At 35.6% G+C, this 288,358-nt stretch overlaps 2 long non-coding RNA genes and 1 pseudogene across 4 annotated transcripts; 1 reads left to right on the top strand and 2 right to left on the bottom strand.

Moving 5' to 3' along the window:
• Positions 1-33,412: 33,412 nt before the first annotated feature.
• On the bottom strand, positions 33,413-33,732 carry LOC109549822 (large ribosomal subunit protein eL42-like; annotated as a pseudogene).
• A 16,317-nt stretch (positions 33,733-50,049) lies between these two features.
• Positions 50,050-226,036, top strand: LOC117312594 (uncharacterized). Of its 3 annotated transcripts, XR_012332473.1 has the most exons (6): positions 50,050-50,297; positions 83,272-83,397; positions 174,863-175,076; positions 206,073-206,166; positions 206,614-206,663; positions 223,974-226,036. It is a non-coding gene; the product is annotated as an uncharacterized lncRNA (long non-coding RNA). The 3 variants fall into 3 exon arrangements; XR_004526984.2 differs by lacking the exon at positions 174,863-175,076 and having other exon boundaries at positions 50,059-50,297; XR_012332474.1 differs by lacking the exons at positions 83,272-83,397; positions 174,863-175,076 and having other exon boundaries at positions 50,105-50,297.
• LOC109549823 (uncharacterized) lies at positions 158,676-273,149 on the bottom strand. Its single transcript, XR_002176177.2, has 7 exons — positions 273,024-273,149; positions 271,703-271,782; positions 249,936-249,994; positions 216,665-216,776; positions 163,293-163,353; positions 160,741-160,923; positions 158,676-159,180 (listed from the first exon to the last, which is right to left on the bottom strand). It is a non-coding gene; the product is annotated as an uncharacterized lncRNA (long non-coding RNA).
• Positions 273,150-288,358: the final 15,209 nt, after the last annotated feature.

The raw sequence follows: 288,358 nt of genomic DNA, 5'->3' as shown, positions 1-288,358 counted from the left end.
TCCTAGTTCATCCCACCACCATCACCCACTCCCTGCTTTCCCCCTTTGGTGTCCATACGTTTGTTCCCTACATCTGTTATAGTGACTTTGTTTTAAGTGTGTCTTTACTTTCAATATATCACTGCACTAGAGATAACTACACTTAAAACTACCCTACCCATTTAGGTTACTGAATATACTACCTTTCTTTCATCATATGGGTAGAGATCAAGATAATTTCAATAGGACAAAAATCATAGATAATTTTAGCTTTCAGATATTAATAAGGAAAGTTATTGAACTCATAATATTAATTGGCAGTTGCATTTGCTTTTTTATGTGGGAAAATAAACTTGTTAAAAGAGTGAAAAAAATTTTTTTGACCTCAAGGTTGTATGTTGCCATATCAATGATTTTACAGCACTTACGTTTATTATGTTTTTAAGGGTAATAAAAATTATATTTATTCTTTATATATTTCTTAAGGAAGAAATACTATAATTATTTTGGCTTTATTTTTAAACGGTTTAATACATATTAAAATTAAAAAAAATATTTTTTCCATACATGTAAAGTAAAAGAAATCAAAGGAACATTTTCGTATGAAATAAAGAAATAGAATGTTACCAGTTCCTTTGAAGCCACTTGTGTAATTTTTCCCACCCTTGCAGAGGTAACTGCTATTCTGAATTCTGCACTTATTCACTTTTTTATTGTTTAAATGATATGCCTTCATCAATATATTGTTTAGTTTTTCAGGTTTTTAAACATATGTTAATGGAATCACATATATATTCTTCTGTGACTTTCTTTTCTAGAAAGAAAAGACTATGTTGAAAAAGATTACTTCTAAGATTTCTGAGGTTTACCCATGTTGATGAATTTTGCTGAAGTTGCATCGTTGCCATGTCATGAAATACTTTAATTTATAAATATAATCAATTTTATTTATACACTATATTTTTGGTAGAAATTTGATATTTTAGTTTCTCCTATTATAAATATTTTTGAACATTCTTGATGTACATGTGTGAGAGCTTATTTATCCAGGTTTATGTCTGACATATATGAAAAATAATTTTTCTAGGAAATATGCCCAGATATGGAATGATTGGGATACAGGGCAAGTACATTTTCGGCTTTACTAGAAGGTGAAGAACTGTTTTCTCAAGTGGTGGTAAGCAATTTACCCTTGTAACAGCAATATAAAAGTGTTCCAATTCCTGTACACCTACATTAGCAATTGATGTAACCAAAATCTATGCCCAAACTGGTATATGTGAAATAGTAAGCCATTGTGATCTTAAATTTGTGATCTTAAATTTGAATTTCCTCAATTATAAACTTCATCCAGCAGCCTTAAATGTTATTTGTGTATTTGTGTTTACATGGACTTGTTTATATTTTCCCCCATTTTCTAACTTGCTTTTTGTTTTTAAATCTTTTTCTTATAGATTTCTTAAGAGTCCTTTTACATTCTGTCTTCTTATTCTCAGTTGGTGAGTTGCAAATATTTTATACTGGTTTGTGACTTGTGTTTTCATTTTATTTATAATGCCTTTTTATAAAGAGAAATTCTTAAGATGATTTGTTTTATCAGTCTTTTTATATTATACACTATCAGTGTTTAAATTCCTTTCTTATGAAGAGATGGAAAAATATTCCATGCAAATGGAAACCAAAATAAATCAGTGATAGCTATCTTTATATCAGACAAAATAAACTTTAAGACAAAAATTATAATGAGACAAATATTATTATATAATTATAAAATTATACTGTATATCATAAAGGAGTTGATTCATCAAGAGGATTTAACAGCTGTAAACATTCATGCACCCAACATCAGAGCATGTAAATATAGAAAGCAAATATTAAGAGATCTGTAGGCAGAAATAGACAGCATTACAATTATAGTAGGGGACTTTGGTATCCCTATTTCAACAATGAATAGATCATCCAGAAAGAAAATTAATATAGACTCATTGGACTTAAGCTATACTTGAGGCCGAATTGACCTAACATATATAAAAAACATTCTAGCAATAGAATACACATTCTCCTCAAGTGCACATGGAACATTCACCAGACTAGATGATATATTAGGTCAGAAACCAAGTCATTTGAAAATTAAGACTGAAATTATATCAAGCATCTTTTCAACCACAATAATATGAAACTAGAAATTAATTGCAATGGGACTATTGGAAAATTCACAAGTATGTGGAGATTAAAAAACATGCTTGGGAATAACTAATGGGTCAAAGAAGAAATCAAAGAGCAACCAAAAAATACCTTGAAACAAATGAAAATGGAAAAACAAAACACCAAAATATATGAGATGCAGCAAAACCAGTTCTTAGAGGAAATTTTAAAATAAACACTTATATTGAGAAAAAAGAAATATATCAAATAAACAACTGAATTTTATCTGTTTTATTTTATAATTATTTTTTAATTTAATTTAATTTATTTTTTTATACAGCAGGTTCATATTAGTCATCCATTTTATACACATAAGTGTATACATGTCAATCCAGTTCTCCCAATTCATCACACCACCACCGCCACTGGCCACTACTTTCACCCCGTTGGCATCCATACATTTGTTCTCTACATCAGTGTCTCAGTTTCTGACCTGCAAAGCAGTTCATCTGTACCATTTTTCTACGTTCCACATATATGCATTAATAAACATTTGTTTTTCTCTTTCTGACTTAATTCACACTGTATGAGAGTCTCTAGATCGATTCACGTCTCTACAAATAACCCAATTTCATTCCTTTTTATGGCTGAGTAATATTCCATTGGATACATGTGCCACATCTTCTTTATCGATTCATCTGTCGATGGGCATTTAAGTTGCTTCCATGACCTGGCTATTGTAAATAGTGCTGCAATGAACATTGGGGTGCATGTATCTTTTGGAATTATGGTTTCCTCTGGGTATATGCCCAGTAGTGGGATTGCTGGGTCATATGGTAGTTCTATTATTAGTATTTTTAAGGAACCTCCATACTGATCTCCATAGTGGCTGTATCAATTTACATTCCCACCAACAGTGCAAGAGGGTTCCTTTTTCTCCAAACCCTCTCAAGCATTTGTTGTTTGTAGATACTCTGTTGATGCCCATTCTAACTGGTGTGAGATGATACCTCATTGTAGTTTTGATTTGTATTTCTCTAATAATTAGTGATGTTGAGAAGCTTTTCATGTGCTTCTTGGCCATTTGTATGTCTTCTTTGGAGAAATCTCTATTTAGGTCTACTGCCCATTTTTTGATTGGGTTGTTTGTTTTTTGGAATTGAGCTGCATGAGCTGCTTGTAAATTTTGCAGATTAATTCTCTGTCAGTTGCTTCATTTGCAAATATTTTCTCCCATTCTGAGGGTTGTCTTTTCATCTTCTTTATGGTTTCCTTTGCTGTGTAAAAGTTTTTAAGTTTCATTATGTCCCATTTGTTTATTTTTGTTTTTATTTCCATTTCTCTAGGAGGTGGGTCAAAAAGAATGTTGTGATTTATGTCATGGAGCGTTCTTCCTATGTTTTCCTCTAAGAGTTTTATAGTGTCTGACCTTACATTTAGGTCTTTAATCCATTTTGAGTTTATTTTTGTGTATGATTGTTAGGAAGTGTTCTAATTTCATTGTTTTACATGTAGCTGTCCAGTTTTCCCAGCACCACTTATTGAAGAGGCTGTCTTTTCTCCATTGTATATTCTTGACGCCTTTATCAAAGATAAGGTGACCATATGTGTATGGGTTTATCTCTGGGCTTTCTATCCTATACCATTGATCTATATTTCTGTTTCTGTGCCAGTACCATACTGTCTTGACTACTGTAGCTTTGCAGTATACTCTGAAGTCAGGGAGCCTGATTATTCCAGCTCCATTTTTCTTTCTCAAGACTGCTTTGGCTATTCAGGGTCTTTTGTAACTCCATACAAATTTCAAGATTTCTTGTTCTAGTTCTGTAAAAAATGCCATTGGTAATTTGATAAGGATTGCATTGACTGTAGATTATTTTGGGTAGTATAGTCATTTTCACAATATTGATTCTTCCAATCCAAGAACATGGTATATCTCTCCATCTGTTTGTATCATCTTTAATTTCTGTCATCGGTGTCTTATAGTTTTTTGAGTATAGGTCTTTTGTCTCTCTAGGTAGGTTTATTCCTAGGTATTTTATTCTTTTTGTTTCAATGGTAAATGGGAGTGTTTCCTTAATTTCTCTTTCAGATTTTTCATTGTTGATTTGTGTATATTGAAGAATCCTTGCATCCCTGTGATAAATCCCACTTGATCATGGTATATGATCCTTTTAATGTGTTGTTGGATTCTGTTTGCTCATATTTGGTTGAGGATTTTTGCATCTATATTCATCAGTGATATTGGTCTGTAATTTTCTTTTTTTGTAGTATCTTTGTCTGGCTTTGGTATCAGGGTAATGGTGGCCTCACAGAATGAGTTTGGGAGTGTTCCTTCCTCCACAATTTTTTGGAAGAGTTTGAGAAGGATGGGTGTTAGCTCCTCTCTAAATGTTTGATAGAATTCACCTGTGAAGCCATCTGGTCCTGGACTTTTGCTTGTTGGAAGGGTTTTAATCACAGTTTCAATTTCATTACTTGTGATTGGTCTGTTCATATTTTCTATTTCTTCCTGATTCCATCTTGGAATGTTATACCTGTCTAAAAATTTGTCTATTTTTTCCAGGTTGTCCATTATATTGGCATAGAGTTGCTTGTAGTAGTCTCTTAGGATGCTTTGTATTTCTGTGTTGTCTGTTGTAACTTCTCCTTTTTCATTTCTAATTTTATTGATTTGAGTCCTCTCCCTCTTTTTCTTGATGAGTCTGGCAAATGGTTTATCAATTTTGTTTATCTTTTCAAAGAACCAGCTTTTAGTTTTATTGATCTTTGCTATTGTTTTCTTTGTTTCTATTTCATTTATTTCTGCTCTGATCTTGATGATTTCTTTCCTTCTGCTAAGTTTGGGTTTTATTTGTTCTTCTTTCTCTACTTCGTTTAGGTTTAAGGTTAGATTTTTTATTTGAGATTTTTCTTGTTTCTTGAGGTAGGCTTGTATAGCTATAAACGTTCCCTCTTAGAACTGCTTTTGCTGCATCACATAGATTTTAGATCGTCGTGTTTTCACTGTCATTTGTCTCTAAGTATTATTTGATTTCCTCTTTATTTCTTCAGTGATCTCTTGGTTATTTAGTAACGTATTGTTTAGTCTCCACGTGTTTGTGTTTTTTACGTTTTTTTCCCTGTAATTTATTTCTAATCTCATAGCATGGTGGTCAGACAAGATGCTTGATATGATTTCAATTTTCTTAAATTTAGTGAGGCTTGATTTGTGACCCAAGATGTGATCTATCCTGGAGAATGTTTCATGCGCACATGAGAAGAAAGTGTAATCCGCTGTTTTTGGATGGAACGTACTATAAATATCAATTAAATCTATCTAGTCTATTGTGTCATTTAAAGCTTCTGTTTCCTTATTTACTTTCATTTTGGTTGATCTGTCCATTGGTGTAAGTGAGGTGTTTAAGTCCCCCACTATTATTGTGTTACTGTCAATTTCCTCTTTTATAGCTGTTAGCAGTTGCCTTATGTATTGAGGTGCTCCTATGTTGGGTGCATAAATATTTACAATTGTTATATCTTCTTCTTGGATTGATCCTTGATCATTATGTAGTGTCCTTCTTTGTCTCTCGTAATAGTCTTTATTTTAAAGTCTCTTTTGTCTAATATGAGTATTGCTACTCCAGCTTTCTTTTGATTTCCATATGCATGGAATATCTTTTTCCATCCCCTCACTTTCAGTCTGTATGTGTTCCTAAGTCTGAAATAGGTCTCGTGTAGACAGCATATATATGGGTCTTCTTTTTGTATCGATTCAGTGAGCCTGTGTCTTTTGGTTGGAGCATTTAATCCATTCACGTTTAAGGTAATTATTGATGTGTATGTTCCTGTGACCATTTTCTTAATTGTTTTGGGTTTGTTTTTGTAGGTCCTTTTCTTCTCTTGTGTTTCCCACTTACAGAAGTTCCTTTAGCATTTGTTGTAGAGCTGGTTTGGTGGAGCTGAATTCTCTTAGGTTTTGCTCATCTGTAAAGCTTTTGATTTCTCCATCGAATCTGAATGAGATACTTGCTGGGTAGAGTGATCTTGGTTGTAGGTTTTTCCCTTCATCACTTTAAGTATATTATTCCACTCCCTTCTGGCTTGTAGAGTTTCTGCTGAGAAATCAGCTGTTAACCTTATGGGAGTTCCCTTGTATATTATTTGTCATTTTTCCCTTGTTGCTTTCAATAATTTTTCTTTGTCTTTAATTTTTGCTAATTTGATTACTATGTGTCTTGTTGTGTTTCTCCTTGGGTTTATCCTATATGGGACTCTCTGTGCTTCCTGGACTTGGGTGACTTTTTCCTTTCCCATGTTAAGGAAGTTTTTGCCTATAATCTCTTCAAATATTTTCTCTGGTCCTTTCTCTGTCTCTTCTCCTTCTGGGACCCCTATAATGGGAATGTTGTTGCGTTTAATGTTATTCCAGACATCTCTTAGACTGTCTTCATTTCTTTTCTTTCTTTTTTCTTTATTCTGTTCTGCAGCAGTGAATTCCACCATTCTGCCTTCCACATTACTTATCTGTTCTTCTGCCTCAGTTATTCTGCTATTGATTCCTTCTAGTGTAGTTTTCATTTCAGTTATTGTATTGTTCATCTATGTTTGTTTGTTCTTTAATTCTTCTAGGTTTTGTTAAACATTTCTTGTGTCTTCTTGATTTTTACCTCCATTCTTTTTCCGAGGTCCTGAATCATCTTCACTATCATTATTCTGAATTATTTTTCTGGAAGGTTGCCTATGTCCACTTCATTTAGTTGTTTTTCTGGGGTTTTATCTTGTTCCTTCATCTGGTCCACAGCCCCCTGCCTTTTCATCTTGTCTATCTTTCTGTGAATGTGTTTTGTTCCCCACAGGCTGCAAGATTGTAGTTCTTCTTGCTTCTGCTGTCTGTCCTCTGGTGGATGAGGCTATCTAAGAGGCTTGTGCAAGTTTCCTGATGAGAGGGACTGGTCAGTTTTATTTTACAATTACACCTCAATAAAGCTCAAAAATTTTTTTCTTCTCTGAAGGTCATACAGATATTCACCTATATTGTCTTCTAAATGTTTGTAAATATTGCTTGATATATATTTAGTTTTTAAATATTCTGGAATTGATTTTGGTTAAAATGTCAAGTTTCCTTACTCAGTTTTCTTTTATTATTTATCTATTTCCACTGTCACTGTGCCACATTGTCTTATTTATAATAGCTTTAAAATAAAACTATTTACCTCATAGGAAAGTGCTCCAATTTTTTCTTATTCTTTTGAGATGTTCTGGCTCTTCTTGGCTATTATTCTTTCATATAAAAATTAAAACAGAACAAAAAAACCCAAGCAAACAAGTCTAAATCAAATATAATTGTGCTGACATTTTTATCAGAATTTTATTGCATTTATTGAACAAAATAGAGAGTATTGGTATCTAAACAATATTAACATTTGCATGAACATAATTTATTTTCCATTTATTTGTTTTCAAATGTCCTTCAGTATAGTTTTAATTTTTTCATAAATTTTATGCATTTTTTAAATTGTGTTTATTCCTGGGTACTTGTAACTTCATTGTAATTTATAAACAGCTACTTGCATTTTAATTATATGCACTACATATTCATTGCTGGTGGATAGAAATGCAACAAATTTAAAATACTTTTCAAAAATAAAAATGATGAGTTATGTTGTGAGTCTAATCCTCATCCATAGATCCTTTCCAATTTTCTGTATAGGCAATAATTTTCTTTGAAAATACTGATTTTTTTCTCTATTTCTAGTTCTTATACTATTCATTTTCTTTCCTTATATTTCTTTTCTAACCAGGAATTTCAGCACAAAAAGTAGATAGTAGTTTAAAAGTAGCAGTAAAAGTAAGTGTCTATGTCTCATGTTCTTAAAGGGAATACTAACTTTTCACATTAAATATGATGATTGCTGTGGGATTGATATCAATTCCATTTCTTTGATTAAGGTATTTCCTTCCATTGCTAGTTTGCTAGGAATGATGCCTATAGATATAAAAATAGATATATAAAGATGATCTGGCATCCACTGAGATAATTTTATGTTATATTTTGTTTGATAACATCTTGCTTAGAGTTTTTTTCATCTGCAGTCATAAGTGTATATTTTGCATCTATATTAGACCTTTCCCCCCTTATCTTTGTCCATCCACTTCTGCTTTTTTTAAAGGCTAGGATAGCAGCATCATATTGCAGTATTTTTCCTCCTTTTCTATGTTTTGGAAAATTTTTATAAATTTGGATTTATCTGTTCTTAGAACAATACCTGGTTTTAGCATTTTGTTTACGAGAAGATTTTAATTACTTTTCCAGTTACTTTTGTGGTTAAAACATTCAACTGATCTATTATTTCTTAATACATGGTGTACTCGTTTTAAATGTGAGCTAGAGTCCACAGATAATGTTTGACTCATATACACAGTATCATGTTCTTTTGTTGTTGGTAATGAAGTCCCTGAATTTCATATTCCTTCACATTTAACTTGCTAATGAGGTAGTCTAATTGTAATGTATGTCTCTCCACATATATTTCTTTTTGTCTGTCTCTTGACATACCATGTAATCAAAATTCATACTAGATTGCATGAAACACTTCATAGAAGAGCATAATTAAGATAAAAACATATTTACTACAAAACATATGTAATCAGCAAAGTAGGCTGCTCGTTTTGCTGTTGATGAAATTGATTCATGATATTAAGCAAAACTAACGTTTAAGATAAATATTACAGGGGTAAGAATATGTAACTTTGAGTTGGAAAGTCTATAAATTGAAGCAAATGAAGGCCAAAACTGCCTGGTTAACATCTGCTGGGGGATAACCTGGAAGACATAGCATATTAGAGCAGATTTTAATGGTGCCTTTTCCATATCAATGGACAGAGGCCAGATTTATGACTACTTTTTTTTTCATAAAGGCTTTGTCTGGCCATTGGAGCCTTCTTAGCCCACCTAAAAGACTGGTAGTGTCAGGAGAGTAATGTCTCCTCCCCTTGCTGGGGTCCCCAGCTAAATAGTGGTTGGTGTATAAATATCCCAGTTCTCTTTCCTCTCTGATGGGATAACTCTAAAGTGAATGTTGTATAGAGTTTCCCAGAATTTCCCAGTTGTTGGAAGAGGTCACTCATAGCATATGACCATGGTTTGACTCATGAGTTGGACCCAGGCAATTGGATGTTCCTCACCCTCTCCCCTGTCCTTGGAATGTATGTTCTGCCCACAGTTCCCATAGTGGGAACTGTTTTCAAGGACTCAGCCTTGAGAGAGCCCTGTTTTATTGAGACCATCTGCACAGTGTATATGATTGAAGCTTGTTAAGGCCTCTATATGAACTTTTAAGATTTTGGCACGTGGTTGAGGAGATCTACCTGTCTTGTAGCCGCCCAAGACAAGCCTCCTGTGTGAGTTTCCTTGCTTATTAAACCTGCTGACTACCAATATGGAGTGGTCTGCCTCTTTCTTTGGTCTCTCCTTGCCCTCTGTGTATGGGGCCAGTTTGCAAACCAACACCAGGTGGGATTAAGCTATTGTTTCCCTAAGTGGTAACTTGATATATGCATATGCTTTTTTGGCTGTCTTTCCTTCCCTGTCTCATTTCCCCAATCTCCTACCTGCATTACTGGACTTATGTTCCAAATAAACTAATTGCACTTGAATACATTTCTCAGGGTCATCTTATGTGGAAATCTCCACAAAGGCAGAAAGTTTCCAAGTAAGCAGGTCCTAAGGATATTTTTCTGTAACTGGACAACTGGCTGGCCAAATGACCACAGTAATTTGATTGTGGTCCTCGGTGACTATAATATCTGAAATGTTTTTGCATCACAATTTTTAAGAACTTTCTCTGGAGTGATTTGAAATGACATGCAGTTATAAGAGGATACATTAATTTATGCCATATTGTTAGCATTTGAGTGTTATTGAAATAATATTAATTATAAGGTCTGTAGAATTTGAGACCATGAGGGCAAATTCTTAATCTGTCCCTACAATGGACACTATAATATTTCTTAAATATTAGAATTGTTATAAAGCCTATTAAATGAGATTGTATATGTAAATGGGAAAATGTAGTGATAGGTTTATTGAAATCACTCAGTAAAAATTAATATTAATAATATTAATGAAAAGAATGGAATATCAAAGCTTATATATCTAGATAGTGTTTTAATCCTGCTTTATTTTTCTGTAATGCTTTTTTTTTTCTTTGTGACTACTTGTGTAGATACTGAGGAGGCTATACTTTTGGGGATGTGTTTTCTTCTACAGTTGACCCCTTGAACAACATGGGTTGAAACTATGATGGTCCACTTATACCCAGATTTTTTTTCAGTAAATGCATATTACAGAACTACAGGTTACAAGGTTGGTTGAATCCTTGGATATGGAAGGGCAGATACAGAGGGCTGTCTGTAAAGTTACAGGCAGATTTTCAACTGCAAGGAGAGTTTGTATCCCTAACCCCTGTGTTGTTCAAGAGTCAACTATATTCCAGTAGATTTTCAGAAAAGTCAGTAAATTTTCGTGTTTGTTTACCATTTAATATAGATAGATTTAAAATAAAGAGCCAGTTTAGGAAGAAAGAACTCTCTGACATACTGTTAATCCTGTGATTTATTAAGTGAGAAAAAAGTGTAGATTAATACAGATGACATGACCTGATAATTGTAAAGCAAACAACACAACATCATACCACCTCAACCAGTCTTTACCCAAAATAAGGGTGCATAAATTTACTTGTGCATGGATAAATATCAAGTTTCTATAACTGCTTAACTCCAGAGTTTAGGCATGGAAGAGGTTGGAGGAGAGATTTTTAATATATTTATGTATTTTTGCATTAGGCCACTAGTCACCATGAGGATATATTACTTTGATAATTTAAAATATATTTAAATTTTTTAGAGTGTGGAAACATTGTCATTTCAATCATTCACATGTATAAAAAGTGAACAAATGTTTTGTTCTTTTAATTTTAAATTAAGAAAGTTAAACTTTAAGAAATCAAGAGGAAGGGCCTTATTCTCTAATATTCTTATCTATGGCTTTTTTTCTGCTTCAATAGTTAAGACTGTTGGCATTTAGAAACTCAAACAAAGTTCCATATCATAAACATTAATTTAAATACATGATAGTAATTGTTTCAGGAAATTATTGGCTGGTAGCAAATATCTTTCTATGTGGCTTAGGCTATTACCAGCCTGGTTTTTCTTTTAAAAAGTGAACAATTTTCTTGTAGATATAAGTGCTGAAAGGATGTAAAATGCTTGTTTTCCTCCACATTTGCTTCAGAATTTCTTGGACTAGTGAGACCCACTAAAAGTAAATGAAATCATCAAAGTACAAGCCTCTTATCTGTCAGTTGCTAATTTATATCATTGCCATAAAGTAATGAGCCACATCCTTTAAGAGTGCAGATTTCATCCAAGAACTTAGTCCTTGTAAATTCCATTGACATTTTGAGGTTCCTCCAAAGATGGGAGTATAACCCCAAATACAATTTTATGAAAAAATGTTGATAAAGTTGATGTAAAATGACATTTAAAAATGAAGACTATGGAAGTATTGATTTTTTATATTGTTTTAGTACCCTGACTTAAAGAACCATTTAAAAATTCAACTAATAGTGTATTTAGTGACATCCTTAGTCTCTGTCCACACAAAAAATACAATCTGACTATTTTAATAGTTCAATTTAATTTCTAAATGAAGTCTCAGAAAAAGAAAGTCGCATTGCTTATTTGATTGAATTAATTTGTTATTGCTCATCAATTTGAGATAGTCAAACTGGTGTATATGCATAGGTATGACCAGATTTTTAAGAATTGTGTGTTAGGGAGGAGGCCTTAGGAAAATAATTTGCTCTATTCCCTGTTCCAGTTTTCTTCCAAACTTTACAGTTCAGATTACTAGATCCTCAGGTATAGTCCAGCTCTTTCACCAACCTGGGAGCAAAGCTTGTATTTACTGCCAAGTGTTGGAAGTCCAACACTTGGGGGAGAGGTTTAAAACACCTTAGATTTGTGACCTCCGTGTGATAGACACCTTGTCAGTTGTCCTGCACGGATTTTGTGCTCTTATGTATTAACCATCATTCCAAAAGTGTCAAAGTCATCTCTCTTCTATTGTCTGTATTTCTATGTATAATACCTTCCTGTTGGGTCCTTTCTGCTTCCATGCCTCATCTATTGCCTGGTTCTCAGTATTCTTTTCTGGTGCTCACTTACTGCTAATTCCCTCTTGCTGAATGCTCCTCTCACTAACTTGTTGGACACCATCATCTCTCAAAAAATTTCCGAGACTGTTTCATTATTCCCACCATTTTGGCTTTTGAAAGTTTTATTTCCTTTTAATTTTAATTGTATATTCTACGTTTAATAGTTTCTGTTAACTATACAGAATCAATCAAGGGTTATCAGCAGTAGCACCAAGAGCTAATGGGAATGACAAGAAGAGTTTGTCTTTTTTTGACTGAACTGTAAATAGTGCTTAGACAGTGGGATTATGGGTGTTTATAGTTTTAAAAGTCTTTAATATTATTTTATCCTTAAGTGTACTCTGACGCCTATTCCCGTATTCATCTCCACAGCACCAAGACTGATCCTTATCTATGCTGTGCATGTGTTTTAAAGTTTCTCTTACTTTGATGAACAACCACTAAATTCTGAGCTCTCTTTATAAGGATACTTGAGTTTCTTAGTGACTTTCAAAGTAGAGAAGACTGATAATAAAATTTAATGATTACATTTTTCCTTCTCTTATTTATTTATATATTCATACATTTGGGCTATGTAATAAACACTCAACCAAGCCTTGAAGACGTAGGTTTGTGTAGTGTCTTTTCTCTTGGTATTCTCACAGTATAAAGGGCAAAGGCTAACTTGTAAACAAATAATGAGGATACAGTGTGCTTGGTACTAAGGGAGAAAGCTATGGCATTGCTAATGCTGAGGCATTGCCCCCATCAGAAGCATACTGTCAATTCAAGAGATTGGAAATGGGGTATAATTTGTTTACTCAGATACTGATTCTACCTACTCCTCGGGGCTTCTATGTTGTTTCTTTCATTGTATATCTCTTTCTTCCTACAGCAAGTTATCATCCAAAAGCTTGGCTCAACCACTTGCCAATAATCACATGTTTACATGCAAAACAGAGTAAAGAGGTTCCATTCATTCCAGGTACGTTTAATGTCATGTCATCTGAAATTACTTCCAGGGCAGATATCTCTTCTTTCCTTCTCTTTGTGGTTCTTCTTTTTCTTCAGTGGCTCTGCTTTTGCACCATAGTGTATACTGCACAGGTGCTGAGTATATAAGTGTGGTGAGACAGCATTGGTTTAGAAACCTGACTTGACCATTTGCTAGTTGTATAGCTTTGGGTGAATTACTCAATCATTCTCAGCATCTTTTTATTCATGTGTAAAATGAGTTAATGTCAAATGTTCAGCTTTAATATGCAATTAAGTAAGAATACAGAGAATAGTACCTTGAAAACAGTAGAAATAAACTAAGTTATCTGAATCTTTCTCTCCTATTCAACTGACTTACCAAAACAGCTTTGAAACATACTGGAACAAGTAGATGCAATATTCTGTGCACACATTATTTTGCAATTTGGTTGAACTACTTTAGGAACAATAATCATAACGATACGGTAAAAATAAAACTGGTAAGGAGAAGGTCAGAAAGTAATTCTTATAGCTTTTCAATACATAGGTGAGTTAAAACAACAAAGACATATAGTAACAATCAAAGCATGACGGGGCTTCACAAATCTACAGTATGTCTGTTTCTTCTTTCTGGAAAGTGCCAGTAAATAATGTCATTTTTAGTATTTACTATGGGCTAGTTACATCCTATATGCTATCATTAAATGTTAAGCTTATTATTCCCATAATCATACAAGCTAAATTTGGTATTGAGCACATGCACACAGAGCAGAAGCTCTGGAGAAGTCAAAACAGACAGCAGGCGAGAACACCAGAATTACAACTAGCTGCTGGACAGTCATTGACATGAAGACACTGGAACTCACCAAAAAAGATACCCCACATCCAAAGACAAAGAGAAGCCACAATGAGACGGTAAGAGGGGCACAATCACAGTAAAATCAAATCCCATAACTGCTGGGTGGGTGACTCATAGACTGGAAAACACTTAGAAGTTCACCCACTGAAGTGAAGGTTCTGAGCCCCACATCAGGCATCCCAACCTGGGGGTTCAGCAAAGGGAGGAGGGATTCCTAGAGAATCAGACTTTGAAGGCTAGCAGGATTTGATTGCAGGATTTTGACAGGACTGGGGGAAACAGAGCCTCCACTCTTGGAGGGCACACACAAAGTAGTGTGCACATCAGGACCCAGGGGAAGGAGCAGTGACCCCATAAGAGACTGAACCAGACTTACCCGCTAGTGTTGGAGGGTCTCCTGCAGAGGTGGGGGGTGGCTGTCTCCCACCATTAGGACAAGGACACTGGCTGCAGAAGTTCTGGGAAGTACTCCTTAGCATAAGCCCACCAAGGAGCCCTGGTAGGCTCCAGTGTTGGGTCATCTCAGGCCAAACAACCAACAGGGAGGGAACCAAGACACACCCATCAGCAGACAAGCAGATTCAAGTTTTACTGAGCTCTGCCCACCAGAGCAACAGTCAACTTACCCATCACCAGTCTCTCCCATGAAGCCACTTAGATAACCTCATCCACCAGAGGGCAGACAGCAGAAGCAAGAAGAACTACAATCCTGCAGCCTGTGGGACAAAAACCACATTCACAGAAAGATAGACAAGATGAAAAAGCAGAGGGCTATGGACAAGATGCAGGAACAAGATAAAACCCCAGAAAAACAACTAAATGAAGTGGAGATAGGCAACCTTCCAGAAAAATAATTCAGGATAATGATAGTGAAAATGATGCAGGACCTTGGAAAAAGAATGGAGGCAAAGATCAAGCAGACACAAGAAATGTTTAACAAAACCTAGAAGAATTAAAGTACAAACAAACATAGATGAACAATACAATAACTGAAATGAAAACTACACTAGAAGGAATCAATAGCAGAATAACTGAGGGAGAAGAATGGCTAAGTGACCTGGAAGACAGAATGGTGGAATTTACTGCTGTGGAACAGAATAAAGAAAAAAGAATGAAAAGAAATGAAGACAGCCTAAGAAACCTCTGGGAAAACAAACACAACAACATTCGCATTATAGGGGTCCCAGAAGGAGAAGAGAGAGAGAAAGGACCAGAGAAAATACTTGAAGAGATTATAGGCGAAAACATCCCTAACATGGGAAAGGAAATAGTCACCCAAGTCCAGGAAGTGCAGCGAGTCCCATACAGGATAAACCCAAGGAGAAACACGCCGAGACACATAGTAATCAAATTGGCAAAAATTAAAGACAAAGAAAAATTATTGAAAGCAACAAGGGAAAAATGACAAATAACACACAAGGGAACTCCCATAAGGTTAACAGCTGATTTCTCAGCAGAAACTCTACAAGCCAGAAGGGAGTGGCATGATATACTTAAAGTGATGAAAGGGAAGAACGTACAACCAAGATTACTCTACCCAGCAAGGATCTCATTGAGATTTGAAGGAGAAATCAAAAGCTTTACAGACAAGCAAAAGCTAAGAGAATTCAGCACCACCAAACCAGCTTTACAACAAATGTTAAAGGAACTTTTCTAAGTGGGAAACACAAGAGAAGAAAAGGACCTACAAAAACAAACCCAAAACAATCAAGAAAATGGTCACAGGAGCATACATATTGATAATTACCTTAAACGTGAATGGATTAAATGCTCCAACCAAAAGACACAGGCTCGCTGAATCGATACAAAAAGAAGACCCATATATATGCTGTCTACACGAGACCACTTCACATTTAGGAACACATACAGACTGAAAGTGAGGGGATGGAAAAAGATGTTCCATGAAAATGGAAATCAAAAGAAAGCTGGATTAGCTATACTTATATCAGATAAAATAGACTTTAAAATAAAGAATGTTACAAGAGACAAGGACACTACATAATGATCAAGGGATCAATCCAAGAAGAAGATATAGCGATTATAAATGTACATGCACCCAACATAGGAGCACCTCAATACATAAGGCAACTGCTAACAGCTATAAAAGAGGTAATCGACAGTAACATAATAATAGTGGGGGACTTGAACACCTCACTAACACCAATGGACAGATCATCCAAAATGAAAATAAATAAGGAAACAGAGCTTTAAATGACACAATAGAACAGATAGATTTAATTGATATTTATAGGACATTCCGTCCAAAAACAGCAGCTTACACTTTCTTCTCATGTGCACGTGAAACATTCTCCAGGATAGATCACATCTTGGGTCACAAATCAAGCCTCACTAAATTTAAGAAAATTGAAATCATATCAAGCATCTTTTCTGACCACCACGCTATGAGATTAGAAATGAATTACAGGGGAAAAAACGTAAAATACACAAACACGTGGAGACTAAACAATACGTTACTAAATAACCAAGAGATCACTGAAGAAATCAAAGAGGAAATCAAAAAATACCTAGAGACAAATGACAATGAAAATGAAAACATGGTGATGCAAAACCTATGGGATGCAACAAAAGCAGTTCTAAGAGGGAACGTTTATAGCTATACAAGCCTACCTCAAGAAACAAGAAAAATCTCAAATAAACAGTCTAACCTTACAATTAAAGGGACAAGAGGAAGAACAAACAAAACCCAAAGTCAGCAGAGGGAAAGTAAGCATCAAGATCAGATCAGAAATAAATGAAATAGAAACAAAGAAAACAGTAACAAAGATCAATAAAACTAAAAGCTGGTTCTTCGAGAAGATAAACAAAATTGATCAACCATTAACCAGACTCCTCAAGAAAAAGAGGGAGAGGACTCAAATCAATAAAATTAGAAATGGAAAAGGAGAAGTTACAACAGACACCACAGAAACACAAAGCATCCTAAGAGATTATTACAAGCAACTGTATGCCAATAAAATGGACAAACTGGAAGAAATGGACAAAGTTTTAGAAAGGTATAACATTCCAAAACTGAACCAGGAAGAAATAGAAAATATGAACAGACCAATCACAAGTAATGAAATTGAAACTGTGATTAAAAATCTTACAACAGTGCTTCCCTGGTGGCCCATTGATTGAGAGTCTGCCTGCCGATGCAGGGGACACAGGTTCCTGCCCAGGTCCGGAAGATCCCACATGCTGCGGAGCGGCTGGGCCCATGAGCTATGGTCGCAGAGCCTGCGTGTCCGGAGCCTGTGCTCCGCAACGAGAGAGGCCGAAACAATGAGAGGCCCACATAAAAGAGTAACCACACTGAATATTCAGATTGATATTATATCGATTTTGAAGATGAAGAAAAAAAGCTCAAAGAGTTTTACTCATTCATTCAATAATTTTTTAAACAACTTTATTGGAGTATAATTTTTTTACAATGGTGTGTTAGTTTCTGCTGTATAACAAAGTGAATCAGCTATATGTATACATATATCCCCATTTGCCCTACCTCTTGCATCTCCCTCCCACCCTCCCTATCCCACCCTCTACGTGGTCACAAAGCACTGAGCTGATCTCCCTGTGCTATGCAGCTGCTTTGCACTAGCTATCTCTTTTACATTTGGTAGTGTATATAAGTCAATGCTACTCTCACGCATCGTTCCAGATTACCCTTCCCCCTCCCCGTGTGCTCAAGTCCATTCTCTTCATCTGCGTCTTTATTCCTGTCCTGCCCCTAGGATCATCAGAACCATTATTTTTTTTTGATTCCATATACATATGTTAGCACACGGTATTTGTTTTTCTGTTTCTGACTTACTTCACTCTGTATGACAGACTCTAGATCCATCCACCTCACTACAAATAACTCAGTTTCATTTCTTTTTATGGCTGAGTAATATTCCACTGTATATATGTGCCACATTTTCTTTGTCCATTCATCTGTCGATGGACCCTTAGGGTGTTCCATGTCCTGGCTATTGTAAATAGTGCTGCAATGAACATTGTGGTAAATGTCTCTTTTTGAACCATGGTTTTCTCAGGTTATATGCCCAGTAGTGGGATTGCTGGGTCATATGACAGTTCTATTTTTAGTTTTTTAGGAACCTCCGTACTGTTCTCCATAGTGGCTATATCAATTTACATTCCACCCAACAGTGCAAGAGGGTTCCCTTTTCTCCACACCCTCTCCAACATTTGATGTTTGCAGATTTTCTGATGACGCCCATTCTGACCAGTGTGAGATGGTACCACATTGTGGTTTTGATTTGTATTTCTGTAACCACTAGTGATGTTGAGCATCCTTTCATATGTTTGTTGGAAGTCTGTATAACTTCTTTGGAGCACTGTCTATTTAGGTCTCTTGCCCATTTTTCGATTGTGTTGGTTGTTTCTTTGATATTGAGCTGCATGAGCTGCTTGCATATTTTGGAAATTAATCCTTCATCAGTTGCAACATTTGCAAATATTTTCTCCCATTCTGAAGGTTTTCTTTTGGTATTTTTTTATGTTTTCCTGTGCTGTGCAAAAGCCTTTAAGTTTCATTAGGTCCCATTTGTTTATTTTTATTTCCATTTCTCTAGGAGGTGGGTCAAAAAGGATCTTGCTGTGATTTATGTCATAGAGTGTTCTGCCTATGTTTTCCTCTAAGAGTTTTACAGTGTCTGGCCTTACATTCAGGTCTTTAATCCATTTTGAGTTTATTTTTGTGTATGATTGTTAGGAAGTGTTCTAATTTCATTCTTTTACATGTAGCTGTCCATTTTTCCCAGCACCACTTATTGAAGAGGCTGTCTTTTCTCCATTGTATATTCTTGCCTCCTTTATCAAAGATAAGGTGACCATATATGTGTGGCTTTATCTCTCGGTTTTCTGTTCTGTTCCATTGAGGTATCTTTCTGTTTTCGTGCCAGTACCACACTGTCTTGATTACTGTGGCTCTGTAGTATAGTCTGTAGTCAGGGAGCCTGATTCTTCCAGCTCTGTTTTTTTTTTTCTCAAGATTGATCTGGCTATTTGGGTCTTTTGTATTTCCATACAAATTGTGAAATTTTTTGTTCTAGTTCTGTGAAAAATGCCATTGGTAGTTTGATAGGGATTGCATTGAATCTGTAGATTGCTTTGAGTAATGTAGTCATTTTCACAATGTTGATTCTTCCAACCCAAGGACATGATATATCTCTCCATCTGTTTGTATCATCTTTAATTTCTTTCATCAGTGTCTTACAGTTTTCTGAGTACAGGTCTTTTACCTCCTTAGATAGATTTATTACTAGGCATTTTCTTCTTTTTGTTGCAGTGGTAAATGGGAGTATTTCCTTAATTTCTCTTTCAGATTTTTAGTTGTTAGTGTATAAAAATGCAAGATATTTCTGTGCATTAATTTTGTATCCTGCTACTTTACCAAATTCATTGATTAGCTCTAGTAGTTTTCTGGTAACATCTTTAGGATTCTCTCTATATAGTGTCATATCATTTGCAAAGACTGACGGTTTTACTTCTTTTTCAATTTGGATTCCTTTTACTTCTTTTTCTTCTCTTATTCCCGTGGTTAAAACTTCCAAAACTATGTTGAATTATAGAGGTGAGAGTGGGCAACCTTGTCTTGTTTGTGATCTTAGATATGGTTTCAGTTTTTCACCATTGAGGACGATATTGTCTATGGGTTTGTCATATATGGCCTTTATTATGTTGAGGTACGTTCCCTCTATGACTACTTTCTGGAGAGATTTATCATAAATGGGTGTTGAACTTTGTCAAAAGATTTTTCTGCATATTGAGATGTTCATATGCTTTTTCTCCTTCAATTTGTTAATAGGGTGTATCACATTGATTGATTTGTGTATACTGAAGAATCCTTGCATTCTTGGGATAAACCACACTTGTTCATGGTGTATGATCCTTTTAAAGTGCTGCTGGATTCGGTTTGCTAGTATTGTGTTGAGGATTTTTGCAACTATGTTCATCAATGATATTGGCCTGTAATTTTCTTTTTTTGTGACATCTTTTTCTGGTTTTGGTATCAGGGTGATGGTGGCCTCGTAGAATGAGTTTGGGAGTGTTCGTCCCTCTGCTATCTTTTGGAAGAGTTTGAGAAGTGTAGGTGTTAGCTCTTCTCTAAATGTTTGATAGAATTCACCTGTGAAATTATCTGGTTCTGGTATTTTGTTTGTTGGAAGATTTTTAATCACAGTTTCAATTTCAGTGCTTGTGATTGGTCTGCTCAAAATTTCTATTTCTTCCTGGTTCAGTCTTGGAAGTGTGTGCTTTTCTAAGAATTTGTCCCTTGCTTCCAGGTTGTGCATTTTATTGACATATAGTTGTTTGTTGTATTCTATCATGATCCTTTGTATTTCTGCCGTGACAGTTGTTAATTCTCCCTTTTCATTTATAATTCTGTTGATTTGAGTCTTCTCCCTTTTTTTCTTGATGAGCCTAGCTAATGGGTAAGAATTTTGTTTATCTTCTCAAAGAACCAGCTTTTACTTTTATTGATCTTTGCTATTGTTTCCTTCATTTCTCTATCATTTGTTTCTGATCTGATCTTTATGATTTCTTTCCTTCTGCTATTTTTGGGGTGTTTTTGTTCTTCTTTCTCTAATTGCTTTAGGTGTAAGGTTAGGTTGTTTATTTGAGATGTTTCTTGTTTCTTGAGGTAGGATTGTATAGCTATAAACTTCCTTCTTAGAACTGTTTTGGCTGCATCCCATAGGTGTTGGTCGTCGAATTTTCATTGTCACTTGTTTCTAGGTATTTTTTGATTTCCTCTTTGATTTCTTCAGTGATCTCCTGGTTATTAAGTATTGTATTGTTTAGCCCCCATGTGTATGTAATTTTTACAGATTTTTCCTGTAACTGATAGCTAGTCTCATTGAGTTGTGGTCAGAAAAGATACCTGATATGATTTCAATTTTCTTACATTTATCAAGGCTTGATTTGTGACCCAAGATATGATCTATCCTGGAGAATGTTCCATGAGCTCTTGAGAAGAAAGTGTTTTTTGTTGTTTCTGGAGGGAATGTCATATAAATATCAATTAAGTCCATGTTGTCTAATGTGTCATTTAAACCTTGTGTTTCCTTATTTATTTTCATTTTGGATGATCTGTGCATTGGTGAAAGTGGGATGTTACAGTCCTCTACTATCATTGTGTTGCTGTCGATTTCCCCTTTTATGGCTGTTAGCCTTTGCCTTATGTATTGAAATGCTCCTATGTTGGGTGCATAAATATTTACAATTGTTATATCTTCTTCTTGGATTGATCCCTTGATCATTATGTAGTGTCCTTTGTCTCTTGTAATAGTCTTTATTTTAAAGTCTATTTTGTCTGTTATGAGAATTGCTACTCCAGTTTTCTTTTGATTTCCATTTGCATGGAATATCTTTTTCCATCCCTTCACTTTCATTCTATATGTGTCCCTAAGTGTGAAGTGGGTCTCTTGTAGACAGCATATATATGGGTCTTGTATTTGTATCCATTCAGCCAGTTTGTGTCTTTTGGTTGGAGTATTTAATCCAGTTACATTTAAGGAAATTATCAATATGTATGTTCCTATTACCATTTTCTTAATTGTTTCAGGTTTGTTTTTGTAGGTGTTTTCCTTCTCTTGTGTTTCCTGTGTAGAAGAGTTCCTTTAGCATTTGTTGTAAAGCTGGTTTGGTGGTGCTGAATTATCTTAACTTTTGCTTCTCTGTAAAGTTTTGAATTTCTGCAATGATACTGAATGACATCCTTCCTGTGTAGAGTAATCTTGGTTGTAGGTTTTTACCTTTTTTCACTTTAAATATGTCCTACCACTCCCTTCTGGCTTGCAGAGTTTCTGCTGAAAGATCAGTTGTTATAATTATGGGGATTCCCTTGTATGTTATTTGTTGCTTTTCCCTTGCAGCTTTCAATATATTTTCTTTGTATTTTGTTTTTGATAGTTTGATTAATATGTGTGTTGGCATGTTTCTCCTTGGGTTTTTCCTGTTTGGGACTCTCTTCCCTTCCTGGACTTTACTGAGTACCTCCTTTCCCATATTAGGGAAGTTTTCAACTATAATCTCTTCAAATATTTTCTCAGACTCTTTCTTTTTCTCTTCTTCTTCTGGGACCCCTATAATTCAAATCTTGGTGTGTTTAATGTCCCAAAAGCCTCTGAGACTTTCCTCAATTCTTCTCATTCTTTTTTCTGTATTCTGCTCTGCAGCAGTTATTTCCACTATTTTATATTCCAGGTCACTTATCCATTCTTCTGCCTCAGTTATTCTGCTATTGTTTCCTTCTAGAGAATTTTTACTTTCATTTATTGTGTTGTTCATCATTGTTTGCTCTTTAGTTCTTCTAGGTCCTTGTTAAACATTTCTTGTATTTTCTCCATTCTATTTCCAAGATTTTGGATCATCTTTACTATTATTACTCTGAATTCTTTTTCAGGTAGACTGCCTATTTCCTCTTCATTTTTTCAGTCTGGAGGTTTTTTTATCTCGCTCCTTCATCTGTTACATATCTCTGTGTCTTCTCATTCTGTTTAACTTACTGTGTTTGAGGCCTCCTTTTCACAGACTGCAGGTTTGTTGTTCCCATTGTTTTCGGTGTCTGCTCCCAGTGGTTGAGGTTGGATCAGTGGCTTCTTTAGGCTTCCTGGTGGAGAGTACTCCTGCTCATGTTCTGATGGGTGGGTTTGGATCTTGTCTCTCTGGTGTGCAGGGCCATGTCTGGTGTTGTGTTTTGGGGTGTCTTGAACTTAATATGATTTTAGGCAGCCTCTCTTCTAATGTGTTGGATCATGTTCCTGTCTTGCTAGTTGTTTGGCATGGGGCTTCCAGCACTGGAACTTGCTGGCCATTGGGTGGAGCTGCATCTTAGTGTTGAGAAGGAGATCTCTGGGGAGAGGTCTTGCTGACTGATATTATGCTGGGCTGGGAGATCTCTTGTGGTTCAATGTCCTGGAGTCAGCTCTCCCACCTCAGAGGCTCAGGCCTGACACCTGGCCGGAGCACCAAGACCCTCCCACCACATGTCTCAGAAGAAAAGGAAGAAAAAAAAGGAAAAATGTATTATAAAATAAAAATAAATTAAAAATAAATAAAAAAAGAAGAGAGCAACTTAACCAATAAACAAATCCACTTGTGATAACAAGCATTAAAAACTAAACGAAGATAAACTTAAAAATCAGAAACAAATTAGTTACAGAAAGCAAAACTCAAGTCTACAGTTGCTCCCAAAGTCCACTGCCTCAATTTTGGGAACACTCATTATCTATTAAGGTATTCCACAGATGCAGGGTTTATCAAGTTGATTGTGGGTTTTTAATCCACTGCTCCTGATGGTGCTGAGAGTAATTTCTCTTTCTTTTCTTTGTTCACACAACTCCTGGGGTTCAGCTTTGGTTTTGACCCCACCTCTGTGTGTAGGTCCTCAGGCATCTGTTCCCTACCCAGACAGGAGGGGGTTAAAGCAACGGCTGCTTAGGGCTGTCTTGCTCATTCAGGCTGGGGAGATGGAATGCAGGGTGAGCCTGCAGCGGCAGAGGCCAGTGTGACATTACAACAGCCTGAGGTGTGCTGTGTGTTCTCCTGGGGATGTTGTCCCTGGATCTCAGGACCCTGGCAGTGGCATGCTTCACAGGTTCCTGGGAGTGGGGGATGGGGGGGGGTATGAGTAGTGACCTGTGCTTGCACAGAGGATTCTTGGTGGCAGAGGTAGTATTGTTAGTGTTTCATGCCCGTCTCTGGGGTCTGATCTGATAGCTGCAGCTCACACCCATCGCTGGAGCTCGCTTAGGTGGTACTCTGCCTTGTGTGGGCACACGGGGAAGGAAACCCCTCTCCTCGTGCACCCCGAGACAAAGGTCTCTTGCCTCTTCGGCAGCTCCAGACTTTGTCCCGGACTCTCTCCCAGCTAGCTGTGATATACTAGCCCCCTTCAGGCTGTGTTCATGCAGCCAACCCCAGTCATCTCCCTGGGATCTTCCCTCCAAAGCCTGAGCCTCAGCTCCCAGCTTCCAGCCCCGGCCCATCCCGACGGGTGAGCAGACAAGCCTCTCAGGCTGGTGAGTGCTGGTCGGCACCTATCCTCTGTGTGGAAATCTCTCTGCTTTGCCCTCTGCACCCCTGTTGCTGTGCTCTCCTCCGTGGCTCGGAAGCTTGTCCCCTGCCCCCCCTTGTCTCTGCTGGTGAAGGGGCTTCCTAGTGTGTGGAAACTTTTCTTCCTTCACAGCTCCCTCCCAGTGGTGCAGGGACCATCCCTATTCTTTTGTCTCTGTCTTTTCTTTTTACTTTTGCCCTACCCAATTACATGGGGATTTTCTTGCCTTTTGGGAATTCTGAAGTCTTCTGCCAGCATTCAGTATGTGTTCTGTAGTTGTTGTTCCACATGTAGATGTATTTCTGATGTATTTGTGGGAGGAAGGTGATCTCCATGTCTTACTCCTCCACCACCTTGAAGGTCTCCCCCCTTTCAATAATTATTGCATGTTTTCTAGGTGTTTGGCACTGTTGCTCATTGGATATAATTAATTATGAGATACATGCATAGATACTCTGGGAACATAGAGAAAGTGTACCAAAACACCCTCAAAGGCTAGATAGTTAATTTTGAACACCAATCTGCTTAGAGTTGACATAGTGTTTTGAAAACTCAGTGATTGTCTTTATTATAGACATGATGTAAATATTAACAATAAATCTAATAATTCTTATGTTTGGTAGTTATAGTCCATAATAAAATAGCTTCTTATATTCAGATCAAAAGAGTAATATGTTGGGGCAACATAGTGTGGCCCATTAAGATGTCTAAAAACCAGCTTTAATGAATCATTAAAGATTATTTATAATTAGCATATGAAATATATACAATTACTTGCTCTAAGGTATTCATGGGCTTCAAATAATTTGTTCTTTTATGGAGTGAAATGTTTCCCTTCTGATTAAAAATACTCTTTGTTAAGTTGATAATCCATTTTTAAACCTGGATAGCCTTAACTTGGTCATAAATACAGAATTAGTAGAATTAAAATTAAAGTGGAGTTAAAATTAATGATGTTGAATATAATTTGAACTTGTCAAAATATGACCTTTTTTATAACAGTGAATTTATTCTATTCAAATCCTATAGTCTGAGAGAATGAATAATATTGTACAACTATTGAAAACTATCAGGATAGCTAATAACTTAGTAGCTATACTTAATAGCACCGACTAGAAAGATGACTAAAAATATGGTTTAAAGATGACAAATCTGTTTTGCTAAATTGATAAAAACATACAGTGTTTTTCCCTTGGGAGAATTTTTACTCATTTGAAATGAGGTTTTTAAAAAATGCTAATACAGGGCTTTTCATTTTGAGAGGAAAGGCACTGAGTGCTTTCTATAAAGATGCTATGTGGATATTTCAGCTGTATTTAAAAAACAGTAAAAACCAAAGTAGGACTCCCACCTATGCAGAGTGAATAGGTTGCTGATCCTATGCACACACACAGAACACTACACAGAATTACTCCCCAAAAAGCCTGGACACTGGGAAAATGATCAAAGGCAGAAGAGAAACTGAGAATCATTTGTTCTTGAAAAATTGCTACAGTTTCAGGTAAGAAAAATGGGAGTCTTTAGCCTTTTAACCTGTTGCTCTATTCCTTACCTACTCCCACTCTTAGTTGGTGAGAAATGTTAATTTATCAGCTTGGGGCTGTCTGCATAAACTTGTGGCTGTGCTGACAGAGGATGTGGACTCAATTTTGTGCAGAATGTGAAAACACAAGATTTTTAGATGAAAATGGCGAATGCAGAAGGAAACAAATGAAGGAGAAGAACATCTTTGATAGCCTGAGACTGCAGTCCTGTTTGGGGTGAATGGTGGACCAGCTAGAATTTATTGGGAGACATAGATTAGTTAGATAAGCTCTCCATGCATAACTGACTGTCTAGGAAACAAGGCACATGAGGCAGCCCAGTAGGAATTCAGTATAAAAAAGATTTGGGAATTGGCTGATCTTTGAATGCCCTCACCAGTCCACACACAGATTGATCATCGTAGAGAGGAAGTTCAAGAGTTTTGAGCACAACATCTGCCAAACACATTGGCTGACCATTAAGCTATGGAGACACAGGGGTGACCCCCCTCAGAAACAAAGCTTAAAGTTAAAAATAGAAACCCTGTAGAATTCTAGAGAAAAGAAGGAATAGGAGATACTGCCATCCTAACTCTACAGATTTATTATCTATGTGATTTGTGCTTGGTAAGAGGCAGATAATCATGACAACTACCTCCAAGGACTCAAAGAAATCATAGAATACAGTTAAAGTAATTAGAGCAATGTCTGACACATAGTAATTTTTCTATTTCTTTTTCCTTTTCATTTTTTATTGAAGTATAGTTGACATACAATATTATATTAGTTTCAATATTATATATATAATATATGTAATATATATATTATATTATATACAACACAGTGATTTGACATTTATATACATTATGAATTGATTACCACACTAAGCATAGTAACCATCTGTTACCATAAAAGTAATTATAATATTATTGACTATCTTCCCTATGCTGTACATTACATCCCCATGACATTTATTTTGTGTTTGTACCTCTTAATCTCCTTCCCCTATTTCATTAATTCCCCACCCTCTCTCCCCTCTGGCAACCACCAGTTTGTTCTCTGTCTCTATGAGTCTGTTTCTGTTTTGTTTTTTGTTTGTTCATTTGTTTTGTTTTTTAGATTCCACATATAAGTGAAATCACATGGTATTTGTCTTTCTCTGTCTAGCATATTTCACTTAGCATATATACAGAACACCATCACAAAACAGCAAAATACACATTCTTTTCAAGTTCACATAGAACATTCTCCAGGATAAATTATATGGTAGGCCACAAAACAAGTCTCAAAAATTTAACATTGAAATCATTATCAAGCATTTTTTCCAACCACAACAGTATGAAGCTAGAACTCAATTACAAGAAAACTGGAAAAAAGCACAAACACCTGGAGGCTAATTTTTCTATTATTCCTACAGAAAGCAGTAAGTGTGCTTTTGCAGAAACAAAAGCAAAACTAGGAGAGTAGTTTTTATGCAGCTCAAGAGAGAACAAAAAGGAAAAAAAAAGAAAAGAAAAAACAGAAGAAGCAAATGTAGAGCAATACAAAGTTCCTAGTTAATTTGCTAATTTTAGATCTCCTAAATTTTGCTATTCATGAATTTAGGGCACATTTATGTATTCATTCAACAATGATGCTCTACTATGTGTCAGACATTGTATAGGGTTCTGGAAGCAGAATGATGACTGATGTAAGAATTATCAAAACAGTGATACTACTGACTCAGATGTTTCAAACATAATGGTTTCATGTAACATGATCTCAATGTTAGTCATGTGGCAAGACAGGTTAACGGTAAGGGATGTCCTTCCTGTAAATATATGATATCACTCTGGTAGCTGGTGACTAAATCCAGTAGTCAAATATTGACCTAAAAATTAGGCTTATATTAAATTTAGCATTGCGTGTGCCTTTATATTACTCTAAAGTCAATGTAGCTGATAAATATAGATGTCTACCAGAGTTGTTGTACCTTCTTTGAATTTTCTATTATTTATTTCATTCTATGAATACAACTGTTAGTTTAGAGAGCATTAAGATATTAGGAGCAGACTTCTAATTTGAGAACTTATTGAGAACATAACGCCAGAAGGAAATCCATTGTGATTATCTTGAGGAGTGGTACTCATAATTCCTTCTGACTTTTCCTCAATGAACACATGAAAAATTCATACATTTCAGATTTGACTTTTGAACGCTTATCTACAAGAAGTGGGCAGAACAGAGGTTGCAGTTTGTGTTTATGTTAATAAGTCATAATATCTTTGTTGCTGTACAGTTCTCCCCTGACCTTTAGACTCATATAGTTACTGGACTGCTTGACATTTTCAAGTGAATGCTTCATAGATATATCAAATAATATTTTCCAAAAGGAACTCTTGATTTCATTCAAGAAAGCTGATCCTCTTCTGGGATTTCCTTGCTTCAGTAATTGTTAAAACCACCCACCAAGATGCTCACGCTGGCAACTTTAGTGTCTTCGTCAGTCTCCCAAGTCAATCAATCTGCCACTCCTATTCTAAATATATCTTGTGCTTATTCATTTTTCTCTGTCTACACTATGACTATTTTTTAAATTTAATTTTTATTGGAATATAGTTGATCTACACTGTTGTGTTAGTTTCTGGTGTACAGCTAAGTGATTCAGTTTTACATATACATATATTCATTCTTTTTCAGATTTCTTTCCCATATAGGTTATTATAGAATAGTGAGTAGAGTTCCCTGTGCTATACAGTAGGTCCTTGTTGATTATTTTATATACAGTAGTGTGTATATGTTAATCCCAAAGTCCTAATTTATCCCTCCCATTTGGTAACCATATGTTTGTTTTTGAAGTCTGTGAGTCTGGTTCTGTTTTGTAAATAAGTTCATTTGTATCATTTTTTTAAGATTCCACTTATAAGTGATTCATATGATACTTGTCTTTCTCTCTCTGACTTACTTCACTTAGCATGATAATCTCTAGGTCTATCCATGTTGCTGCATACACTATGGCTATTTGAATCCAAACTACTTAAAGTATATTTTTCCTGCTAACCAGTCTCATCTTTAAATCTTGCCCTCATTTAAATCCTTTTTTAAACATAGCATCAGAGTAATCTTTTTAGATTATGAATTAGACAATATTATTCTCCTTAAAAAATTTTTCAATACATTCCACTTGTATGATGTCACCCAATTACAAATACAAATTCCTTACTGTGGCCTATCAGACTGTACATAATCAGGCCCCTTCATGCCTTTCAAATTTGTTTCTTTCTACTCTCTCTTCCATGTATGTTCTGGCCACTGTGGCCTTCTTTCAGTTTCTCGTCTTTGTCCGTTCCTTTCTCACCAAGCTTGCCTTCACTGCTAGCTTTCTGTCTGAAAAAGTCTCTATGCTATGGATCTCAGGTTAAACTTTACAAAGACTTTTCCCAAACTATGGTAAGTTGTGTAACCACTGTTTATTATTTTATATTATTCTACCCTCAGTTATCATTTAAGTACCTTGTTTTTTAAATTTATTTTTTATTGAGGTCACATTGGTTTGTAACATTATGTAAGTTTCAGGTGCACCCATGTTTCTACTTCTGTGTACAGTACAAGGAGCACAAGTTTCAAAATGCATTTTATATATTCATCTATATCGACATACCTTTAAGTTGCCACATAATTGCACTTAAGTGTTAGGAAAGCATATTTAGCACCTATTTCTGCATAACTTTTAGAGACTATATCCCTCACACAAACAAATCTAACCCACAAAACAAAAAATGTACGTTACTAAGCAGTAAGTGTTCATAATGCGTAAATGAACACAAATAATTTGATAAACAATGCTGAAGTCATGCCCTATAGGTACTAGTGGCAGGTGTAGGCACTCAGCAAGGTGGCAAAGTACCCTCCCAACCCTGTCTGTGATGTCCCCTGAAATCCAGTGCCCACACTGACCAACACAGCACATTTCTGAGGAGTCTCTGCAAACACAAGTCTCACTTCAGAGTTTAACCACCAGCACAGGTGGAAATTCTGAATTTTTGGAGAAATTACGTTTTTAAAGAACTGAGTTTAAACAGGAAAAAAGTAATATATCTTAATTTCCTTTGTAGATCTAGTCATTTTGTTAGATTTGAAGTATAAAAATTATATCTTATATACTTGATTTACTTATGAAATTAAAATGATTGCCATATTAAATTTAAAAGGATAGTTTGTGTAGACTCTAATTTCAAATTTACTATTGGGATTTAGGTATATTTAATTGTTACAAATGGCACTGTAAGCTGCTGTGCTTAAAAAGTTAAACACCTTTTATTTTTTTCCTTATTTATCTGAAGTAGTAAATGACAGAGAAAATAAGAAACCAATATTATAATTAACCAAACCAAGTCATCATGTTTTGTGGCCATGTTATCCACCATGTTGTCAAATGGACGTAGAAATATACAATTTCAGAAAAATAGCTACGTTAATATATATGTAATATATATTATAAGTTAATATATATATTATCACACAAACAAAGCAAACCCACAAAATAAAAATGTACATTACTAAGCAGTAAATATTCATAATGCAGAAATAAACACTAATAATTTGATTAAAGAATGTTTAAGTCATGTTCCGTAGATACTATCAATAGCTGCAAGCATAGGAAATCAGCAAATTGGCAAAGTACCCTCGTAATCCTGTGGAAGACACTAAGGCTGAGTATTTAAATATCATGATCAATTGCACACTGGTAAGCAGGGGAGTCGGGATTTGAGACTTTCCCTATAATTTCCCTAGAACAAGCACAAGTTCTTTCTGTTGCTGATGCTTGGCAGATCCCAGACTAAGTTCCTGGAGCAACCCCTGAAGGAATGCCTTTTTTCCTCCAGCACTTTAAAGTTTCTGACAACCAGGCTAACTGTGCTGCTTATTTTGTAATCCACTCAAGTGCAGCAGCAGTTTTATATTTCTGCCTTTGAATCTCAGATCCAAGAAACTGGCAGCAGCATGAATTCCTCATTGTAAAAGAATTGTAATGATCTGACTTTGTTGTTGGGTTGACACCAATTTCAAGTTTTAGTCACATAAGACTTTTTTTGGTTAGAAATAAAAATAGTTGCAGAGGAGTGAATTTGAGGAGTAATATAAGAATATTTTAGCTGAAACTGGATTTTTTATTAAAGATTTATAAAATATGTTTAATTTTCCATTCCTAGAGACAGCCACCAAAAAATATACCTCCTTTGATTTTTATTCCCATCACTTCCCTCATTTCCCCTCAAGTCTGCTCTAAAATAATGTTCATAATCTGCTCCAGATTGTATTGTTCTGCACTTCCTCTTCTGAGAAAGGGACAGGGAAGAATCTCCTCACTTGGTGATAATTGGCTCATACTCAGGGATAAACTAATTAAGGGGAAATGGTTATATTAATAACACCTGTTTTTACCCCATCTTAGTTTTTCTAATTTACATAAACTTATTTTATACAACTTAAAAAGAAATAATAGAAAAAAAAGAAATAATAGCAAATTTTATATAATGTTTATAATCATTCAGTTTAGTTCAATAGTGAGGACTTAGTATGGGCTATGGCTAGAGAAACTACTTTTGAGGAATATATAGTCTATGGAAGAACCAACATACAAAGAGGAAAAAGTTACATCGTAAGCTACAAATGCCATGAGACTCTCAAGACAGTAATTTTCTCAACTTGAAAATTCAAAGAAGACTTATTGGTGGGTATAAGTAAAGCAGTCCAGGTGAATATAAAGGGAGAGAGATTTCTGACAGAGGAAACTGCTTGAAATAAGGCAATCTAAGGTGTCAGGTATTGCTAGTTAGTATTCTGCTTCCCACTCTTTCTTTGAATCCCCAACACATGAGTGGGGCCTGGTGAAGAGCCGAGTCTCAATCTTTTTGCCATCGATAAGGTGAAACAATGTGGTGGAAAGTGGGGGTAGTTTGCATTCTGCCTTCCTCTCTTAACTGTGATGTAGGTCTATGGGGGTGGGGGTTTCCAACGAGGGGCTGAGTTTCCACTTCCCCACTACATGCAGGAACTGGTACTTAAGTTGATGCCCCTAACCACTATGAAATCTAAGTCAGTCTCCTTTTCCTGCTACTTCAAGTGATATCTGGATTTGCTTGGGAACCTGTATGCTCTTTCTGGAAAATGTCATTATGAGAGGAATAAACCTTTTCTTACCTCCTTGGTGCATGTTTGGCACCATCAGTCTCCAAATCTAAATTTTGGATGGGTTTTTCATCTCATCTCTTGGATGCCTAAATAGATGTCTAGAGTGACAACAACTCAAATTGATTGAATCAGATTTCTCATCTGAAACTATGAAGGCCAATTTTTATGTACTGAAAAAAAAGGAATGTCAACCATAAATTCTACATATGGTGAACTTAGATGTAAACATCCTCAACAAAATATTAGCAAATCTAATCTAGAAATGAATAAAAATGATTATTGAGTCTGATCAACTGGAATTTATTCCAGGTACATAAGTCTGGTTCAGCATTCAAATGTCAATTAATGCAATGCACTATACCAGCAGGCTAAAGAAGAAAAATCACATGATCTTATCAACTAATTATGAAATAACATTTGACAACATGCAGCAACTCTTCCAACTAGGAATGGGGTAGAGGAAGGAACTTCGTCTACTTGAAGAACATCTACCAAAAACTTACAACTAATAAAACCCTTAACTGTGAATGACTGAGCGTTTTTCACCTAAGATCAAGAGCAAGGCAAAAAAATCCAGTATCACTACCTTTATCTAACAATTACTGGAAGTTATTGTCAGTACAATGAGGCAAGGAAAGGAAATAACAGGTATATTGATTAGAAATGAATAAATAAAGCTGACCTACTTGTAGATGAAATGAATGTCTACATAGAAAACTCCAAGGAAACCATAAAAATCTATAACTAATAAATGAGTTGAGTATGATTGTAATATAGAAGATCATCATGCAAAAATCAATATAGCAGTTCTTTATACTAACAATAAACATGTAGAAACAAAAACAATTTACAATTGCTCAAAATAAAATAAAGTACTTAGGTATAAATGGAAAAACACGTACAGAATCTGCATGCCTAAAATTACAAAATACTGAGGAAAGGAGTTAAAGAAGATCTACATAAATGGAGAGTCATACTGTGCTCATGGATGGGAAAACTCAACATAATAAAGATGCTAATTCTCCCCAAATTTATATATAGGTCTAACAAAATCTCTACCAAAATCCCATCAAGATGCATTGTTAATATAAAAAAGGATTATTGCAGGGCTTCCCTGGTGGTGGTTGAGAGTCCGCCTGCCGATGCAGGGGACATGGGTTCGTGCCCCGGTCCGGGAAGATCCCACGTGCCGTGGAGCAGCTGGGCCCGTGAGCCATGGCCGCAGAGCTTGCGCATCCAGAGCCTGTGCTCCACAAGGGGAGAGGCCACAGCGGTGATAAGCCTGCGTACCACAAAAAAAAAAAAAAAAAAAAAAAAAAAAAAGGATTATTGCACAGATTTTATGGAAATGTAAAGGAACTATAGTAAACATATTAAAAAAATAAATCTGGAGGAATCACTGTACCCAGTTTCAAAACTTTTTTTTTAAGACTATCACTGTATTTATTCTCATACAATTTTTTTACAGCTTCCACATTTTCCTCTTAAAAATAGAAGAACAAAAGATTCCCAAAGCTTAGAACTGGATTATTTGGCCCTTTCTCTTCTTATCTCCTCCGAGTTCAAAATGTTGCCACTCTTAATGGCCAGCATCCTCTTGGATCTGCAGTTGGGCTCAACACATTCAAGCCTCAGCACGATCTTCTTTGTGCTTTTAGCCTTCTTCCAGAAAATTGGCTTTGTTTACCCACCATAGCCACTCTGCTTCTGATCATAGAGCCTTTTTCCCTGGGCATACAGGGGATTTTTTCCCTTCTTATACTGGATCACTTTGTGAGGCTGATGCTTTCCACATTTCTTACAGAAAGTCATTCGGGTTTTTGGTGCATTGACCATCTTTGCAGTTAAAGGTGTCTTCAAGATGAAAACCAGAAGCCTGACGTCCACGTTCCTGCCTCGTTCCACATGCTCGTCACAGGAAAGCTCAAGACATTTTCCATAGCTACTTTAACCAAGACTGTGTGGTATTAGTAGAGGGATTAGTACCTCAACGACACATAATTAAAACCCTGGAATACACTCACAATATAATTTTTTTAAAAGTTGCCAAAGCAATTCAATGGAGGAAGGATAGACTTTTCAGCAAGCTGTGCTGAAGCAAGTGGACATCCATAACAAAAAAATGAAACTTGCCCTATACCTTGTAAGAAAATTACTGCAATAGTTCATGAACTTAGGTGTAAAATGTGAAACTATAAAACTTTTAGTAAGAAAACAAAACAAAACAAAAAACATAGAGGAAGATCTTCAGGATCTAAGCAAAGAGGTCTTGGACTTGACACCAAAAGCTCAATCCAGAAGAAATAATCATTTTGACTTCATCAAAATTAACAACACTGGCTTTACAAAAAGTATTTGTTAAGAGGATGAAAAGATGATCTACAAACTAAGAGAAAAATATTTGCAAACTAGTTATCCAAGCAAAGAATTAGTATGTAGGAATATAAAGACATCTCAAAGCTCGAGTAAACAAAAAGCAATATAATTATAAATGAGCAAAAGGTATGAAGAGGTTTATCACTAATAAGGAAATGCAGATCACAAAAAAACACATGAAAAGAAGTTCAACATCATTAGCAAATAGGGAAATGAAAATTAAACCATATTTAGATAACACTACACACCTATCATAATGGTTATAATAAAAACTAGTAAAAACACCAAATAGTGATGAGGCTGTGGAGAAACTAGATCATTTATACATTGCTGGTGGAAACGTAAAATGATAGAGCTGTTGTGAAAAGCAGTTTGATAGTTTCTCTTGATTTTTTATTTTTCTGTTTTTCAAAAATAGACTTTACTTCTAGGTTACTTTAAGTTCACAGCAAATTTGGGGAGAAGGTAGAGAGATTTCCTGTATACCCTCTGCCTTGACATATGCAGAGGCTGTCCCATTATTAAACAAAACAGTGGTACATTTGTTACAATTGATAAACCTACATTGACACCTCATTATCACCCAGAATCTATAATTATACTAGGATTCGCTCTTGGTGTTGTACATTGTATGGGTTTGGACAAATTTATAATGACATGTAGCTGCCATTATAATATAGTATAAAGTAGTTTCACTGGTCCTTAAAAGTCCTTGGTGCTATGCCTATTTATCCCTCTCTCCCCCAACCTCTGGCAACCACTGATCATTTTATCGTCTCCATAATTTTTCTTTTCTAGAATATCATATAGTTGGAATCATACAGTATGTAGTCTTTTTAGATTGCCTTCTTTCACTTGGTTATATGCATTTAAGTTTCCTCCAATGCCTTTTTATAACTTGATAGCTCATTTTTTAAAAGTATTGAATAATAGTCCATTGTCTAGATATACCATAGTTTAATATCCATTCATCAGATGTTAAAGGACATCTTGGTTCCCCCAAGTTTTGATAATTATGAATAAAGCTGCTACAAACAACTTTATGCAGGTTTTGTGTGGCCATAAGTTCTAAACACTTCTGAGAAATACCAAGGAGTGTTGTTGCTGGAATTTATGGTAAGAGTATTTTTTATTTTGTAAGAAATTGCTGTACTGTCTTCCAAAATCACTGTACAATTTTGTATTTCTACCAACAATGTATGAGATTTATTGTTGCTTCACATTCTTGTCAGCATTTAGTGTTGTCAGTATTCCAGATTTTGGCCATTCTAATAGGTGTACAGTAGTATCCCATTGTCATTTTAATTTGCATTTCCCTCATGACGTATGATGTAGAGAATATACTTCTATGTTTATTTGCTATCTGTAAATCTTTGATGAGGTGTCTGTTAAGGTCTTTGGCCCATTTTTTATCCAATTGTTTCTTATTGTTGAGTTTTAAGAGTTTTTATATACTTTGGATGAAAGTCCTTTATCAGATGTGTCTTTTGCAAACGTGTTCTCCCAGTCTGTGGCTTATCTTTTCATTCTCTTAACATTTTCTTCTGCAGAGCAGGAATTTTTAATTTTAATGAAGTCTAATGTAGCAATTCTTTTATTTATAGATCATGCCTTTCGTGTTTTATCTAAAAAGTCATTGCCAAACCCAAGGTCATTTAGATTTTGTCTTATATTATCTCTAGGAGTATTATAGGTTTGTATTTTACATTTAGGTCTGTGATCTATTTTCGAGTTATTTTTTTTGAAGAATGTAAGGTCTGAGTTAACATTCTTTTCTTTTTTTTTTTTTCTTTTTTCGCCTGTGATGGCCAGTGTTTCAATGCCATTTTTTGAAAAGGCTATCTTTGTTCCATTGTATTGCCTTTACTTCTCTGTCAGAGATCAGTTGGCTATATTTATGTGGGTCTATTTATGGAATCTCTATTTTGTTTTATTTATCTGTTTGTCTATTCTTTTCCCAATATTACACTGTCTTAATTACTATAGTTTTATTGTAAGTCTTGAAGTTGAGTAGTGTCAGTTCTCCAACTTTGTTCTTCTCCAACAATATTGTGTTGCCTATCCTGGGTCTTTTACCACTGCATATAAGCTTTAGACTCAGTTCATCAATATCCACAAAATAACTAGCTAGGATTTTCATTGGGATTGCACTGAATTCATAGATCAAGTTGGGAAGAACTGAATACTTGACAGTGTTGAGTCTTCCTGTCCATAAACATGAAATGTTTCTCCATTTATTTAGTTCTTTGAGTTTTTAAACAGAGTTTTGTAGTTTTCCTCATAAAGATATTATACATATTTTGTTAGATTTATACCTCAGTATTCATTTTTGGGGTGTGGTATAAGTTGTATTATGTTTTTAATTTCAAATTTAACTTATTTATTGCTGGTGTATAGGATAGCAGTTGACTTTTGCATGTTAACCTTGTATCCTACAAATTTGGTGTAATCAATTATTAGTTCCAGGTGGCTTTTTGTGATTCTTTCAGATATTCTACATAGAGCATCATGTCATCTGTGAACAAAGACAGTTTTATTTCTTCCTTCCTAATCTGTATATCTTTTATTTCCTTTTCTTGTTTTATTGCATTTGCTAAGACTTCCAATAGAATGTCGAAAAGTAGTGGTAGGAGAGGACATCCTTGTTTTGTCCCTGGTTTTAGTGGGAAAACTTTGAGTTTCTTATCATTATATATGATTTAAGATGTAATTTCTTTGCAGATAGTCTTTATCAAGTTGTGGAAGGTCTTTTATATTTCTAGTTTCCCAAGAGATTTTAATGATGAAAAATGTTGAATTTTGTCAAATGCTTTCTCTACATCTATTGATATGATCATATATTTTTCTTTTTTAGTCTGTTGATGTGATAAATACATTAATTGATTTGTGAATTTTGAATCAACCCTTCATATCTGGGATAAGTCCCACTTGGTTTAGGTGTATAATTTTTTTTCATATCAATACATGTTTGATTTATTTTGCTAATGTTTTGTTGAAGAAATTTGCATTTATGTTCACAAAGGATATTGATCTGCAGTTTCTTTCTTGTAATGTCATTGTCTGCTTTTGATATTAGAGTAATGCTGGCCTTTGAGAATGAGTTAGAAAGTATTCTCTCTACTTCAGTCTTCTGAAAGAGACTGTAGAGAATTGGTATAATATCTTCCATAAACATTTGGAAGAATTCACTAGTAAACCCACCTGGTTCTGGTGCTGTTTTGAAATGCTATTAATTATTGATTCAATATTTTAAGGGATATAAGTCTATTCAGGTTTGCTATTTTCCTTATGTGAAATTTGGCAGATCGCATCTTTCAAGGATTTAGTCAATTTCATCTAGGTTATCAGGTTTGTGGGCATAGAGTTTTTCATAGTATTTAGTTATTGTCCTTTTGATATCCATGATATCTACAATGATGTACCTGTTTTCATTTCTTATATTAGTTAATGTGTCCTCTCTTTTTGTCTTAGTTCACCTGGATAGGTACTTATTGATTTTACTGATACTTTCAAATAATCAACTTTTGGTTTTGTTGAATTTCTCTATGGATTTCCTGTGTTCAGTTTCAGTTCTGATTCTTCTAATTTATTTTTGTCTGCTTACTTGAATTTAATTTGCTCTTCTTTTTCTAGTTTCCTTGGGTGGAAGTTGAGATGATTGGTTTTCAATCTTTCTTCCTTTCTAGAAATGTTTGCTTTCAATGCTATGCATTTTCCTCTAAGCTCTGCTTTCACTGTACTCCACTAATTTTGATAAGTTGTATTTTCATTTTAATTTAGTTCAAATATTTTTAATTTCTCTTGAGATTTCTTCTTTGACCCATGTGTTATTTACTATTATTATTTACAAGTGTTTTGAGATTTTCTAGCTATTATTGGTTTCTAGTTTAATTCCATTGTGGTATAATAGTAGACATTATATAATTTCTATTTCTAAAAATGTGTTTAGGTGTGTTTCATGGCCCAGGATGTGGCCCATCTTGGTGAATGTTCCATGTTATCTCGAGAAAAAAGTATGTTCTGCTGTTGTTGGATAAAGCAATGTTAGATGTCCATGATACCCAAATGATTGATGATGTTATTGAGTTCAGTTATGTCCTTAATGATTTAATGCCTGCTGTACTATTTCTGATAAAGGAATGTTGAAGTCTCTGACTATAATAATGTATTCATCTATTTTCCTTGTAGTTCTATCAGGTTTTCCCGTATATAGTTTGATGGTCTATTGTTAGATCTTAAATATTTTTATGGCTTCTTGGAAAATTGCCCTTTTATCATTATATAATGATCCTCTTTATTCCTGTTAACTTTCCTTGGTCTGAAGTCTGCTCTGTATGAAATTATATAGCTACTGCCACTTACTTTTGATTAGTGTTAGTAAGATATATCTTTCCCCAACCCTTTGATTTTAATCCATATGTGTCTTTATATTTAAGTGAATTTCTTATAGACAATAGATAGTTGGCTTTTGTTTTTTGATCCATTCTGATAATCTCTTTTAATTGGTGGATTTAGACCATTGATGAGTAAAATGATTATTGATGTAATTGGATTAATATCTACCATATTTGTTACTATTTTCTATTTGTTGCCCTTGTTCTTTGTTCATGTTTTTGTCTCCTGAGTGTGTTCCCTCCTGCCTCTTTTTTTGTTTTGTTTTAAATGAGCATTTTATGTGATTCCATTTTCTCTCCTTTCTTTCTTAGTATATATCATTTATACTTTTTTAAAACTTCTTTTTAGTGGTTTCTCTAGAGTTTGCAATATATATTTACAGCTAATCTTATTCTACCTTCAAATAATACTATAATACCTCAGGGGTAGTGTGAGTACAGTACTTTATAATAATAAAATAACCCTAATTCCTTTTTCCTGTCCTTTGTATCATTGTTATCATTCATTTCACTTATACATAAGCATATATCAGCATTTATATGTATATCTTATATACATAAGTTGTATACGTAAGTATGAATCATCAAATACATTTTTGCTATTATTATTTTGAACAAACTGTTATCTGTTAGATTAGTTAAGAATAAGAAAAATAAAAGTTTTATTTTACCTTCACTTAACGTTTTTGATGCTCTTCCTTTTTTTATGTGAACTGGATTTCTGACCTATATCATTTTCCTTATCTCTGAAGAACTTCTTTTAATATTGCTTGCAAGGCAGGTCTACTGGCAAAAAATTCCTTCAATTTTTGTTTGTCTGAGAAAGTCTTCATTTCCCCTTCACTTTTGAAGGACAATTTTTCAAGGTACAGTTCTTGGTGTTTTTTTTTGTTTTGTTTTGTTTTTAGTCTTTTTTTCCTGTCTGCTTCTCATTTATGGAGGTTTCTATTGAAATATTGTCAAACTCAGCAATTCTTTCATCAGCTGTGTCCTATATTATAAGTCCAAAGAAGGCATTCTTCATTTCCATAATAGTACTTCTCATCTCTAGCTTTTCTTTTTGGTTCTTTCTTAGAATTTCCACGTCTCTGCTTTACATTGCCCATCTGCTCTGGCATGCTGTCTGCTTTATACACTAGAGCCCTTAGCATATTATTCATGGTTGTTTTAAATCCTCAGTCAGATAATTTCAACATCCCTATCATACATATCTTAATTTTGTTCGGAGGTGTGTTTTGTCTCTTCAAACTGTGTTTTTTGTCATTTAGTACTTCTTGATGCCTTGTAACTTTTTCTTGATATTTGAGCATGATATACTGAGTAAAAGAAACTGTCGTAAATAGGCCTGTAGTAATGTGGTGGTAAGATGTTGGGGAAGGTGAAGCATTCTATAGTCCGATGAGTAGGTCCCAATCTTCCAGGAAGCCTGTGCCTGGACCATGAACTTCACCAGTGATTTTCATTTCCCTCACCAGAACCTTAGGTGGGACAGGATGGCCAGAGTGAACTGAAGTTGTGTATTTTCCTTCTCCCACATGGAAGGCTAGGTGGGTCTGGAGTGGGGTATTTCCCTTTATCCCTGTGGAAGATTAGAGTCAGCTGAGGTTGGGTATTTCCCCTAGGTCAGTTAAGTTCTGATGAAACACCTGCAGTTTAGGCTCTGGTTAAATAGTTTCTCTTGAGGGCAGACCTTGTTAAGAAGAACAGAAGGCTCTGGGGTATTTCAAAATGGTGGATCTTCCCTGCCTCTTACAGCAGCAGCAGGGGATTTTTCTCTGATGCTCTTGTGAGAACCTGGTACAAGTCTAGAAGGTGGAACCCACAAAAGTTCCCCCCACCCCATGAATGAGTTCTTTGGAATTTTTTACTCTCAGGGTTGTCTACACTGAGCCTCCTGCAATGTATCAATTACAGGTCTGGTTTCCCTACCACGGCACTGATTGCTGCAGAAGTTTCAACTTGTGATTTCTGCTCTGGTAAGTTATGATTCTTTGTATTCACTTGTTGGTCTCTCCAATTTTGGTGACAGTGATTTACCTTGTGACCTCACGTCTCTTAGTTAGGTTGCGACCACTGGCAAGCATTTCTCAACTGCACTTTTTTATAAAATGTCATTTTTGTATTACCTATCTGCACTTGAGAGATAGGTTAACACAGTGCTAAAACTTGAAGCAGTTAGGATGCTTTAGGTTGTAACTTTTTCTTGATATTTGAGCATGATATACTGAGTAAAAGAAACTGTCGTAAATAGGCCTGTAGTAATGTGGTGGTAAGATGTTGGGGAAGGTGAAGCATTCTATAGTCCGATGAGTAGGTCCCAATCTTCCAGGAAGCCTGTGCCTGGACCATGAACTTCACCAGTGATTTTCATTTCCCTCACCAGAACCTTAGGTGGGACAGGATGGCCAGAGTGAACTGAAGTTGTGTATTTTCCTTCTCCCACATGGAAGGCTAGGTGGGTCTGGAGTGGGGTATTTCCCTTTATCCCTGTGGAAGATTAGAGTCAGCTGAGGTTGGGTATTTCCCCTAGGTCAGTTAAGTTCTGATGAAACACCTGCAGTTTAGGCTCTGGTTAAATAGTTTCTCTTGAGGGCAGACCTTGTTAAGAAGAACAGAAGGCTCTGGGGTATTTCAAAATGGTGGATCTTCCCTGCCTCTTACAGCAGCAGCAGGGGATTTTTCTCTGATGCTCTTGTGAGAACCTGGTACAAGTCTAGAAGGTGGAACCCACAAAAGTTCCCCCCACCCCATGAATGAGTTCTTTGGAATTTTTTACTCTCAGGGTTGTCTACACTGAGCCTCCTGCAATGTATCAATTACAGTTCTGGTTTCCCTACCACGGCACTGATTGCTGCAGAGGTTTCAACTTGTGATTTCTGCTCTGGTAAGTTATGATTCTTTGTATTCACTTGTTGGTCTCTCCAATTTTGGTGACAGTGATTTACCTTGTGACCTCACGTCTCTTAGTTAGGTTGCGACCACTGGCAAGCATTTCTCAACTGCACTTTTTTATAAAATGTCATTTTTGTATTACCTATCTGCACTTGAGAGATAGGTTAACACAGTGCTAAAACTTGAAGCGTTAGGATGCTTTAGGTTGCAAATAATAGAAAACTGAATATTAAAAATGGCCTTAATAAGAAGAGAATTTATTATCTCACGTAAGAAGAAGCCTAGAAATAGGATGTTAATTCCAGAGTAGTTTAGTTGAGAAGCTTACAAGGTCATCAAATGTCCAAGTTTTATCTTTGTGCTTTACTACCTTTAAGAGGGAGTTTTAGTCCTCAGGCTGTATCAATGTCTGTATGTTGTTTGTGGTACTGTACTATAACTCTGGAAGATTATAGTACAAAAAGTTTGAAACAACTGGGCAAAGAATACAACAGATTTCTCTGTATTATTTCTTACAATCCCATGTGAACCTACAATTCGAAATATAAAGTTTAATTTAAAAAATAAAACCTAGGAAGTACAAGTAGTTTAATATTATTAGAGAGTAAGTGCTTATCAGAGGGTATTGGAAGATGTGAATAAAGAAATTGGTAGGATGGGGGCCTGGAGGGACTTGAAGTTTATGGTAGAAAGTTTGGACTTCATCTTGTCAGTGATGTTATACCATTATGCTAGTTTTATATTGCCACTGTAACAAATTATAATAAACATAATGGTTTAAAATAACACAAATTTATTATCTTAGACTTCTGGCCTACAGAATTGTAAAATGGGTTTCACTGAGCTACAATTAAAATGTCTGCAGGACTGTATGTGTTTTTTTCTGGTAGCTATAAAAGAAAATCTGTCCCTTTGTTTTTTCCAACTTCTAGAGACTGCCTGAATTCCTTGACAACTAATCCCTTCTTCCATTTTCAAAGCTAAGATTGTAGCATCTTCAGGTGTGTCTGGCTCTGAGCCTCCTCCCTTCCTCTTACTTATAAAGGACCAGGATAATCTCTTTATCTCAAGATTGTTAACTTAATTACACTGGCAAAAACCCTTTTGCCATAAAAGGTAGCATATTTACAGGGTCTAGGAATTAGGATTTGGATATGTCTTGTAAGGGTACTATGCATAGGCATTTACGCATATAATTTCTAAGACAGCTAAAAGAACTGAGGGTTAAAATTGGGTACACTTAACATTAGGTGTTTAAGCAAAGCATGTCTGCAATAGTGCGTAGGGGTACAATTTGCCTGTTCTCCTAAGTCTTCCAACCCTATGCCCAAAGCTGGACTCAGAGTTTAGATAATGATCTGTTAGTGCCCTAGATTGATGTTATAGATCCTGGGTATTCTTTTAGTGACTCCTGTGGCACTTGTCTTATATTTTTCTGTGTCCCAATTTTTGTCGCCTCTTCAAAATGGGAATTATTTCAAAGATTCCAAACATGCAAGATGTGCACATCAGTATGCTTAATAATGTCTAATTCTCCTGGTCCTCTTCAAGCAAGGTCTGTGTTTCAATGGTTTGTCTCCTATGAGACCATTGTATTGAAAAGGCCGGTGTTCCTTAATTCTCACTGGCTTTTTTATTCTCAAGATTCATTCAGAAAGATACGTGCCAATTCCAGTGGATTGATCTGTTCTGTCTTGCTTGGGTAGCCATTAATAACGAAGTTGAAAACATTCTTGTGCAGAACAAATTTTGCTCTAATTAAATTGTTCAAAATGAAAGAAATTCAGTATGACTTTTACTTGTCTTTAGTCAGGGAAAACAGTAATCTTGCTGAAATTTTCTGTATGCAGGCTGTCATCTATTCTCTTCTTTCATCTCTGAAGATGAAATATCCATAGACATGACTTTAAACATTGTTCTTTAGAGGTTTGTACAAAGGACTTATATAACCAAATTTGTAATTTAGAAATATCACTTTCACTGTATTGTGAAGGATGTGCGATTTGTGGAGTAGAAGCGACTTGTATTAACCTTAGTATTTTTCTATTTCAGTGAGATTAGAGCTCATATGAGATTGTCCTCGGATATTACTTAACAACACAGATATTAGTTAAAGCAACATAAGCATGCATTATTTACTTAATATTTACTTAATATGTGGTGTTAAGTGTTTGGTGCAAAGGATTTCTATAGAGATATTTCACCTGATCAGAAAATGGGAAACTCTAGCAAACTAAGTTGTCTCCATGGCTTAACCAATTTTACTGTCATTTCATGAAAATTTAATAAAGTTAACAATAAATTGTAAATGAGTTCAGTGTTATAACTGAAGTAGCAAAAAGAGGTGGAAATGGGAAATGCAAACCCAGTGAAATTAACATTTAAAACAGCAATCAATGAAAGTATCCTTCAGAATCTCAATATATGCTAGGCTCCTAGACAAGAAATTCATCAAGCAGAGCTCCTAAAATTTTGGCAACAATTTCTGTCTACTTGAAAGGAACACTGATATCAACTTGCTGACACTGTTTTAAATTCTTCCTTCAAAAGCTGAATAGAAATCATTACCTTTACCATCATTACTTTGTAACTATTTGACATGATTTATCCCTGAATGTCAAAGAGCTTTAATATAATACCTTATCATAAATTTAATAATTTCCTATCATCTTTGGGATAATATGGAGTTTTCCTAAAGTCAAATGCAATGTGAATGGCAGAGTCAAAATGAAAATTCACTTCTTTGTTTCCAGATCCCTGAACTAACAGGTATATTCTCTTTTGGATAGTGCAAAAATTATCTGCCCACTACTAGATAGTGAGATGTTTCTATACTTGCAGGAGGGTATATTTTGTAATCAAGTTACTAACTGGAGCTTATCTAGAGGAGAAGATAAAGTATAGTGAAGGGACACCAAAAACTACCACATCTACAATTGCTGAAAGATTTGGAAAACACAAAGAGATGATGTGGACGGGAAACTGACAGCCACCTTTAGACATCTGAATGGTTATCATATCTAGCTCCTGAAGTTCTAATGTATGGAATAAACATGGAAACATGCTTCAGTCCAACATCGAGAAAAACAGAAATATCCAGTGATGGACTGTGTTTCCTTGTTAGGTGTGAGCTCCCCATCACTGAAGTAAAAACTGGATCACCATTTTTCCAATATGTTGTTAAAATCATTGTTTGCATTGTACACGAGGGTAGATTAGACGAATATGATCCTGTTCTACTTTATATTTCTATGGTTACTCAATATAACAAAGGGAGATGCTAAGGTAACCAACTGCCTGGTGAACGGTAGAATAGCCTGATGCCCCAGGAGGAAATCCTATCAAGATTCACAACAGACAAATCTACTTGAGGTCAACTCAATGAGAACCCAAGACAGACTCTAGTTATTCATGGCAAGTTATTCTCTGTTTGAACACAAATATCTCAAAAAAACATCCTAGGCCATAATTACAACTCTTTGTACCGATCTTGCTTTTGTAATGTATATTCCTAAACATCTTAGTATTCCATATCTTTTTCCTTTATGCACAATATACCAATTCTTTAAGAATCTTAGTCTTGTGAGTTTTAGATGTATTGAGGTAACTTGTAGCAAATTCAAAATAATGACGAAAACAGTTTTCCTATTTTTTTGTTCTGGGGAAATGTCCTGAATTTGTTCCATAGGCCTCATTCTTAGAAGGTTCTCTCTGATAATGTTGACTTTTCCTTGAATTCTAGTGAAGTTTACATATTGGCTGTACTCTCCAACATGGGAAAACTACCATGGAGGTAACGAATTTCCTAATCCCTTTAAGAATTCAAGGAAGGGTATAGCAGTGATGAGACTTACTGTTTTATGGGATGCTGTCTGAGTGATCTGTGAACTACAAGTACCAGAATTTTGACAGAAGTGTCAGTCAGAGACTATCCAAATCAGAGAAATCCAAAGCTTGGTATTTATCTCCTAAATTTAAAAATACAACCAATTTGTTCATGTTAAATTAATGGAATATTTCAATGAATAAGAAATAATGTGATTTTTCTAGAGTTTCTTTATGTATAAAGATACATACATATATCATGAACATACATACAGACATGCACACATGAACACAAATATTAATTACTAATACTAAATTTATGCTAATATTAAATTCCAAATATGACATGCAAGGTAATTAATCAGCATAATCAGACTGTGGGAATTTCCACATCTTATATCTCTATCCCCTTTTCTAATTTTTTGAATTATCCAGTTCTATGGGGTCTAATAATCCTCTTCTTCCAATGTTAAATACTATTTTTTTCTCCCACCATTTTCTATAATGAATGCTTTTATGTGTTAAAGCATTTAAAATACACCAAATTCTCATCTCATTGCTGAGACTGGCTCTTAGTTTGGGCCTTAAGTATACATATGATCAAGTAATTTAGGAACACTTATACCCTTCAATATCCCTTTCTAAAGCATGCTTCCTGTTTGTCCAGGGAGAGAAGGCAGTAAACCTTTTTTCCTCACTCCCTCCATTCCTTCCTTCCGCCCTCCCTCTTTCTCTCTCATTGAAATATTTGAATTTAATCTTTTGGGTATCCCACAGTGTTGGTAATGGTAGAGGAGTGGGTGATTAAACATCTATCTAGCTGTTATCACAGAGGTGATATTTAACCATTAAGATAGGATTGTGTTCATTACACAGGTTGATTATACAAGTAGGACTTGCTGAATATGTAGTGGAGGCAATGTTCAATCTTGATAGTAAAGTGAACCATATGGCCTTTAAGTTTTTTGCAATACCTAGGATTATCCAGTTGGGTCTAATATGGCCAGTATGAAAGTTTGAGGGAGAAAAGTTGTCCATGCCAATTCTAATCAGAAGTAGAGTACCAAAACTAAATAGAAATGTAAGCCTATGCACTTCAAAGAAACATCCAAACACAATCAATTTTGGGGGAATCATGTCAACTATTCAAGCCTACCATTTCTCTGGAGGATAATATTCAAGGAGTTCCTCAGTTTAAAACCAGTAAGTGATCTCAAGTATTTAAATCTTTCTCTTTCAAACCAGAGAAAGGCAATCTAAGAAATGATTGTAGCTATTTTCTGAGGAAATGAGCAATGGAAAAGAAATCCAATAGGAATTTTGCTGTTCCCATGAGATTGTAGCAAACTTTTTTCCCTATAGCTTTCAAAGATTTCAGATTCTGAGGGTGAACTACCTCATTTCTTCTTAGAGGTACAAATTAGAAAAGTAAACAAACAAATACACAAAAAATCGTTAGGGATAGAATGGGCACCTGTTGATAAAAACCAGCAACTGATGAAAACTGAGCTTATTGTGCACTAAATCATAGGAAAAGCACCCCTAGAACAAGTGGGGAATATTTAGCACTGAATAAGTATTCACATTTTCCCTCTCCATAAAAAGATCAGACATATAAATTTAACCTGACAGCGTGGCAGGACTCATGTTTTTCTGTTGTCTTTTATTGCAAATATTCATCATTTCTCATAATAGCATACACTTTATACACATGGGCCATAACTTAAAGGCCAAAGCTATTCAGTTACCCCACTAGCATGATAAATGGTGATTGTGGTGAAAAACTATTTCATGTTGCAAGCATGGCATGGAATTGTACATTTTGCAATATTGGAATTTCAAATTTTTACACAAAAATATTTGTCTTGGATGAATTAAAGGGAAGCAAAGCATTTCTTCTTAATAAGAGCTACATTGTAATGATATTTGTAACTTTAAGCCTAATGGATAGGAAAACAAAGCAAAATGGAAGTTTTTGAACTGAGATGTTAAATGGTGTTTCATCAGTGAGGAATGTAATTTCTACTGATTTTATTCCCTACTTCAATTTCATCCTTTCCTTGCTGATGTGTCTTCCATTAGATACTGCCTCAGTGGGAGAGTATCACATATAACCCAATCAGACAGAGTCTTAAAAAAGACAAAAAGATAAGGTCAAAGAAACAGCTGAATTTAGAGTACATATCTTCTGGATTTATATTATGGACTTTGAGAGATGGAAAAGCTTTCTTCAGTTTAATGAATTGAATATGATTTTGTTCTGGATTGAATCACTATGTGTCATTTGACCAGAAGTTCAACTTATTACTGCACCTGATTCCAGTTAAATTTTTTATGAGACAGGCAACTGGGGAAATTTGAAGTTGTAACCGTAAGAGTAAAAGCCAAAACACCTCCAGAGATTATTTTATGCAACACCATTTTCACCCTGTTCAACTGAAAATGCTATCAAGGATTGTAAGACTATTTTAATGTAGAAAATAAAATAGAAAAATAAAGCAGATATTTACTGCCATATTCTCTTTTAGTTGTGTGATCATAATCAGATACATGTAAATCTAAGGACAAAAGAAAACCAGCTTGGGCATATTTGTCTATATGCCACATGCGTATCTTATAGTATCTGAAAGTTTTCAAGAAGCCAATTTTGATATTTAATGTTTTAGAGGTAAGTGCCGTTGTTGCAGTTTTTTTTTAAAAACTGAAAACAACGTAAATGAACACAATAAGCCTCTCAATTATTAATATAAAACAACAATTGTAGGGCTTCCCTGGTGGCGCAGTGGTTGAGAGTCCGCCTGCAGATGTGGGGGACACGGGTTCGTGCCCCAGTCTGGGAGGATCCCACATGCCTCGGAGCGGCTAGGCCCGTGAGCCATGGCCGCTGAGGCTGCGCGTCCAGAGCCTGTGCTCCGCAACGGGAGAGGCCACAACAGTGAGAGGCCCGCATACAGCTAAAAAAAACCCCAACAATTGTAGACTACAAAGACACCAAATCACTATTCTTCCTCTTCTATATTTCTCCTTTATTCTATTGATCTTATTTCTGGTTCTGTTAATCTGGACATGACCAAAAGAACTGCTGAGTGTATGTGGTTGATGGATGGCCTAGTGATGCAAAATTAGTTTAACTCTCTTTCTAAATCCTATGTGTAGAATGTTTTTCTTTCTCACCTCCATGAGTACCATAGAATAAAATAAAATGACCCTGTTATAGGATAGATAAGGTTTAAAATATATGTTAGCATAAAGTTTATTTCAAAGTACTGTGGATTTTATTATTGATACATCTAACTTTTGCAGTTTCAACTGTCCTCTCATGCTTAAAATAAGGTGTGCCTTTACTAGGAAAAAGAGTGAATGACAAGAGCTAATGCATGTGAGTTTCACTTACTACTGAGGAACATCTATCTGCAAAACTGATCCCTCTGATTTTCTTTAGTCATTTCTAAGCTCTGAATATAGTAAGGTGATTAAGGAGCCATTTTTGGATGAAAAATGGCCTTTAAAAGTAAGTCAAATTTTCCTACTGATAAGAAATTGAAGCTATCTAAGCAAGTGTTGACATTCCTGACTTAGCTGATTTGTGAGATCCAAGGGATTTCTGTAGCTCCTAAGGAAAGATGTTTGTCTTCTAAGGGCTAACTCAGCTGTTAAATTCAGTTTACAGTAGACACAGTGCCTCACCATCAGAGTAATTTTAGGGACTCATTAAAATGTTTTAATTAAAAAAACTTCATTAGAAAAAACCTTTTATGTGGAAGAAAATGTTGTAATATGTAATTAATATATGTGTTGTATACCAATGCACTTTAAAAAATAAAATTTTTAATATTTTATAGAGAAAGGGGCCTAGGAAGGCAAAAGGGCCAAGGGCCCATGAAAGCCATAATGTGTCCCTGATTACTTTAACCTACTATCATAATGAGAGAGAGGGGGAATAGAAAAAAAATATTGTGTGCAATGGTTTAATATTAGGTTTTTTAGATTCTGGATATTCCAAAATTAAATTTCAGCCAATTGAGCAATCATTCACTGAGTGGGTTCTAATTTCCTTCAAGCTGAAGTAATAGCTATAATGTAAATATGTTCCATCACGTTTCAATTGGAGGCCAAAACACAGTTCTTTATTGCATTCAAGTGAAAATTGCCATTTCACGTGGCCCTGCTTCATCAGCCAGTTACTCATTCAAGACAGTGCGAGTTTTCCACTTTACTGCATTCTAGATTGGGTGGTCTGTGATAATATGATTCTACTCAAATGTGTGAGTAGAATTTGATTCTACTCAAATATTTGAGCAATACGTGTTGTTCAAATATTTCATCTGAATATAGCATCTGGTCCCTCTTCAATATTTTATGGAACAGAAAATTCATGAATGAAGACACAACTACCACTAGCAGGGGCCAAAATATTTTCTGAGAAGATTATATGTACCTACATATGGATTTCTGCAAGACGGTTATTGTTACTATGTTGTTAAGGGCAGAACTTTGAACTGGGCATGAGAAAACCTGATTCTTGCCTCAGTTATCTCTTATGTCTCTGACTTTGAGCAAGAGATATGCTCTATCTTAGATTTCATCGGTTCAATTAAAAAGAAAAAGGGGCTGATTACTAGAACTCTTTGTACCCCTAAATGTTAGTAATTCTGTAAAGCTATTCTATTGGTCTCCAGCATGTTTGTTTTTTCTTTTTTACATCTTTATTGGAGTAAAAGAGAGAAAAAGTCTCTTGCCTCTTTGGCAGGTCCAGACTTTTCCCTGGACTCCCTCCCGGCTAGCTGTGGCGCGCTAACCCCCTGCAGGCTGTGTTAACGCCGCCAGTCCTCTCCTGGCATCCGACCGAAGCCCGAGCCTCAGCTTCCAGCCCCCGCCCGCCCCAGCGGATGAGCAGACAAGCCTCTTTGGCTGGTGAGTGCCGGTCGGCCCTGATCCTCTGTGCCGGAATCTCTCCGCTTTGCCCTCCGCACCCCTGTTGCTGCGCTCTCCTCCGCGGCTCCGAAGCTTTCCCCCCTCCGCCACCGGCAGTCTCAGCCCGTGAAGGGGCTTCTAGTGTATGGAAGCCTTTCCTCCTTCACAGCTCCCACCCACTGGTGCAGGGCCTGTTCCTATCCTTTTGTCTCTGTTTATTCTTTTTTCTTTTGCCCTACCCAGGTACGTGGGGAGTTTTTTGACTTTTGGGAGGTCTGAAGTCTTCTGCCAGCTTTCAGTAGGTGTTTTGTAGGAGTTGTTCCACATGTAGATGTATTTCTGATGTATCTGTGGGGAGGAAGGTGATCTCCGCGTCTTACTCTTCTGCCATCTTCCCCCTCTCCTCCACAAATCTTGTTTGTTCTTTTGCTGAGTAGAAGTCTTTTAGTTTGATATAGTCCCACTTGAATTTTGCTTTTGTTGCCTGTAGTTTTGGTGTCAAGGAACTTTGTTCTATGTTTTCTTCTGGGAATTTTATGGTTTCATTTCTAGTGCTTAAGTCTTTAATCCACTTTGAGTTAATTTTATGAGTGGTTAAGATAGAGGTCCAATTTCATTTTTCTGCATTTGGTTATCTAGTTTTATGAACACAATTTACTGAAGAGACTACCCTTTCGCCATTGAGTATTTTGCCTTCCTAGTCAAATATTAGTTGACCACATATGTAAGAGTTTATTTTGATTATCTTCCATTTGCCTGTGTCTCTTTATGACAGTATAATATGCTCTGTTTAGTATAACTTTGTAGTGTAGTTTGAAATTTGGAAGTATGACACCTTTAGCTTTGTTCTTTTCTCTCAAGATTGCTTTCACTGTTCATGGTCTTTGCAGTTCCATATGTATTTTAGGATTGCTTTTTCTTTTTCTGTAAAAACAATGTCACTGGAATTTTGATAGGAATTGCATTGAATCTATAAATCACTTGGGCAGAATAGATGCTTTAACAATAGTAATTCTTCTGATTCATGAACACAGAAATCTTTCCATTTGTTGTGACTTCTTCAGTTTCTTTCATCAGAGTTTTGTACATTTCAGTGTACAGGTCTTTCATCTCCTTGGTTAGATTTATTCCTAAGTATTTAATTATTTTTATGCAATTGTGAATGAGATTGTTTTCTTTAGTTTTTTCAGATATCTCATTGCTAGTGTACAGAAGTACAACTAATCTGAATGTTGTATCTTACAACTTTACTAAACTTGTTGATCAATTCTAACAGTATTTTTGGTGCAGTCTTTAAGATTTTCTATGCATTAACATCATATAATCTGAAAAAAGACAATTTTACTTGTTCCTTCCAATGGGGATGCCTTTTCTTTTCTTTCTTTTTCTCTTCCTTGCTTGCTATGGCTATGACTTCCAGTATTATGTTGAATAGATTCCTGTGGTGAGAGTGGGCACACTTTTTGTGTTCCTGATCTTAGAAGAAATGCTTTTAATCTTTTCCATTGAGTACGGTGTAAGTTGTGTACTTTTCATACACAGCTTCTATCTATTATGTTGAGGTTCAGTCATTCTATACCTAATTTATTGAGAATTTTTATCATGAAAGGGTGTTGAATTTTGTCAAATGCTTTTTCTGCTTTTGAGTTAATCATATGATTTTTGTCTTTCATTCTATTAATGTGGTGTATCACATTTATTGATTTGCATATGTTGAACCACTCATACATCTCAGGAATAAATCCAGTTTGACCATGGTATATGATTATTTTAATATGATGTTGAATTCAATTTGCTAATATTTTCTTTAGAATTTTTGCCTCTATGTTCATAAGGGATATTGACCTGAAGTTTTATCATAATGTCTAGTGATGTAGGGTGCAAGTGCATGGGTCTTTAGTGGCAACAGGTTCATGCGAGCATTATGTCTCTTTGGCTCAGGTCTCTGGATTCTACAGCATTGACAATGTGTGGTCCTTAGAGAGCACTACGGGCATCCATATTGGCAGCAAGGACTGTTGGTTTCCCCATCTGTACCTGCAGGTCCAGTGGCTAGTGACCAGGACAGAAAACAATGGTGACTAGAGCCAGTGGTGTGCACACACCCTGATGCAGAAGCCAGCAGCATGTTCCTGTGTAGTGGCAGGGGCTGGTTACAGATGTACGCATATGTGATGGTGGGGTCAGGGCAGGCAGCAAAGGCTGGAGCTAACTGCAAGCACACTGGCAGCTGTGGGGCGCCACGGCTTTTGGTGTGCACTATCATGGCTATGGGGTGCATGGCAATGGAGGCTGGTGATGGGGATTTTGTTGGAGAGTATGGGTAGGGATGAAGTAGATGTACAGCTAGAGGGCCTAGCTGTAAGTGAGTGTAGTGGTGCAGGCCAGTGACAGAAGACAGGACTTGATCTGGGCTCATAAGCAGCTTCAGGGGCTCTGGCTGTCAGGGTGCTCTCTCATGGCTGCACAGTCTTCCCTAAGGCATATACGCAGCAGTGGAGGCCAGGGAAGGGTGTCAGGCTGGTGGTGTTCAAGTGCTCAGAGCATTTGTCAAATGCTTTCCCTGTATTTGTTGAGGTGAGCATATAGTTTTTCCCTTTACTCCTTTAATGCCATTAATTACTTTGACTGCTTTTCAAATGTTAAACTAACTTTGTAGTCCTGAGATGAGATCCAACTGGTCATGATGTAATACACTTTTTATATATTGTTGGGTTAAATTTGGTAATATTTTATTAATGATTTTTTTGTGATTACACTCACAAGGAATATTAGTCTCTAATTTTTTCTTTTAAAATCTTCGTAATATTTTGGCATGAGGCTTATACCCATTTCACAGAATAGGTTGTAAAGCATTCTCTATTTCCTGTAAATATTTAAGGCAGGTATTATTTTTTTAATTTAATGTTTGAATTAAACTACGTCAGCGTTTATCTAATATCATGTGCCATCTCAAATGGAATCCTTACTCTGGAACCTTGTGGAAAATGTCCATTTTGACTTGTACCATTCCACTTTTTTTTACTTATTTTGGAAATAACTGTATAGGGTGTATCTTCACCATTAACTAATCTCAATTTCAGCTTTCATGAACCCTAATAACCTTGGTAGTCCCTTCCACTATAGGATCCAAGGGGATGTCTTATGTATTTCTTTTCCTTTCTCTCTGGTCTAGCACCTGGTGCATGATCCAAACATGGTGAATGAGATTCATATGTCTTATACTTTAATTCTTGAGGGGTTGAAACAAAGGTCCAGAGTCAGACTGTGATTTCAGCTATGGCTGTAACTGAGTGGAGCATCCACAAGTGCATTTTAAAGTACTGAGAGTACGCAGTGTCTAACACTGTGTCAGGAGCTGACCAGAGTGGCATGGTGTCGTCAGTGGCAGCACAGTGAGATTACTCCTTGGCAGCAGGCTAATTTTTTACTAACTCTATTTGGATCCTGACACAGGTTGATTTTCTAGATCTTCTCTGAATTCTGTAGTCTACCAGAGTCCTTCCCAACTAATTTCTGTTGAGGCTATTCAGAATCAATTTCTGTTCTTTGCAATCCCAACTCTCTGGTAGTATTCTTACCATAGTACGGAGAATGATGCCCTTTATACACCAACATCATGTACTTATTACACTTCCAAAGATGGTTGAGTAACCAGTTTGCCCCAGCTGTACATGGGTATTATGAATTTGTTTGTGTTCTAATGTTATTCTTGAATTCTAATATAATGTATGTTTGCCTGACATAGAGTTGTGCATATGAACCATATTAGCTAACGGAGAGCTGCCATGTAGCTCTTTATTTTAAAAACTATAAACATATCTTTTAATCCATTTTTTTAAAAAAATGGAGTTATAGTGGAATTAATTCTCATAGATTTCGAAGGTGTTGGGAGTGAGGTGCTTTTCCACGGAAAGAAAATGATAAGTGACGTTGCATATAACTCTTAGGAAAGTGAAAGACTTCAATGAAATTTTACATTGATAGAGTGCCTCAGCTGTCTACTTTCAAGGTAAATTGTAGGGTCAGAAATTGATCCTTAGGGAAGCCAATCTGTAAAGTTTCATAAAGGTCAAAGCATTTCACCTGAAGGTTGTTTCTTAATGGCTATTCGGGATCATTGTATAGTCAATTTGATTGATTGTGCCATTTGAGACACCTAAAAGAAAAAAAAAATCTGCCCAAAAGCAGTCAATACGTGGGTTACTTGTAGGTGCAACCTAGGAAAAGCAACATTTCCTTTTTTATGCTCACGTAAAATTTTGTTTTGTAGTGAAAATATTTGGGATCTGTAGTAATCATCTAAAAATATTTTAAATGTTAACACAGTTAACACATACATATGTAGATATATACGCACACACATTCACACAAAATTTGCTATTTGTCTTTCCAATGCCTGTTTTTGCGCATCAACCATTTTTGCATTAATAATTTGATATTTATAATAATGGACAGGTTAAGCATATTATTGTCTAAAAGCCCATGAAATATTAGGTTTAATGAAATTATAACAATAACACATCAGAATATATTTTTCCCTTCGGCTCCCTGGGTTCAGGATGACATAAAATCAGCTAGTATCCCCCTAACTCCTATAAGGTGAAAGACAAAAAAGTTGCACCAGTAGAAAACAGTTTGATTTGAATGCCAATCAATGGTTGACTTTCTTAGTGCTACTTTTATTCCTAACTATTGAAGAAAGTAAATTATATGCTTTCTTATAGCTAACTACTTAGTAATTATTACAACCCTAGCTAAATGGGCTGATCTCTCTGAAACTCAAGATTCTTCAATTTAGCTGGTCACTCCATTTGTAAGGGTGGGTTACCAACTACACCTCCTAGGATGGCTGTGAAACTTAAATGGGATAATCTAAGCAAAGAGGTTAGCATAGTGCCTGTCATATAGTGGTACACAAAGAACTGAATAATAATAATGACCCGACTGCTGTCAACAGTCCTCTGAACACAGTGAAAAGATTTGTAAGTAAGCTAACACATGGGATTGTATTATCGAATCAGACTCACATCAATCAGAGCTCTTACCTAGGTAGAAGAGGAGAGTGCCATTTTTCAATAAACCCAGAAAAGCCAGGTTTTCCTCCAGTGTTGGAGAATACTGTTTTTATTTCAAAAGCACCAAATGAAGTGGTTGACTTACATTTAAGGGCCATGAAGTATAAAAAAATATGCACCAAATATTAAAATCACACTCAGAGGAGCTGGCTGCCCATAATAAGACTGACACAAGGACGCTGAGACCCAGTGGAAAGAAAAATGGATTCATATTTCTCATCTGATATTCATTCCAGGCCATAGCTCATGAAAAGAAATGACAGGCAGAATTCCCTCTTCGGTTATTTCACTCTCTCCCCCACTCTCCATCCTTCTCCCTGTCTTTTGTTTTTCCTTTTTGTTTGGAGGAGGCAGAAGTGTGTAGAATCAAGTGTACTGCACACATGTTTAATCCAAGTTCTCTTTTCAAGGAGGAAATTTTTGCTAGAAGAAATAGAAAGCCCAAGTGAAAATGACTTAAATGAAAAGTCCTAAGGATAGATGGATCTAAAATTAGGCAAGTAAGTAGTTGAACAAGTCACCAAGTTCCAGAATTGTCTTTCCATATTTTCCTCTGCTATCTTCAGTATACTTCCTCGGCTATATTCAGTATATGGCATGAGTATATTCATACTCATGAAATGACACCCTAAATATCATATGATCCTACACCAAAGTTCAGAGACAAGAATGGAAAAAACATTTTTTTCAGTGTCTTTCTAAGCTTGAAGGAATCTCTGTTGGAAGCCCTCCAGCAGTTCATGTGGTTTTCTGTGATTCAGTCACTGGGAAAGGAACTGAAAAATTGGCTTAGGCAAATCAGTATTTATCCAAGTCACATTGGAAAGAGATAGATCCAGAATATTTTAGGATTCAGACGGCATAGAAGATTTCATAAACACTTGAGGATTGGCACCCAATAGTATCTACTGTAGCTACACTCATTCACACAGAGCAAGCTATTCTTTATCAATAGATATAATGAAATTTTGCCATAATTTATCATTAATATGTTATAGTTTTCCATATAGAAAGTACAAGCCACAGAAACTATTTGTTGTGAATTAATATAACAAAAGAGCTGCATTTTAAAAGGTATTTTCAATATATCTACTAACGTATCAGTGGTCTATTTCTAAGACACATCTGCAAATATGTAGTTTCCTAAGTTACTATTATATATTTTTTGAACATTAAGAAACAGCTTTATTTTAATATTCCAATAATGCAAAAATGATAGCTTCTTTTTTCATTTCTGAATCACTTTCTGATAGCTGGTTGTTTAGGGAGTATAGTCTTTCAGAACAAAGTTTCTGTTCTATTACCAATGTAAGGGAAAAAAAAAAAGATGTGCCCATTAATTATAGTATAGGTTCCTAAAATTGAAAAGAAAGCAATGGAATTCAGAAAGTCCTGGACATTAGATAATAATTGGGTTTGAAAATATAATTTTATTAATTAAATAAAACTAAAATAAAACTATAATTTTATAATTAAAATGTTTATTAATTCAAAAAACAATGTATTTTCTTCTGTTATATAATGCATATGTATACACACACACAAACACATAGATCACTTTAAAATAGATCAGTCAAAAAGGTTCAATAAAAGTGGGTGCATTAGAGTTGAAGTCCTTAGTGAGTGAGAAGGATTTCTAATAGGTATGTATGAGAGTCAGGACATTCAAAGTAGAAAGGACTGCTTTAATAAAAAGGCATGGAAATGGGAAACAACTTTTAGAACAGGTTAACTAGAAAGACAAATTTTGATTATATGAACAATGAAATAGGAATATGAGTAGTAAAAGTTTTTGGACAGATTATGGAGAGTCATGGATATCAGGCTATGAATTTATTCTGTGGTGCAGATTTTTCTGTAGGTAATGGAAAAATGATTGGAGATGGTGTAGGAAAGACACAGTATATTTAAAATGGTATTAAGGAAATACGAATCTGAAAGAAATGTTATAGCAAAGTGGGGGAGACACTTTATATCCAGTTAGGATCAGAGGCAGCATGTTACAAGAAATAAATTATGCTTTAAATTAGATAGACATTCGAATTTCAACTCCGATATTTAACAGTTTTAAAAACATACAGGGCTTCCCTGGTGGCGCAGTGGTTGAGAGTCCGCCTGCCGATGCAGGGGACACGGGTTCGTGCCCCGGTTTGGGAAGATCCCACATGCCGCGGAGCGGCTGGGCCTGTGAGCCATGGCCGCTGAGCCTGCGTGTCCGGAGCCTGTGCTCCGCAACGGGAGAGGCCACAACAGTGAGAGGCCCGCGTACCGCAAAAAAAACAAACAAACAAAAAAAACATACAAATTTGTCCTTCTGTGTCTGGTTTATTTCACTTAGTGTAATGTCTTCCAGTCCATCCATGTTGTCACAAATGAAAACATTTTTTAAGGCTGAATAATATTCCATTGTACGTATATACCACATTTTCTTTATCCATCATTGGATATTTCCACAGTAGCTGCATGAGGAATCCAAAATAGTCAAACTCATAGAAGCAGAGTAGAATGGTGATTTCCAGGAGTGGGGGGAAGGAGGAAATGGGAAAGTATTAGTTAAAATGTGTAAAGTTTTGGTGATATAAGATGAATAAGTCCTAGAGATCCACTGTACAGCACAGTGCCTCTAGTTAACAATACTGTATTGTATACTTAAAAGTTTGCTAAGATAGTAGGTCTCATGTTGTATTCTTATCACAAAAATGTTAGTAATAATAAGGTGGGAGAATACTTTTGGGGGTGTTTGATATGTTTATGGCATAGATTATGGTGATGGTTTCACAGGTTTATACTTATCTCCAAACTCATCAAGTTGTGTACATTAAATGTGTACTGCTTTCCATATGTCAATCATACCTTAATAAAGTAGTTTAGAAAACACACAAATTATTTAGCCTTTCTGCATGTGTGTGTGTGTGTGTGTATTTTTTACACCTCAGACAAAAGCAGTTAGCTAATCCTGTTGAGTTTTCTACATAAATAATTTTATAATCTGTTGCATATCACATTGTTATCCCTACTGATTTCATTCAGTAATTCACAATAATTTAGTCTCTTACTTCTTTTCCAGCCATGCATTCTGCCATTTTTCTAGCCCCAACATACTGTTTTTATTTGTAGCTACTCAAATTTGTCTTTTTATATTTTATAAGCCCTTTGTTTTGAATGTATTTCTTTCTTGCTAACGTTTCCTTTGTTTTTCAAATTTTAACCAAAGCGATATTTTCTCTATGAATCTCTACTATCCCTCTCTCCAAACTATGACAGAATGAGATGTTTTGTCCTTTCACTGCTTATGGTATGTGTACTCCTGTACTAAACCTCTTCTCATATTGTGTATAACTTTTTATTTCAGTGTCTCTTATACTCTTTAAAGGAACCTTATATTTATATTGTTTGGCACACAGTAGAATTTCAATAGGTGTTTACTGGATATAAAAAATATTGATTGAGGGCTTTCCTGGTGGCGCAGTGGTTGAGAGTCCGCCTGCCGATGCAGGGGACACGGGTTCGTGCCCCGGCCCGGGAAGATCCCACATGCCGCAGAGCGGCTGGGCACGTGAGCCATGGCCGCAGAGCCTGCGCGTCCGGAACCTGTGCTCCGCAACGGGAGAGGCCACAACAGTGAGAGGCCTGCGTACCACAAAAAAAAAAAAAAAAAAAAAAAAAAATAGGATATATATATATATATATCCTATCACCAAGTTGGGATTACATAATATGGCCCCAATACAAAATAATTTAAAATCATCTTGACATTTGTAGCATCAACAGAATTGGATTTGAGTCTTATATGAGTGCAGCAGTGAACCCAGCTTTGCAATTCTGATAGTTGATTTTTTACGAAAGGTTTGAATAAATCAGAAAGCATGACCAAAGTACTTAAAGGGCTAACAGCTAGATTCTTATGAGGAAAGATATAATGAGTTTGTATAGATCAGTTTAGAGACAAGAAGGATGTTAACCCACTGTGACTATTTGAAGAGTTTTATAAAGGTGATGACTGGTCTTTTTTTTCTCCTTCTTGAGAAGAGACAGAATAAGAAAAAGCTTAAATTATAGGAAGAGTTTGGATAGGCATTCAGAAGAGACCATTAACTATGTTTGGTTAAAAGGATAATAAGAAAGTTTCATTTTTGCATAACTTCAAAATAAGATGCAAAATCTGAAATGAAGGTAGTTGTCCAGAGAGCTTCAAGACCCTCCTTACTCTAAAAATAAACATAATACAGAAGATAAGAATTAAAGTCTATGTTAATGTATACTGTTTTTTCTTTTAGTCAATCATAAGCAGATTATTTTGTACATATGACCAAAAGCAATAAACAATGGGAATAATATGGCCATATTAAAGGTACTATTCTCAATTTAATTACTTAACTAGTAGATGTTAATTCCAAAGGCTGTTAGTACAGAAGTTTGTAAAAATCAATACTTTCAGAAATCAGAATATAAACCCAATCGTAACATATTACTTTTGAATTTAATTTTTTTATTGTTTGAGCAAATATTACATGCATTAAAAATAACTGAATGCAGACACAACAGAAATGAAATTGTTTTCTTCCCACTAATATTCAGCTGTCTTCCCCAAAAGTATACCTGTAGGGTCAAGTACAGTCATTAGTGGGGACATACAAGGGTCTTTATATTCTTGTGCCTGCCCACTTTCCCAACTCATACTGTTTTAATCTGTAATCTGTTTTCTCCCTAAGTATGTATACATAAAAACACATACACAGACAAAGACACACATATACACAAATATTTTCTGCGCCTTGCCTTTTGACTTGATAAAATATGTGATATAATTGTATATTAGTACATATTGGTATGACTCATTTTGTTAAAAAAATGACTACATGATAAGCATAGATATATAGACCAAAGGAACCAAATAGAGAGTCCAGAAATAAGCCCTTGAATATATGGTCAACTAATACTTGACAAAGGAGGCAAGAATACTCAATGGGGAAAGAATGGTCTCTTCAAGAATTTATGGGAAAGCTGAATGACCACATACAGAAAAATGAAATTGGACTCCTAATTGAAACACTCATAAAAATCAACTCAAAGTAGATTAAAGACTTAAACATTAGAACTGAAACCATAAAACTCCCAGAAAAAAACATAGGTAAAACATCTTTGGCTTTGGTCTTGGCAACAATATTTTTGGATATGACACCAAGAGAGGACACATCAAAAACAAAACCCAAATGAAATTTTTGGCCAACCCAATACATGTATAGAATGGAATATTATTCAATCATGAGAAAGAAGGAAATCCTGCCATTTGCAGCAACATGGATGGATATTGAGAGCATTATGTTAAATGAAGTGAGTCTGACAGAGGAAAACTAACACTGTATATCGCTTATACGTGGAATCTAAAAAAGCCAAAGTCATAGAAACATAGAGTAGAATGGTGGCTACTAGGGGACTGGAGGGTGAGAAAGTTAGACAGCTGTTGGTTAAAGGGTACAAACTTACATTTAGAAGGTAAATAAGTTCTGGAGATCTAATACACAGAATCGTGATTAAGTCAATGATACTGTATTACATACTTCAAAGTTGCTAATAGACTAGATTTTAAATGTTCTCACCACAAAAAGCACACATATATATATATATATGTATACACACACACACACACACATATATATATATATGATGTGATGGAGATGTTAGCTAATGCTATAGTGGTATCATATTGTAATCTATAAATGTGTTAAATCAGCACATTGTACACCTTAAACTTTATGTCAATTGTATCTTCAAAAAATAAAAACATAAGAAAATTAAAATTTTATAAAGACTCCATGCTATTCTATTTTCAATTGTTCAATAATTTATATAACCAGTCATTTATTATAAGCTAAGATTTTGCCAGACAGTAATGTAAATGAAAGGAGCCTCTCCATTTATATTGGTATAATCTGGTGAACAAATGGACATGTGAATAAAGGCCACTTGCTCAGGATGTGTAACCAATTCCGAATATTTACTGTTTGGTAAGGGACACAGGAATGCATAGAGAAACTCTCCACCAGCAATTACGTTTTGGGTACATACCAGATTATCCTTGATGATGGATGTCTCTAGCCTAAATTGTCCCCTGTGCTATGAAATATTCAGAACCGTCCCACTGTGGGATCTTTGAGAGAGGCTTAGCACGTAAATATATAATAGGACACCAGAATGATGCTGAGCATACTCGGGACCTGTTGTATAGACAGAAACATTAGAGGGAGTCTGAAGTTTCCTGGGAGGAGGAACAAAGTGACAGAGTTTATTTTTCTGTCCATCCCCTCCCTCCCCCCACCCCCCCCATGCCCTATCAGTGTTAGAGAGGACCAGAAGAAAAGCACTTTCATAAATGACATCACCTTCCAGGGCTCAGTGGAAGGCTGTCCTTGAGGGTCCATGATTCTTGTCCATTGTCTCCCTCTAGAGCATAAAGGGAGGTTTTCCAACAATGTCAGGAGCACCATTCTCTCTCTAGGCTCTAAAATCTTTGTCCTTTTAATTTTGCTCACTCTGTATTTTGCTTTACTTGTTCTGTAAACTCCACTATAAATGTGTTCGATGAAATTTAACTATTGGCTGCAATTTTTTTATAATCGTTTCTTTTTCACTTTTTATTTGAAAATTTCAAATGTACACAAAGAGTGAAAAGGAAAAGTATAATCCCTCATTGCCCATCATCCAGCGGCAAAAATTATCAATAGCTTGCCCAACTTGATTCATCTATACCTCCCACTTTCCATTCTGTGCTGGTCATTTTTATTTACCAGCTTTACTGAGGTATAAAATTCATAGAATTCAACCATTGTAAGAGTACAAGTTGATGATTTTTAGTAAATTTATACAGATGTTCAAAAATTACCACAGTCTTGTTTTAAAACATTTTCATCACCCCAACAAGTCCCCATGGACCCCCCTCTGCCCGACTCCCATTGCCTGTTTATAGTCAATTCCTGCTCCCAATCTGAGTTCCAGGCAACCATTGATCTGCTTTATATCTCCATAGACTTGCCTCTTCTGGATGTTTCATATATAGAGAATTATACAATATGTAATCATTTGTTTCTGGATTTTTTTGACTTAGCATAATATTTTTGAGGTTCATCCGTGTTGTAACATATATAAGTACTTCAATTATTTTTATTACTGAAGAGTATTCCAGTATATAGATAGACCACATTTTGTTTATGTACTCACACGGATATTTTAATGTAGATTGGGGCTTCCGTGTTATAAAAATGCTATGAACATTCATTAAAAAGTCCTTTTGTGTACATATTTTCATTTTTCTTGGGTAGATACATAGGTGTGGAATTGCTGGGATATAGGGTAGTTTTATAAGAAACTGAAAACCTGTGTTCTGAAGCACTTGCACCAGTATACATTTCTACCAGCAATGTGTGAGAGTTCCAGATTCTCCACATTCTCCCCAACATTTGCTTTTGTCTCCATTTTATTATAGCCATTTGACTGCATAGGAAGTGGTATCTCAGGTGGTTTTAATTTGCATATCCCTAATGACTAATGATGTGGAGCATCTTTTCATGTACTTATTAGCCCTTCATATATCTTCTCTAGTGAAAAGTCTATTCGGTATTGTACTCATGTATTAATTGGGTTGTTTGTCTTACTGTTGAGACACAGGAGTTTTGTTTTTTTTTATGTCTAGACATAAATCCCTTATGAGATATATGAATTGAAAATTTTTTCTCAATCCAGTCTATGGTTGTCCTTCCACTTTATTAATGACATCTCTTTAACATCTTTATTGGAATATAATTGCTTTACAATGTTGTGTTAGTTTCTGCTTTATAACAAAATGAATCAGCTATATGTATACATATATCTCCATATCCCCTCCCTCTTGCACTTCCCTCCCTCCCTCCCTATCCCAACCCTCTAGGTGGTCACAAAGCACTGAGCTGATCTCCCTGTGCTATGCAGCTGCTTCCCACTAGCTATCTACTTTACATTTGTTAGTATATATATGTCAGTGCCACTCTCTCGCTTCGTCAGAGCTTACACTTCCCCCTTCCCTTGTCCTCAGGTCCATTCTCTACATCTGCGTCTTTATTCCTGTCCTGCCCTTAGGTTCTTCAGGACCTTTTTTTTTTTTTTTCAAATTCCATATATATGTGTTAGCATACAGTGTTTGTTTTTCCCTTTCTGACTTACTTCATTCTGTCTGACAGATTCTAGGTCCATCCACCTCACTACAAATAACTCAATTTCATTTCTTTTTATGGCTGAGTAATATTCTATTGTATATATGTGCCACATCTTCTTTATCCATTCATCTGTTGATGGACACTTAGGTTGCTTCCATGTCCTGGCTATTATAAATAGTGCTGTAATGAACATTGTGGTACATGACTCTTTTTGAATTATGGTTTTCTCAGGGTATATGCCCAGTACTGGGAATACTGGATCATATAGGTTGTTCTATTTTTAGTCTTTTACGGAACCTCCATATTGTTCTGCATAGTGGCTGTATCAATTTACATTCCCACCAACAGTGCAAGAGGGTTCCCTTTTCTCCACACCCTTCCCAGCATTTATTGTTTGTATATTTTTTGATGATGGCCATTCTGACCAGTGTGAGTTGATACCTCTTTGTAGTTTTGATTTGCATTTCTCTAATGATTAGTGATGTTGAGAATCCTTTCATGTGTTTGTTGGCAATCTGTATATATTCTTTGGAGAAATGTCTATCTAGGTCTTCTGTCCATTTTTGGATTGGGTTTTTTTGTTTTTTTGATATTGAGCTGCATGAGTTGTTTGTATATTTTGGAGATTAATCCTTTGTCAGTTGCTTTATTTGCAAATATTTTCTCCCATTTTGAGGGTTGTCTTTTTGTCTTGTTTATGATTTCCTTTGCTGTGAAAAATCTTGTCAGTCTCATTAGGTACCGTTTGTTAATTTTTGTTTTTATTTCCATTTCTCTAGGAGGTGGGTCAAATAGGATCTTGTTGTGATTTATGTCATAGAGTATTCTGCCTATGTTTTCCTTTAAGAGTTTTACAGTGTCTGGCCTTACATTTAAGTCTTTAATCCATTCTGAGTTTATTTTTGTGTATGGTGTTAAGTAGTGTTCTAATTTCATTCTCTTACATGTAGCTGTCCAGTTTTTCCAGCACCACTTCTTGAAGAGACTGTCTTTTCTCCATTGTATATTCTTGACTCCTTTATCAAAGATAAGGCGACCATATGTGTGTGGGTTCATCTCTGGGCTTTCTGTCCTATTCCATTGCTCTATGTTTCTGTTTTTGTGCCAGTACCATACTGTCTGATTACTGTAGCTTTGTAATATAGTCTGAAGTCAGGGAGCCTGATTCCTCCAGCTCCTTTTTTCTTTCTCAAGATTGCTTTGGCTCTTCGGGGTCTTTTGTGTTTCCATACAAATTCTGAAATTTTTTGTGCTAGTTCTGTGAAAAATGCCATTGGTAGTTTGATAGGGATTGCATTGAATCTGTAATTACTTTGCGTTGTATAGTCATTCTCACAATTTTGATTCTTCCAATCCAACAACATGGTATATCCATATGGTTTTTATCCTTCAATTTAATAATATGGTGTATCACACCGATTGATTTGCATATATTGAAGAATCCTTGCATTCCTGGCATAAACCCCACTTGATCATGGTGTATGATCCTTTTAATTTGCTGTTGGATTCTGTTTGCTGGTATTTGGTTGAGGATTTTTGCATCTATGTTCATCAGTGATATTGGCCTGTAGTTTTCTTTTCTTGTGACATCTTGGTCTGGTTTTGGTGTCAGGGTGATGGTAGGCTCATAGAATGAGTTTGGGAGTGTTTCTCCCTCTGCTGTATATTGGAAGAGTTTGAGGATAGGTATTAGCTCTTCTCTAAGTGTTTGATAGAATTAGCCTGTGAAGTTGTCTGGTCCTGGAATTTTGTTTGTTGGAAGATGTTTAATCACGGTTTCAATTTCAGAACTTGAGGTTAGTCTGTTTATATTTTCTATCTGTTTCTGGTTCAGTCTCAGAAGGTTTTGCTTTTCTAAGAATTTGTCCATTTTATTGGCATATAGTTGCTTGTAGTAATCGTTCATATTCCTTTGTATTTCTGCAGTGTCAGTTGTTACTTCTCCTTTTTCATTTCTAATTCTGTTGATTTGAGTCTTCTCCCTTTTTTCTTGATGAGTCTGGCTAATGGTTTATCAATTTTGTTTTTCTTCTCAAAGAACCAAATTTAGATTTATTGATCTTTGATATTGTTTGCTTCATTTCTTTTTCATTTATTTCTGATCTGATCTTTATGATTTCTTTCCTTCTGCTGACTTTGGAGTTGTTTTTCTTCTTTCTCTAGTTGCCTTAGCTGTAAGTTTAGGTTGTTTATTTGAGCTTTTTCTTGTTTCTGGCGGTAGGATTTATTTCTATAAACTTCCCTCTTAGAACTGCTTTTGATGCATTCCATAGGTTTTGGGTCATCATGTTTTCATTCTCATTTGTTTCCAGGTATTTTTTGATTTCCTCTTTGATTTCTTCAGTGATCTCTTGTTTAGTATTTAGTATCTAGTATCTTATTTAGTATTTAGTATCTTATTAGTTATTTAGTAGTGTAGTTTTTAGCCTCCATGTGTTTGTATTTTTTACAGATTTTTTCCTGTAATTGATGTCTAGTCTCATAGTGTTGTGATCGGAAAAGATACTTGATATGATTTCAATTTCTTAAATTTACCAGTGCTGGATTTGTGACCCAAGATATGGTTTATCCTGGAGGATGTTTCATGAGCACTTAATAAGAAAGTCTATTCTGTTGTTTTTGGATGGAATGTCCTATAAATATCAGTTAAGTCCATCTTGTTTAATATGTCATTTAATACTTGTGTTTTCTTATTTATTTTCATTTTGGATGATGTTTCCATTGATGAAAGTGGGGTGTTAAAGTCCCCTACTAGTATTGTGTTACTGTCAATTTCCCCTTTAATGGCTGTTAGCATTTGCCTTATGTATTGAGGTGCTCCTATGTTGGGTGTATAAATATTTACACTGGTTATATCTTCTTCTTGGATTGATCCCTTGATCATTATGTAGTGTCCTTCTTTGTCTCTTGTAAAAGGCTTTATTTCAAAGTCTATTTTGTCTGATATGAGAACTGTTACTCCAGCTTTCTTTTGGTTTCCATTTGCATGGAATATCTTTTTCCATCCCCTCACTTTCGGTCTGTATGTGTCCCTAGGTCTGGAGTGGGTCTCTTGTAGACAGCATATATATGGGTCTTGTTTTTGTTTCCATTCAGCCAGTCTTTGTCTTTTGGTTGGAACATTTAATCCATTTACATTTAAGGTAATTATCAATATGTATGTTCCTATTACCATTTTCTTAATTGTTTTGGGTTTGTTATTATAGGTCTTTTCCTTCTCTTGTGTTTCCTGCCTAGGGAAGTTCCTTTATCATTTGTTGTAAAGCTGGTTTGGTGGTGCTGAATTCTCTTAGGCTTTGCTTGTCTGTAAAGGTTTTAATTCCTCCATCAAATCTGAATGAGATCCTTGTTGGGTAGAGTAATGTTGGTTATAAGTTTTTTCCTTCATCACTTTATGTATGTCCTGCCACTCCCTTCTGGCTTGCAGAGTTTCTGCTGAAAGATCAGCCTTTAACCTTATGGGGATTCCCTTGTATGTTATTTGTTGTCTTTCCCTTGCTGCTTTCAATATTTTTTCTTTGTATTTAATTTTTGAAAGCTTGATTAATATGTGTCTTGGCATGTTTCTCTTTGGGTTTATCCTGTATGGCACTCTGAGCACTTCCTGGAGTTGACTATTTCCTTTCCCATATTAGGGAAATTTTCAACTATAATCTCTTCAAATATTTCTCAGTCCTTTTCTTTTTCTCTTCTTCTGTGACTCCTATAATTCAAATGTTGGTGCATTTAATGTTGTCCCAGAGGTCTCCAAGACTGCCCTCAAGTCTTTTCATTCTTTTTTCTTTATTCTGCTCTGTGGTAGTTATTTCCACTATTTTATGTTCCAGGTCATTTATCTGTTCTTCTGCCTCAGTTATTCTGTTATTGATTCTTTCTAGAGAATGTTTAATTTCATTTATTGTGTTGTTCATGATTGTTTGTTTGCTCTTTAGTTCTTCTAGGTCCTTGTTAAACATTTATTGTATTTTCTCCATTCTATTTCCAAGATTTTGGGTCATCTTTGTTATCATTACTCTGAATTCTTTTTGGGGTAGACTGCCTATATCCTCTTCATTTGTTTGGTCTGGTGGGTTTTTACCTTGCTCCTTCATCTGCTGCGTATTTGTCTGTCTTCTTATTTTGCTTATCTTACTGTGTTTGGGGTCTCCTTTCACAGGCTGCAGATTCGTAGTTCCCGTTTTTTGTGGTGTCTGTCCCCAGTGAGTAAGGTTGGTTCAGTGGGTTGTGTAGGCTTCCTGGTGGAGGGGTCTGGTGCCTGTGTTCTGGTGGGTGGGGCTGGATCTTTTCTTTCTGGTGGGCTGGGCCATGTCCAGTGGTATGTTTTGGGGTGTCTCTGAACTTATTATGATTTTAGTCAGCCTCACTGCTAATGGGTGGGGTCATGTTCCTGTCTTGCAAGTTGTTTTGCATGTGGTGTCCAGCACTGGAGCTTGCTGGTCATTGAGTGGAGCTGGGTCTTAGCATTGGGATGCAGATCTCTGGGAGAGCTCTCGCCGATTGATATTACTTGCGGCCGGGAGGTCTCTGGTGGTCCAGTGTCCTGAACTCGGCTCTCCCACTTCAGAGTCTCAGGCCTGACACCTGGTTGTAGCTCCAAGATCCTGTCAGCCACCCAGTTGCTTGAATGGTCCTTCACATATTCTGTTTATATGAGTAAGAGGGCAGTCTTCTTGAGGCGCACGGCTTTTTTCTTTATGCATCCAGTCCAAAGTGATACAAGCCCCTTCTGATCACCAGAGAAGAGCTGAATCATCAGTCTCTACTCCTGGTGCAGAACTAAACCCAGTGCATGGCCTGGCTGTGGTTTTAAGAGTACAGTCAATAGTGGTGTTGCTTATGACCAGTACATGAGGCAAAACAGGGAGGAGGCAGTTGAGGAGAGGGCAGAGGGAGCTCTGTTTTCCTATGACCTGGTTCACTAGAGATGTCTCTTGGACTAATGCTTCCCTCTTCTCCTTCCTGGATCTGTTCTGTAAAACCCATCTTTTACACTCAGTCTTATGGCCCCATCTGTTATTTAGTCTACCTCATCAGCTGCAGGAAGGATAAATTTAGCAGGAAAGGCAGTGAAAGTGAAGATACCCATTGTTTACAAATACTTACCATCTTTGACCTCAGAAGTAGAGAAATGTGAATAAATCAATTCTCAAAACCTAGAATTCCAGAGAAAACACAAGGGTAATATACAGAGATGTCATGTAAAGAGACAGCCAATTTAAATTCTTATGCCTGTATCATGAGAGTTAGTAGCAAATTTTGTACACAGATAATCAGAGCACTGGAAAAGCAGCTCAGTCTGCTGATGGAGAGAGGGTATTTATCCTTGATGTCAGTGTCCCAGGCATAGCATACATGGTGTTCATGCAGAACTTGCCAAAGACAAAGGAACAGATTTTAAATGTAATAAAGGCCCATTTTTCGAGTGGAAAACATTCATGAATGGGCAGTGGTTCCTCCCGGAATGTTTAGAATTTACTCTTTAGGGAAAGAAATGAAAAGTAATGTATATAGGAGGGAGAGAGACTCGTGATAGGTAAATCATAAGTCAGTGAATAAGCCCAATGACTATAAAGGAAAGTGAGGCAGGGTGTTAGCATTTTAGGCCAATGTTTTAGGCTTTGAAGATTTAATAAATCCAAGAACTTCAAGACGGTGTAGATGTAATTAGAGAGAAACTGGTAACTCCTTTAGCTTAACTGACGAACAAGAAGTAGTTAAGAGAATAATATATTGAGTGATGACCCATGTAAAATTCTGCCTTCTAGTGTTTGGGGGTGGAGCTAAACAAGAGGAGGCAGTTAAAGGGACTGTGTCTGTCTGGCCAGCAGTTTTGGCTGGGCTTTGGGTTTTCTAGGAATGGGAAGAAAGAATATCACCAAAATGAACAAGATCTAGGGCAGGAGCTCTTAGTACCTGAGACACAAAATTGTTCCATTTCCCAGGGCAGACTCAAATCTGTAGGAATATAGTCAGATCCAGAATGAAAGGAAGCAGAGCATGAGAAGGGCAGTCAGGGAGTACTGTGAGATGGACAGAGACAAATTCCTTAGAATAGAGATCCTTGCTGAGGCCCAAATGGGTGAGACAGGTTTTCATACAAATTGCACAGAAATTTCACATGGGCACTGGAAAGAAAAAATGGACTTTTTCAAATCTCTGAAGTATATGAATTGAGGAATTTGAAGAATATGGAGACTTTAAGTTTAGATATAGATAATAAAGTTAGAAGAAAATGATGAAGAGAATGAGCCTGTGAGAAAGGAACATGCTATAGTGGGACTCTTCCAGGCTTGAAGCAGAAATAGGTTTGGGGGACTCGGCAGAGCAGGATTGGCTGTGAGGGAATTGACCTAAGCCCTTCTTCCATAGATGCTTCTGTTGGTTTGAAGCAGAGAAACAGGACTTCCCAGAACAAGTGACCTTTTAGACAGTGCCCAATGGGAAGTTATGTGGAAATGTTGGTTAGAACACACAGAACCATAAATGGAGGCCTTTGATTCACCCTGTATCCCATTTGACTCTTCTTTCTTTGAGGTTCAGAATTTTGTTTCTCTTTCTTCTCTCCCTCTCTCACCCTCTCCCCCCTCCCCCATCCCCTTATTACTTATGATTTGCTTTCCTTAATATTGTATGTTTAACACTTTCTCTATTGAGTACAAGTTTACTAGTAAATTCCAACTGTTGGTCACAACTGGCATAGATCCTATTGGTGAGGAAGTAAAAGCCGGACTGGAAATTGGGATGTGAAGTTTGGCTATGAGACAGTTTCTCAGATGCCTGGCATTTGGTACTTCACACAACCTATCCTCCAGCACTAGTGTGTCCTGCACAACGGGATGTTTGACAGGTCTATTATTCTACTATGTTCTGGGTACCTTTTTTGTGAGGTCACAGGGAGCTGAGGATACTGAATTTTAATGGTTGCCTAAAGTTGAATTCAAAGATCTGATGAAAGGAAAACAAATTCGTAAGTCTTTGTGAATTTGAGAAACATCCGAGATTTGAGAAATGTTTAATACAGACTGAAGAGACAATTTTAATAGAACTCTAAAGCTAAGAAGGGATACTTTTGAAAAATCCTACTTCAGGGGCTGAGGCTAGCAATGCAGTTGAAGACAGTTCCAGGGAGCATGTGTAAGAACTCTGTGGGATATAATGAATCCAATCCATGAAAAGCTCTCACGGTCTAGTTTGAGTCAAGGGTTAGCTCATCTGGATGACACTGTGATAGGAAGAAGAGTTTTGAAATGATTGAAGAGGTACCTGTGGAGGATAATAAAGCTATTGGAAAATAGATCAGAGAATAAAAGTGGGATATGCAATGAGGACAGTTTTAAGGCAATCCAGTTCCAAATTCTCCACTTTCATTACGTTATTTTTATAAAACTCCCTTAGAACTTGCTTGCATTCACACTAGCCCTTTTTGTGTTTTAAGCCATAAAGGCACAACCCCCACCCCACCTCACTTATCTCAAATCTTATAATATTGCCTTGCCTGGGGTGAAAAGTCCTCTTGGTTACAAGGGGATAATGTGTGAGCAGCAGCACTGATTTGGGGGAAGCTTCCCTTAATGACTTTCCAAGCTACTCAAAACCATAGAGCTTACTGATTGTGCCTGTTTATACATTTTTTCTTTAAAAGTGAAGCTTGTGGGGCTTCCCTAGTGGCGCAGTGGTTGAGAGTCCGCCTGCCGATGCAGGGGACACGGGTTCGTGCCCCGGTCTGGGAAGATCCCACATGCCGCGGAGCGGCTAGGCCCGTGAGCCATGGCCGCTGAGCCTGCGCGTCCGGAGCCTGTGCTCCGCAAGGGGAGAGGCCACAACAGTGAGAGGCCCGCGTACCGCAAAAAAAAAAAAAAAAAAAAAAAAGTGAAGCTTGTATCTTATTGGAATATACTGAGTTCTTAACAACAGCAGTTGGAGGGCTGCTGATCCTTGCCCTTTTAAACCAGTAATTCCTAATGGAGAGGGTGGGTGCTTTTACTCCCGTGGAAACATTGGTCAATATCTCAAGACATTTCTTGTTGTCATAAATGTGGATGTGAATGGTAATGATATCTAATAGGTAGAGGTCAGGGGTGCTGCTATACATGTTACTAATGCATGGGCCCCACTTCCACCCCTCCCAACCCCCCCAAATGTCCACAGTGCAATGTTTGAGAGTCATTGTTTCAAATGTAAGTAGAATACATTTTGTAATACCATATTTTTCAAATTAGAATAGATAAAATCCTCAGATAAATAAATTTATTGTTGTCCCGGTAATAGTCATCTCTCATTATATATTATAAAATATTTAATATAGTCCATCTTGTCTTTCAAAAACAAACTTATTTCAACTTATGGTAAAAAACATAGTTATCAACTTAAAGGTCTGAGGAGAGTGAAGTTGTCCTTCTCTCCGCCTGGAATCATGCTTTTCCTTAGGTAGCATCATGGCTCACTTTCTCCTCTCCATCAGCAATTTCTTAAAATGTTTCCTTTTGAACAAGGTTTTCCCCAACCTTACTATTTAAAATTATAATCTATTCCTGCACCCATACACTCCTAGCCCTCTTCTCTGTTTTATTTTTCCATGTCACTTGTCACTATCTAATAGATTGCATATATTACGTTATTATCTTATTATCTTACGTCTCCGCTTACTCCTTGAAAGATCAGCTCCATTAGGGTGGGAATATCCTTCTGTTTTGTTCAAGGCTGCATTCTCCACAACTAAAGAATACTTGGCACAATGTAGGTACTTAACATTTGTAAAATAAATTTAAAAAATTACACTGTAGTGGGGAAAAAGCTTTGAAAGGAATCTAGGGAGCCATTGGAGTAGAAGACACAATCAGTAGGAAATGGACATGGGAAGGATGTGGAGAGAGTCCATGGACTTTGTTCTTCAGGATACCCAGGGAATTTGGCTGAGCTTGGTAACAAGGAGTTGTCACTCAGGACTGTAGATTATCCAGAGAAACTGGAACTGCCTAGGTCTGGATAGTAACTAATAATCTAGCACAGATGAGCATGCCGAACAGAAAAGGCAAACTCTGAAATGGAGAGAAATATTGAAGATAATATGCGGGGAGAGCTCTGGTGAGAATTACTGAGCTTTTTACTTTAGCTAGATCACCTGGCTTGAATTGATATTTAAAATTAAAATATATACACATTTCAGCATTTATCACGCACTATTTAGGATTGTAAAAAGGAAACACAGAGTCTCTGGTTAACAAGTTTGTGATTAACAGCTCAGAATGTATATTAACAAGTTTATTGATAACCAGGCTGCTATAGCAAAAGAGGTAGCTAGCTCTGTGGCAAGTATTCCAGGATTGATTGACAAGGGGAGAAGTTGAAGGACATGCCAGGTGATGAGAACAGGCCATTAGTAATGAAGTAAGAGCTTTTCAAAACTGGAAACATTTACCAGTGTGTGATGGCCTAGTTGGAATAATTTGTGCAGTTTATTTTCTAGGGGTAAAACCTATTTGCATACAGTTTCCTGCTGTGAAATTTGCACATGACCAAGCTGGTTTAGAGAACCTTCTTTGTTGTGGAGCCACTGATGTGACTGGAGAGGCTGCTAAGGTCACTCTTTCCGGGAGACTTTCAGTGTTTGATTGATTGATAGAGCCATTCATTCAACCAACAGACATTAATTGGTAACCTGCTCTGTGCCTATCAGTAGCGTGTCATGCGTAAGAACTCTGATTTTGAAGACAGGCAAAGCTGGCTCCAAATCACAACTCTTAGGCTTAACGAGTCTGAGTTTTCTTTTGAAAAAGTGTTAACTCCTGCATCTCGGTTTCAACATCTATAAAAGGGAGTGAATCATAGCTCTCACATGTCATGTTGCTGGGCTTAGGGGGCACATCGTGTATCAGTTGAGAAAGGTTTCTGGCACAGAAAGCTCAGAAAATGTAACAGTACTTTTTGTTGCAACTTCACTAAGAGAATAGAAATGTTGTGTGGAGCACAGAGGATTACCCCTTGAGTGATGCATAGGTGGGACTCAAAAATATTTCCAAGAACTTAATTGCCTCCAGTGAGAATTAAGCCTGAATCTTCAAGTTGAATGTAAAATATTGAGAACCATACAAGGTATAGAGAACACATATTCAATAAAAGAGAATATGTCATGTAGAAGTTATATCGACATGTAGAAGAAAAAGTAGATATTTTTGAAGTCTGTGCAATAAAGGAAATATTCACTGGATAAGATATGTAGCCACATTAGGTAGCATGAGCTGAAAGCCTTCTCTTGAAAGTCACCTACAAGGAAAGGTGAGGAAGAGATCATTCATGCACAAAGTCACTTATTAGCTCATTCACAGTGAGACTCTGAATGATAAAATGAAAAACGTATTTCTCTTGTGCCAGATGGCCATTCATATTCTGGGGCTGTGTATTCTCTGTGGCTCTCTGCCTGTCTCTAGTTCTCTCTCTCTCTCTCTCTCTCTCTCTCTCTCTCTCTCTCTCTCTCTCTCTCTCTCTCTTCTTTTCCCATTACTACTGATTTGGTGGCCTATTCTACAGACAGATGATTTTTGAAACATTAAATGAGTCGAGAATTTTTTGAAAAAAAATTGATAACTTGTGGATGGAATTCGAGGTATTAGAGATTAGACTGACCCCCACATCAAAAACAAAACAAACCAAAACCAAAACCATAAAGTCACAGAGTTCTGTAATCTTGCCATGGAATGTCTCTTAGGAAATGAATTGAGGGAAATGTCTTTAACTGGCATTCAGATTTCTAACATAGCTGTACGTACTTCCCTTTAGGGAAGTTTTAGAGGAGAGGTTACCCATCCCAGCTTGATCTGAATATGGTTAGCCTTCCATTCTTTAATTATGGAGACTCACAGGCCACAGAACTGAGGGAATAGCTTACTTATTGCTAGGGGCTATCTTTGCTGCACATTTTTAAAACAACTTTGATGAAAACAACAAAGAATGAGGTAGAGGTCAATAGTAATAAAATCTATTCTTCAAAACTGGAAATATGTAACAAGCATGAGACATCTAGGATGACTACAAATAGACAAATCACAAGTCAAGGTCATAAACCTGTTTGTGAATATGCTTAATGTATCTCATAAGAGTAAAAGATTTTAGATGACAGAAATTACTTTTGCAAAAAGTTTTAAAATGTCAAGAATAACATTATTGACTCAGCCTGTGAAATTATTCTCTTTCTGTCTCATTCTACCTCTGTTTATTTCTCTTAATTATTTCTTGTTTACTTATTCTCTGGAAGTTGCTATTTGTGTGTTTGGAGTGTTTTTTAATCTAATTCTCTAGAGCTACTTCCTGGAATTTCTCAGTTGGTGTGAGAGAATGTAGCCAAGAACTGGTAGTCATATTTTTAGACTATCCATGTTCGAATATACGAATATGGATAGGGATGGTATTAGAATTCCACTACCCCTAGTACTAACATGTCTATAGGTACCTTATTTCCTCCCATTGTTTCTTCTCTTTCTCCTCATGATCTTATGTTCTTTTTCTCTTTATTTTGCTGCCCATGTGTTTGGTGTAGAATGTGGGATTGTTTAAGAAGGTTAAGGCCTGAAATAGGACTGAAGGCAAGTATGAGGCAGCTAGGGAATTCAGAGTGTCATTCCCAATTTGTCTGAGTGCTTAGTAATAATTGAATAATAGTTCCTCTTCAACATAAGACTCTGAGGAACATTGACATTCACGAAATCTTCCAACACAAACCTTGACAAGTATGTATTTAATGACCTAGTTCACATAAGAGAAGGACTATTAATATCTTGGAGAAGTGAGTAGTGTAAGTAGAGGAATCATTGCCAACATGTGCTATCTATTTTACATTTGGTAGTGTATGTATGTCTCTCACTTCGTCCCAGCTTACCCTTCTCCCTCCCTGTGTCCTCAAGTCCATTCTTTACATCTGCATCTTTATTTCTGTCCTGCCCCTAGGGTCTTCAGAACCTTTTTTTTTTTTTTTTTTAGATTCCATATATGTGTTAGCATATGGTATTTGTTTTTCTCTTTCTGACTTACTTCACTCTGTATGACAGATTCTAGATCCATCCACCTCACTACAAATAACTCAGTTTCATTTCTTTTTATGGCTGAGTAATATTCCATTGTATATAGGTGCCACATCTTCTTTATCCATTCATCTGTTGATGGACACTTAGGTTGCTTCCATGTCCTGGCTATTGTAAATAGAGCTGCAATGAACATTTTGGTACATGACTCTTTTTGAATTATGGTTTTCTCAGGGTATATGCCCAGTACTGGGAATACTGGGTCATATAGGTAGTTCTATTTTTAGTCTTTTAAGGAACCTCCATACTGTTCTCCATAGTGGCTGTATCAATTTACATTCCCACCAACAGAGTAGGAGGGTTCCCTTTTCTCCACACTCTCTCCAGTATTTATTATTTGTATATTTTTTGATGATGGCCATTCTGACCAGTGTGAGTTGATTCCTCTTTATAGTTTTGATTTGCATTTCTCTAATGATTAATGATGTTGAGAATCCTTTCATGTGTTTGTTGGCAATTTCTATATCTTCTTTGGAGACATGTCCATTTAGGTCTTCTAACCATTTTTGGATTGGGTTGTTTGTTTTTTTGATATTGAGCTACATGAGCTGCTTGTATAGTTTGGAGATTAATCCTTTGTCAGTTGCTTCATTTGAAAATATTTTCTCCCATTCTGAGGGTTGCCTTTTCATCTTGTTTATGGTTTCCTTTGCTGTGCAAACGCTTTTAAGTTTCATGAGATCCCATTTGTTTATTTTTGTTTTTATTTCCATTTCTCTAGGAGGTGGGTCAAAAAGGATCTTGTTGTGATTTATGTCATAGAGTGTTCTGCCTATGTTTTCCTCTAGCAGTTTGATAGTGTCTGGCTTTACATTTAGGTCTTTAAGCCATTTTGAGTTTATTTTTGTGTATGGTGTTAGGGAGTGTTCTAATTTCATTCTTTTCCATGTAGCTGTCCCAGTTTTCCCAGCACCACTTATTGAAGAGGCTGTCTTTTCTCCATTGTATATTCTTACCTCCTTTATCAAAGATAAGGTGACCATATGTGCATGGGTTTATGTCTGGGCTTTCTGTCCTGTTGCATCGCTCTATATTTCTGTTTTTGTGCCAGTACCATACTGTCTTGATTACTGTAGCTTTGTAGTATAGTGTGAAGTCAGGGAGCCTGATTCCTCCTGCTCCATTTTTCTTTCTCAAGATTGCTTTGGGTATTCGGGGTCTTTTGTGTTTCCATACAAGTTGTGAAATGTTTTGTTCTAGTTCTGTGAAAAATGCCATTGGTAGTTTGCTAGGGATGGCATTGAATCTGTAGATTGCTCTAGGTTGTATAGTTATTTTCACCATGTTAATTCTTCCAATCCAAGAACATGGTATATTTCTCCTTCAGTTTGTATCATCTTTAATTTCTTTCATCAGTGTCATAGTTTTCTACATACAGGTCTTTTGTCTCCTTAGGTGGGTTTATTCCTAGATATTTTATTCTTTTTGTTGCAATGGTAAATGGGAATGTTTCCTTAATTTCTCTTTTAGATTTTTCGTGTTTAGTGTATAGCAATGCAAGAGATTTCTGTGCATTAATTTTGTATCCTGCTACTTTACCAAATTCATTGATTAGCTCTAGTAGTTTTCTGGTAGCACCTTCAGGATTCTCTATGTATAGTATCATGTCATCTGCAAACAGTGACAGCTTTTCTTCTTCTTTTCCGATTTGGATTCCTTTTATTTCTTTTTCTTCTCTGATTGCTGTGGCTAAAACTTCCCAAACTATGTTGAGTAATAGGGGTGAGAGTGGGCAACCTTCTAACATGCAAGGATCTTTAAAACAAGCATTTAAACTATGTTAAAAAATTGCAGGGAAATATTTTAGTAAAAAACAAGGAATATCATTAAAGAAATTAAAACTAAAATAGAATGAAGTACAGATTATATAATATGATGATATCTGATATCAAATATGCATTGGCTGGGCTTAAGAGCAATTTGGAGACTAAAGAAAAAAATCTTTGAACTTGAAGGCAGCTCAATGAAGTTACCAAAACTACAGTAAAGAGAGAAGTATTTGAAAAAAATTCAATAGAGTGTCAGTGGCTTGTGGGATAATAACAAGCAGACTAGCATACATGCAACTGGAATCTCAGAAATAGAGATGTGAGAGAGAATAAAGCCGAATTTATTTTTAAAAGATTATTTTCTTCCTCAGTTTTGAGAAAACTCACGAGCCCACTGATTCAAGACCTTGACACACACCAATCAGGTTAAATACCCATCATAACTAAACTGTTGAAAACAGAGAAAATATTGAAGCAAAACAAAACCAAAACCCCAAAACACCAGCAGTGTAAGAGACACGTTACATACAGGTGAACAAGAGTAAGAAATATAAGTAACTTCTCATCAGAAAAAAAGCAAGGCACAAAACAATGGAAGGACATCTTAAAATGTTTAAAGAATAAAGAAAAAGTCAACTTAGAACTCTTTATCTAGTGAAAATGTATTTCACAAATGAAAGCAAATAAAGATTATTTCAGGTAAATAAAACCTAAGAGAATTTGTGTCTAACAGACATGGACTATATGAAATGCTGAAAGAAATTCTTCAGGCTGAAGTAAAAAATAACAGAAACTAGGATCTAATTGTAGGAATGGGGAGAGTGGGAAATTGTAAAATTTGTGCAAATATAAAGATTTATTTTTAAAAAAAATTTTTAAAGAAAATTAAATGTTAAAATCAAAAGAAGTAACAACGTATTGTCAGGTTTATAAAATATGTAGAAGTAAAGAATATGCCACTAGCACAACAGGTAGCACCGGGATAAATGAAAATATATTGTTGTAAGGTTTTATTACATTTATGTGTAGTGGTGTAATATTACTTAACAGTAGACTGTCATAAATTCAAAAGGAACGTTTGAATTCTTACGGTGACCACTGAATATTTACAAATGGATACAGCTCAAAAGGCAATAAAGGAGATAAAAGGAATTATATTTCTTTTAAAGTACTCAGCGCAGGGCTTCCCTGGTGGCACAGTGGTTGAGAGTCCGCCTGCTGATGCAGGGGACACTGGTTTGTGCCCCGGTCCGGGAAGATCCCACGTGCCGTGGAGCGGCTGGGCCCGTGAGCCGTGGCCGCTGGGCATGCGCGTCTGGAGCCTGTGCTCCGTGGTGGGAGAGGCCGCGGCGGTCAGAGGCCCGCATACCGCAAAAAAAAAAAAAAAAAAAAAAGTACTCAGAGCAAAAGAAGGCAGACAAGTAGGGGAAGAGGAACAAAGCACAGCTGTTTCAAATGGAAATCAATTAGGAAGATGGCTGACTTCGACCCAAGAGTATTAATAATTTCCTTAAACATAAATGATCTAATCAATCATATTAAAAGGCAGAGATTGTCAGACTGGATACAAAGCAAGATACTACTCTATGCCACTGAGAGGAAATGTTTTTTAAATGTGAAAGGACAAATACATTAAAAGTAGAAAAATGAAATGTATAAACCATGAAAATAATACTCATGATAATTTTGCTATATTAATATCAGACACAGCAGACTTCAAGTAACAGTACATTACTAGAGAAAAAGACATTCAATAATGATGAACGGGGCATTTCACTAAGAAGACACAGGAGGGTTTCCCTGGTGGCACAGTGGTTAAGAATCCGCCTGCCAATGCAGTGGACACGGGTTCAAGCCCTGGTCCAGGAAGATACCACATGCCATAGAGCAACTAAGCCCGTGTGCCCCAACTATTGAGCCTGTGCTCTAGAGCCTGTGAGCCACAACTACTGAGCCCATGTGCCTAGAGCCTGTGCTCCACAGCAAGAGAAGCCACCACAATGAGAACCCCGTGCACCACAATGAAGAGTAGCCCCCACTTGCTGCAACTAGAGAAAGCCCATGTGCAACAATGAAGACCCAACACAGCCAAAAATAAATAAATAAAATAAATAAATACAAAGACGACACAGGAATCCTGAATGTGTATGCACCTTATAACAGAAATTCAAAGCACATAAAATTTAATAGGTATAAAAGAAGAAATAGCCAGAACTAAAGTTATATTTGGAGATTTCAACATTCCTTCCCAATAATTGAAAGAGTAGACAAAAATAGTAGTAAGAATATGAGAGGTTTGAATAACACTGTCAACCAACTTGATCTATTAGACATTTTGGGACTCTAAACCCAATGAAGTCAGAATACATATTCTTTTCAAATGCAACTAGAATGTTAATTAAGATAGATAATATGCTGGGCCATAAAATGTCTCAAAATGGCAAAGGACTGAGATCATAGAGTGTGGTTTTTTTTTGTTTTGTTTTGTTTTTTGCGGTACGTGGGCCTCTCACTGTTGTGGCCTCTCCCATTGCGGAGCACAGGCTCCGGATGCGCAGGGTCAGTGGCCATGGCTCACGGGCCCAGCGTCTCCATGGCATGTGGGATCTTCCCGGACTGGGGCACGAACTCGTGTCCCCTGCATCGGCAGGCGGACTCTCAACCACTGCGCCACCAGGGAAGCCCCATAGAGTGTGCTTTTTGACCACAGTGAAATTAATTTAAAAATTGGTAACATTCAGGTATTCTGAAAGATCCCTGAATGTTTGGAAAGGCGACAACATATTTGAAATAACAACTATACCAATGACATGACAAGAGAATATAGAAAGTATTTCAAGTTAATGATAAATTTTAAAAACATGACATCTGTGGGATGCTGCTAAGGATTCCTTAGAGAGAAATGCATGGCTTTAAATCTGTTCATTAGAAAGGAGGACAGCTTTCACAATCAATGATCTAAGTTTCCATCCAAAGAATCTAGAAAATGAAGAGCAAATTAAAAGATGTGGAGAGAGGTTGTGATACCAGCAAACAGTTGAGGGAGGTGCCTCCAGACTTATTTAAATGTGCACAAGCCGAGCAGAGAAGGCTTGAGTTGACACTCATCCAACATAATACCTCTCTCTCTCTCTCTCATCCCTGCCCAACCAACATACCACACATAGACACATACATTTTCTCTCTGGAAAAGCCTAATGGGTAAGGTAGCTAGAAAATCTTCAACCCCCAGGTCAATCGGAGTGTGCTTAACATTGTGACATACAGAAAACTTGCCTTATTCATGCATTTTTAGTCAGCTGCAGTGACTAAAAATGTTACATAAGACCCAGAAATATTAGCTATGGTAACCTGGCATAAAATGCTAGAAAAGAGGAAGTGCCTTTTCAAAAGGATGCAGAATTCTTATAAATCATCTATAAATGGGTTATATTTCAGTAGCAATAATCTGTGGCATCTACTCTTCAAAGCAAGAGATCCTGAGGAGAGGCAACAGTAACAGTTGTGCCTGAGAGCAACAATGCTAACTTATTTACTATCCTTTGTTAATCTCTCTATTATTTTCGAATTATGTTGATTTTGAAACTAGTGTGTTTCAGTATCCTGGCTTCCTCCTTAGATTTTCCATTGTCTCATAGTCACCAGTAGTTATTCTGAAAAAAATACTCCATGTATTAGGACTGTGGGAATGAAGCTGGTATCTAGCGGAGTTAGCAGAGTCGTGTTTCCTAGAGACCTGTGTGCAGGAGCTTTTCCATGATGTACATACAGCCTCTCCACTGTCCTCTTGAGATGTTTTCTTCAGTCCCATTGTTTTCTACACCTGACTGTTAGACTCATCTTTCAGTCTTAAGTTCTTCATTGTGAATAGGATGTTTTAACATTAAGAGATATTTTATTAAGAAGCCTTATTCCAGCAGGGGAAAAACAAACAAATTTGTTCAAGTTTTGTTGGAGAGAAAAATAAATTTATAAGCTTTCAAATTTCAGACTTTCTAAGCAAATATTAATAACAAGTTTGAACTCTATATATTTGAGGGACATCATGGAAAGAAGACAAATACTTGTTAAGGATGGAAACCAGAAAACCCATCCACAGTTCATCATACAGATACACAGATCCATTTGTGAAAAAGAGGAATGCAGCTTAGCCTCCTGCTAGAGCTGTATGTCTTGGACTTGGCAGACAGTGTTTACTTATAAGCCAGAGAAAGGGAGCACAGAAAGGAGAATCTATGTGTGACTATTTTTTCTATCCCACTCCATAGTGTCACATTATTTTGAATGATGAGCATAAACTTTTCCATTGTGTTATAAAATATTAACAGACTTCTAGTAATGGATTTTCATAATGGGCATTCTCTAAGAGAAAATGTACCTATTAAGAAATGGCAGGATGTTGTAGAAGGATCTGAGATTTGTAAAAGCCTTATGGAGGAGGGGGTAGGAATTATCCGTAGGAGTATATTTTCTGATGGTAAACAGAAGGTGCTCATCTCTGATGCAACTGAGCTGTGTTTCACACCCGCACATGTTTCTTCCTGCAACATACAGGGAAGCATACATTTCAGAAATTAGATAACATTTCTGGTGGGTTTTTTCCTTTTCTGTTTAGAACAAGAGCTATTCTCAGTGTTTATACCTTTTCTGCATTCTTTTTATTTTCCTCTCTTGCTCTTACATTTTCACATATTTGTGATGACTTTTCTTGTTCAGTTAATGGTAGTTATGTAGTAACTCCAATTGACTATATAATTATGGTAAAAGTGTGTTTGGTGGTATTATTATTGGGATTAATCAGGAATGTCAGGGTTTGACATGGAGGGAGAACAAAAAGAAAGGGTATGGGAAACAGCCAGATTCCATATCCTCTGTGGGTTGGGTGACCAGAGACAACCCTGTACTGGAAAGGAAATTTCTCTTTGTCCTCTGACCTACTCTATTTCCACATTAGGCAGATGGCCCTGTCTACTATCTATACCAATATTTGGTGCTGTGTGTTGTGGCCATTAGTGGTTTTGAGTTTTAAAGATGAGGACATTCATTTAAGGAATAAGATTTCAAATGAAATCCTCAAGGTCTGGGCATGATGAACATATACACGCATTTTACTATACTTTAGACTTTCTTAGCTAAATAAGAAGTAACCAAATAGATGTGAGGTAGGCTGTATACTTGGGAAATATGTTTAAGTTTAGGTGAACTTTTTGAAGTTTCTAAAGAAAGGAAAGACAAATTTAGGGAAATGGCTTTTAGGAGTAAGTCTATGTATTAAAATATAAATGGATAATTAGGGAAAACGTAGGAAACTCTAAAAAGTTATACCTTTGTAACCTTTTTAAGCCTCTGGGCTTTAGTTTTCAGTGTCTAAAATGGAATTACTATTCTCTCCTATATGAAGTTACTTTGCAGATTGAATGAGATGTTGTTTGTAAACCGACTGCTTGGATTACCTGGCACTCAGTATGGGCTCAATAGATGTAGCTAGGGTTATTTTTTAGTATATTCCATAAAAAGAACAGAGATCCTGAGGGGATGTGGAGGAGTTCCTCATGAGTGATTGAAATATGAAACTCATAAACTATTTCCAAGAATATGATTCTCTCCACTGAAAATCGAGTTCTCTTGTCAGATATAAAATATTAAGAAAATTACACTGTACCATATTTAGTCTACACGGTTCCTAAAATAATATGCTAGAAAAAATACAATAAATACTGTGTTGAAGTTGAGCCAATTAAGCAAGTAGAAACTCTAGTCATTATATTTTAAGACAATGGAAAGGGCAAAACTTCCTCACAGTAAGTAGCTTATTCTGGGAATACTGAGCTGATAGTTTCCCCCTTCACTCCCAACACACACAGAAACATGGCTGTTGACAGAAAGTGATACAACTGAGGAAGTCAAGTTATAGATGTTCAGTCACCAACATGAGACTCCTGAGCTGGAGGCACTGTGATGATATCACCCACTGTCTCTGAGCATCAAAGGTGAGAGTGTTTTTCTTCTTATATCAGGCTGGTTAATTACTGCTCCAGCTTGGCAATTTTTTTCACCAGTGCAACTGTCAGTGTCTCTACATGTCCTTTATCTTTTTCTTACTTCTTTCTCTCTCTCCCTCTCCAACTCTCTTCTTTTTTCTCTAATTACTCTTTTTTGTTTGTTTTTAAAAATAAGTTTATGTTTTTGGGTCATCCCCAGCCAGCAATTTTCTTTTTAATGATGAAAATTAAGTTATGGAAGGCAATAAGTTAAGGAGAATTTAATAAAGTATCCAGAATGCCTGGGGAGAGAAATAAACTTACTGGTGACTAAGGAATACTACAGCTGTAATGTCAGCTCCTAGTCCTTTACATGGAATGTGCTTGAAAGAAACAAGGCTGATCTGGAATGAGCTGTGTCTCAGGGGCAAGTAGGTGGGACAGCCAACATGGTCTTGCAGGACATGTTAGAGAATGAGTAAAAAAAACCACAATCAGTGGTAAAATTATTTTCTCAGTTGGAAATTTCCAGTGGTAAGCTGTGGCTTAGTGGAAATTTTAGAGTCTACCCTGAACGAGACTCCAAATACCACTTGTCAAGATTGCATTAGAAAGAAAGAAAGCTGTCAGTCAAGGAACAAATCTGGTAACTGAAAATTATCCTAAGATTTCTATTGAGATATAATTTTGGACTACGGGACTAACGTTTCTATTTTAAAACGTTCATAAAACCATGAGCATCACTATTGAATCTATAGCTATAAAATCTTTTTCGAGTTATGAATATTGCTATCTTTCTCTTTGTGAAAATTTCACTCCACTAGGGTTAATATCTAAGTTGAACTTATATGGGGTGCTTATAAGTTCAACTGGAAGAAAATTCCATGAAGTAGGAAGGATGACAGATATTCAGTGACTGATGAGTGACAAGAATGATGCTCCTTTACAGTACCGAAAAGTCTGTTTCCCCATTTCCTCTTCAAGATTTCCAACTGTCCTATAATATTTTATAAACAGGTTAGGAATCCAGGTCTGATAGAGTGGAAGTGGATTTATTGGTTCTTGAATCCTAGTAGTTCTAAATAATAGTACAAAAGGGAAATAACTAGTCATTTGAGGAAGACCAGAAATATGGAGGACATATTTGAGACCACGTGGAGTATAAAGGAAATAAGAGACATAGTTGGTCTTGATAAGCATCGGGGCGTAGCGAGGCCTGCTGCTTCATCTGTGGTGTGAGAGTTGGGCCCTTGAAACAAACATCCCAGACATAGCAGACACAGTGATCTTTCAGAAAATGTTGATACTGAGAAATATTACTTAAGAAAATGGGAAGGAAGCACACTTTAATATTAGAATCATACAACTTGAAAGACATTTTCTCCACAAAGAAAATAATCCTAAAGCAGTAACTGGGGCACCCAGAATAACTCAGAATACAAAACCACTAGTTCAGGTTCTGAAACTGATGTTTTAAAATATCTTATGAGTGTCATAAGACAAAGATGTCTGAATTTGGAAACTATTCTGGTGTCAAATTTTAATGAAATGCAAGGCAAATAAGATGAACAGAAGATGATGAACTAATAATCGCTCAAATCTCATTAAAAAAAAAAAACGGTGAAAGAAGTATGTTCAGGTAGGCAAATATCTAAGTTTTCTCCATCCATTTACTAGGTTAAACTAGAGGGGTGGCAAGTCCAGAAAACACACCATTAAAGAGAACTCCAATGAACTGCACGTAGGTAGAATTAAAAGCCAGAGATAATAGGCCTAAGTGTTGGCAGTATCAAAAGGAGGTGCAGTGTCAGAGAGGGTTGAACCTGGGCTTTGTAGGGGAGCAAATTAGTGTCACAGAGTGTTTCATGCAACTTCCCTGTGTCCTGGAACTGATTTGGGGAACCTTAAATTGATGCAAAGAAGTTTCAAACACTCCCCCTATTCTAAAGAAAGTCCAGAATAATTGGAGTCTGACATCTTCCTAAGACTCAGCCAGTCATGGTCCAATAAGTTCTGTTACTCAACTGTCCACCCCTTTCTTCTATTCCATTTACATAAAACCACTATGGGAAGGGTAGATATTTCAAAGAACTCTGTTGACTTTCTACATAAGCACCTAGAAGGGAGTGATACAGCTTGTGCTACCCTTTCCTGTTGAGGAGGAGGTGTGTGTTCCTCATCTACAGTCTAAGGGAATGTGGTTCACAGAGAATAATTTGTAGAGATGAGGGATGTCTGAGAGAGAAGATGATCCTGGCATTTCATTTCCCTTTTGGAAGTGTTCTTATGCAGTGATTTGCTGATAATGATATCTGTGCCTTTTTTGAACAGAACAATAAGATAATTGGCAAAGAAGGATGGGGGGAGAACAGGCCTGGAGAGGAGAGAGGACAGCCATGTAGCAGTCAGCCCTCTACCCCTTGTGGTGTCAAAAGGATGTGTGGGGTTTTATGGGTCTGTTGGACACTTGGAAGGAGGTGAGCTTCAGCTGCCCTGTAGGGACCACACTCAAGAAGGAGGCTTTCTGTATGACTGGTTCTACTAAACAGAGGCTCAAGCTGTGGCAGAGAGTGGAAAGAAATTAAACTGGAATCAGGTGGCCCTCATCAGCATGGGCAGTTATGGGGGGTGTCTTTGATAAAACCTCTCAAGGAACCCACATATACCTAATCCACATTTGCAGCAAAGAGAACATTGAGCTACTGTCAATATTTAGTGAAAGAAAGGGCAAAACAGCCAAAGGCGGGGCTCTCAAAGCAGCCTGAGAACAGAGATACAATGCCTCACTATTCAAGCTTCTTTGGCAGATGTCTGGGGGAAGGGAAGAGATAAACATTAAATACCATATAAGACTGAAGGGTTAAACAAAGCCATAGAGCTTGTACTTAAAAGTGACTGGAAGTTAGGGAATCTGTCCACAATGTAGTGTTACTAACAGTTCTCCAAGAAACATGTGCCAAGGTGATTAAACAAGCAAGGATTTTTATTATGGTAAGGAAGCAACTGTGAGAGAAAATGGGAAGGAAGCCTGAGGAACCTGGGAGAGCCAGGCATCAGATGACAATGCAGCGCTGACGCTGAGTGAAGGGGAAAGGGAAGGAAGAGTGGGTGGGTGGAAATGTCATAATCAGCTGTGTGGTCTAGGGAAGATTTAGCAAGGTGCTTGGGAACATGTCAGCCAAAGTTGCCTATTAGAGGAATTCCATGTCTTCCAGAAATAGACTTGCTTTATATCCCTGCAGAGTAGCATCCCAAGAAAAGCACATGAACTAGGATAATAGATCTATTAGTATCTATTGGATAATAGATCTATTATTATCTGTTGGATAATAGATCTATTATTATCAGATAATAGATAGGTAATAGTATCTATCTATAGAGCACAGCACCTGGGGTTCTGGATCTATTATGTTCCCTGTAGTTGAAGGTCTACAAGAAATACTGTCAAGGCCACTTCAGTAGTTAAGAGAAAGTAAAGGGGAGTTCTGACAGAGCATGGGTGCAGGAAGTGTTGGGAAAAAACTGAAGCTTGAGCCACACAAGTTCTATCTGACCAATAAAGTGATTATATAAATTGATGAGTAGCTTGGGAGAACAGCAGAGGCAAATAATTCAGGATCTAGGACATGATTGAGGAAGTTTTGTGCTGGCCATGTAGCCCATTGGTAGCTACAACCTGGACACAAGGAAAAGAGAGAAAACTAGAGCCTTTAAAATGGAATGCTAGACATGGAATGCTAGAACCATCAGTTTTAAATAGTGCTCAAAGAAATAATTTTGTTGCTATTGTTGTTCTTTATGTATTTACCTTGCCTCATGTATTATTTTATCTCTTTTTATTTTATTTTTCCTGAGGTTACTAATTCTGAAAAAGAGACATTATTAACCAAATGCATTTGGGATAAAAACTCTCACAACTGCTGCTTAAAAAATAAACTTTTATTTTGGACATTATCATGATTTTCAAAAGTAGGTAAAATAGGAAAATGAGCTTGATATATTAGTCACTATCTTCAACGTGCTTTTTCTTTCATCAACATCCTTTCCCCATTTCACTCCCCGTGGATTATTTTGAAGCACAACCAAGCCGTCATATAACTTTACTATAGTAAAGCTCTAGGTGCTCTTCTAAAATGATAGGTGGGCAACTTCATGAAAGTTGAGGATTTATGACTTGTTTCATGGTGACTCAGAGAGCTTAGAAAGGTAGCACAAATTGTTGGCACTGCTGAAATTTGATTTAGTTTTGAATAATTAATTGATTCCAAGGACATTTATTAATTGAGTACTTTGCGGGAGGGAATTTTAAATATAGATTAAAAGTTTAAGAGTTACATGGGTTTAGTCCATATCCCACCTCTAACACTGTCTACCTAAATATATAAAGCTCTCCACTGCCTTTATATGTTCATCTGTACAATAAAACTAATATTACTTACCAATTAAGTTGGTTGTAAGCATTAAATATGTTGTATAAACAATGTGTTCTGAATAAGCGGCACTATACATGGTAGCTAATGCTATTATTTGTACTTCAATGCAGTGAAGTAACAATGTGAGATGCTAGGGAGAGAGAAGAGGAACTCCTCATGAGAAACTGATTAGGTTGAAATAAGATTTTCCTAGAATAATGGAGTGATGCCAGAGTTACACTCTTGCAGTCTAGGTGGCAATAATCTTTCTGTGGTGCTCAGAGGTCTCTGCGTTTCCATTCCCGAACTTCTTTCCCCAAACAATATTTTCTCCTTACCGTAGCTGATCCCCATCAGTTATCCAATCTAAGATATTTATGATGTCAGCAGGTTATCTCAAGTTTCACAGAGAACATGTAAAACAATGTTCAGCTATCAAATCCAAGCTGGTTCTTTTACAGAAATTGACAAGCTGATTGAAAAATTCATATGGAAATGCAAGGAATTCAGAATAGCCAAAACAATCTTGAAAAAGAAAAAAGTTGGAGGACTCACACCTCAGACATACTATGGGTCAATGAAATACTATTTAGTGTCCAGAAATAAACCTTTACATTTCAGGCCAATTTATGATGAACAAGGGTACCGGGATAATTTGATTGGAGAGGAATCTTTTCCACAAATGGTTCTGGCACAAACAGATATCCAGTGCAAAAGAATGAAGTTGGAACTTTAACTCACACCGTACACAAAAATTACCTCAAAATAGATCAAATACCTAAAATTGAGTCTAAATTATTAAATTCCTAGAAGAAAATGTAGAAGTGAATCTTCACCACCTTGGGCTAGGCATGATACCTAAAGCACAAGCAACCAAAGAAAAATAGATAAATTGACCTTATCAAAATTTAAAACTTTTGTACCTTCAGAGGATGATACTATCAAGATAGTTGAAAGACAACTCACTGAGTGAGAGAAAATATTAGTCATGTATCCAGTATTAGATTTATATCTGTAACAAAAATAACTCTTGTAACTTGGTTATGACAAAATAACCAAACTAAAAATAGGCAAATTATTTCAATAGATATCTCTCCAAAGAAGAAATAAGCACAGAAAATAACTCAACACCATTAATCATTAGATATGAAACTCAAAACCACAATGAGATACCACTTTACACTCACAAAGATGGCCACAGTGGAAAAGACTATAAATGTTGGTGAGGATGTAAAGAAATTGGAACCTTTCTATATAGTTGGTGGGAATGGAAAATGGTGTAGTGGCTTTGGAAAACAGTTTGGCAGTTCATCAAAATGTTAAATATAATGTTACCATATGGCCTAGCGATTCTCCTTCTGGGTATAGTCCCAAGAGAACTGAAAATGCACATTCACATAAAAGTTTGTATGGAATGTTCATAGCCTCATTATTCATAAGGAGAAACAACCTAAATGCCCACCAACTGAGGAATGAATTTTAAAATGTAGAAATCCCTGCAATGGAACTTTACTCAGCCATACATAAAAAGGAAAGAAGTACAGGTACATGCAACAACATGGATGAATTCTGAAAATATTATGCTAAGTGAGCAAATATAGTCACAAAAGACTTCAACTGTGTGATTACATTTATATAGAAGGTCCAGAATAGGCAATCTAGAGAGACAGAAAATAGGTTAGTGTTTGCCTAGGGTTTAAGGTGGTGTGAGGTGTTGGGAACAACTGCTAGCAGGTATAGAGTTTCCTTTTGGGATGATGAGAATGTTGTAAAGTTAGATTGCAATTGTGGTTGCAGAAATGTGGGAGTGTTCTAAACATCATTGAGTTGTTAGCTTTAAATGGGTGAATTTCTTGGCATGAGAATTATATCTCAATACACCTGTTTTGAAAAACATAATATTCAAAAGGTGCCAGAGAAATCTGAATGAAGACATTAAATCTTAGTATTTCTAAGCAATACTTACGGAATATGAGGAAACCAGAGATGTAAGGGATTTGAGGAATACAGAGTAGACTGATTGAGGTTATTATTTGAAATTCCTTTAATAAGACTGACTTAGAACATGAGTAGTCCCATTGATGGCAAACTGGTTAGATTCCAGAGGTCAAAAAGCACGAGTTGGCTGGGTCTCTGGAGAAATCTGCTGAGCAGAGAAAGCTTTGTTAGCCTGGGTAATGAGAAGTACCAGGTTGTTTGGAAATCAGTATGATGAGGAAAAGGATTTAAAATTCTTCAGAAAGCCTCTAGGCGAGGGATCAATAGACTTTTTCTTTAAAGAGCCAGAGTAAATATAATATTTTAGGTTTGCAGACCATATGGTCATTGTCACAGCTTTTCAACGCTCTCCTTTTATTGAGAACGCAGCCACAGACAGTATGTATGTGAATGGGAGTGTCCATGTTCCATTCAGATTTTATTGGTAAAACAGGGTGATGGCTGGATTTGGCGTACAGACCATAGCTTGCCACCTCTGCTCTAGGGGAAAGCTGATGTTACAGAGAAGGTCTGGAATGGACAATTGTCTAGATCCAATTCCCAGATCTTCTATCCTATGGTGAATAGAAACAGATGGAAACTTGTATATGACTGCTAATATAACAACACGTATGACTCATTTAATGACATCTCACTCAACTGGGCACTTGGAATTCCCAGACCAGTCCAGTGTGTGAGAAGAGGGCCATGGAAGCAGCTCAGCCTGTTGCTCTATGTGCAGTCTGAGGAGAGATGCAGTAGTTGCATAAAAGATAGTTATTATTTTTTATTGTTTTAACTCTAATGCTTTAGTAGAAAGAAAATAAGAGGCCCTGGTAAAAGTTAAAGAATTTCCTCAAGATGGACCTGTTTCTTAGCTGACAATAGATGTCCCAGTATAACAAATGGCTTTATGGAAAGTTAAGCCTAAAGTCTCATGTGGGTTATGAAATAGTAAAAATGTTATCTTGTGGGATCTTTGCATGTTTTCTGGGAGCAAATGCAAATAAGTAATAGTAAGACACTAAGGAGACATTGAAATCATCAGCCAGATAAAAATCTTATGCAAATTTAAAGGAAGAATAGTAGCAACAGAGCTTAGATTGCTTCTCGAGTGTTTCTCTGAAGACACTGTTGCAGAAAGAACATTTAGGAACCAAGGGTTCTAGAGGGCTGTTATTGGAGTTATACTAGTGGGGATTCATCCTAATGACTCCAGGGAATTAATTCTGCTTGGTCATCTCTCCCTCCCTCCCCCTTACTTTTTTTTTCTGTTTATCATTTATTAATGATGTTAGTGTGGCGGTTTCATTTACAAAGATCCACGTTCAAGGGAACCTATGTCATATGGGGTCTCTATCAGTGCTCAGTCATGAAAATCAGCCCATGAGTAGAGGGAGGGCAGGATGAGGAAGGTGTCTGGGGCCACATTTGGGATACTTCATGAGCTTAGTGACAGAAATCTATGCGTGTTGGTGGGACACCCTCATGGTTCCCATCCCAGACCTGCTTTTAACATCACCATTTTTCCATTCAGGTAATTTGGTTCCGTTACTAACTGAATGTAATGTTCTTATTGTGTGAGCAACAAGAGGTATAAAGCTGAGGTGATACGTTTAAAGTGGGTAACTAGCTTTGGAATCAAAATATTGAGAATGAAAAATGTGAATCTGTCCTTCATTACATAACTTATGAATTAAAGATGTGAGTAACAACCAGGGACTCTAAGTGAGAGATAGGGGGTTGGAGAAGGGCTGGTGTTGATCCTCAGAATTCCCCATATATACAAGTATTAACCCAATGGGTAGTACCTGTGGCATTGGTTAAAAAAAAAAAAATTACAAAGTCACTAGGCCTAATCAGTGGCATCCTTTCTTTGTTCAGTTAGTGCTTCTGTTAATATATTCAGTGACAGTCTGCATGTTCAAGGTGAACCAGGAAACTGGTGACTGTGGCTTTTGAGGGAGAGAACTGCATAGGAAGTAGGTATGAGAAAAGAAAGTGAGTTTAAGTGAGCAGAGTTTAAGTGATCCTTAGTAGCTTGGGAGACCAGAGACTAGTCTCCAATCCTCCATGGACACTGTCCCCATTGCCCTCGTAGAATTACTCCCAGAGGCTTCCAAATAGTTATCTAGTTTTAACACTTAGTTTCTATTCCCATTATACCTTGAGCCTGAAAACATGGAGCTGAGAAAATTCCAGGAATCCTCACTGCAAGTAGGAGACATGTTGAGCTGAACATTCTCAAACTCTGAGAAAAGAAAAAATAGAGGAACCCTTGTAGACGTGAGGAAGGCTGGAGCTTTTAGGATTATAACTGAAACTGGGTGGAAGTTCTAAATTATCCCAGAGTTGGAAAGAGCAAACTACGGTTTCACATTCTCAGAACTGCTTTCCATGACCAACCTCTGTCAGTTAAGTCCCACACTTCCTTCGGCCTTTGTTACTTTCTATCACTTCGCCCTATGGTTTCCTCCTAGCACTTGCCATAATCAGAAATCATTTTGTTCATTGTTGTTTTTATTTATTATATACTTCTGCTTCCAGAATTAAAATTCTGTGGTGAAAAAAACCTGTCTGGTTTAGATTAACAAACTTGGAAAGTGCTATAACATCTTTAAGCTTCAGTATCCTAAAGTATGAAATAGGGATTATAAGACATACCTCAAAGATTTGTTGTAAAGATTAAACGAGATAGTACAGTTGACCCTTGAACAATAAGGGTTTGAACTTTGCAGGTTCACTTACACATGGAATTTTTTCAAAAAGTACTGCTGCAATACTATACCCTGGGAAGTTTATTGAATCTGCTGCTGCAGAACCACTGATAGAGACAGGTTGACTGTAAAGTTATACCTGGATTTTCCACTGCATGGGGAGTTGACATCCCTAACCCCTTGTGCCCTTTAAGAGTCAACTATGCATGAAAAGCAGTTATCAAAGTGACTGAAACTCAAGAAGCATTTAATAAAAGGCAGATGTTATTCCTGCTGTCATCTTTATTGTCATCATCCCAGATCCTGTTCTTTATAATATGATGACAGGTGTAAAGAAAACACAACAACTTGAAGGGGAGAGAGAGAGAGGAGAGAGGAAGAAAGAGGGAGAGAGGAAAATGCTATCAGTTATTTATTGCTCCATAATAAATCACTCCAAAACTTAGTATTCTGAAACCATCATTTTTTTTTTATGCTTAGTAATAGTGTTTCTGAGGTAAGAAATAGGATTGGGTTTAATGGGACAACTTTCTCTTCTCCACCATCTTTGGGACCTTGGCTGGGCAGACTTAAAGGTTTGAGGTGACTCAACATCTGGGACTGGAATCACCTGGAGGTATATTCCTTCACACGTCTGGCCTAGGTGCTGTTTGTTAGCTGAGACATCAGATTGGTCGTGGGTCAGAACACCTGCACTTCGATCTGCATGTGTTCTCTCTGTGTGGTCTCATTTGAATTTCCTCACAATGTGACGGCATGGTTTTCCTAGAAGAAATTCAAAGAGAGCAAGGCAGAAATATATAACATTTCAATGCTTTATTCTCACAAGTGATAAAATGTCACTTCCCCTCTTAAGACAGATGCAAAAGTTCAGATCAAGGGGAGGGGACCTGGGTGGTACTATTACCTGGGATAATTTTCAACATTATGTTGAAAGTATGTGGGATGCAGTATCTTGGTGCATCCTTGGAGAATACAATCTACTGCAGAAACCATTGCATGTAGTTTAGTCTGACAAGGTTGAGAAAGAAGCCCAAAGAGGGATATTCACCCTCAACAGCCCCCTCTCACTGACATGCAAGTGCTAACTTCTCTATCAGGAATGCCAATTCTTCCATTTTTATTATCATGTCCTCTCACTTGTCTTCTCTGTGTCTAAATATTTGCAAGTTGGGTATATGGAAATATCATTACATTAAAAAAATGGAATAAGGAGGAAGAACAAATTTAGAGGAAGAGTGATTAAAATATTAATATATAGTGTTTAAGTAGCTAGGGGTGTTTAGACATGGACAGAAAGGGGTATTTTGTAGATAGTGCAAAATCAGGGGTTCTTTTGACCTGAGGGTTCTGAGGCCCCGTTTGTGAATGTTGGTGTAGGAGGCCATTAAAAAAGTGATTAAAGTAATGTGAAGAAATTGTTGTTCTGTTCACTGGATGGGAAGAGGTTTTAACAAAGATACTTGGGACCAGTATGTTCGGTCAGAAACATCTAGAGAGTGGATAATTAAACTTAATCACCTTTCTCTGAATATTTTCTTCAAGAAACAAGTAAGGAGGAAAGAGCCTTGGGGAATGAAGACAGGGAGGAAAGTGGCTGAAAGTAAGTGTCCTTGGAATAAGACTGAGAGCATTTTAAGGTTATCTACTTATGAGACATAGGAGAAAAATTGGGCAGAAGCCTGTGATTTTGCTGCATTGTCAACACTGGCCATGCTCCTCTTCTTCCTCCCTCTCCTTTTGTGGACCATCTGTGGTTTGTTATTTCTCCCTTTTTCTAGGTTTATCTTCTCCTATTCTTTTAAAGGGACTTGATTAGATTGCCCTACTGTATTCCACTTCCTTGATGAAAACTATCACAGAGCATTTGTCAGGAAGGCCACTTCATCACTTTGGAGTGATGGGAGGAGCAGTGTCTTGAGAGGGCCCAATTTGCTGCAGAGGAATAGAGAGGAACTGTAAACTGGGCAATGTAATCTTATCACTACTGATCTTTGGTTGACTGGTTCCCATCCACAGGGCTGAGACAGAGCATTGTTAGGGTTTACTGAAATAAGGTGGTACTTTTGGACAGAAAGCATAAACTAGATTGGTAGCTTGACTAATTTAGGCTGAAGATACCTGAAATCTATTAAAATAACAACATATGAGAGAATGTACTTGAAAGAATTAAGGCTAAATACATATTTAGTCAATATATCATACATTTTTTTTTTTTACTACATAACTAGTGATGTTCTAGGTACTAAAATGGAAGAGAAAGAAAGAGTGAGTGCACGCATGAGAGAAGTCTAGAGTAAACGAGATTGATTGAAAAAAATATCCATGTAGAATGTAAAACAGACAGCTAGTGGGAAGCAGCCAGATAGCACAGGGAGATCAGCTTGGTGCTTTGTAACCACCTAGAGGGGTGGGATAGGGAGGGTGGGAGGGAGAACCAAGAGGGAGGAGATATGGGGATATATGTATATGTATAGCTGATTCACTTTGTTATAAAGCAGAAACTAACACACCATTGTAAAGCAATTATACTCCAATAAAGATGTTAAAAAAACATGTAGGTATTGAGATAATTTATAATCATAAAATGTAAACCAATTAAATGTTCAATAATATGAGAATGTTGATATAAAAGTGTCACACACACACACACCTGTGTCTGCAACCATTAAAGTAAAATTAAATGACATGGATAATGATCACATCGTTCCATGGAAGATACAAATAAGAATGTGCAGTATAATTCAATTTCCATGAATATACATATATATGTGTGTGTGTGTGTGTGTATATATACATATATATGAAGATTGGAAAGAAATATTTTTAAGTGCATTAAAATGTTGAGTAGATATCACTGATTGGTAGAATGCAAGGTTATTTTAATGTTCATCTTCCCTCTTTTCCATATATTGCAAAATTCAGAAATACATACTTTTCTCATTACTATTTAAGTAAGAGCTACTAGTTATATATATGGCAGTGGTCATATTTCAGGGTAGGACTGTGAAAGAGCAATGCTCTGAAGTGTCCTTAAAGACAAAAGTAGGAATAAAGGGAGAATGCCTTTTCCTACTCAATTGGCTTAAAATTATTCTTAAAAACTGAAGCTGGAATGCTCAAAAATGGGAATGCTTTAGTGACTGATGAATTGTCATTGGACAGCTTTGTGATTATAGTTTCTATAAATGATGCAGCCTTCAGTTAAGAATTAGATTAACATAAACTTCCACCTTGACATATCGTGATTTTTAAGGACCTGGCATGCTGAGCTCTTCCTAGAGTTTGTAATTCAACTGGAAATTTTAAATAGCCTTTGAAATGTAGGTCGAGTTTCCAAATTATTTTTTATTGTATATTTTATTTTATTTTTTAACATCTTTATTGGAGTATAATTGCTTTACAATGGTGTAGTAGTTTCTGCTTTATAACAAAGTGAATCAGTTATACATATATATATATATTCCCATATCTCTTCCCTCTTGCATCGCTCTTCCCTCCCACCCTCCCTATCCCACCCCTCTAGGTGGTCACAAAGCACTGAGCTGATCTCCCTGTGCTTTGTGGCTGCTTCCCACTAGCTATCTATTTTACGTCTGGTAGTGTATATATGTCCATGCCACTCTCGCACTTTGTCCCAGCTTACCCTTCCCCTTCCCCTTATCCTCAAGTCCATTCTCTAGTAGGTCTGTGTCTTGCCCCTAGGTTCTTTATGACCATTTTTTGGTTTGTTTTTTAGATTCCATATATATGTGTTAGCATACGATACTTGTTTTTCTCTTTCTGACTTCACTCTGTTGACAGACTCTAGGTCCAGTCACCTCACTACAAATAACTCAATTTCATTTCTTTTTATGGCTGAGTACTATTCCATTGTATGTATATGCCACATCTTCTTTATCCATTCATCTGTTGATGGACACTAAGATTGCTTCCATATCCTGGCTATTGTAAATAGAGCTGCAGTGAATATTGTAGTACATGACTTTTTTTGAATTACAGTTTTCACAGAGTATATGCCCAGTGGTGGGATTGCTGGGTCCTATGGTAGTTCTACTTTTTGATTTTTAAGAAAACTTGATACTGTTCTCCATAGTGGCTGTATCAATTTACACTCCCACCAACAGTGCAAGAGGGTTCCCTTTTTTTCTCCACACCATCTCCAGCATTTATTGTTTGTAGATTTTTTGATGATGGCCATTCTGACCTGTGTGAGATGATATCTCATTGTAGTTTTGATATGCATTTCTCTAATGATTAATGAAGTTGAGCATTCTTTCATGTGTTTGTTGGCAATCTGTATATCTTCTTTGGAGAAATGTCTGTTTAGGTCTTCTGCCCATTTTTGGATTGGGTTGTTGGTTTTTTTAGTATTGAGATGCATGAGCTGCTTGTAAATTTTGGAGATTAACCCTTTGTCCGTTGCTTCATTTGAAATTATTTTCTCCCATTCTGAGGGTTGTCTTTTCATCTTGTTTATGGTTTCCTTTGCTGTGCAAAAGCTTTTAAGTTTCATTAGGTCCCATTTGTTTATTTTTGTTTTTATTTCCACTTCTCTAGGAGGTGGGTCTAAAAGGATCTTGCTGTGATTTATGTCATAGAGTGTTCTGTCTATATTTTGCTCTAAGAGTTTGATAGTATCTGGCCTTACGTTTAGGTCTTTAATCCATTTTGAGTTTATTTTTGTGTATGGTGTTAGGGAGTGTTATAATTTCATTCTTTTACATGTAGCTGTCCAGTTTTCCCATCACCACTTATTGAAGGGACTGTCTTTTCTGCATTGTGTATTCTTGCCTCCTTTATCAAAGATAAGGGGACCATATGTGTGTGGGTTTATCTCTGGGCTTTCTATCCTGTTCCACTGATCTGTATTTCTATTTTTGTGCCAGTACCATACTGTCTTGATTACTGTAGCTTTGTAGTATAGTCTGAAGTCAGGGAGCCTGATTCCTCCAGCTCTGTTTTTCTTTCTCAGGATAGCTTTGGGTATTCGGGGTGTTTTGTGTTTCCTTACAAGTTGTGAATTTTTTTGTTCTAGTTAGGTGAAAAATGCCAGTGGTTGTTTGATAGGGATTGCATTGAATCTGTAGATTGCTTTGGGTGTTATACTCATTTTCACAATGTTTATTCTTCTAATCCAAGAACATGGTATATCTCTCCATCTATTTGTATCATCTTTAATTTCTTTCATCAGTGTCTTATGATTTTCTGCATACAAGTCTTTTGTCTCCTTAGGTAGGTTTATTCCTAGATATGTTACTTTTTGTTGCAATGTAAATGGGAGTGTTTTCTTAATTTCACTTTCAGATTTTTCATCATTAGTGTATACGAATGCAAGAGATTTCTGTGCAATAATTTTGTATCCTGCTAGTTTACCAAATTCATTGATTAGCTCTAGTAGTTTTCTGGTAGCATCTTTAGGATTCTCTATGTATAGTATCATGTCTTCCACAAACAGTGACAGCTTTACTTCTTCTTTTCCGATTTGGATTTCTTTTATTTCTTTTTCTTCTCTGATTGTTGTGGCTAAAACTTCCCAAACTATGTTGAATAATAGTGGTGAGAGTTGGCAATCTTGTCTTGTTCCTGATCTTAGTGGAAATGGTTTCAGTTTTTCACCATTGAAAACGATGTTGGCCGTGGGTTTGTCATATATGGCCTTTCTTATGTTGAGGTAAGTTCCCTCTATGCCTACTTTCTGGAGGGTTTTTATCATAAGTGGGTGTTGAATTTTGTCAAAAGATTTTTCTTCATCTATTGAGATAATCATATGGTTTTTCTCCTTCAATTTGTTAATATGGTGTATCACATTGATTGATTAGTGTATATTGAAGAATCCTTGCATTCCTCGGATAAACCCCACTTGATCATGGTGTATAATCCTATTAATATGCTGTTGGTTTCTGTTTGCTAGTATTTTGTTGAGGATATTTGCATCTATGTTCATCAGTGATATTGGCCTCTAGTTTTCTTTCTTTGTGACATCTTTGTCTGGGTTTAGTATCAGGGTGATGGTGGCCTCGTAGAATGAGTTTGGGAGTGTTACTCCCTCTGCTATATTTTGGAAGAATTTGAGAAAGATAGGTGTTAGCTCTTCTCTAAATGTTTGAAAAATTTGCCTGTGAAGCCATCTGGTCCTGGACTTTTGTTTGTTGAAAGACTTTAATCACAGTTTCAATTTCAGCGCTTGTGATTGGTCTGTTCATATTTTCTATTTCTTCCTGGTTCAGTCCTGGCAGGTTGTGCATATATAAGAATTTGTCCATTTCTTCCAGGTTGTCCATTTTATTGGCATAGAGTTGCTTGTAGTAATCTATCATGATCCTTTGTATTTCTGCCGTGTCAGTTGTTACTTCTCTTTTTTCATTTCTAATTCTATTTACTTGAGTCTGCTCCCATTTTTTCTTGATGAGTCTGGCTAATGCGTTATCAATTTAGTTTTATCTTCTCAAAGAACCAGCTTTTTGTTTTATTGATCTTTGCTATTGTTTCCTTCATTTCTTTTATTTCTAATCTTATCTTTATGATTTCTTTCCTTCTGCTTACTTTGGTGGTTTTTTTTTTTTTTTGTTCTTCTTTCTGTAATTGCTTTATGTGTAAGGTTAGGTTGTTTATTTGGGATTTTCCTTGTTTCTTGTGGTAGGATTGTATAGCTATAAGCTTCCCTCTTAGAACTGCTTTGGCTGCATCCCATAAGCTTTTGATCGTCGTGTTTTCATTGTCATTTGTTTCTAGGTATATTTTGATTTCGTCGTTCATTTCTTCAAGTGATCTCTTGGTTATTAGGTGCATACTGTTTTTCCTCCATGTGTTTGTATTTTTTACAGTGTTTTTCCTGTAATTTATACCTTGTCTCATAGCTTTGTGGTTGGAAAAGATACTTGATGCAATTTCAATTTTCTTAAATTTACCAAGGCTTGATTTGTGATCCAGGATACGATCTATCCTGGAGAATGTTCCCTGAGCACTTGAGAAGAAAGTGTATTCTGGTGTTTTTGGATGGAATGTCCTATAAATATCAGTTAAGTCCATCTTGTTTAATGTATCATTTAAAGCTTGTGTTTCCTTACTTATTTTCATTTTGGATGATCTGTCCATTGGTGAAAATGGGGTGTTAAAAGTCCCCTACTATGATTGTGTTACTGTCAATTTCCTTTTATGTCTCTTAGTATTTGCCTTATGTATTGAGGTGTTCCTAATTTGGGTGCATAAATATTTACAATTGTTATATCTTCTTCTTGGATTGGTCCCTTGATCATTATGTAGTGTCCTTCTTTGTCTCTTGTAATACTCTTTGTTTTAATGTCTATTTTGTCTGATATGAGAATTGCTACCCCAGCTTTCTTTTGATTTCCAGTTGCATGGAATATCTTTTTCCATCCCCTCACTTTCCGTCTGTATGTGTCCATAGGTCTGAAGTGGGTCTCTTATAGACAGCATATATACAGGTCTTGTTTTTGTATCCAATCAGCCAGTCTATGCCTTTTGTATGGAACCTTTAATCCATTTTCTTTTAAGGTAATTATCAATATGTGTGTTCCTGTTATCATTTTCTTAATTGTTTTGGGCTTGTTATTGTAGGTCTTTTCCTTCTCTTGTGTTTCTTGCCTAGAGAAGTTCCTTTAGCCTTTGTTGTAAAGCTGGTTTGGTGGTGCTGAATTGTCTTACCTTTTGCTTGTCTGTAAAGGTTTTAATTTCTCTGTCAAATCTGAATGAGATCCTTGCTGGGTAGAGTAATCTTGGTTGTAGTTTTTTCCCCTTCATCACTTTAAATATGTCCTGCCACTCCCTTCTGGCTTGCAGAGTTTCTGCTGAAAGATCAGCAGTTAACCTTATGGGGATTCCCTTGTATGTTATTTTTTGTTTTTCCCTTGCTGCTTTTAATATGTTTTCTTTGTATTTAATTTTTGATACTTTGATTAATATGTGTCTTGGCATGTTTCTCCTTGGATTTATCCTGTATGGACTCTCTCTGATCCTAGACTTGATTAACTATTTCCTTTCCCATATTAGGGAAGTTTTGAACTATAATCTCTTCAAATATTTTCTCCATCCCTTTCTTTATCTCTTCTTCTTCTGGGATCGCTATAATTCGAATGTTCGTGTGTGTAATGTTGCCCCAGAGGTCTCTGAGACTGTCCTCAATTCTTTTCATTCTTTTTTCTTTATTCTGCTCTGCAGTAGTTATTTCCACTATTTTATCTTCCAGGTCACTTAGCTGTTCTTCTGCCTCAGTTATTCTGCTATTGATCCCTTCTGGAGAATTTTTAATTTCATTTATTGTGTTGTTCATCACTGTTTGTTTGCTCTTCAGTTCTTCTAGGACCTTGTTAAACGTTTCTTGTATTTTCTTCATTCTATTTCCAAGATTTTAGATCATCTTTACTATCATTATTCTGAATTATTTTTCATGTAGATTGCCTATTTCCTCTTCATTTGTGAGGTGTGGTGGGTTTTTACCTTGCTCCTTCATCTGCTCTGTGTTTCTCTGTCTTCTCATTTTTCTTAACTTCCTTTTTTTAGGGTCTCCTTTTCACAGGCTGCAGGTTCGTAGTTCCTGTTGTTTTTGGTGTCTGTTGCCCGTGGCTAAGGTTGGTTCAGTGGGTTGTGTAGGCTTCCTGGTGGAGGGGAGTAGTGCCTGTGTTCTGATGGTTGAGGCTGAATCTTGTCTTTCTGTTGGGGAGGTCCACGTCTGGTGGTGTGTTTTGGGGGTGTCTGTGGCCTTATTATGATTTTAGGCATCCTCTCTGCTAATGCGTGGGGTTGTGTCCCTGTCTTTCTAGTTGTTTGGCATAGGATGTCCATCACTGTAGCTTGCTGATCATTGAGTGGACCTGGGTGTTGGTGTTGAGATGGAGATCTCTGGGAGATTTTCGCCACTTGATATTACATGGATCTGGGAGGTCTCTTGTGGACCAGTGTCCTGAACTTGCCTCTCCCACCTCAGAGGCACAGCGCTGATGCCTGGCTGGAGCACCAAGAGCCTGTCATCCACACAGCACACACAGGGCTTTGGGCTTCTCAGCAGTAGTCTCTGGTTCTTTCACAGAATGGTTCACTCACTCCTTACATTTGTTTGGACAATCCTTATTAAACTGTGGTCACCTGAGGAGGGCTCAGTTTCCACCAATCCAATCTCTCTTATTTTTTTGGTCTCAGATATCTCTATATCTTGCCTCATTGAAAACAGCAATAGGTGATATCCTCTCTGAATACTGTTACCTCCTCATAGCGCTCAACAGCAGGGTGTATGGAGCTTTTACAGAGGGTCTCGACAAGCAGGCAGTCCTGGGATACCAACAACAACTCTGTCATTATGTCTTCATCAACCAAGTGAGCAATGCCAATGTGGGACCCAGGACCACTCACTCATTGGAAGAATCCCAGGTTCAGGCAGGGGACAGGCAGAGTGCAGGTAATCTCTAGATATTGCTTGACACAGACAATCTGCCAGCATCTTGATCTTGGAGTTCCCAGCCTCGAGAACTTTACAGACTGTTCTCAATGGCTTTCCCTTCTTTGCTGAGCTTCAAAGCAATAATAAGAAAAGAGACTTCACAACAACTGGTCCTGGTCTGTGGCCTTCCAAGATCTTGGCACCTGGGAAGTGAAAGGCAGAGGGAGGGAGTATGGGGCAGGAGCAGCTCATGGGCATGTGCCCATGGGAGTGGCTGCCTGAGGGACCCCCACTGTGTATTTTAAAATGGGATTTATTTATGGACTTTTTTAATGTCTCAGAAGAACACTGATAAATCCCAATAATACCATTGCTGTTGAAGCATTTCCAAGTTAGGTGAGATTGGGGAATACCGAACATGTCAAAAAAGGAGATGTATTATTTGATGGTATACATAATTTCCAAGAATAGCCAAAATAATCTGAAAACCTACTTTGGGCCAGACACATATTTAAATGATTCAGCAAAACTTGGAAGAAAAGAAGTGTTTATTTTTTTGGTTGTTTATTAGCATTTTTAAAGGTGTTTTTCTACCAGATTAAACAATAATGCTAATTTGAATTATAAGGCAGTACTTCAACTTGAGAAGTGTGACAGTGTTCACTTTGGTATAATGATTTTTATTTCTTTTAATTGTAAAAGTGATTTTTTTTAAAAGCCTAGCGAGGGCTAGTACTAATTCTAGGTGTCAATTTAATATCCCTAAGAAAACTAAAAGGCTCTGTTCATATCTGTTCATTAGGCCGAGATTGTTCATACAGGAAACCCTAAGCATTCCTCAAAAATAAAATTGCTAGAATTAGTAAGTGAATTTAGCTAAGCTAAAGTATTCCTGGTCAATATACAAAACAAAATAAACAGGGACTTACCTGGTGGCGCAGTGGTTGAGAGTCTGCCTGCCGATGCAGGGGACACGGGTTCGTGCCCCAGTCCAGGAAGATCCCACATGCCGCGGAGCGGCTGGGCCCGTGAGCCATGGCTGCAGAGCCTGTGCTCCGCAACGGGAGGCCACAACAGTGAAGGGCCCGCATACCACAAAAAAAACCAAAACCAAACAAACAAACAAAAAAATAAACAAACAAAAACAGCTATATATCCCTTTTATCCTACAGAATTTGTTTTACCATTTCTTTTAGTGCAGATTGATGAGATAAATTCTTTTACTTTTTGCCCATCTAAAAAGTATTTATTTCACCTTTATAACTTAATACTTTCTTTTTATAGCTTTTACAATACAGCATAATTTATATAAGTAAAATTCACCCTATTTATTATATAGTTCTGAGAGTTTTGACAAATATTTACTATCTATAACCAACACCGCATTCAGGATACAGAACAATTTCATCACCCCACAAAATTACACTGTGCGCAGTTGTAGTCACCTGTCCTGCCACCCACAGTCCCTGGTAACCACTGATTTATTTTCTATCCTATTGCTTTGCCTTTTTAAAAATGTCATATAAATTGAATGCTGCAGTATGTGGCTTTTTAAGCCTGGCCTCTCTCACTTAGCATAATGCATTTCAGATTTATTCATGTTGTAATTGTATTAATACTTTGTTCCTCTTTATTGCTGTTATATGCCGGTATCATAGTTTATCCATTACCCAGTTGAGGGACCTATTAGTTGTTTCCAGTTTTTATGGTTCTTATTTGTACCTTCAGGGAAATAGAAGTTTATTTTATTTTTTCTCAGGAGGCTTTGTTCTCTGGAGAGATAGGAGAGACATACTCAGGTAAAGTTTTGTGCTTCTCCAGCTGTAGTTGGTGTTCCCCTCCCAGAACCCTGCACCACAAGGGGGACTTTCTTAGATCTCAGGGGGATTTCCCTGATCTTTCTTTTGAGCACTGGGTTAAGTCTGTGAAGAAGATCCTGCAAGTAACTGGGAATATCCCTTGTGTCTGTGGTTCTTTGGGGTTATATTTTCTCATCACCTCACTCTCAGCCTTTAACAATTTGGTAAATATTTACCTGAATTATTAGAAGTTTGTATGTAATCTGTCATCTGCCCCAGAGGAACAACCACTTAGGTCTTGTCTCTTCTTAGCTGTACTTGATTTCCTTAGACTTTGGGTGAGTTGGGTTGTCCTGTAACCACGACTCAGATGGGTTCAGAGAAGCTTTGACATTTTAGATTATATAGTGACCTGGGTTTCTGTTGTTGTTGTTATATATGTGGGAGTAATGCTCTTTCAAAGTTTCTAACATCCTAAACAGAAGTCAGAAAGCACCTCACCTTTATTTTTAAAGGATGCTTCAGCCAAGTGTACATTATACTTCAACACTTTAAAATATATCATTCGGTTGTCTTTGGTTTCCATTCTTTTTCAAAAAAGTTAAGATGTTCTTATCATTGTTCACCTACATGTAATGTTTCTTATTTCACTACTTGCCTCTGCGATTTTCTTTTTAACCTTTGTTTTTAGCACTTTGACTAACATGTACCTAGGTATGTTTTTCTTTTTATTTATTCTGTTTGGATTTCTCTGAACATCTGGGATATGTGCTTTTGTCATTAAATTTTAAAAAAAATTCTGGCCATTACCAATTCAAATATACTTCTTACCCACTCTTTTTCCTTTTCATCAGGAATTCAATTTGCATGCATATTAGATTGTTTCATTTTGTCCCATAGATGCCAGATATTTTACTGAATTTTTTCACGATTTTTGTTCTTTGTGTTTTAGTTTGGTGAATTTCTATTGGACTGCATTCTATTTAGCTGATCCTTTCCTCAAATGAGTTTGTTCTGCTAAGTCTTTTAATGGAATTATTTATCTCATATCACATTTTTTAGTTCTATTATTTTGGGGGAGTGCTTTTTTATGGTCATCTATTGAAATTCTCCATCTGTTCATCATGTTAACCATATTTAACACTGTAACCATACAAAGTCCCTGTTGGATCATGTTAAAGTCCTCATCTGATAATCCTAATATCTGTGTCACATCTGAATTTTTCCTGATGACTATTTTATCTTTTGGCAATGTATGATGTTTACTTGATGTGTTCTGCACTTTATAATTTTTATTGAATGTCAGATTTTTTTCACAAAACTCTAGAGACTAAAGTAAATAATATTTATGCCCAGAAATGTGAAATTCTCTTCTGGCTTTCAGGTGTTATTGTAGGGTTAATCCAATTTGTTATGTGAGTTTGTTGTTGCTTTATTTAGCTTTGCTCCATTACAAGTTTCAATTATTTTTTAAGTGATGTTCTGCTTCTCCATTGGATTTTGTCATGCCCTGCATTTCTGCTCCACAGAGGGCTTTCTTTCTGTGCTCCTGACTTCTTTCCCAGTGGTAGACTGCTGTTGTTATCACTCTATATTCACAAGGTTCATATGGGGGGATACCTTACTTCTCCTGCCTCAATATGAGGCAGGCTCTGTGTACCTGATCCTCAGGAATGGGGTTCTCTCAGCCTCCCTGCTCTTCCTCTGTCAGTACATAGTCTGGAGCACAGGCAGGTTTTGTATTTCTCCCCCAAGTGGCAGTGGCAAGAGTACTCCAACTTGCACAGGGTCCTGGGCATGAGTGAGTTTCCTGCTCCTTCCCAGTGACAGCAGAACCTTGCCACTTATTTGTGCAGAGTCCAGGATGTGTGGATTTCCTGTCCCTCCTTCAGAAGTGGATAACTTCTGCTTCCTGTCAGTGCAGGGTTTGAGGCAGATAGGTTTCCTGTTCCATGTCTATCAGTAAACATCTTCTTCCATGCACCTGAGAAATGTCCAGGACACAGCCAGTTTTTACGTCCAGCTTCCAGCAGGAACCAAGCTATCCTTTTTTTTTTTTTTTTTTTGCGGTAGGCAGGCCTCTCTCTGTTGTGGCCTCTCCCACTGCAGAGCACAGGCTCAACGGCTATGGCTCACGGGCCCAGCCGCTCCACAGCATGTGGGATCTTCCCGGACCGGGGCACGAACCCGTGTCCCCTGCATCGGCAGGCGGACTCTCAACCACTGCGCCACCCCCAAGCTATGCTTTGTATTCTTCATTGTCTATAGAGTGGAAAGGCTACGTCACCCTTAAATTTAGGCAAGTCTTGTGTGCCTGGACCATATAGGGACTCTCTCTCAAGCGTGCTTCACTTCTCCAATCTTTCTTACCCATAATCAGTAGAGGCTTAGGGGAGAAATGTGATGAATGGTATAGACTCTTATTGTATCTGGGGCTCCCTGGGATTCTAAACTGTCATAGTAACCCATATTGGGCCTTAAATAATTCATTTTAATTTCAGCTGTTTTCTTCCAACCTGCTTTTATGGTGATGACCTTTTTTTTCTACTAGCTTACAAAAAGTAAAATAATTCATATTCCTGTCTCTCTTAGAAGAGGATTTGAACGCTTTGGATTTCAGTTTGCTGGGTTACTGTACAACCTTGACTCTTTGATAGCCTGAAAAAAATTATGACTTTGTACAGTACATGGTTTGTCCTCATCATTAAGGTGGAATTGATATGTTTCTGAAGTTTTCTACGTCTCAGGCAGAATTGGAAGTTTAATTGCATTTCTAAATAATGATAACTGAAAATTAAAAAACACTATTAATAGTAGTTTCACAACATGATCCATTTAACAAATTATTTAAGAACTTTACAGTGAAAACAATAAAATATTGCTGAGATACATTAAATAATATATAAGTAAGTGGATTGATATACCATGTTTATTTTTGGAAAGCTCAATATCTAAAATTTCCACTCCTCAAAGTTATCTAAATGTGATCCCAATCCAAATTCCAAAGACTTTACTCATGGTAAGAATTGAAAATATAATTCTAAAATGTATGCAGAAATGCAAAATATGAAAATCACTAAGGCATTCTGGAAGAACAGAAGTTGAGGGATTTATAATACTTGATTTGAAGACTTATTTAAAGCTCTAGTAATCAAGTGACTGTGGTGTTGGTGAAAGGATAATCAAATACAATAATGCATCAGGATAGAGTCCACAAAAAACTAGCTTTTATTTATCAAATTTCAAGCTCAAGTCACTTTCTCACTAAAATCTGACTCCTGAAACTCTAACAGATTCCTCTACTAAACCCTTTCACTGTCCTCTGTCTTTTCCTCTACTTCATGGTACTTATCATAGCAATATTAAGTAATTAATTCCATAATTATTTGTTTATTGTTAGTGTTCCCCATGAGACCATATATTCACAGTGGGAAGTGTGTCTCTTTTGTTCATGGGTATGTTAAGAGTTAATACAATGATTGGCACATATTAGGTGTTTAATAAATACAAATGAATGAGAGATTTCAGAGTTATGTGAAGTGTGATAAACAATTTGAGATTATACTGGTATTTAGCTGATGGCCATTTGTGGACATTCTCTAAACTGCAAAATGAGGACATATACAGAAGACCACTGTTTTGCTGTTTTAATATTGCTGGCTGGTTTTCTTCATTGCTTCTCTTTCTGGTCTCATCTGCTCTTTAGCTGTTTTCTCTAGATTGCTGTATCAGTTGGTGTTCTTAATTTCAAGCAATCAGAAACAAACGTGCTTCTTTGTTAGTGATAATGTTCAGCAAATTGTCTTTCTTTTAGTGATAATGTTCAGCAAATTGTCTTTCTTTTAAGAGCGAACTCTTTAGAATGGACAATTGAATTCCTCAACTTTTCATAAGATTGCAATCCAACTGGCTTTTTTTTCTTTTTTTTACTTTGTATTGTGAAATGATTTGAGAATTTAGAAGTTGCATATGTTGTACAATAAATTCCACAAAACTTTTACCCCAATTCCCTAAATGTTAACATATTTTACATACAATTTTTTCTTCTTCTTCTTTTTCTGTTTGTCTCTCTCTAAACACAGAGACATACACACATACACATTATGAGACCATATCAGTACATATTATATATTTTTTTCTTTCATAAGTTTGAAGTAAATTTGCAGTTACATGAATTTAAAGTAAATCTATACTTATATATAGGAATAACTACAGTAAATTTACCTCTGAATACTTCAGGGTTAATTGTCTAAAAATAAGGATATTTACTTACATAACAAAGTAAGATTTTCAAAATTGGGGAAATAATAATTATTATCAAAACTTCAGACTTTATGCAAATTTCTCCTATTGTCCCATTAATTGTCCTTTTTGGCAAATTTCTTTTCCAGGGTCCAATCCAGGGTCACATTATGAATTTAGTTCTTTATTTTCTTTGTTTTCCATGACTAACATTTTTGAAGAGTTCTGGCTATTTGTTTTTCTAGACTATTCTTTAATCTGTGTTTGTCTGATTTTCATCATGATTAGAATCTAGGTTTGCATTTTTAGTAGGAGTCATCACAGGAGGCACATGATGTCAACTTTTCCCATTACTTGTGGTATTAATCACTTGATTGAAGTGTTGTTGGCCAGGCTTCTCTATTATATTTCCCATGGAAATCCATAAGTGTCTTATGAAGATATTTTATAAATATTTTGCTTCTCATCATATTTTTGCTTACTGATTTTAAGTTATGGCGATTCTTGCCTGAAATAATTAATAAGATGGATGCCAAATGGTAATTTTCTAATTCCATCATTTCTTCTACATATATTACTTTGGCATCTACTGTAAGGAAGAGGTGTTCCTTCTCTACCATTTATATCTGTTTGGACTCATGGATTATTATTTTATTCTATGACCTATAATGTATTCTTCTCATTATTTCTTTTGTTGCTCAAATGCCCCAGTGATTTTGAAAGTTTTATCTTCCCACCTTCAGTAGACATATGTCTGATCAAGACGTCAAGAGTATTTAGCTTTTAGTTCTTTTTAGCATGAGGTCATCAATCTAGAAGACTAGCATAACGTTCCCTGGGTAGTAAGATAGTCAAGGTCTCTGTAGTCTGCAATATGGCACAAAGATAGAGAGCTGACATATCTTAGAAGCAAGATGGTAAATATCTTGTAATTTTTGCTAAGTTAAACAAAATAGCTTCTGGTGTTTTCCACTTATTGGAATATGATAAAAAATACTCCCCAGATCATTAGCCACATACCATCTTTTCAGTATCAGGTAAGATGGTGAATAAAATAAAAAATGATAGGTAACATTACAGTACTTTTCTATGAACCTTTCAAGTCTTTGGTGGTGGCATTAATTTTTTAAATTCTCTCCTAGTTATGGTTTAGCTTTTGATGTACTAGGTAATAGTTAGGAAGGAAGAGAGCCTAATATTTCTTCATGGCCTTTCTACCATAATAAACCACTATTCTAAGTACAATAAACCAATGATGTGATGTTCTCCACTACTAATGATTGCTATTATAATATATACTGAAAAAAATCGGTGAATGGTGAGTATTTTGGATGTTCCACTGAAGGTATGGTGAGGTGGATTCATGTCAAGGTTTTGTTGATCACATGATCTACTTAAACTCTGGTACACAGTGGAAATATAGGTGCCCACATTATAATGTTAACTTTGACAAGCAACTAGTAACCTAATGCATAAGTACCTTAACAGATGGCTGCAGATATCTTTGGTAAAGACTAGGATAAAAATACACAGAATATGGATACTATATGTATACCGAACTTCTGCTTTGTTCAAGGGGCTATAGAATAAATCAATCTATCTATCATCTATCTATCTGTCTTTCTATCTATCTATCTATCTATCTATCTATCTATCTATCTATCTATCTATCTCTCTGTCTGTCTGTCTGTCTGTCTACTTTAGAATTGACTCAGGTCTGGGAACTGGGGGCTAAAGCCTCAATGGGATACATATATATTTAATCCTGGATATCACTTGAACAAGCAATACTCAATATAAGAGGGTATTTCTCATGACTCAAATCACCACTCTGGTTAATGTACTGTCCCTGCACCCTGTTGTGTTAACCAATCCTGCCTTGTTCTTATTTCTGTAATTTAAGAAACATTACTTGTTTATGTCCACCTACTATACACTTATCATGATTTCATCTGCATTATCTCCTCATGACAATATGACTTGCCCTACAGTGTACAGCCTCAGAAGTACTTTTCAGAGACATTGATGCTCCTCTCCCTTCTGCATTTCAATGACCTGTTGAAGGGTAAATAATCTCAGCTATCTTGCGGTCCTTAGAGCCAAGTTTGAATTTTCATCTCCTGAAATGTTTAAATTTTGACAGTTCAATTTCAGAAAGAAGACCCACTAGCAAATCGAGATTTTTAAAAAAATTACCCCCTAAGTAAAACATTAAAACTGACCTAACTGCTCAAGGTAGCACAATATATCCAGACTATGTGAATATGTATTGATATGTTGACAATTGACATATTCAGGAAAATTATGTTTTCCTTCTTCAAAAAATTCACTCTCAGGATCCATAGTCATACATCATCCACAGATTTATGCTTATTATGTTGATATGATTTTCAAATTGGTGTATTTTAAAAAAAAATCTCTCTTCCCAGGCTTTATTTTATAATTTATCTGTGGTACAAGGTAGAATATTCCTTAATTATAACTCTGCTACTGGGGAGTTAGGTATGAAAGAACTGGCTTTATCTTAAAAGGTAAGTACTTCGTTTGAGTGTGTTACGAAGCATTAAGGAGAGGGAAATAAGTTTAGCAGATAGGTGAAGAAAAAGCTGTTTCAGTTGGCAGGGGAGGCTCAGGGAGAGCTGAGGTTTTGAGGGAACCATGAGTTTTGAAATTCCCCATATACCTGTATTCCACTTTGTAGAGCCCATACTTTTACAATCGATGCACTGACTTTCACATAAGGGACCTGGAGAGTCAGTGAATTAAATTGTCATTGCAATTTGGCAACCTATAGGAAAAAATTTTGAGCTGATTATTAGCTACCTTATCACTGGTGCTGCTAGAAATAACAGATTTTGAAAATTATTTAGTGTCCCTCATTTCAGGAAATGAAAAAAAAAAATTAGGGATTTGACCTTGTCATTCCTTTCCTTTAAATTATTTAATGTCCTTAGAAACAGCCACCCTATGCTGCATTTCTTGAATTACTTTTTGCCCATCATGTAATTCTATCATAGGACCAGCAAAGATCCCCCACACTTGCTTTCAATCAACTCTGTAATCATGGTTATCATAGGGAATTATATTTATTTATTTTTGTTGTTTGTCTGTTTTAGCTCACCAGAACATTTACATCATCAGAAGCTCTCAATTTTTTTTTAGTTAATTTTTTTTTTTTTTTTTTGCTGGGTTGGGTCTTCGCTGCTGTGCGTGGGCTTTCTCTAGTTGTGGTGAGTGGGGGCTACTCTTCATTGTGGTGCATGGGCTTCTCATGGCGGTGGCTTTTCTTGTTGTGGAGATGGGCTCTAGGCACATGGGCTTCAGTAGCTGTGGCATGTGGGCTCAGTAGTTGTGGCTCACAGGCTCTAGAGGGCAGGCTCAATAGTTGTGGCTCATCGGTTTAGTTGCTCCATGGCATATGAGATCTTCCCAGACCAGGGCTTGAACCCATGTTCCCTACATTGGCAGGTGGATTCTTAACCACTGCACCACTAGGGAAACCCCATAGGGAATAATTTAATTTGCTATTACATAACTGAGTGTTGTAGGCAACCAGCTGTCCATCCATTAATGATAATGGGATTTTCATTGCCTTTAGCACTAAACGCAGATAATCAAGCACACATTTCTTCCATTTTAATCCAACTCTTTTGTCTACAATGTTCTAAGGGCTGAAACAGATAGGCTCACACATGAAATCAGGAGAAATCCTTTCAGTTGCAAGCAGTAGATAAAATTGAGAGGATAACTGGACAATAAGACTTGAAAAGTGAGCAGAAACCAATAGTAGATCAAGAAAATAAGTGTCTAGAGTACCACCAACAGCATTATAACACACACTAAATTTATAGATGATTCGAACAACACATCTACCAAGTGTGATGTAAATAGCACATGTAGAACCTTGCATCCAACTGTGAGAAAATGCCCATTCATCAGAAAGGTGTGCAACATTTTCAGAGTTGTGTCCTGCCTCTCCTAATACTTAAAGTCATTTCCAGGTATTCCTTTCCCAGTAAATACCAAACTGGGAATAACAGATGTCAAACAGTTCCTTGTACTCCATGAGGATACATTATATTAGACTGATAGTTACGTAAATATCAATAGTGTATATTTAGATAAAATTGTACTTTATATATAATCAGTGTGTATTGTGGTCCTTACCATATTTCTTAGGAAAAATGAGGACATGAACACTGGCCCAGTGGTTAGTGAGTTGCAATGACCAATCTCTGAGATAAACAAATCATGACAGAAGCAAATCACTTTAACTGTCTCTCTGGAGCTAAGGTTCAGTTGGAAAGAGAATTTTCTAACCTATAATTTTATAGAATCCATATAGATCAGTTGTTATTGGTAATCTTATTCCTACCCCAAATAATTATTGAAAAATTAAAGTGATCAGAATATTATATATAAAGTTTTCCAGTTTGGAACAAGTCCTATGTTTCTCAGATAATCCATTTGCCATATAAAATATTTTGACATCATGTCACAACCTTAATTACACTCTATGATATTTTATGGTATCATAGAATACCGATTTAAGTTTTATGAGGAAGGCCTTTATTCTTTATTTTTGAAATTTCCTCTTTTAGTTTCAAGCATGACCAAACTTTTACTTTGCAGTTTTCTTATGCAGAGAAAAATTACCTCCTACTGAATTTTTTGAACATGAACTAATATTTAATGAGTACTCAGAGGCCACATGGCAGTGTAATAAGCATTCTCCTCTTTAAATGCCTGTTTATTCTCAGATTACAATGTTTTTTTGAGATGTTGAGAATCTTAGCAGTTTCACAATATGCAAAAACATAACAGTCGCCTTATGAAGAATTAGCACTCTTGAAAATATCCCAGAAACCGAAGAAAAAGAAACATCATGTGTCTGAATATTAATAACTTCCATAGTTGTAAGTTTTTACAGAAGAACTATTTATTTCAGATATTGAATAGCATTCACTACACAGCATTCTGAAAGTGATGTCTGATTGCTAAATGGTTATTTCTTTTTATGTTCTTGGAAGAAGACAATATTTTTTCATATCTTGTTAGCCACTAATCAAATAAACAGACTCTGCCACTTAAAAAAAAAAAAGAATAGTTCCAACATACCAAAAAGAAAAAAATGAGTAATATAAGGACAAACTCTGCATCTAATATTGACAAAATTTATTAAGTACTTAACGGAATTGAATTCCACTTACTATGAAACTAATACTGAAGCTTTCTAGGGGAAGTACTGTCAATTATATAAATAAATCCATAGGACAACCAAGCAGAAATAGAAGTCTCATCCTAAAACACATATCTTAAATCTAAAAATATTTCTAATGATAAATGGCAGACAGACTTGCATTAGAGTTAGGGCTACAAGTTCCTTCTATTGGTGGATAAGTGGGGGTGGGCAGGTATTGAGGCCAGGGACTATTAGTGAATCTAGAAACTCTCAATACAGTCTGAAGGGTGGGGACTATGGCCTCATCTGAAAGATTGATTTTGGGGTTGGATAATAAAATATAACGTGTAGGTTTTGTTTATCTAAAACTATATATTGGAAATGTATGCCAGGTATGTAGGTAGGGACTAGAAAATTACTAGAACCTCCCTGTTAGCAGGGAGAGTTGCAGAATATCATCCACTCCACAGCTAGGCAGGACAGCCTAGGGGTGATCATTAGGAATATCTGGGGTATAGTTGGATCAGGCAGAGAATTAAAAACTTTTTATGGTACACTTAATCTGCTACAGTTTTGTTGATATATCGAGTTGGTGAAGAGACCTATACTGAGTGGATTCATTTGTTAGGCATCCTGACTAGTTTATGTTTAGTGGAAGAAAGGTAAAAGCTTGTAACGTTGGGTGGGAAAAACCTTGTGAAAACCATGTGTTCCAACAGTTAGTGTGCTATGTGGAAGGCAAGAAGAGAAATTTGCCAAGAAAAAAAAAATGGCCATCATATGAAAGCTGTCAATCCTTGCCATCATTGCTTGCCTTTGTGAGGAGCAGTGGAAAGTACCTTTCTAAAATGAGAGGAGTTGGAGCCCTGGCCTCCAGGAGGATGGAGTAGCTTTGATCAGATATAGGTTGTAAAGAGCTACTTTCAAATACTAGACAAAGAATGTGTCACTTAATCTGCTAAAAACAATTTCAGTCAGGTGCATAAAGAGTAGTCATTAGACATCAGATAACAAAAAGCAAGGGTGTGCTTTGTACCTTTCATTTTAAAAAAATGCATTGATGTTTCTGATTAAGTTAGATATATGTCCTTCTACCTGGAACCAAATTCTCAGTATTCTCTAGTATGAAATGGATGTGGTTTTATTGTCATAAACCTAGATGTGGGTCTACAAGGACACAATGCATAGATTTGCCATAGCTGTATCTGTGATAAAAATAGCTGTGATCAAGAAGAACTGTTTGTTAGGCATTTTTCTCAGCACTTTATGTAATTTACCATATTTTAGTCTTTTCAATAACCTTATGAATGAAGGACAATGATTATCTCCATTGATATAGATGAAGAATGTGAAGCTCAGGGTGATTATCTTACCAAATAATCAGTGATGGAGCTAGGACTGGAAACCAGGTCTGGCTCAGTAGAGATCCTTGCCCTTATTTAATCTGTACTGCTACCAAGGCAATTTGTATCTGACTCTGTTGATGGAGGGAAAGAAGTTCTATAGAGGAAGTACATTTATTTATTTATTTATTTATTTATTGGTAAAAAAATTTCTTGTGATGAGAACTTTTAGGATTTACTCTCTTGGAAACTTTCAAATATAACATCAGAACAATGTTAACCATAGTCATCATGTTGTCCATTACATCCCTAGTACTTATTTATCTTATAACTAGAAGTTTGTACCTTCAACCACCTTCATCCAATTACCTTACATCCCATCCCCTGCCTCTGGTAAGCACAACTAGGATATTTTGTTCTGTGAGTTTGTTTCTTTTTTTAGATTTTTTGTATGTAAGTGATATCATACAGTATTTGCCTTTCTCTGTCTGACTTATTTCACTTAGCATAATGCCCTCAGGTTTCATCCAAGCTGTAGCAAATGGCAATATTTCCTTCTTTTTTATGACTGAATAGTATTCTTTGATGGCTAATGATATAGAGTAATTTTCAGTGCCTTTTTGCCATCTACATACATGCTTCAGTGTATTGTCTCTTCATGTCTTTGTCCATTTTCTAGCTGGATTGTTTTTGTTTTTCTACTGTTGAGCTTTGAGAGCCTTTAAAAATTCTAGATACAAAGATGTCTAGCATATTGACTTTGTGTCCTGTAAACTTGCTGAACTTCTTTATTACTTCTAACCTCCGTGTGTGCTTATTTCTTAGGATTTTCTATGTGCAAGATCATGTAATTTACCATTAGGGACTATTCTGAAGAGCCATGTGGCTAGCAGGGTCTTGGTGCTCTGGCAGGGTGTCGAGTGTGACCCTCTGAGGTGGGAGGCCAAGACTGGGACACGGGACCATCAGAAACCTCCTGGCCCCATGTAATATCAGTCAGTGAGAGCTCTCCCAGAGATCTCCATCCCAACACTAAGACCCAGCTCCACTAAATGACCAGTAAGCTCCAGTGCAGGACACCCCATACTAAACAACTAGCAAGACAAGAACACAACCCCACCCATTAACATAGAGGCTGCCTAAAATCACACTAAGTTCACAGACACCACAAAACAAACCATCAGATGCAGCAATGCCCAACAGAAAGACAAGATCGAGCCCCACCCACCAGAACACAGGCACCAGTTCCCTCCACCAGGAAGCCTACACAACCCATTGAACTAACATTACCCACTGGGGGCAGACACCAAAAACAACAGGAAATATGAACCTGCAGCCTGCAAAAAGGAGACCCCAAACACGGTAAGTTAAGCAAAATGGGAAGACAGAGAAATGTGCAGCAGATGAAGGACTAAGGTAAAAACCCACCAGATCAAACAGATGAAGAGGAAATATGCACTCTACCTGAAAAAGAATTCAGAGTAATGATAGTAAAGATGGTACAAAATCTTGGATATAGAATGTAGAAAATAAAAGAAACATTTAACAAGGACCTAGAAGAACTAAAGAGCAAACAAACAATCATGAACAACACAATAAATGAAATTAAAAATTCTCCAGAAGGGACCAATAGCAGAATAACTGAGACAGAAGAACAGATAAGTGACCTGGAAGATAAAATAGTGGAAATAACTACTGAAGAGCAGAATAAAAAAAACAGAATGAAAAGAATTGAGGACAGTCTCAGAGAGCTCTGGGACAACATTAAATGCATCAACATTCGAATTATAGGGGTCCCAGAAGAAGAATAGAAAAAGAAAGGGACTGAGAAAATATTTGAAGAGATTATAGTTGAAAACTTCCCTAACGTGGGAAAGGAAATAGTCAATCAAGAGTAGGAAGCACAGAGAGTCCCATACAGGATAAATCCAAGGAGAAACATGCCAAGACACATATTAATCAAACTATCAAAAATAAAATACAAAGAAAAAGTATTAAAAGCAGCAAAGGAATAGCAACATGTAACATACAAGGGAATCCCCATAGGGTTAACAGCTGATCTTTCAGCTGACACTCTGCAAGCCAGAAGGGAGTGGCAGGACATATTTAAAGTGATGAAAGGGAAAAACCTACAACCAAGACTACTCTAGCCAGCAAGGATCTCATTCTGATTTGATATGGAAATTAAAAACTTTACAGACAAATAAAAATTAAGAGAATTCAGCACCACAAAACCAGCTTTACAACAAATGCTTAAAGGAACTTCCCTAGGCAGGAAACACAAGAGAAGGAAAAGACATACAGAAACAAACCCAGAACAATTAAGAAAATGGTAATAGGAACATACATATCAATAGTTACCTTAAATGTAAATGGAATAAATACTCCCATCAAAAGACATAGACTGGCTGAATGGATACAAAAACAAGACCCACATATATGCTGTCTACAAGAGACAACTTCAGACCTAGGGACACATATAGACTGAAAGTGAGGGGATGGAAAGATATATTCCATGTAAATGGAAATCAAAAGAAAGCTGGAGCAACAATTCTCATACCAGACAAAATAGACTTCAAAATAAAGACTATTACAGAGACAAAGAAGGACACTACATAATGATCAATCCAAGAAGAAGATAAAACAGTTGTAAATATTTATGCACCCAATATAGGAGCACGCTCAATACATAAGGCAAATACTAACAGCCATAAAAGGGGAAATGGGCACAATCATAGTAGGGGACTTTAAAACCCCACTTTCACCAATAGATGGATCATCCAAAATGAAAATAAATAAGGAACCACAAGCTTTAAATGATACATTAAACAAGATGGACTTAATTGATATTTATGGGACATTCCATCCAAAAACAACAGAATACACTTTCTTCTCAAGTGCTCAGGGAACATTCTCCAGGATAGATCATATTCTGGATCACAAATCAAGCCTTGGTAAATATAAGAAAATTGAAATCATATCAAGTATCTTTCCGGACCACAATGTTATGAGACTATATATCAATTACAGGAAAAAAAACTGTAAAAAAAATACAAACAGATGGAGGCTAAACAATGTGTTAATAAATAACCAAGAGATCACTGAAGATATCAAAGAGGAAATCAAAAAATACCTAGAAACAAATGTCAATGAAAACACGATGACCCAACACCTATGAGATGCAGCAAAAACAGTTCTAAGAGGGAAGTTTATAGCTATAAAACCCTACCTTAAGAAACAAGAACACCTCAAATAACCTAACCCTATAGCTAAAGCAATTAGAGAAAGAAGAACAAAACCCCCTAAGTTAGCACAAGGAAAGAAGTCATAAAGATCAGATCAGAAATAAATGAAAAAGAAATGAAGGAAATGATGACAAAGATCAATAAAACTAAAAGATGGTTCTTTGTGAAGATAAACAAGATTGATAAACCATTAGCCATACTCATGAAGAAAAAAAGAGAGAAGACTCAAATCAACAGAATTAGAAATGACAAAGGAGAAGTCACAACTGACACTGCAGAAATACAAAGAATCATGAGGGATTACTACAGGCAACTATATGTCAATATAATGGACAACTTGGAAGATATGGATAAATATAAAAGCACAACCTTCTGAGAGTGAACCAGGAATAAATTGGAAATATAAACAGTCCAATCACAACCACTGAAATTGAAACTGTGACTTTATATCTTCCAACAAACAAAAGCCCAGGACCAGATGGCTACACAGGAGAATTATATCAAACATTTAGAGAAGAACTAACACCTATCTTTCTCAAACTCTTCCAAAATATAGTAGAGAGAGAAGCACTGTCAAACTCATTCTACGAGGCCACCATCACCCTGATACCAAAACCAGATAAAGATGTCACAAAAAAAGAAAACTACAGGCCAATATCACTGATGAAAATAGATGCAAAAAATCTTCAACAAAATAGTAGCAAAAAGAATGCAACAGCACATTAAAGGGATCATACATCCTGATCAAGTGGGGTTTATCCCAGGAATGCAAGGATTCTTCAATATATGCAACTCAATCGATGTGATACACCATATTAACAAACTGGGATAAAATCCATATGATAATCTCACTAGATACAGAAAAAGCTTTCAACAAAATTCAACACCGATTTATGAAAAAAAACCCTCCAGAAAGTACACAGAGAGGGAACCTACCTAAACATAATTAAGGTCATATATGACAAACCCACAGCCAACATCATTTTCAATGGTGAAAAATTGAAAATATTTCCTCTAAAATTAGGAACAAGACAAGGTTGCCCACTCTCACCACTCTTATTCAACATAGTTTTGGAAGTTTTAGTCACAGCAGTTAAAGAAGAAAAAGAAATAAAAGGAATCCAAATCAGAAAAGAAGAAGTAAAGCTGTCACTGTTTGCAGATGACATGATACTATATGTAGAGAATCCTAAAGCTGCTACCAGAAAACTACTAGAGCTAATCAGTGAATTTGGTAAAGTAGTACGATACAAAATTAATGCACAGAAATCTCTTGCATTCCTATACACTAATGATGAAAAATCTAAAGAGAAATTAAGAAGACAATCCCATTTACCACTGCAACAAAAAGAATAAAATACTTAGGAATAAACCTACCTAAGGAGACAAAAGAGATGTATGCAGTAAATTATAAGACACTGATGAAAGAAATTAAACATGATACAAACAGATGGCGAGATATTCCATGTTCTTGGATTAGAAGAATCAACATTGTGAAAATGACTATACTACCTAAAGCAATGAACAGATTCAATGCAATCCTTTTCAAACTACCAATGGCATTTTCACAGAACTAGAACAAAAAATTCACAACTTGTATGGAAACACAAGACACCCCGAATAGCCAAAGCAATCTTGAGAAAGAAAAACGGCCTGGAGGAGTCAGGTTCCCTGACTTCACACTATACTACAAAGCTACAGTAATCAAGACAGTATGGTATGGCACAAAAAGAGAAATATACCTCAATGGAACAGGATAGAAATCCCAGAGATAAACCGACGCATATATGGTCACCTTATCTTTGACAAAGGAGGCAAGAATATACAATGGAGACAAGACAGCCTCTTCAATAAGTGGTGCTGGGAAAACTGGACAGCTAGATTTAAAAGAATGAAATTAGAACACTTCCTAACACCCTACACAAAAATAAACTCATAATGGATTAAAGACCTAAATGTAAGGCCAGACACTATCAAACTCTTAGAGAAAGTCATAGGAAGAACATTCTTTGACATAAATCACAGCAAGATCCTTTTTGACCCACCTCCTAGAGAAATGGAAATAAAAACAAAAATAAACAAATAGGACATCATGAGACTTAAAAGATTTTGCACAGCAAAGAAACCATAAATAAGACGAAAAGACAACCTTCAGAATGGGAGAAAATATTTGCAAATGAAGCAACTGACAAAGGATTAATCTCCAAACTATACAAGCAGCTCATGCAGCTCAATATCAAATAGAAAAACAACCCAATCCAAAAATGGGCAGAAGACCTAAATGGACATTTCTCCAAAGAATATATACAGATTGCCAACAAACACTTGAAGGGATGTTCTACATCACTAATCATTAGAGAAATGCAAATCAAAAGTACAATGAGGTACAATCTCACACCAGTCAGAATGGTCATCATCAAAAAGTCTGCAAACAATAAGTGCTGGAGAGAGTGTGGAGAAAAGGGAACCCTCTTGCACTGTTGGTGGGAATGTAAATTGATACAGCAACTGTGGAGAACAGTATGGAGGTTCCTCAAAAAACTAAAAATAGAACTACCATATGACCCAGTAATCCTACTACTGGGCATATACCCTGAGGAAACCATAATTCAAAAAGAGTCATGTACCACAATGTTCATTGCAGCACTATATACAATAGCCAGGACATGGAAGCAACCTAAGTGTCTATCGACAGATGAATGGATAAAGAAGATGTGGCACATATATACAACGGAATATTACTCAGCCATGAAAAGAAACAAAACGGAGTGATTTGTAGTGAGGTGAATGGACCTAGAGTCTGTCATACAGAGTGAAGTAAGTCAGAAAGGGAAAAACATACACCGTATGCTAACACATATATATGGAATCTAAAAAAAAAAAAAAAAGGTTCTGAAGAACCTAGGGACAGGACAGTAATAAAGACACAGACGTAGAGAAGGGACTTGAGGACATGGGGAGGGGGAAGGGTAAGCTGGGACAAACTGAGAGACTGGCATGGACATATATACACTACCAAATGTAAAATAGATAGCTAGTGGGAAGCAGCTACATAGCACAGGGACATCAGCTCCGTGCTCTCTGACCACCTAGAGGGATGGGATAGTCAGGGTGGGACAGAGGCACAAGAGGGAGGGGATATGGGGATATACTTATACATATAGCTGATCCATTTTGTTATATAGGAGAAACTAACCCAACATTGTAAAGCAATTATACTCCAGTAAAGATGTTAAAAAAAAAAGGTATCTTTAATGAGGTATAATTTAAATACCATAGAATTCAGCTAGTATAACTGTCTAATTTATTCATTTTAGTGATATTATACCATCATTACCACAATCCAGTTTTTTAATATTTCCATCCCTTAAAAAAATTCTCTTGAGCACTATTGTAATGATTTCTTAATCCTATCCCAGCAACAGGCAATCCTGATCTATTTTCCAGTCTTTATAAATAATATGATATAAATAATCAGCCTTTTCTAGACATTTCATATGCTTGAAATCATACAATATGTAATATTTTGCATCTAGCATACTACTGTTGATGCTAATACATATTATGGCATATATCACTCAGTGTTACTTCCTTTTTATTGCTGAAGAGTGTCCTATTGTATATTACACAACATTTGGTTTATGCATTTACCAGCTGATAGACATTTGGGTTGTTTCCAGATTTGGGCTATCATGAATAATGCTGCTAAGAATATTTACATACAAGTCTTTGTGTGCACAGATGTTTTCACTTCTCTTGGATAGAATCCTAGGAACGGAATTGCTGGATCGTATGGTAGCTTTATGTTTAACTTTTAAAGAAACGGACAAAATGTTTTCCAAGGAACTATACATTCTTACATTCCCCCCTGCCAACCCCGCAATATATGAAGGCTCCAATTTCTTCACATTCTTTCCAGTACTTGGTATTGACTGTCTTTTGATTACAAACATTCTATTGGATATTATCGCATTGTGGTTTATTTGTATTTCCCTACTAAAAATAATAGAGAGCACCTTTTCTTGTGCTTATCAACTATATATCTTCTTTGGTTAAATGTCTATTTTTTTGTTCACTTACTTATTTTGAGTTGTTTGACTTATTTTGTTTTAAGTGTTCTTTAAATATTTTGATATATTATTTGCAAGTATGGCCTCCTACCCTGTGGACTGTTGTTTCATTTTAAATGGTGTGTTTTGAAAGAAGAGCTTTATAATTCTAAGGAAGTCCAAGTTTCCATTTTTTTAAATAACTAATGCTTTAGGAGTTCTCTGTAAGAATTCTTTGCCTAACTCCAGATAATGAAGAGTTTCACCTGTTTGTTGTTGTTCAGAAGTTTCATTGTTGTAGTTCTTACATTTATGTCCATGATCTATTTTGAGTTAATTTTTGTGTATAGTGTGAGTAAAGAGTGTGAGGGTTTTTTTTGTTTTTCTGTTTGTTTGTTTCAATTTGTTCAGTTGTCCCAGAACTAGTTAGTGAAAGGACTATCCATTACCTATGGAATGTTTTGGTATTTTTGTTCAAAACCAATTGACCAAAAATGTAAGTGTTAATTTCTGAAATTTTGGTTCTCTTTCATTTATCTTTATGCCTATCCTTATGCTACTGCCGTATTGTCTTGATCACTTTACCTTTAAAGTAAGTTTTGAAATCAGACTTTGTAAGTCCTCTAACTTTGTTCTGTTTTTCAAAGTTGGAGAAACTTTATTGGTCATACTTTGCTGGTGGGGATGTTCAGTCATATAACCACTAAGGCAAATAGTTTGGCGTAAAATCTAGCAATCTTTAAACATTTATCACACTTACCATCATGCAGAAATTTATACACACATGTTTAAAGCAGTTTTATTTGTAATAGCCTTAAACTGGAATATACTTAACTGTCCTTCAGTGGTGAATGGGTAAACAAAGTGTGGTGTATCCACACCATGGAACACTACTCAGCAATACAAGAGTATGAACTATTGATACATGCAACAACGTGGATGACCATGAAGGAAATTTGAGTGGAAAAATGCCAGTCTCAAAAGAATATCTACTGTATGACTCTGTTTATATAACATTTGTGAAATGACATAAGTAAAGAGAGAGATACTGATTAGTAATCACCAAGTGATGGAGGCAGGGGGATTGCATGGTTATAAAAGGATGTCATGAAGGAGAATTATGGTGATGGTACAGTCATGTATCTTAGTAGTGGTTGTAGTTATGCAAATTTACATGTGACAGAATTGTATAGAGCTACACACACACACAGATGAGTACATATATAGCTGGTAAAATCTAACACCTGTGGCTGTACCAATATCAACTTTCTCGTTTTGATATTGTACTATAATTCTGAAAGATGTTAATATTGGGAGATCCTGGGAGAATGATTCAGAGAACCACCCTGCACATTTATTTGCAACTTTCTATGAATCTATAATAATTTCAAAAGAAAAAGTTTAAAAATATGAAAAAAAAAACAAAATTCAGGGTTTCTTGAGAATGTACTTCAATTCTGAAAAATAATGTTAAAGAAAAATAATAAGGCTTATTAAAAACTTTAAAAAAGTAAACAAGAACATTGTAGAAAATTAAGGAAATAAATAGATGCCCAAAAGATATAAAAAGTATGATTAATTCTCATATAGGGATAGCTGCTGTTAATATCCTAGTGTCTACATTTTTCTTTCTTTTTGTGAGTATAATAAATATTGTTTTGTGATATGCTTTTAAAAATATTACATTGTGAGCATTTTACCATATCATTAAATATTCTTCCACAATATCATTTTAAATGTTTATATAAAAGGGAAATATATGGAAACACCATAACTTCTAAAGAAATTATTGTTGGACATTTAAGTAGTTTCCTATTTTTACTATGGTAAGCAGAAGTTCAATAAACATTGTTTCAGATTTTTCTCTATATAAACCTATATTATTTATTTAGAATACATTTCTAGATATAGGAATTTGAGGTATAAATTGGACATATTTCTAACTTTTTTTTTGAAATATCTTGAAAAATTGCTGAGTCATCATACCAGGAATATGTGAATTGTCCCACATACTATTATATTCAAAAACACTGTTCATTATTATTGTTAATATGTATGTTTTATTATAAAATATTGTATTCTATATATGCACAATGATACATAGGTATTTACTTCATTAACTTAATAGGCAAAATGAATCTCACTACTGTTTTAATTTGAATTGTCCTTTTCTCACATCCTTATAGGCCATTTGCATTTTCCTTTAGTGATTTGACCATTATTTCATTTACTCATTTTCTGGTAGAATATTTAACATTGTCTCTAAGCAACTTTTGTTCTAATCTGTTTACAGTGATATTCTATATTCAAATTTCAAAGAGATTGACATGATTTTTAATGGATATGTGTGTAGAACCTATTATGCTTTTTCAAAGTATTGAAGTTTATGAAATTGCTCTCTTGCACTTATCTTTGACCAATGTTCAACAAACTGAACACTCTACTATATTTTACCAATTTGAAAAGTGCTTTGGTGAGCCAATATAATTCTCTTCCTATTAGAACCAAAAAGGTCAATAAAATATTGACATCTTTTTGTAATATTTTCAGTTGTCAATATGCAGATATTATTTTAATATTTATTTATAAAGTAGTTGTTTATTGCATTTGCTTTTTGGTCAATAGATGTGATATTAACCCTACTCCCCAAGTTCTTTCCCAGGCATAAAATAATAAAAACCTTAAGTTATTCCATAAAGAAATGGAAGAAAAGCAAATTCCTTTTAGCTTGTATGGCTGCTTTTCAGAATGTTAGATGTCTAGGGGTTAGTATATACACAAATCAGGATTTTTATATTCTACTTTTACTAATTATAGACTCCTTCTAAAAGTCTTCTAACATTTTAATGATATGGCCTAATCATTTGTGAAATATGTGTTGTGGAAAAACTGGATTATTTGAAGCTTAATTAATATTTTAAATGTCCTTTGACATCTTGGATTAAAAAGGTACTAATATTGCAAAATCTATGAAATTACAATTAGATTATTTTATTTAAAATTTATTGAACATTTTGGATACAGAAACCAAATATAATCGACAGATAGAAACCAAAAGTCAATTTTTGGAAACTTGCTTACATTTTCCCTCCACACATAATTGGAGGAAAATATGATAAGCTTTCAAGAAGAGACAAAGGCAAGAACAAGGCTTATATCTCCAATTCATTTCTAACTTGAAAACGTCATGTTTTATTAACAGTTTTGAGAATTCAGCTAATGTTCATCATTTGCTGTAAAGCTGTTTCATTGTTAATCTTGTTGGTTTTCTTTATCATCCTTATGCAAGAAGTCACCTTAAGATACTGACTCTTACAGGCTTTGACTTTAGTTTCTTGTGACAAATTTATCAAAACGTGTCTGCTTGTGTTTGTGTGTGTGTATGTGTGAGGAAGAAAGGAGCATTGAGGTTCTATGGAGAATGAGTGTGGTCTTTTTTACTGAAGTATCAGAAAAATTTATTAGAGATTTACATGAGGCATCTCCATCACCATTTTAATTTTTGACCTATATTTTCCATCAAAACAGTACACCTTTTTTCTTTGACTTTGCCCTCTTCTCAGCCCATCCAACTGTTCCGTTGCCTCCTAATTTATGATACTACTCTTTTGGTTTCTGGGCATCTAAGTTGGCCTAATAGGAATATCTTAGTATTAACTAAGAGACCTATTCTAAAGCTAAGCTGCAGTCTCCAATCAGAAAAGCTTGAATCCTTTTGATAAGTAATATAACTTTTACTTAAACCTATTTCCACTTTGACATACTGTGGGTTGATAGGAATCATAAATGTTTTCTATACATTAATAATATTTCCCTTTAAATCCATAAGATATTCCTATATAAAGAATATGTCATAAATACACATCTTATCACATCATTCTCTTGTGGTGTTCTTCAGTGGCTTAGTTCTATAACAAAATCTAAAGTTGCTAATGTGGCCTACAATTCTCTATGATCAGATCACTGTCTGCTTCTTTCAGTATCTGTTCTTCCCAACTTCCTCATTTCTAGCTTTGCTAGAAACCACCCCCCACCAACTGATAATTCTTAGGAAACGCCTGGTTTCTTTTTTTTTTCCAGAGCTTTGCACAGTTTCCTGTATCTAAAGACTGTCTCCAATTCCAATTTTACCTTCAAAAGGCTGATGCCATCCAGCTTATAGACTGCCTTCCCAGGAATGCCATCTTCTAAACATAGTTTACTGCATTATACTCTTGTAATAATTCAATAAATTTATACACATAAATTAAATTATGAATTTATATCTTAGTGCCACATGAGACAGGGAATCAGTCCATTTGGTTCATCATTTCACTCTCATTGTCTTGCCAGTGCCTGGCACATAGGAGACCCCTGATAAGTATTTATTGGCCTGATTGGTGATGTATGTTTCAGAAATATAACAGAGGAAATGTTTAGAAGTACCCTAGAGGTAACCTAATGTTGTTTGTTATTTCTCCATAAAATATCATTTACAATATGTTATCTAGCTTCTGCTTGCCTGTCTTTACAGACAGGGTCCTATTGCATCACCAGCAGCCCATTTTACTTTGTTACAATGACAATTCTTTTTCAACCAAATTTTTTTTTTCTTTTCAATATTCCTTTCCTAAAGATAGTGTATATTAGATTATTAACACTTGATTATTTCAATACTTATGGTTATATATATCCAAGAGGTTGTATATGAATATAATAAAAATCAATAACTTACATATTGAGAGCAGTCATCAGTTTGAAATATAACCTGTTATATTCTAATTGGAGTGAGCTTTTAAACTATCGCCTCCATGACCTTTCTCCACAGCATCCACTATATAAAATGGTATTAATAAAAGCTAACATTTACTGAGAATCTCCTCTTTGATCTGAGTGTTGTAAGTACAATAACTTACAATAACTGTACAGGTACTTTAGTATTATCTTATTATACATTATTATAAAAGTAAATGATTTACTTTTTAGTAAGCGTCTGAGAGTTGTAATTAATAATGCTATCATGTGTTAGTAACTTAATGAGAATTAGATTGAGTATTGAAGAAAGTTGAATTTTTTGACAAGTAAGGAATAATTTAGGGGTGAGGGGTGTACCTAGCCAAGGCGTGACTGTGAGCAGGGGATTGAATTACATCTGTGATACAGAAGGGCTTCCACATGGAGGATGAGGGAAACAGAAATGAGGGATGAATAACATGAGAAAGCAAACATCACTTGCTTCATGAGTCTAGAACCATTTCAACTGCCCTAACAGTTTAGTTTTAATTAGAAAATTAAATTCAAGCCCATTTGTGTCAAAGATGTGAACTTCAATATATCCCGTAATCAGCCTTCTTCTTGATTTCATAGATCATTCTCAATCTTAGGTGCTATGAAGGTTTTCTCAGAGAGAATATTTTGGTTTCTCACTTATCAAAGAAAAGCTAGTTTTTCTATTTACTTTGTAAGTTATATAAGGAAGTGTCAACATTAAAAACTAATTGAAAAATTCACTCTCTTCTCCAGAACTCACACTGTTTTCCAAAACACAGTTCAATTCAAGGTGCAAATTATAGTGTGTGTTTTGAACTATAACCAAATCATAATGTACTGAGGTTTTACATAATGGAATAAATGCTATTACTTGTTCACATAACAATATTGAAAATAAACTTAATCCTTATCTCGCTGGAAAGGAGATGAAAAATATTCTTCAATGTAATATTGATGTGAAAATTCTACTACCTAAGTATCGGGAGATGCTTATAGAGATTTGTGTACCATTATTAATAAGTTAATGCTGGCAAAGTCCCAATATTCATGTTACTTTCTTTGGCAGGTATTGGATGTTTTGAGGAATAGAGTCTGTGTGTTATTTTTGTCATGCTGAGCCATTCTGTTTTTTTCCTCAGCAAAACTATGTTCAAGGAACATAGCAGTTGAGAACTTCTGAGAGATATTTTTGTGTGTGAATAATATCAATTGCAAACCTTTCCAGATTATCTTATAATTATTTATTTTTCCCCCAAATAAAAGTCTTATTAAGCAAGTGAAATATTTTCTACAATATTCTGTAATATATAGTTTAAGTAAAACAAGCATTTGCTCTTTTTATTCTATCATTTATAAAGTTCATGCAAAATATTATGTAGGATTTCATAGCCTGAAGTACACAGATGGGTTCCAAAGCGTTCATGAATGCTTAAATTACATGAAAAATTCTGTGTGAATGTGTTTCTAAATGTAATTTCTATTATCATACTTTTTCTTGGGGAAGGATTCTTAAAGTTCATCAACTTAGCAGAAGGCATTCTATAACAAACAAAAAATTAAGAATCACTGCTTTTGTCTACAATCACCATTTGCTTCTTTCACAGTATGCTAATAATGAGTTGACACTTATTTGGCACTTTATTTGTACTAAGCATTGGCTTAAATGCTCTACATATAATAACTCATTTAATAGTTCAGTAGCCTACAAAGTAGGCTCTAATTTTATTTCCACCTTATAGATGAAAGGACTGAGTCATAGAGGCTTAATAATGTGCCCAGGATCACCCAGCTAGTAAGTGACAGAGCAAGGATTTGAACCTTGGCTACCAGTTTCCAGAATCTGTGCTGTAATGCATAATATTAAATGAACTTTTATTAAAAATGTATATGATTAAGTTCTGTGGACCAGACATTTATTTAATCTCTTTATTCATGTTATCTCATGTGATCATCACAATAACATTCTGGATTAAATATAGTTTATTGTCTATATTTTATAGCAGAGAAAACTAAAGTTTGAATAGTTTAAATAATATATGAATGGAATAATATCTATGCCACTTGACCTCTAGAGATTGTCCAATGAATGAAAATATCCCATTTTCCCTCTCCCTGAGGGCATGACATGTAGAAGAGATTTTACATGTAAAAGATTTGAAAAAAAGAAAGCGTATCCTCTAACTGCAGTGTTTATGTACCATATAAAAAGGTTAGGAAAGCAATGAAGTTGAAATAGAGGTAAAACTCCAATATTAGCATTCCTATTCAGAAAATATTTTCATGAAAACACTCAATATGGATAGCCAGAAAGGAAATTTTGGATTTATTTGATACCTACTTTCATTTAGGTACAAACCAACCAGATCAGTTTTCATTTTGCATTTTCTTCTGCTGGGCACCTGTGTTCATGGGTCCAAGATTCTTTCAAAGTTTTTTATCCTTAGAGCTATTTCCTTGAATTTATTGATTTCATTTCATTTTGCACAGAAACAGTCCAGCTTGGTAGCTTCCACTTAAAGCCAACTTTCTTTTAAAGTACCTTGGAATTCCCAAACAGTTTAGAGGTTTGCCAAACTCACAATTCTTAAAGAAAATCTGCAGATTGTTAGCCTTGTTTGTGCTCATCATTGTTTTCCAGCTCTTCACCTTAACTGAATCCTGATTTTCTCCCAAAGGCTGCATTTGCATAGTAGGCTGGGGGCCTGTGGGCCTGTCTCCTTTAAGCTTTTAGGTGCTGTTTCTGATGAAAGCTTCACTCCCATGACCCAGTTGTCTCTGTTAGGAGACACTTCTCCCATTTGTCCATTCTCTCCAATCCTTCTATCTCTTTCTAGCTCTTTATACTTTCTCTCCCTATATGTCTTTAGACCCGATTCATATTTGTTTTCTTCAACCTGTCACCATTTTTACTTTCTGGTTTTATAATCTCTGCTGGCAACCTATGGGTGGAAATTGCGTTGATCACAGTATTATTCATTGTACATCAGCCACCTGCCAGAATCTCTCTAAAACCTGGGAATGGACTATGAAAGGCATTGTAACATAGTAGAAAGAACACAGGCATTAGAAACAGAGCAGAATATGTTAGTTCCTAGCTGAGCAGATTTATTCAGTTACTTAGTGCATTGAAATCTGTTATTACATCTGTTAATAGAAATAATACATGTTTCTCAAAAGTATTTTGAAGTAGTGCATGTGATTTTGTTACATATAGTTTGCTAGGCAAATTGTAAAATATAAGTAACTACAAGAGGACTGTTCTTAGATCAATGATGATAGTGGCAAAGGCGAAGATTATGAATAATCCAATCCTACACAGCTGAGGTCCATTTAAAACAATTTTAAAATTGCAGTGTTTTGGAAGTCTCAATTCTTAATTCTTAATTTATTCATTCAATAAATTTAGTTGAGTGTCTTCTATGTGCTGGACTCCATATTTATAACTATATCGGGTTCAAAGTTTTATAAGAATAATCCCTATTAGCATTTGGGTCTAAATCCTTACAGTATTTATAATTATTTCTATCTAGATATCTGTAAATGCCATTTTTATGAATATATACAAATTATACTTCTTTAAAATTTAAATGAAAATCATAGCAATTGTGGTCCCTTTCTGTCTCTCTTCCCACCTCAATTCAGCTTAGGACTCATTCATTTATGACACAATGTGCTAAAGGAAGTCAATAAATAGGCTAAGGTGAAGAAATTTCTAAAGTAGTAGAGGAAATATATATTCCCTTTCATTACCATATGTAAAATACAACATCCTCTCCTACCTTCTCTATCCTCTAATTTTGATTCACTTTCTCTATTGTACTTATTTATTCCCTAGCAAACATACGTACTTTCTATCTATCCCACTAAAACCTAAGTCCCATGAGAATAGAATATTGCCTATGTTGTTCATTACTCTATCCCCAGAATCTACACTTAGTAATTGACACTTAGAAGCTACTCCATGCATACTTATGGCATAATAATTTATGTGATTATTTGATCTCTCTGTCTCACTCTGTCTCTGTGCTTCAAACTCCATGAAGACCCAGATTGTGTGTATTCTGTTTATCACTGGCCCAGTATGACCTCCAAAATACTTGGTATATTATATATGACCAATAAATATTATGAACCATTGATAAAGAGGAAATCAGATACAGTCGTTTCATTTCTTTTGAAAAACCTATTATATTAATTTACCTTTCCAGAGTAACTTATATCAACCTAGTAACCTTATGGCTTTGATCTTATATTTGGTGATGTATTTTTAATGTGCATGTATCTCATTTTCCTGTCTCGATTATTCTACTATTATATTCTTTATTAGGGCCAAAGGATTATTAATTATAAGGTGCTACATAAATAAATCTTTAAGACCAGGCACAAATTTTATTTCCTCTATATTTGGCTATGTCCTCCACAGATCATTGTCTTACTTTATCTTCCTTAGGACTTTGTATGGCTTTCTTCATGTTATGCTTTTACTTGTTTATTTTGGAATGTAAGTAGATTTGTTTATGTCTACCTTTCTTTTCTAAAAAAAGTCTTCTAGCTTACAATAAACAAGATAACAATTTTAAATGTTAAGAAAGAAGAGGCAAAGGGAAAACAAATGGAAATAGGAGTGAGATCAATACACAAATACATGCTATGAAATACCAAGTATAACCTGCGAGGGTGAGCCATTAATTTGTTTCCAAGTGGAAGTCACCACAAAGAGAGTAAAATGATCTTTCATGTTATATACTAATTCATAGGATAGAAATTAATAAATTAGTTCTAAGGAATAATACTATTGCTCAAAATAAGATGAGGAAGAATTATTTCCCAGTCAACCTCAGGAAGAATATCCAATTTTAATCAATGAACGAAATCCTGGGCAACAGTCCTACTGTTGGCAATTATCCGTATCTGGTTCCTCACACACCGCGGCACAATTACATAAAGGAAATTCCACCAGGGACCAATAAATGGTCCAGGCCTATGTCTTTCTGCTCATGTGGCTTAGTCTGAGAAATTTAGACTGCATTCCTTTAGGAAACCCTGTGCTTTTGACAGACAGTTAAGTAATAGTTTCCAGATTTACTCCCTTGCCTACACTTGGAGCACGGATACATTCGTATAATTGGACAAACTTTTGTAATTTTTCAGGGAAACCAATTCTCTGAGGCAGAGGTATGGTTTCTCTAGACATTCAGTCTGTACTTTGAAATGTACATTTTCATCTCTGGAGGGATCCTTGCAGGAAACCCCAGGACACAGCAAAAAACTTAAAACTAAAAACAAAAACCAAATAAACAATAATCCAGGACCTACAAAGATAGGTGAAACTTGAAACGCCCTCGCAGTGGTTGTGTGAGTGAATCTGAATGTGGCCTTGGTCCATTTGGCATGGGGTTCTTATTACTGAGCTATCAGAAAGTATCAATTTCCACTCCTTGAACAAAATTTATGGCTGATACTGCAGAGTATCTAGGTAGAAGACAAAGCACAGGAATGTAGGATTGAGCCCCAGTAATCGGACATATCCTTCTGAAAAGGTGCAATTTATCTTTATTGCCTTAGATAGTTCTCTTTCTTTAAAGACAATATTACTCCAATTTTGGTTATATCCTTTAGGGAGTGGAAAACAAAGTACATATGAAAGTTAATATTTCATGAGAATAAGAAAAGCAATTACAATTTTAAAAAATGACAAAAACTATGAACATCTTATCCAGAAACCCGTGTTAAGTTAATGAAACTTTAGCATTAATATCTTTCTGGAAAATCCCGTTCTTCATCCTGACAGAACTAGAGGGAATCAAAGCCCATAACAAAACCTAGATCCCTACGGCCATAGAACTCCCTTGATTTTAAGTTATACTGGGTGATGTGACAGTTCTCTCTCAAAGTATCCCCTGTAAACCAGGGATTGGCAGTGAGAAAGTTTTCCCTCCAGACTTCCTTTGCAGCAGCTGCCACACCAGCTCCCTCAGAAGGCAGCAGCTGTGGCATTTTCCAAGCTCAAATGGCATTCATCTGAGGTCTACTCTCACAGATATTCTGGAAGAGGTAGCACTGCTCCTTGCAACCACTCCAACCCCCTTCCCTGTCTTACTGCCCAGGTACGCCCACCTTCCCTCTCCAGACACTCTCCCTCCAACACACACCTAATTGCACACACATTTTTAAGACTAAAAGAATTCCTAAACTGAATGGAGGTAGATTAGATTTGCTGTTAATCTGAACATGTGAGGGATTCAAGCATAGGGCTCTTATCTATACCCCACATCACAAATCTAGACGTTGTTGTTGCTAGAGTTACACTGAAAAATGTAAGTTCACCAAGAACAAGTGCGTTGGAGCCATCCTCCCGAGACTTCAAGGAGAGATGGACAATAAACCTTTTGATTATTTTAATTCATTTCTCTTCCTCTGGTTCACCAAATGTAATCCTAGTGGTGGAAAAGCATCATTGGAGGTCAACAACTCATATTTTCCAAATTTTACTTGTGTGGCCTAGACAGAGTGTGTTGAGCTAATTGGGAGCCATACTTTCTTTCTTTCTTTGATACTCCTTCATGGCATAATACCAACCCAATATACTGCTTCACACCTAAGAGGGAAGTAAGGACTTACACAGACTAAAAACCGTTTTTCATTTTTGAAAATCAGTAAGTCTAGAAACTTGCTAAGAATTTATGGAATTCATCTACACTAAATAAATACGAACGTCATTTATTTTATATGATCTTAATAATGATAATAAAAACATACATTTTGTGGAATGCTCTGTAATCTAAAATGTGCTTTCATGTTTATTCAGTTCCTTATTCGTTCATCTCAGTTTTTTTCATTTATGAGGAGAGAAAAGCATCTATTTTTAATTATACCCTTTGATGAAATAACATACAAACATTTCTACTTTCAGTTACACAAGGATAGTAGGACTCATTTTTGTTTCCACAAGAGTTCCACTATATTTTCAGTTCTTTGCACATCAGGCTAAGTGGCAACTAGCCCTTTATTTAGAGAATCTTCATTTTCAGCTATTGGCACTGCCATCCTTTCAGCTGCTCTTAGCCTCTAGAGCCTGCACATAATAAATAATACAATCTGTTGGAAGCCTCTAACAGCTTTAAACGTTTCTGCTAATATGCCTGTGGCATTTTAGATGAGACTTCTAAAACTTCCCTAAAATCTAGGAATTACACAACATTTATGGGTTTAAAAGGGCATAAATTAATGAACTGCTTGATTTTCTTTTAAATGAGATGTCCATTTTCCATCTCAATCACTGGGCGTGTATTGCTGTCTGACATCCAAAGGTCTGGGACAGCTAATCACCTATTATGAAGGACCAAACTCTTCACTGTATCTGCATTAAGACTGATTTCCTGAATTGTACTATTAGTTTGCGAGTCAGTATATTAGAGCTGAAAACTTCAAATGGGTCAGCTCTGGTTGAATTCTGGAAAGAGAAAAGCCTTTTGTTGTTTATTCACATCTGCAAGGACTGCCTCCTCACTCTTTCAAATTCTAATCCCTGTGGCAGGTTCTTGATAGGGAAGATGTTAAAGCTTCCATAGCATTTCTGAAGTGAGGCACAGATAAGAAAGAAAATAATAAAGACAAGGTGCAGCCTATATTTTCATCTCAGATTATTCTCTGAGAAAGTCCTAATGGGTGAGGTGGGATGTTCACTGTTAGTGGGGTTGAATACTGTTTTAAGTGTGCTTCCAAGCCTCTGGAAATAAAGCCAGTTTCACTCTAAGAGCTAAAGAAAGAGCTGTTTTGCAAAGGGGATTGTTGTTTGCTATTTTTGTGCCTATGATGCAAACGTTTCCAGTACTGAGGTTTTACACATGGATATATATCAAGAAGCTAGACTTTTGATCAAAATGTTAAAATTTTTTTCCATGTAGAATGTAACTTTAAAAACTCAGTTCAACAATGGAAAAATGGTATTGTTGATCAGCAGTCTACGTTCCCATTCATTATACTTTAGCTATTCCAAATTGAGGATGAACTTGGTCCTTCATAATTTTAAAGTTCTATTAATTATACATACTTTTCTATGATTTGAGAAAAGGCTAAAGTGGTGCCGGTGGCATAATTATATTAAAACACTTTGTTAAAGATAATAAACTCACTTAAGAGAACAGTTGAATGTATAAATAGAAGAACAACTGAAACAAGTGGCGTTTCAAAGTTACAAGTACGGCAACTATAAGTAATTCGCTTTTTCTTGGTCTTCTGACACCATGCTGTCCTGACTTTCCTGGCACGTCTCTCTTTGGTATTTTGGCCTCAGGTTTTAACATTTATTAAGGACCTGAAATTGGTACTCTGCCTATTTTCTTGGAAAGCACAACCCTTCTCACAGATTTGATAATGCATTAATTGATCCAGGAATCTTAACTATCCATCATGGTTTGTCTACCACATTCCATCCTAGTTATTCAGCCTACGTGTTCAATATTTCCTTTTCACTTCCTTGCTATATTATCAAACAAAATATATCTAAAAATGAAGTTTTATTGAAATCTATCTAATTTATCTAATGACATTTATGTGCAAGAGATTATAATAGATGTAGTCATTCATAATCTTTCCCCTTAGAATGATATGCTACTTAACTTAATATTTTTGTTAACTCTTTAATTTATTTTGCACTTTTTGAATGTGTTCTGAATGTGTAGTCTGTATGTCAAGCCACTCAGTGATAAATTCCATGGAATCAGTGATGAGTATAAAGTTTTATTATAGGATGCTATAGAACAACAAGTTTCTGAGTAAATTGTCACAAAGTTTATTTATGTTAAATTTGTGAATGTTCAAGTGGTTAGAGGACTTTTCTAAGAGACAAAAAAGAGAAAAAAAAACACAATAAACAGAAAATAGCTAGTTTAAAATAAACATCTGAGGCATAAACAAAGAGAAAACTTGGGTTGTCCCAGTAAAAAATATCAATGTTCAAGCAAGAATTAAGAGACTAAACTTTGTGTCAGTTGTAAGGTAGGGAAAGAAACTTGAAAAATCTGAAATTTAGCTAAAATATTTAAAGGGATAGATAGTGCTCTCTACCCCCTAGTGGAGAGCAAAACTAAATTATCTCCGTAGGAACAATCTACAGTTTAGACTCAAGATTTCAACATGTTAGAGGCAACAGAATAGCACAGTGAATGAGCAGCAAAAGACTAACAATGACTAAGGGTATTTGAAACAATAAAATAGAACTTTTCAAAATAAGACTTTAAAAACAATAGTTGAAATTAAAAATGAAATGTATATGCTTCTGGTTTAAAGTAGAAAGTTTTAAAAGAATGTTGCAACAAAAGCAAGCGAGATCAACCACATACTTATAGCTATTATTTTCTACCCATCATGGAGGATATAAAGAAATATAAGTGAACTAAACTCCAGAGAATAAAGAGAGAAAAGATGCACGGGTGCTCTCATCCATTGACTGAAACAGAGAGAAGATAAGGTATTTGCAAAAGATTAGGGTAAGAAAAATCAGTCTAATTAAAAAAAAAATTCATTTTCATGTGTTGGCTGACGTGACAGTTTAGGGTCAGAGGATCCCCAGACACAGAGCAAAACTGTTTTAAAAGTATTTTCCACCAGCTTCCACAGAGTGCCGAGGGTAGTACCATAAAATCAGAAACAGGGAAGAAATCTTGAGAGAAACTCTCCAGGGATTGCAGGCTTTCTAATAAGGAAGTGACCAGAACAGTAGAGTGCCCATTTCTGGAGATAAATATAACTCAGTTCAAACTCTTTTGAGCTGTTATGTATGGCACAAAATAAAAACCCATGGAAAATCAAGAAGCTGTGAAACGTTTGAGAAAGGAAAGAGTCTATAGAAGTAAACACAAAGATTTCAGATGTTGGAATTATCAGTCATAGACTTTAAAATACCTATGATAAAATGTTAAGAAATCTAGTGCAATGCATAAGCCATGAGAGAGCATTCTAGGAGGTATGTAGACTAAGAAAAATACCCTAAAGAGATTGCTTGATATAACACAATAGTAAAATTAATGGGCTCATTAGAAGACTAAATACAGGTCAATAGAAAATGATAAAATTGAGGCACAAAGAGAGAAATTAGTTTAAAAAAGAACAAATCATCAAAAGTCTTTTGAAGAATGTGAAGTGATTTAACATACTTATAATCAAACTTTCAGGAGAACAGAGAAACGAAATGGGATGTATAAGATATTTGTTAATATAGTGGCAGAGAGATTTCCAAAAAGGATGAAAGGCATCCACCAACAGAATAGTAAACGTGAAGCAAGTTACATTAAAATAAAAAAAAACTAGGTATATTATAATCCAGTAGGTAAAAATCACAATAAAAAGCAGAATGTAAAGGCATCTAGAGAAAAATAGACACCTTATACACAGAGGAAAATTATATGAATGCTAATAGTTTATCAGAAACAAAAAAAGTTGGGAGAAAAAAATCTGGAAGAAGAAACAGGCTGTTCTGGTTCTCAGTTCTTTGGACTGCAGATCTCGGGTTTGTAACTTCCATAATCACACAAGTCAATTCCTTATGCTATAGGTAGATAGATAGATATCCTGGCTAGTAGAGACTTTGGCATTGAGTGTTTGTAGAGGAACAGAATAATGATGAGCTTTCTGAATTGGTTCTGGGGTTTCTTGAATTGAATCTCTAATCTGATGGAAAATGCTAATGAGTCTGTTTCCAGCAGTAACAAGAACACTGATAGTCAGTCCATGGTGAGATCTGGCAATAGAGATATACACAATATCAACACTGTATATTCTTCATCAACCACTTAATAGAAGCAAGGAGATGGGTGACTGTGTGTATAAAACTTTCAAAATTTTTGGAAAACTAACAAATATAATGGGATTTGCTGATTTTTCCTAATGTTTCTGGACAGAGTGGTATAAGAAAAGATATGCTCAGGGGTTCAAATTCCCAGCTCAAGAATGACATAAATGACCGCAGAGTTTTCATGTGTATCCTAAAGAGATACCATTATCTCCTGTAGCCCCAGGGCTGATGTTGCTGAAAATCAAATGCAGAAACTTGTTCTGTGACTAGTTGAATTACAATGCAAGTTGACACTCTCAGCCACACAAGGTGTCTGCTGTTAAAGTGAGGTCATCTATTGGGAAAGAATGTGATCTTGTAGTTGGAATAGGTACCTGTGAGAAAATCCTGGTGAGGCCGGGGACATTGAGCCCCTAAATTCTGATGAGTCATCTTTGCCAGTGGAAAAGGCCTCCCCATCCCCAAGCACAAGCATATACCCCATTCCCAGGGTAGTGGCTTCCCCACTTTCTTCGTCTCCAGCTCCATCTGAAGGGATTGACTCTTGCTGCCTGAGAACACTGTAATGGCCTCCCACAAGACAGTTCCCATGAAAAATGGCAGTGCTGATTCTCCTCAGGACCACACCCCCTCCAACACACTTCTTTGCTCCTAGAACTATAACGAGGCTCAAGTCACAGCAGGCCCTCAAAGGTGAGGTACAAAGAATGAGCAATGAAGAAGTGTGTTACACTCCAAAATAACTACTTGAATTTTCTAATTTATATAGACAGAAATCTAGGTAATATGTGTGAAAATAGATATTAAAGGCATGGGATAATGGTAGAAGGAACATAAAGTTGGATTAGGTCAAATTTATTGATATGGGCTCACTTAGCAGAGATTCTGGATTTAATGTAACAGCTTGGGGACTTAGGAAGGGCTCTAACTGGTTGGTCGGTTGGTTGACTGAAACATAGAGCAAAGGTGGCCCACAGTGAGCTAATTGAAAATACTGGATCTGCCTTGGTTAATGTAGAAACAGTAGTTCAAATGCTTAGGCGATTGGAATGTCAAAGTGGATTTGCCATATTTAAAGGGTCCAGAAACCATGCCTTTAACCACTACTGTGAGAAATAAATTTGTGAGTGGAACCCCAGCATCCTTGAAGAATTCTGTGATTGTTATTTTCTGTCAGCTAGACCCTACAGTGGGAACCACAGTCATTAAACTGGAAAACCTAAATGCAGTGAGAGAAATACAGATCTCAGGGCGGCAGGGGCCAAGTGGCTGAACTCAACTGCTAAGAGCAAGGTGGGTATTATTACCATAACAGAAAGCAGAGTCAAGCCACAATTAGAATAGTCTGACTCACACAGACTTATGATGTTGGCTAGTTGATCATGGAGTTTCTAAAAGTGAAATAGGTAGAAAGTATCTAAATCTGTTCAGGTGGCTATAACAGAATACCATAGACTGGCTGGCTTAAACAACAAACGTTTATTTTTCACACTTCTGGAAGCTGGAAAGTCCAAGATCAAGGTGCCTGCAGATTCTTTGTCTGGTAAGACCCTTTTCCCAGTCATATATAAAATGTCTAATGTTCTTAGAAGAAGTATAAGACTATTTTTTTTTAAATAAATTCATTTATTTATTTATTTTTGGTTGGGCTGGTCTTCGTTGCTGTGCATGGGGTTTCTCTAGTTGCAGCGAGTGAGAGCTACTCTTTATTTTGGTGCACAGGCTTCTCATTGTGGTGGCTTCTCTTGTTGAAGAGCATGGGCTCTAGGCATGCGGGCTTCAGTAGTTGTGGCACTCAGGCTCAGTAGTTGTGGCACTCAGGCTCAGTAGTTGTGGCTCGCGGGCTCTAGAGCACAGGCTCAGTAGTTGTGGTGCATGGGCTTAGTTGCTCAGCCGCATGTGGGATCTTCCTGGACCAGGGCTTGAGCCCATGTCCCCTGAATTGGCAGGTGGAATCTTAATGACTGTGCCAAGAGGGAAATCCCATAACCTTATTTTTGGATAGTAAAATAAATTATTATCTCAGTTATTAAAATTTTGCTAGAGAATTATAAGGAAATGCTAAAGAGTTATTTTACAAATAAGTGATTGATCTTCAAGTTTGCCACCAAATAATTAGATGTAGAATACAAGTTCTTTGTAAAAAGACCTAAAGATGAAAGGATTAAAAGTGAAAAAGTATAAGTACTTTCTTTAGCTTTAGATGAACTAGGTAATGTAATAGACACTGTGCACTTAATAATAATGAGCAAATTTTGCATTAAAGGACTTCCACCTCAAAAACAGTTGTTGTCATTTTACAGCCTAAAGAATTAAATTATCTTTTAACCTTTTACTTCTATTAAAGAAGAATTTGAGCTAGATATGAGAGGATAAGTTTTATCTTGACAGATGATGCTCCAGCTGTATTAGGTCAAAACTACAAATAATTATTAAAATGTTAATTAAAGGGACTTATGTTTTTCTTCTTTATTCCACTGTTTTATACGTAATGAAAATAGTTGTGCTTGGTTTCTGAAGCAGGCTATTAAGATTGTCATGGATACAGTTGTGAAAATTATTCAGTCTATAGGACAGATGCTATGAGTCATTAACTGTTTATGGCATTTGCAGAAGAAATAGAAGACAGTGAATTGAATAATCTGGTTTAACATAGAAGAGTTTTTTTGTTTTGTTTAAAGATTTACTGTACTGTTAATTCCAATTGCAGTTTTTCTTGAAACCAAGGGATATCTGTCAAAAATTTAGTAATCAAAGACAAAATATGGCAGTGTGATTTATGTTTTCTCACAGACATCACACTGCATATGAATGAGCTCAGTTTGAAGCTCAAGGAAAGGATTATTTGTCATCTAAATAGATATGGAATATATGTTAGAGTTGAATCCTCAAAATGAGAATGAATTATAATTTACACATTTTCCTAACATGAATCAACATACTGATGATTTTAGTTGCAACTTACAGTGTTATACACGTGTACATATGGTATAAAATCTACCAAAAAAATTGAAGAAATTTTGGTCATGATAAATTCAGAGATTTTTTTTGATAGAGGCAATACTCCTCTGAATATGATAACACTATTGAGTTGACATGAGAATTAATGAATTTACTTGTACAGATATATTTTGAAACTCCTGTGCTTTTCTTCAGTCAAATCAATTCTTAAAAAATTAGATAAGCTCAAAAAAAAATTAGATAAGCTCATTGTGTCTATATGGATGTGAGTGTTAAAGGAAAATACCTTTTTGTATTCAATTCAGCCATTGCAGAATCTTTACATATGTTTAGAAAAATTTGGTTCTGTTCATCTGCATTTCAACTGAAAATTTTATGAAATAGAAATATAGATCATGAATTTCCAATTACATTTCAGCATTCAAATAGAGATGTGCTAGAAGTGTAAAACTGACACCAGATTTCAATGACTTAGAATGAAAAATATGAGCATCTTATTAATAATTTTATATGGATTGAAGTGATTGAAAAGATACTTAAATGATTTGAGAAGATAATATCTTGTATAATTGAGTTACATAAAATATATTATTAAAAGTAAGTTCACATCTTTCTTTTTGCTGTTTTTAATGTGAATACCAGAATATTAAAAATTGTCAGGATTTGTCTGTTGGACAGAACTTCATTAGAGCAACCACTAAAAAAAATAATTCAAAGAGTTTGAGTAAATAAGATAATTTTGGACATAAAATTCAGTCATTACAATAATCAAATAATACAAAAAATATAGGGAACGAAGAAAAAAGAGGCTAATAGATTATCAACTATAGGCTTCAATAAAGGAATTTCAAAAGCCTGACATTTGGAGGATTTCTGTTTCTGACACAAACACAAAAGTAACAGGGATTAGATGTATCCTCCCAAGTAGAAGGGGAAAAAAAAACAGGAAGGAGAACAAAAAGGACAAAAGATATACAACAATTCAGAGGACACTGGACATTAGACAGTGAAGGACAATGATCCCTGGGAAAATGAGAAACAAACGATTTGAGCCCTACTGTGGTGCCAGGTTAATGCCTACTGAGGATTTCCATGGTATGATACAGGGATGTGGAAACCAGGAAATTAAATAGGTTGAGGATATGAATATTAGAGTTCAGAGAGACCAAGGCAGCTAGACTTTACAGATATAGTAACAAAGAGCAGAGAGCTTCACAGACAGAGATCTCCACAGTTCTGCATAGGGTTTCTCTTGAGTATTATTCAGCAGTGTACTGATCAGTACATGTCTGTGAAGAAACTACTTATGTCTTAAAAAATAACCAACCAAAAGTATAAGAAGGCACAGTACTGGGAACTCACAGAATGGGATTATAGCCCATTGCCATCAGTCAAACTAGAATACCTCATTGCTCATGAAACGCTGGGTGGCAAACCCAGAAGGTCTGCATCAGAAGTGGGCAATAATTCATCCAAGTCTAAACAAGATTCTTGCTTGACCTAACCGACCATAATATAAAGCCAACAAATCAAATCATTTTCAAGCAACTTAGCTGCATCCCCAAACAAAGCTGAAGAATATTTACTGAAATACAAAAATAACTAGAACCCAAGAAAGTAAAATTAACAAGGATTGGCATCCATTGAAAAAGTACTAGTAGGCATGCAAAGAAGCAGGAATATATGGCCAATAATTTGGAAAATAGTGAATAGATCAAAACTAACTCACAATTTAAACATATGTCAGAATTATCAGGCAATGATGTATGAAGTTACTATAACTGCATTTCAGATATTAAAAACTTAGAGATATAGAAGATATTTTTTAAAAAGGAAATTGAAATTCTAGAGGCAAGTACTACAATGCCTGAAATTTAAAATATACTAGATGAGATTAATAACAGTTTAGATAATACAGAAGAATAGTAAAGACATAACAATAAAAACCTTTCCAAAATGAAATAGTATAAAAAATCAAGATTGTAACAATTTAAATTGAGGAAGATGTCAGTGAGCAATAGGACATATACGTGGGTGTGTGTGGGTGTGTGTGTACATAATGGGAGTTCCCAAAGGCTCGGGTGGGGGAGGGATATTTGAATTAATAATAGCTGAAAATTTCCCATACTCAATTAAAATGATAAATTCACAGTTCCAAGATGTCCAGTGAAACTAAAGCAAAAGAAAGATGAAGAATGACATATAAGAACATTACGATCAAGATGCTCAAAAGCAATGATTAAGAAAATGAAAAGAAGGAAGAGAAAAACACATATACAGAGAAACAATCTTAGGAATAATAAAATCTTATCAGAAACAGGGCAAGCAAGAATACAATGGGGCAACATCTTAAAGTACTTGAAAAAAAGATTTAGAATTCTGTACCCAGTGAAAATATTTCAGAGTCTATTGTAAAATCAAGATTTTTCAGACATCCAAATACTGAATGCAATTATCACCAGAAAACCTGTACTACCAATCTGTTAAAGTCCTTCAGGCAGAAGAAAAGTTAAACCAGAAGGAAATATGGATTTATAAAAATGAAATAAGAGAAGTGATGCTGGCAACTTTATAGGTTAATATGCAAGAGTTCTACATACTTAAGTAAATTTTTTAAAGATAATAGTTTCAACAAAAATAATGTGTGATTAACAACATATGTAAGCTTAAACTCTTTGACAATACAGGACAAAGTTCAGGAGGAAAGAAATCTAAATATGATATTTTAAGGTTCTTATAGTCTATGTGGAGTGGTATAACATCACTTGATTGTGACTCTGATACACTAAACTTATATATTATAAACAAAACAAAACCTTCAATACACCAAGAGAGGAGGTAATTATTGGTTGTATCTCTTTAATAGATACAGGCCTATCCAGGTTGTTTATTTCTTCCTGTGTGTGCTTTGGCAGCTTGTACCTTCTAAGGAATTGGTCCATTTCTCTAGGCACTTACTTCCTCCAGTATCTAATTGCCATAAGACATGTGAGATGTCTTTTATTAGGGGAGCTCATTAGAGACTAATTGGCCATGGTTTTTACTAGAGACTAGTCACGTAGGCATCTTCTGCTTAGCATGTACCAAAACTCTAGACTTCCTGAAGGAATGCAAGTATTCAGCATAAACTATATCATTTGCACAAATCATTTAAGCATGTTAAGACTCCCTTATCATTTAGGGAATTGTGGGATATCTCCTGAAATCCCTTCCCAGACATTAGTCAAGGGTCCATCTTGCAAGCATGCCTTTCTAAGGATAGCAGTCTCAAGCCTGCTGTGTTACTTCTTCTCTGTGCAATATCCATTTTGAGTTAATTTTTGTGCATGGTGTGAGGTAGGGTTCTAAATTAATCTTTTTGCATATGGATAGCCAACTGTTCCAGAAACATTTGTTGAAAATCCTATCCTTCCCTATTGCATTGTCTTGGCACCCTTGACAAAAATTAGTTGACCATAAATTTAAGTGTGTATTTCTGGCTTCCAATTCTGTGCCATTAATATATATTTATACTAATACCAGTGTTATACTAGATTACTGCATTGTATAAGTCTTAAAATTGTGTAGTATAATTTTCCAAATTTATTCTTCTTTATCAAGATTGTGTTTGCTATTTGGGATCCTTTGAAATTTCATATGAATTTCAGATCAGCTTGTTAAGATTTTTAATATACTAGTTGGGATTTTGATAGGGACTATGCTGAATTAATAGATAAATTTATAGAGTTGCTATCTCACCCCCAAAATTACATTTTCCAATCCACGGACATACTTCTCTGTTTATTTAGTATTTCATAATTTCTTTCGGCAATGTTTCATAGAATTTGATGTTTAACTCTTTCATTCTTTTAATGCTATTGTGATTGAAATCATTTCAGTTGCATTTTGTTCATTGTTAGTATATAGAAATAAATTTTTAAATTGATACTGTGCTCTGAGACATTGATGGCCTTGTGAATTCTGTAAAAATTTTTGTATACAAAATCATATTGTCTGTCAATAAAAGTTTTTTTTTTAATTTCTCCTTTAACAGACAAAATGCTTTTTAATTCATTTTCTTGCTTCATTACATTGCTAGAACATCCAGCATTAAGTTGAAGAGAAGTGGTGATAGTGGTCATCCTTGCTTTGTTCCTGATCTTAGGGAGTGAGCATTTTGTCCTTCAATATTAAATATAATGCTGGCTGTAGGGTTTTTGCTGTTGTTGTTGAGGAAATTCCTTTTATTCCTAGTTTGTCAGTAGTCTTTACCATGAATAAGTGTTGGTATTTCTCAAATGCTTTCATGGTGTGTATTGAGATGGTGGGTTTTTGTCTTTTATTATATTAATATAGTGTATTGCATTAATTAATTTTCAACTATTTCCAATTTATTTTGGGGTAAAGAACAAAATTCTCCAGGTGGCCTTCAGAGCTCTGCCTGAGCTGATCACCCCAGGCTTGTCCATTCATACATGCTTCCTCTTGCCTCATTTTTCTCTGTACTTTCAATAGTCCATGAATGTCTTTATACTTACTCCTATAGGGTGTTTTTAAATGCTCTTCTTTTTGTCCAGAAAGTACCTGCCATTGCCCCACCACATCTTTTGCTTAGCTTACATTTGTCCTAGAGATCTTTTCTTAGTCATTTCTAATTGAGGAAAGGAGTTTCTCTGTTATAAGCTCCCAATTCTCCATATTGCTTTATCATAGCCTTTGCCTCAACTCATAAAATTGCAATTATACAATTTGGGAATAACTAATTGAAGCAAAGACTTGGTCTGTTATTACTCCATGTTTTATCCCCAGTATCTAGCAAAGGACCTAGAACATGTTGGGCATTTAATAAATACTGTTGAATGTAAGAGTCATGAATCAAAATGAGAAAGGGTCTTTTAGGAGTGTTTTGAGGTATGTGTTAAGTTTAGATGTATCTGATATTATGGCATATTCTGGAACCTTCAAGTGGTTTGACATGGCTGAGCCATTAAATTTATGCTGGACAGTTACCAGAAATGAAGCTGTAGTTATAGACAGGTATGTCATGGTGAGCTTACTATGTCATAGTAAATAATTTTATTTTATCCTGGTTATTTCCAGTTATTTAACATTGAATATTTCTGTCATTACTATTTTTTCTCCCTCAGATCTCACACAGTTATTTAGCAGTCTCTCAAACTTATTCTTTCCTTTACCTTGCCATTCTATCACTAATGTTTATATTTGCCTTATTATAATACTCTTCTGTCACTCCAAAATTCATTTTCTTTATTTTAAATCCATTTACATACCAATCCCTGTGACATATGTAAAAACAGAGAAAAAAGGGTAAAAACACTTTGAGGACAACTAAGAACTTAGCAAAGCTGAATTTAAGGGTAAGTTGGATGCAATGGAAGGTGTGAGGCTTGACAGAAATACAGGTCCCCAAACTTGACCTTGTCCTGCTAAGAAGTTCTTATGCATCCTATAAACAATGGGGCGGGAAGTGGGGGAATTTGACAAATTTTAGGCAGAAGAGTTGGAGTACAGATATTTAACTTTTAGGAAAAGGAATATGACATCACTATAAAGTATCAATTTAAAAAATTATGCAAATAATAGGCAGAGAAGCCAGAAGGGAAATTTTGCATTCTGAGTTTGTTAGTTATATAAATACCTATAGTTAGGGTGAGAGTAAACGGAGGTAAGGATGTTGAAAGCAAGCCAAGTTAATCTTCATCCTTACTGTTGGGTGTGTTAGAAAGAATAGCTGAAGCAGGTCACTTTTACTTTTTAGCTTTCTGCTCATAGGATGTATTCTGTGGAGAGAACCACCATAATCAATTTTGTTTCTCATTTTTTTCTACAAGTTTATATGCTGTTGTCCTTATGATAACAAAAGTACCTAACTATTGGCAAAAGCTGAGTATTCTAATAAAAAAATAACAAAATACAAATTTTAATGTTCTAGGCACTATGCTAAATATTCATCTATATCATTCTCAAAGGAAAAGTATGAAGTAGGTACTACTATTATCAGCCCATTTTACAGATGAGGAAAAGGATTTAAGTGGTGATATTATTTGCCCAAGGTCAACCATTTAGTGTGTACAGCCATGACTCTGAGCTCAGGTCTGTCTGTCATGCTCTTAGCCACTGCATTTTACAGCCTGTGCTCTGTACTAGCATCTAAAGAAGGTTTTGGAATAATTTATTTTCTCTTCGCAATACTTAATCTTGAAAAATACATAAACTAATTCTATATATTTTTTTGGTAGTTTGAAAAATAATTACTCGTTAACTTCATCTAGTAATAAAAATGACATTATCTAATGTAGAATTGTTTTTCATTCAGTGGATCTAATGTTTAAACATTCATAAAGATCTTTTAACATTTTGTTAAGCTAAATATATCTGATCACACTAGGAAATGCAACCCTTGTGTAAGTAAATCATGTATGCTTATCATTCTTTTCTGCATTTCTCACAGATGGTATCACATTATATGTCAAATTAACCTCATGATTGTGTTTTTATTTTTAATTATGTACATAAACTATATCTGAGAAATATAGTTCTTTTTTGTCATTTTTTATTTTTTCCTTCTCATTCATAATACCTGGAATACATAGAAGATCATGTTTAATATAAAAATTCTAAGTTTAGCACAAAAAAGCAAAATATTTATGAAATACATCGCAGTAATATTCTTTATAAGCATTGCTCCATTTTAGGTTTCAAAAAAAGGGTTTTAGATGGTGTCTCTAAGCACAGTAATTTGATTCGAAAGCCAATAAACATGGTCCCTGATTTCTAAAAAGTATATGCAAGTAGATGCTGATATGTTTATTAATACCAATGATTCATTCTAAGGAGAAACAAAAAGCAGATATTTAATGGTTTTGTAGTTTTTCTATTAGAGAAATGAGATCAGTCTAATCCAGTATATAGTATGAGACCTATGCTAGCTTTTATATAATTATGAAATACTACTTTATGTATTCCCAGAAGAAATCTTTGTGTTCCTAAAATAGTAAGTTCATAAGACAACTGAGATACTGTTTTTAGTCCTTTAAGTATATTTCATTCAATCTGTCTTGCCATCATCTAAGACACTTTATGACAGTTCTTTTTCAATGAGGAACTGCTGATTATGTTTTTTGTTTCTTTTTTCTTCTTTTTTTTTTTTTGCGGTACGCGGGCCTCTCACTGTCGTGGTCTCTCCCCTTGCGGAGCACAGGCTCCGGACGTGCAGGCTCAGCGGCCATGGCTCACGGGCCCAGCCGCTCCGCAGTATGTGGGATCTTCCCAGACCGGGGCGCGAACCCATGTCCTCTGCATCGGCAGGCGGACTCTCAACCACTGCGCCACCAGGGAAACCCTGATTATGTTTTAATGTATTTAACTGTCCACATTCAAAAAATAAGAAAGCTCTTCCACTGACATTACATTTACCTCAAGTTACAGCTTTAATCTAACCTATCTTTCTAAAGTTCTCAACTGAGTTGTGTGTTACGACTACCACCATTTTTTGCTCTAAAGTGAATACATTGTTCAGAACCATTTCAATCAAATTTCCAATCCCTGCTTTCTTTCAAAAGTAGAATAACAGTGACTCCACAGTGCTAAATCCAAAAGGTATGACTCAGTTCTTAGGCCATATTTGAGATCTAATCAGCAGTCAATACTTCTGACTATTGTCTCTTTGATTGAATTACTGTCTCTCCTTGAAATCAAACATAATGTCCTGCTTTTCCTTTACTGTGGGTCTGTCTGCCCAAATAATTCTGTCCTTTATTCTCCTCTACCTAATACTTAAATTATGAAGTTCTTAAGACTCTAAACTCCCTCAATGATCTCATTCACTCTCACATCTTCAATTACCATTTATAATTCTTTAAACTGTATCTCTAGTCCAGATCTGCTGCCTTAGCTGCATCTTTAGGTCCAAATAATTACTTGTCATGTGTATTTATTTGTTTTATAAAAGTATGAACCTTAAAATTTCAAACATAACACTTTGTTGAGTTGTAAGAGTTCTTTAGTTTTTTTATATTAGGCTTTTTGAGATATGTGCTTTGAAAATATGTTCTCCCATTCTATGGGTAGTTTTTAAACTTTTTATAGTGTCTTTAGGTGTACAAAATTTTAATTTTGATAAAGTCCAATTTATCTATTTTTTATTCATTACTCATTCTTTTGGAATCATATCTAGGAAACCGATACCAAATCAAAGACTATGAAAAATATCCATATGTTTTCATCTAAGAGTTTTATAGACTTAGCCCTCATAATTAGATCTTTGATTTATTTTGAGTTAATTTTTATAAATAGTGTGAGGTGAGGGGTCAAATTTATTCTTTTGCTTGTGGACATCTATTTGTCCAAGCATTATTTGTTGAAGATGATATTCTTTCCCTATTGAATAGCCTTGGTACCTTTGTTAAAAATTAATAGACCATAGATGTATAGTTTATTTCTGGAATCTCAATTTTATTCCACTAATCTGTAGGTTCATACGTTTGATGGCAATACAGAGTTTTGATCATGATAGTTTGTAGTAAGTTTTAAAATAGATATATAGCAAAATAGGCCATTGGGGTTTTGATAGGAGTTTCATTGAACCTTTGTATTGTTTGGGGGGAGTATTGATGTCTTAACAATTTTAAGTCATCCAGTCCATGAACACATGATGTCTTACCATTTACTTAGGCCATTTAAAATTTCTTTCTGCAATTGTTTGTGGCATCAGTATAAAAGTCCTACCTACCCTTCCTTAGTTGAACATATTCTTAAGTATTTTTTTTTGATGCTATTGTAAACGGAATCGTGTCTTAATATCCTTTATAAATCTCATTTTATTAAAACTTCATGTTTCTAGAGCAGTTTTAGGTTCACATCAAAATTGAGAAGATACAGAGATTTCCCATACTTGTCACCCTCACATGTGCATAGCCTCTACAGTTATCAGCATCCTCCACCAGAGGCAGGACATTTGCTTCAGCTGATGAATCTACACTGACACATCATGGTCAACCAAAGTCCATAGCTTTCATTAGATTTCACTTCTGGTGTTGTACATTCTATGGGTCTGGACAAATGTATAATGACATGTATCCATCATTATGGCATCATATAGAATATTTTCACTTTCCTAAAAACTGTTTTTGCACTGCATATTAATCCCTGTCCCTTTCTCCAACCCCTAACAACCACTGATATTTTTAGTATCTCAGTAGCTTTGCCTTTCCCCACATGTCATCTAGTTGGAATCATGCAGTATGTAGCCTTTCAGATTGGCTTCTTACACTGAGTAATATGCATTTACATTTCCTTAATGTCTTTTCATGTCTTGGTAGCACATTACTTTTTAGTGTTGATTAGTATCCCATTGTCTAGGTGTACTAGTTTACCCATTCACCTACTGAAGGACAACTTGGTTGCTTCCAAGTTTGACAATGATGAATAGAACTGCTATAAGCATCCATGAGCAGATTATGGTGTGGACATTTTCAACCCCTTTGGGTAAATACCAAGGAGTGCTATTGCTGGATCATAGGGCAAGAGTGCACTTAGTTTTGTAAGAAATTGCAAAACTGTCTTACAAAATAGCTGTACCATCTCGCATTCCCACCAGCAAGAATGACAATTCCTGGTGTTTCACAGCTTGCCAGCATTCAGTGGTGTCAAGTGTTTTGGATTTTGGCCATCCTAATAGCTGTGCAGTGGTACCTCATTGTTGCTTTCATTTGCATTTCCCTAATGACATGTAATGTGGAAAATCATCTTTTCATATTTGCCGTCTGTATATTTTCTTTCACTGGGTGTCTCTTTTTTGGCCTATTTTTAATTTTTTTTCTTTTTGTTGAGTTTTAAGTATTCTTTATGTTTTTTTAAATTTATTTTGGCTGCACCAGGTCTTAGTTGCAGCACAGGGGATCTTTGTTGCAGCATGTGGGATCTTTTTTTTTTTTTTTTTTTTAGTTGTGGCATGCAGGCTTCTTAGCTGCAGTATGTGGGCTTCTTAGTTGCAGCATGCATGTGGGATTTAGGTCCCTGGCCAGGGATTGAACCTGGGCCCCCTGTATTGGGAGTGTGGAGTCTTACCCACTGGAGCACCAGGGATGTCCCTCTTTATGTATTTTTGATAATGGTCCTTTATCAGATGTGTCTTTTGCAAATATTTTATTCTAGTCTGTGGTTTATCTTCTTGTTCCCTTAAAATTGTCTTTCACAGAGTAGATATTTTTAATTTTAATAAAGCCCAGCTTATCACTTACTTCTTATATGGATTGTGCCTTTGTTGTGGTATCTAAAAACTCATTGCCATACCCAAAGTCATTTACATCTTCTATGTTATCTTCTGGGAGTTTTATAGTTTTGTGCTTTACATTTAGGTCTGTGATCCATTTTAAGTTATTTTTGTGAAGGGTATAAAGTCTGTTTCTAGATGATTTGTTTGAGTGTGGCTATCCAGTTGTTGCAGCACCATCTGTTGAAGAGACCATCTTTGTTCCATGGTATTGCCTTTACTCCTTTGTCCAAGATCAGTTGACTATATTTATGAGGGTCTGTTTCTTGGCTCTCTGTTCTGTTCCATCGATCTATTTGTCTATTTTTTAACCAATTCCACAATGTCTTGATTACTGTAGCTTTATAGTAAATCTGAATGTTGGGTAGTGTCAGTCCTCAAATTTTGTTCTTTAATATTATGTTTGCCTACTCTCATTCTTTTGCCTCTTCATATAAACTTTAGAATCAGTTTGTCAATATCTACAAAATAACTTGAGGTTTTTATTGAGATTGCATTAAGTGCATAAATCAAATTGGGAAGAAGTGACATCTTGGCAATGTACACATATTTTTTGTATTGAGTTATAGTTACTGTACAATTGACAACATTGAATTTTCCTATTCATGAACATGGAAAATCTCTCCATCAATTTATCTGCTTTCATCCATCAAAATTTTTTAGTTTTCTTTGTTTAGATCTTACACATATTTTGTTAGATTTCTAATAGAATACTTTATTTTGGGGACAGCTAAGGTAAATGTCATTGTGTTCTAATTTCATATGCCACTCAGTCATTGCTAGTATACAGGAAAGTGATTGGCTTTTAGGTTAACTTTGTATCCTGTAACCTTGCTATGATTACTTCTTAGTTCTAGGAGGGTTTTTGTTTGTTTCTTTGTTTGTATTTTGTTTTTTGTCAATACTGTCAGATTTTCTACCTAGAGAATCACATCATCTGAGAACAAAGACAGTTTTATTTATTCCTTCCCAGTTTGTATACCCTTTATTTCCTTTTCTTGTCTTATTATGTTATCTAGGACTTCCAATATGATATCGAAAAGCACTGGTGAGAAGGGATATATTTGTGTTGAACCTGAGCTTAGCTGGAAAGCTTTGAGTTTCTTAGTGTTAAACATGATGTTAACTCTAGGATTTTGTAGATACTATTTTTTTAAATTAAGTTAAGGAGGTTTCCTTATATTCCTGGATTGCGAAGAGTTTTCACCTGAATATGATATGGATTTTGTCAAATGGCTTTTCTGTATCTATTAATATGATCATGTGATTTTTTTTTTTCCTTTTTAGCCTGTTGATGTGGCAGATTACCTTAATTAATTTTTGAGTGTTGGACCAGAATTGCATACCAGGCTTAGATCCCACTTGGTCATAGTGTATAATTCTTTTTTTAAATGGTAGAACTTAATTTGCGAATATTTTGTTAAAGATTTTTGCATCTATGTTTATGAGAGATATTGGTCTGGAATTTTCTTTTCTTGTAACATCTTTGATTCTGATATTAGGATAATGCTGGCCTCATATAATGAATTTAGAAGTATTCCTCCTGTGTCTATCCTCTAAAAAAGATTGTAGGGAATTAATATAATTTTTCCTTAAATGTTTGGTAGAATTCAACATTGAATTCACCATTGAACCCATGTAGACCTGATACTTTGTGTTTTAGAAAGTTATTAATTATTGGTTAAATTTCTGCAATTGATATAGTCCTATTCAAATTGTTAATTTCTTCTTCTGTGACCTTTGAACATTGTGTCTTCTAAGGAACTGATACATTTCATCTAGGTTATAAAATTTGTGAGCATGGAGTTTTTCACAGTTCTTTATCATTCTTTTAATTTCAATGGTATCTGTAGTTATGTCCCCTCTTTCATTCCTGATATTAGTAATTTGTGTCATTTCTTTTTTTTCTTAGTTAGCCTGGCTGGAGGCTCATTAATTTTATTAATTTTTTTCAAAGAGCCAGCCTTTGGTTTCATTGATTTTCTCAATTGATTTCATGATTTCATTGCTCTGATTTTTGCTCAATTTTTTTTCTTTTCTTCTACTTACTTTGATTTTAATTTGTTCTTCTTTTTCTAGTTTCTTAAGTTGAAAACTTATATTATTGATTTAGTATTTCTTCTTTTCTAATACATGCCTTAAATTGTATAAATTATCCTTGAAGCACTGCTTTTGCTGCATTGTATAAATTTTTACAAGGTGCATTTTTATTTTCATTTAGTTCAAAATAATTTTAAATTTGTCTTGTGATTTCTTCTTTGACCTGACCTATGTGCTATTTAGGAGTTTTTGGTTTGTTTTTTAATTTCCACATACTTAGTGATTTTCCAGTTATCTTTCTGTTATTGATTCCTGGTTTAATTCCATTTTGGTCTGAAAGCAGACACTGTATGATTTCTATGCTTTTAAATTTGTTAAGGTGTTTTTTAAAGGCCCAGAATATGGCCTATATTGGTGAATGTTCTAAGTGAGTTTGAAGAGAATGAATATTCTGCTACTGTCAGAAGTAGCAGTTCATAGGTGTCAATTAAATCCAGCAGAATGATGATGTTGTTGAGTCCTACTGTGTTCTTACTGATTTTCCACTTTTTGGATCTGTTCACTTAATTTCCTTTTCAAATTGTTTGTTGCTAATGTAGAGAAACATACTTGCCTTTTGTGTGTTTTTATGTCCTGCAAATATGAATAATTTTTATAAGCTTTATTATTTTTTTGTGTATGGATTCTTTAGGAATAAAATATGAATAGACAAAGTTTTACTTATTCCTTTCCAATTTGTATTGATTTTATTTATTATTTTGTCTAATTCCTCTGACTGAGACTTCAAATAAAATGTTTAATAGAAGTGGCAAAAGGTGTCATGTCTTGCTACTTAAATTAGGGTGAAAACGTCCCATCTTAACCATTGAGTGTGATGTTAGCTGTGTTTTTTTTAAGCCCTTAATCAGGATGACATAGTTCCAATTGAACTTTTTTAAAAATTGGGAAAAAATTTAAAATGGTGTCAAATGTGTTCTGAGTCCCTGTAGATAATCATGTGAGTTTTATCTATTACTCTATTTATGTGGTATATGCCATTGATTTTCATGTGTTGAAACATCCATGCATTTTTGAGTAAATCTAATTTGGTTATGGTTTCTAAATATTTTAATATGCAGCTGGATTTGTTTTAATAGTATTTTGTTTAACAGTATTTTGCATCTATACACATAAGGTATATGGATGTGTAGTTTTCTTTTCTTGGAATATAATTGTCTGGCTCTGATATTAGGGTAATTCCAGTATCACAGAAGGATTTAGGAAGTGTACCCTCCCTTCGAGAAAATGTTTGGGAAAAATTGGCATTAATTCTTCTTTAAATGTTTGCTAGAATTCATCAGTTCTTGTCCTGGGATTTTCTTTGTTGAAGTGTTTTTATTACTGATTGACTCACTATACTTGTTTTTGGTCTCTTTATAGTTTTTATTTCTTTTTATTCAAAGCTTTGGTACTTTGCATGTCCATTTCATATAGGTTATCAATTTTGTTGGTGTACAATTTTTCAAAATACTCCCTTATGATTCTTTTTTTGTGTGAATGTTTGGTAACAATGTACCCACTTTATTTTATATTTTTAGTAATTTGAGTCTTCTCTGTTATTTTTCTTGGTCAATTTAGATGAAGATCAATTTAAATTCATCTTCTTTTTTGGTTTTATTGATATTCTCTATTGTTTTTCTATTCTCTTTTCCATTTGGTTCCATTCTTATCCTGATATTTCACAGTTGACCCTTGAGTAACACTGTCTTGAACTGCATGGGTCCACTTATATGTGGGTTTCTTTCCCTAAATACATAGTACAATACTACATGATCCATAGTTGATTAAATCTGCAGATGCAGAGGGCCAACTATAAAATTAGATGCAGAATTTGGACTGTGCCGAATCAGTGTCTGCAACCCTCATGTTGTTTGGGGGCAACTGTACTTCCTTCTTCTAGCTATGAAGGAAGAAGTTATAGTCTGCTTTTCATTTTCTAGTTCCTTAATATGTAAAGTATGTTACTGATTTGACATTGTTCTTTATTTTAAATTTCGGCATATGTAGCTATAAATTTCCCTCTGATCATGGTTTTCACTGTAACCTGTATTAGGAATGGATTGACTCTTTTTAAATTTATAATGTCCTTCTTTGACTCTTGTAACAATAGCCTAAATTCTATTGTACATTATATTAACATAGTCACTTCAGCTTCCTTTTGGTCACTATTTTCATGGAATACCTTTCCCCACCCCTTCACCATGAGAGTATTTGTGTCTTCAGATCAAAAATGAGTCTCTTGAAGACCATATGTAGATGGATCATATAATTTTTCCATTCTGCCAGTCTCTGTATTTTAACTGGAGATTTTAATCCATTTACATTTAAAGTAATTACAAATAAGAAATAATTTTCTTCTGCCATTTTTTTAGTTGCTTTCTGTATGTTGCATATCCTTTTAGTTCCTCATTTCTTTCATTACTGACTCTGTGTTCAATTGATATTTGATAGTGTACTCTTTTGATTCCCTTATCACGTCCTTTTCTGTACATCTTAAATTTGTTTTCTTAGTGATTATCTTGCAGGTTACAATTAACCTCATAAACTTAAACAACAATCCATTTTTTATTAGTACTAACTTAACTTCAATAGCATACCAAAACTCTACTCCTTTACATCTTTATCCCTCTCCCTTTATGTTGTTATTGTCACAAATGACAATATGCCCATTAACATAGAATTATTCTTCTATACATTTGTCTTTTATATCATGTATGAAAATAAGAGGATATACAAACCCCAAATAAAGTAATATCAGCTTTTATAGTTACCTATGTGGCTACTTTTACTAATCCCCCTTATTCATTTGTATAATTTCGATTTACTGATTACTGTCATTTCATTTAAGCTTGAAGGACCATCTTTGGTACTTCTTGAATAGTACATATACTAAACAGTAAACAACTTCATTTTGTGTTTATCTAAGGATATCATATTTATCTTTAATTTTTGTAGGATTGGCTTGGCTGACAACAGTGCTTGGTTGACAGTGTTTTTTGTTTCAGCACTTACAATATGTCATCCCACTGCCTTCTGCCTTCAATATTTCTCATCAGAAATTGGCTATTAATTATAGTGAGGATCTCTTGCACATGATGATTTCCTTTTCTTTTGCTACTTTCAAGATTCTCTCCTTGTTTTCTCTTTTGCCATTTTGGCTATGAAAAAACTTGGTTTTGGATATATTTGACTTTAAGTTTCTTGGGGTTCATTAGGTTTATTGAATGTATAAATTCATGCTTTCATCAAAGTTGAGAAATTTCAATCCTTATATCTTCAAATATTCTTTCTGCCCATTTCTCTCTCTCCTTTTTTTCTGGCACTCCTATTGTGCATATATTGTTCCACTAGATGGCATACCACAGATCACTTAATCTTTGTTTATTTTTCTTCATTCCTTTTAAATTTCTGTTCCTCAGTTGGAATGGTTCACTTTTTTTATCTTCCAGTTCATAGATTATGTCTTTTAACTGCTCAATCTTCCATTGACCTCTTCAGAGAATTTTGAACTTTTCAGCTCCAGAATTTCCTTTTAGTTCTTCTTAATAATTTCTGTCTCTTTATTGATATTCTGTTTAAGTCATTATTCTCTTAGTTTTCTTTAGTTCTTTTATCACAGTTTCCTTTTGAGCATATTTAAGACAGTTGATTTAAAGTCATTTTATAGTATAAATATCTATGTTCCTTCAGTGTCAGTTTCTGTTTCTCTTTTCCTGTGAAAAGCCCATAGTTTCTTGCATACCTCATAATTTTTTTTGAAATTGGATATTTTTGGATAGCATTATGTGGTATCTCTGGAAATCAGAATCTCCCTACACCCCAGGTATTATTGCTTGTTCTCAGTTGTAGTTGCTTTAGTTTTCTAAACTATTTTTGTCAAGACTATATTATTTGTTTTGTGGCCTAAGAAATTTTGATTAACTAAGGTGGTCGTCACAGTTTTAATGCATGTTTAACAGATTTTCTTAAACTTCTAGACCCAGGAGAAAAATAAGAAAGCAAATATTTTCTTTGCCAGTTGGTTCTGTTTGAGGATACTCCTCCGGTGCTTAGTTAGGTCATTTACAACTCAGCCTCAGCCTTTTTACTTTCTGCTTGTGCTGAAACTAAATTTCAGTTGAAAGGTTATGATTTTTCAGGTCTTTGCTGAGCATACATTCTACTCTTTGCACGTGTGTGGCTTTCCAAATATCCTTGTGTATCCAGGAGCTTTTCAGAGATCTTATTCCACAAAGTATCTTACTCATCAGCTTTGCCTCCAAGGCTTTCAGCATGCCTATTGTCTGTACCAACTTTTATCCTTTGCCCAGAGGCTTGCTCATTTGCCTTTCAGTTGTTATGAGAAACTTTCTCCCTAAAGTTGCTTCTCCACCCTGAAAGAGTTCCCAGTTAGGCAAAACAAAGTCAAGCTCCTTGTGACTCCCTCAGTCCTTCAGGGGATCCCCCAGGCAGACCAAAACAAGCAAACACAATTACTTTTGCATAAGTTTGCTCTGCTCTCTCTAGAACCAAGAATTCACCTAGAAATTCAGACCACTGTCTTCAAGACTACTACCGCACCCAGGAGGGGTGTGTGACAAGGGTAAATTAAAACTACACAAGCTACCCACCTGGGTTTCAATGGTTTTTCTTCACTACCACCACCACATTAAACTAAGCCACTATTACCTCTTCCCGTAAGTCAGCCATATTCTCTTTATAGGTCATCTCACATGCACATATGGCTCTGGTCAATGAATCCTCCATCAGAAGAGTCTACAAACCCAAAACTACAAATTTGAGTATTTATATTTTGTGCTTAGAACATGTTAGAGTTTCACATAAGCCCTTAGGCTAAAAACTAAAATCAGTCCAAGAGATTACAGGACTCTTCATGGTTGAGTTCCTGTCTCTTTCAACTTGTTAAATCACTTCTTTAGGTCTATATTCCGGGTGCACTGGTCTCATTTCACTTTCTTGAATCAGTCTTACATCTCCTCCCTACATCCTCTCCCTCTCAGTGGTCTCTTTGTACTGTTTGTTTCCTTGCCTCTTGGCTTGTTAGATCTCTCTTCTACTCACTATTCAACTAATTACTTTCTTAGCTTCAGGTCTACTCAATGTTTATTTTGCTAGGAATGACTACTGTTACACTCTATATCCTTTATATGCAAAGCATTGTCATTGGATTGGCAACATTTGCATTACTGGTAAGCTTGATAGAAATGCAAATTTTTGCACAGCAACCTAGAAGTGCTGAATCCTAAACTCTGAGATTGTGGGGGTGTGCGGCTGAGGCACAAAAATCAATGCTTTAGCAAGCTCTCTGGATGACTAGTAGATATGATCAAATTTCAGAATCACTGCTCTAGTGTAGTTTTATAACTTCCATAGCTTCTTGTATTTTCTCTTTTAAAATAGTTCTCACTTTTTTTTTCTTCAAGTTTTTTCTACCCCATTCCTTTGAAAGTTCCGTAAGAACATGACTATAAACATTTTTTTAATCACAACATAAGTAGGAACTGAAATATATTTGTTGAAGGAATAAATAGTTAATTCAATAGTCGATTTTAGAACCATGTATTGCAAAGAATGGATTGCTTGCTGATGACCTCTGAGGTTTCTCCCTAGGATCTGGAATCCAGATCATTATTTCTCATGTTGTTAGTGTGCATAGAAATTGCCTAGAGTATCTTGTTAAAATACACATTCTAACTGAAGAGATTTAATTGTAAGACCTGAGATTCTGCATTTTAACAAGGTTCTTGGTGATAACAACTGCTATATCTTAGAATACAATTTAAACAGTAAGAATAGCATATTCCTGGAGTTTTTGGTGCACCTAGTCTTTGACTTGATGCACCCAATACACTTTCATTCTTGCTGACTTGTGGGTTTTTTTTTGTTTTTTTTTTTAACATCTTTATTGGGGTATAATTGCTTTACAATGGTGTGTTAGTTTCTGCCTTATAACAAAGTGAATCAGTTATACATATACATATGTTCCCATATCTCTTCCCTCTTGCGTCTCTGTCCCACCCTCCCTATCCCACCCCTCCAGGCGGTCTACCCCACCCCTCCAGGCCGTCACAAAGCACCGAGCTGATGTCCCTGCGCAATGCGGCTGCTTCCCACTAGCTATCTACCTTACGTTTGTTAGTGTGTATATGTCCATGCCTCTCTCTCGCTTTGTCACAGCTCACCTTTCCACCTCCCCATATCCTCAAGTCCGTTCTCTAGTAGGTCTGTGGCTTTATTCCTGTCTTACCCCTAGGTTCTTCATGACATTTTTTTTTCTTAAATTCCATATATATGTGTTAGCATTCGATATTTGTCTTTCTCTTTCTGACTTACTTCACTCTGTATGACAGACTCTGGGTCTATCCACCTCATTACAAATAGCTCAATTTCATTTCTTTTTATGGCTGAGTAATATTCCATTGTATATGTGTGCCACATCTTCTGTACTGACTTGTGTTTTAAAAAAACCACGATGTTTCTTCCTGTGATTGATGTGAAGATTTTTTTTAGAAGTATACCTGTAAGTGACGTATTCACCGTGTATATTATATGAGTCAGGGATCTTTGGTTTTCTGTGGATGAAAAAATAGATAGATTTACCCACTGTTTCCTAATAGCCTCACATGCATTAAACTATTCTCCTCTTTTCTTTTTTAGTGCAGTAAAAGCTCATCTTTTGAAACAATCTGTTGACATTAAGCAACAGTATAACAACAGTATTAAATAATAGTATAAGAAGAACAGAGTACCATTCTGACTTGTCAAGAGTGGTACTTGTCAGAATAGCAGACTTGATATTTGTCAATCAAAATATTGAAACAAACCTCTTGGAAAAGAAGTCCAGATTCACTTTACTTGACTTGTTTCTGAAGGGCAAGTACATTTTGAGAGGAGTCTGGGTAATCAAGCAAGGAGAGCTTTAAGCCAGAATTGACATGCAAGGGTCACCAAAGCCCAGTGGTAAAGCTTCTGCAAAGTTATCTTAAAATATACATTTAAATAATAAAAAAGGTGAAAACCACCTTAGGAAAGAATTAAATAATGAAAAGTCAAGGAGACAGGGCCAGAGACCTTGTTTTTAACCATTTTATTAGCTGAGGGTAATTGGGTAAATCCCTTAATCACTCTAGGCCTTGTTATTGAAGTGAGATTGATAATTCCTGCTCATCTTACATGATGGTTTTATGAATCAAATCAGGTAATATATAATAAAATCCTTTGCAGTACTCCATGCAAACGTGAATGATTAGGATTAATTCACATACCAATTCTTAAATATGCAGCTCCTAATCTGTACTAAGTGCAGCACCATTATCGTGGTCATCACCATCATATGGGATCTTTACCAGTTGACATGCCAAAACAATCTCTTGGAGAAATACGTACTTGACTGTCTGTGACCACTAGACCTGGGCTAACATTCTGGCGTGACTTCAAAGAAGGACTAAGAAAAGAAAACACTTTAAAAATTGAGTAAATTACAAAATGTGAGCCAGAACATATCTGACTTTTAAACACCTTTTCTGACCTTAGATTTTGGGGAAGCTTATGAGGATTTCATGGGTTATTTTAGAAGTAGACTTAGACTCTGGGTAACTTTTATAATTTAATATAGTGATATTCTAAATTTGTACCTGGAAAGCATCTCTCATTCCTCCCCCTTCCCCTTAAGTTACATGTAAGAGGTCTAGCATTGCCACCAAATTGTTTTGCAAAGTGAATTATTATATCAAGCCTCATTTTGTGCCTATGCTAGAAGAATACTGGTAAGAATGGTTTAGTCTGGAAACAAACTCATTCGTATGACAACGTAAGAATCTCCACCCCCCGCCCACCCCACCATAAAAAAAAAAAGAATGAGTAAAATTGAGGGAAAGTGAACATTTAGAAAAGATGGGTAATTGTGACAATAACATTGTCTCTACCTCCAGCATCATTGAACTCACAATAGAATAATAGATTGAGAAGGTGACAGTGAAAGGACAAATAAAAGCTAAGTGAATGCTGCTTTACAACACTCCTGGGACACTGAGAGTACTGGGGTTACTGGAAAAGGCAGTGGCAAATACGGTGCTGGGATTGGCAATGATGGATGCAGCAGTTATGGTGGTAGTTGGCACTGGCAAGCATACCAGCTGTGATGCCTCATTGTCTTCAATGTTAGGCACTGGAACCAGAGGTTAACGCTCCTGATCATTGCTACTGAAGTATCAGCGGTGCTCTTGGTAGCAACTCTGGTCACACAGCTCCCCCTTTTGGATGTAGTGTTGATTAGAGACACCCTTGAAGCAGCAGAGAAAGAAAATAGACACCAGCTGGTATCCAAGACAATTAGTTAATCCTTAGACTACACGTGAAGCATGCTTTGGTGATTTCTAGGACAATTTAGGGGAAACATGTAGCAGAACAGATTTTGGTTAGAGATGTTGGGAGAGTGTCAGCGAAATGCTATTTTATTTTTCAGTTGTGATCTGAGAATCAGTGGTCACATTTATTATGATTTGGGTAAGCAAAAACATAACAAAAGCAGTATTTCATTCTAACACAAACAACACACATTTAAAACTTACTACAATAATATTTATTCTTTCTGGGAATAAGATTACTAGCTACCATATATTGAGAATCTGGTATATTCTAGCCAATGCACTTATATCTAATCTTTATAACCAAAGGGCTTCATTCTTTGATTACTTCAACTCTCTTGAATCAAGTCTCCCCTCTTTTCTCACATCACTCCAAATAGCAAACTGTAATACCTTTTACTTAAACAAGGACGTTAATAAAACCTTCCCTCCCCTTCCTCCTTCAATCTGATGAAGCTGTTCATGTTAAGACCATTGGTAACTTCATTCTGTCAGATCCACAAGAGACATTTTGTTTTATCTGAATGACATTCATCAACGAACATCTGACATAAATGCCTATTTACTTCTCTAAATTTTCCTCCTATCACTTCATCCTACTACATTTCCTTCTTATTTTTCTGAAAACTTGTACTAAATCTTCATTATCACTGTTCCATTTCTCTCTAACCTCTATATGGTATATTTGTTTAGATTGGGGTTTAGACCCCCTTCCTTCTTTCTCTGTGTTTTGTCCTTAGGCAAGCACTCTCCTGTACTTTGATGTTGTCAAATAACATTAACATGGATCTTTGTGTTTTTTTATGTATATGGCAGAGATCTCTCTTATCAGCTTTATTTGTATATTCAAGAACCTACTAGACGTCTTCACTTAAATGTCTTACAGCCACATAAAACTGAACTTTTAATTTTGTTTCCACCCATTTTTTCTCCTAGTCTGCCACATCTACTGTGACTAGTGCCACCAACTGATCATACCCTTTATGTCTTCCTTTCCTTCTCATACTATCCTCTTAGTCCAACCCATAAAACCTAGATTTTCAATCCTTATTCTGCCACTATTTGTTTGTGGGCATATGATTTTAGCATCTTGAATTGGAAATAATTAATTTCTCTTACATATTCCTTCATTCAAAACATATGGACAATATTTAAAATAAACATAACACTATACTAGGATTTAGTTACGTTAAGATGACTAAGCAAATAAAAGTTGCTATTTTTATAAAGTTTATGAATTTCCGATCATGAGTGTTTGAAAGACTATGTTATTGGTTTTATAAGTGCAAAAAATGTACACTAGGAAGACAGTGAATGGCTTTATGTAGAGAAGTGACGTGACCAGAATTAGACCTTATGTTTACTACTCTGGCTACTTTGCAGAGAATTGGTTTAAGAATGTATGACTGGGGCTTCCCTGGTGGCGCAGTGGTTGAGAGTCCGCCTGCCGATGCAGGGGACACGGGTTCGCGCCCCGTTCCGGGAAGATCCCACATGCCGCGGAGCGGCTGGACTCGTGAGCCAATGCCGCTGAGCCTGCGAGTCCGGAGCCTGTGCTCCGCAATGGGGGGAGGCCACAACAGTGAGAGGCCCGCGTAACGCAAAAAAAAAAAAAAAAAAAAAAAAAAAAAAAAGAATGTATGACTGGATGGACATGGAGGGAGAAGCCTGAAAAATATTAATAAACAAATTGTCAGACTGTTATAGGAGACAGCTATTGGTACTTTGGTCTAGAGTAGTCATAGAAGAAATGGAAATAAGTGGATGGATTTGATAATACATTTTGCTGATAAAATATGTATATCACTTATTGAGGAAAACGTTGCATTTCGAAAAGGTGTGGTATAATATCTGCTGGAATAATTTAATCACTTCTGTCTTTGGAATTTAGATACATTTTTATAGAACCAAGAAATAATAGGCATTTAATAAATGTTGAATGGATAGATGGATGGATGAATACATGCATGCATGAATCAGTGAATTAGAATCATTAAACTAATGAGAAACTATACAGTTTTTAGATCAAATAATCCATCGTTTTTTAGCATATATTGCACTAGATACCGTATATTTTTTGGCTGTATATGTTGTCAGATATTCCTTTTGAAACTTTCGTTAAGGGAATTTTAAAAGGGACTTCTCTGTTTCACATAAAGACCCTTGGGAAACCTTGTAAATTTAGAAAGAAGCAGTCACCTGCAAAGCAGTGTCCATGTTTACTCACTAAACAAATACAGATGAATTCTCTTTAGAGAAATAAGCAAGCTATTCAGCCCCTTCAAACTGATTTTTACCTTTATATGCATTATACTTACTTTGGCCACCCCTTTTCTCAAAAACCACCAAACATCAAGAAGCTTATAAAGTCATTTGTACCTAAAATAAATTAGGAAGACATTATTAATATTCCTCCCTCTTTCCCCCTACAGACAATGTGCTTTCTTCACTCTGACTTTTGCTTTAATATTTGTGAAAATTAAGAGGATGATGCATTTTAAATAGACAGCTTTGATTTGCACAAAATACAAGTTTGCCTAAGCTCTTGAAAGCACTTCAGAGAGTACTTAAAGGCTGAGTATATTTCCCTGCTCATTAAACATGCAATACTCAACTGCATCTGGTGATATATATTTTATTAACAGTTTTTCCCCATCTCCCTGCCCAAATATGTTGACTTACTCATGGCTTCCTTTTATCCCAATTATGACTATATTGCTTCCACACCTAGCTTTTTTCTCCCTATTCCTGTTTGGATAGAACACCATTGTGTAGGAAGGTGGATGGGGACAGGAGAGAAAAAGGGAAGGAGTTTTGAACACACAGGACTTGCTACAAGACGAATAGGATGGGACTTGGTGTGCTTTTAGGAAGTGGGTAGAGGGGAAGGGGGGGAATAGACAAATATAGACAGTCTCAACCAGTTGCCAAGAGTTTTAATTTGCGTGGATATTTAGACAGTGCTTTGATGCTCAAATACATTGTGGGGGAAACAACCTCACTTTCTGTAAGTAAATTTTAATCCAACTTGTTTTGTTCTCTATCATCTTGCTTTTCATCAATTTACCTTCTTCTTCTATCCTTTCCTTCCTTCCATTTTTCTATCTTTCTGCCTTTCTCTCTTCTTTACTTCCTCCCTTCCACCGTTCTTTATTAACTCACCTTTTTGCTGCCCTTAGTGTAAGCAGTACATCCTTAGTTTTCCATTTGATAAAATCATAAAGAAATACTGAGAAATTATTACACATTATATGATTATATTTTATTGTACTCAAATGTTTACCTCATCAGAACAGGGTTTAGCATAATTCTCAGAAATTGTGATGTGGCAAGTATGTTCCCCAATCCAATACAGGTTCTCATTAATGCTTACCTGGACTATATTGAAAATACTTAAATGGGCTTTCAAACTCCAATCTTTCCTTGTCACATTGTTTTTGTATTCACCTGACATTTATTTAAAAATACACACACAGAGGCACGTACATATACACACATATATACATAATACATAATACATATATATTTAGTTAAAAGATAAACTAAGGCACATGAAAACTTTCAAAAGTTTATTAGGACCTAGGGGAGAGGTGTTTTTAGTGAAGACTGGGAAGCAAAGTAAGTAAATATTTTATTGGCTATAGCTTAAGCACTTGCCTTATTTGGGAAAGCTTAGTTGGCTGTTTGTGATTTGTTGTTCTTAAGTTTCATTTTCTTGGTTTGGAGACACTGACTTTGGCTTAGGTTTTGGTTTGCTTACTAGGCTACCAAGGCATTAGCATCACCTCAGTCTAATGGCCTCCTTGTTTAATTACATTAACAATATATATGGCCAAGATTATAATGCTTTTTGCTTAAAACTTTGATGGTTCTATGATACTTATATATTAAATGAATTCCTTTAGATTTCATTAGAATGCAGATTCTCAAAGCCCATCTACAAAAATTTTTTTGTTCTTGGATGGTCCCAGGCATTTAAAAAAAGGTGATTCTGATGTTTAACAGTCTAATCATATTAAACTTCTCAACATTCCCATAAATAGCACCTACTTATATTCTCCATGGTTTTGGTAGGTCCTTCTTCTAGAATATTCTGAATCACTCACAAAAATCATGTCAAAGGACTCCTGTATATCACTGTCTAGAATAAAATAACCCTGTCACACCAGTCCTTCCCAGTACCTCACCCATGCTCCCAACCAGTCCTTCCCAGTACCTCACCCATGCTCCCAACCATCTTCTATGATGCTGTGCTAAAGTAAGTTAATGTCTTGTTTCACATGGAGATTGTGAGTTTGTTTCTGTGAGCTCTTATTAATGTTTATATTCCTTATATTGGTGCAGTGACTGACACATAATTGTGACACAGAAAATGATTTTTTTAGGAATAATCATAGAATTTCCTTTTTGTTTCAGAATATTCATAGAATTTCCTTTTTGTTTCAGAATATTTGATATGTAGATATGCATGAAAGCACTAGAATTATTTTAGTTGATGTAATTTCCTCATTTTTTAATTATAAAATTAATACAGTGTAAAATAAAATATAAATAAGTATAAATAAATAAATACTAAAGGCACCCAAAAACCTACAACACAGAGAAAATACATTTGCTGACATTTCTTGTAGACCTTTCATTATCTTATATTCAAAATATACTTTTTCTCTCAATAAAAACAGGGTGGTTGTGTTTTTAAATTTGTTTTATTTATTTTTTTAATTAATAGACTTCATTTCTTAGAGCAGTATTAGGCTTGCAAAAAGTACAGAGTGATACTCACCCCTACCCCACAGCCCACCTCCATCCTTCATACACCAAGTCTTTCCCTATTATTAACATCTGTCATTGGTGTGATACATTTATTAAAATTAATAAACCAATATTGATACATTATTATTAATTAAAGTCCATAGTTTTTATTAGGGATCATTCTTGGTGTTTTACATTGCTATGGGTTTGACAAATGTATAATATCATGTATTCACAATTACATTATCATACAGAATAGTTTCACTGCCCTAAAATTCCCCTGTGCTACAACTCCTGATCTTTTCATTGTCTCTATAGTTTTGCCTTTTTCAGATGTCATATAGTTGGAATTATATGGTATGTAGCCTTTTCAAATTTGCTTCTTTCACTTATCAATATACATTTAAGGTTCTACCATTCTCTTTTGTGGCTTGATAACTCATTTCTTTTTATTGATGAATATTATGATATTATGTGGATGAGCCACAGTCCTTAACTTATTGAGGGACATCTTAGTTGCTTCTAAGTTTTGGTAATTATGAATAAATCTTCTATAAACACCCATGTACAAGATTTTGTGTATTCATAGTTTTCAATTTATTTTGGCAAATGCCTAGGACCATGATTGCTGGGTTGAGTGGTTAGTCTATGTTTGACTTTGTAAGAAACTTCCACAGTGTCTTCCAAAGTGGCTGTACTATTTTGTATTCCCATCAATATGAATGAGAGTTGATCTTATTCTGTATCTCATCTGGATTTGGTATTGTCAGTATTTTGGATTTTAGTCATTCTGAAAGATGTGTAGTGGTTCTCATAATTGTTTTAATTTGCAATCCCTTAATGACATATGATTTCAAGCAACTTTTTATATACTTATCATCTATATATCTTCTTTGGTGCGATGTCACTTCAGATCTTTTGCCCTGCTTTTCTTTTCACTTATCTTGAAATTCCCTAATCAAAAGTTTTTAAACCCTACATAGTATGAATGTGGATTTTCTTTTTTACAAATATCTATTTTTGACTGCATATACAAAATAATGTAACTTAGGAAATTTTTTTGTTGGTGTGGTCCATTTTCTCCCCCACATATACTCTTATAAATATTTTATAGTTGGACTAAAGTGATCCCATAACTTGGGCTGGGTATCACTATAAATTAGGAATAAATGACTAAAAATGGTGAGTCTCACTCAGTAGCAAACATAGACAGGCATTCACAAGACTTAACTTCTAATGTACAACCATAGAAGATGCCAGTCAAGTTGGTTCCTGTAATGTAAGATGTGAAGACGAGCTATTAACTAGAAAGGCCTAAGCATGAAATTCTGATTTTCACTTTGATATACATAATCTCCCTTCAAAAACATATATGCCATTGTTTGATATAGGCATCTATTATAGGTAATTGATTTGATTTAAAGTTACATTATTAAGAGCAAATTATAGTTTTATTACACTGATTGTGACAAAATACTATTTTTAAAAAACACTTATGGGGGCTTCCCTCGTGGCGCAGTGGTTGAGAGTCTGCCTGCCGATGCAGGGGACACGGGTTCGTGCCCCGGTCTGGGAGGATCCCACATGCCGCAGAGCGGCTGGGTGCGTGAGCCATGGCTGCTGAGCCTGCCGTCCGGAGCCTGTGCTCTGCAGCGAGGGGGGCCACAACAGTGAGAGGCCCGCGTACCATAAAAAAAAAAACAAACAAACAAAAAAAAACACTTATGGATCAAATTGATTTTAAAAGTAGTTGTCATTTTTGCCTCAGTACCTATAAAATTTCAGGCCAAGAGACAGTGTAATGGGGAGAGTATAATATGTATTGTAATAGAATTTCTATGTTAGAAGTCTAGTGAGAAAAATTTACTAGGGAGGATTTTGATATACATGTAAAATAAAGACTCATATTTTAAAATGTTAATATTTATTCCACACTGCAATCCTGATTTCTTGTTCATAAATGGTATGAATACTCAGTTTCCATATTCAGGATTACAGTGTCTTCACTATGAGAAGAATTATGTTTTATCTACTTTGTTAGCCCTCATATGAATGTGCTTCAGTAATATATATTCTGTAGAATTCTGAGAAATTCAAGAGAAAAACTTCTGTGGTATGGTTACAGAGTTATATTTAGAACAACAAAGGATAGATAGAGAAGAAACTTTAGAAAACAGAAACCTACAAAAGATGTGTGGTTTTGTACTGTTATATAGCCACCCTGATTCAGTAAAACAAAGTGAGCACAGCCAAGTAAAGCATGTTCACTCATAGAAACCTCCTGCTCTATATTTTCTTGTGTATTTTATGCTTTAAGAATGTTTTGTTTCTATTTTTTAACATTGCATCTTAAAGCCACTTAAAAATCTTTCTAATTTGTTTAAAACTACAGTCATTACAGTCATTTGCTAGACTACTCTAGAAATGCAGTGAATAATTAGAATGAGAGGCATTGGATATGGTAATATATTCTTCTCTGTGCTATGTGCCATGGGAAATTAAAGATAAACATGTCCTGGTCCCTTTCCATAAGTATCACATAATCTAATGGTTAAGTGCTTCAATAATCAATCACTGTGTCATGTATTAAAGTAGCCACTTGGAATTCTAATAGTCATCTCAAAATTGATGTTTCCAAATCTGAACTACTATTTCCATTACCCTCCTAACCCCAGCATGCTCCATCCACCACCTGCTCCATCTCAGTTAAAGGCACTTCCATTTCTAATTGTCAGGCTATAATACCTGGAGATATCCTGGATTCTCTTGCACTCCTCATTTATCCCTCCAGGAAATTATGGTTACTTTATTTTAAAAATATATTCATAACCTGAATCTTCACTACTTGTACCGCTATCAGAAGATCAGAGATACCATCAACTTTCTTCTAAATCATTGCAATCCTAGATGGTTCCCTTGTTTTTAAACCTGCCTCCCTATTTACTTTGAAATTCTAATGTCTACTATCCTTACGTAGAGCAGCCAGAATAAATATTTTAAGATATAACTTAGAATATATCCTCAAATCGGATCAAAACATCATATTACATGGCTCTCCATTTCATTCACAATAAAGCCAGAATCCTTACACAGTCTCGAAGGTAATGGTCTTCCCTCATCACCTCTAGATAGCATCTTCTTCTACCCTACACCATATTCACTTAGCTCATTGGTGTTTCTCTAATGCCAAGCATACTCTTGTCTCAGTGACACTGCTTCAGTCTTCTGCATGCAAGTTACTTTTCCCCAGATACGTTCTTGGCTAAATCTCTAACCATCTTAAAGCTTTGCTCAATTCCATCCTTCTCAGATAGGTTTCCCTTAACTATTCTAATTCATATTGTAACCTGTTCCCTCCACCCCCATTTCACCTCCTCATGTCTGTCATACCCCTTTTACTATGCTCTATTCTTTTTGTTTGCTTTACAGTCTTCTTAAAGACTAATCAGTTTCTTCTTTAACTCATGTCTCTTGTCTCATACGCTATCATAGGTAGCTAAAAGAAGCTGAAAATCTCTAACTGGAATCTCATTAGCCAAAGCAACAAGGTTCATTAATTACTCTTTTTCCCTCCTAAATAACTATACAACTGGAGTGAGACCAATGATCACCCACCTTTCTGCCTGGTTAAGGGAAGAGCAACTCAAGCAAAGCATCACGGTCCCACTGACGTGAAAAGAGAGAGAATGGTTAAGGTGGCTGGGATTTGTGGAGCAGAATATTAGAAAGGAGTGAGCTACACAGAAGAAGAGTTCTAAAAAACACTAAAAATAATTACAAAGGAGATATGGCTCCAAACTGAATAAACCTTTGCTCTTCCCCAACCAACAAAATGCTTACCTTCTTCTAGCACTTATAGAACTGTCTCCTTTCAGAATCATCACAGTTACTTTGTATTGTAGCTACCTGCCTATGCTTTGCTTTTACCTTGTTTGTATTCTATAAATGTATTGAAGGCAGGTGATCATGCATAGCTTTGTATTTTCAGCAACAATCAATATTTGTTGAATTAAAAAAATGGTAAAACAGTAAAGAAAAATGTCTACTTCATCTTCTGTTTTATCTTTAAAACTAAATGGAATCACTTAAACTTTGATATCATAAATATATATCCATTTTTTTAAGTTAACTATACTATAACTTTCAGTAAAATAATTGCCATGTTTAAAAATGCTCTTTAAAAATTCTTAACACATCATAACATACATTTAAATCTAATTAATTGCCATTGGGCACACTCTTCAACAGTGAAAAGCTGGTACTAGACACTCTTTCTACCTAAGTTAAAAATAAAACTGCTTATGATACAATATGTGGTTTGTAAAAGAAAAAAGAATAGTTACTGGGTCTAAACCTCATAAGGGTCTAAGCTTATAGATTTTATCCAATCCTCAATATATGATATAGAAGAAAAATTTTACTAACAAATTGAGATTTTAGTTTTAAACAAAAGCTATCCAAATTAGCTAATTTCTAGCAGCATTTCCTTTACCATTCAACTATAAAATATGGTGATTACATAGGCAGCTATAACCCTCATTCATTACATTCCCTTAGTATTCACTAGAAATGGAAAATGATGATTCGAACAAGCCTATAAAATGATATATCTTAAAACTCACTAACGTTTCTTAATAAAATCTCACATTATATTCTAAAACTCTATAGCATTTCGGACTATTTTACTTTATAAAAGTCTACCATCTGAAATCTAGTAATTAGATTTTTTCTTAGGCCCTTTCAAGTTGCAAGGAAAGAAGAATAAGTCAGGAAACCAAAGATAAAAGGGACTTATTAAGTACATATAAGAAAAAAGGAAATCCAGAAAGTTCTCTAAGTAGCTGGACCTGTACTTCAATAGATGCTATTTCCATCTCCGCTTAAAGCATACAAAATTCAAGACCACTACTGAGAGCTGTAACTACTGCTGACATGCCTCTATAGGGAGAATAAAATTTCACCAGATTCTACTGGCTTTAAAATATGTTTTGGTATAAAGGAACATTTTCCAGAAATGTTTGCTAATCCCATCTTCTTGGAGTATATCTGGTATTTATGATAGTTCGTGTTCTAAGCATTTCTATTTTCTTGTTTGCTTGACTTAATTAGTACCCAAGTTGGCAATGCTTCTGCCACTCAAGCAGCAAAGAACTTCATAGACTTCTTCAGTGAATACCAGTTTGGGTTTTATCGAATCTATTATTTTGGGGGGAATCTCTCTTTTGCTCTTCTACTTTTTGACTTATTCACTCAGCTTCTGCTTGTTCTCCTGTTGTTATTTTCTGATTTTTCTCACGTAACATTTCTTCAGGTTCTCTAATTTTTTAAAAAATGTTTTGCAACCATTTTCACTCAAGCTTGAGACTTATGCACTAAATAGTTGGCAAGTTCCAATCTGTATTATTTGTTAACCCAGGTACGGAAAATAAAAGGGTGCATTGTCTATATAGATAAAATAACAATAGAATTAACTAGCAGTCTATTTACCCTTTTTAAAATAATCACCATACACCAATAATTCTAAACAATATTAGTCATAAAACATTCCTCCTTGCTTGGGCACATGACTGCCAACGCTCCCCCTCCCTTGATATGCCATTTACAGATAGTCTTCATCTTCTCCAAACATTGTTATGAATGATATCTTAGGAGAACTTTTTACTTGTTAACCTTATTTTTATAATTGAAAAATCATTTACAGATGGTTAAATGCACTACACTTAAGTATTCAGCTTGACATGTTCAAACAATTGAACCCTGGCAACCACCATCTTAATACAAATATATAACATATCCATTACCCAGAAATATCCCTCTAGTTCACTTCCAGTCAATTCAAAGCCACCCCCAAGCCCTACCAAGAAGCAACTCCTTTCTGATTTTATCACTGTCAATTACTTTTTTTTTTTTTTTTTTTTTTGCAGTACGCGGGCCTCTCACTGCTGGGGCCTCTCCCGTTGCGGAGCACAGGCTCCGGACACGCAGGCCCAGCAGCCATGGCCCACGGGCCCAGCCGCTCCGCGGCATGTGGGATCCTCCCGGACCGGGGCACGAACCCGTGCCGCCTGCATCGGCAGGCAGACTCTCAACCACTGCGCCACCAGGGAAGCCCAGTCAATTACTTTTAATATTATTATTATTATTTTTTTGCCATACGCAGACCTCTCACTGTTGTGGCCTCTCCCGTTGTGGAGCACAGGCTCTGGACGCGCAGGCTCAGCGGCCATGGCTCATGGGCCTTGCTGCTCCGTGGCATGTGGGATCTTCCCGGACTGGGGCACGAACTCGTGTCCCCTGCATCAACAGGCAGACTCTCAAACACTGCACTACCAGGGAAGCCTTACTTTTAATATTCTTGAATGCTAGTTAAATGGAATGTGTCAAAAAAAACCCAAAACAAACAAACAAATCATAAATGGAATGTGTCGAGTTACATTTGCTTATTGATCTATGTGTCTGTTTTTGTGCCAATACCTTACTGTTGTGATGGCTGTAGCTTTGTAGTATAGTCGAAAGACAGGGCGGGTGATACCTCCAGTTTTGTTCTTTTTTTTCAAGATTGCTTTGACTATTCAGGATCTTTTGTGGTTCCATATAAATTTTAAGATTATTCTAGTTCTGTGAAAAATGTCATGGGTGTTTTATAACATGGATTGAAATAAGTCTGTAGATAGCTTTGGGTAGTATGGACATTTTAACAGTATTCTTCCAATTCATGAACATGGGATATCTTTCCATTTCTTTGTATCACCTTCAATTTCCTTCATCAATGTTTTATAGTTTTCAGAGTATAGGTGTTTCACCTCCTTGGTTAATTTTATTCCTAGGTATTATTTTTGATGTGATTTTAAGTGATTATTTTCTTCCTTTCTCTTTCTGATAGTTCATTATTAGTGTATAGAAAAGCAACAGATTTCTGTATGTTAATATTGTATCCTGCAAATTTTCTGAATTTGTTAGTTCTAATAGTTTTGATAGAGACTTTAGGGTTTTCTCTATGTAGTATCATGTTATCTACAAATAGTGACACCTTCAATTCTTCCCTTGCAATATAGATGGCTTCTATTTCTTTTTTCTTTTTCCCTCCCTCTCTCCCTCCCTCCCTTCCTCCCTCCCTTCCATCCTTCCTTCCTTCCTTTCGTCTGATTGCTGTGGCTAGGAATTCCAATACTATGTTAAATAGAAGTGGCAAGCATGGGCATCCTTGTCTTATTCATGATTTACAGCTGAAAGGTTTTGCTCATTGAGTATGATAGCTGTTAGTTTGTCATAAATGACCTTTATTACATTGAGCTATGTTCCCTCTGTACCTACTTTGTTGAGAATTTTTATCATGAATAGATGTTGAATTTTGTCAAATGCTTTGACTGCATCTATTGAGATGATCATGTGGTTCTTCTCTTTCATTAATGTGGTGTATTACATTGATTAATTTGTTTATGTTGAACCATCCTTGTGACCCTGGAATGAATCAAACTTGATCATGGTATATGATCCTTTTTATGTATTATTGGATTTAGTTTGTTTTGTTGAAGACTTTTGCATGTATATTCATCAGGATATCGGCTTGTAATTTTCTTTTCCTTTTTGTAGTGTCTTTTGTTTTGGTATTAGGATAATGGTGGTCTCATAGAAGGAATTAGGGAGTGTTCTGTCATCTCCATTTTTTTGAAATAGTTTGAGCAGGATAGGTATAAGGTCTTTCGTGTTGGGTAGAATTCCCCAGAAACCATCTGGTCCTGGGCTTTTGTTTGCTGGGAGGTTTTATTCTTTTCTTTTTTTTTTTTAATCACAAATTCAATTTCACTACTAGTGGTCGGTCTGTTCAGATTATATATTTCTTCCTGATTTAGTCATGGAAAGCTGTAGGTTTATAGGAATTTATCCATTTCTTCTGGATTGTCCAATTTGTTGGTATAGAACTGTTTGTAGTATTCTCTTATAATTTTTTTTGTATATCTGTGATATTGGATGTAATTTTTCCTCTTTTATTTCTTAGTCTGTTTATTTGAGTCCTCCCTCTTTTTCTCATGATGAGCCAAAATAAAGGATTATTAATTTTGTCTATCTTCTCAAAAAACCAACTCTTGGTTTCAAAATCTTTTCTGTTTGTTCTGTTTCTTTTGGTCTTTTAAAAATTTATTTCCTCACTGATTTTTATTATCCATTATAGGTTTTTGATTTATGGTTACCATGGGGCTCTTATATGTTGACCTATAGCTATATTTTTGTTTTAAATTGGTAGTCATTTAAGTTTAAACACATTCTGAAAGATTTACATTTTCTTACTCAATGTTTTGTGTTTTTTATGTCGTATTTTACATCTTCATGTCTATTAGTTAACTGTTTATTGTAGTCATAGTTGATTTTACATTTTTTGTCTCTTAACCTTCATAACAGCTTATTTAAGTTGTTGATCCACATCCTTTACTCTATATATTTGCCTTTACTAGTGGGACTTTTCCTTTCCCATAGATTCTGACTTCTTATAGCCTTTTCTTTTCCACTTAGAAAAGACATTTTAACATTTCTTTTAGGGCCATATTAGGATTGATATACTATTAGTTGTAGGTTGTCTGAGAAGTTCTTTTTCTCTCCTTCAATTCTAAATGATAAACTTACTGGGTAGAATATCCTAGGTTGTACGTCTTCCCCTTTCAGTACTTTAAAATATCATGCCACTTCCTTCTGGCCAGCAAAGCTTTTGCAGAAATATCATTTGACAGCCTTATGGAGGTTGACTTTTATGTGACTCTCTTTTTCTCTTGCTGCATTTTGAATTCTCTCTGTCTTAAATTTTTGCCATATTAATTATGATATGTCTTGATGTCTTTGGTCTTTCGTTTCAACTTGTCTAGAACTCTGTATGCTTTCTGTACCTGGATATCTATTTCTTTCTTCAGGTTCAGGAAGTTTTCAAGTTATAATTGTATTAATACATATTTGACCCTTTCCTCTCTGCCTCCTCCTTCTGGAACATCTATAATGTGATGTTGGCATGCTTCATGTTATCCTAGAGATATCTTAAACTGTTCTCATTTATTTAAATTTTGTTTTTTCTGTTCTTACTTGGTGATTTCCATAACCCTATCGTTTTTTTTCATTTCAGCCGATTTTTTTTTTTTTTTTTTTGCAGTATGCGGGCCTCTCACTGTTGTGGCCTCTCCCGTTGCGGAGCACAGGTTCCGAACGCGCAGGCTCAGTGGCCATGGCTCACGGGCCTAGCTGCTCCATGGCATGTGGGATCTTCCCAGACCGGGGCACGAACCCGTGTCCCCTGCATCGGCAGGCGGACTCTCAACCACTGCTCCATGAGGGAAGCCCTATTTCAGCCGATTTTTATTCTTCAGGTCAGAAACTTTGTTTTTTCTTATCATTTTTATTGGAGTGTAATTGCTTTACAATAGTGTTAGTTTCTGCTTTATAACAAAGTGAATAAGTTAAACATATACATATATCCCCATATTTCTTCCCTCTTGAATCTCCCTCCCTCCAGCCCTTCCTATCCCACCCTTCTAGCTGGTCACAGAGCACCAAGCTGATCTCCCTGTGTGATGAGACTGCTTCCCACTAGCTAGCTATTTTACATTTGGTGGTGTATATATGTCCATATATACACTACCGCTCTCTCACATTGTCCCAGCTTAACCTTGCCCCTCCCCTTGTCCTCAAGTCCATTCTCTAGTAGGTCTGTGTCATTATTCCCATCTTGCCCCTAGGTTCTTCATGACCTTTTTTTTTTTTTTTAGATTCCACATATATATATGTTAGCATACGATATTTGTTTTTCTCTTTCTGACTTACTTCACTCTATATGACAGACTCTAGGTCCATCCAACTCACTACAAATAATTCAATTTCCTTTTTTTTTATGGCTGAGTAATATTCCATTATATATATGTGCCACATCTTCTTTATCCATTCATCTGTCGATGGACACTTTGGTTGCTTCCATGTCCTGGCGATTGTAAATAGAGCTGCAACGAACATTGTGGTACATGACTCTTTTAAAATTATGGTATCTTCAGGGTATATGCCTAGTAGTGGGATTGCTGGGTTGTATGGTAATTCTATTTTTAGTTTTTTAAGGAAGCTCCATACTGTTCTCCATAGTGGCTGTATCAATTTACATTCCCACCAACAGTGCAAGAGGGTTCCCTTTTCTCTACACCCTCTCCAGCATTTATTGTTTGTAGATTTTTTGATGATGGCCATTCTGACTGGTATGAGGTGATATCACATTGTAGTTTTGATTTGCATTTCTCTAATGGTTAATGATGTTGAGCATTCTTTCATGTGTTTGTTGGCAATCTGTATATCTTCTTTGGAGAAATGTCTATTTAGATCTTCTGCCCATTTTTGGATTGGGTTGTTTGTTTTTTTGATATTGAGCTGCATGAGCTGCTTGTAAATATTGCAGATTAATCCTTTGTCAGTTGCTTCACTGGCAAATATTTTCTGTCATTCTGAGGGTTGTCTTTCAGTCTTGTTTATGGTTTCCTTTGCTGTGCAAAAGCTTTTAAGTTTCATTAGGTCCCACTTGTTTATTTTTGTTTTTATTTCCATTTCTCTAGGAGGTGGGTCTAAAAGGATCTTGCTGTGATTTATGTCATACAGTGTTCTGCCTATGTTTTCCTGTAATATTTTGATAGTTTCTGGAGTTACATTTAGGTCTTTAATCCACTTTAGTTTATTTTTGTGTATGGTGTTAGGGATTGTTCTAATTTCGTTCTTTCACATGTAGCTGTCCAGTTTTCCCAGCACCACTTATTGAAGAGGCTGTCTTTTCTCCATTGTATATTCTTGCCTCCTTTGTCAAAGATAAGGGGACCATATGTGCATGGATTTATCTCTGGGCTTTCTATCCTGTTCCATTGATCTGTATTTCTGTTTTTGTGTCAGTACCATACTCTCTTGATTATTGTAGCTTTGTAGTATAGTCTGAAGTCAGGGAGCCTGATTCCTCCAGCTCCATTTTTCTTTCTCAAGATTGCTATGGGTCTTCTGTGTTTCCATACAAATTGTGAATTTTTTTGTTCTAGTTCTGTGAAAAATGCAAGTGGTAGATTTATGGGGATTGTAATGAATCTGTAGATGGCCTTGGGTAGTAGAGTCATTTTCACAATGTTGATTCTTGCAATCCAAGAACACGGTATATCTCTCCATCTATTTGTATCATCTTTAATTTCTTTCATCAGTGTCTTATAATTTTCTGCATACAGGTCTTTTGTCTCCTTAGGTAGGTTTATTCCTAGGTATTTTCTTCTTTTGGTTGCAGTGGTAAATGGGAGTGTCTTCTTAATTTCACTTTCAGATTTTTTCGTCATTAGTGTACAGGAATGCAAAAGATTTCTGCACATTAATTTTGTATCCTGCTACTTTACCAAATTCATTGATTAGCTCTAGGAGTTTTCTGGTAGCATCTTTAGGATTCTCTGTGTATAGTATCATGTCATCTGCAAACTGTGACAGCTTTACTTCTTCTTTTCTGATTTGGATTCCTTTTATTTCTTTTTCTCCTCTGATGGCTGTGGCTACAATTTCCAAAACTATGTTGAATGAGAGTGGTGACAGTGGGCAAACTTGTCTTGTTCCTGATTTTAGTGGAAATGGTTTCAGTTGTTCACCATTGAGGATGAAGTTGGCCATGGGTTTGTCATATATGGCCTTTATTATGTTGAGGATAGTTCCCTCTATGCCTTCTTTCTGGAGGGTTTTTATCATAAATGGGTGTTGAATTTTGTCAAAAGCTTTCTCTGCATCTATTGAGATGAGCATATAGTTTTTCTCCTTCAGTTAGTTAATATGGTGTATCACATTGATTGATTTGCATATATTGAAGAATCCTTGCATTCCTGGGATAAACCCCACTTAATCATGGTGTATGATCCCTTTAATGTGCTGTTGGATTCTGTTTCCTACTTTTTGGTTGAGGATTTTGGCATCTATGTTCATCAGTGATATTGCCCTGAAGTTTTCTTTTTTTGTGGTATTTTTGTCTGGTTTTGGTGTCAGGGTGATGGTGGCCTCATAGAATGAATTTGGGAGAGTTCCTCCCTCTGCTATATTTTGGAAGTGTTACAGAAAGATAGGTGTTAGCTCTTCTCTAAATGCTGGTAGAATTCGGCTGTGAAGCCATCTAATCCTGGGCTTTTGTTTGTTGGAAAATTTTTAATCACAGTTTCAATTTCAGTGCTTGTGATTGGTCTGTTCATATTTTCTATTTCTTCCTGATTCAGTCTTGGCAGGTTGTGCATTTCTAAGAATTTGTCCATTTCTTCCAGGTTGTCGATTTTATTGGCATATGGTTGCTTACAGTAATCTCTCATGATCCTTTGTATTTCTGCAGTGTCAGTGTCTCTTATTTTTGAATCCATTCAGTGACCCTGTGTCTTTAGGTTGGAGCATTTAATCCATTCACATTTAAGGTAATTATCAATATGTACGTCCCTATTACGATTTTGTTAATTGTTTGGGGTTTGTTACTGTCTTTTCCTTCTCTTGTGTTTCCTGCCTAGAGAAGTTTCTTTATCATTTGTTGTAAAGCTGGTTTTGGTGTGCTGAATTTTGTTAACTTTTGCTTGTATATAAAGGTTTTAATTTCTCTGTCAAATCTGAATGAGATCCTTGCTGGATAGAATAATCTTGGTTGTAGTTTTTTCCCTTTCATCACTTTACATATATCCTGCCACTCCCTTCTGGCTTGTAGAGTATCTGCTGAAAGATCAGCTGTTAACCTTGTATATTATTTGTTGTTTTTCCCTTGCTGCTTTTAATATTTTTTCATTCTACTTAATTTTTGATAGTTTGATTAATATGTGTCTTTGCATGTTTCACCTTGGATTTATCCTGTATGGGACTCTCTCTGCTTCCTGGACTTGATTAACTATTTCCTTACCCATATTTGTGAAGTTTTCAACTATAATCTCTTCAAATATTTTCTCAGTCCCTTTCTTTTTCTCTTCTCTTTCTGGGATCCCTGTAATTCAAACGTTGGCGTGTTTAATATTGTCCCGGAGGTCTCTGAGACTGTCCTCAATTCTTTTCATTCTTTTTTGTTTATACTGTTCCACTGCAGTAAATTCCACCGTTCTGTCTTCCAGGTCACTTAGCCGTTCTTCTGCCTCAGTTATTCTGCTATTGATCCCTTCTAGAGAATTTTTAATTTCATTTATTTTGTTGTTCATGATTGTTTGGTTGCTCTTTAGTTCTTCTAGGTCTTTGTTAAACCTTTTTTGTATTTTGTCTATTCTATTTCCAAGATTTTGGATCACTGTTACCATCATTATTATGAATTCTTTTTCAGGTAGACTGCTGATTTCCTCTTCATTTGTTAGGTCTTCTGGGTTTTTACCTTGCTCCTTCATCTGCTGTGTGTTTTTTTGTCTTCTCATTTTGCTTAACTTACTGTGTTTGGGGTCTCCTTTTCACAGGTGCAGGTTCGTAGTTCCCATTGTTTTTGGTATCTGCCCACAGTGGCTAAGGTTGGTTCAGTGGGTTGTGTAGACTTCCTGGTGGAGGGGACTAGTGCCTATATTCTGGTCGATGAGGCTGTATCTTGTCTTTCTGGTGGGCAGTTCCACTTCTGGTGTTGTGTTTTGGGGTGTCTGTGACCTTATTATGATTTTAGGCAGCCCCTCTGCTAATGGTTTGGGCTTTGTTCTTGTCTTGCTAATTGTTGGCATAGGGTGTCCAGCACTGTAAGTTGCAGGTTGGTAAGTGGAGCTGGTTCTTGGCTTTGAGATGGAGATCTCTGTGAGATTTTCACCATTTGATATGACATGGATCTGGGAGGTCTCTTGTGGACCAATGTCCTGAGCTTGGCTCTCCCACCTCAGGGGCACAGCCCTGACGCCTGGCTGGAGCACCAAGAGCCTATCATCCACATGGCTCAGAATAAAAGGGAGAAAGAAGGAAAGAAAAAGATGAAGTCAAATCAAATCAAATCAAAAAGTTATGAAAATAAAAAATAATTATTAAAAATTTTTTTATGTTATTTAAAAAAAGGAAAGAAAGAAAGAACAGTCTAATACCAATGATAACAAGTGCTGAAAACTATACTAAAAAAAAAACAAAAACAAAAAAACGGACAGACAGAACCTTAGAAGAAATGGTAAAAGCAAAGCTATACAGACAAAATCACACACAGAAGCATATACATACACACTCACAAAAAGAGGAAAAGGGGTAAAAATAATCCGTCTTGCTCCCAAAGTCCACCTCCTCAATTTGGGATGATTCCTTGTCTATTCAGGTATTCCACAGATGCAGGGTGCATCAAGTTGATTGTGGAGCTTTAATCTGATGCTGCTGGGAGAAATTTCCCTTTCTCTTCCTTGTTCGCACAGCTCTTGGGATTCAGCTTTTGATTTGGCCCTGCCTCTGCATGTAGGTTGCTTGAGGGTGTCTTTTCTTCGCTCAGACAGGATGGGGTTAAAGTAGCAGGTGATTAGGGGGCTCTCTCTCACTCAGGCTCAGGGGGAGGGAGGGGTACGGAATGCAGGACAAGCCTGTGGTGGCAGTGGCCTACGTGAAGTTGAAACAGCCTCAGGCACACCGTGTATTCTCCTGCGGAAGTTGTCCCTGGATCACGGGACCCTGGCAGTCTAGGGCTGCACAGACTCCCGGGAAGGGAGGTGTGGATAGTGACCTGTGCTTGCACACAGGCTTCTTGGTGGCTGCAGTAGCAGCCTTAGCATCTCATGCCCATCTCTGGGGTCCACGCTGATAGCTGCGGCTCGCGCCCATCTCTGGAGCTCTTTTATTTATTTATTTATTTATTTATTTATTTATTATTTTTTGCGGTATGTGGGTGTCTCACTGTTGCGGGCTCTCCCGTTGTGGAGCACAGGCTTCGGATGCACAGGCTCAGCGGCCATGGCTCACGTGCCTAGCCGCTCTGTGGCATGTGGGATCTTCCCAGACTGGGGCACGAACCCGTGTCCCCTGCATTGGCAGGTGGACTCTCAACTACTGTGCCACCAGGGAAGCCCTCTGGAGCTCTTTTAAGCAGCGCTCTTAATCCCCTCTCCTCCAGGAAACAAAGAGCAAGGAAGAGTCTCTTGCCTCTTTGGCAGTTCCAGACATTGTCCTGGACCCCCTCCTGGCTAGCCGTGGTGCACTAGCCCCCTTCAGGCTGTGTTCATGCAGCCAACCCCAGTCCTCTCCCTGGGATCCGATGGAAGCCCGAGCCTCAGCTCCCAGCCCTCACCCATCCAGTGAGCAGACAAACCTCTCAGGCTGGTGAGTGCTAGTCCGTACTGATCCTCTGTGTGGGAATCTCTCCACTTTGCCCTCTGCACCCCTGTTGCTGCACTCTCCTCTGTGGCTCCGAAGTTTCCCCCTCCACCACCCGCAGTCTCCGCCCCTGAAGTGGCTTCATAGTGTGTGGAAACCTTTCCTCCACAGCTCCCTCCCACTGGTGCAGGTCCCGTCCCTATTCTTTTGTCTCTGTTTTTTCTTTTTTCTTTTGCCCTACCCAGGTACGTGGGGAGTTTCTTGCCTTTTGGGAAGTCTGAGGTCTTCTGCCAGTGTTCAGTAGGTGTTCTGTAGGAGTTTTTCCACATGTAGGTGTATTTGTGATGTATTTGTGGGGAGGAAGGTGATCTCCACGTCTTACTCTTCCGCCATCTTGATGCTCCTCCCATTATTCTATATTTCTGAACACTTATGTATGCATCTTCTGTATCACCTAGTCTGTTAACTTTTTAAGTGTGTTTTTATTTCAGTTATTTTGTTCTGCAGTTCAGATTGGTTCTTTTTATATTTTCCAGTTCCTTGTTAAAACTTACACTGAGTTCATTTATTCTTTTCCCTAATTCAGTTAGATTCTTATTAGTAATGCTTTAATTTCTTTATATCATAAATTATTTATCTTTGTTTTATTAGTTTTTTCCCCCAGGGTTGTTTTTTCCTTGTTTTTATTTGAAACAAATTCCTCTGTCTTCTCATTTTCCTTAACCTTCCTTTTTTTCTATGAAATTGGGTGAAATAGTTACCTCTCCTGGTCTTGAAGAGGTATCATTATGTGGGAGCATCCCTATACTGTATGCATGTGCCTGGTGGTGTTTGTGGGGGGACTAGATCTGAAGTGAGCACAAATCACATCTTCCCCCAGAGTGGGCTGGCAGCTATCATCTTGGTAGGAGTTGGGGCTGGAGATGGAGTAGCTAGAGTCTGAGCCAGGTGTGAGCCAGTGCTTCTCTTTTGCTCAGTGGTCATCACACTATTGGAGATGGGGGTGGCTCCCTAGTTTCTGGAGCAGAAACACTGAGGTTTGGATCTGAGCTGGTTATGTTCCTTCCAAGTGTGTGCTCCTCCCTCTCTAAGCATTGGCCCCTTTGCCCCAGAGAGCAGTGCTGGAGCAAGAGGGCCCACAGTGAGCATCCTGCCTGGGCCAGGGTGCCGACAGAGGTGGTCCTGGGACACATGTCAGTGTTCCGTACTGCTCCTGATCTAGTACCTCTGTGAGCACCGGGAATGGCTGCCCTCACTCTGTTTTGATGCTGTGCCGGCTCTGTCCCCCACAACTGCATACTCTCCTTGGTCATGGCATTCTTTGCCCTAGTGTGGAGCTGCACCACTGAGCAAGAGGGGCCAGAGTGGGTGCTTGACTCAGGCTGTGGTGATCATGCGAAACCGACCGGAGTCCCAAGCAGTTTTAATCTGCTTCCTCCACACCTTTCCTCAGGAGTAATCAAGCATGTGTATAATCTTAACAAGCGGAGTCTAGATTTCTTATAGAACCTTGGTCAGTTCCACTGGATTTCAAACCAGCTAAGAGGACTTGTCCTCCTGGTGCTGGACCCCCCAGAGCTGGGAAGCCAATATGTGGTTCAAACCACTCAGTCCCCAGGAAGGACTATTGAGTCCATGTAATCCCCTTCTTCTGTGTCCCCTCCTAGGGGTGCAGGTCCCGACCCGATTGCTTCTCTTTCCTTCCTACTGAACATTCTGTGAATATTTATTACAACCTTGGATGTATAAGAGTCTTTCTGCTTATTTCCCGTTTGTCTGCCATGAGGATTATCCCACATGTGGGTGTATTTTTAATGTGTCTGTGGGAGGAGATGAGCTCTGCATCCTCCTACTCTGCATCTTGATCTCTTCTCACTATTCAGATAATTTAGTTCACCATTTTATTCATTAAACTAATTTTTAATTACTCCTTTTAGATTTTTCATATTGATAATTTCACATATTTTAAATAATGCTAGTTCTTTCCCTTATGTTTCATTTTTTGTAATATTTTCCTACATAATTTAGAATTTTAGAATAAAAATATTAAATTTCAAGCTCTTTAATAACAAATAAATTTTCATATAAATAACATTAGTAGTATCAGAATCAACAAGTGTAATATATACACTGTTTTTAGTTTTACCTCAGTTTTTAGTTTTATTTCTTTCCCATAGCATTTGTAGAGAATGTATAAGCCAAAGTAAAAATATAAACAAAATCTCAAACAAATCTGAGATATATTTTGTTGCATGTCCATTGCCTCTTTTGTAAAATGAAAAGATTACATGCAAGGTCATCAATGCCGAATCAGCCTTTCATTTATATTTAGTTTTTTTATGGTTTGCTTTTATTTTAATTCTGCCCTTTTATTTGTCCCTTGATTGATTTTTGAAAAGTTAATTCATATTAATTATAATACATTTTTATTCCAAGCCCCAGTGTCAACATTTTAAAAGAACTCTACAGGATGATATTTATTAGTTTGATTTTTTTCAATGCATTTTGGATATGTGTAAACTTATCAGAAAAGGCTGAAATGTGTAGTTTTCAAACTCCTTAGAAACCTTTGTCAGTAAAGAAGAATAAAAAATTTGTATTTAAAAAAATTTATATATTTAGCAAATTGTTGAGTATTTGTTAAAATGTTTTTTTCCCATAACTTCATTTTTAAATATTTTTCCACTACAGCATGCTATTAGTGGTCTGCCAAAAGAAAAAGAAAAATATGTGCCAAATTTTCTTTATATTACTAGGATTATTATTCAGAAGTTCCAGAGAGATAAAACCAATAGGATGTCTCTTCTTCTCTCACTCAGAGAGAAAGATTTATTATAAGGAGTTGGCTCATGTGGTTATGGAGGTTTACAAGTCCCAAAAACTGCAGTTGGCAAGCTGCAGACCTAGGAGAGCCACAGTATTGTTCAAGTTGGAAGCCCAGTGGCCTCAAGACCCAGGAGGAGCTGATGTTTCAGTTCAAATCTGAAGGCAGAAAAAAACTGATGCCTTTACTCAAAGGCAGTCAGGTAGAAGAAAGTTCCTCGTACTTGCTGGAGGGTCAGTCTTTTGTTTTATTCAGGCATTTAACCTGAATATGTGGGGCCCACCCACATTAATGAGGGAAATCAGCTTTACTCAGTCTACCTACTCAAATGTTTCTCATCCAGAACACCCTTACAGACATAATGGGTGACCAAAGGCCTAGGCACCCTGTCCAGTGGAAATACAAAATTAATTATTGCACTAGGTAACGTTAAGTTAGAAAGTTGAAGATTTCTCCACAGTAGAACAGTCTTCTGTAGGCTAACATACATTGCTAGTTTGCATAGTATGAATATTTCCAAAATATTTTCATAATATATTCCCTTTTCTTTTAAACTGAAAAGGAACAACAAAATGATGTCTCCAGTAACTGTGCTGCAAAGAGCAGTTTGGAATATATAGCTGACCCTTGAACAACTCTAGGAGTCTGGGGCACTGACCCTCTACCCAGTAAAAGTCTGTGTATAACTTTACAGTTGGCCCTCAGTATCTGTGGTTCTGCGTCTGTGGATTTTCCCAACATGGATCATGTAGAACTGTAGAACATATTTATTAAAAAAAAAAAAAAATCCATGTATAATTGGACCCCCGCAGTTCAAACCCATGTTCTTCAATGGTCAGCTGTACTTGCTTTAGAATAATGATCAGATAATGATAAAAAAAATATACTGTTAGTAACAAATTGTCTATTTCTTTCCCTTGTCAAAATTCCAGAGATTTTACATCTGGAATTATAGTCAACTTCTAGCTTTAATCTCTTTCTCTAACTGTTCTTTGTCATGTTTTGACAAATATATTAATATATCATCCTGCGATTCAGGATTATTTATTTATCTTGTAACAAAAATGGAAGTAGAGACAATATTGGACTGACTTCTGCCCAAATAATGGTTCATATATTTACAGGCTCTTTTTAGATGGCCTTTTTCAATGCTTTTGTATTTCAATGTTTTCCGTTAAACCCAATTATCTGATATTTTGTTTATCTTCCATGGGCCCCATTGGCTTTCCATGAATGACTGCATCAGAAAGAGCAAAATGGAAATTTGATATAATCTGGTGGTAATTTGGTAATATTACAGGTAAATTTTCTATGAAAAAATGGTTCCATTTTTTTCCTGACTTCATTAGTGGGGCATATTGGAGATGAAATTTTAAATTTAATACAGTTCAGTTATTTGTTCTATGAAAATTTGTGCTTTCCCCCATGCATTCTTAAGTCTACAGTTGTTACATGACTATGACCATTAAATTATTACTATTTTATTCATTGAGAAAAACACAACTATTTTGCTCTGTTGGTAGTCTGGCTATATAAGATTATCTTATTGACAGTCTTAGGCAAGTGTTCAGTAATCTGATTAGGTCAGTGCATTTAAAACCCTAAATAAACATATTTTTGACACTGCAAAATAAATCACAAGCTTTCTTTGGAAGACATAATGTAATTACCAAGAGTATCTGTGATGATGATCAATACGCTAAATTGACATAAATACAACAAATAAACCCTTATATTTAATAATTTGAATTGCCAGGCAAGTAGTCATTTCCATGTTGATTAAATTACTGAATATTACTATTCTCTGATCAAATGGCTAGTCTTCAGTGGAATAGTCAGAATTTGCAATCTGTTTCTCTATGTCTAATTCTATACCTCTTTATCTAATTTAATTGCTTCTAAAAGTGGTCTAGAACTCAAATCTACATATCCTATTTTCTTTTCATTACTCTTCTAGATACATACCTTATTAGCATATTACAATAGCCATTTAGGTGTTTCCTTCAGAGCCATTATGTTCATTTTAGCTGGTGAGCACATTACATAGGTTGAGATATGCAAATGAGGAGGTTGAATGATACAATTTATAAGTTCCCTTAGCAAAACCTTGAAGGAGATGAAAAAAAGAAGTACACAAAGAATACTAAAGAGCTGGGGGAAGAGCAGAAATCAAGAGAGGGAGATAAGTTTAGGTGGTTACTAGTGTCAAACTTTGCAGTGCGTCATAATTGTAGTTACTGTGTTCAATGTTAATTCTCTCCCCAAGATAATTTCTGAAGGATGTACTTTCACATCTCTTTTGCTTCCACTTCTGTCATGCTGGCCTCTTTTATTAGTGGGATAACAGGCATACTTCAGAGAGATGCATGTTTGGTTCAGGACCACTGCAATACGGTGAATATCATACTAAAGTGAGACACATGAAATTTTTGGTCTCCTAGTGCACATAAAATTTATGTTTACATTACACTGTAGTCTATTAAATGTGTGATAGCATTATGTCTAAAAATAATGTATGTATCTTAATTAAAAAATAACTTTATTGCTAAAAAATTCTAACCACTATCTGAGCCTTCAGCAAGTTGTAATCTTTTTGCAATAGCAACATCAAAAATCACTAATTACAGATCACCATAACAAGTTAAATAATGATGAAAAGTTTGAAATATCACAAGAATTACCAGAATGTGACACAGAGGCAAGAAGTGAGCAAATATTGTTGGGAAAATGGCACCATTAGACATGCTTGATATAGGGTTGCCACAATCCTTCAATTTTTCTTTCTCTCTCTCTCTCTCTCTCTCTCTCTCTCCCCCCCCTTCCTTTCCTTTCCTTCCTTCCACCGGGTCTTAGTTGTGACCCACAGGATCCTTAGTTGTGGCGTGCATGTGGGATCTAGTTCCCTGACGAGGGATTGAACCTGGGCCTGCTGCATTGGGAACACAGAGTCTTATGCACTGCACCACCAGGGAAGTCACAAGAGAGCTTTCTATTACCCCAGAGCCTCATTCTCGTTTACTCTTTTCTTCTGTGTTTTCCAACATTTTCTTAGGAGTTCTTTAAAGTAAGTGCTGTGTATCTTTATGGTGAACCGAGAAGGATGCTTTTTCTCAGCAATTAATAGGGTAACTGAAATCACTGGCAGCTGCCACATTTTATTACTACAAAGACCAGGCTTTGGGGTGTATTGCGGTAACAATTAGCATTTTGAAACAATGTGTGCTTTCATGTAGTCAGGTTTATTATATAAGTAGTAGTTTCCCTCTTATCTACAGGGGATATATTCTAAGATCCCCAGTGGAGGCTTGAAACTGCAGATAGTACTGAATCCTACGTATACTATGTTTTTTCCTATTACATACATACCTATGATAAAGTTTATTTTATAAATTAGGCACAGTAAGAGAATATCTAAATTGCCAGCATCACTACTCTTGCACTTTGAGGCCATTATTAAGTAAGGATTATTTGAACAGAACCACTGCAATACCTGGACAGTCAATCTGATAACAGAGACAGTTACACTAAGTGAATAATGAGTGGGATATGATGGACAAAGGGATGATTCACGTCCTGAGCAGGATGGAGCAGAATGGCGCAGGATGGCATGAGATTTCACCATGCTACTCAGAATGGCATGCAATTTAAAACCTAGGAATTGTTTATTCCTGGAATTTTCCATTTACTACTTTTGGACTGAGGTTGACCACAGGTTAACTGAAACCACAGAAAGTGAAACCATGGATAAGGGGAGACTACTGTAGTTATAAATCACTAGGGCCATAAAGGAAAAGAGATTCCATATCCTTGGCACTTTCTTTTGTTCCCTCAAGGAAGGACCACAGTGCAAAAGGCCTTTGTATCTTATTATTGTGCTAATAGAAGAAATGCCAGATCATGTATTCTACCTGCTGTCTTATACTGAGAGTTATAAAACATTTATCTCAGGCTTAGCTTTAGATAGATATTTGTTCCCTTAATTTTATTATACACCAGCAGAGAGAAGACAGTTGGTAAAGCTCTTAAGTAGAAATCTTAAATTCTGTGTCTTTGCTAAAGATGGAATTGTTCACTTGTCTGACAAACCTGGGGATCTTAGGCATTAGACCAAGCAAAAGTTCTTAAGAAGCACTGTTTTTCATGTTTTTAAAAATATTATTCTCATTTAACTTGTTCTCTATAATCTTTACAATTGATTAAAACAATATATGAATAGTGAGAGTAGTATTGACATATATACACTACTATGTGTAAAACAGATGGCTAGTGGGAAGTTGCTGTATAGCACAGGGAGCTCAGCTTGGTGCTTTGTTATGACCTGGATGGGTGGGATTGGGGTGGGGGGTTGTGGGAGGGAGGTCCAAGAGGGAGGGGATATATGTATACACATAGCTGATTCACTTTGTTCTACAGCAGAAGCTAACACAACATTGTAAAGCACTTATACTCCAATTAAAAAAATATACGTATATTACAAAGTTACAGTAAAAAAATATGATAACCGTATTTTTCTCTCATCAAAATATAATATACAACTATACCTAAAACAACTTTGAATGTTTTAGCAATAATTAATCATCTGTCTTTCTTTTTATCTATCATCTATCTATCTATCTGTCATCACTCATTTTGTGCCATGCACAACTCTATAAATGGGAAGTATTATTATCTCCATTAACTGTTGAGGAAAGGGAAGCACTGACAGGTTAAGTAACATTTACAAAGTCACACAGCTAAATTCATTATTATAGGCTAACCAATCACATATGAGTTTGCTAAATTTTCCTTCATTTTATCTAAACTACCAGAAAGATAATCATGTACATAATTTATCTTCTGAGACATATATATTTAATTTTGGATATAAATAATTAATTATACCTCCTTAATGGCAACTCATTTAAGATCTATGGAAGCTTTTAATACTTCTAAAATAATTTAAATTCAAATCTCTATTAAAATATATCATTATGAATATATCCTAATCAAAAAAGCAATACTATATTTATGTTCTATGATATGTCATTAAATATAATAGAAAAATTTGAAACATATTCATCACTGTTGAACTAATTAAGTGAATTATGACACATCTATATGTAGAATATTATATACCCATTAATGCAGTCATTTTTAAGAAATGTTCATATCATAAGGCAATAAATATACAAAATTGAGTGAAATTCTGATATTTAGTTAATATTGAGTAAAATCAGGTTTACATGCAACATGATCTTCATTATGAAGGTACATACATGTATATACATGAAGAGAAAAACAGTGGAAAGAAATACTCCGAAGAAGCTGTGAGTGGTTATGGCTAGAGGGTGGGATCCTGGGAAATTGTTGTGTATGCATGTCTTTATACACTTCTTTATTTTTCTAATTTTATGCTGTGTACCTAAACAGTAAAAATGACTTAAAACACTTTTTATTCCTTGCCTCAAATATTCTTCTTAGGTTATTATTTCTGAATAAGTTAAGGTAGTAGATGCAATAAAGCTTTATGAAAAGTATATTAACCTTACACTTATGAGACGTATTGCTGATTTCTAGCTCTCATCTGAAAATTGAAAGTTCTTTACAAAATAATATTTAGGATTATCTCTAGAGCTAATTATTTAAATAAAATTAATCTATAATTATCAACTAAAAAAGTACAATTTTGATCAAAAAATTATGGAAAATTTATGAAAATGTTATACATTTGTTTCTGATATAGAATACTTAAAATATATAAAAAATATGAAAATTATATGGGATATGATTGATTATAAAATTTGTATACATTAAAAATATTCGTTCGCTTTGGAAAAAAGGAGTCATGCAAAAGCATACTACTATAGGCAATTTAAGTTATGTTAGGCATCCTCTAGGGATTAACCTTGAATTTTTGCTCATTCACTCTTTTTTTCTAGACTTTTTATTTTATACTGTAGTATAGTTGATTGACAATGTTGTATTAGTTTCAGGTGTACAACAAAGTGATTCAGTTATACATATACATGTATCTATTCTTTTTCAAATTCTTTTCCCAGTTAGGTTGTTACATAATATTGAGCAGAGTTCCCTGTGCTATACAGTAGGTCCTTGTTGGTTATCCATTTTAAATATAGCAGTGTGTACCTGTCAATTCCAAACTCCCTAACTATCTCTCCACCCCTATCCTCACCCTCTGCTAACCATAAGTTCATTCACTCTTGTCTATTAAACTGCCTGAAACTGTCTTTCTAGAATGAGATGAGTGAGAAATGGTGAGAAAGATGCATCTGAAGAAAGTCAACATACAGAGTTATCAAGTAATATGAAAATATATTTCAAATGCTGGTGACTAATATTTTAGAAAGATTTTCTGCAGTTAATTTTGAAGGTGTTTTTTTTTTTTAAACTTAGTTAATGAATGCATGTTCTTTTCCAGACAAGCATATTAAACTGAAAATTTATTTCCTGGAACATTCCAGCTGGGTGAGATTTTCCCAAACTTGCATAAGGTGCATGACTTTAAAAATAACCTAACTAGAAAACCTTTTAAAATTTATTTATCCTTTCTCACTACTTTTCATGGTAAAATGGGTCAGACATACAGAATTAAGACATTTTAATAGGTTGCTAACTGTCTAAGCATGGATACCATAGCAAAGGGACCCACAATCTATTGTAAGTTAATTTTAAATACAGGTAAAATATACCTTGCATGGTGAAGATTTCTAAAATGGCTTGCTTTATTCAACTCCTCTGACTTTTTGAATTTTACAGCAATGACCACCCACTAATTAAAACCATAATTTATCATTGCTACATTAATGTAGACACTAGGGAAATGAACATATTAGGCTGTATCTTCAAGAAGAGAAAAAATCTTGTTTCCATACTTCAACATTTGTTATTTGGAGTCAAAAAGGGTAATTTACTGGTATGTTGATGATTTAACATAAGTCCACTCAAGATGGTTACAAAGTTAACAGACATTTGGAGACCTTGATGAAATCATTCTCTACTAGTTTGTGCCCAAGTCACACACAAGTAATTTACAAACTAACAATGAGATCCAAGATCCCTGCATGAACTGTAATACACTGCCCACACTTCAATTTGTTATTTAAAAATTGGCTACCATTCTGGTGGCCTGAATATAATATGGGATTCTTCAGGGAAAGAAAAGTCTTTGATCTTTAGGAACTCAGTGCATATTACAGAGGGCATGCCATAATATATAATTTCTGGTTCAAGGTTTTTTCCAAGCTTTATTTATATATCAGTGACATATAACCCTGTGTAAGTTTAAGGTGTACGTGTTGATTTGATACTTTTATATATTGCAAAATAATTACCACCATAGCATTAGCTAACACCTCCATCACATCACATAATTACCTCTTTTTGTGTGTGGTGAGAATATTTAAGATCTATTCTCTTAGCAACTTTCAAGTATATAATAAAGTACAATTAACTATAATCACCATGCTGTACATTAAAGCCTCAGAACTTACTCATCTTATACTTGGAAGTTTGTACCCCTTCACCAATATCTTCCCCTTTCCCCCACCTTGAAGCCCTTGCTAACCAACACTATACTCTCCGTTTCTATGAGTTTGGTTCTTTTAGATTTCACATATAATTATACCATGCATTTGTCCTTCTCTGTCTGGCTTGTTTCATTTAGCATAATGCCTTCCAGATTCATCCATGTTTTCATAAATAATAGGATTTCCTTGTTTTACAAGGCTGAATAATATTTCATTGCGTGTGTATATGTATGTGTGTGTGTATGTATATATATATATACACATATGTATATATATACACATATATATGTATGTGTGTGTATATATACACACACACACACCTTGTTTTCTTTATGTATCCATCAATGGACTCATAGGTAGTATTCAGACCTTGCCTATTGAATAATAATACTGCCATGAACATAGGAGTACAGATATCTCTTCGAGATAATGATTCTGTTAACTATAGATTATCACTAGAATTAGAGTTGCTGGATCGTATGGTAGTTCTATTTTTGACTTCTTGGGAAAACTTGATACTGTTTTCCATAATGAATGTACCAGTTAACGTTCCCACTAATAGTGCACAAGGGATTCTTTTTCTCCACATACCCCACATCCTCACCAATACCTGTCTCTTATCTTTTTTGTGATAGCCATACCTGTGAGATGATGTTTCATTGTGGTTTTGATTTGCATTCCCTGATGATTAGTATTTTGAGCACATTTCCATGTACCTGCTGGTCATTTGACCAACCATGTACCTGTTGGTCAAAGAATACATATTCTTTGGAAAAATGCCTATTTAGTTACTCTGGACATTTATAATTGGATCTTTTGGGTGTTTTTTTGTTTTTTTTGCTACTGAATTGTATGAGTTCTTTATATGTTTTGGATATTAACCCTTTATCAGAGATATGATTTGTAAATATTTTCTTCCATTCTGTAGGTTACCTTTTCATTTTGATGATTGTTTATTTTGCTGTGCAGAGTTCAGTTTGATGTAGCCCCATTTATTTATTTGTGTTGTTATTGTTTGTACTTTTGATGTTATATCCAAAAAAATCATTGCTAAGACCAATGTAAAAGATATTTTCTTCTATGTTTTCTTCCAGGAGATTTAGGGTTTAAGTTCTTATGTTTGTCTTTAATCCATTTTGAATTGATTTTTGTGTATGGTGTAAGGTAAGGGTCCACTTTCATTCTTCTTCATGTGGTTATCCAGTTTTCCAATCATTAATGGAAATTATTATATTTTCTCTGTTAAGTATTCTTGGCTCCCTTGTCAAATATTAGTTGACAATATATGTGAGGGTTTATTTCTAGAGGGCTCTCTATTTTGTTCTCTTTGTGTATGTGTGTATTTTAATGCCAGTGCCATACTGTGTTGATTACCATGGCATTGTAGTATAGTTTGAAAAGAGAAAGTGTGATGCCTCCAACTTCAGTCTTTTTCTCAGCATTGCTTGGGATATTTGGAGTCTTCACACTTTAGGTTAAATTTTTATATTTCTGTGAAAAGTGGCATTGCAATTTTGAAAAGGATTACATGGAATCTATAGATGGCTTTGGATACTACAGACATTTTAATCATATTAATTCCTCGCATTCATGAACACATAATATCTTTCCATTTGTGTCTTCTTCAATTTGTTTCATCAAAGTCTTGTAGGTTTCATCATATAGATTTTTACCTCCTTGGTTAAATTTATTCCCAAATACTTTACTCTTTTTGATGCTATTGTGAATGGGGTAGTTTTCTTTATTTCTATTTTGAATGATTTGTTGTTGCTGTATAGGATCATGATTGATTTGTTGATTTTTTATTCTTCAACTTTACTGAATTTGTTAATTTATTCTAGCAAGTTTTTTGTGGAGTCATTAGGATTTTCCACAGATAAGATCATATCATCAGCAAACAAAGACAATTTTACTCTTCCTTTACTATTTGGAGGCTTCTTATTTCATTTTCTTGCCTGATTCCTGTAGCTAAGACTTCCAGTACTATGTTAAGTAGGTGTAGTAAGAGTGGGCACCCTTGTCATATTCCAGATGTTAAAGGAAAAGTTTTTAACCTTTCACTGTTCAGTATGATGTTGGCTGTGGGTTTGTCCTTTATTGTCTTGGGGTATGTTCCTTCTATAACCAATATGTTGAGCATTCTTATCATGAAATGATTTTGTATTTTGTCAAATGTGTTTTGTCATCTTTTGATATGATCATATGATATATATATATATTTTTTGCGGTACGCGGGCCTCTCACTGTTGTGGCCTCTCCCGTTGCGGAGCACAGGCTCCGGACGCGCAGGCTCAGCGGCCATGGCTCACGGGCCCAGCTGTTCTGCGGCGTGTGGGATCTTCCCAGACGGGGGCACGAACCTGTGTCCCCTGCATCGGCAGGCGGACTCTCAACCACTGCGCCACCAGGGAAGCCTGATCATATGATTTTAAAAATTCTATTAATATGGTCTATCACATTAGTTGATTTTATATGTTGAACCATCCTTGCATTCCAGGGATATATCCCACTTGTTTATGGTATATTATACATTTGATGTGCTATTGAATTTGGTATCTAATACTTTGTTGAGATTTTTGCATCTGTATTCATCAGGGATCACTGATATTGGTCTGTAGTTCTCCTTTCTTGAGTTTCCTTATTTGGCTTTTGTATTAGGGTAATGTTGCCCTCATAAAATGAGTTTGGAAGTATTCAAATCTTGGAAGATTTTAAGAAGGGCTAACAATAATTTTTCTTAAAGGGGTAGAATTCACCAGTGAAACCATCTTGTCCTGAACTTTTCTGCATTGGGAGGTTTTGATTACTGTTTCAATCTCTTTACTCCTTATTGGTTTGTTCAGATTTTCTATTTTGTCATGGTTCAGTTTTAATAGGTTGTATTTTTCTAGGAATTTATCAATTTTTCTAAGTTATCCAATTTATTGGTATATAGTTGTTCATTGTAGTCTGTGTATTTCTGTGGTATCAGTTATAATGTCTTCTCTTATTTCTGATTTTAACTTTTGCATCTTCTCTTTTTTCTTAGTCTAGCTAAAAGTTTGTCAACTTTGTTTATCTTTTCAAAATACCACTTCTTAGTTTCACTGATCTTTTCTATTGGTTTGGTTTTTTTTTTTTTTTTTGGTCTCTATTTCTGCTCTGATTTTTGTTATTTTCTTCCTTCTACTAGCTATGGGTTTAGTTTGTTGATTTTTTTTCTTTAGTTATTTGAGGTATAAAGTTAGGTTGCTCGAGATTTCTTTTTTCCTAATGTAATTGTTTATCACTGTAAGCTTTTCTCTTAGAACTGTTTTTGCAGCATTCCATAGGTTTTGGTATGTTGTGCTTCCATTTTTTATTTCATATTTTTGATTTCCCCCTTTTGAGTCAATGATTGTTCAGGACTATGTTGTTTAAATTTTACTTATTAGTGAATTTTCCAGCTTTCCTCCTGTTAATGATTTCTCGTTTCATACCATCATGGTTGGAAAAGATACATGGTATGATTTCAATCTACTTAAATTTGTGTAGATCTGTTTTGTGACCTGTCATATGCTCTATCCCAGAGAATGTTCGGTGTGCACTTCAAAGAATGTGTATTCTGCTGCTGTCAAGTGGAATGTTTTCTGTTTGTGTGTTAGGTTGATTTGATCTAAAGTATGATTCAAGTCAAATTTTACCTTGTTGATTTCTCGTCTGTTTGCTCTATTCACTCTTGAAAGTAGATAATTGAAGTTTCCTACTGTTATTTTATTGTCTGCTTCTCCCTTCAGATCTTTTATCTTTTGCCTAATATAATTAGGTGCTTCAATATTGGGTGCATATTTTTATGATTGTTGTATCTTCTTGATAAACTAACCTCTTTATCATTATATAATGACCTTTCTTGTCTCCTGTTTCCTTTTTTAGGCTTAAAGTCCATTTTTTTCTGATGTAAATATAGCTACCCCTTTTATATTTTTGTTTCTACTTTCTCATGTGTATCTTTATTCCATCTCTTCACTTTGAGCCAACATGTATTCTTAAAACTTATCTGAGTCTGCATATAGTTGGTTCATGGTTTTTTAATCTACCTAGCCACTCTATATATTTTGATTAGATAATTCAATCTATTTACATTTAGAGTAATTATTAATTGGTAAGGACTTACTACTGCCATTTTATTATTTGTTTTCTGGCTGGAAGTTAGCTCACTGTTCCTTTTATTCTCTCTTGATGCCTTCCTTTCTGAATTGATGATTTTCTGTAGTAGTAGGCTTTGATTCCCTTCTCTTTATCTTGTATGAATCTACTCCTCTCTTTTACTTCCCTGCCCTTTTATATTTCTGGTGTCACAATTTACAACATTTAATATTGTGCATTCCTTAACAAATTATTGCAGCTATAGCTGTATATAATACTTCTGTTCTTTAATATTTATACTAAAGTAGTTAACACAACCCTTTATTGTCATGATCTTTTATTTATAATGTAATCTTGTACTTACTCTCTGAGGTCAGAATTATGCCAAATCAGTGAAATTTATTGAAAAAAATGAGATACTAGTGAAATTTCAGAAAATGATGAACATTTTTAAAAATTCAAAAAAATTAGATAGAAATATTTTGTGTCATTGTAAAGAATATTTTATGAACTAAGCTTTGTAGACTTTCTTTCCAATGCAATGCTATAATTACACAACACAACTTCCTAAATAATAGTAACAAATAGGTAGTATTTTAAGGTGAAAATTACTTAGGAAGAATAATGTGTAGAAGTATCATGCAGATTAACTGAAAATAGGAGTAGTGAGTCAGACTTACATTTAGTTTGCATTTTTACAAAGAAAGAAAAGAATAATGCTGAGGCAGTTATCTAGATAATTTATTTAAAAAGAAAAATCTTCCAATTATAGGAATGTGGGTTTGGCTGCTTTATTTTAGAAACAGCTTTATTTTTGATCAGTAGCCTGTGTAACCTAGCTGAACTACAGAAGTGTTCTGTCCTCTAGCACTCTTAATTATTTATTATAGACACAGATTTAAATGATAAATATTAGAGTTGAATTCTGGTTTCAGTGTGGTTAAAGAATAATGAAGTGTACCAATGAGGTCTATAACTGCATCCTGTCATATTTATTCCTCCAGTTATACAAAAAAAATTTATTAAATGACTATCATATGCACGATACTTAGCAACATGATTTAGTCTGCTGAAACAAAAATAACTTAATTGGCTAAATGCTTAACCTGAATTTTGTTATATGTTGTAGTTATCTTGGTGGGAATAACTTGAATTTTCCTTGTGGAGACCATAAGAATTCAAGTCACAAAATATAGAAAGGTATAGGAAGAGGAGAGATGGAGAGTCCGTAGAAATATAGGAATGTAAAACTGACAAAGTAGAGGTAAAATCCACCAAGGCTGGGTTGGTCCCTTAGGGCAGATTATGGAAACTTAGTAGTTTTTGGTACTATTGCAATATTCATAAAAAAATAAGTTGTATCACTATTATATTCTTCATAAATATTTATATGACAGAAAGTTTTCCTATACTTGATATGTGGATATTGACAGTGCTCTCATTTGATTGTCATATAGAATTTATAAGAATGAAAATAAGAGTTTTTACCAAGTTCTTGATACAGATTAGGAACTTACCAATTGTTTATTGCCTTTTACTCTTGCAGTAGTTGTGAGATGAAAAATCTGTAACATGTTTGAACTCACGAGGTGGCAGTGCCTTTTAATATGACTCATTTGAATGTTCAACTCAGTTCAGCCCTCTTTTGGAGCAATTTTGGTTTTTAATGTCTAATTTTTTAAATTAATTTTTATTGGAGTATAGTTGATTTACAATGTTTTGTTAGTTTCTCCTGTACAGCAAAGTGAATCAGTTATACATATACATATATCCACTCTTTTTTAGATTCTGTTCCCATGTAGGTCATTACAGAGTATTGAGTAGAGTTCCCTGTAATGTACAGTATGTTCTTATTAGTTACCTATTCTATATATAGTAGTGTGAATATGTCAATCCCAATCTCCTAGGTTATCCCTGCCCTCCCCCTTTCCCCCTTGGTAACTATAAGTTTGTTTTCTACATCTGTGACTCTATTTCTGTTTTGTAAACAGTTTCATTTGTACCATTTATTTTAGATTCCACATATAAGTGATAACACATGATATTTGTATTTCTCTGTCTGACTTACTTCACTTGGTATGACAATCTCTAAGTCCATCCATGTCACTGCAAATGGCATTATTTCATTCTTTTTTTATGGCTGAGTAATATTCCATTGTATATATGTACCACATCTTCATTATCCATTGCTCCATTGATAGACATTTAGGTTGCTTCAATGTCCTGACTATGGTAAATAGTGCTGCGGTGAACACTGGGGTACATGTGTCTTTCTGAATTCTGGTTTTCTCTGGATATATGCCCAGGAGTGGGATTGCTGGATCATATGGTAGCTCACTTTTTAGGTTTTTAAGGAACCTCCATACTGTTCTCTATAGTGGCTGTACCAATTTACATTCCCACCAACAGTATAGGGGGGTTCCCTTTTCTCCACACCCTCTCCAGCATTTATTGTTTGTAGATTTTTTGATGATGGCCATTCTGACTGGTATTAGGTGATACCTCATTATAGTTTTGATTTGCATTCTCTAATAATTAGTGATGCTGAGCTCCTTTTCATGTGCCTCTTGGCCATCTGTATGTCTTCTTTGGAGAAATGTCTATTTAGATCTTTCACCCATTTTTTAATTAGGTTGTTTGTTTTTTTGATATTGAGCTGCATGAGTAGTTTGTATATTTTGAAGATTAATTCCTTGTCAGTTGCTTCATTTGCAAATATTTTCTCCATCCTGTAGGTTGTCTTTTCATTTTGTTTATGGTTTCCTTTACTGTGCAAAAAAGGTTTTAAGTTTAAGTAAGTACCATTTGTTTACTTTTGTTTTTATTTTCATTACTCTAGGAGGTGGATCAAAAAAGATCTTGCTGTGGTTTATGTCAGAGAGTGTTCTATGTTTTCCTCTAGGAGTTTTATAGAATCCAGTTTTACATTTAGGTCTTTAATCCATTTTGAGTTTATTTTTGTGTATGGTGTTTGTTAGGGAGTGTTCTAATTTCATTCTTTTACATGTAGCTGTCCAGTTTTCCCAGCACCACTTACTGCAGCACCACTTACTGAAGAGACTGTCTTTTCTCCATTGTATATCCTTCCCTCCTTTGTCGTAGATTAGGTGACCACAGGTGCATAGTTTTATCTCCTGACTTTCTAACCTGTTCCATTGATCTATATTTCTGTTTTTGTGCCAGTACCATACTGTTTTGATTACTGTAGCTTTGTAGTATAGTCTGAAGTCAGGGAATCTGATTGTCCAGCTGTTTTTCTAGTTTAGGATTGCTTTGGCTATTTCAGAAATCAAAGATGACACACACAGATAGTGAGATATACCACATTCTTGAATTCAAAGAATCAATATTGTCAAAATGACTATACTACCCAAAGTAATCTACACATTCAATGCAATCCGTGTCAAATTACCAATAGCATTTTTCACAGAATTAGAACAAAACATTTTACAATTTAAATGTCTAATTTTAATAAAAGCCCTACAATTTCAATATTAAGAGTGGAAAAGAAATCTGATTGTGTTAGATTAACCGTAACATTTTACGAGGTGAGCAAAAGGGTTCAGTTGACTTGACCAACATCACTAAGCTAGTTAGTGTCAGAAACAGAGTTTAAACCCAGTATTTCTGATTGCAAATTCATATTCTTTACACTATAGAATGTCATCATTTTTACTGATAAATCCACTGTCTAAAGTAAGATATTTGGGCAGTTCCATTCTTACTAACTTCTCCTTGTGTCAGTAACACTTGTTGCCATTATGTTAGAACAAGCAGAATCAATGCACTAGTCATACTGACCATTCTGCTGACTAAATTTCAGCAAAGAAAAATGAATGTAATAAAATTTCTAGATTTTCCCATGAGGACATTTCTGAGGCATGTCATAAAATTTTACTTCTTGTGTAGTACTTTAAATCAGATGAGACTGTGATTAGTATTCTGATTTTTGCTCGATTTTTCAAGATAGAAAAACCAAGTAATATATACAAAGATGTTCTTTGTGACTATATATCACAAAGCATTCATTGATTTTATCTGTTTATAGGGCAGACATCTTTTATTTAAGACCAGAAAGGTCTTAATGAAAACTTGCCCAGAGATAAGGGACTGGACCAAGATTATCCCCAGCCAAGCAGCCTCATTTTAAAAAATAGCTCTTATGGTTTAACATTGAGAAAAATAAGTGTCTTCATTGGATGGATTGAAATTAAACACTTTATGTCCCATTAAAGTGGGACATATTTTTAAACTTGCACGTTGTACTTAAAATACACACAAACACAGTCCTCTTGTTCAGTCCCTTACATCTTTCATCAAAGCTTCCACATCTCATTGTTCACTCTGCTCTTCAGCCATCTGATCTAAAAAGTTCTACAATATTCTACAACCTTGGATAACAGTAAGAATATTAAGAATATGTTGATTCATCTTCATAACTTTACCTCTCTCTTTCCCCTTTAGTGGAGTGATAAATTGAGAGATTGATCGATCGATTGAGATTAGATTGCTCCTTCCACATAAATATGTAGCTATTAGAGAAAAACACACAAATAAATAAAACACCTGCTAAATAGCAACAACAAAAGCACTGAGTAGTAATCTGAATATGTAAGTCAAATAAAGCAATGCTATGACCCTTTATTTAGCTTTATTGCAGGGCTTGCAAACACTAATTTAAGAGTCTGCTGCTGTTCATCTCATTGTCTGTATATACCTGTATGATCTATGCACCCTATTCCCTAAAATTCCTCATGTAGCTTATGCATAGGAAGATCTTCTTTATGTTTGACTATGTCTGAAAGCATTTAGACAGCAGCCTCTTTATGAACATCCATGAAGTGTTCAGCATCCATCCCTTATTTGATGTCAAGAACCAGAGGAAAGGATCCCTCCTTGTATTTTCAGTAAAATACCTCAGGCATATTTACCACTTGGTTCCATTCTATTACCAATCCTAATAAACTAAGATTTCATCTTTGCTATCCCACATCATATTATGATACCTCCTTTCAAGACTAGCTGGATAATTTTCTTTTTCTCTCTTGTACTCTCTTATTTCAGTGCTGAGATTCTGTTTTGTGCCTTTGGATTAATTATTCTTTCATATCCAGAAATCTATACTTAGATCTCAACTAAGTCCCTATTTACAACTGATCTTGGACAGTTGACCTTTCCCTTGGCCTGAAATTTGGTTGGTCTTCATTTATTTTCATAGTATATGTGCATATGCTTGGGTTATGGAATGAACACCAGGCTAGAAGAAATACATAGATTAAGATTGTCTATCAACTCTTATAGGGATGAAAACTTAGCTCTCTTTTTGTGGGTGAGAGTCTAGCTATGTTCACACTTTCTTTTTTTTTTTTTTTTTTCATTTCTTTGAACTTGTAAACCAAATGGACACAAAAGGCAGCTATAGGTTTAATTTCTGGAATGTGTTGTGATAGCACAATAGCTTGGGCAGAGTGATATGAGGGGTACAGCCCCTGACCCATCTTTAGGACTCTTGGCCAATTGTAAATGTGGCCATTTTCATTTTCTGAATCGCTTAGAGTCCATAACAGCTATAATGTGTATGTCACAACTACTTTAAAATTATGAGGTTTGGCACCAATAAGCCAACATTCTTTTATGTCTAGTGATCCTAGCTAATTGCGTAGGATGGAGCTTCTTTCTTTGGTTTAATCATGTATCATTTATCAAACATTATATAATACTAAGAAACTGGGAGTGAGTTTAATATATAACATTTTTGGCATGTGCCCTCCAGGAAGTTTTCTTCTCATTGTGCCTTTGATACTCACATATGAAAAATTAAATAACAGAATAAAGCAATTATATGCCAGATGTCACAAGGCATTATGTGATTAAGCCTCCAACTAAGGCAAAATGCTGGCTAGACTTCTTAATTGTTACAAAAGTATATCAACCTCTCAATTTGTTCACTATCATGACTTTGCTTTTTGTAAGTCCAAGTATAAGCACTCCAGGCCTTGTCACAGAATGCACCTGTCTGCTCTTATGACACATTTAGTTTAGAGACATTCTATTTATAGGAAATATTTGAAATATATGGTTCATCCATTGTCAGTTAGTGTTTTCTGTGATCTATACTCTTTCAAGGCAGTCCACTATTATAACTTATACTTGGCCTACTGAAAGAACCATGTTTCCTAAATTGCAGTTTAATATTAAAATGTGGCTTTTATCCAAGGGCACTGTAAGAAGCAGCCATGCAAAACCCATTACTGTATTAGCCATAGAATGTTATTCAGGAAACTGTTCATGATATTCTTCAGTTTTTCTTTTATGAAGGCCCACAAAGCAAAATTGTTTTAGAGATTGGTGTCACAAATATCTTTGCTTTCACTGAAAACTGTGTTACTCTCTTTCTAACAATAATATGACTGGCCCCATCTTCCTATATTTGTTGTTGTCAGGAAGTTAAGTGAAGAATTTGAAACCTGTGCTACTTCAATAAACACGCTACTTCTAATGTTATCTGAAAAGGAGGGTGGCAAAAAGATACGGAAAGGTAGAAGAAAAGAAGGAAGGAAGGAAAAAAGATAAAAATGAAAGGGAGTATTTGGTATCTATTTGGCTGCACCTTTTTACTCCTGATACTCACTCCTGACACTCACTCCTGACATTTATTAGTCCAAATCCATTTGGGAAATATTTCTTTTACTCCAGTGTCTTGTTCCTCTGGATAGAATTTACTTCATTTACCTCCTTGTACCAAATTTACATGCAAAATAATTACAAACATCCACTGGGAATAAGTGTTAAAATCCAAAGCAATTTCCACCTAACTAAAATTGGCATGGAAACATTTGTAAAGTTGAGCATACAGGTATAATTTTAATGGCTTCTTCTCAGAATAATCATTATGGCAAGTGGTAAATAATCAGTGGATTGGTGAAATATAAGATAATTAGTGGTTAAATTCCTCTCTTTCCCAGCAACCTCAATGATTTAAATAATATTTCTATACACTAACAGCAAAATATATAAAAAGTAAAGAAATGAATCTCATTTACAACAGCATCAAAACCAATAAAATACTTAGTAGTAAATCTAACCAAGGTGATGAAAGATCTCTACACTGAAAATTATAAGACAGTGATGAAAGAAATTGAAGATGACACAAATAAATGGAAAGATATTACATGTTCATGGATCAGAAGAATGAATATCATTAAAATGTCTGTAGTAGCCAAAGCCAGCTATAGATTCAATACAATCCCTGTCAATATTCCAACAGCAATTTTTACAGAAGTAGAAAAAATCAATTCTAAAATTTTTATGAAGTCATAGGAACACCTGGGAAAGACTTGGAATAGCCAGAGCAATCCTGAGAAGAACAAAACTGGAGGCATTATACTTCCTGACTTCAAACTATATTACAAATCTATAGTAATCAAAACAGTATAGTACTGGCATAAAAGACAGGCACATAGACTAATGGAACAGAATTGAGAGCTCAGAAATAAATCCATGCATACATATCAACTAATAGTTGACAAGGAGGTCAAGAACACTCAAGAGAGGAAAGACAGTTTCTTCAATAAATAGTGCTGGGAAAACTGGATATTCATATGCAAAGTAATGAAACTAGAGCCCTATCTTACATCACTCACAAAAGTTAACTCCAAATGGATTAAAGACTTAAACATATTTAAGAAGTGAAATCATAAAACTCCTAGAAATAAACATAGGGCAAAATCTCCTTGACATTGGTCTCAACAGCAATCCCCTTGATATGAATGACAGCAAAAGCATAAACAACAAAAGCAACAAATGCATAAGTGACACTAAATCAAATAAGTTTTACAGAGCAAAAGGAACAGTCAACAAAATGAAAATACAACCTATGGAATGGGAGAAGATATTTGCACATCATATATCTGATAAGGGGTTCATATCTAAAGTATGAAGAACTCAACAGCAAAAACCCCCCTACAACCTATTAAAAAATGGGCAGCAGAACTGAATAGACATACAAATGACCAACAGGATTTTCTATATATAAGATCATATCATCTGCAAAGACAATTTTACTTCTATTCCTTTTATATCTTTTTCTTACATGATTGTTCTGGCTAGGATTTATAGTACTATGCTGAATAGGACTGCTGTGAGTGGGCGCCCTTGTCTTGTCCTGATCTTAGAGGAAAAGCTTTCAACCTTTCACCATTGAGGATGAGGTGGCTGTGGTTGTGTCCTATATGGCTCTATATTTTTGAGGTTATTTTGTTGTATGTACCTTCTATACTCAATGTGTTGAGCATTTCTTATCATGAAATGATGCACTTTGTCAAGTGCTTTTTTGCATCTCTTGAGATGATCATATGACTTTCCATTCTTTTAATGTGGTGAATCACATTTATTGATTTGTGTGTGTTGAACTAACCCTGAATCCCAGAGATAAATCCAGCTTGGTCATGGTGAATGATCCTTTTAATTTGGTGTTGAATTCGGTGTGCTAATATTTCAGTGAGAAATTTTGCATCCATATTTATTCATCAGGACTATTGGTCTGTAATTTTCTTGTAATATCTTATATGACATTGGTATCAGGTACCAGGGTAATGCTGGCCTTGTAAAATGAGTTTGGGAGTGTTCCCTCTACAATATTTTTTGGAAGAGTTGAAGAATAATTGACATTAATTCTTTTTTAATTCTGGTAGAATTCACCAATGAAACCATCTGGTTCTAGTTTTTTCTGTTTGGGGAGTTTTTGATTAACTTATTTAATATATTTAGTCAATATTGTTCTTTTTAGGTTCTTCTCTATTTCTTTACAATTCAATCTCGGTAGATTTTATGTTTCTAGGAGTTTATCAACTTCTTCTAGGTTATCCAGTTTGTTTAAATATAATTGTTCACGATACTCTCACGATCCTTTGTATTTCTGTGGTATCAATTGTAATGTCTCCTCTTCATTTCTGATTTTATTTATTTGAGCCTTCTCTCCATTTTTCTGAGTTAGTCTAGCTAAATGTCCATGTAGTTTATCTTTAAAAAAAACCCAGCTCTTAGGTTCATTAAATCTTTACTACTGTTTTTCTGGTCTCTATTACATTTATTTCTGCTCCAATCTTTGTTATTTCCTTTCTTCTGCTAACTTCGGGCTTAGTTTGTTCTTTTTCTAGTTCCTTAATGCATAAAGTTAGGCTTTTATTTGAGAAATTTCTTGTTTAGTAATGTAGGTGTTTATTGTTATATATTAATACAGATTTGCAGCATCCCATAAGTTTTGATATGTTGTGCTTCCATTTTAATTTGTTTCAAAATTTTTTATTTCCCTCTTGATTTCTTCTTTGACTCATTGGTTATTCAGTGGTATGTTGATTATTCTCCACATATTTGTGAACTTTACAGCTTCCCTCTTGTTACTGATTTCTAGTTTCATACAATTTTCACCGAAAAGATACTTGGTATGATTTTATCTTGTTAAATTAGTGAAGACTTATTTTGTGACCTATCCTGGAGAATTTTTCATGTACACTTGAGAAGAATGTGCATTCTGCTGATGTTGGATGGAATGTCTGTATATATCTGTTAAATTATGCATTAGACCAGATGGACTTAAGTCCAACATTCCTTATTGATTTTCTGTCTGGATGATCTATTCAGTTTTGAAAGTGCACTATTGAAGTCCCCTATTTTATTGTGTTGTCTCTCCTTTCAAATCTGTTAGCACTTGCTTAATACTTTTAAGTGCCCTGATAGTGGGTATACTTATATTTATGATTTTTATATGTTCTTGTTGAATTGAACCCCTTATATTACATAATAATTATCTGTCTCTTGTTACTATTTTTTTGGCTTAAATTCTGTTTTGTATGATATAAATACAGCTACTCCTGCTCTCTCTTGGTTTCCACTTACATAGAATATCTTTTGCCATCCCTTCACTTTGAATGTATTTGTCCTTAAGGATGAGGTGAGGCTTTTGTAGGCAACATATAGTTGGGTCTTATTGTTTTATCTATCCAGCCACTCTATACCTTTTGATTGGAAAATTTAACTTATTAACATTTAGAGTAATTATTGATAGGTGTGATATTTGGCCTTCATCCCCTTTCTTGGCTCACAGCTCACAAAACCCTTGGACTTTCCTGTGATAAGAGTACAGGCATACCTCAGTTGATTGTGCTTCATTTTATTGTGTGGTTTTTTTTTTTTTTTTTTTTTTTTTTTTACAAATTGAAGGGTTTTGGCAACCCCGTGTCAAGCAAATCTATTGGCACCATTTTTTTCAACAGTATTTGCTCACTTCGTGTCTCTGTGTCACATATTTGGGTAATTCTCCCAATATTTCAAATCCTGCACCAGCGAATATTACAATTCACTGAAGTCTCAGATGATGGTTAACACTGTTTATCAACAAAGTATGGTTTATCAACAAAGTATGTTTTAATTAAAGTATGTACATTGTTTTTTTTAGACACAGTGCTATTGCACACTTAATAAACAGGCTAGTGTAAACATAACTTTCATATGCACTGGGAAACCAAAAAATTTGTGTGACTGCTTTATTGCAATATTCACTTTATTGCAGTGGTCCTGAACTGAACCTTCAATATCTCTGAGGTATGCTTGTAATGGGAGCGTCTTTTGTAATAATATTTGGTCTTTTGTCCTAGGTTTCTGAGATCACTTCAGAACCATAAAGGAGAAATGGGTGTTTTGTTATTCATAAGAAGCCTCATCTGCCACAACTGGTTTTATATCAATGAGGTGAGTTCTGGAAAACACCTAAGGATGGGGGCTGGTTGCCAGGGTTAAGAGAGTTGGAACTTTCAGTCCCACACCCTGATTTTCAGGGAGGGGAGAGGGGCTGGAGGTTGAATCTTTATCCAATGATTTAATCAATAAAGCCTCCATAAAACCCCAAAAGGACTGGGGTCATAGAGCTTCAGGGTTGGTGAACATTTGGAGATTTGGGGACAGTGGAACACTTAGAATCTTGTGGGACTGAAGCCTTAAATTATGGTATCTGATGCTATATCTGGGTAGATAGTGTCAGAATTAAGTTAAATTTTAGGACACCCAGATAGTGTTGCAAGCATCGCTTGGTGGTATGGGGAGAAACCCCCCCACACTCATATTGGAAATGGGTTCAGAACCATTTTAATAAGTAAGGACTTACTAATCCCATCTTATTGTTTTCTGTTTGATTTGCAGTTCCATTTTTCTTTCTCAGAAGGAACTGGGTTCTGAACCATATTTAATGGGTAAGGACTTACTAATGTCATCTTATTGTTTTCTGTTTGATTTGTGGTTCCATTTTTCTTTTCTTCCTTTCTTGCTGCCTGCCTTTGGAACTAGATGATTTTCTATATAGTTGTATACTTGGATTTCTTTCTCTTTACCTTTGTGTATCTATTGTAGATTTGTGGTTCCCATGAGATTTACATAAAACATCATATAGATATATTGGTCTGTCATATGCTGAACACAATTTAATTTTGAATACAAAAATTCTATCTTTTTACTCTCCCCTTTTACATTTGTAAAACAATATTGTGTATTAACTAATGAATACTGAAGCTATAGCTATGTTTTAATAATCTGTTTCTTTCATTTTATTCTAGAGTTAAGTAGTTAACACATCACTGTGTTACAGTATTAGGGTATTATGAATGTGGCTATATGCTTACTTTTACCAGTGCATTGTATGTTTTTAATTTGCCCGTTAGCGTCCTTTTGTTTCAGCTTGAGGAACTCCTGTTAGCTTTCTTATAATTCAGCCTTAGTGATGGTGAATTCCCTCAGCTTTTGTTTATTATGGAAAGATTTTATCTCATCTTCAATTCTGAGGAACAACTTTTCTGGGTATTCTTTGTTGGCAGTTTCTTTCTTTTAGCACGTTAAATATATCATCCCATTCTCTCCTGGTCTAATAGGTGTCTGCTGAAAAATCTCAGAGCTTTATGAGGGTTCCCTTACATGAGCAAATATTTTTTCTATTGCTGCTTTAAAAATCATTTTTTGGTTTTAGACAATTTTATTATTATGTGTCTTGGAGGAAAAACATTTTGGAGTGAAATTTTGAGGTGACCTATGAGTTTCATGAAATTGGATGTTCAAATTTCTCCCCATATTTGGGAATTCTCAGCGATTATTTCTTTAGATAAACTTTCCAATTCTTTCTCTCTTTGGGACTCCAATAATGCATACATTATTTCTTTTGGTGGTCTCTCATAACCCCTTTAGGCTTTCTTTATTCCTTTTCATTCTTTTTGCTCTTGGAATTGTATCATTTCAATTGATTTGTTTTCTAGCTTACTGATTCTCTTTCCTGCTTGTTGAAGTCTAAGCTATCTATTGAATTCTTCAGTTCAGTCATTGTATTCTTCATGTCCAAAATTTCTGTTTGGTTTTTTTCTGTTTAATACCTCGTTGTTAATACCTCGCTGTTGAGCTTCTAATTTTGTTCTTATATTGTTTCCCTAATATCTTTAAAGTGTTTTTCTGTGTTCTTATATCCCTCTAAGCATCTGTAGAACAATTATTTTGAATTATTTGTTGGCCAATTTCTGGATATCTGTTTCTTTGGGGCCAGTTACTGGAGTTTACTGTATTCCCTTGGTGGAGACATGTTTCCATGATTCTTTGTGATCCCTAGAAGCTTCTGTAGGTATCTGCATTTGAAAGAGCAGTCACGTCTTCCAGGCTTCATGGATGAGTTTTGTTAAAGGAAGCCTTTCACTGGTAGAGGGGGAGCACAACTGGATTGTGCTGTGATCATGACTCAAGTGGTACAGGATGACAAGTGTGGGGCACTGTCTGAAGGGGGTTTTAATGTTTCTTCAGTTTAGGCCACTGTGGTTCACAGCATTGATTGATAGGGTTATACTTCTTGGTGAGCACCACAGGGGGACTACAGTGCCTGTAAGGGCTGTTGGGCTTCTAAGTGTCACCTCCAGGACCAGTAGCTAGGGACCAGGGCAGGCACGTATGCAGTGGTCACATGTAGACACTGCCCTGGCTCCCGTAAGTAAGAACAAGGGCCGTCTATGGGCTCCTTTGCATCTGCAGAAAACCTGGGTATTAGTGTGCTCTCCTATGGATTTATACTCTATCCCTAGGTAGTCATACTGCACTGGGGATCATGCAGGACCATAGCTTGAAGGTCTAGCTATAAGTAGGCACAGTGTTGCTGGCCATTGACAGAAGGCAGAGTCTGATCCAGACCTGCAAGCAGCTGTGGGAGTACAGGATGTCAGTGTACTCTTCTGTGGCCACATACTCTTTCCCCTGGGTGCACTGTAGTAAGAACCAATGATGAGAGTTAGGCTGGGGACATCCTGGAGCAAAGCTGGAGGGGTTCTCTATAAGTTTATATGACATTGCCAGCCAATAGTAGAAAGCAGGACTTGATCCCTACCCATAAGTAGCTAATAAGTAGCTATGGGGTCCCTGGCTGTCAGGATGTTCACCCAGGGCTTCATAATACCTTCCAGGTATGCTGCAGTGGAAGCCAATGATATGCATCAGGCTGATGGCATGCAGGTGCACAGCTGGATGGCTGAGCCCAGGCACACTATCAATCATTGTGCAGCTGCAGGAACCTGGGCTGGTGAGGGATACAGGCAGCTTACATATCTGCAGCTGCAGAGAGCATAGAAGGCTACCAGTGTGGGTCTGGGTGCATAATGCTCAGGGAGGATGTGAGGTGCATATTAGTGAACATAAATACCTTTGGGGTACCTGGTGAGATCTGTGCAGGCTGCTGGTGACTTCCTCAGAGGCAGAAGCTGCTGAATTTGTCTTTAGAGCCAAGTCTCTGTGAACTGCAATTGCTCCCACTATGTTTGCTGATAATAGCTTCTGCTTTTCTTCCTTTTTCCTAGCTAGCTATTCATGCCATTCTGGGTAGGTGGTACCAAACATCTGGGTAGGTGGTACCAAAGCGGGACCTTCACATGGTGCTGGGGGAGGCTAGAAAGCTAGTTGCTCACCCCACTTTTCTTTTTCTGGTGAGAGGAACTCTTACTAGTTGGGAAGTTCAGCATTGCTGAACAATGCTGGCTTGCTTAGGGGACGTGATGATACAGGCAAAATTAAGCTGTCTTTCTTCATGTGATTATTTTTAGCATTTTTTTCCATGGTATTGCTAAAACTTCATAAGTGGAGTGTAGAGGTCTCATGGAGCTGTCTAATCATTGCTCAATCTTTGTGTCAGGATAGGGAAGCTGGGATCTCCTATGTCACCATTTTTCAAAGAATTTCGCCTGTATCTTGGCAATGATTTTTGGATATGACATCTAAAGCACAAGCACCAAATGGGACTACATCACATTAAAAGGGTTCTACACAGAAAAAGAAACAACCAACCAACAAAATGAAAAGACAGACAACCAATGGACTTGGAGAGAATATTTGCAAAACACATATCTGATAAGGGGTTAATATCCAAAATAAATATATAAGAGACATACAACTCAATAGCAAAGAACAAATAATACAGTTTAAAAATGGGGCAAAGGAGCTGAAATAGACAAAAGATATTCAAATGGCCAACAGGGACACAGAAGTGTGCTCAACAAACATCAGTAATTAGGGAAACACAAATCAAAATGAGATGTCACCTCATGCCTTTCAGAATAGCTGTCACTGAAAAGAGAAGAGATAGCAAGCATCAGTAAGGATGCACAGAGGAAGGGAAACCTTGTATACCCTTGGTGGGACTATAAATTGGTACAGCCACTAGGCAAAACAGAATGGATTTTCTTCAAGAAATTTAAAAAGACCTTCTGAGACCTGTTCCTGCTGCTCTGGAGAGAAGGCCAGACCCTGACCACGTGCTTCACAGTGGAACAGCAGTCACCCCATGCTGCCTGCTTCTAACCTGTGCCGTGTTGCAGCACTCCAGCTCACTGCCCTCTTTCAACACCTGTGGAGGTGGCCTGGCTCTTAAGGAAAAAGGACCTTGACCTCACCTCCTTCCATCAGAAATCACAACTGATGAACAACCATCGATAAAAAAAGACTGGAACCTACCAAAAAAGATATTCTACATCCAAAGACAAAGAAGAAACCACAGTGAGATTGTAAGAAAAGTGCACTTGCAATATAATCAAACCCCATACCCCACAGTGGGCAACCCACAAAGTGGAGAATAATTATACTGCAGACGTTCTCCCATGGGAGTGAGAGTTCTCAGCCCCATGTCAGCCTCCCAGGCATGGGGGTCTGGCATCAGAAGGAGGAACCCCCCAGAGCATTTGGCTTTGCAGGCCAGCAGGGTTTGATTGATTGTAGGAGCTCCACAGGACTGGAAGAAACAGAGACTCCACTCTTACAGGGCACAGAGAAGGTCTCATGTGTACTGGGACCCAGGGCAAAAGCAGTGACTTCACAGAAGCCTGGGCCACATCTACCTGCTGGTCTTGTGGAGAGGGAGTGGTGGCTTTCTCTGGGACATAAAGGCTGGTGGTGAACATATCCAGGAGTACTCATCTGCAGGCTGACATCTTGCTTGGTTCATCCGCACCAAGACCTGGCCCTACCCAACAGCCTGTAGGCTCTAGTGCTGGGACATCTTAGGCCAAACAATGAATAGGGCAGGAACACAGCCCCACCTATCAAGAGACAGGCTCCCTAAAGATTTCCTCAGCCACCTCTCTAGACACACCGTTAGACATGGCCCTGCCCACCAGAGGGCCAAGACATAGCTCCACTGACCAGTGGGCAGGTGCTGGCACCTCCCACTGGAAAGCCTGCACAGGTGTCTAGACCAGCCTCACCCACCAGGAGGCAGACACCAGAAGCAAGAAAACTACAATCCCACAGCCTGTGGAACTGAGTCTGCACACACTGGTCAGAACCTACCCTGGGACCAGCTGGTCCCTGGTGCTTAGGTGATGAGAGGGGAGTGTACTGCTGGGACACATAGGACATCCCCTACAGAGGGCCACTTCTCCAATGTCGAGAAATATAACTAACTAACTTTCCACATATATAAAAATTTAGACAAAATGAGACAGAAGAGGAATATGCTCCAGATGAAGGAACAAGAAAAAACCCAGAACAACAACTAAGTGACATGGAGATAGATAGGCAATCTATCTATCTAAGAAAGAGTTCAGAGTAATGATCATAAAGATGATCTAATAACTCAGGAAAAGAATGGATGCACAGAGTGAGAAGTTACAAGAAGTTTTTAACAAAGAGTTAGAAAATATAAAGAGCAACCAGAGTTGAAGAATACAATAACTAAATGAAAAATACACTAGAAGGAATCAATCGCAGAATAAATGAGGCAGAAGAACATATAAGTAAGTAAGCTGGAAAACAGAGTGGCAGAAATCAATGCCATGGAACAGAATGAAGAAAAAAGAATGCAAAGAAATGAGGACAGTTTAAGAGACCACTAGGACAATGTCAGAAGCACCAACATTCGATTTGAGGGGGTCCAGGAGAAAGGGCCTAAGAAAATATTTGAAGAGATAATAGCTGAAATGGCCCCTAACATGGGAAAGGAAACAGTCATCCAACTCCAGGAAGCACAGAGCAACCCATACAGGATTAACCCAAGGAGGAATATGCCAAAACACATAGTAATCAAATTGACAGAGATTAAAGAGAAAATATAGAAAGCAATGAGGGAAAAGCAACAACTAACCTTATGCAGGGGGTGGGTATTTTATCGGCTGATTTCTCAGCATAAACTCTGCAGGCCAGAAGAGAGAGAGTGGCAGGATTGATATATTTAAAGTGATGAAAGGGAAAAACCTACAACCAAACTCTACCCAGCAAGGCTCTTGTTCAGATTTGATGGGGAAACCTAAAGCTTTACAGACATGCAAAAGCTAAAAGAATTCAGCACCACTATACTGGTTTACAGCGAATGCTAAAGGAATTTCTCTAAGGCAAAAAAGAAAAGGGCACAACCAGAAACAAGAAAATGAGAAAGCTCACTGGTAAAGGCAAACATACCATAAATATAGGAAATCATCCACACACAAATATGATATCTAAACCAGGAATTGAGAGGGGAGGAGAATACAAATGCAGGCTATCTGAAATGCATTTGAAATTAAGAGATCAGCAACTTAAATCAATCCTGTATATATAGACTGCTATATCAAAACCTCACACTCACCACAAGTCTAAATTCTATGATAGATAGATATACACACAAAAAAGAAAAAGGAATCCAAATACAACACTAAAGAAACTCATCAAATTAGAAGAAAAAAGAGCTACAAAAACAAATCCAAAACAATTAACAAAATGGCAATAAGAACATACATACTGATAATTACCCTACATGTAAAACTGTTAAATGCTCCAACCAGACTGGCTGAATGAATACAAAAACAAGACCCACATATATGATGTCTACTAGAGACCCACTGCAGACCTAGAGACACATTCAGATTGAAAATGAGGGGATGGAAAGAAATTCCATGCAAATGGTAATCAAAAGAAAGCTGGAGTAGCAATTCTCATGTCAGACAAAATAGACTTTAAAATAAAGACTGTTACAAGAGAAAAAGAAGGACACTATATAATGATCAAGGGATCAATCCAAGAAGATATAATGATTGTAAATGTATATGCACCCAACATAAGAGCACTCAATACATAAGGCAGATGTTCACAGCCATAAAAGGAGAAATCAATGGTAAGAAAATAGTGGGGAACTTTAACACACCACTTTCATCAAAGGACAGATCATCCAGACAGAAAATCAATAAACACAGGCTTTAGATGATACATTAGATCACATGGACTTAATTTATAGAGCATCCCATCCAAAAGCAGCAGAATACACATTCTTTTCAAGTGTGCATGGAACATTCTCCAGTATAGATCATATGCTGGGCCACAAAGCAAGCCTCAGTAAATTTTCGAAAACTGAAATCTTATCAAGCATCTTTTCTGACCACAGCAATATGAGATTAGAAATCAACTACAAATGAAAACACGATGATCCAAAACCTGTGTGACACAGCGGAAGCAGTTCTAGGAAAGAAGTTTATAGCAATACAAGCTTACCTCAGGAAACAAGAAAAATCTCATATAAACAACCTAACCTTACACCTAAAGCAACTAGAGAAAGATGAAGAGACAAAACCCAACGTTAGTAAAAGGAAAGAAATCATGAAGATCACAGCAAAAATAAATGAAATAGAGATGAGTAAAACAATAAAGATCAATGAAACAAAAAGGTGGTTCTTTGAAATATAATTGACAAACCTTAAGCCAGATTCATCAAGAAAAAAAGGGAAAGTGCTCAATTCAATAAAATTAGAAATGAAAAAAGAGAAGTTACAACTGCTACCACAGAAATACAAAGGGCTATAAGAGACAAGCAATTATGGCCATAAGAGACAAGCAATTATATGTCAATAAAATGGACAACGTAGAAGAAATGGACAAATTCTTAGAAAGGTACAATCTCCCAAGACTTGAAGCAAGAAGAAATAGAAAATATGAACAGACCAATTACAAGCACTGAAACTGAATCTTTGATTTTAAAACTCCCAATAAATAAAAGTCTAGGACAGACGACTTCACAGGTGAATTCTATCAAGAGAAGGGGCAACACCTATCCTTCTGAAACTCTTCCAAAAAATTGAAGAGGAAGGAACACTTAAAACTCATTCTAAGAGGCCACTATCACTCTGATATCAAATCCAGACAAAGATATCACACAAAAAAGAAAATTACAGGTCAACATCACTGATGAACATAGATGCAGAAATCCTCAACAAAATACTAGCAAACCAAATCCAAAAATACATTAAAAGGATCATACACCATGATCAAGTGGGATTTGTCCCAGGGATTCAAAGATTTTTCAATATCTGCAAAGAAATCAGTGTGACACATCACATTAACACATTGAAGAATAAAAACCATATGATCGTCTCAGTAGATGCAGAAAAAGCTTTTGACAAAATTCAACACCCATCTATCATAAAAACTCTCCAGAAAATGGGCACAGACAGAACCTACCTCAACATAATAAAGGCTATTAATGACAAACCCACAGCTAACATCATACTCAATGGGGAAAAGCTGAAAGCATTTCCTCTGAGATCAGGAACAAGGCAAGGATGTCCACTCTTGCCACTTTTATTCAACCTAGATTTGGAAATCCTAGCCATAGGAATCAGAGAAGAAAAAGAAATAAAAGGAATCCAAATCAGAAAAGAAGTAAAACTGTAACTGTTTGCAGATGACATGATACTCTACACAGAAAATCCCAAAGATGCTACCAAAAAATGACTAGAGCTCATCAATGAATTCAGTAAAGTTGCAGGATACAAAATAAATACGCAGAAATCTGTTGCATTTCTATACACTAGCAATGAAAAATCAGAAAGAAAGAAAACAATCCCTCTTACCGTAGCATGTGAAAGAATAAAATACCTAGGAATAAACCTATCTAAGGAGGCAAAAGACTTGTACTCTGAAAACTATAAGATGCTGGTGAAAGAAAATAATGATGACACAAACAGATGGAAAGCTATACCATGTTCTTGGATTGTTAAAATCAGTACTGCCAAAATGACTATACTAACCAAGGCAATCTACAGATTCAATGCAATTCCTATCAAATTTCCAATGGCATTTTTCACAGAACTAGAACAAAAAATTTTAAAATTTGTATGGAAACACGAAAGACCCCGAATAGCCAAAGCATTCCTGAGAAAGAAAAACAGAGCTGGTGGAATCAGGCTCTCTGACTTCAGACTATGCTACAAAGCTAGAGTTATCAAAACAGTAAGGTACTGGCACAAAACCAGAAATATAGGTCACTGGAACAGGCTAGAAAGCTCAGAAATAAACTCACGCACCTATGGTCAATTAATCTATGACAAAGGAGGCAAGAATATACCATGGAGAAACGACAGTCTCTTTAATAAATGGTGCTGCGAAAACTGGACAGCTACATGTAAAAGAATGAAATTAGAACACTAACACCATACACAGAAATAAACTCAAAATGCATTAAAGACCTAAATATAAGACCATAAATCTCTTAGAGGAAAACATAAGCAGAACACACTTTGAGATAAATTGCAGCAATATCTTTTTTGATTCACCTCCTAGAGTAATAAAAACAAAAATAAACAAATGGGACCTATTTAAATTTGAAACCTTTTGCAAAGCAGAGGAAACCATAAACAAAACAAAAAGACAACTTACTTATAGAATGGGAGAAAATGTTTTTAAATGATGTGATGGACAAGGGATTAATTTGCAAATACAAAAACAGCTCATAGAGCTCAATAACAAACAACAGACAACCCACTCAAAGAATGGGTAGATGATCTAAATAGACATTTCTCCAAAGAAGACATACAGATAGCTAAGAGGCACATAAAGAGATGCCCAACATCGCTAATTATTAGAGAAATGGAAATCAAAACTACAGTGAGGTATCACCTCACACCCATCAGAATGGCTATCATCAAAAAGTCTGCAAATAATAAATGCTGGAGAGGGTGTGGAGAAAAACGAACCCTCCTACACTGTTGGTGGAAATGTAAATTGATACAGCCACTATGGAGAATAGTATGGATGTTCATTAAAAAACTAAAAATAGAGCTACCATATGATCCTGCATTCCCACTTCTGGGCATATATCCAGAGAAAACCAGAATTCAAAAAGATACATGCACCCCACTGTTCACAGCAGCACTATTCACAATAGCTAAGACGTGGAAGCAACCTAAGTGTCCATCAACAGATGAATGGATAAAGATGTGGTATACATACATGATGGACTATTACTCAGCCATAAAAGAGAAATAATGCCATTTGCAGCAACATGGTAGGACCTAGAGATTATGATACTAAGTGGAGTAAGCCAGACAGAGAAAGACAAATATCACATGATATCTCTTATATGTGGAATCTAAACAAATTATACAAATCAACTTATTAACAAAACAGAAATAGACTGACAGACACAGAAAGCAAACATATGGTTACCTAAGGGGAAAGTTTGGAGGGATAAATTAGGAGTTTAGGATTAACATATACATACTGCTATATGTAAAATAGATAATCAACAGTGACTCACTGTATAGCACATGGAACTCTACTCAATATCTTGTAATAACCTATAATGGAAGAGAATATAAAAAAAGAATATACATATATATGTATAATTGGATCACTTTGCAGTTATATCTGAAACTAACAAAACATTGTAAATCAACTATATTTCAATAAAATTTTTTAAAAATAAGTTAAAAGATAGAATTACCCTATGATCCAGCAATCCTACTTCTGAGTATATGTATCCAAAGAGGTAGAAATCACAGTCTCATAGAAGTATCTGTACTCCAATGTTCATTGCAGCATTACTTATAATAGACCTGTGACAAGACACAGAAATACACTGAGTGTCAGAGAGATGAATGAAGAAATGTGGTACACAAAATAGAATACTATTCAGCCATAGAAAAGAAGGCAATCTTGCCATTTGTGATAGCATAATGCCCTCAATGTCCATCTGTGTTAAGTGAAATGAGTCAGACAAAGAAAGACAAATACTATATTTCATTAAATGTGGAATCTAAAAAAGCCACTCATTGAAACAGATCAGATTTGTTTTGGGCAGCTGTGGGATTTGGGGGTGAGAGAGTGAAGTAAAGGTGGCTAAAATTCCAGTTATAAGACAAATAATTTCTAGGGATGTAATGTACAACATTGCATGTCTATAGTTAACAATATTTTATACTTGAAAGTTGCTAAGAGTAAATCTTAAAAGTACTCATCACAAGGAAGGAAAAAAATGTAGCTATGTGAGGTGATAGATGTTAACTAATCCTATTGTGGTAATCATTTTGCTATATATATATATATATATATATATATATATAAAATCATTATGTTTTATACCTTAAACTTGTAGAATGTTATATGTCAAATATATTGCATCAAAACAGGGAAAAAAGTATCACAAAATGAAAACTTTTATAGTTTTTCTTAGTAATTAATAATGTTTCATTATCTTATTTTTAGAATTTAGCTCTAAGGAAAGGGAAGGGAAGAAATTCTTATTGAGTGGTTAATAGTAGTAAAGTCCTGTGTACAAACATTTTGGGTTAAAATCTAGTGAGGTATATAATATTTTTAAAAAATTTACAGATATGAAAGGTATGACTAAGACATTTTCTCAAGGTCACACAATAATGAAATTCAAAGATGTTTATCCGATTAAAAATTTATACTCTTTCCTATCTACGACCTACCTCCCTGTTATTGAACATTTTAATGGTTCTCTACCTCTTCATAAAGATATGATTGTCTCTTCACTCATTGACTCATTCTTTCAAAAACAAATAAAAAAACCTGTCCTTCCAATCACTGATTCATTCATTCTTTCAAGAAGAAATTTTTGGTATCCATTATTTTTTATACACTGTGCTTCTTTTACCTAGTTGCTTGGAATACAAAATGAACAAGCTTGTTTCATCATGGAGATATTACTCACAGCAGTTGGCCTAATTCTGACTTGAGTGATTCCATTATCACATGCTTAAATCTTTCTTCTCAGGAAGGGAAATGATTAAACATGACAGTTTCACTTTCACTTTTTGCAGCTAAGCTGCTGTTGTGCACCCTCTTAGAGATGTATCTACTTTAGAGAAGATGAACTGATGTGAGCACTTTGTAGGTGTTCAAATATTAAACAATTCATAAGCTACTTGAGGATTTAATACAGGGACTTGGAGCTCCCTTGGGTTCTCAGGACTTGTTGCTCAAAAAAAATATATTTTGCATTTTAAAGAAAAGGTAAAATTCTAAATGCTTTCTACTTCCAGAGTATATTGCAATCTAAATTTATTCAACTGTGCTGCTATATTTAAGTAAATTCATCAGCTTGTTATATGTAACATTTAGCTGAACCTTTTAGTGCTGTAATAAGAATAGTATTATCAAAATATGTAGAAGAAATTGTACATCATGATTACAAAAAGGCAGTGTCAATCATCTCATGAATTTTTCTTGGCTGTCCTCCCTTGGAAGTTACATAGGACCTACAATTATACCTCTAGATGCAAAAAGCACCAGATTCTGAAAGTTACAGCATTAGTAAATGGATAGTTGCATGAGGCAACATTGTTGAATATTCAGTTGACCCTTCAACAATGTGGGGGTTAGGAGTGCTGACCCCTACACAGTTGAAAATCCATGTGGAACTTTTGATTCCCCTAAAACTTAACTACTAATAGCCCTATTGTTGACCAGAAGACTTACAGATAACATAAGCAGTTGATTAACACATATTTTATGTTTTGTATATTAAATACTGTATTCTTACAATAAAGTAAGCTAGAGAAAATGTTATTAAGAAAATTATAAGGAAGAGAAAATATATTTACTGTACTGTAAGTTTATGGTCTCTGTTTACAAGATGAACCACTTGTCAGTACCTACATCAATATTGTCTTGTATTATACAAAACATTACAGATGTTATCTATATTACTAACAAACACTAGACATCAAAAATGAAAAGATGTAAAAAAGAAATTCATATTTATCTATAGATGTAACAATTCATGAATTGATAACAAAGAAGCAGTAATATGATTGCTTTATGGGAGCCTAGTATAATCAATATGATTGCTTCACAGTAACCCAGCCTCTACATTAATGAATGAATCATTGTAAAATTTACATGGCATACAGTATTACAGTCATATTCATAATATAGTTTTGGAAACTGTTAACATTTTAAAAAAATACTGTTGACCTGTGATGATAGGCTGATATGCAGTTTCTCCAATTAGGAGAGATAGAGGCATACTGCCCAATAGTGTAATTCTTTGAAAGCAAAGCTATAAAACAGTAAGAAAACTAGCACATTAATAATTTTACATTAAATGTCACTCACTTTTTGACTATGTAAGGACAGACTAATCTCTACAGGCACACTTTTTCAATATATTTATTGAAAAAATATCTGTGTATAAGGGGACCCATGCAACTCAAACATCAACTATATCTACTTAATATAAGGGTTACAAGAAATAAGAAATATCTCCATGTCTAAGTTCAGTGTGATCAACCTTCAGTAAATAAATGTCAGGAATATTTTTTGTTAAAATTATAGGGAAGAAGATGATAATGCAATGGAAGGCTAGTTTTTGAATTTTTAAGAATCCTCACATAAAAACAAACAGAACTGGATAGAAAAAACAAAAATCTGTGGATAATAAGTATCCATACAAGCCCCTGGAGACAAATTATTAAAGACTTGTAAGACCTGTGTGTAACAATGGTTGTGTGGAAAATATCAGCGGGAACTAACATGACATTTGAAAAGCCTAAGAAAAGAAGAATCCCTAAAATCCAACAGTTACTCCTCGGAAAGCACAGCAGCAAAACACAAGATTTATATGGTTAAGTAAATTAGATTGTAATGAGATATTTAAGACAGCTACACTTTATGTAACAATAAAATGGAGTAACATATGTAAGGTACTCAAAAGAAAATGAGAACCAAGGATTTCCTACTCAGCAACACTGATCATCAGCTGAAACCCATATGGTTTTTGCCTACCGCATTCTTCATTGCATGCCAGATACCTATGTCAGTCTTAATTGGGCTAGAAAAGCCTGTGAAATCTCAAAACTGACCCATGAGGACATCTCTTCAGGGAAGGGCTCCACACGGAGGAAAAATTTCTGGGAATGGAATCAAAATTGAGTAGGACAGAGACAATAGAGAGAAAAATTCTAGATAAAAGTGGAGAAAAAAATATAGCCAGGAAATCTCAGAAAGCAAGCTGCCATATTTTTAAAGTACAAAAACAAGAATAAAGGGAGCTTTGTACATTATAAAAACTATCTTAAAACATACTTTCTGGTAAAAATTTGGAAAACTCAATTCATGTAAATATAAGCAACACAAAAATATTAAGACCAGATACCATATAAGCTACAAGTATAAGAAAATATAAAATAGACTAAGGAGCAGAATAATAGTCTTTCAGAAAAACTATGCATGCCAGAAAAGCATTCCCAGAAAACATTAAGAATCTAATGTATATTTCAAGATAAGCTGAGTAGGTTAAATATTTATGCAGGCATGAAATTATAGATAAAAATGCAGAAACAAGATGATAGAAGTTAAGAATTATAAATTTTTAAAAAATCATAAGAATACTGTAAAAGCAGTACAGGAGCAAATAAACAGAACATAATACCTCAATAGCAACTGATAGTACAAAATAAGGAAATTTAATAGATTAAAAAGAGGTAAAAAAATTGAGAAAAGTAACAGTTATTGAAGGCAAGAACAAGCAAAGAAAATCTAACATATGGATAACAGTAGTAACTGAAGAAGAATGTCTCATCAAGGACATAGAATACATAAAAATATATTAAAACTATAATTCAAAAAACTAAAAAAGTTTCTATTGCCCTTTTTAAAAGAGAAAACATAATATCTGAAACTGTTAACCCAGAATGACCAACAAATTTTTGTAAAATGATTGAACTTAATAGAAAAAGAAAATAGAAAACTTGGGCCATTCAAGCAACAAAGCACAAGGCTTACACAAGAAAGTAAATTATCATGAGATATTAAGACTGCTACACCTTATACTACAGTAAAATGGGATAACATTTTTACAGTACTTAAAAAAAAGAAAATGTGAGACAAGGACTTCTTACTCAGCAAAACTGATCTTCATTTTGAAAGGCTATCAACTATTATTAATGTACAAGTATTAATAAGATATTGTTGTCATGAGACTTTCCTCAATTATCTGTTAGTGAAAGAGATTTGGGCAATGATAAAAACTAGAAAGGTACTGACCTAAGGACTGGTGGTAGGAGTTATATACATAGTTACTTACAGAAGTAAAATGAAGTCTTAAAGAATTTATAGCACGTAATGGCTGTATTATCTGCTATTGTAGACACAGTGTGAACATGAAAGTGTGGAGAGAATGTGAAGAAATCATATGCAAAAAAATGTTTAAACTGTTTTCAGTAACCATCATTGATATTGACATTAATCATTCTCAATCTGTTCACATGTAATATGCTATAAAGCAAAATGAGTAATCATGGAATATTCTAATTCTACCACCTTCTGTATTCTTCAGAACCAAGATCTCTGTGTGGAAGAAAGAGGATATGTACAGATACAATATGAATATAATATAGAAAAGATTAAGTGAAAACCCTACAATTAGTTATGAATTAGAACTGTATTAGAATGTATTAGTAGTGTGAGTAGGAACTCATGAAATTTTGTTCCTTTTACCTATATTTATACTTTTTTTTTTTTTTTCTTTGCAGTACGTGGGCCTCTCACTGTTGTGGCCTCTCCCATTGTGGAGCACAGGCTCCGGACACGCAGGCTCAGCGGCCATGGCTCACGGGCCTAGCCGCTCCGCGGCATGTGGGATCCTCCCAGACTGGGGCACGAACCCGTGTCCCCTGCATCGGCAGGTGGACTCTCAACCACTGCGCCACCAGGGAGGCCCACATCTATCTTTTTAAAGTCTTTTTCTCTCCATCTCTCTATTCCTCTCTTCCACATATAGGAGATATATATATTTTCTGATGATTGTATATACATATACATTGTATGCACATATATATCCTGTACATTATCTTTAAAGGAAGTAGCAATGAGCATCCATATTGTTTTCTTAAATTACCATTTCCCTTTAAAGGAATCCAGGGCTAACATAGAATTGGCCATGTGTTAAGATGAGCCCAGATCAACTTCTCATACCAGATTATAAGGTAGCTATCAACAAATGTTAATGCCCTGTCTAAAGAACCAAAAGGCCATAGGAAGCAATTTTGGAAGAGTACCACTGTCCAAAGAGGGGATATTTTGAATGTCATGAATAAGAATTGCTATGGATGGAGCCCCACAATGGTGTGCTAGTTTCTGCTTTATAACAAAGTGAATCAGTTATACATATATGTATGTTCCCATATCTCTTCCCTCTTGTGTCTCCCTTCCTCCCACCCTCCCTATCCCACCCCTCCAGGCTGTCACAAAGCACCGAGCTGATCTCCCTGTGCTACGCGGCTTCTTCCCACTAGCTATCTACCTTACATTTGGTAATGTATATATGTCCATGCCTCTCTCTTGCTTTGCCACAGCTCACCCTTCCCTCTCCCCATATCCTCAAGTCCATTCTCTAGTAGGTCTGTGTCTTTATTCCTGTCTTACCCCTAGGTTCTTCATGACATTTTTTTCTTAAATTCCATATATATGTGTTAGCATACGATATTTGTCTTTCTCTTTCTGACTTACTTCATTCTGTATGACAGACTCTAGGTCTATCCACCTCATTACAAATAGCTCAATTTCATTTCTTTTTATGGCTGAGTAATATTCCATTGTATATATGTGCCACATCTTCTTTATCCATTCATCCGATGATGGACACTTAGGTTGTTTCCATCTCCGGGCTATTGTAAATAGAGCTGCAATGAACATTTTGGTACATGACTCTTTTTGAATTATGGGTTTTTTAGGGCATATGCCCAGTAGTGGGATTGCTGGGTCATATGGTAGTTCTATTATTAGTTTTTTAAGGAACCTCCATACTGTTCTCCATAGTGGCTGTACCAATTCACATTCCCACCAGCAGTGCAAGAGTGTTCCCTTTCACCAAATATGTTTAAATCTCAGTTTATAACCATATTTAAAAAAAACATAATTGGTCAGCTTTTGAGGATGACAGAAATCAATTTTCATATAAACCAGGTAAATGACATGTAAGAATCAAACATTTTTAGGTGTCTTTTTCTACATTGTGGATATTCAAATTATAAATGAGGAAGAATGTCACCTTATAAAATATTTGTTAGTAATTAAAAAAAATAACAATGAAAATAGAGCCATCTTGAAAACTTCTTGAATTAGTGGATCTAGACATTGAGCCCCTATGCATTTTAACATCCAAAGAGAGTGAAAATCCAAACACGTGCCTCCTAAGGGAGGAGCACAAGTGAATCTATATCCTTGCCAAAGAGACTGTACTTGATTTGGTCATGCCATTGGGTCCATTGCCAATTTGAAATAACTAAAGATGAGTGAATAAATTGCTACCATGCACCATGAATACACAATGAACACAATCCAGACTGTGAGACATTCTAGATTAAATGGCCTAATACCGTAAACAGATAAAAATGATAAGGAAAATAAAGGACTAGAAATCTTTAGGTTAAAAGAAACAAATTATCAAGATAGTAAAGAGGCAAAACAAAGCTATAATACCTAGAAATATATACTTAGGTGATGAATTAAAAAAAAAATGCCAGGAAGTGATTGCTAGTTAAGTCAGGATAGTAGTTACTTTTGAGCAATTGAAGAATGTGTGATTGATATTTGCACGAACAAGGGCTTCTGGGTTTCCTGAAAATGTTCCTGGGCTGAGTAATGATTACATGTGTCCATTTAATAATGTTTCACTGCACTATTCATTTCTGTGTAGATTTCTGTATCTGTATATAATTTTACAATAAAAAGGCAAAATAAAAATTCAAGTAAAATGACAGTTTGTTTTGTTTTGTTTTTTGCAGTACACGGGCCTCTCACTGCTGTGGCCTCTCCCGTCGTGGAGCACAGGCTCCGGACGTACAGGATCAGCAGCCATGGCTCACAGGCCCAGCCGCTCCGCAGCATGTGGGATCCTCTCGGACCAGGGCACGAACCCATGTCCCCTGCATCAGCAGGTGGACTCTCAACCACTGCGCCACCAGGGAAGCCCAGTTTTTTTTTTTTTTAAAGAATGTCTAGACCAATGCGTATTGCACTGAGAGGGCCCCCCCGCCCTCAAGACTATCATTTCTCCAGTGGGAAAAAGAAAGCCCAGTGTGGACGTACAATTCCCTCACCATTACATGTTGCTTTCCAGGGGGCCTGCTGTAGTTGTACCTCACAGGGATCACAGGGAAATCTGAAGGGCTTGACCACTGTGAATCAATGTGATTGAGAAGAGGGGTATGGTTTACAGTACCTAACAACTCCCAAGTAGAAATCCTACTAGCAGCTTTGCTCATCTGAAGAAGCAAGACAGTGGTGTACTGACCAGCAAACTTGATGGGACATAGGTCTGCCTGATTTTGGATGCCAAACCGAGAACCTTGCTAGCCTTGGACCTTGGTTTGCCTCTCTATCCAGGCAGGAAAGCTAATTCATAACCCCATCTTCTGGTGAGTATAGTACCCAGTCCTGACCACTGAAGAAGCCTGACCAGAAAATCCTGGCAACTGTGGATCCTATCCTGTGACCTTACTTGGGTAGAGAACCAGGCCAGGAGAGAATAGATGATATATTCAAAATATTAAAACTAAAACAAAAATGTCAACCAAGGATACTATACCCATCAAAGCTGTCCTTCAGAAATGAAGGAAAGATAAGACTAACAAAAGGTGAGGGAGTTAATCAACTCTAGATCTGCCTTGCAAGAAATGCTGAAGGGAGTACTTCAAGTAGAAATAAAAGGACATTAATTAACATTATAAAAACCTATGAAGATAGAGTAGAATTCACTGGTAATGGATATATAATCAAAGTCAGATCTCTAATAATAATAATTATGGTGCATAATTCACTTACAACTCTAGTTTAAAAGTTAAAAAAAAGTGTATTAAAATAATTATAACTGCAATAATTTGTTATTGGGTACATAATACATAAACTGTAATAATAATGTGAAGTGTAAGGGGGTAGAGTAGTAAAAATGTAAAGTTTAGAAATACTATTTAAGATGTTACCAGTTTAAATTAAGGTGTTATAATTTAAATATATTTTATGTAAGCCACATGGTAATTACAAATGAAAAACCCAAAGGAGTCATAAAAAGAAACTGATAAAGAGGCCAAAGCATACTGATATCAAAAGTCATCAAATTATGCAAGAGGATAGCAGGGTAAGGAGCAAGGAACAATTGATTTACAAAACAGAGAACAATTTACAAAATGGCAATAGTAAGTCCTTAACTATCAATAATTACTTTAAAAACATGGTTCAAAAGGATACATGCACCCCAATGTTCATTGCTGTGTTGTTTTCAATAGCCAAGACATGGAAGCAATCTAAATGTCAATCGACAGATGAATGGATAAAGAAGATATGGTACATATGGAATATAACTCAGCCATTAAAAAGAATGAAATAATACCATTTGCAGCAATGTGATTGGACCTGGAGACTATCATACTAAGTGAAGTAAGTCAGACGGAGAAAGACAAATATCATATGATATCACTTATATGCGGAATCTAAAAAAATATACAAATGAACTTATTTACAAAACAGAAACAGACTCACAGACTTAGAGAATGAATTTATGGTTACCATGGGGAAAGGGTGGGAGGAGGGATAGGAGTATGGGATTGACATGTACACACTGTTATATTTAAAATAGATAACCAACAAGGACCTACTGTATAGCACAGGGAATGCTGCTCAGTATTCTGTAATAACCTAAATGGGAAAAGTATTTGAAAAAGAATAGACACATGTACATGTATAACTGAATCACTTTGCTGTACACCTGAAACAAACACAGCATTGCTAATCAATTATGCTCCAATATAAAAATAAAATTTTTTTTAAAAAGTTAGTTTCTTATAGGCAACATATTGTTAGATCTTGGTTTATATTTATTCATTCAGTCACTCTTTCTTTTGATTGGAGAAAGCCCATTAACTTTTTTTTTTTAATTTAGGAGCACCTAAATATATAAGGCAGATACTAACAGAACTAACAAGAGAAATTACCATCAATACAACAATAGTTGGGTAATTTAACACTTCATTCTCAAAAATGGATAGATTATCCAGACAGAGAATAAAAGAGGACCCTCACAGATTTGAAGAACACTATAAACCAAATGAACCTAACAAACATATCCAGAATATTTTACCTAACAACAGCAGGATACACAGGCTTTTTAAGCCCCCATGGAATATTTGTTAGGATAGATCATATGTTAGGCCACAAAACATGTCTTTGCAAATTTAAGAAGATTAAAATCATACCAAGTATCTTCTCTGACCACAATGGTATGAAACAAGAAATCAGTAATAGGAGAAAAACTGGAAAACTCACGAATACATGAAAATTAAACAACACTCTGCTGAACAACCAATGGACAACAAAAGAAATTAAGGGGAAATTTCAAAAATACTTAAGACAAATAAAAGTGGCAATACAACATACCAAAACTTATGGGATGGAGCAAGAGCAGTTTTAAGAGGGATGTTTATAACCACCAATGCAAACATAAAAAAAAACAGAAATACCTCAAACAACCTAACTTTACACCTCATGGAATGAGAAACAGAAGAACAAATTAAAGTTGAAAGTTAAGAGATGGAAAAATGTTAAATATAAGAGCAGGAAAAAATGATATACAGAACAGGCAAACAATAGAAAAGATTAAAAATCCAAGAGTTGATTATTTGAAAAGATAAACAAAATTGAAAAATCTTTAGTTAGACAAACCAAGAAAAAAAGAGAGGACCCAAATCAACAACATTATAAATGAAAGAAGAGACATAACAACTGATATCACTGACATGCAAAGGATAATAGAGCCTACTATGAACAACTACATGCCAAAAAACTGGACAACCTAGAAATTCTTAGAAATTCATAGAAACATACAACCTGCCTAGACTGAGTCAGGCAGAAATAGAAAGTCTGAATAGATCAGTTACTATCAAGGAGACCAAATCAGGAATCACAAACCTCCAAAAACAAAAACACCCAGGAACAGATGGTTTTGCTAGTGAATTCTACCAAACATTTAAAGAAGAATAATTAATACCAATCTTTCTTAAACTCTCCCAGAAATTCAAAGAGGAGGGTACATTCCCAAACTCATTTTACAAGGCCAGCATTACCCTGATACCAATGTCAGATAAGAGATTACAAGGAAAGAAAACTACAGGCCAATATTCTTCATGAATATAGATACAGAAATTTGCAACAAAGTTTTAGCATACTGAATTCAGCAGCATGTCAAAAGCATCATACACCATATTAAAGTGGGATTCATGCTTGGGAGGCAAGGATAGTTCAACATAAGCAAATCAATAAATGTGATTCACCACATTGATAGAAGAAAAGATAAAATTTATATGATCATCTCAATGTATGCAGAAAAAGCATTTCACAAAATTCAATATCCATTCATGATAAGAACTGTCAACCAATTAGATACAGAAGAAACATACCTCAACATAAAGAAGGCCATAGAAGACAAGTCCACAGCTAACATAATACTCACCAGTAAAAGGTAGGAAGTCTTCTCTCTAAGGTCAGGAACAAGACAAGAATGTCTACTCTTACCACACTTATTCAATATAGTACTAGTTAGGCTTCAGAATTGGAAAGAAAGAAGTAAAATTGTCTCTGTCTACAGATGGTGTGATTTTATATATAGAAAATTCCAAAGATTCCACCAAAAAAACCGCTAGAACTAGTCAACAAATTTAGTAAAGTTGCAGCGTATAAAACCAACATACAAAAATAAGTAACATTCCTATACATTAAAACAAACTTTCTGAATAAGAAATAAATAAAATGTTCTCATTTACAATAGCATCAAGAGAATAAATACTTAAAAATAAACTAAACCAAGTAGGTAAAGACCTCTACACTGAAAACTATAAGACATTGATAAATGACATAGAAGAACACACACACACAAAATGCAAAGATATCTTGTATCATGGATTAGAAGAATTAATATTGTTAGGATGTATATACTATACACAGCCATCTACTGATAGAGATTACACTGAATCTAAATTCCAATGTCATTTTTTACAGAAGTAGAAAAAACAATCTTAAAATTCAAATGAAACCACAAAAGATTCCAAATAACCAAAGTAATCCCCAAAAGAAGAACAAAGCAGAAGGTATTAGACCTCCTGATTTCAAACTGTATTACAAAGCTATATAGTAAGCAGTATGGTTCTGTATAAAAATAGACACCTAGACCAGTATAACAGAATCAAGAGCCCAGAAATAAATCCATACCTATACAGTCAACTACTTATTTGACAAGAGAGTCAAGAATACCAAATGAGAAAAGACAGTCTCTTCAATAAATGGTGCTGGTAAAATTGGATATTCACTTATAAAAGAAAGAAACTGGACCCTGTCTTTCACCACTCACAAAATTAACTCAAAATGTAACACCTGAAACCATAAAACTCCTAGAAAAAAACGTATAGAAAAATTTCTTGACTGGGGTCTTGGAAACAATTTTTTTAATACAACATCTAAAGCACCAGCAACAAAATCTAAAATTAACAAGTGGGAATACCTCAAGCTAAAATGATTCCATCCAGCAAAAGAAAGAATCAACAAAATGGAAAAGCAACCTAAGGAACTAGTGTGCCTGCTGGATGCTGGTGGGGGAACTTGACGCCCAAGGAGATGGGAGGAACTCCCGAGTGACAAGGTAGGATGTGGGGGAAGTAAGGGGGAAGGAAAAGTGGAGGCAGGACAGGACCCACATCCCTGAGGGGTGGCTGGGAGGGGGAGAGGGGTTCCCTTGCCTGGAGGGACCCCAGGGGCTCAGAGGATCAGGGGGGAGCACACCTAGCGTTTCCCCTGCCCAATTGGGCCCTAGGAAGCCTGCAGGGCTTCCGGGCTGGGTCCTCTACCCTCCAATGCCCCCTCTGGGTTGCAGTGGTCCTAGGGGAGTAGGAGGGAGGCAGGGGAGAAGAGGAGAAGTGGACAGGAGGGGCCCTCCAGAATTGGAGGATCAGGGGAGGTGCAGAGGGCATTTCCCCTGTCCACTCGGGCCTCGGGAAGCCTGCAGGGCTCCTGGGCCTGGTCCTCCATTTTCTGGGGCCCCCTCTGGCCTTGTAGGTCCTAGGGACATGGGAAGGAGAGAGGAGGAGTGAAGAGGAGGTGAGGTGGATGGTGGAGGGGGAACCCTCCAGGACTGGAGGATCAGGGGAGGCGTGGAGGGTATTTCCCCCACCCATTCAGGCCCTGGAAAGCCTGCTGGGCTCCTGGGCATGGTCCTCCATTCTCCAAAGACCCTTCTGGTTGCAGGGGTCCTCGGGGTGTAAGAGGGAGGGAGGGGGGTGGAAGAGGAGGAGAGGCAGACAGGGAGGGGCCCTTTGGGATCAGAGGATCAGGGGAGGTGTGAAGGGTGTTTTGCCTACCCATTCACCCCGGAAGCCTGTTGGGCTTCAGGGTCTGGTCCCCTGGCTTCTGGGGCCCCTCAGGCCGAGTGGCTCCTAGGGGCATAGGAGGGAGGCAGGGGGAAGGAGGAGAGAGGCCAGTGGGGAGGGGCTCTCTGGGACTGAAGGATGGGGGGAATGTGCCTAGCATTTCCCCCACCCACTCAGGCCCAGTGAGCCGGCTGGGGTCCTGGACCTGGTCCTCTGACCTCCAAGGCCTGAGGCACTCCTGGGGCTCTCCTGCTGTGTTGAGCCTAAGCTTCACCCACCCAGGGCCTTTTCTGGCCCTGTGGGTCCTAAGCATAGGCCCCACCCACTGCCTAAACCCCAGCCCTGCCTAAGCCCCGCCCCACAGCCAAGGGATTTTCCAATTTTTTTAAACATTTTATTTAGTTAGTTAGTTATTTTTATATAGCAGGTTCTTATTAGTTATCTATTTTATACATATTAGTGTATATATGTCAATCCCAATCTCCCAATTCATCTCACCACCACCCCCAACCCCCTGCCTTTTTACTATTTTGATTCTATACTATTGCTTTTTTTACAATTTTCCTCTATTTTTACTATTGTGGTTCTGTTTTACCTTCCAGTTGTTGTTTCATCTGTATTTTTATTTTTTTATTCTTTCTAACATATCTTTTAGTTTTCTAATTTTATTTTTACTCTTTGTTATTGTTCTGCTTTTTTTCTTTCTTTTTTTTTTTTTTTTGCTGCTCTGCATGGCTTGCACGATCTTGGTTCATGAGCCAGGGGTCGGGCCAGAGCTCCAGTGGTGGGAGCTCCAAGCCTGAACCATGGGACTAACAGAGATCCACAGACACCAGGGAATATTCATCTGAGTGAGGTTTCCTGGAGGTCCTCATTTAAGCACAAAGACCCAGCTCTACCTAACAGCCTACAAACTCCAGTGCAGGAAGCCTCATGCCAAACAACCCGTAAGGCAGGAACACAATCCCACACATCAAAAAAAAATGAGATGACCAAAAAATATGTCAAAGAAAGATGAAGTAGAAAGGTAAAAACCTACAAGACCCAATAAATGAAGAGGAAATAGGCAATCTACCTGAAAAAGAATTCAGAGTAATGATAGTAAAGATGACCCAGAATCACGGAAATAGAATGGTGGCATGGATTGAGAAAATATAAGAAATGTTTAACAAAGATCTAGAAGAATGAAAGAACAAACAAACAGAGATGAACAACAAAATACACTAAAAGGAATCAATAACAGAATAAGTGGGCCGGAAGACAGAATGGTGGAAATAACTGTCAAGGAGCAGAATAAAGAAAAAAGAATGAAAAGAAGACAATCTCAGAGACCTCTGGGACAACACTAAACACACCAATATTCGAATTATAGGGGTCCCAGGAGAAGAAGAGAAAAAGAAAGGGTCAGAGAAAATATTTGAAGAAATTATGGTGGAAAATTTCCTTAACATGGGAAAGGAAAGTCACCCAAGTCCAGGAAGTACAGAGAGTCCCATACAGGATAAACCCTAGGAGAAACAAATCAAGACACATATTAATCAAATTAACAAAAAATTAAATTCAAAGAAAAAATATTAAAAGCAACAAGGGAAAAGAAAAAATAACATACAACGGAATACCCATAAGGTTATCAGCTGATTTTTCAGCAGAAACTCTGCAGGCCAGAAGGGAGTGGCAGGATATACTTAAAGTGAAGAAAGAGAAAAACCTACAACCAAGATTACTCTACCCAGCAAAGAGCTCATTCAGATTCGATGGAGAAATCAAAAGCTTTTCAGACAAGCAAAAGCTAAGATAATTCAGCACCACCAAATCAGCTTTATAACAAATGCTAAAGGAGGGAAACACAAGAGAAAGAAAAGACCCACAAAAACAACCCCAAAACAATTAAGAAAATGGTCATAGGAACATACATATCAATAATAACCTTGAATGTAAATGGATTAAATGCTCCAAACAAAAGACACAGGCTAGCTGAATGGATACAAAAGCAAGACCCATATATATGCTGTCTACAAGAGACCCACTTCAAACTTAGGGACACATACTGACTGAAAGTGAAGGGATGGAAAAAAATATTCCATGCAAATGGAAATCAAAAGAAAGCTGGAGTAGCAATACTCATATCAGATAAAATAGACTTTAAAATAAAGAATGTTACAAGAAATAAGGAAGGACACTACATAATGATCAAGGGATCAATTCAAGAAGAAGATATAACAATTATAAATATATATGCACCCAACATAGGAGCACCTCAATACATATGGCAAATGCTAACAACCATAAAAGGGGAAATCAACAGTAACACAATAATAGTAGGGGACTTTGACACCCCACTTACACCAATGGACAGACCATCAAAACAGAAAATAAATATGGAAACACAAGTTTTAAATGACTCAATACACCAGATGCATTTAATTGATATTCATAGGACATTCCACCCGAAAGTGGCAGAATACACTTTCTTTACACTTTCTTCTCAAGTGCACATGGAACCTTCTCCAGGACAGATTACAAATCTAGGGTCACAAATCAAGCCTCAGAAAATCTAAGAAAATTGAAATCATATCAAGCATCCTTTCTGACAACAGCACTAAGAGACTGGAAACCAATTATAGGAAAAAAACTGTAAAAAACACAAATACATGGAGGCTAAACAGTGTGCTACTAAGTAATCAAGAGATCACTGAAGAAATCAAATAAGAGATTAAAAAATACAGAGAAACAAATGACAATGAAAACACGAGGACCCAAAACATATGGGGTGCAACAAAGTAGTTCTAAGAGGGAACTTTACAGCAATACAATCCTGCCTCAAGAAACAAGAAACATCTCACATAAACAATCTAACCTTACACTAAAAGCAACTAGAGAAATAAGAACAAAGAAAACCCAAAGTCAGTGGAAGGAGAGAAATCATAAAGATCAGGGCAGAAATAAATGAAATAGAAATGAAGAAAACAATAGCAAAGATCAATGAAACTAAAAGTTGGTGTTTTGAGAAGAGAAACAAAATTGATAAACCTTTAACCAGACTCATCAAGAAAAAAAGGGAGAGGATGCAAATCAATAAAATTAGAAGTGAAAAAGGAGATATCACTACTGACATCACAGAAATACAAAGGATTTTAAAAGACTACTACAAACAACTATATGCCAATAAAATGGACAGCCACAAAGAAATGGACAAATTCTTGGAAAGGTAAAATTTTCCAAGACTGGGCCAGGAAGAATTAGAAAATATAAACAAACATATCACAAATAATGAAATTGAAACTGTGATTAACAATCTTCCAGAAAACAAAAGCCCAGGAACAGATGACTTCACAGGCAAATTCTATCAATTTAGAGAAGAGGAAACACCTATCCTTCTCAAACTCTTCCAAAAAATTTCAGAGGGAGGAAGAACATTCCAAAATTCATTCTACAAGGCCACCATCACCCTGATACCAAAACCAAAAATATCACAAAAACGAAAATTACAGACCAATATCACTGATGAAAATAGATGCGAAAATCCCGAACAAAATTGTAGCAAACAGAATCCAACAACACATTAAAAGGATCATACACCATGATCAAGTAGAGTTTATCCCAGGAATGCAAGGATTCTTCAATGTATGCAAATCAATCAATGTGATATACCATATTAACAAATTAAGGAATAAAAACCATATGATCATCTCAATAGATGCCAAAAAAGCTTTTGACAAAATTCAACACCCATTTATGATAAAAACTCTCCAGAAAATGGGAATAGAGGGAAACTACCTCAATATAATAAAGGCCATATACGACAAACCCACAGCAAACATCATTCTCAATGGTGAGAAACTGAAAGCATTTCCACCATGATCAGGAACAAGACAAGGATGTCCACTCACAGCAATCAGAGAAGAAAAAGAATTAAAAGGAATCCAAGTTGGAAAAGAAGTAAAACTGTCACTGTTTGCAGATGACATGATACTATACATAGAAAATCCTAAAGATGCCACCAGAAAACTACTAGAACTAATCAATGAATTTGGTAAGGTTGCAGGATACAAAATTAATGCACAGAAATCTTCAGCATTCCTGCACACTAACAATGGAAAATCAGAAACAGAAATTAAGGAAATAATCCCATTTACCATCGCAACAAAAAGAATAAAATACCTAGGAATAAACCTACCTAAGGAGGCAAAAGACGTGTACTCAGAAAACTATTAAACACCAATGAAAGAAATCAAAGATGACAAAAACAGATGGAGAGATATTCCATGTTCTTGGATTGGAAGAATCAATATAGTGAAAATGACTATACTACCCAAAACAATCTACAGATTCACTGAAATCCCTATCAAATTATCAGTGGCATTCTTCACAGATTTAGAACAAAATTTTTACAATTTGTATGGAAATACAAAAGATCCCAAATAGCCAAAGAAATCTTGAGAAAGAAAACTGGAGCTGGAAGAATCAGGCTCCCCAACTTCAAACCATACTACAAAGCTAAAGTAATCAAGACAATATGGTACTGGCACAAATACAGAAATATAGATCAATGGTACAGTATAGAAAGCCCAGAGATAATCCCACACACATATGGTCACCTAATTTATGACAAAGGAGGCAAGAACATACAATGGAGATAAAACAGTCTCTTCAATAAATGGTGCTGGGAACTGGCCAGCTACACATAAAAGAATCTAGAACAATACCTAACACCATACACAAAAGTAAACTCAAAATGGATTAAAGACCTAAATGTAAGACTAGACACTATAAACTCTTAGAGGAAAACATAGAATAAACACTCTTTGACATAAACCACAGAAAGATCTTTTTTGACCCACCTCCTAGAGAAATGGAAATAAAAACAAAAATAAACAAATGGGACCTAATGAAATTTAAAAGCTTTTGCACAGCAAAGGAAACCATAAACAGGATGGAAAGACAACCATCAAAATGGGAGAAAATAGTTGCAAATGAAGCAATGGACAAAGGATCAATCTCCAAAATATACAAACAGCTCATGGAGCTCAATATCAAAAAAACCCAAACAATCCAATTAAAAAATGGATGGAAGACTTAAATAGACATTTCACCAAAGAAGACATACAGATGGCCAAGAGGCATCTGAAAAGATGCTCAACATCACTAATTATTAGAGAAATGCAAATCAAAACTACAATGAGGTATCATCACACACGCAGCAGAATGGCCATCATCAAACAATCTACAAACAATAAATGCTGGAGAGAGCATGGAGAAAAGGGAACACTCTTGTACTGTTGGTGGGAATGTAAATTGATACAGACACTATGGAGAACAGTATGGAGCTTCCTGGAAAAACTAAAAATAGAACTACCATACAACCCAGCAATCCCACTGCTGGGTTTATACCCTGAGAAAGCCATAATTCAAAAGTACACATATACCCCAATGTTCATTGCAGCACTATTTACAACAGCCAGGACATGGAAACAACCTAAATGTCCAACAATAGATGAATGGATAAAGAAGATGTGGTACATATATACAATGGAATATTACTCAGCCATAAAAAGGAATGAAATTGGGTCATTTGTAGAGGTGTGGATGGACCTAGAGTCTCTCATACAGAGTGAAGTAATCCAGAAAGAGAAAAACAAATATCATACATTAATGCATATATGTGGAATCTAGAGAAATGGTACAGATGAACCTAGTTCTAGGGCAGAAATAGAGACTTAGATGTAGATAATGGACATGTGGACACAGTCGGGGAATGGGAGGGTGGGACGAATTGGGGGATTAGGTTTGACATAAACACACTGCCATGTGTAAAATAGATAGCTGGTGGGAACATGCTGATAGCAAAGGGAGCTCAGCTCAGTGCTCTGTGATGACCTAGATGGGTGGGATGAGGTGGTGGGAGGGAGGTCTGGGAGAGAGGGAATATAAATATACATATAGCTGATTCACTTCATTGTACAGCAGAAACTAGCACAACATTGTAAAGCAATTTTACATTCTTTTAAGAAAAAAGAAAAAAATTAAAAAAAAGAAAAGCAACCTATGGAATAAAAGAAAATATTTGCAAATCATATCTGATGAGGGATTAATAGCCAAACTATATTACAAAACTCATAGAAATGAATAGCAAAAGACAAATAATCTAAAGAAAAAAATGGGCAGGGGACCTGAATAGACATTGTTCCAAAGAAGACAAAAATGGCCAACAGGTACATGAAAAACTTACTCAACATCACTGATCATTAGTGAAATACAAATGAAAACCACAATAAGATATTACTTCATGTTAGAATTGCTATCATTAAAACATGAGAGATTACAAATATTGGTGAGAATATGGAGAAAAGGGAACTCCCATGCACCACTGGTAGGAATGTCAATTGGTTCAACCATTACGGAAAACAGTATGGAGGTTCCATAATTAACAATAGAAATTAACAATAGAACATATGATCCAGCAATCCCACTTCTGGATATATATCCAAAGATACTGAAATAAAGATCTCATAGAGATTCTACATTTCCATGTTCATTGCAGCATTAATAAGGAAATCCTGCTATTTGTGACAACATGAATAGACTTTGAGGGCATTATGTAAGTGAAATAAGACAGAGGAAGACAAATACTGTATGATCTCACTTAGATGTGGAATCTAAAACAACCAAGTTTATAATAAAAGAGATACGTGTGTTTGCCAAAGCCTGGGAGTGGCGGTTGTGGGGAAATTTGGTGAAGGTGGTCAAAACGTACAAACTTCCTGTTATAAGATAAATAAGTACTGCGGATGGGATGTACAAACTGAGGACTATAATTAACACTGCTGTATGGCATATTTAAAGTTTCTGAGAGTAAATCCTAAAAATTCTCACCACAGGGAAAAACCTGTTTTGTAACTATGTAAGGTGATGTATGTTAACTAAACTTATAATAGTCATTTGCGGTATACATATGTTAAAAGTCATTATGCTGTATACCTTATACAGTGCTGTATGTCAATTATCTCAATAAAACTGTAAAAAAAAACCACTGTGCAGATGTTCAGCTTTTGTTGTGATCCTTCCAATTAACCGTTAAAACCTCAACTAGTTCTTAGTTCTTCTCCCAGTCTGTGTCAGAGTTACATCACTATTATTGATTAGCATTATTCTTTTTTTTAATAAATAAATTTCTTTATGGCTGTGTTGGGTCTTTGTTGCTGCGCATGAACTTTCTCTAGCTGTGGCGAGCAGGGGCTACTCTTCATTGCAATGTGTGGGCTTCTCATTGCAGTGGCTTCTCTTGTTGCAGAGCACACGGGCTCTAGGTGTGCAGGCTTCAGTAGTTGTGGCAAAAGGGCTCAGTAGTTGTGGCTTGCGGACTCTAGAGCACAGGCTCAGTAGTTGTGGCACATGGGCTTAGTTGTTCCGTGGCATGTGGGATCTTCCCAGACCAGAGTTCAAACCTATGTCCCCTGCACTGGCAGGTGGATTCTTAACCATTGCATTACCAGGGAAGTCCCAGCATTATTCTTTATGTAGAAAGTGGTCTGCTTTGACCTTCATGAAAAAAGCAATAGGCCACTATTTTTCTCCCTCAGAATGATTATATTAATTTACATGAATTAACAGTGAAACCCTTTGGCAACCATGTCTGCTACACATTTTGACCTAGGTACATTCAGAGATGTTTCAGCTTTATATTAATCACAGGTGGTATTTATGTGCCTATGAGTGAGTTCAGAGACCTGGTGAATTTTGTTTGTGATGGTGCCTATTTTTCATCAGTAAATAAACATTCTATTTTGTCCTGGAATCAAATAATTTTATCTAAAAGAAACATAAATCAGTCCCATACTCAGTTTCAAGATAGTTTCCTATAGCAAGTTTAAGTTAAACCGTTAGCTGGTACACATCTCCTAGAGTTTGAAGATTGTATAAATACCTGTTTTTGTTTTGATGAAAATAGATTCCAATGTCCCACGCTCCTAATCTTTCCCCAAAACATTTGCTCAAATAATTTAACATTCTTATTTGAATTGTCTATTTCAGGTGATTAAAATTCATGATTGTCACAACACTTCAATTCTGAAGAATATCAAATATATCTATACTCCTAACAGTTTTTTAGAAGTTGTACACTGTTTTCTTCTTCTTACTTTCCATAGCCATATCTTTTATACAGACATGTGGACACAGTGCGGGAAGGGGAGGGTGGGATGAATGGGGAAATTAGAATTGACATATATACACTACCATGTGTAAAATATATAGCTAGTGGGAACTTGCTGTAAAGCACAGGGAGCTCAGCTTGGTGCTCTGTGATGACCTAGAAGGGTGGGATGGGGGGAGGAGTGAGAGGGAGGTCCAAGAGGGAGGGGATATATGTATACATACAGCTGATTCACTTCATTGTCCAGCAGAAACTAACACAACATTGTAAAGCAACTGTATGCCAATAAAATAAAATAAAATCTCAAGGAAAAAGGAAGATGATCTTTCTTTCTTTGTTGTTGTCAGCGTAGGGAAACAGTGGCATGCTCTGTATTGTTACTTTAAAATATTTCTAAATAGATAGGTGTTCTCCTAGTAAGATCTGACCAATAGCTTGCTTGAATAATTTTATTGTAAGTACTCATTATGCTAAGAATTTACATTATATGCAATATTCTTGACTATTCTAAGTGGTTTTATCATGTCAATTGTAGACTGTTAAATTACTATGTGTGACTTTGGAATAAAAGAGATTTTCTTCTTTGGGTGCACACATATACAATACAATTAGATTTAGGGAAATAATTCTGAAGGCATTCCACACATTAAAATTTGTAGTTTTATACAAAATATTATTTTTATTTGTCCTTAGAGCTGCCTTCTAACTAGTGATGTGCAATACTGGGTAAATTATATAAATGTTACACTTTAACTCAGGTACTCCTTCACACCCTTTTTTAAAGTTTTTCAAAACTCACTGGAGTTTTTAGATTGGAAGAAGCTTAGCCAATTATCCTGTAAACCAAAGTAACTTCTCATATTCTCCCCTCATCATAACACAGTGTACTAATGTATCTCCTGATAAATCCTTATAAGAATTATCTGCTCATACAAAACATTAAAACTCATTGTTTTATAACCAGAGTGGAGAAGGGTGTCTAAGTGATGAAAACAAATTTAAACGATAACTTAAAAAATTATTTGTCTCAAAAGAATATATTATTCATTGTTAAATATTTTATTTGTTTTGTTGTTAAATTTAAACAATAAAAAAGCCAAAAAGAAAGTTTAAGTCACCTCAAAACACCACCCAGAGGAAATGATCGCTAACAGTTGGTTCCTGTCCTTGCAGAAAACCTAATTCTGTATTTATTTATACATGCTATCCACCTAGATATATGTATTCATAGATGTCTTTCACATTAGTAAGATCCTCAGCTTTAGCATCATTGCTGGCTGCTATCTCCTTGAATGACCCTGAGGTGTTGTACAATGAGGAAGTGAAGGTTAAGAGAGAGTTGTAAACTGCCTCACTGTGTGTTGAAAGTGTGCTCAAATACATAGAACTCTTATTAAAAGACTGGGAGATATTTTGGTCTCAGAAATTTAAAATCTTTTTTCTATTCATTAGCTGATCACTAAGATTAATAAAATAGAAACTCCAGAGGTTACAAATGACAGAAATATAGACTTTGTAAAATTAGTTCAGGAAAGCCACTAAACAAACAAATAGCAACAACTCCAACAAACAGTAACAATAAGCTATGAAAAGGAGGAAGGAAAATATGATTACCAGAGTTTATACACTGTAATATTCAAAAAGTTCAATTTTCAGCAACAACAGAACCCTGAGGTTCTATTGTTGCATGGTCTATATACAGGAAATAAAACAATCAATAGAAACTATTTATGAAGAAGCTGAGACATTAGGCTTACTAGTAAAAAATTTAAAACACACTTAACTGTCTTCAAAGAATTAATGGAAACCATGTCTAAACAACTAAAAGAGACCATGAGAATAATGTCTCCCCAAATAGAAACTATCAATAAGAAGACAGAAATTCTAAAAAGGATTTATACATGAATACAAATATAAGTATACATATATATAAAATAGAGCTGGGAAGTACAATAACTAGAATAAAAGATTCACTCAGAGTTCAATAGAAGATATGAGCAGGCAGAATAAAGATTTAGTGAACTTCAAGATAAATTATTTCAAATTATATCTGATATGAGGAACAGAAAAGATATGAATGAAGATAAGTGAACACATTCTAAGAGACCTGTGGGGCACCATCAAGCACACTAACTAACAAATGAAATGGACAAATTCCTAGAGATACACAAAATATCCAAGCAGATTCATACAGTCATAGATAATATGAATATATAAAAAGAGACTGAATTATTAATTAAATACCTCCAATCAAAGAAAAGGCCAGGACTAGATGGTGTCACTGGTGAATTCTATCAATTATTTAAAGAAGAGTCAGCACCAACCCTTCTCTGTAAACACAGGAAAAGATGCTCATCATCATGAATAGGAAAATCCAAATCAAATTTGTAATTAGACACTATTTCACTCTGTCCAGGATGACTATAAAAATAATGATAACAATTGTTGGTAAGGATGTAGAGAAGTTAGAACCCTCATAGATTGCTTGCAGGAATGTAGAATGATTCAACAGTGTAGCAAATGGTTTGGTATTTCCTCAAAAGTAAAACAGAATTAGTATAAGACCCAACAATTCTGCTTCTAGGTCTTTACCCAAGAGAATTAAAATATATGTCCACTCAAATATTTATACACTGATGTTCATAACAGCATTATTTATAATAGTCAAAAGGTGGAAAAAATGCAAATGTCCATCAGCTGATGAACAGATAAACAAATGTGGTATATCCATACATTGAAATATTATCCTACCATAAAAAGGAGTGGAGTATGGATACATGCTACAACACGAATGAATGTAGAAAACATTATGCCAAATGAAATAAGCTAGAAAGAAAAGGCTGCATATTGTATGAGTCTATTTAGCTGAAATATCAAGATTACACAAATTCATGGAGACAGAAAATAGATTATTGGTTATTCAAGGGATAATGGGAGGTGTAGGTTTTCTTTTGGGGCTATTTACGTTCTGGACCCAATTCCAATGTGTTAGAGGGGTTTCCCCTTGCCTTCTCACCACCACCAAAAACTCTTCAATACCAGCTGAGTATCCCAGAATTTGAACCAATTCTGACACTGTCTACCTGGAGATAGCATCAGATTCCACAGGTTAAGGGCTCAGTCCCACAAAAGCTTCCCTTCATTTCAGACACCAATTGCAAGTTCAAGTTGTTACCTGTGTTTCTGACCAATGGGTTGTAAGTAAGAGGTTCCTTCGACCCCCTTGTCAGTAAGATTAATTTGCTAGAGCAACTCACAGAACTCAGAGAAACATTTTAGTTTCCATCTGGAAAAGCCAGATGGAATAGATTCATAGGTCAAGGTATGGGAAAGGGCATAGAGCTCCCATGCCCTCTCAAAGTATGCCCCTCTCTCTGAATCTCCATGTGTTCATCAATCCAGAAGGTCTTTGAACCTTGTTCTTTTATATTTTAAAGGAGATTTCATTACTCAGGCATGGTTGATTAAATCACTGGCCATTGGCAGTTGATTCAATCTCTAGCCCTTCTCCCTTCCCTCGAGGTGGGGTGGGAGGGTTTGGGGAACTGAAAGTTCCAACTCTCTAACCACATGCTTGGCTTCAAAGAAAATCAGCCCCTTAGGTGTGTTCCAAATATAACCTCATCAAACTAACAAAGATACCTTTATCACTCTCATCACTTAGAAAATTCCAAGCATTTTAGGAGCTGTGTGCCATAGATGGGGACAAAGATCAAATATATATTTCTTACTATAAATTATAGTTAACAAAAGGGTCATGAAAATGCTCAGGAATCAGATAGCATTGATGAACACGCAACATGTGAATGTACTAAAATCACTGAATTGCACAATATAACATGGTTAAATGGTGGATTTTATGGTATATGAATTTAACTCGAAATTTTTAAAAAAGAATAAATTGGATTTTAGTAGTGAAAAATGCAACAACAATTACTAAATGGATGGACTAAGGAGCAAAATGGAAAGAATAAAAAGTCAATGAGCATGCAGCTAGAATAATAGAATTATACAATCTGAATAAGAGAGAGAAAATAGAGAAAAATGACAAGAGCTTCAGGGACCTGTGGTACTATAATCTCTATATCTACATCTATGTCTATCTCAATCACAGCAGCTGATTCACAGAAGAGTAGGCTAAAAAATATTTGAAGAAATAACTGCTGATTTTCCATAATTTGGCAAAAGACATAAACCTAAAATTAGAACAGGATAAACCAAGAGAAATAAATTACAAGACATGTCATAGCCAATCTTATGAAAACTGAAGACAAAGAAAAAGTCTTGAAAGCAGCTAAAGAGAAACAACCATTTATTTATTGAGATGAAAAAAATTCAGATCTGGCCTAATTTCACATCAGAAATTATAGATACCAGAAACAACAAGGTCCTACAGTGTAGCACAGGGATTACATTCAATATCCTATAAACTATAATGGAAAAGAATATGAGAAAGAATATATATATATATATATATATATATATATATATATATATATATATATATATGTATACTTGAATAACTGCTGTAGAGCAGAAAATACACAACACTGTAAATCAACTATATTTCAATAAAGTAAAATTTAAAAAAGAAATTATATATATCAGAAGGAAGTAAACACATTTTTATAAGTGCTGAAAGAAAAGAACTGTCAAATCAGAATTTTATACTTAGAAAAATAGCATTTGGGTATGAGTGAACAGGCCTGCCCTAAAAAATTTCTAAAAGGAGTTCCACAAACACAATGGAAATATTAAAAGAATAAACTTTGTAACGTTAGGAAGGAAGAAATAGCAATGAAAATAGAAAAAATTATGTATATGGGCAATACATTTTCCTTTTCTTGAGATTTTTAAATCATGTTTGAAGCAAAAATTTTAATACCATCTAATATTATCTAAATATGTACAGAAAATATTTAAGCCATTTTTTTTAATAAATGGAGAGGGCAAAGAGGAATAAAAGAAGGTAAGTTTTCTATACTTCAGTCAAATTGGTAAAATGTCAACATTGTAGATGTGCTAAATTATTTATATATAACATAATACTAGCAGAAGCACTAAAAAGCTATGTAAGGAGATATATTCAAGAATACTGGAGATAAATAAAAATGAAATTCCAAAAAAATATTTAAGTGACCTACAGAGAAATAGGAAATAGAAAACACAGAAACAAAAACACAGAGGTACTAAGCAGAAAACAAAACATAAAACAGCAGAATTAAAATTTAACATAGCATAATAACATTAAATGTAAACTGTTTAAATATATTGATTAAAAGATAGAGATCAGGTGGAAAAAGCACATGACCTAATTACACACTTTATACAAGAAACTCATTTTAAGGATATTGGTATAAGTAGGGTGAAAATACTGGCAAAAAAATACTATAAAATCATTAATCAAAAGTAAGCAGGGGGGCCTCCCTGGTGGTGCAGTGGTTGAGAATCTGCCTACCAATGCAGGGGACATGGGTTCGAGCCCTGGTCCGGGAAGATCCCACATGCCACGGAGCAACTAGGCCCGTGAGCCACAACTACCGAGCCTGTGCGTCTGGAGCCTGTGCTCCGCAACAAGAGAGGCCTCGACAGTGAAAGGCCAACGCACCCCAGTGAAGAGTGGCCCCTGCTCGCCTCAACTAGAGAAAGCCCTCGCACAGAAATGGAGACCCAACACAGCCAAAAATAAAAAAAATTAAAAAATAAAATAAGCAGGAGTGGCCATGTTAATATGAGATAAAATTTACTTCATAACAAAAAAATATTACCAAGGATAGGGAGGTACATTTTACAGTGATGAATGAGTCAATCTATCAAAGTGATACAGTAATTTTAAATGAATATGCACTGAACAGCAGACTGAAAGATACATGAAGCAAAAACAGATAAAACTGAAAGGATAAATAGATGAATCAAGAATTATACTTGGAGACTTCAACACCCCTCTCAAAATTTATCCAAGATAGAGCATGTCTTAATCACAAAACAAACCTTAACCAATTTCAATAAATTGCAGATAGATAGATTCTGATTTCTGACCACAGTAAAATCAAATTAGGGGAAAAAAATAATAGAAATACAGCAGGAAAATCTCCAAACACATGGAAAATAAATCATACATTTTAAAATAATCTACCAGTCAAAGAAAGAGTTGCAAAGTTAGTGACAAAAATACATAGAACTGAGTGAAAATACAAGATATCAATATATGTAGGACACAGGTATATCATTTCTCAGAAGGAAATTTATAACACTTATGTTAGAAAAAGAGGAAATATCTTAAATCAGTAATCTAATCTCCTACTTCAAGAGACTAGAAAAAGAACAAAATAAATGCAATGTAGGGATAAGAAAAGAAAAGATGTCAAAAAATTAAACCTGAAATAGAGAAAAATCAATGTGTCAAAGGTTTGTTATTTAGTAAAAGTCGATAAAGTTGATAAACCTTGAGAAAGACTAACAAACATAAGAATGAAGTAATAACTCTCAAATTAGGAAGGGAATGGGGATATAATAACAGATCCTAAGCCATTTCCATTCCTTGAAAATCACAAATTCACAAAATTAATCAAAAGGAAATAGACATTCTGACTAGACTCATTATCTCTAAAGAAGTTAAATTTCTAATTTAAAATCTTCCAGATACATATACCTCGGCTCACATGCTTTCACTAGAGAATCATGCACACATTTAAAGAGTAACCATAAATTTTACAAAAACTTTTCCAGAAAATAGGTCAGTAGGAAACTCTTTCCAACTCATTTGATGAAATTACTATTATCCTGATTCTATAATCAGACAAAGATAGTGCAAAAAGGAAAGCTACAGGACAATATCTCTCAGGAACGTAGATGCAAAAATCCTCAAGACAATATTACCAAATCAAATCCAGTAATGTATAAAATATATATATACTATGAATAAATGGAGTTTCTTCCAGGTATGCAAGACTAGTTCAATATTCAAAAATTGATCAGTGTATTCAACCATATTAATAGGATATAGAAGAAAAATCATGTGATCATAATTAACTGAAACAAAAAATTTGACAAAATCAATACCCATTTATTAAAAAAAAACCCTCAGCAAACTAAGAATAAAGGAGAATTTCTCAAAGTTAATAGGATTATCTACAGTGAACATCATATTTAATGGTGAGATGCTAAACATTTTCTATGATTGGACTCATTCTAGGACATCTACTCTCAACAATACCTTCAACATAATACGGAAGTTCTATTTACTGAACTAAGGCAAGTAAAAGAAAAGGCATATATATTGGAAAGTACTGATTTAAAAAATCTGCACATGCATGTGATATTGTTGTCTCATTAGAAAATTCCAAAATCTACCAAAAAAAATTCTTAAAAGTAATAAGTAAGTTTGGCAAGTTTGCCAGACAATTTATCAAAATGCAAAAATTAATTGCCTTTCTACAGACTAATAACAATCTCATGGAAACCAAAATTAAACATGTAAAAATATCTACAATTCCTCTGAAGAAAATGGCATGGGTATAAATTTAAGAAAACAGGTACAGCATCCGTAACATGAACATTTCAAAATGTAAATTAAAGAAATCAAAGAAGCTCTAAATCAATGGAGAGAAACACTGTGTTCATGGATTAGAAGATTTAACAGAGTAATAATCTTAATTATTTCCAAGCTGATCCATTTGTTTAATGCAATTTCCACCAGAATCTTAGCAATATATTTTTAGACACAGACAAGCTTATTTTAAAACTTGTGTGAGAGGTATAGGTCCTAGAATTATTCAAATAATTTTGAAAAAAGAAGAATGTAATGGAGAAATTTCTCTACCCAACATCAAGGCCTATTAGACAACTACAGCAGCCAAGACAATGTGCTACTACTGGTGAAACAGACAAAAAGACCAGAGGAAAAAAAAATAGAGAACCCAGAAGTTGACCAACATATATTTGTCCAACTGACTTTTTTTTATAAGGGTACCAAAGCAATTTAATAAGGGAAGGAGCACCTTTTCAACAAATGATGCTGAAGCAATTGGGTGTCTAAATTAGTCTCAACTTAAATTTTATGCCTGTATATAATTTAAATAACAATTTAATCTAAAATGTAGGACTATAAAATGTTTAAATAAAAACTGGAGAAAAATCTTTTGGACCTAAGGCTAGGTGAAAAGTTCTTAGAATTGAAATTAAAAGCACAATCCAAAAGCTGAAAAGTTGACAAATTAAACTATGTCAAAATGAAAAAAAAACAACAACAAAGTTTTGCCTTGTTAAAGACCCTGTGAAGAAAATAAAAGGATAAACAAGGTACTGGAAAAAAGTATTTTCAAAGCACATTTTGACAAAGGAATTGCATCTAGAATGTATAAAGACTCTCAAAACTTAGTAAAAACAAAACAAAACCAAACCAAAAATATGATGAAAAATATGGGTAAAATAAATGAACAAACATTTCACTGAGGAGGCTACATGGATGGAAAATAAGCCCATAAAAATATGTTCAACATCATTTTCCATAAAGGAAATTCAAATTAAGACCAAAAATTGGGTATCAGTACCTCCTACCAAAATAACTAAAATTGAAAAAAAAATTGTGGAAATACCACATGGTGGTAAAGATGTGGAGAAAATGGATCATTCATGAAATGCTTCAAGGAATGTAAAATTGTCCAGTCACTATAAAATACAGGTTGCAGTTTCTTTAAAAAAAAAAATCTAAACATGCACTTTCCATGTGATCCAGCAATAGCACTGCTGGGCATTTATTTCTAACAAGTGAAATATTATGTTCATGCAAAATTTGTCAACAAATGTTTATAGCAGCTCCATTTGTAAGAATCACAAACTGGAATGTTTAAATGGTGAATGGGGACTTCCTTGGTGTCACAGTGGTTAAGAATCTGCCTGCCAATTCAGGGGACACGGGTTCGAGCCCTGGTCCAGGAAGATCCCAAATGCCGCGGAGCAACTAAACCCATGTGCTGCAACTACTGAGACTGTGCTCTAGAGCCTGAGAGCTACAACTACTGAGCCCATGTGCCACAACTACTGAAGCCTGTGCACCTAGAGCTCATGCTCTACAACAAAGAGAAGCCACCACAATGAGAAGCCCATGCACAACAACGAACAGTAGCCTCTGCTTGCTGCAACTAGAGAAAGCCTGTGCACAGCAATGAAGACCCAACACAGCCAAAAATAAATATATTAATTAATTAGTTAAGAAAAAATAAAGGGTGAATGGTTAAATAAAGAGTGTTACATCCACGTCTTTAAATCCTACTCATCAAGAGAGACTACTGATACACATAACAGCCTGGGTAGATTCAGTCTGAGTAAAAAGGCAGTCTTCAAAATGTTACATGCTATTTGATTCTGCTTATATAGCATTCTTGAAATGACAAAATTATAGAGGTAAGAGGGTTGGAGGTGGTGGTGGAGACAGGCGTCTGTGATTATAAGAAAGCAACATGTGTGATCCTTGTGATGAAACTGTTCTGTATCTTGACTTACATGCTGGGCACATAAATGTAAATGTAATAAAATAGCATAGCACTACACACGAACACACACAATTAACACATGTAAAACTGGTGGACTTGAGTAAGGTCAAAGGATTTCTAAAATGCCAATATTCTTATTGTGATTTATAGTATAGGGCCCTCTCTGTGTTATTTCTTATAGCTCATGTGATGCTACAACTATCCCAAAACAAAAAGCTTAAAAAATTAATAGAAACAAAATAGTGAAATAGTTCACTCATTTAGGGATAATAAGAAAATATAAAAAGGAAATCTGAATTATTTTCCTTTTCCTTAGTATTATGAAGTCTGTTTCTTCAAAGAAATATACCTCCTTAAGTACATGGGAACACATCTAAATATTTTCCATTTATACCACTGTGGACTTGATTCTTAAAAGCATTGTTCTGGAAAAGTCATTTTTTTCTGAAGAGAAATGAATGTTTCTTGTATAATTCATCCTATTTGCAGAAAATGCAACAGGTGTTCTATTTGAATTATAATATTTCAAAATAACAAGAATACTTCTATTAGTGCCTAGCACCCTGATTCCTTAGTACTCAAGTTGAAAAACTTAAAAATTAAAGTTTCGTTGAAATTCTTAAAATTTTCCAGTTTACATTTGCATGAAATGGCTTTCTTCTTAAGACATTCTTTTCAAGCCATCAGCAGATTTATTGAAAATCCTATCAAGATTCCAAAAACATTTTTTTAAAGAACTAGAAAAAAAACTTAGAATTTGTGTAGAACCACAAATGACCCTGATTATACAAAGCAATATTGAGAATAAAGAACATAGCTGGAAACATCACCATACCTGAAATTCAAACTATATTACAGAGCTATAGTAATCGAAAGAGTATGGCACTGACATCAAAACAGACACATAGACCAATGTAACAGAATTGAGAGCCTGTAAATAAATTCCTGCATATGTGGCCAACTAATATTTGACAAAGGAGTCAAGAATACTCAAAGGAGAAAAGAGCCTCTTCAATAAATGGCGCTGGAAAAATAGGATATTCACATGTGAAAGACTGACTATAGACCACTATCTTTCACCACTCACAAAACTTAACTTGAAATGGATTAAAGACTCGGAAATATAAGACCTGAAACCAAGCAATTCCTAGAAGAAAACTTAGAGAAAAAGTTTCTTGACATGGGTCTTGGTAATAAATTTTTGGATATGACACCTACAGCAAAAGCAACAAAATAAAAGTAAACAAATGAGACTACATCAAACTAAAAAGCTCCTGCAAAGCAAGAGAAACAATCAACAAAGTGAAAAGGCAGTCTATTGAATAGGCAAAAGTATTTGCAAACCACATACCTGATAAGGAGTTAATACCCAAAATATACAAAGAACTCACACAACTGAATAGCAAATAAATCATCCAATTTAAAAATGAGCAAAGCACCTGAATAGACATTTTCCCAAAAATACATTAAAATCGCCAAGAAGTACATGAAAAGATGCCCAACATCACTAATCATCATGGAAATGAAAATCAAAACACAATGAGAAAAATATCAACCTCATGCCTGTTAGAATGGCTATTATCAAGTAAAGGAAAATAACAAATGCTGGTAAGGATATGGAGAAAAAGGAACCCTTGTTTGTGTACTGTTGGTGTGAATGTCAACTGTTATAGCTACCATGGAAAACAGTAGAGAAGATCCTCAAAAAATTAAAAACAGAACTATCATATGATACAGTAATTCCACTTCTCGGTTTTTTCCCCAAAGAAAACAAAAAAAATTTTTTTGAGAAGATATATGTACCCAATGTTCTTACAGCATTATTTACAATGGTCAAGACAAAGACAATGTAAGTGACCATCATGAGATAAATAGATAAAGAACTTGTGGTATATTCAGTTGACCATTTAACAACAAATGTCTGAACATTACACGTCCATCTATACTCAGATTTTTTTCAATAATAAATACTATGTATTACATCATCCAAGTTTGGTTGAATCCACAGATGTAGAGTGCAGATATGAGAAATCCAGTACAGGGAGGGCTGACTACATGTTATACATCGATTTTCAAATGTGCAAAGGGTTGCCATCCCAACCCCTGAGTTGTCTAAGTGTCAATTATACATATAGTGGCTATTCAGCCACTAAAAAGAAAGACATCCTGTCTTTTGTGACAACATAGATGGGCTTTGAGAGCATTATATAAGTGAAATAAGTCAGACAGAGAAAAACAAATACTGCATAATCTTAATTTTAGATATGGAATCTAAAGAAATCTAACTCATAGAAAAAGAGATCAGACTTGTGGTTTCCAGAGGCGAGGGGTGGAGAGTGGGGGAATTGGGTGAAGGTGGTCAAAAGGTACAAACTTCTGGAAATAGGATAAATAAATACTAGGGATGTAATACACAACATGATGACTATTAACACTGCTGTATGGTACATTTGAAAGTTGGTAAGAAAGTAAATCCTAAAAGTTCTCATCACACACACACAAAATAAACCTTTTTTGTAACTATATGAGGTGATGAATGTTAACTAAACATATTGTGGTAATTGTTTCACAGTATATGTAAGTCAAGCCATTATGCTCTACACCTTAAACTTATACAGTGTTGGATGTCAATTATATTTCAATAAAACCAGAAGAAAAAAATCCATTCTACTCAGAATATAAGGTACTCACCCATCATTAGGTGGCCATGCGGTTCCCTCATCTCCTTTTTTCTTTACACTGATGGGTAGCTGCAAAATATTATGATATGCCATGTTGGTAATCATAAAAACTTGGTTGTCCAACCAAATGTAAAAGTCTGTTATATTTCAAATACCTCTAAGGCTATGACTACAAAGTATCTTCACTCTGTGTTTCTACCCAAGTTGGAAACTCTGAAGTATAGTTGTTATTACAATATTTTGTCATTTTAATTTTTGTTCCAAAGCATGTAAGGTTGAAAAATATTTTTCTCTTGTCCACCCATTTCAAGCAGTAAGAAAGCTAGAGGCTTCTTTAGTAGACAAGATCATGAGGCTATACTTTATTGTGTAGCTTATGATAGTCACAGCATTTTCTTTTAGGGTAATTTATTAGCTTGTATACCTGACAAGCACTCCAAATTCTACAACCATAATTTAAATAGATCTGAATTCAACTACCTTATGTGAAAGAGGAACTCAACCTCCTCTATGTCCTCTTATGATCATTTTTAATCTTTCAATTTAATGTATATTTCCTGTGCTTTCTACATGTCATGTATATACTAGGCACAGACAAATAGTATAAATAGAAAAATGTCATTGCTAATCTCAAAAATATTTAGAAACTACTCAGGAAAAAAGACCACTGGACAAGTATTTAAAATAAAGTATGGTAAACATAAGAAAAGGAAACCTCTTGCTTTTATGTTGATTACTCTTTAGTCTTATGCCAATCCTGGATCCTAAATTCATAGTTTGTAAATAATACTATATTGAATCAATATGGCAGTTAAATTAAAGACAACCCAGTAATAATCCACATGATCTCTCATGAAATTCTGTTTGACAAAAAAACAGAAAAAAAGGAAAACCCTTTTTAGCTTAATAATATATCTCTTTTGATAGTTACTTTTCTGAATTTTTTGAAGATGGAATTAGTTTCCTCTAAAAGGTTAATTAATAATCTCTCTGTCAATCTTCAATAGAAAGTAGAACTTACACTATTTAAAAAAAATTTTATTGGAGTATAGTTGATTTAAAATGTTGTGTTAGTTTCTACAGTACAGCAAAGTGAATCGGTTATACATATACATATATACACTCCTTCTTAGATTCTTTTTCCCATATAGGTCATTACAGAGTATTGAGTAGAGTTCGCTGTGCTATATAGTAGGTCCTTATTAGCTACCTATTGTATATATAGTAAGAACCTACACTCTTTTTTCTTATTGTGTTATTTGGACTGACTCCCTGGATATTTGGTGGAAGGAACTCCAGGCTCCAATTTTTATTGCATCTTCATATGTTAATTTCTAAGAATACATATTTTTGGATTGTTGGTACTAGTAAGGCAGGTACTGGGGATACAAAGGTCATAATGAGGTAGGAATTAGACTGCTTATATTTATATATTGTATTATTGAATCCTACTGCATTATTTAATTAGTTATATTGTTTAATCTTCATAACAACCTCAAGTTTTGATATTTTCCCTTTCTCATTACAAAACTAAGGCTATATTACTTGGATTAAAATACAATAAATAAAATAATAAAATGAAATAAAATACCAGAGTAAGTTAATAAGAAAAATTTTTTAGCATAAGAAGTTACTTTTTTTAAACAAGTGACAGACCTGGGATTAAAAACAGAGTTCTGTTGATGTTGAAATCTTCTTGGTATACTAAATGGCACTGACAGCTTTCAGGTCATATGAAATAAAGATGTCTGCTTTGAAATTTGAAGATTCTAAAATATAGCCAATCAAACTTTCCTGGTGACGTCCTATAATCATTTGCAACTGTATATTTGCTTGGATCCAAATACTTGCCATAATTTTATATCAGTTACTTTACGTTCCTCCTTAACACAAATGTAAGCAAAGGAGCACCCCTTGGGGCAGAGTGACTTGCCCAAGGACAGAATCCATTTGATGTATTCCAAACTAACACATAAAATTGCAGCTCTATTTACAATAGCCAGGACATGGAAGCAACCTAAATGTCCATGGACAGATGAATGGATAAAGAAGATGTGGCACATATATACAATGGAATATTACTCAGCCATAAAAAGAAACGAAATTGAGTTATCTGTAGTGAGGTGGATGGACCTAGAGTCTGTCGTACAGAGTGAAGTAAGTCAGAAAGAGAAAAACAAATACCGTATGCTAACACATATATATATGGAATCTAAGAAAGAAAAAACAAAAGGTCATGAAGAACCTGGGGTAAGACGGGAATAAAGACACAGACCTACTAGAGAATGGACTTGAGGATATGGGGAGGGGGAAGGGTAAGCTGTGACAAAGTGAGAGAGTGGCATGGACATATATACACTACCAAAGGCAAAATAGATAGCTAGTGGGAAGCAGCCGCATAGCACAGGGAGATCAGCTCGGTGCTTTGTGACCACCTAGAGGGGTGGGATAGGGAGGGTGGGAGGGAGGGAGATGCAAGAGGGAAGAGATATGGGAACATATGTATATGTATAACTGATTCACTTTGTTATAAAGCAGAAACTAACACACCATTGTAAAGCAATTATACTCCAATAAAGGTGTTAAAAAAAAAACAATTCAGTAAGAGAAATGTAAATTGGAAGGAACATTTTTGCTTTTTTGTTTTTGAGGATGAAGTGATTTTTAAAATTCTGTTAACCCTGGCAACTTCTAGGCAGGAGTTTGAGAGCAGTAGATATTTGGGGGGACATTATTCCTTTGCAGTTAGATCAGGTATATATAGATATAATTTACTCATTTACTCATTTGTTTTTCAGTGTGAAGATGTTGAGTTGTTTTACCAAGTCCTCCTAATTGTTACATGCAGTCGTTCAGATCACTCAGACCTGAATGTTTACAAATTAGGAAAATAATCTGATGACATATTCTAATATTTCTACCTAACTTTATGAAACTTAATAATATTCCAAGAACTTCAGAGCTCTGTAACATCTTTGTCTCTCTGACAGAACAAAGTGCTAGCATATCATCCTGAAAACTTAGATTCCCACATCACAGTTCATAAGATTCATTCACTTAACAAAGGCTTATTGATCACTTTATATATAATATGCTGGGAAGGGGTCTAAAGATGCATTTATATCTCTTGTTTCAACAGTTCTTTAGTTTGGTCTTCCTGGTTTGCACATTTTAATGCCTACACTAAATAAGGCCATGTTTAGTTAAAACAACACTACTATAATTTAATATTATTTACTGAAATTTTAAGAATAAAGTGAATATACATTTTCTTATAAAAGATTTAATTATGTGCCTCAAATAGATATTTACCCATGTAAAGGTAATTACAAACAGAGTCCAATCACTACAAAGTATATGTGGACATTTGAAATTTTCTATTTACAGTATAATTTTTGGAAAAAAAATCAGCAGACAACATAATTTTAACTTCATTTTCTTCAGATAACAAGGCTTTAATCTGAATAGTATTAACACGTTTAACTAGCAACTCATGATTCTGAGGTCTCTGGATTATTTAGATTTACCTGTCTTTAAAAATCTGCTTGATGCTAGTGACAAAGTTACAATAGTCTAAAGGTGAATTAACACATTTTAAGAATTGTTGCAGTATCGTCAATTCATATTACACCTCAATATGTAAAGAACTGCAAAATTTCAAAGAGAGCTTTGATATGGTCCTGACCTATTCTTTTTTTTTTTTAACATCTTTATTGGGGTATAATTGCTTTACAATGGTGTGTTAGTTTCTGCTTTATAACAAAGTGAATCAGTTATACATATACATATGTTCCCATATCTCTTCCCTCTTGCGTCTCCCTCCCTCCCCCCCCCCCCCCCCCTCCCTATCCCACCCCTCCAGGCAGTCACAAAGCACCGAGTCGAGGTCCTGACCTATTCTTCTGAGGAACTGATAACTTTTTTAAATAGTTGAATTATAAAAACAGTCGAGAAAAAAAACAGAAAATTTGCTCATGAATGTGAAATTTTTTTTACGTTTTGAGTTATTACCAATTTACAAGGTGAAAACCCATTGTTGCAGCAGTTAAATTTGTTTATTATCATATATATTATTTTATTAACTTCTTGTTATGTGACATCAATGAAAACATAGCAAGAATTATATTACAATATCACAATATTTTACAAAAAGCAAACTTTTCCTCATGTTAACATAAACATGATCATCTAGAGAGTTGTTCTGCAACCATCTTATTCTTACTGAGCTTGCTGTTCAGAAAAATATATTTCTTGCTACCAAATTTCTCAGTAATGTGACAAGTGCACCCTAGAAATCATGTTAGAGAATAACTTGGGAAGTGCTGTCACAGGACTGCCTGAAGATCATTTGAAGGGGTTTAGGAGGAAAGGTGACAGCTACAGGAGAGTAGCTTTGGACCAGAGACAATGTTTGTTACTATTGGATTAATGATTAAGGATGCTTGGAGGTTGAAGTGAATGTCATTAACCCCCTTCTGCCAATGTTGGTAGCATAGCCAGATAGTATAAAGTGGATGATTACATTTTACACTGTCTTTTTTCATAGGATGCTTGAAATATTCTGTAAAAAGAAATGGCCTTCTATGAAGATTAATAAACACAAATGAACACAAAATGAATTCTAGAGTTAACAAGATACTGGCAATGAGAATGAGACCTAATCTCCAACGCAAGTGTATTTTAATCAGTCCTTTCTCTGGTTGATCATTTGGTTGCATCCTAGGTTGGCAATTTTGTTCCTAATGCAGAAGACTCAATAGCATTATCTCTGTGTTATTCTCTTGCATGTAGAACTTAAAATAGGAATTACAAATATTTCAGGAATAACTGCTATCCTCACTCAACTTGACAATATCTACTCTTCCACTTGCTCAGGCATCCCTGAATTATTTCTGAACCAGAGTTTCTGTGTCTTCAATACAGATATTTGTTAACATGCTGACTGATTCTACACATCCATTGCTTTCAAATATCTAATAGATACTATAGAATTTAATATTTGGGGTCCTAATATGTACCTTCATATATAAAGCTGTCATTTTTAGATATGGAAATTAAGACATTTACTAATATGATTTGGCCAAATTCACAGAGCTGGATAGAGTCTATCAGAGGACATTGAGCAATGCCTACCAGAATTTTAATGTAAAATAAACTTCATTAAGATGATGATGTGGAAGATGAAAAAATATGCACCTTATGGCCGAAGATCAAAGCACATTAGATTTCCATTATATATTAACAGTAGTGATATGGATATAGTTACATTGCATAAAGTAAAATATAGCAGTAGTAATGGCTTGTTCATTTATTTCTTCAAGAATGTAGATTTACTTAAGCTAGCTAGCTAGCAGTGAGTTTCAGTTTATTGAGGACGATAGCCCAGGAAACAGCCTCTCAGTATCTCTGAGGAAACTACAGATGAGCATAATATAAAATATACTGATCAGGGCCCACCTGCTATGAATCTTAACTTTGCCTACTATAAATAGTAGTGTTTTAATCCTCTGCAAACCTCCCGACTTCCCTGAGGCTCAAGATGCAGTTGAACTAGATCATTCTTCCCAGCTCTGAGGTATTCTAACTCTCTAGAAGAGAAACCTTCATTTATTTAAATTCCATATACATTTTAGATACAAGGTGCCAATTCAGTGTATTTATTGTGTCAACTTACCAGCTGTACTTAACTTGAAATATTTTAAGTGACTCAAAAAAAGTGTAAAGTAGGTGAGCCCTTATCTTTACATTTTATTTTCTACTTAGCATTTACCTGGGGTATTAGATGAACATTATGTATAGTTAATCTTTACTCATTAATTAATTTTAAAAATTAATCATATGCTTACATTTAAATTAGCAAGGAAATGCAAAGAACCTAGAATAGCCAAAACATTTTGTAAAAGATGAACAAAGTTGGAGGACTAAGGCTACCTGATTTCAATACCTATTATAATTGTACAATAATCAAGGCAGTGCAGAATCGGCATATAGACCATTAAATAGATCAGTGGAACAAAACAGAATAAAGATTCCAGAATTATTCTTGCACATATACAGGCAACGGATGTTTTACAAAAAAGGGAAAAGAGTACTTCAGTAGCTGCAACACTTAACAGCCATACGTAAAACAAACAAAATAAGCCCCTTAGATTCTTATTTCATACCATGTACAAAAATTAACTCAAAATGAATCATGGATCAATGTAAAACCTTAAACTATAAAATTTCCATTAAAATGCATAAGGGAAAACCTTTCTGACCTTGGGCTATACAAACTCATTTTAAGATATGATACCAAAAACAAAGCCCATAAAAGAACAAATTAATAAACTGGACTTTATTAAAATTAAAAGCATCTGTTCTTTGAAAGGAACTGTAAAAAGAATAAAAAAACAAGCAGTAGACTTGAAGAAAACAAACACATACATATACATATAATGAAGGTAGTAATGCAAAATAATTGAAAGAATTTTGGATGAAGCTTTGAAGGACAATGTAAATATAGGGCAAAATGGAGACAGAATGAGAAAGAAAGAAGTAGAAACAAACATATTTAATTAGCACTATACTGTAAATTTAAAGAAGCAAAGCAGTTTCATTAACCTCTTATTTGTTTTATTGTCATTTGGTTACTGAATATTGTAACTACAGACCACACAAGGTCAAATAATATTGCTTATGGTCTCTAGAGTTTGGGCAGTTTTAATTGCACATTGGAAAACAAATATGTTTATGCTTTGCACTGTGTGTAGTGTTTAAACGAAGGGAAAGGAAGCATCTGGAGTGTCATAAAATGAGAGACATAACTGCAAAAAATTAATCAGCTGCTATCTTTCATTATCATAAGGCCTAATGACTTTCAAAAGAGCAGGGGATCTGTGTTTATTTGGACATTGACATTAAAATATTTTAGGTACATTATAGCATTACTCTGGCCTAACAATCTGCCTTATTGAAAACAAAAATATCATATTATTAAAAACAATATTGAGGAAGAAAGTAAGAATGTCTAGCGGCCAGTTTGTAAATTCCCATTTCCTTTTGCCAGGAAATATTTTATTCTAATTGTAGCAAGTAGGTGTTAAAGATGCAAATGTTTTACAGGTTATTTTATTACATTGTATTGTATTATGTTGTATCGTATTAGAATTCCCCCACCTAGAATATTCTTTTTAAAGCTTTTGACTCTGGGCTTTTTTCCCTTAGCCCTCTCTGCCTGTTTAAATCCTATCCTTCAGTACTCAGCATAAGCATCATCTCTTCTAAAAACAATCTCAAATCCCCAGGCTGGTTTTAGTACTCCTTCTGTTTGCTAAATATGTTATCTCACAGTTACCACTTCTGTAGTGTTTAGTCTACTACATTATCTGTTATCTCTTCTGTCTCCTCCGCTGGAACAACCTGTACCAGTAACCATGAATCCTTCACCTATATTCATGGACATGCATAGAAACTACTAAACACCCAACACATATTTGATTGAAAGGAAGGGGTGCAATGCTTTTGTTCCAAACTCTTACTGAAAAGATATACTGGAAAGATGAAATTTAAATAAATGTATAGCCTCCCAAATAATCAGGAAAGTCAACCAGTTGCATCAAAGAGTTATGGAAATTAAAGAGCTCTTTTGTTCAAATCAATAACACATCTAATATAGCCAGAGAAACCAGCAGACATAGAAGAGCTGCTGAAGAAACGCATATTTATATAACAAGGTAGCCTTGGACAGCTCCTAGAAGCCATTAGCTGGAGTCTGCAGTATGGTGTCTGAAATGGTAACTCACTGGCTGATCCTCTTCCCCCTCATACAAAACCAGCTCTATTGTGGTTTGCTTACAGGGTTAGTATAGCTAGTAATACCAGCCCTCAAAGCAAAATGAAGAATTTGTGTATGGAGTCCCCTAGAAAGTAGGATAGGGTTATAAAAAAAAAAAAGATGGTATTTTGGGTCACTTTAGTCTGTTCCAAGTGGTGTATACAGCTCACAGACTGTAAAAATATCTTATCCACTTATCAGAACAGGGCTTTGCCACTCGCAATTGCATTTCCTTCTCGAGAAAGAGTGATCTCTATAAGGAAACCCATTAGTTTCCAATACTGATAATTTATTATTACTAATTATTAATGATCACTATTATTTACATGAATAGACAATGAATTATCACTAGATATGTGAGGACAATGAAGAGAGAGAAAACAGAAAGGCCAAAGAAACCAACGTTCAAGAAAATAGAAAATGGAAAAAAAAAATATATAGTTTATATTGTCAGAAATTCAAAAAGAGTTCACATTCATAAAGCAAAAATAGGCTTCTCTGAATAAAAGAACATTTGTTTTGTTTTTCCTTTCCATCTGTGTTATCTTCAGTAGATCTTGTGACATTTTCTGTGCCTATAACAGTGCCTGGTGATGCATGTACTAAGTTTTTCTGCCCATCTGTGCTCTTATTGCAAGGTAGTTAAAAGCATTAAGAAATATCACACTAACTTCTTCAATGGATAAAAAAATGGCAAAATCTAAGCATTTATTCTTCAACAAAGGAATCCATTCGGTAAATATTTATTAAGCACCAATGTGTGTCAAATACTTTTGCAGGTTCTAAAAATGCATCAGTGGGAGGAAAAAAAGTTACTTATTTTCTTCATGGAACTTACATTTTACTGAGACAAAAATGAAATTATCTGATGTGATAAGTTCAAAGAAGAAAAATAAGATAGGTAATGGGAAGAGAGAAAGATGATGTATTTTGATTATATTCTTGAGGAAGACTTTTCTGATAAAATCATATTTAGCACTGACTTGACAACAAAGGGTTTGTGAACCATGAGTAAAGAAATTTCCAGGCAGAAGTAACGGCAAGTGTAAATCCTGTGACAAAAATCATGTCTTGTCACATTCAAAGAATAATAAGCTGAAGTGGCAGTGGGGAGTGAAGTAAGAGCTGAGTCAGAGAGGCCACAAAGGAAGGGTTGTGTAAGACCTCCCAGCTGTTGGCTTTGAAAATTCATTATGGTGGGGCAAGGGTGGAGGCAGGGAGAACAGTCAGAAGATCATTGCAATAACCCTTTTGAACCACGGCCCTCAGATTCTGGATATATTGTGAAAGGAGAGCTGACAGAATTGGATGCGAAGTGTGAAAATAAGTGGGTAAGATTTAATGTTATTTTCCTGTCATTCTCTGAGGTACATATCTACATACTTCACTATTGGAGCTTATTTGGATGAAAGGAGAAGCAAGGAGGTAGGGGAAAGAAAATAATAAGGATAACTAACATTTACTAAACATGTATTTTGTGCTAGCAAACTTCTAAGTGCTTTTCACATATCATATCATTAGATATTCACAATAATTCTCTGAGATAGATACTATTAAAAACTACAGCTTCAGGTAAAGAACCTTAACCTTAGTGATGATATATCCCCAGCCTTAAGTTAGTACACCTGGTAATTGGAGGCAGATGATGACATCAAGCCACCTGACTTCAAGTCCAAAGTATTATCAATATGTGAAGAATGAAGATGTGGTTTCTCCCTTGTACACTGTTGGTGGGAAAGTAAATTGGTGCAGCCACTGTGGAAAACAGTATGGAGGTTTCTCAAAAAACTAAAAGAACTACCCAGCAATTCCACTCCTGGGTATATATCTGAAAAAAATAAAAACACTAATTTGAAAAGATACATGCACTCCAATGTTCACAGAAGCATTATTTACAATTGCCAAGATATGGAAGCAACCTAAGCGTCCCTCAACAGACGAATGGATAAAGGAGAGGTGATATATACACACACACACACACACACACACACACACACACACACACACACACACACACACACACACATATTTTTATAATGGAATACTATTCAGCCATAAAAAGGAATGCAATTTTGCCATTTGCAGCTTCATGGATGCACTGGGAGGGTATTATGTGAAGTGAAATAAGTCAAACATAGAAAGATAAATACTATGTATGCGGAATCTAAAAAATACAACAAACTAGTGAATGTAACGAAAGAAGCAGACTCACAGAAATAGAGAACAGACTAGTGGTTACTGGTGAGGAGAGGGAAGGGGGAGGGGCAATTTAGGGGTAGGAGATTAAGAGGTACAAACTATTATATATAAAATAAACTACAAGGATATATTAAAAAACATGGGGAAAATAACCAATATTATGTAACAATTGTAAATGGAATGTAACTTTTAAAAATTGTATAATAAATAAATACACTGATTAAGAACAATAACAAAAATAGGCCATCCACTTTGTCACAAAATGCTACCTGCCACACACTTTACAGAGGCACTCCTGTTTAATCATCACTATGAAGTAACTATTAGGAAACCAATACTTAGAGAGGATATTAAACCTAGCAAAAATCAGAGGCTTCAAACACTGATAATTATATTTCTAGTTTAAGGTAATATGTATATGATATTAATTGAGCTGTTACAAAAAAAAAGGGAGACTTTACATCCAGATGTTTTAGGAAATGCTAGATTAGTTTGTTTTATTGATTGCAGGAATTTTTATAATCTTTGAACACTGTTATTATTCAAAAGGAGTTTGGCATGCAAAGTTTCTGAGGCTTTTATTTGACCAGGCCCTTATTTTCAGAAAATATGTATATTAATTTAGAAAATATACATTGTACATTTCTGCTTAAAATAGAATATAGTACTAGAACACAGGAATGATAAAATTGCTCATTAGTGTGCTACTTATACCTTGAATTTAACAGAAGGAAAGAAACATGAAAAGAGAGTGATATTAACCTAGTTTTGAATCTTATGGCTTGTGATTTGTGTCTTAAACTAGCAGTGCCCCAGGATTAGATTATAAAAAGGCACTTTCAAGGATGCATAATCTGGTGCAATTTTCAGGTATAAGCTAGAAATGTAATCAGCAGTTCTGTCAAACATTTATGTCCTGATACCTTGTAGCAAGGTGAATGAATGAAAACAGGATTGACTCTGCATCTTACATGCTTTTGATTCCTTCTATTTTGAAACAAGGGAATGAAATTGCTGTGTTTAGAAACACATAAAATTAAGAAATAAACTAGTGGTAAAAATAAATTGGTTTTAATTCACACATATCTTTACTTCTTTTTGAGTTTGAGAAGATAATGAATTTAAGGCATAAAATTAAATATATGGTAAAAATAGAATGGCTCAGGAACTGAAATTAGACAAAGCTCTACTTGAGAAATATGTATCTATTGGGTATTTTTAATACACCATATTATTAAATGACTTCATAATTTTTCTTGAAATTGATGAATATAATTCTCTCCAGATAGACAGATAGATAGGTAGACAGATAGATAGGCAGACAGATACATAAATGGACAGTGTGACTGACTTTTGTTTTGCGGTGATGGTTTCTCCTCTTTCCCTGTTTTTTTGTTTGTTTGTTTTTATTTTTTGCTTTTTTTTAGGAATTATAACTTTAACACAACTAAGATATACCTAATTCCTTATGTCATAGCAGTTTCTAGCCGTATTTTATCTAGACCCTCAAGCATTACTTTTTAATATGGAAACCTAGGAGTCTTACAGCAGTGTTTTTCAAACTGTGAACTGACCCATTATGGGTTATGATGGAGTAGTGGGTCATGAGATCAAGTTAGGAGGTTAGGCAACAATTTTTTAAATAAAATAGAATACGATAGAACAAAACAGCAAAATTCAGAGTGCACAGCATATAGTATATATATATAGTATAGGTGTTGTCTCATGAACATTTTATTTCCTTTGTGTACATAAGTGTGTGCATGTACACAGAGTTGTTAAACTATACTTATACTATACATAGATATTTAAAGTTTTGATAGCCACTGTGTGAGAATTTATGGTTCTACCTCACTTATTTCACTAAAATGGTCTTCAAAACTCTAAAAATGGTCTTCAAAACTCTCTGTTTATGCACATTTTCTGGGGAAAAGTGTTTTGCCTTTCATCTGAGGTTTATATATTTTTTTCAAAAAGCCCAAGAGACATACTTATCATAAAGCAAATTTAATTATTATATTTGTAGTTTTAGAACAGGTATATTTTGAAATATGAATATAATAATTTATATTCATATGTCTATTTTACAAACAAATGTACCCGAAATAATTGATTCTTTGTTCCCAACTTAAATTTACATTCTAATTAGGTTATATACAAAATTTATTTATATAAATAAAGATTTATTTATATAAATAAAAAATTTTATTTATATAAAAATGAAAGAACATTTAGACTTATAAAGGTGTGAGTAAATCATATTATGTATTTTATTTTTCCTAAAATTATTTACTTCTTAAAAAAGCAGCATTTCATGAATTAAATTTATATAAATATTACATTGCTAGGCTTATGATAATAGATATACAATGTAATAAGTACATAATGAGAATGGTGGCCTATGAAAGGATAGAGATAAAGGAAAGAGAGATGAAGGACTATTTTATTAAAGATTTAAAAGTGACCTAAGAGAAAAAGAAAAGTAATGCATTCTGAACAATAATTTTGTGCCACCCACCGTGCTAAAGATTTTATACCACTGTTTTTCAGCACATAGGCAACCCTGTAAAGTGGATAATTTACATTTTGCAAATAAGGAAATCGAGGCTCAATGTAGTTAAGGTTTTTGGCCACAAGTCACAAAACTGGTAAGTTTTGCACAGGATAGTGAGAGGGAGAAAGAATTCTCAATTCTAGTTTTCATCCGCAGATAACTTTAGGAATGTATGGTATAGGCCCCCCTTTTACCTAACACCATCCCATTCTATGGACTAAATTGGAAGTTGAATTACTGTAGAAAACAACCAGCCCTGTACAAGGAAAATTACATTCTTTAGCTCCACCAAATTTATTCTAGTACACTAAGGCCTCAAATGAGAAAGGAGTGATTTAGCAGCATTTGTTAACAAGAGGAATTGAATAGAGCTGGAAGAGACACATATAAACAAACAAGCAAATGTTCAGTTTTAATGCAAATTTTGGGTGATGGCAGTATTTGTCGCTTGGGCAAACACCATCACCAGAGAAACAGATAACACATATACTGAAGCAAAGATCAGATCTAAGTTAAGAAATCAAAATCTGGAGGAGTAGTGGGTGCTGTGATATACTTTCCAGATTCTCATTCAAGACTAAAGGGCTTATTTCCCCATATGTTGTGAGTATTGCCGTCTGATGGCTTTCAACTGCCAGCCCTCTCTGGAAGTTGCCCTGGGTTGGAGAGACTGCTTTAATTCTCTGTGGGCAGCCCACATTGGATGATTAGTAGCTTCTAGAGCAGAAAGGACTTGTTCTCTCACCGTAACACAGAATAATCTAAGGGGTCCATCTGGTTTCAGAAACTCCTTCTCTAACATCTGGTCACCTGAGGCTTTTGTTGAGACCACCTTGCAGCCTGATCTCTTCCTCTGCCCAACCTTGCAGCTTCTCTCCTTCCTCTTCTACAGTGATGATCTCCAAAACACTCCCTGACCAACTTCCTAGAATGTATGCCCCACCTCACAGTCTGTTTTCTGGGGAACCCAAGCTTCAGGGAGGTCTACAATAATCTGAGTCCCTATCCCCTGTCAGCTACCAACGGATCCATGGAATTAAGCAAGCAAGGTTAATTGGTTAAAATGATTAGACAAATGGTCACACTCACTCAAAAGATGAAAAGCATGTAGATGTGGGACAGCAAGTACTCAAAGAAGGAAAAGGAGAAGCCCTGGATAGTGGTCAAGTCTGTTCAGATGAAGCCAAGTAGGAAGAAAAAATGGCTGCCAAAGTTGTCCACATCCTCATCTCCAGAACCTATGAGCATGTTACCTTATATGGCAAAAGGGACTTTGCCAATGTGATTAATGTTAAGGACCTTGAAATGGGGAGATGGTACTGGATATCCAGGGATCCCAGTCTAGTCATAGAGATCTGTAAATACAGAAAGCTTTTCCTAACTGTGGTCAGAAAAGGAGTTGTGAGAATGATTAGAGGGATGCAACATTGCTGGATATAAGATAAAGGATCGGGGGCAAGAGTCAAGGAATTTGGTTAGCCATTAAAAGCTGGGAAAGCCAAGGAAACATTCTTCCCTAGAGATGCCACAAAAAAATACAGCTCTGCTGGCACATTGATTCTAGCCCAATAAGGCTTCTGTTGCAATTCTAACCTACAAATCTATAAGATAATAAATTTGCATTGTTTAAACTACCTTTTTGGGACGATTTATTACAGCAGCAGTAATAAACTAATATATATTTGGTACCAGGGGTGAGGTGCTGCTATAACAAATATCTAAAAATGTGAAAATGTATTTGGAATTGCACAATAGGGAGAGACTGGAAGAATTTTGTAGAGAATGATGGGAAAAGGCTAGATTTCTCTGAAGAAACTGTTAGTAGAAATATTGATGGGAACTCTTCTTAATGAGGACTCAGAAAGAAGTGAGAAGCAGAACTGAGAAAAACATAAATCATCTTACAGGATCCAAAATCATTGTGAACAGACTGTTAAGAAAAATATGGATGTTAATGGAACAGCTGCTGAAGGCTGAGAAGGAAATGAGGAACATGTTACTGGAAACTAGAGGAAAGAACATCTTTGCTGCATAGTTGCAGAATGCTTAGCAGAACTGTGTCCTTCAGTTATGTGGAGAGCAGAACTGGTAAATAATGAAACTGTACATTTAACTGAGGATATTTCTAAGCAGAGTGTTGAAGATGCAGCCTGGTTTCTTCTTGCTGCTTATAGTAAAATATTAGTGGAAGGAGATTAACTGAGGAAGAACAATTAAAATAATAAAAAAGAAAAACAAACAAAAAAACGTACAAAAAAGCATGTCAGTATTGGATGATTTTGGAAATTCTAAGCCTATTCAGATTGTAGAATAAAAAGTACTAAAGAGATTTGCTGCCTGAAAATCATGACCTAGAGGAAAAAGCCAAGCATGAGGTGCTGCCATCTTTTGTTAATACCTCAGAAAAATCAAAAGGTTATAATGTTCATTCACACAAATGGCTCTTTGAGGAGATTAAAGTTCATCTCACAGATCACTTTAATATAACTAGAAAACATTTAGGAAGTTTTAGGGCATAATTCTTCAGTCATCCCCCAAAAAACAAAAAAAGCAAAGATAGAGATTGGGTTATCTAGGAAAGATCTGTGGAAGAATTTCTTGTCTAATGGAGTGAATCCCATGACATATACAGGAGAGCCGCAAGAGTCTCCAGAACTAGCCAGCAGAAACAATGCTTGCTGGGAATGAAAGGGATGGAGTACAAAATTAAAGAAGGCTGGTAGAACCATAAATTTCTACAGGCAGGAAATAGGTTGATAAAACTACCGAGCTACAAAACATGTACTATCATTTATGAAAAATGGAGGATACCTAGGAAGGCAGAGCCAACAGCCCAAATAACTTGAGCCACATAGGATTAATCCCAGCACATAAAATCTAATGGATTCCATATATATGTGTTAGCATATGGTATTTGTTTTTCTCTTTCTGATTTACTTCACTCTGTATGACAGACTCTAGGTCCATCCACCTCACTACAAATAACTCAGTTTTGTTTCTTTTTATGGCTGAGTAATATTCCATTGTATATATGTGCCACATCTTTATCCATTCATCTGTCAATGGACACTTGGATTGCTTCCATGTCCTGGCAATTGTAAATAGTGCTGCAATTAACATTGTGGCACATGACTCTTTGGGGCAGGACAGAAATAAAGATGCAGATGTAGAGAATGGACTTGAGAACATGGGGAGGGGGAAGGGTAAGCTGGGACGAAGTGAGAGAGTGGCATGGACATATATACACTACCAAACGTAAAATAGATAGCTAGTGGGAAGCAGCCACATAGCACAGGGAGATCAGCTCGGTGCTTTGTGACCACCTAGAGGGGTGGGATAGGGAGGGTGAGAGGGAGACGCAAGAGGGAGGAGATATGGGGATATATGTATATGTATAGCTGATTCACTTTGTTATAAAGCAGAAACTAACACCATTTAAAGCAATTATACTCCAATAAAGATGTTTTAACAAAAAGTTATTATAAAAAAAAATCTAATGGAGTTTTCCTAGCTCAATTTTGAAATTGCTTGGGTCCAGTAACTCTTTTTCCTTCTATTTTTGACTATCTTGAACCAGAATTTCTATAACTGTTATCCTATGGCTTGTCTCACCATATTATTTTAGGAATAGATAACTGCTTCTTAAGATCCATGACTTCATAGATGAACAGGATGCCCCAGTAGGGATTATTACCAGAATATTACCCATATCTAATTTAGATGATTTAGATGATGAGATTTTAGACTTTTGGCTAATTAGATTTAGATGAGATTTTGAACTTGAGTTGATGTAATGGGTTGAGACTTTTTATAATGTTGTGATAGATTGAGTATATTTTGTATATGGAAAGAATAAGAATCTTTGGGGGACAGACTATGGTAAGCAGAATAATGGGCCCCTAAATGTGTCCACATCCTTATCACTGGAATATGTAATCATGTTGTCTTTACATGGGAAAATGAATTTTGCAGATGTGATTAAGGTTAAGGATTTTGAGATGGGACATTATCCAGGATTATCTAGAGGGGTTCAACCTAATCATATCAGTCCTTAAAAGAACCTTCTCTGGCTGAAGTCAGGGTCAGAGGAAGATTTGACTTCAAAAGAATGGTCAGAGAGATGCAAGACTGAGGAAGTGGGTACAGAGCCAGGGAATGTATATGTTCATTGGAAGCTGGGAAAGGGAAGAAAATGGATTCTCTGCTAGAGCCTCCAGGAAGAAACACAGCCTTCCTCACACGTTGATTTTAGCCCATTGAGACCCATGTTGGACTTCGCACCTACAGAACTATAAGATAGTACATTTGCATTGTTTTAAACCATGAATTTTGTATAATTTTATAGCAACAATAGAAATATAATACAACATTTTAAACTATCATCCACTGTAGTATTTGGGAAACCAGTGAGAGAGATTAAAGTCTTAAGTATGGCAATTGAAAATGTAGTGAGTCAATATGGTGTTTTAGGAGTCAATATGGTGTCTCCTTTGAAACATCTCTATAATAGTTGGAACAGAAAAAAATACAGATGTATGAAAATATAAATTAATGTTTGTCTATAATCCTAAAATCAAACCTTATGTATATGTTACATATATTCCTTCTCACTTTTGATCTAAATTATTCCCATGAAATTTGGGGTGCTTCTTTGTACAAAGAATTTATATTCACTTTCATTATTTTATATTTCTCTTTGTATATGGAGCCTGAATGGGTTTATCCTGTCCTTTTCATAATACAGGTACTTCACTGACTGTAATTATAAAGCTTTTCTCCTTTTAGAATATTTTTCTTTTCACTAAATTGAAAAGAAATTGCTTCTTTGATCTCATCTGATGTATTTGAAACGCTTATATTGTAAAAATGCTGACAGACCTGTTCTCCAGAAAGAACAGTGTCACATTTGGGGTTTTTTTGTGGGGGGAGATATTGGGGGGAATGCTTATAGAGAGTGGGGTTTCACTGTTGCAAAATTAATTGTTCTGAAGTAAACAGACAGAATTAACAAGTAAATTTGGAACAGTTATAGAATTTATGCATAATCCAGATTGCTGGAAATGTTTCACACAGATATTCAGTGTATAAGATAGTTTTAATGCATCATGTAAATAGAAATGCAGAATAAGCATTGTGTTTGCATTTGTAGAAAAATAAGTAAACATACACTGTTTGGAGAAAAATTTTCTAATCTTTAAGGTGAAGTGAAATTTCCTGTAATTCCTTTCATGATTTATTGATGTCTTAAGGGCCATACTTAACTATAATTTTTGTCTGTGATATTTCAGGTCAACCTTTTTTTGTTTTTCTTTTCTGGTCTTTCACCATAAGATCTTTGGTAATTTTTTCAAATAAAGAAAATAGGTATGGATTCACTTCACTGAACACACATGTGTACACACACACACACACACACACACACACACACATTTTTGATTGCTATTTTGGCTAGAAAATTTTTAGAACAAATTAATTTTCTCAGAATTTTAAAGAAAATTTAACATTATTTTCTATCTTCATATGTTATTGATTAGAAGTTATGCCAATGACTTGCATTCATTTGTAGGTAACCAATTTCATCTTCCTGAAAGGAATATCATCATAAATGGAGTTCTGAAATATATAGGTGCATATTATTTATCATTCCTTCTGTCTATAACAAAGCATACTGTTTCATTTTGAAAATATAAAATTGCTAAGATGTTTTAGATAAGAAACATACTCTTCTATTAATTAAGTGTATTAATGCTCCATGTCTCTCAATGTTTTTATATTTTCCGTTGTTTTCTTCTTGTCTTGGATTCTAGGAATTTTTTTCTCCCAACAAAACGTGTGATAGCTGCATTCATCCTATTATTTATGCATTCTATTTAAGCTTTATTTTGTAATTTTATTTTAAATTCCCAGTTCATTTTTGTTGTGCTTCTTTACTCCTTATTTTATAGAGACAATGACTATTCATACCTTTCTGAGTACACTGACTAGAGGTTTTTAAATTCTTATTTTATGTCCTCTGAGTTGGGTTTTCTGTTTGCACATCTTGCTCTTTTTTCAAATAGGTGGGTTTTTCTGATTTTTGTTTTGCCTAAATTGCCAGGTGGTTAGGATTGTTTGCCACATTTTTGAGTGGAAAATCAGGCTGATCAATAGATGTGTTTTCTCTGCATATATGCAGCCTCTTTTCCCAATAGTTCCCTCCCCTAGATGTGCATAAACAGCAGATTCTATTAAAATGGTCTGCTAGGTTTGTAGTATATGCCAATAAATAGGTTTTGCTCTAGCATGTTATGTATCAGACAAACTAGGCACCCACCAATTTCCAGAATAAGAAGGTAAATTTCTTTTATGTATAGAACTATTTTTTCTCTTTTTGATTATTTAAAAAGTCCAGCTATGCCCACTTTTTCTTCTGATCCTAATACCTGAACATGGGCCCTTCCTTTGGGTAGAACTTAGGCTTGCTTTAGAAAGAAAATGTTCATAGGACAGTAAGGTAGGCACAGCTTTTAAGAATAGGATATATTTTACCTAGAACTTGGCATGTCTGAAAATTTCTTTCCCTCTTGCTGACATTTTCTCCAGCTTGTGTTGTACGTATTGGAGCTATGATGCTTTTGCTTTGCTTTTGATCTAATCTCATTTGCCTTCTATATTTCAGAAATTCTTTAATTTTCTGGCTCACTAGTGGTGCCTCTTCATATTAGGGAGACATATTCTGTCACAGGAGTGGAAGTTCAGGATGCCATGATTTAATCCACACAGCAACTCTGTAAGAATTTTTTTTTAACTTTTCTTTTAGTCAAGAAACTGAGGGCTGGATAAATGTCTATGTGCCATAGTTTTTGAGTGATTGAGCTGTGATTTGACCTCAGATTCTCTGTCTCCATATTCTCATCTCTCATCCCTAACTAGAGATGATCTTGTATTGCATTCCATTTCAATCAATTCCATTGAATTCAGCAAAACATATTCTGAATACCTATAATGCTGAATACCTATAATACCTATAATTCTGAATACCTATATAATAATAAACTGCTTGTGACAGTCTTACACAAGCAATGAAAATATAGATATGGCTAAGACAAAGATCCTGTCTTCAATTAATTCACAGTTTTATATGTGGAACTTAGTAAAGAAGGAAAATAAGAGCATGCAAAGACTTAATTTACTTACTGTACAATTTTTCCTAAGATTGTTCTGGTATAGGTAAATTAAAAAGCAAATGTAATTGAAAAAAAAACATTTGTTATGAATACTCTATATATGTTGGAGAAAATAATGAGCATGCTTCTTTTTATGTCTTGATATCATTTATAAAATAGTGCATATTTGAAGTAATATGCAAATGATAGAAATAAAGCTAGTCATATACACATTATAAGGATTAATTTAACCTACCTCCTACTTGTCAGAGTTAACCTGCAACAAGGAGGCAAGTGGAATAACAAGTAGTGTTATTCATAAATAAAATGCATAAAAATATATTCAGGAAAACCAATGCTGTTTGCTTAACTGTCTAATTTACACCTTGCCTGTATCAGTTTGAGTAAATTATATTTTCAAAGTTCCATGAAATGTGAGATCTTAGACAGCACTTAATTGCCTGTCTTTAGCTTTAGAGAAACTGAAATGGAAGAAAGACTTGTCCTGGGACACACATAAATGTAGATGCAGAGCCATGCCCACTCCATAAATTGCTTCCCCTAACCCCTTGTTTTAATGGAGTGGGAGGATAGGAGATCTCTGAGTCACTTAATTTTCCACATTTTTTCCTTGAGGGAAACTTTTCCTTCGGTATTGTGGGAATATGATATCCCAGTCTATTATTATGATTCCCTTGAAAAACAACTTAGGATAAGAAGGGCTAGACAATAATAAAACAAACTGAACCTGAAGAGATTTTTTTCTTATATGTAATCAGATTTGTTTCATTAAAAGCACAAACTAGAGGATATCTAATAAAATCAATGAGGATTTTTTGGTTGTTGACATCTATCATATTGAAAGGAATACTGCCAATGTTTTCCCCTATCAGAATTTCTGCAGGAAATAGACTCATATCCTCATATTGTGCAGTGTAGTCTTATTTTTTCACTCATCCTACTCTAGTGCCAAAGTAAATTAGGTGGCTGAGAAAAGTGAGACACCACTAATGACTGAAAGTAAGTAGCATTTTTCATGGAATCCAATGCTGATGAAGGGAAAGAACAATATTAAGAGATACATTCCTATAAGTACTGAGGATCTAAGGAAGGAAAAAAAATTGTGACTTGTGCAATGTATGTGCCTTTCACTTACTAAAGATTCAAATTACATTTCAGTAGAATATCAGCACTAGTCAAACACCACAGACATAACTGTTGTAGACAGGACCCAACTTAGGTTGCTGAGTAGCACGTGAAAATTTGAGAAGAAACAAGATATTATCGTGGTTTCAAAGTATCTACCCCAAGGTATTTATTAACTACAAATGGAAAGATAGTAACCCACAAGCACTATTTAACCAAGGGATCAAAGTTAACATCACCAGTAAAAAGGCAAAATGATACCATGCATTGAGAACTCAGGACACATTGTCATTTCCGTGGTAGTTATGCTCATCATGCTTAACCTTAGTCCAGTCATGAGGAAATATTAGACAAATGTAAATTGAAGGACATTCTACAAAATAATTAAACAGTAATGCTATTCAGAAGTGTCAGGATTATTAAAAAAAAATAAGGAAAGACTAAGGAACTGTTGCAGCTTGACAGACTAAGGGAAAAAAGTACAATGCAGGATCCTGTATTGGATCCTGAAACAGAAAGAGGACACTGGTGGAAAAACTGGTGAAATTTGAATGTGATCTGTAGGTTAATTAATAGTATTATAACTATGCTTGTTTCTTGGTAGTATTGATCATTTTGTCAGAAGCTGAGAGATGTACAGGAACCTATTCACAACCTGTAAGTCTAACATTTCAAAATTAAAAGTTAAAAAAAAGTTTTAGCATGAGAATACAGATTTTGAGGGAACACATTTTTCCATCTAACTTTTAAAATTTCACTGTTAGAAAAAGTCTACATTTGGGGGGCTACTGTTTACTTCTATCAGGACATATAGTACAAATGTTTATGTGAGGAAGAAAATTAGGCCTATAGGGAGAGTGGGTGAGAGAAACTTGGAAGGTTTGAAGGCTCTTTCATTTAAGGGTATGTCTACTTACCATTCTTCATCACAAATGGAAGGTGGTGTGCTGGAAAAATAACATGGAGCTCCAAGGCCCGGAAGCAGCATGGGGTAGAGCTTGGAGAAAGCATGATATAGATAAAAGACCATAAGTTTCAGAAGCAGGCCAATCACTTTTCAAATCTTGAATCTTCTGCTTGATAACTGTGTGACAAGTTTAACCATAAGTTACTACTACTACTACTACTACCACTACCACTACTACTGCTGCTTATCCTCCTCCATTTTTATTTTAGATAAAAATACTTATCTTGCAGGTTTCCCAGATTACTAAAGTAATGTAAATATTGTATAAATAAGAACTACTAACCCCATGTCTACTTAAAGCCATACATTTCTTATTAAATTAACATAGCATCATTATACGAAGTTTAAAAGAAGAGAAAAATCACATACATTTTCATTGACTGAAAGATATGTGTAATCATTTTAAGTTTTATGGTTATATGTTTTAACATGGTTGTGATTTTAGTGTATCATTTTTATCTTGCATTTTTTCCCACATTACTATTTATGAATTTTGTCATGTTTCTACAATATATTTAAAATATCTCCCTCCAATGGAACATTTAAGTTGATTCTGATTTTTTTAATATCGTAAGCCATGCATGTTGCATTTAATATTTTTTAACTTGGATTATTCCTTTTATAAAGAAATGTGCATTAAGATTTGTAGTTTTTGTAAATTAAATAGTTAAAAATTTACCCTTTTCATGAATGTTTATTATTTTTACCTCTTACTTTATATTTGAACAGATGAAACTCAAATCACTGAATTTTCTTGACATTATCAGAAGTACTTATTCATCACTGGTAGACAAAGCAAGGAGAATTGGCATGAGTTTTGCTTCTAGTATAGAACTACAACCTTGGTGCAGAAAATGTATAACCACCACAGCTAGGTATAAGAAGCATGACAAGCGCTATGCAAATTCTAGTTCTCATTATTAATTATTAATATTGGCATGGTGCTGTAGGGAAAGAGTAACTTTGCCAGTGATTCTTACTATCATTCTATCAGCTTTCTTTAGTATAGGTTGCCACTGGTGGAGGTGGTAAGAATACAGAGTAGAAGAGGTCTTTTAAATTATGTGGGAAAGCCCGTCACAGCATCCCTCATTTCCCAGGGTTAGCATAGTACAAATTTTCTGTTAGTTCTTTGAATTTTGATCAATGACTGCTTTGCTTGACCATTTTTCTTGATCTTTAGGTTCTGCAGATGTCTGGCTCATGAGTATTCACATAGACTTCCCACTATACTCTGAACTCCAATTTTATGTTCTCTGGGTTTTACTTACTTTTGTGACCTCAGATTCACTGTGATCCCAGTAGTGTCTTTCTTTTGTAGCCTCCTCTCATGTCTTCTTTCCTTGTTCAGCTCTTACAACGTGTTGCTATCCTTGATCCAAGATGGAAATTTAGTCTATGGGTATAATGAGAATTAGATATTTTGACTGTATTGGAGAATATCACATATTTATCAACTTAGTAGAGAGATAAAAGGTTAAGAAAATAGAGCAGATGCTATGAGCTTTCTTATGAAATTTCCCCAAGGTGGGAAGGAAACGTGAAGCACAACTTCCAAGTTAGAACACATGCTATTAGTTTTGAAATAGAAATAATCAAACTAATTTCACTGTGTTATTTTATTATTATCATTTTAAAATATACATGACATTACATTTGCCACTTAAAATATTTTAAGTGTACAATTCTGTGACACTAAATACTTTCATATTGTTGTGCAAATGTCACCATCATCCATCTCCAGGACTCATCATTTTCCCAAATTGAAACTCTTTATCCATTAAACATTAACTCCTCATTACCTGCTGGTCCCAGCCCTTGGCAACCACCGTTTTACTTTCCATCAGTTTCACTACTCTAGGTACCTAGAATGATACAGCACTTGTCCTTTTGTGATTGGCTTAATCACTTAGCATCATGTTTTCAAAGTTTGTTCATGTTGTAGCATGTGTCAGAATTTCCTTCCTTTTTAAGGCTGACTCATTTTTCATTGAATGCATACCACATTTTGTTTATCCATCCATCCATATATGGATACTTGAATTGCTTCCACCTTTTAGCTATTGTGAATAATGCTGCTACGAGCATGTGTGTACAGATATGAATCCCTGATTTTATTTTTTTGGATATATAATTTTGCCAATACATAGCACTTGCTATTTCTGTTTGTTTCTTGAAAATAGCCAATGACTGTTATTTTGTTTGTTTGCTTTAATACTAGCCATTCTTATGGGTTTGAGGTAGTATCTCATTGTGGTTTTGATTTGCATTTTCCTAATTATTAGTGATGTTGAGTATCTTTTCATGTGGTTATGGGCCATTTGTTGATCTTCTTTGGAGAAATATCTGTCCACTTAAGTCCTTTGCCCATTTTACCTGGGCTTTTTTCTTATCTACTCTAGTTTTGAGTCAACTAGAATGAATCAAACTTTGAATCAAAATGTGAAGATGGAGAAGAAACAGGAGAGATGAGGTAAAGAACTCTGGTCTCAATCCAATATATTTGGCTTTGGCTGTATCTAGATATTTTACATGTGTTAATGGAAAGAATTATGTAAACTGCTGTTATTCTACAGGTAGTACTATATCATAGTTGAAATAATGGGTTACAAAGACTCCACAGGTTATAGGGAAGTTATAACATCTGCTTCCCCCCACCGCCAATCAGAGCAGATGGCTCTTTCCCAAGGGATATAAAAGTAACTACTTTCCTTAAATATGCCATCTGTCTGAATAATCAATTTCACCAATTAGTAAAGAAGGCATTTGAAGGGCTGAGAAATCTGTTAATTCTAAACACAGGAAGGAGAAAAGAACTATGTTTTGCCCAATGCAAAATAATAGCATTTCTAGGCATCTCTGTTGAATATGAAATAGGATCTACTTTTGTTGCCCTTTCTGAAACATTCTGTGGAGCTAGATCAATTGGTAAAAAGCAAATCAATAGATGAAGCTAGTGTGTGATGACAAATTTGACTTGCTTGACAGAGTGTATATTAATATTGATCACCAGGATCAAATCAAGCAGACCAAGCAAGTCACATGCTCTTATGGTAAAACAAAGCTCCAACTCATATTGTTAATCTGATAGGAATTCAGTAAGGCAGATAATTGTATTTTATTTTTAGGTTGTTTAACTATTATAATAGTTATACTATAACTATTATGTTTAACTATTATAATATTATAATATAATATACCTACTCACTGGCCCTCCTCTTCACTCCTTAAGCTCCAGCCATATAGATACATTTACAGTTCCCCTACCCATGTTTTTTCAAACTAACAAGCCTATGTAGATGCTGGTGTCAGCCCCAAATAACCTCCACTTTTTACAAACTGGCAAGCCCTCCTCATTCTTCAGATTCCAGCTCAAGTATCTTCTCCGGGAAGAATTGTTTTATCCAGAAAGCCGATAATGCCATCTTAGTCTCCTCACTGTTTCTAATATGCATAGATAGTACAGAATTTTTCTCAATGAACTAATTCATTGTAAAATGTTGACTCCCATATTAGAGCATAATTACATGAGGAAAGAGACTGCGTCCTATTTACCTATGTAGTGCTAGTTCCTGGAAATAAAACTTTAAAAAGAAATTGCTAATACATAAAACAGTTTGGAAATCCGATTGACAAGATGAGAGCTTGCTTTAAAAAATCCTAACATATGATAATTTTATTAAGGCTTTACTTCCTTTTCACTTACAATGAAAAGCTATAGGTACATTTTGTTATTCTTGGGAATTCCCTGCTGACGGCCCAGGTCCAATCCCTGGTTGGGAACTGAAATCCCACAAGCTGTGTGGCATGGTAAAAACAAACAAACAAACAAAAAACTGTTATTCTCAATTTTCAAGCACACAGCAAAAATAAATTTCAATTAAAAATAACTGTCTGGACAATTAGCTGCTGAACAGTCATCGACAGGAAGACACTGGAACTCACCAAAAAAGATACCCCACATCCAAAGACAAAGGAGAAGCCACAATGAGATGGTAGGAGGGGTGCAATCACAATAAAATCAAATCCCATAACTGCTGGGTGGGTGACTCATAAACTGGAGAACACTTATACCACAGAAGTCCACCCCACTGGAGTAAAGGTTCTGAGCCCCACGTCAGGCTTCCCAAACTGGGGTCAGGCAACGGGAGGAGGAATTCCTACAGAATCAGACTTTGAAGGCTAGCAGGATTTGATTGCAGGACTCTGACAGGACTGGGGGAAACAGAAGCTCCACTCTTGGAGGCAACACACAAAGTACTGTGTGCATTGGGACCCAGGGGAAGGAGCACTGGCTCCTGGGGAGACTGAACCAGACCTACTTGCTAGTATTGAAGGGTATCCTGCAGAGGCAGGGGGTGGCTGTGTCTCACTGTGAGGACAAGGACACTGGCAGCAGAAGTTCTGCAAAGTACTCCTTGGCATGAACCCTCCCAGAGTACACATTAGCCCCACCAAAGAGCCTGGGTAGGCTCCAGTGTTGGGTCACCTCAGGCCAAACAACCAGCAGGGAGGGAAACCAGCCCCACCCATCAACAAACAAGCAAATTAAAGTTTTACTGAGCTCTGCCCACCAGAGCAACACACAGCTCTACCCACCACCAGTCCCTCCCATCAGGAAACTTGCTCAAGCCTCTTAGATAGCCTCATCCACCAGAGGGCAGACAGCAGAAGCAAGAACTACAATCCTGCAGCCTATGGAACAAAAACCACATTCACAGAAAGATAGGCAAGATGAAAAGGCAGAGGGCTATGTACCAGATGAAGGAACAAGATAAAACCCCAGAAAAAAAACTAAATGAAGTGCAGATAGGCAACCTTCCAGAAAAAGAATTCAGAATAATGATAGTGAAGATGATCCAGGACCTCAGAAAAACAATGTAGGCAAGATTGACAAGATGTAAGAAATGTTTAACAAAAACTTAGAAGAATTAAAGAACAAACAAACATAGATGAACAATACAATAACTGAAATGAAAACTACACTTGAAGGAATCAATAGCAGAATAACTGATGCAGAAGAACAGATAAGTGACCCAGAAGACAGAATGGTAGAATTCACTGCTGTGGAACAGATTAAAGAAAAAAGAATGAAAAGAAATGAAGACATCCTAAGAGACCTCTGGGACAACAGTAAACACAACAACGTTCGCACTATAGGGGTCCCAGAAGGAGAAGACAGAGAGAAAGGACCAGAGAAAATATTTGAAGAGATTATAGTTGAAAAGTTTCCTAACATGGGAAAGGAAATAGCCACCTAAGTCCAGGAAGCGCAGAGAGTCCCATACAGGATAAACCCAAGGAGAAACATGCCAAGACACATAGTAATCAAATTGGCAAAAATTAAAGACAAAGAAAAAATTATTGAAAGCAGCAAGGGAAAAATGACAAATAAAATACAAGGGAACTCCCATAAAGTTAACTGCTGATTTCTCAGCAAAACTCTACAAGCCAGAAGGGACTGGCATGATATACTTAAAGTGATGAAAGGGAAGAACCTACAACCAAGGTTACTCTACTCAGCAAGGATCTCATACAGATTGGATAGAGAAATCAAAAGCTTTACAGACAAGCAAAAGCTAAGAGACTTCAGCACCACCAAACCAGCTCTACAACAAATGCTAAAGGAACTTCTCTAAGTGGAAAACACAAGAGAAGAAAAGGACATACAAAACAAACCCAAAACAATTAAGAAAATGGTCATAGGAACATACATATGGATAATTACCTTAAACGTGAATGGATTAAATACTCCAACCAAAAGACACAGGCTCACTGAATGGATACAAAAACAAGACCCATATATATGCTGTCTACAAGAAACCTACTTCAGACCTAGGGACACATACAGACTGATAGTGAGGGCATGGAAAAAGATATTCCATGCAAATGGAAATCAAAAGAAAGCTGAAGTAGCAATACTCATATCAGATAAAATAGACTTTAAAAAAAAAGCATGTTACAAGACACAAGGAAGGACACTACATAATGATCAAGGGGTCAATCCAAGAAGAATATATAACAATTTAAAATATATATGCACCCACCATAGGAGCACTTCAAGGTGCTAAGGCAACTGCTGACAGCTATAAAAAAGGAAATTGACAGTAACACAATAATAGTGGGGGACTTTAACACCTCACTTACACCAATGGACAGATCATCCAAAATGACAATAAATAAGGAAACAGAAGCTTTAACTGACACAACAGACCAGATAGATTTAATTGATATTTATAGGACATTCCATCCAAAAACAGCAGATTACACTTTATTCTAAAGTGCGCACGGAACATTCCCCAGGATAGATCACATCTTGGATCACAAATCAAGCCACAGTAAATTTAAGAAAACTGAAACCATATCAAGCATCTTTTCTGACCTCAACACTATGAGATTAGAAGTGAATTACAGGGAAAAAACCCTTAAAAAATACAAACACATGGAGGCTAAACAATACATTACTAAATAACCAAGAGATTACTGAAGAAATCAAAGAGGAAATCAAAAAATACCTAGAGACAAATGACAATGAAAACACGACAATCCAAAACCTATGGGATGCAGCAAAAGCAGTTCTAAGAGGGAAGATTATAGCTATACAACCCTACACCAAGAAACAAGAAAAAATCTCAAATAAACAATCTAACTTTACATGTAAAGGAACTAGAGAAATAAGGACAAACAAAACCCAAAGTTAGCAGAAGGAATGAAACAATGAAGATCAGAGCATAAATAAATGAAATAGAAACAAGGAAAAAATGGTAAAGATCAATAAAACTAAAAGCTAGTTCTCTGAGACGATAAACAAAACTGGCAAACCATTAGCCAGACTCATCAAGAAAAAGAGGGAGAGGTCTCAAATCAATAAAATTAGAAATGAAAAAGGAGAAGTTACAACAGACACTGAAGAAATACAAAGCATCCTAAAAGACTACTACAAGCAACTGTATGCCAATAAAATGGACAACCTGGAAGAAATGGACAAATTCTTAGAAAGGTATAATCTTCCAAGACTGAATCAGGAAGAAATAGAAAATATGAACAGACCAATCACAAGTAATGAAATTGTAACTGTGATTAAAAATCTTCCAACAAAAGTCCAGAACCAGATGGCTTCACAGGTGTATTCTATCAAACATTTAGAGACAAGTTAATACCCATCCTTCTCAAACTCTTCCAAAAAATTGCAGAGGGAGGAACACTCCCAAACTCATTCTATTAGGCCACCATCACAATGATACGAAAATCAGACAAAGGTACTAAAAAAAAGAAAATTACATAACAATATCACTGATGAATATAGATGTAAAAAAATGCTCAACAAAATACTAGCAAACAGAATGTAACAACACATTAAAAGGATCACACACCATGATCAAGTGGGATTTATCCCAGGGATGCAAGGATTCTTCAGTATATGCAAACAAATCAATGTGATACACCATTTTAACAAATTGAAGAATAAAGACAATATGATCATCTCAGTAGAGGCAGAAAAACCTTCTGACAAATTTCAACACCAATTTATGATAAAAACCCTTCAGAAAGTAGGCATAAAGGGAACCCACCTCAACATAATAAAGGCCATATATGACAAACCCACAGCAAACATCATTCTCAATGGTGAAAAACTGAAACCATTTGCTCTAAGATCAGGAACAAGACAAGGATGTCCACTCTCACCACTATTATTCAACATAGTTTTGGAAGTCTAAGCCATGGCAATCAGAGAAGAAAAAGAAATAAAAGCAATACAAATTGGAAAAGAGGAAGTAAAACTGTCACTGTTTGCAGATGACATGATACTATACATAGAGAATCCTAAAGATGTCACCAGAAAACTACTAGAGCTAATCAATGAATCTGGTAAAGTTGCAGGATACAAGATTAATGCAGAGAAATCTCTTGCGTTCCTATACACTAATGATGAAACATCTGAAAGAGAAATTAAGGAAACACCCCCATTTACCATTGAAACAAAAAGAATAAAATACCTAGGAATAAACCTACCTAGGGAGACAAAAGACCTGTATGCAGAAAACTATAAGACACTGATGAAAGAAATTAAAGACGATACCAACAGATGGAGAGATATACCATGTTCTTAGATTGGAAGAATCAATATTGTGAAAATGACTTTACTACCCAAAGCAATCTACAGATTCAATGCAATCCCTATCAAATTACCAATGGCATTTTTTATGGAACTAGAAAAAAAAATCTTAAAACTTGTTTGGAGACACAAAAGACCCCGAATAGTCAAAGCAGTCTTAAGGGGAAAAATAGAGCTGGAGGAATCAGACTACCTGACTTCACACTATACTACAAAGCTACAGTAATCAAGACAATATGGTACTGGCACAGAAACAGAAACATAGATCAATGGAACAAGATAGAAAGCCAAGAGATAAATCCACACACCTATGGTCAACTAATCTATGACAAAGGAGACAAGGATACACAATGGAGAAAAGACAGTCTCTTCAATAAGTGGTGATGGGAAAACTGGGCAGTTACATGTAAAAGAATGAAATTAGAACACTCCCTAACACCATACACAAAAATAAACTCAAAATGGATTAAAGACCTAAATGTAAGGCCAGACACTATAAAACTCTTCGAGGAAAACATAGGAAGAACACTCTTTGACATAAATCACAGAAAGATATTTTTTGATCCATCTCCTAGAGTAATGGAAATAAAAACAAAAATAAACAAATGGGACCTAATGAAACTTCAAAGCATTTGCACAGCAAAGGAAACCATAAACAAGACAAAAAGACAGCCCTCAGAATGGGAGAAAATATTTGTAAAAGAATCAACGGGGAAAGGATTAATCTCCAATATATATAAACAGCTCATGCAGCTCAATATTAAAAAAACAAAGAACCCAATCCAAAAATAGGCAGAAGACCTATATAGACATTTCTGCACAGAAGACATACAGATGGACAAGAAGCACATGAAAAGGTGTTCCACATCCCTGATTACTAGAGAAATGCAAATCAAAACTACAATGAGGTATCACCTCACACCAGTTAGAATGGGCATCATCAGAAAATCTACAAACCACAAATGCTGAGAGGGTGTGGATAATAGGGGACCCTCTTGCACTCTTGGTGGGAATGTAAATTGATATAGCCACTATAGAGAATAGTATGGAGTTTCCTTAAAAAACTGAAAATAGAATTACCATATGATCCAGCAGTCCCACTACTGGGTATATACCCAGAGAAAACCATAATTCAAAAAGACACATGCACCCCAATGTTCATTGCAGCACTATTTACAATAGCCAGGTCATGGAAGCAACCTAAATGCCCATCGACAGATGAATGGATAAAGAAGATATAGTACATATATACAATGGAATATTACTCAGCCATAAAATTGAACGAAATTGGGTCATTTGTTGAGACGTAGATGGATCTAGAGACTGTCATACAGAGTGAAGTAAGTCAGAAAGAGAAAAACAAATATCGTATATTAACGCATATATGTGGAACCTAGAAAAATGGTACAGATGAACCAGTTTTCAGGGCAGAAATTGAGACACAATGTAGAGAACAAACCTATGGACACCAAGCGGGGGAAGTGGCGGGAGTGATGGTGGTGGTGTGCTGAATTGGGTGATTTGGATTGACAGGTATACACTGATGTGTATAAAATTGATGATTAATAAGAACCTGCTGTATAAAATTAAAAAAATTAAATTAAAAAAACATAACTGGAAACAAAGATGTTGAGATTACAAATCTCAATTTTGGGGGTTTAGGGTTGGTGTTTATTAAATAGGGTTTGCTGGATTCAGTAATCTAACTTTGAACCTGGAAATTTATGGGCTCATATATATTTGTTCCTTATCAACTCCTATAGCTTTGTGGCTAATAGTGGGGAAAAAATGCTTCCTGGTGATCAAAGGGTCTAATCTAATGTCTTAGCTAGTTTCATTAGTTATTCTCAATTATACACAATATTTTTTTTAAAAAACCTTATACTTCTCTCCCTTGGCCTATTTTCAGTACAGCTAAAAGTTCATAATATTGCTATCTTTGCTCCACTCATATTTTCTGGAGCCAGACACACAGGGTGCAATAACATTCTAGAAGTAAAGCTTGCACATCACCGTGAAGTAACAGTGTTATACAGCTAAACACACACCTTACCTTCCAAAACAAAGAAACGAGTTCTTGATAATATGACCTGTCTGAACCCACAAGGCTGGCTAGATTTATAAAAGTAGGCTCATTGCAACACGGATGCAATTTTGCTGGTTCTTGTTCTCTCCCCCCCCTTAAATATAATTATGAATATTGTACTTTGATATCTTCCTTTGCCAAAACAGTATAGAGAGGCTTTTTTTTTTTTTTTTGTATTTGCTCTCAAACATTTACCCAGGCTTTTTCTATCTCCTCACCCCATTTTTTTTTCTCAGTAATTTTCTGATGAGTGAGCTTCTTGCTCATGGCAGCCCTTAATGATGTTACTTAAGGGAAGAAGTGCTGGGGATGAATTTTATGTCTGCTTCCTTTATCCAAGTAGAAAAGTACTTCACATCCTTTTCCTTGCCTAGTCCCCTTAGTGCTGCATTCTAGCCCAGCTGATAGATTGTTTCCTGTCGGCAGTGACTAACCACAGTGTCTTTCAGTCTGGGTGATTGCACGTTAACTCACGCTCTCTCATTGTCCTGTCCTCTTAATTTAAATGCTTGTCTCCTTGCCTCTCAGTCTAATAGCTCATTCCTTATCCTCCCCTATTACACAGCACTGTTTCTCCATCACATCATTTGCAATTTCCGGGATGACATATTTTACTTCAGATCATAGCTCATTTAGTCTTTTCTCCTGCTGGTATGCTAATAGCATCTCAAGCTAATCATTAATTTCCACCCTGTTGTTTCAGTAATTCCTTCCATGCTAAATCTTGCATAGGAAAATTGTTTTAGGCTTGACACCTTAACTTAGTGTAAGGGAAAAATGAGCCAGAAGATGCCAAGTCACTGCAAGAGACCCCCTTGGTCATTGGGGGCATTACTGCTCACTTAGTTCAAGGCTTGCTTTCTAAATGGATGGAAGAATAAAAGGTACAGAAATGACTTTACATCTGCTGCTTTGTTTAATTCATGTCTTTTGGAAACAGAAGTATTTGGAAGTATTTTGCAAAATTATTGTTTACGTGACCCTGTAAATAAATGTTATTGTGTATAGTAAAAAAAATCAAAAGGGATGAAAAATTTTAAATATTAGTGTTTGAAGGGTCTTCAAAATCAAGTACAAGCTCTTCATTTTTACAAATGACACAACTGAGGCCCATGGAGTTTCAAAGATTTGCCATGGGTCAAGTATTTTGTTAGATAAGGTTTGTTAAGCCCGTGGGTCATAACAGCATGCTCTAGAAGGGGAGAAATAGGCTCATGGCTGGCTCATTTGGAGAGCTTCTGTGTGTGTGTGTGTGTGTGTGATCTATTTAAATATTATATATTTATATATATATATATAGGTATATTCCTCTCTCTCTGTAGAAAAATAAGTAGACAGACATTTGTATACACACCTCATTTTCTCCTTTAGTTCCCTTTTCCCCTTAATTATTTGTTTTGGTCTCTACCTTTCATATTGTTGGATACTCTCACATCAGCCCTCCTTCCCTATCTCTCTCTCTCTCTCACTCTCTCTCTCTCTCACTCTCTCTCTCTCACACACACACACACACACACACACACACCTGATATTTTATGTTATCTTTCATGTTTAAATTCAGGACACTAAAAAATTGATAGAAGTTATAATTTAGGTGGGGGAAGAAGGTTGTCAACTAAATGATCTTCCTCAGAGAAATATCAGATGGGCAGGTTGGGGAATCATACATTTAGTGATGGGAGTTCTAAATATCAATATGTAAAAGTCTGTTTTATTGTGTTATTTAGTGTCTCTATAGAAGGATTCACATGGAGTACATATATCTGTCTACCAGGACTCTAAGAAGTTTTATCATATACAGGAGGACTGGAAGTCCCACCATTCCATGTGCTGAATTTCAGTTAACACTTCTGTTCTTTGGAAAGCAGCTCTCTCTCTCTCTCTCTCTCTCTCTCTCTCTCTCTCTCTCTCTCTCTTCCTGCAGTGACCAGTATCTCTGAGTCTGATGCCTCTCTAGTTCAATTTTTCCAGTTGCCTGGTAAACAACCAAAGTTTGGGACATGTTGTCACTGGGATGCATGGAATGAGAAAGTAACCTGGGGGTATACCAGCTCCATATTGTGCTTTTTAACCAATTTCCCGGATTTTAGCCCCACACATAATACACAGTCCTCACTCCCACTCTTCACCTCACTCAATAATATCAGTGCCTCTGATTTCTAAGTCTACTCAGGGCTCTGCAGGATGAATCACTGTGCTTTCCATTTGCATTATCCTGTGCAGGCAACTAACAACAACTTTTTGAATCTGTTCATGCTTCATCCCATTTCATCATTAAAAATTTGTTAACATCTTTTATACACTACAGTCTCCACTCATGTTCTCTTTGTAATCATAAATTTACAATTAAAAACCTTTTTATTTTATTGAAGTTTCAGAAGGCGGCAGAGAATGAGTATGGATTCAGCTGTTGCCTGTTGGATTCCCTCTCAGTAGAGTAAGCAGAGGAGGATTTATTATTTATGATTCATTATTATGTTGTTTACAAAATCACTGAAAAGGCCAGATACGCAGCTCTTGACTAGTTCCCTAAACAACACTGCTGAACTAGACCATTAATGTAGCTGCTGACTTTGTGATGTTTGGGATATTACAGAATTAAGAAACTACCATCACTGTTGCTGACTCTAGGGCCACACTATGTCTGCTATGAACTGGGCCAATAAGGTGTTTGCTCTACATCCAAAGTTCCTGACTTTGGATTTCTGATGCGGCTCACACACACACAAAACCCAACATGATTATGGTCATGCTTGCCAGAGAAGTCATATATCTGCTTCATATTTTCCTTGCCTTTAATGCTAAATGCTAGTGCTTTGGCTTGGTTTAATGTAGATAAAGTGCAGAATCTGAACTGTAATGAGTCCCGGAAATATGGTTTTTAGCGTTCCATCACTAGCATGCAGTAAGGAATTAGAATGGAGTTGAGTGAACTTCTCTAAAATATCTTCCATACCTGTGTTGAACTGAAATTCCCTTAATATACACTTTCTATGGATTCATACATGTATATGTCAGTTCTTCTTGACTAGGGGTGATTTTGCTCCTTAGGGACATTTGACCACACATCAGTTTGATGGTCTCATCTGGGGTGTGGTTGCTGACATCTAGGGGGCAGAGACAAAGAACGCTGTGAAATATCCAACATTACACAGTATAGTCTCCAACAACAAATACAAATAGTGCTGGAGTTCAGAAACACAAATATGTGTGAATACATAAAAAATGAATAATTCATAACTATAATTATCTTTTGGGAAGAGAGGCAAAGGCTCAATTTAAGAATGATGATTAAAGGGACCTTAGCCATTATTTTATTTTATTTTATTCTTTAAATTATTATTTTATTTATTTTCATAAAAAGAGTGTGTATGGTAGTGTAATTAAAGATTAGTAAAAATAATGAAACATAATGAACAGGAATCAAAATGTGGGGTAGAGATATTCAAAACAGAATATTTGCCATATCTTTAAAGAATCTTTTTTCTTATATATTTCAATTGATATAACAGTTCACACTATCATTTTAGCAATAAATCCAAATACCTTCCTTAACTCCTGTTTCTTCCTTATCCTCCATACCTGATCTATGATCAACTCAAACCCATTCTAATGGCGAATAAGTTCTCTGAGCCATCATTCCCTCTTCATCTCCAATGATCATTTTAATTTATGCTTTTTTTTCAGTCTGGACTATGGCAACAGTCTCATTACTAGCTTCTTGCTTCCTGCCTTCAAAACTCTCTCTTTCCAAGTAATTTCTACATCATTGACAATTTCATTCATACATGACATCATTCATAATGTCCTTTAACAAGGACCTCAGTTGTTTTCTTCTTGGAGCAAGGATGACAAAGACAACACTTAGTATCAGTCTCAGTTCCCATGTGTTGAGGCAGCTATCACTGATAGCACTGCTTAATCTCAGTAGTCTTTCTGGCTGGTATAACTCTGACTTCAGACTCCCTGCTAACATGATCCATGTGGCCACTTCATCTGTATGAAGATGAAATCTCTCATGCTTTCTTTCACCAGTGAACTGCTGCATATCTAATGGTTGTTTTTTCTCTTTCAGTGGATATTTCCATATTGAGGAATAAAAAGAATTAGCGGTTACAAGTGACTTAAAGAATGGAGTTAGAGACCCAGGAACATCCTGTAACTGAGTGTTCTTTTAAAATACTTTACTCTGATTGTGAAAATCTAACAACCTTAGTCACTACACTTGACCAGTAACTGACCCTATTTTCTATTTCTTAGTTTCTTAAAATAGTTTGTTGGAAGTTGACATTTAACTGTACCAGATTTGAAAGTACTATTGTTATGAAACCTTAGAATGTTACCTAATTATAAACAGATATTGTCTAAATGGAAAAGAGAAAAAAAAATAGAGACTGTCCCAGGATATAGCAGTCAAGAGAAAAATCAGCAAACAGTCAAAAAGGATAGAAAAGAGCAAAAAAAAAAAAAAACCCCAGAAAAACAACATTGATTCTGGATGAGTTGAAATAAAGAGGTGTCAAGGCAATGTGAAGGAAATTAATTCAGAATAAGCAAAACTACCATAGAAAATAAGCTATAGTTTGTCATGGGGTAGACAAATAGATTGGGGAATTATCATGAATGTGAAAATGCCATCAAATAAAATGAGCAGTGAGAAAGAATACAAAAATATGAAGGAAAAGAAGTATAAGATTGAGTCAATTCTTAATAGGATCTGAATTTCTAAACACACGAAAAGAGATAGGAAAGAAATTAATGAAAAATGTGAAGAGTCAAGTGGACCTTGGAGTAGAATAGTATGAAGAAATAATAAAAAGAAAAGGCTTGCCTTTTCAAGGAAATTATTTCAAATCTTCCTCAGGAGAAAGATTATTTTTTAAAAAAGGATTTTTTTCAACAACACATTTTAAATTAATTTTATGTGTCTTCCATAGAGGCTGAGGAAATCATGATTTGATTTCAATAACATTGTTTTTAGAAAAAAAATTTCTTCATACTTTATTTTTTATTATTTTACCTTATCATAGGACTAAAAAAGGAATAAAGTGTAGATTTGACATTTGAACTTAAATGAAATGCCATTCATCAATGTCACCACCAGATATGGAATCAGCACCCAATACTGCAGCAGTATCTTCTGGCTGAAGTTTCCATGCTCACCTTTCACAGTGTTAATGGCTCCAGTCTCATAGGGTCCTTGAGGTACCCTAGGCTTACAATTCACTCAGTTGGCAAAATTTTTATTATTTCTTTTAATACCTCATTATAGAAGCAGACAGAATAATAGCTAGGAAGAAAAGCTGGATGACATGAACTTGTCATCTTAGAAATAAAAACTAAAGTGTTTTTACGGAGCAGATATAGGGTTAGAAAGGTTAGAACCTACCAATATTGAGACTGATTTTTTACACTGACTGATTAAACTACCACTGCTCCCTTACACACTAAATCTTTGAACTCCAACTGACCACTTTTCCTCCAAAAAAAAGTTGAAAAAAATAAGAGAAGAATTTATATGAAGAAAAGTCATTATTTCCCCCAAATACCACAGCATATTGACTTTGAAAACAGTGTCCTCTGAGAGACGACAGTGCAAAAGTTAGGGTTCAATTAACTCAATTAATGCTCCATGTTCTTTCCCATGAAGTCAGAGGTAACTATGTGTTTAAGCAAGTATAGATATATGTATCTATTTTCCACTGTAACTCTTCATAATACATGTATGCATGTTTCCATTTTCATTTGTTTATGTAACTTTCCAGGAAGAGATGATTCTGTCATAAGATCGAATAGCCTAAAACATACACTTATGCTAAATGGTAGTGAGTTTATAGCATGAATAATCAAATAAAGAGAAACAGAAGATGGTGACATAGGAGTCTCTTGAGCTCCTCTTCTCTCATGGACATACTGAGTCTACAGCTACACATGGAAAAAAGTCCCTCTGAAAAAAATTTAGAAAGTAGCTAAGCAATTCCTACACAGTAGGACGACAAAAAACTTACATGGAAAAGTGTAGTAGAGGGTGAGACATAATCTTTTCATAAACTCCACCCCCAACTTGATAACACACAACCAGGAGGGAACTCACAACTCCAGCTTCTCCCTCAGGAGCAGAGGGTTTGGACTCCTCATCTGGCATCCCATCTTTTAAGACTTCCACCTGGGAGATGGTCCCCCCGAAACATCTAACTCTGAAAGCCGAGATCCACAAGGGTTTAGCAAACTAAGAAAGTTCTTAGTGGGCTTGTGAGGACTCACTGTGGCTATTCCTCTTGCCTTCCCCTCCCACCCCCACCCCTCAGGGCCCAGTGAAGAGGCAGCAGACTTAAACTTGCCCAGAAGTTCCATGCAAGAGGCCTATTTGCTTATCTTAAAAGCTGCAGCCGCAAGCAATCAAA

The sequence above is a fragment of the Tursiops truncatus genome, chromosome 6, assembly GCF_011762595.2.
Source record: "Tursiops truncatus isolate mTurTru1 chromosome 6, mTurTru1.mat.Y, whole genome shotgun sequence".
NCBI classification, from domain to species: Eukaryota; Metazoa; Chordata; class Mammalia; order Artiodactyla; family Delphinidae; genus Tursiops; species Tursiops truncatus.
The sequence above is the reverse complement of the archived record's forward strand: the minus strand, read 5'-3'. Positions and strand labels throughout refer to the sequence as shown.